General features: G+C 44.7%; 1 protein-coding gene across 1 annotated transcript; it reads right to left on the reverse strand.

Annotated features, from left to right (window-relative positions):
• Positions 1-1,081: 1,081 nt before the first annotated feature.
• On the reverse strand, positions 1,082-188,960 carry ZNRF3 (zinc and ring finger 3). Its single transcript, XM_073676403.1, has 9 exons — positions 188,207-188,960; positions 56,574-56,699; positions 22,869-22,943; positions 21,713-21,844; positions 21,318-21,428; positions 19,598-19,765; positions 18,851-18,953; positions 11,134-12,702; positions 1,082-10,693 (listed from the first exon to the last, which is right to left on the reverse strand). The coding sequence occupies exons 1-9, from the start codon at positions 188,423-188,425 to the stop codon at positions 10,668-10,670; spliced, it is 2,529 nt and encodes an 842-aa protein (XP_073532504.1). The 5' UTR covers positions 188,426-188,960; the 3' UTR covers positions 1,082-10,667.
• Positions 188,961-288,358: the final 99,398 nt, after the last annotated feature.

The raw sequence follows: 288,358 nt of genomic DNA on the forward strand, positions 1-288,358 counted from the left end.
ACTTCTGATGGGCACACTTTTACTCAGTGACCTGGGTGTCAGAGATGCTTCCAGGGGTCTTCCCCATGCTGTTCCCATGTCTTTTCAGCACTGTATGCATGTGTCACACAGCACATGGCCAGATAAGATTGTAAAATGTTAAAATGACATTTCCCGGTGAAAGCATTTGTCATAGTTGAAAGCAATACAAAAGTGCAAAAACGCATAAAAAATGCTACTTGTGAAAATAGCCCAAGGTGTTGAGGAGTATTTTGTTTTTGGTTATTTATTTTACCTTATACACAAGTCTTTACCCTGGAAAGGAAGTTCCTTAACATATTTCACAGGAAAACCGTTTCAGTTTTGTTTTTGAACGTTTTATTGTGAGCCCGTTAAAGTGGCTTAATACCTCTGACCACGTTGTTGACAGCAGTGACCTGGGGGTCAGAAATGCTTCCTGGGGCGATGCCAATGCTGTTCCCATGTCTTTTGAGCACTGTCACTATCGTTTTGGGCACTTTTTAGGCTTTAGGCTTTCTACAGACTGCCGGGGGTGCTGCCGCAAAAATGCTCGGGTCTCCCATAGACTAACATTGGGCTTGTTGATCGGGTCGAGCACCCGAGTATCACGGTGAGCTCGGCCCGAGCTTCGAGCACCCAAGCATTTTAGTGCTCGCTCAACACTAATGTTTAAGTAATGGTCTTAAACTATCGTGCTTTTATTTGCAATTCTAACGCAGGGGATATGACCTGGCTCCGATTCTGCTTCCAACTTTCAAAAAAGAAAAAATAGAAAAGAAAAAAAAATTCTGTAAGCTTTAGGTATGGCACTTTTCTTTGGAAATATTCTTTGAAAGGCTTCTTTATAGGGCTTAAAAACACACCATAAAAAGCAAGATACTAAATGAAGAAAACAAAAAAAAATGTTTCACGCAACCATTCATGTTCCAAAATCTAGTGTAAACGTCTTTCTTCAAAAAGGTATGGTATGCTGACCATGGAGTAAAATTACTGGTTTGGAAATTAAAAGTGTCAAGTTAAAATAATGTGTTGTACAGATCATAAAATAAAAAGATTCACAATTTACACATTTTCTTAGTAAAATTGTATTTTTGACATGTGTACACTTTGTTACAAAACTGTATAGTACTAAAATTATTTCATTTATTTTTCTTAATCATAATTTGGTCAGAAACTTTACATCCATGTGCATTTTCTGGACAGATACAAAAACAAGTTTTTTTGTGTGTTAGATATATTCATTGATTACCCCGTTAACACTCAACGTAAGACTTGTCTTAAGATAAATATATTAGTAAATAAATATTCTGAGAACATTTCCATAAATGAAAAAGGGCACACATATACATATAACATACACACTTTTGTTGTATTTTTCAGCTTTTTACAAACAGTTTAAAAAAAAATAAAATAAAATAAAAATCTTACTGGTAGAAGCTTTGATTGAAAAGATATATCCCAAAATATGTTTCCTCATAATATTCTTTTAAGTGCTACACAATATCTGTTAAAGCTGCAGTACCAAAAGGCAAGACAAAGAACAAATATAAAAGTCAGTATTTAAGTAAAAAAAAAAAAAATGAACCGTTGCTCCCTTTAAAAAAAAAAAGTTTTTGTTTTTTTACTTTTTATATAGTTTTTATTTTATTTTTTTTTACAAATTTACTCTGGTTAATATGGTTTTATTACATCAAATTCTATGATGGTCTTTTGTAAAAGGAAATATTTAATAACTAGTGATGAGCGAGTATGTTTTGTTAACCCTTTCGCCGAGTATTCTCGGCCGAGCACCAAGTATTTATAGCGTGCTTGGGCTTTACGTTTTCGTCGCTCCCGTGAACATGATTTGGAACTGTTTGACAGATTTAATACACGTGAGGAATGCCTGTTTTTCCTGCATTCCTCACATGTCAAAGGCTGAGTTCACACGATGCGTTTTTAATGCGTTTCCGCGGCGTTTTTGCAGTTGCGGAAACGCCGCGGAAACGCATTAAAAAAGCATGTTAGAAGGGCAGCAATGTTCCCTAATTGAAATCCGCATGTGCTGCGCTCAAAAATCCGCAGCATGTCAATTAATTTTGCGGAAACGCAGCGTTTTCGCCGCCATTGACTTGCATTAGAACGCGCCAATTCCGCAATACTGCATTTGTACTAGCGCTATTGGCGCGTTCTAATGTGCGGATGGTACCCGGGTGTGGAGGAGAGGAGAGTCTCATCCACACCCAGGTACCATTAAAAAAGCTGTAAAAAAAAATAAAATAAAAAATAAATGTATACTTACCTTCTATCGGCCCGCGCACCATTCCTGCTTGGTTCCCGGCACTTTGCAGTGAGTTGAAGGACCTGCGCTGACGTCAGAGTCATGTGACGGGTCACATGACGCTGACGTCGGCAGGTCTTTCAATTCAAAGTTGCCGGCGAGGGAGAACGGATTGAGCAGGACAGCGCGGACCATCGGAGGGTAAAGTATACATTTATTTTTTATTTTTACCACTCTCTCGGGTCACACTATATAAATCCATGCCGGTTGCATGGATTTATATAGTGTGACCTAGTTGTCAAGCACTTTCCAGGTGATGCCAAAATCGCTTGGAAAGCGCTTGCAATCCACATGCGAAAATGCATGTGAATCCGCATGTATTCCACACTAAAAACGCATGCACAATCTGCATGCGTTTTTTCTGCCAGGGAGATGCAGAAATGATGCAGAAATTTTCTGCTTCATTTCTGCATCGTGTGCACCTAGCCAAACAATTGCAAATCATGTTCACGGAGCGGACGAAAACTTAAAGCCCGAGCACGCTATAAATACTTGGTGCTCGGCCGAGCATACTCGGCGAAAGGGTTAACAAAACATACTCGCTCATCACTATGAATAACCAATGAAGGCGAGCCTCGTGTATATAACTAGTGTAGACAAAAGAAAAAAAAAACTACCGACTTCCCATAGCAGTCATAGCAGAATGTGTATAAAGTAAGTTAAGTAATGACAAAAGTACAATAATTTGATTGGCTGTTGTGATTAACTCTTCCACTCTTTATATACAATAGTTTTTACACGAGGCCTCATTTGTGGTTTATTACATAGAAAAAGGCTTCAGTTGAAACAGACTGTTTTACTCAGAATACCCCAATATTGTACACAAGGCACTTGCGGTGGGCAGAAAGGTATCAGTGTAATGAAGAGTTAACATGAATTGGCCAACACTCTATCTGTAAAATAATAAGATATACCATATATCATCACAACCTCTTACACAGTTGTACAGTCCCATCTTTTTGGGTGAAATTAAAATTATTAAGGATCTTGTGGCACTATTGTTAGGATGCTTCTTTTTTGAAGAAGAGGAAACCCCTCCCCATAATCTACGAGGATCATCCAAATAAAAATGACCATTAGATCCTCGCTTTATGACTTTTCAATCCACTGATCAATCATTGATGAAGCACCTTTGGCAGCTGTAGTGTAGCCAAAATTACATCTCTCATCCTGACATCCATAGGCATGATTGGAAATAGTTTTACAACAGCTTAAAAAGGAGTCTACCAAAACAAAATAACTGTGCAAACAAAGCACAGGCACACAGTGCACCCTTGGGGTGGCCAAACAGTTCAGTGTATCTTGCCATCTATTGGCTGTCCATCTATCTCTGCCCCCTTTTCTTTGATTGACAGCTTTGGCTTTAAATGAGCCAGAGGAGTGCAGAGATAGATGGAAAACAAGCGGAAAGGTGCACTGACCTATTTAGCCACACCGATGGTGCACCATGTGCCTGTGCTTTGTTTGCATAGTTATTTTGTGTTGATAGACTCCTTTTAAGAACCATAGGATGCAAATCATAAATGATGAACGAAGCTAGCCAATCGTAAGTTATAGCTGTGGCCACAGAATGTTACTTTCTATAGTGGGAGCTGTATTTTTCATGGCGATCTAAATGAATACATGGGCAATATCTACATACATATCCTTTTCACCAGGAGCTAGTGTATCAAACAATTGCCTATACACATAACTTGATCGAATCCAGCTCATAATTACATGACCCATTATTCAGAGGGAGATATGCAACATTAATTCCAATATGTCTCATGCTTTGTCCTACATGAAACAGCCAAAGCTCGCTAGCAGCATTCTCACTTCAGTGCAGGAGAGACCAGTAAGGCTATGCACTGATAAGAGAAAATTCACCAGAATATGTTATATTGTGTTAGATCATGTGTTACGATTAGTACAAGATCTCAATAACTATTTAGTACTGCGGTTCCACACACATGAGTACCCGATCCAATATTAGCTTGAAGTGTCCCCAAATTGTCACATCTCTTAAAAGACAGGTGTTACCCTGAGCTTATTGCAGAGCTGTTTGCTCCAGATCAGCCACCTGAAAGGTCTCTTTTCCCACAGTAGTATTAACAATGAATGAGTTAACATCTTCTGCCTCTTTAACCAAATCCTAGCACTAGACTAATACCAAATGCTACCTACAAGTCAAAAAATATTGCATCAGTGATTTCCATGCATCAGAGATTACATCCTAGCTTCAATATGGGGGATATCTGGCTATAAGTAAATACTGGAGCCCAACATGCCAGTACTCACTACAGCAAGTTCAATTCAAGCTAGATCAGAAAACAAGAAATCTGTTTAAAGGAGTTGTCCGACCTTAGCGTGACTGCAGACTTGTGAATCCTCACATCGAGCGCACTACACGCTGGGAGGATTCTCCGGTGCCGGCACCGGGTGCAGCAGGCGCATGAGTGCAAGTATGTGATTTGCATACATGTGTTCATGTGCCAACTAGATGGGCGCAGCCTCGCTCAATGCAAGTATATTGAGTGAGGCCAGACACAGTCTAGTCGGAATGTGACTGGAAGTTTGCTAATACTTGCAGTCAAATGACCACCCGCTCCCTCCGCTGGAAAATCCTCACAGTGCGCAGTGACAGAGTGAATGCAGACATGTAGCCTAAGGCTGGACAACCCCTTTAATGCTCCAGAATGTATGCACTGTGTATAGGCTATGGACCTGATATATCACAGTGTTTACGTAAGTTTTCTGGCATAACACACTTTAAACCGTCACAAATTTTTGGCACAATGTGAAGTTGATCAAAAACTTTGTGACTTGCCATTTTCACGCCAGTCCTAACCATGGACAAGCTGGGCAGGACTAGGAAGTGGTAACATCCAGCTATCAAATCCACTACCAGACATGACGTACCATAGGCCAGAAATTTTTCTCCAGTCCATGACTAGAGTAAAATTTTCTGGTAAGGCACATGTCAAGGTGAGCCTGATTCATCAGGACCTACAATTTTATACGTCAGCACAGACTATTCATTCATGAAGGGCATCACTGATAATGCAGCTTATCAATTCATTACCAAACTGCTGTCATCACTGAAGCCCATTTGTCAGCAGACTCAATGGTCACTCGTGTTCCTACTAAGCAGATACAGCAATAGGAGGGACCTAAAGAATTTAGTAAGAATTATTAACATTTCATAAACCTCCATCTACAAGGAAAGTGAAAACTTGAGAAGGAAAAAGGAACAAATGAAACTGGTACAAAGTTACTTTCAATGGGTTCTGTCACGAAAGTGGTGGACATAGGTGTAGTGGACCAATTCACGTTAAGACAAAAGTAGGGTTTATACTGTGCAGTTTACTTAAAGCAGAATAAAATTATTCTGACCTGAAACATTTATATAAATCTAAGTTTCATTATTTCACTATATTGCTATCTGGTAATATATACAGATTGCAAATACAATCCAAATCGACATGTCTGTCTTCTTACTGTCTGTTACTTCTTAGTGACATGGGCGATTTGTAGTGCATTTGCATTAGTAAATAATATACTATTAGTACATTAATATATATTAAAGTTATACATTAATATATAGAAATATATAATAGTAAATAATAAACTATTATAGTACATACTATTCAGATAAAAATGTTTAAAGATATAAAATTGGGCAGCACACAAACATTCACACGGATGTGAGAATACACCCCTACTGACAATTCATCTACCATTATAGAAAGTAGGTAAATCTTAAAACATGGTTAAAGGTGCTATATATTTGTGCTTAGTTTTGAAAGGAATACATATAGTAGGGATCTAAAAAAAAGCCTACACACCCCCGTTAAAACGTCAGGTTTCATGTATAATAGAAAGAAATCATACCATGTCACCCATAATCTGTACAATTCAATTGAAAAATAAACTGAAATCTTTTTAGGTGTAAAAAGAAAAATATAGAACTAAAATATACATGCACACCCTTAAACTAATACTTTGTTGAAGTAGCCTTTAAATTTGTGACAGCATTCTGTCTTTTTGGGAATGAGTCTATCAGCATGGCACATCTAGAATTGGCAATCTTTGCCCACTCTTCCTTGCAGTAGCGCTCCACATCTGTCAGATTGAGAGGGTATCTCCTTTGTACAACAGTGTTCAGGTCAACCCACACATTTTCAATAAGATTCATGTCTGGGCTCTGTCTGCGCCATTCCAAAACTTTGATCTTCCTTTAGCAAAGCCATTTTTTTGTTAATTTGAAGGTATGCTTAGGGTCATTATCGTGTTAAAAGGTGAAATTCCTCTTAATCTTCAACATTTTAGCAGAGGTATGAAGGTTTTGTTTAGAAATTGACTAATATTTGGAATTATTCATAATTCCCTCCACCTAGACTAAAGCCCCAGTTCCAACTGACGAAAAACAGCCTCAAAGCTGCTTCCACCCATGCTTCACTGTGAGTATGGTGTTCTTCTGGAGATGTGCAGTGTTGACTTTGTGTCAAACATATCTTTTGGAATTAGGGCCATAAAGCTCAACCTTGGTCTCATCTGACCAGAACACATTTTTCCACATGCTTTTGTCAGATACTGCTACCCTACCCCACAGACCAAACATATGAAGAATATAGGACATTGTTGTCACATGTAGTACACAACCATTACTTGCCAGAATTCCTGCAGCTCCTTTAATGTTGCTGTAGGCTTCTTGGCAGCCTCCCGGATGAATTTTCTTCTGGCCTTTTCATCAATATTTGAGGGACGTCCAGTTCTAACTAATGACAATGTTGTGCCAAATTTAAGCCACTTCTTGATGACCATGTTTTCAGTGTTCCATGGTACATCTAATACCATGGAAATGTTTGTGTACCTTTCTTGTGACTGATAACTAAGAAAATGTCAAGGAAATCCTACTAGAACAGCTAAGCTTTATATGGGGTTAATCAGAATCCATGTAAATGATGGTAGCTGTGTACTGACTACTATTTAACATGAGTTTAAATTTGATTGTCCAATTCTGGATACAACCACATCCCTAACTACAAGAGAGTATTCACACTTATGCAACCACATTATAGTTTTGTTATTTTTATTTTCCCAAACAAAATGATTTCACTTTGTTTCTCAAAAGATTTGTACAGATTAGAGGTGACATTAAAGGTAGACAAAAGTACTGAAATGATTCTTCTTGGTATGATTTTTTTTTTTACATGGCAAAAAAAACTTGCCATTTTTAAAATGGATTTGTAGACTCCTAACATAAGAACATCTTATGTGTATGGAAACATATTAAGCAATGATTTTGAGTGGTCATCTATAGTATTTTTTCTACTGTACAGCATTTCGTTTCATAGGGTACGTAAATTTCAAAGAAGCAGCGAGGGAGTGACATTGACTGCTAGAGATAGGTATTGAAATGGCGATATTCTTAAAGGGGTTGTCCGGAGAAAACAAGTTGTCACCTCTTCATAGTATAGGTGATAACTTGATGATCAGTGGTGGGTTTGACCACTGGGACCTGCACCGATTGGCAGAATCGAAACCCGTTAGAATGGAGCTGTAGTGCACATGTGCGAACGCTGCTATAGTCATTCCCTAAGGCTGGTGAGCTTTGCATTTGACTTTTTCCAACAGCCCCACAGAGAATGAATGGAGCGGCGGCTAGGCAACTGTCTTGCTGCATCATTTTGTAACGGGGATAAAAGTTCATCAGGTATAAAAGTGCTCTGATCTACAGATTGGTGGGGTTTCTGGCGGAGGGGCACCCACCAATCAGCAAGTTGTAACCTATCTGGCAGATAAGTGATTAAGTGATAATGTGATTTCACTGGACTACCCTTTTAAAAAAAAAACTGTCAGCCAAATACTCATTTGGCTGACAGCCATTGCTTCCAACTCCACCATAAACATGCACAGCGGGTTTTATTTTCAAATAGGAAAAGGTGAATCAGACTCTTAACAGATGCCTTTGGCGGTGTCTTACCTGCTAGAGGGGAAAAAGGACCAGGCAAGTTAAAATCTAACATATCTGATCCCTCTCTCCCCTTCAGTCACTGGAAAACGTTGGGAGACCTCCTCCCCCAAACACATCTGATCAATGATAAATCGATCAAAAAAGGATGACAAGTGAATTCACTAAGGGAAAATGCGGGCTGCTAAATTGAACTGGATATACAGAAATTGTGGAAATTAAAAGTGGCTCAGAAACGGCATGTTAAGTTTCAGCAATTTTTCTTTCAAAGTAATCGCACTAACCTCCTAACCCACCCCTAGACTAATCCACATTGTACTGGACCTTGAAATGTATCAGTAAGTGCATGTGTAGCAATAATACAAGGATATATAATAATGTAAAGGTCTAGTTCGTTCACCCCATATGCCCGATTATAGTGAAATTGTACTTGAGGGTTATTATTAATCCTTACATCATTGCATATGGATTAGAAGTGCTATCAAAAATTATAAATCAGGGCATCCATCATCATCGACCACGTATAGAGGCTGCAGCAAAATCCTAAATATTCTGGCCATTGTCAAAATTGGATTTAGTTGTATATGATCAAGACATAATTCATTGGTCCGCTAGAACACATAGGAACCTTGAATGAAGAAGTACTGAATGTGAAAGCGAATGGATAGGTTACAAAATTAACGCCTTCTTAAATGCTAATAGGTTTGTCCACTTTATTTTGACAAATGAGCTCTGGGACCTGATATTGTAGCAATGAATGGAATTATTATATTATAATATATTTATATATGTGTGTGTGTGTGTGTGTGTGTGTGTATGTATGTGTATATAATATATGTGACTCAAGATTACAGGTTCTCCTCCTGAAATTTATGCAGCGTTGTTAATGGAGGGGTGTATTTATCATCCATTAACAATTTAAAACACTATCCATGGGAAACCTATCACAAGTCTGGCCACATGCCCCTCCACTGGCAGCCATAAGAGCTGTGCAATCTTGTGCTGAAGGCTCTACTAACAAGTACAAGAGGGTGAATGGTTAATAGTTATATATTCGTAAGTGCCCAGTAGTCATGTCCATTTGTTATAAAAAGATGAAGTGGACAGCCCCTTTAAGACCATTATAATGAATAGGGTGTTAAATATCAATTGAATGAAAAAAAGTCTGAGTGAATAACATTAGAATACATACACATCCCTATTAGGTGGCACTCACAGGAACATATTTTTCAGTACCCAGTGTTAGCATTTATTCTGTATATCAAACAAATATTCTTAAAGGGGGTGTCCGGGCACAAAATATTGAGGACTCATCCATAGGTCATCAATATCAAGAGCAATAAAGGTTCGACACCCGGAACCTTCACCGTTCTGCTGTTGCTCTGTTGGGCGCCCTAGCAAATAACAGCAGGGTGCCGGACTCCCACCGATGTGACATTGAGCTCTTATCCTGTGGATAGGTCATCAGTCTGTTGTGCCTGGACTATCCTTATAAGAATATAGCATTAGCACATAAACCAGTGACATCACTAAGGCACAAAGTGAATGGGAAGCATCAGTTCAGCCAGGAGCAAATCAGTACATTTTAACCAGGACCAGTCCATTTTTCTATATATTGCTTATGAGCACAAACTAATCTACTCATATATAACACAGAGCATTCTAGAAATATGCCATGAAAAAAAAACATTGAAAATATATTTGCATTGCACAAATACATTCATGTAAAAAAATGATTACTGTAACATAAAAGTGGTTTTAGCTTATGATCATTACAAAGAATGCACCATAAATATAAACTGCAGCTATATTGAGTACAAATTAGGGCATTGTTTAGCAAAGGCTCAACTTAAATACAAAATATTTTGTCATTTAAAGAGGCAGATAAAAACAAAGTTAACCCCTGATCACTCTTTTTGTGTTTTTTTTTTTTCCTGGCTTCAAAGCCAAAAGATAAAAATAATATTAATATTTTCTTGTTCATTTTATTGAAAAAATATATATCTCTTTTTCATCAGGAAACGACAGTTCTTGCGCATGTACAAACTCACAAGGAGAAAAAAAAAAATCTAAAACAGCAACCAAAAAAATAATATATATTTATATATATATTTATATATATATTTATAAAATAAAAAGATGAAAAAAAAAATAAAAAACACCTAAACAAATAACACAGATTCTCCAATTGCTGAGTCCAGGGAATAAAGCAGGTAAAAGTGGTTGTACTGTGTGGCGGATTCCAGATCACAATGCATTGTTAAGTTAAACTTTCGTTAAAAATATTTAAAAAAAAAAAAGTGTGATTTTTTTTTAATTCTTCTTTTATTCAAAGTTCAGAAAATATTCCACAAGATTCGATCTAATCCTAGTAGTTTGTATCCTTAGTGCTCAGTCTTTGTCTGTGGTGTGGCAGCCTGTTGATATGGAATACAAAGCAGGAATATAAGCATCATTGAAAACTAATCAGTGCAAAGATATAAACAAAAAAAAAATAAAAAGTAACCCACTAAAAATGTTTGTTTTTTTTAGAAAGTGATAGCAGTACTGTAAGCTAGAAAACACTACAGATCAGTAACAAGTATCAATCTAAAGCATACAAAAGGTATATTGTATACAGGACAGAATAGCACAAGCAGGACCGGGAGAGGGTGCAGTCCACTTTGCCCAGTGCTTTGTGGGGTGCACTTATAAGGTGCTGGGCAGCACACTTAATCTAATAGCCTCAGCATGGCTAAGAAGGATGTTAGCCAGCAAGTGTTTTTTTTTCCAACTGCCTCTTATTTAAAACTTTAAAAAAAGATAACATTTTATTTAGCCTAAAATGTTGTCCTCTTACAGATCTAAAAGCCATTACCTGTGACATTTCCAGATCCCTCTGTTCCTGTGTTTCGACACAGGGCACGTGTCTCCTCCACTAGCGCACAGCAAGGTCCTTCCTGGCAGTACAGTACCTCCTCCTCATCATCATCTTCATCAGCCTCCTCCTCCCAGGAGACATGACCCACGCAATCTAAGCCACCCTCGTAGCCAGGATCCTCGGGAATGATGGGTATAGGTTGACTAGCCTCACACCCGGCCACTGCAGCTGCTGCTGCAGCCGCTGCTGCCTCTGCCAGGGCATACTGAATACTGACAGCATAGTCCTCAGAGTAGCAGCTCCCATGATTTTCCTCATAGAGGCAGCAGGGTCGAGCAGAGTGGCCAAGTATAGACCCCGGTTCTGTCCGGTGTAAAAGGCTGGAGGTAACACTGTACAAACCTCCATTGGAGGGGGCAGCTGTGGCTTGCTGGGGTTCAGCACCCATATACAAGTTTGTGCAGTCTGGACCAGGATCCCCAGCAGGCATTTGAAAACAACAATGACAGCCCTTTTCGGGCCCCCGCCAGTCTCTTCCACCCCCTTCTGGGATGGTGCAAGAGGCTTCTGGGACTGACCCAGATGCCACAGCAACCCCTCGGCGCTCTAGGGAAGAATTGCTGCTATAATTCATCTCCAGGCTGCAACTTGACAAGCGATCCCGAGAGGAAGAATTTGGGAAGGTCTGGTGAGGTCTGCAGTCTGACCTACCTCTTCCATGTCCAGCTCCAACATCCCCCCCACATGCTGTGACATCTACTAATCCAGTCCTAGCAGGACTTCGACTCCTGTACACATATGGGTCAAAGTCACTACTCAGAGAGCTTCGAAAGGTGGAGCAGCTGCCGTATACTCCCTGGTTGCTGGCCTCTGTGCAGTCCAACATGGAGTCGCTAGATGATGCATGTCCCTGTGCTGAGCTGGCGCTCGAACTGGAGCTACTGTCACTGCAGGGTACATCAGCTAAGTAGCCACTACAAACTGAGCGATGTTGGTGCTGACTATGAAGGTAACAGCTGCCACCAGCTGATGCAGGAGCCATGTGCATCATGGTAGGTGCAGTCTGGTATAGCAAATTAGTACCCGTTGGAAAGGCATGGTTCAAACTCTTTTCGATTCCTCTGGGCATCTGACTACCACTGGCTGTTTCCTGGAGATGCGGATAACTCAACCCCTGGAAGTAGTAGTGTTGGTACATGGTTTCGTATTGAGAGTAACAGGTGGCAGTGTTGAAGCCTCTTCCTCCATACTTGGACTGCCGGAAGCCATGACTAGCCTGAGGATATTGAGCGTGTTCCAGATCACAGTGATGGCCTGGCGTTGGCTGATCTATTGAGACAGGCCTGTATCCAGCTAGAAATGGAGGCTCCATTGGTCGCTCCACAGTGAGTACCGTGATGGGATTGCCATGTGGGCCCATGCTGGTGCGGGTTGGATATGCAGCAATAGGTCCAGTTCGTTGCACTCTTCCTGGGTAGTGGACTGGAAGAATGACTCTCTGTTGCTGTCGGCCATGGCTGCTTGAGCTATCAACACACACACTGCCATGACCTCCTTTCTTTTGCTCTGTAGTATAAAAAAATTATATTTAAGTTTCAACAATAAGCATTTTCTATGGAAAAAAAATCACAAAGACATTATGAGTCTGTAAAGCAATGTCTGAGGAAGAAGAAGGACATGTAAAAATGTATTTATCAACTACAAAAAAACCATAACTAAACTAGAGGCGTAACCTAAAGCTTCTTGACTGCAGTGCTAAATTTGTAACAGAGCACCCCATATAACATGTATCATTAATAATACTGATGTCTCAAAGGGGTTTTCCCCCGGACAAAATTCATTTTAATCAATAGATATTGGAATAATAATAATGTCCACAATTGGATGTATTTAAATAAAATGTCCCTGAGCTGAGATAATCTTTTAAATGTACCTCTGTGTACTGTGTAATGTCTGACCGTACAGGAACATGGTCTGGTCATACCACATCTCCTGGACAGGGGAGGAAGCAAAAGATTATACACACATTACAGCACGGGATCACAGCTGATTCTTTCTGTGAGATAAAACATTTGCCTGTTTTTAACCCCTTTACCCCCGAGGGTGGTTTGCACGTTAATGATCAGGCCAATTTTTACAATTCTGACCGCTGTCACTTTATGAGGTAATTACTCTGGAACGCTTCAACGGATCCCGCTAATTCTGAGAATGTTTTTTCGTGACATATTGCACTTCATGATAGTGGTAAAATTTCTTCAATATCACTTGCATTTATTTGTGAAAAAAAACGTAAATTTGGCAAAAATTTAGAAAATTTCGCAATTTTCAAAATTTAAATTTTTATGCCCTTAAATCAGAAAGATATGTCACACAAAAGAGTTAATAAATAACATTTCCCACATGTCTACTTTACATCATTACAATTTTGGAACCAAATTTTTTTTTGTTAGGGAGCTATAAGGGTTAAAAGTTGACCAGCGATTTCTCATTTTTACAACAAAATTTACAAAACCATTTTTTAGGGACCACATCACATTTGAAGTCACTTTGAGAGGCCTTTGTGACAGAAAATGCCCAAAAGTGACACCATTCTAAAAACTGCACCCCTCAAGGTACTCAAAACCACATTCAAGAAGTTTATTAACCCTTCACGTACTTCACACCAATTAATTGAACGTGAAGAGAAAAAATGAGCATTTAACTTTTTTTCACTAAAATTTTATTTTAGACCCCAATTTTTTATTTTCACGAGGGTACTAGGAGAAATTAGACCCCAACAGTTGTTGTGCAATTTCTCCCGAGTACGCTGATACCTCATATGTGGGGGAAAGCCATTGTTTGGGCACACGGCAGGGCTCGGAAGGGAAGGAGCGTAATTTGACCTTTTCAATGCAAAACTCGCTGGAATTCACAGCGGACCCCATGTCGCGTTTGGAGAGCCTAAACAGTGGAAACCCCCCACAAGTGACCCCATTTTGGAAACTAGACCCCTTAAGGAATTTATTTAGATGTCTGGTGAGCACTTTGAACCCCCAAGTGTTTTGCAAAGGTTTATGACGTAGAGCCGTGAAAAAAAAAATCCTTTTTTTTTCCACAAAAACTATCTTTTAGCCGCAATATTTTTATTTTCACGAGGGTAATAGGAGAAATTGGACCCCAAAAGTTGTTGTGCAATTTCTCCTGAGTACGATGATACCCCATGTGTTGGAGAAAACTACTGTTTGGGCGCATGTCAGGGCTCGGAAGGGAAGGAGTGACGTTTGGAATGCAGACTTTGATGGAATGGTCTGCGGGTGTCATGTCACGTTCTCAGAGCCCGTGATGTGCCTAAACAGTGGAAATGCCCAACAAGTGCCCCCTTTTTGGAACTGATACCTGATTTGTCAATTCTATAATGTAGTGTTATACGTCAGTTGTGTAGGACAACCTGACAAACACTACACAACTGACATATGACAACCTGACAAACACTACTTCAGCTGTGTAGTGTTCGTCAGGTTGTCATACGTCAGAAATTAATTAAATAGTCCATGGAAGTATGGTACCTTTTGAAGCAGTCTTTCATGCAGAGGCCAGGTTTGTCGGGGCAGGTGTCACATTGGTAAATGGTGTCCTTGCGTATTCCCCTTCGGTAACACACTCGGCACTTCTTTTGTGACTTACCTTTTTTTCCGCAGTGAGGGATCTGCCCTGGGAAATGCTGGCCCGGTACAATTCGAGGTCCTTCAGTTCCAGAAGTAGTGGGGCCCGCTCCGTCACCACTGCCAAATATCAGGGCCTTGATAAGTGTCTCCTGCAAGTGAAGATACGACGCAGAAGTCTGGCCTGCACCTTGTGACAGAAGGAAAGCGTTGTGCATTGCCATCTGTACAAGGTGCACCGCCAGCATTTTATACCATACCTTGGCCTTTCTCAAAGCACTGTACGGCTGGAGGACTTGATCAGAGAGATCAACTCCCCCCATGTACTTGTACCCCACTACACAGTCTGGTTTGGCGACTTGTGTAGTGGAACCTCGTACAGTGCTGAGGGTGCTGCCATCACCATGTATGGTGGTCAAGAGAAGGACATCCCTCTTGTCCTTGTACTTGACCACCAACAGGTGGTCGCTACATTGGGTTCTGCTTTTACCCGTTCTGAGCAGCTGCCCAATTAGTGTCTTTGCGAGGCCTCTCTGATTTTTGCGGATAGTACCGCAAGCTGCGGTAAGTCGCGCAGAGAGGGACTTGAAAAGCGGGATACTTGTATAAAAGTTATCCACGTACAGGTGATAACCTTTATCCAGCAGTGGGTGCACCAAGTCCCACACAATTTTCCCACTCACTCCCAGAACAGGGGGGCATTCAGGGGGTTCAATCCAGGAGTCCTTCCCTTTATAAACTCTAAACTTGTGAGTGTACCCTGAGGTACTCTCACAAAGTTTATACAGCTTGATCCTGTACCTGGACCTCTTACTGGGCAGGTACTGCCGGAATCCAAGCCGCCCCTTAAAAGAGATTAAGGACTCATCCACGCAGATGTCCCTTTGGGGCACATACACTTCAGCAAACTTGTTGTTAAAGTGCTCGATGACCGGCCGAACTTTGAAAAGACGATCAAAGTTCGGGTCATCGCGTGCAGGACACCTTGCATTATCTCGGTAATGCAAGAACTTGTGGATGGCCGCAAAACGTTTCCGGGTCATGACCACTCGGAACACTGGAGTGTTATACAAAACGTGAACACTCTAGTATTGCCGAACCTCTTGTTTCTTCAGGATCCCCATATGAAGGACCAGGCTCCAAAGCTTCATCATTTATTCTGCGTCTACAGGAGACCAGTTAGAAAATGATGAAGAGGGGTTTTGTTCCAAAAATTGATGAGCGTATAAATTAGTTTCGCTCACCATGAGGTTTATAAAATTCTCAGAGAAAAAGACTTTGAAAAAGTCTAGTTCTGTGAGGCCGGTGGTGTCAAAATTGATTCCTGATTTCGCCACGAAATCAGGAATCAGTGGCTCATAATTTTCGGGGGGCGAGGTCCATATGGGGTCAGTAGTGGGGGGCGCTGGATCATCTTCTCTCCTGCGACGACTGCGGGGCGGTCCAGCAGCACTTGAGGAGGAAGAAGAGGAGGACGATGAGGCGTCGGAAAAGTAAAGAAATGTGGGATCCTCGCCCTCGCTGTCAGTCTCAGTGTCGGAGGCAAGAATAGCGTATGCCTCCTCCACTGAATACCGAGTTTGGGATGAGCGGGACATTTTTTTTTCTTGTGTATGTGGTGCGTGTGTGTCAGTACTTTATTTAGAGTGTGTGTGTGTCAGTGTGCTTGGTGTGAACTTTTTTTTTCTGAAAAAAAAAAAGAGCAAAAAAGGAACTACTGTAGGTGGTGCAAACAGCGAGCACGAGTGCGGATCAGTGATCTGTGGTCACTAATCAGCGCTCAGCCGCTGCAGAAAGCAAGGAAAAATAAATGGATAAAAGTCAAGCGATCAAGTACTGATCAAGTAATGATCAGCACTTGGTGAGAGAAAGGGGGATGGGAAGGGGGGAAGGAGGAGAGAGGGGGATTGGGGTGGATGAGGACGGATCAAAAAATCCTACTTACAGTTGTCGTCTTTCAGATGTCTTCTGTACGATGTCTTCTGTACGATGTCTTCTGTACGATGTCTTCTGTACGATGTCTTCTGTACGATGTCTTCTGTACGATGTCTTCTGTACGATGTCTTCTGTATGATGTCTTCTGTACGATGTCTTCTGTACGATGTCTTCTGGAGCAGGAGGGCGATTGTGGTGTCACAGGCTTCTGTGGTACCGCACAATCAGACAACGCGACCGCCCTCCAGAAAAGAAAAAAGAATAGTTGAAAAAAAAAAGGGTAAAGTAGCAAGCACAATTGCTGATCGGTGATTTGTGTCACCGATCAACTCTCGGCGGCTGCTCGATGCAAGCACGGAGGTGGTGCAAAGTGTAGGGGGGGGGGGGGGAATTGACAGGGACAAAAAAAAGTCCTGAAAAGCAGAGAGCACGGACATTGATCAGTGAGGTAGTCACTGGTCAGCGCTCGGCCGCTGCAGGATGCACGAAAAAAAAAAAACTGGGGGGAGGAGGATTGGGGGTAAAAGGAGGGGGGGGGGAGAGGAGGAGGGGGGGTGTGTGTATGAGGGGAGAACAGAGATGGACTTACCAAAGTCTTCTCTGTTCTTCTTTCAGCAGCAGGATCAGCAGCAGGTTCTGGAAGAGGCTCTGGAGCAGGATCCACAGCAGCAGGATAAGGAGCTGGAGACCCAGGACCCTGGAGACAGCAGCAGGAGGCCGGAGCTGGAGACAGCAGCAGGACGCCGGAGCAGGAGATCCAGGACCCTGGAGACCGCAGCAGGACGCCAGAGCAGCAGCAGCGACTGGAGCAGGTAGGAGAAAGGTCTTGTAGTGTCACAGAAGATTATGTGGCACTACAAGGCCCAGCACAGAGAGATCAGCAGTGTGACCGCTCTGTAGAAATCCTCACCAAGTGTGAGGATCTGCAGGGCGGTCACAGGGGGGTAATAGGGTGGTGACAGGCAGGTCACAGGCCGGTCACCTCCCGGTCAGGTACTCTGATTGGTGCGATCGATGATGACATCGATCGCACCAATCAGAGATGGCTGGGGCCTGGGTCTGGGCACGCACCACAGGGAGGTGACAGGCAGATTATAAGCCGGTCACCGCCCTTTGACCGCCCTGTCACCTGTGTTCAGGTACTCTGATTGGAGCGATCGAAGTCATCATCGATCGCTCCAATCAGAGCTGGCTGGGGGCTGGTTGGGGGCTTCTATGACATCACTGGGGGTCATGGGGCAGTGACAGGCAGGTCACAAGCCAGTCACCGCCCCGTGACCGCCCTGTTACCGCAATGATCGGTGCGATCGATGTGATCGGCGATCGAACCGATCATAGCAGTTTGGGGAGAGGGCTAGGATCGGTGCTCTTAGGAGCACCGATCCTAGGCTGCACATCACTGTTTCCGGCAATCTGATTGCCAGAAACAGTGAGAAATGCTGTGATTGGCTGTTCAGAATTGAACAGCCAATCACAGCGATCGAGGGGGTGGCGACACCCCCCGAGATGCCGGCGCCATCTACCCTAAGGTAAGATGGCACCGGAACTTTAATGCTGTCACCGTGGTGCCGCATTAAAGATAGGGCGTATTAATACGTATCAGGCCCATAAGGCCCAGGGCACAGATACATACTAATACGCCCTGGGTCAGAAAGGGGTTAAACAATGTTTTACCTCAAAGAAAGAACCAGCTGTGATCCCATGCTGTAATGTCTGTATACTCTTTTGCTTCCTCCCCTGCCCAGGAGCTGTGGTATGATCAGACCATGTTCCTGCACGGTCAGACACATCCATTACACAGTACACAGCAGGGGCACATTTATAAGATTATCTCAGCACAGGGACATTTTATTTAAACACATCCAATTGTACAAATTATTATTATTCCAAGATCTATTGATTAAAATTAACTTATGTTCGTGGGAAAACTCCTTTAAGGAGTCTCTGGGGACCTTCAGGGACCAGGTCCTGGATGTCACAATCACTGCCACATACCTCATAGCAAAAACATCTTTTACCATGGAAGGTTTAATTCAGGAGGATATCTACGTATCAAAATAACGATTCTTTATTTAGGTAAGCAACGTATACCATCCGGTTACTACGTGTAAAAGTCATTTTTATTTTCTAACACTCACCTATAATATTGTGCCTGCAATGTGGACATGTATGATTCTGTAAAAGCCACGGATCCACACACCTCTTGTGAAATCGATGTGTACAAGGAATGACTCTCAGCTCCTAGGTAAGGCAAGAGAAAAATATCATCAGGTGCAATGAAGACAACTAAAGGTGGTCATACATATTCGACTGACGTGAAACTTGCCAATTCTGTGGGTCTTGCTGGACATATGGGGGAGTCTCAACTCCAATGGCAGATTTAGGGAATTACAAGGTCAGCATGTTGGATTTCAGCATGGCCGACTCTTTGTTCTCATGGGAGATGAGCCACCACCAGGTATCTTGCAGTGGTTTACATTTCTTCTACCAAGAGCACAAGAACGCTCACAAAGACGAGAATATTGGCCATGTTACCCCATACAACAGTAAGCTTGGATCTTTTAATTATTAGTAACACTGCAGTTCCGTCAGACATTATAGAGAGGTACTGAAGAATACACATAACATTACCTGGAGTGGGTCATTAAGAAACATTCAGATAAAAAAAAAACCATTTTTTATAATGCAACGAAAACTTTGTGACATATATAATACTAATACTCCCCATTAGCTTTCATCTGTAAGGATATTGCCTACAATGAGTATTTTTCAATAAATAAATATCCAATACATGAAGCAATTAAGTAAAAGTTTGTAATATATTTGTCAGTAGACTCGAATGAGATAAAGAACACATACAATAAGTTAACCATCATCAATCTTACCTCTCCATCAATATATTTTTCAAGGCATATGGCACAGTCAGAGGTGGAACTGCTACTGAGTGTATCAAGCCCACCACAACTACCTTCCCGGGGTACTTTGCCCTTGGCCTTGAATTTTCTGGTCTCCATTTTTTCCAGTGCCTGAACTGCCATCCTGTTCATGGAGTTCTGTAAGAAGATCATCACCATGATTACTCCGATCAGTTACCCCTGCTCTGTTTTCCTATACACAGAATGCTATCCTGGCCTGGGTAGATCTTCTACAATATCTTATGGCGGTAAGTCTCAGAACCATACAAAACAAATCTGTTAATTAGATTTTATGGTTGCGGAACTTTTTCTAACTGGGGGACTATAGGTTTTACCACTGTGATTTATGGCTGGATACTGGACTTATTTTTCTGCAGAAATTAACAAAATACCAAAAGCTACTAAACGTCACTTAGGCTGTGTGCCCACTATGGGTTTTTTAAGTGTTTCCGCAGTGGCAATTCTGCTGCAGAAATGCTTAAAAATCGCTTGGTAGAAGGTCTGCCATGTTCCCCAATGATAATCTGCATGTGCTGCGCACATGCTGCGGAAATTTCCGCTGCGGATTATCCTTGCGGAAAAATCCGCAGCACTACCAATTATTTTGCGAAATCGCTGCGTTTTTGCCGCCATTGACTTGCATTGGACCGCATGACATCCGCATCACTGCATCTGTACATGCGGAATCCATGCGTTTGATTGTGCAGATGGTACCCGGGTCTGGAGAAGAGGAGATTCTCCTCCGGACCCGGGTACCATAGTACCTGTAAAAAAAAAATAAAATAAAAAATATACATTATACTTACCTTCTGATGGCCCCCGGTGTCCTTAGCAATCCGTCCTGGCTTGCTGGCAGCTCGCGATGGTCTAAAAAGGACCGGCCATGGCGTCATTTAGTCATGTGACAGGTCACGCGACCACTGATGTGATGCTAAAATCGCTTGGAAAGTGCTTGACAACCCGCATGCGGAAATGCATGTGAAAAATGCTTCACTTCCGCTTGTCCCTGGCAGGAAAAACGCATGTACAATCCGCATGTACAATCCGCATGCGTTTTTTCTGCCAGGGAGATGCAGAAACGCTCAGGAGAAATCCTGAGCATTTCTGCATCGTGGGCACATAGCCTTAGGATGCAAAGTATAGAATCTGAAACCATATGGCATGACTGGTTAGTGCCTTATATGCCTTTAGCAAGGGAACTTAAAGGGGCTGTCCAGTGAAAACAAGTTATCACCTAGCCACAATATAAGTGATAACTCGCTGATAGATGGGAGTCCGACTACTGGGACCCACACAGATTGGCAGAACGGGGAGCTTTTATCTCGGATGGGACACTTTTATCCCGGTTACGAAATGGAGCCACAGTTCAGATGCCCGACCACTGCTCCATTCATCTTTTATAGGGCGGCTGGAAAAAGCAAAGAGCAGGGCACAGCAGCTTCATTGGGAATAAATGGTGAGCGGAGGTCGAGCCTGCACACTGAAAAAAGGGCCCTGTTTTGCGGAACAGTGCAGGTCTCAGGTGTCAGACCCCCCATCAATCAACACATTATTACCTATCCTTTGGATAGGTGCTAACTCATTTTCATCGGACAACCTCTTTAAGTTCAAATCAATATCTTGATAAAACAAAAAAGTAATGAAATGATAAATTAAGATAAAACAGAGTGTTAATATAACCAATGTATACCTGACTTCTTCTTTGCTTTAATTTGATCTTGATAAGAAGGATAAGGCAGACCAGGGACACCACCACAAAGAAGGCCAGGAAGATGCCCATATCAAAGTATTCAGTAGGTTGCTGAAAAGAAAAAAGAAAACAATTACTGCTACATACATTTTTATTATTATTATTTATTATTATAGCGCCATTTATTCCATGGCGCTTTACATGTGAAAAAGGGGGTATACATAGCAAAAACAATTACAATAATCTTGGACAAAGACGCAACGGCAGCTGGTACAGGAGGAGAAAGGACCCTGCCCGCGAGGGCTCACAATCATTAACCTCCAACCTTAGGGCAGCAGTGGCATTATGGTGCTTTACAATCCACTTCACTATTTCACTAGCATCATAGGGCTTACCCGAGGAGGCCGGTGCTGAATCCTTGCTCGGGCACCTTTCTGCTTATTGACGATGTTCATGAGTTTCATAGCATCAGTGCCTTTCATATATACAACTGGCCTCTTCAGTGGATCTTCCAAGCCTTGATTCAGCTGCAACGAATGAGCATTTTTTTCAAGACAAATGTCAAAATTAACCATTGTTTGCAATCAAAAGCTCAAATTAAAATACTCATATAGACCTAAAACTCATAGCTGTGGTGTAGATTTAATTGTATAGAAAAACGGTTTATTGCATATGCAAATGAGGGCTCCTCGGTGCACCCTTGACGTGGTTTAGTGCAATGTTCCACTCCTCTATCCACATCATTCAGCGACACACACGGACACTGCGCTCACTGGGCTCCTGCATTATTGATGTGGATGTGCGAGGCCGGAGATTCACTTCAGGCAGTGCCCACTCTGGGCAAGTGAGCGCTGTCACTCAAGCTAAGGGGAGATGGTCATTATTTAGGAGACAGAACGGTGCACTGAGTGTTAAACCATGCCAAGGGTGCACTGAGGAGCCCTCATTTGCATATGCAATAAGACCATTTTTCTTGACAATTAAAGGAGGAAAGTCTATACTGCAGGTGTGAGTTTTACTTAGGATAAGTTCTCTACAAGGGATGACAGATTCTTTAAACCACAACTCCACCTGTAAAGCCAGTTTTCAGAGAACTAACGAAAGACAAGTATTCTTCACTGAAATCTCCCTACATGATTTGAAGCCCCCTTCCTCAGTGGTGGAAGCAGACAGAAGAGGGCTCCTGTGCAAGAATAGTATACGAGCACATCCTAACGCCCCCCTTTATGTGTCTGTGATGGAATCGGCTTGCTGCTTTAGAGGTGGAAAGTAGGCTCCCTTGCTTCTTGTCCCAATGGCAAGTCTGCCTGTCTCTGCTATCAATGACCTCACAGACTACACATCTGTGGTGGCTTCTCGTTCTGTAAATCACAGGTCACTGCATAAACCTTTAGTGGTAGGCACTGAACCCAGGGAGAGGAAGGGGCTCTGGATAATCAAAAATAATCATTAAAAGGACGTAGAGACCGATAACACTGAACATCACTGCTCAGCTCTGTAAGAAAGCAGCGACAATCGGAGCTCCTTTACTCAGCCAAATTCAACACGTACCTGCTCCACAGCTTCAGGGTTGTCCGAGACATCAAAGATAACTGCTGTAGCCCCTCTCTGCACTGCCCGCTTAGCCTAGAAGACAAAAAGAGAATAGGTGTGACCCAAATGTGTCAGTGCTCAATATATACTGACATCTATGGGAAAACGGCTGTCATTAAGTATCTGACGAGTAGGAATGCAAGAAGGTCTCTGAGAGCGTTTAACACTAACAGGCAAGCGATAATGTAATAAAAGACATCTAGAAAAAAAAAAGGAATTTAATATAATGGGATATACAAATTCTACAGAGAAGTGTTCATTGGGAAAATCGTCACCTATGTAATAACTTACTACTCTGCCGGATCAATCGCATAAATCCCAACACTTTGCTGCATGTATGATGCATAGAAAAAATAATACAAATGTCTAAAATGAAGAATTACATCTATTTACCATTATCTGAAGTACATATAAAAAGGATTTTCAATTGTGGAATACTTCATTAACTACATAGCATTGCATTCAGAAAATACATGATTATTACTACTACAACAACGGTTTTATATTATAGTTCATATTAGGCACTTTACTAAATTAAAAGGACAATATCAGTGTTCAGACATAAGTAGTAAATTTTGTAGTGACAGCAGGGTAGTAAATAAGAACATTCAAGGTGCAGTTCTATTCTCTTTCCACTAGGAGTCACACAAGTACAGTTTGTGAACTCTCACTGCTTATTATGTAGTCAGCACATTAAAGTATTCACATCTTACATCGCTCCTATCAGTTTATGATTAGTAAGATGGGGTCTGACCTCTGGGACCCCCACCTATCCTGAGAATGAAGGGGAAGGGGCATCCTTATGTCTTTTTTCCTTACATAGTGGCTCTCCAGGCCACACAACTGTGCAGAGAATGGGATGTAGGAAAAGAAGGCCATGTTCAGCTTTGGTGTATTGGTGTATGGCCTACCACACCGGAAGCTGAAATAGTCAGACGTATACCAATTCATTTCCCTTTCAGATACCCTTACTGAACATACACACCGAATATGACCATGGCCTTGCTTGGTTTTCATTTTTTGCTGTAACAGAAGCCATGCTGGGTGTCATCAAGATATACCAGAAACGGTTACAAATAAGAAACCAATTAAAATATTTTTTTACAAGATGACAGTACGATGCACAGATATTTTTGTGTTATTTTTACCTGGTGCAACATTAAAGAAGGACTCTCAAGAAATGTTTTAATTGCTGAACCTGTCTAAATAAATGTGTAATGTAAATGCAATCAAATACTTGCCGGTCACCATCTTCCCCGTTTGTCAGCGCTGCTCCAGGGCTCTTCTCACTCACGTGACTGAAATCCTAACTCGCCAAGATACACTGGGGTCTATGTGCGAATCTGAAGTTGTTTTTAGGGTCGGTGCACACGTCAAAATGACGGATAGCACTTGTCCGATTTTTTATGGTCGTGTGCACCGGCCCATGTTATTCGTGCACATGTCCCATTTGAAGCATGCAGCTTGCATGTACAAGTTGCATCTGATAATCGGATTGCACTCGGCCATTCAGGTCAGGTCTATGGGTCCAATATTCATGGACTGACAGAATAAAGTTGAAGTTGGAGATTTTTTTTTTTTAGTTCTCCACATCCAAGAAAATCGGATCATAGTTTCATCACAGTGTGATAAGCACAATCGGCACCGATTCTCTCATATGATAGAAAGGCGTCATTGTGTGACCATAGCCTTACAATGTAAGTCTATGAAGTGGCAGAACGAAGTTCCATAGGCTTACACTGTAATGGTGACTCTTGACTCACACATAGACCCCAGTGTGATCCGGGGAGTCAGAAGTACAGTCACGTGAGTGAGAAGAGGACCAGGGCAGCGCTGGGACCCTGGGATGATGACAACTGGTAAGTGTTTTATTGGACCTACATTACACAACAAATGTATTTCAACAGGTTTAGCAAATCAAAAATGTATTGTGAGTGCTTCTTTAATCTGATGCGCATAGGCAATTATGGCCAAGTTCACATGATGGATGTAAATGAGTCTCTGAATGCGTGCCTAAAACAATGCATGTGTATATGGGGTTTTATACCTCATTCACACATTTTGGAAGAAATTCGAGTGTAATCAAATTTTACATTTCATAGCAACTGCAGACTTTATGCAGAAAGCCTGTGAATTCACCCTACAGGATTACGGTGAGGCTAGTCCACCCGCAGAATTGCTAGCCATCACAATCAGAGTTTCAGCTTCTAAAAAACTCACGGTAGATTTTTCAAAGGCAAATTGTTGCCATATCAGCAAAGCCTCAGAAAGTCTCCCTGACCCCCTAATCCCTCTGTCCGCCACCTCCTTGTGTCTGGGAGAAGGCAAAGTACAATAATGCAATAGGATGCAGCAGGTATGCCTCCAGAATATATACCGTACATGCTACACAACAGCAACTAAAGCAACTGCCTCCATAACGCAATGAGACATCTACCACATATCTGGATTTTGAAAAACAATAAAAATTATTATTATATAAAAAGGCAACATGGCTACAAAAAACTTGGGGAAGAAAAAGCACTTACAAGTGGAGGGAATTTAATGAAGTGCACCTTTAAGGCCTCTGTTTTTAGATCTAAAGGGTCATACACGTCTGAAATCCCTTTGAACGTTGCGTTCTCAGACGTTACTTTGTACAGTGCTCTTGGTGGAGCTGTGCGAATGCTGAGAGCACCTATCAAACACATTACACACACTTCATACATGCACTCCAGCATTCCACAAGCCTCACATATCCGGAACTTTAGGGCTGCTGGCTCCGACCTTGCAGGTTCTCTTGGCAGGAGATCAAAGCAGCGAACAGCACGGAATGCAATCTCTTGCTCTGTTCTCCTATTCACCAGCTCTTATTCTCACTCCCCTCTCTTAGCAACCACCCCCTTCTGTTTCTCTAGTGCTTTATGTTATTACTTGCCTTATGTCAGCTTCCCTCTCATCAGTGCCATCCTCTAGACGACCATTTATCCCTACAGAGCCGTCACCATCCGTGGAGCATTACATCGCTACTTAAGTAGAACAAGTACATAAATTATATTTAGAACAAATGGACAATGCGACATAAAATCCAGTTCACCCTGATGGAAACCGGTGCATGGGAAAAGCACAGGGGCTGCCGACTGCAACCAGGCTCCAGCTCTCATTTTTCAGCAGGCCTTCGGAAAACAAAAGCAGTAACCTAATTTGTAGCCATGGGAAACAGCTCCACTTTTCCCTTAAACTGGTTTTGAGAAATCTCCGTCAACAGCCCTGCTGGAAAATAGGGGGGACCTATACTAGAAATACTACATACGCCTATTTCTGGACTTCGTTCCATTACTTTAGTAGCCAGACAGCTAGAACTTCCATTATAGAAATATCCTATATGTTTTGGCATCTACATTACATTCCTGAGTTCATTGGTTATCATTGGAAAATAAAGTACATTGGAAAAAGAACTTTAATTTACAGAGGAAAAGTACAGGCGGTATGATAAAGAACCATTGATAAAGTGATGATGGTGTTTAAATAGTTAATATAATAAGGAGCTCTTTTTCTGGTAATCCGCCCATGTTGTCAGGCTTTAGGGGAGCCCCAGGGAAGAAAGGTGGAGCAAAGGAAAAAAAAAAAAAGTCTTTTGAACTAATTTTCCACACAAGACGCTTTGCCTCTTAATTATGAATGAATTTGTAACAAGCACTGACGAGTACAAAAAGAGTCTATGAGAGAAGGTACAGCCAGGGGTGTAGGAAACATGAACCTGGGCTATAGATCTGTGGACTTGATCATACTTTCTGTAGACTTATATGGGTAGTCGCAGAGGTATCCTGGTAGATGAAACATATCGGGGAGCGACGGCCATCATAAAGCTCTAATTCACTCGGGAATGTGATGGGATGTCAAGTTTATTCAGAAGTGGGGGACTCTCAGATGTTCTGATCTGTCACATCAAGAATTTATAAGACCAAGATCATCAAAAACAACTAACGCTCAGAGCTTAGTGATAAGTGTCCACTAGGAGCAATGGGTGTCAAAGTCAATGAAGGAAGGCTAGAATGCCTTTCTAGTAGCATAAATAATTTTGCCCAATATCTTAGCAATGCCATAAAAAAATCATAAACTCATAATAAGGATGTCAAAAATGACAGCTTAGTAAATATACTCAAGACGATGATCACAGGTTAAGTATTGCCGAGTCTCCTCGCTGCATTGTAGTCTTTTGTTCCAGTCAACCTGGCCACAATCCTTGGGCTCAGCTCAAATCAAACCTTCTGTCATAGGAATGTCATAGGGAGGTTTCTAAAGAATACAATTCACTTATGACAGTGTATTAGTATACTGTAGCAATATGTCACACATAGGCTTCCATGTTAAAAAATAAATACATAATTTAAGGTTTGGTTAGGCTGGTTGCTTTGGGATAGAAATGCACATTTCTATATGGTTAAAAATAGATATATCAATATATTCTGACCCAAAGGATGCCAAAATGACTCTTGACATCTGTTGAAGGGGGCCCTATGGATAGGTCCAGTATATACACAAGTTATCCTGGCGCCTAGACAAACAGATATATGCAGGGTGAGCATTAATCGGACTGTGCACCCAGAGAGAGAGACTCTAGTGGGGAATAAAGATCCCGACGAAAAGAACACAGAATATAAAATCCACACATGCAATTGCATATGTGACTGGTCTGTATATCGGACCACCGTAGAGCAGCCTCAAAATGTATTCAGACCTGTGGTCCATGAGAAAAATAGACCATGTGCATGTAGCACAGAGGTTAGCACTGGATTCATGTGTTTGTTTTGCACTTGAACAACACACAGACTAAAAATACACTGCTCAAAAAAATAAAGGGAATACTCAAATAACACATACTAGATCTGAATGAATGAAATATTCTCATTGAATACTTTGTTCTGTACAAATTTGAATGTGCTGACAACAAAATCACACAAAAATCATCAATGGAAATCAAATTTATTAACCAGTGGAGGCCTGGATTTGGAGTCACCCCCAAAATTAAAGTGGAAAAACACACTACAGGCTGATCCAACTTTGATGTAATGTCCTTAAAACAAGTGTGGCCTCCACAAGCCTGTATAACCCTCCCTACAATGCCTGGGCATGCTCCTGATGAGGTTGCGGATGGTCTCCTGTGGGATCTCCTCCCAGACCTGGACTAAAGCATCCGCCAACTCCTGGACAGTTTGTGGTGCAATGTGACGTTGGTGGATGGAGCGAGACATGATGTCCCAGATGTGCTCAATCGGATTGAGGTCTGGGGAACGGCGGGCCAGTCCATAGCTTCAATGCCTTCATCTTGCAGGAACTGCTGACACACTCCAGCCACATGAGGTCTCTCATTGTCCTGCATTAGGAGGAACCCAGGGCCAAGGGGTCTGAGGATCTCATCTCGGTACCTAATGGCAGTCAGGCTACCTCTGGCGAGCACATGGAAGGCTGTGCGGCCCTCCAAAGAAATGCCACCCCACACCATTACTGACCCCCTGCAAACCGGTCATGCTGAAGGATGCTGCAGGCAGCAGATTGCTCTCCACGGCATCTCCAGACTCTGTCACGTCTGTCACATGCTCAGTGTGAACCTGCTTTCATCTGTGAAGAGCACAGGGCGCCAGTGGCGACTTTGCCAATCCTGGTGTTCTGTGGCAAATGCAAAGTTTCCTGCACGGTGTTGGGCTGTGAGCACAACCCCTATCTGAGGACGCTGGGCCCTCATACCACCCTCATGGAGTCGGTTTCTAACCGTTTGTGCAGACACATTCACATTTGTGGCCTGCTTTAGGTTATTTTGCAGGGCTCTGGCAGTGTTCCTCCTTGCACAAAGGAGGAGGTAGCGGTCCTGCTGCTGGGTTGTTGCCCTCCTATGGCCCCCTCCACGTTTCCTGGTGTACTTGCCTGTCTCCTGGTAGCGCCTCTAGCCTCTGGACACTACGCTGACAGACACAGCAAACCTTCTTGCCACAGCTCGCATTGATGTGCCATCCTGGATGAGCTGCACTACCTGAGCAACTTCTGTGGGTTGTAGTGTCCGTCTCATGCTACCACGAGTGTGAAAGCACAACCTGTTAAGGGGAGCGGTTGCAGACAACTTTATTTAATGGAAAGCAACCGACCCCGGGGTCCGCGATGCAGCCTAGAGGACTGCTGTCGAACACTCTCCGGGTCGAAAGGCAAACGACAACTAAATGATAAACCCTTCCATGTTAACTTCACACCGGACAGGGTATAGCGATATGCTCTATCTCCGTTTACTGCACAGAGGAGAGAGCAAAAGGCGACGCACCTAACAATTATCTTAGCCCTTCGTGTTAACGCACAAGGAAGGGTAAGACGGTTCGCACAATCTCCAAGAACCGCAGGGAGACGTGCGACCGTGGGAACAGCAGTAGCCCTACGCTATGGGGATTGGCGCTAAAGTGGTTCACACAATCTCCAAGAGCCGCACGGAGACGTGTGACTGGACTATGAGCAGTAACCCCGTCTTCGGTACAGGCGCTACGCTATAGGAGACGGCGCTAGCGTGCGGGTGTGATTCCCGCCGGGTATTCGAGCACTCAGCCGGCGTGCTACCGGACTGAGCAAACCCGCTCTATTTAGCTAACAGGCGGCTCGAGGTGTAAGGCGAACCCCCTGGTTAGAGCCAGTCAGCGAGGCGAAGCTACCTGCCTACTTTTTCTACCTGCCTAGCTAAAGCTATGGCATTTCGAGGAGCCCAGAGTAAGTGTGCACACCACAAGCAGCTAGCTTAAATGATCTGAGTGCGCCGCCATGTTTGTGGACGGGCCTTTTAAAGATTAAGCCCTGCCCCACTGTCGCACGATTGGTGACGACACCCGTGACCAATCAGGCGGTGCCAGGTCACCGGGTCAGGTGGGTGCCAACCCACCAATCATGATCCGCCAGGTCACGGACATGCTCAGTGCGGCAAATCCTGGACTTAGATTCCGCAAGCCCTGTCGCCCTCTGCAACCCAGGCTTAACATTGCTAGGCACAACTACCTGGGAGACAAACAGTGCTCGCAGGCCAGCTAGGCGTTGGAGCTGATGGTGATGCTGAGCAGCATCAGCCCCAGCTAGACTGAAATGGGAGACCACAGAAGATCCTGGAACCATTTCAAATCCAGCACCAGACCGACGCCTAACACAGCCAACATTCAAAAGTGACCAAAGCATCAGCCAGAAAGCATTGGTACTGAGATGTAGTCTGTGGTCCCCACCTGCAGAACAACTCCTTCATTGAGGGTGTCTTGAAAATTGTCAATAATTTCCATCTATTGTCTATTCCATTTGCACAAACAGCTTGATTGATTGTCAATCAGTGTTACTTCCTAAGTGGAAAGTTTGGTTGCACAAAAGTTTGATTTACTTGGAGTTATATTCTGTTGTTTAAGTGTTCCCTTTATTTTTTTGAGCAGTGTACATTTGAATGCACCCTAAGGCTGTGTGCCCACGATGCGTTTTTTAAGCGTTTCCGCAGCGGCAAAAACGCTGCAGAAACGCTTAAAAAACGCATGGTAGAAGGCCTGCCATGTCCCCCAATGATAATCCGCATGGGCTGTGCACATGCTGCGGAAATTTCCGCTGCGGATTATCATTGCGGAAAAAAAACGCAGCACTAGCAATTATTTTGCGGAAGTGCTGCATTTTCGCCGCCATTGACTTGCATTAGAACGCGCCAATTCCGCAAGACTGCATCTGTACTTGCGTAATTGGCGCGTTCTAATGTGCGGATGGTACCCGGGTGTGGAGGACAGGAGACTCTCCTCCACACCCAGGTACCATTAAAAGCTGTAAAAAAAAGAATAAAATAAAAAATAAAGATCATATTCACCTTCTGACAGCCCCCGGACTCCTTCCCTGTGTTTGCCGATAGATCGCGCAGGACTGAAGGACCTGCGCTGACGTCACAGTCATGTGACGGCAGGTCCTTCAGTACAGTGTACCGTAATCTGCCGGCAGCCAGCACAGGAGCGCAGCAAGTCTGCAGGGGCCATCAGAAAGTAAGTATAGGTTTATTTTTTATTTTTTGACATTCTCTCGGGTCACACTATATAAATCCATGCCGATTGCATGGATTTATATAGTGTGACCGAGTTGTCAAGCACTTTTCAAGTGATGCTAAAATCGCTTGGAAAGCGCTTAACACCCGCATGCGGAAATGCAAGTGAAGAACGCTTCATTCCCGCATGTCCCTGGCAGGAAAACGCATGTACAATCCGCATGCGTTTTTTTCTGCCAGGGAGATGCAGAAATGCTCAGGAAAAAATCCTGATCATTTCTGCATCGTGGGCACATAGCCTTACAGTAAAGTCATCCGACTCCTCCAATGCATAGAAGCACTCAACTGGCCAAGTACTACGGTGTTCCCTGAGAGAAACGCCGCAAGACATCCTAAATAGGACATTCTGGATCCTTACCTCCCCTGACATCATCTGTTGGGGAAGAGTCAGACAGACTTTCAGCCTAACCCGTCAATACTGGCAGGCTCATAAGCTGTTAGTCTAATGTGTATGGGGGCCTTAAAGTGGTTGCCCCGCAAACAAAGTACATTTTAGCAATAGATCTTGGAATAAAAATAATTTCCACAATTGGATGGGTTAAAAAAATGTTCCTGTGCTGAGATAATCTTATAAATGTGCCCCTGCTGTGTACTATGTAATGGCTGTGTCTGACTGTGCAAGAACATGATCTGCTAATACCACATCTCCTGGGCCGGGGAGGAAGTGTGAAGGGTGTGTGGAGAATGTCTACTCCACTCCCCTGTAGAACTGTACTGTTTTAGTAATTCTATGTATGTTTTAGTCATCTGAAAATGTGTTATTTTCAGGTACGGCCATTAGATGGCAGCAGAGGTACTGTTTGATACTACATTACCCTTATGTCAGTGGGATGGATACAGGGTTAACTAGTTTGGGGGCCCCCCTCAGTGACAAGCTAGAGACTGAGAGATCTCTGGGAGTGAGATTCGGCCATCTTGGTTAGTTAAGAAGTAGCAGTGAGTAAGGACAGACGTGCTGAGAGCACAGGGAAGAAGAGAGATGGGTGTGTGTGGGAGAAACTAGGAGGATTAACAGCAACGGGCACACCACAGCCAAATCTATACTCTAAAGGTCAATTTGTGGATCCTGGCCTCTTCCAGCTGATAGGCAGTAATGGACGTGCCTGGACTAGGGAGCCTCAGAAGCGAGGTAGACCCTGCTAAAGTCAGGTTTTGGGAGCCGTGGAGTGAAGCAGGAGCTTCTCCACGAGAAAGTCCAGAGGTAGTTTCCCCTAGGTCCGAGTCACACCGTGATTAGCACCGTGTGGGGATTGAGACTGTGTTTTACCATCTGTGAATGCAGTGTTTTGCAACAAGTGTTGTACCTGTAATCCCCTGTTTCTAAGGCTGTGCTGAACAAGTAAACTGGACTCTTTTGCTTTGTTTTTAAAGAACTGTGTCGTCTTTCATTCAAAGCGCAGAAGATCTGCACCCAAATGAACCCCAGATGAAAGGGAGTAAAGACTTCCACAGCATATAGCCCAAACTACAGCACCCGACACACACCCAGGGACAAGCACGTCCCCCTTTTTCGTGTAGCGGGCCAGGGTGATGAAGAAAACACTGCGACACTCGCCCAAGACTATCACCATGCCCCCCCCTTACATAAGCAAAAGAGTATACAGACAGGACAGCACGGCATCACAGCTCATTCTTTCTGAGGTAAAATAGGTTTTTAAACAGGCAGGGAAAGGTTTTACCTCACAGAAAGAATCAGCTGTGATCCCATGCTGTAATATCTGTATACCTTTATGCTTCTTCCCCTGTCCAGGAGCTGTGGTATGATCAGACCATGTTCCTGCACGGTCAGACACAGCCATTACAGAGTACACAGCAGGGGCACATTTATAAGATTATCTCAGCACAGGAACATTTCATTTAAACACATCCAATTGCGCAACTTATTATTATTCCAAGATCTATTGATTAAAATGTACTTTGTTTGTGGGAAAACCCTTTTAACATTCAATTCTTGAGGCATTAAATGAAACAGCACTTACAAATACAACTCTAAAATCCAGCTGAAAAGGTCATCAAAAAGATAAAATAGGCACAAAATTAAAAGATTATTGGCCCGATTCAGCTAAGCTTTTACACCAGTACTCTGGAGTAAAAACGTTAAAAAGCCACATAATTTTGGTCCACCTCGCAAAATTTTTTGCTACTTTTGCTGTTCACGTAATTTTTGCTTAGCTACAACAAAGTGGGCAGAGCTGAGGTGGCACGGGGCATGGCAACCACTGCTTGTCAAATTTGTTACAAACAGTGGCATTCTCTACGGCACACATCTTACTTCAGTAGGGACTGGAGCAGGATTTGTGGCAAGGCGCACACAGAAGTGTATCCATCTCATGAGACGCTACTGATTCATGAAGAGCAGTATGCCTCTTCATGAATCAGGAGCATCGGACTTCAGCCCATCCCCTCATCAAGACCTGCATGAACAATGTCTGTATTAATGAATCGAGCCCTATATCTCAATTTTAGGCTAGTAGTTTTTGAATAATATAGAAATATTTCGCTTTGAGTGATATGTTCTTCTGATATCTTCCATTGTGATACTCCTGAATTTCTTCAATGTGTTATAATTAAAGTGGTAACTCAAACATATTCATCAAAGGTTTCACCTCTACTCACCTATTATATGTATTACGTATTATAGGAGGCTTAAAAGCGGACTGGGCTGTCACAATGGAAAAAAAAATTGACACATGGAGCACTCAAAACAGTTCTAAAACAAAAGAGACAAGATGTTCAACCTCTCCTAAATCCATTAATGTTCCAGAGCTGGTAAGCAAATAAGAATAAGCAGTCTTTACATAACTGCACAAAATAAAAGCATTACTGTGCGAGCCAACTATGCCTTGCACGAATAGGGAGCTAACTGAACTTCAAGGACACTCAAAGTCCATGCACCCGGCCCTGTGCGCTGTTGCATCATCTTCACTTCTTCTCAGCTTTGCATTTGCATTGATGTTCAGTGAAACCTGAGCAACACAACAGAAAAACATCCTTTAGGCTGAGGTGTGGGGCATTTTACTATTGCGTGAAAAGTACAGCACCATCTACCACAACAAAAAGAAAATGATAATAGGAATTTAATGCACATAGTGTGCTGTCGATCTATTTAAAGAGTGTAGATAAAGTACGACCACCACCATTAAGGCCTCTTTTACTTCATACTATAATTTGGTAAGAAAACTCCCCATATCTATCTGCAGATATAAAAAAAAGACCTTTTATTACGCTCACAGATGTCATGGTCCGGTCCAATGGGCGTCCCCGGTTTTGATCCGGCACCTCCTCTCTTTCTTCAATCGCCGTCCTCCCTCTTTCTTCATGTGGATGATGTGTCCTATGTCATCCACACAGTGTCCCACGATCTCCCTCCTGTGAAAGTGCACTTCTCCCTGCCCTGCCGAGGGCAGAGTAAAGTACTGTAGTGCGTATGCGCCATCATTACATCTGGGTCATCAGCGCTCTTTGGCCTTTCCCAGCGCATGTGTATTACAGAACTGTGCTCTGCTCTGGCAGGGCAGAGAGAAGTGCACTTGTGCAGGAGCGTGATTGGGGGACACTGTGTGGATGACATAGGACCCATCATCCACATGATGATGTAGGACACGTCATCCGCACAAGGCAGGGAAGTAGGATGGCAATTGAAAGAAGAGAGGAGGCTCTGGATCAAGACCAGAGACGCCCATCACACCTGAGCACACCATCTATGAGTATAATAAAAGGTCTTTTTTGGGACCTGCAGAGGGGATTGAGGACTTTTTTACAGCATTCAAGTATGCAGTAAAAGAGGCCTTAATGGTGGTGGCCGTACTTTACATGGGGAAAACCTTGAGACCGATTTCCTTTAAATTACACTTAAATAGTGTTGCCATGGATAAATAAAAATTCCCATAACCGCTACATTTGCACTTGAAAGTAGGTTCACATGTGGCATATACACTGTGCATTTTCCTTCTAGATTTGTGGGTGAAAATCCACAGGTTATTACAGAAGCAACAATGTGGATGACAATGTACCAAATCTCACCCACAATACTCTTTCAATAATCTTCATATCAATTTCAATGAGAAATTTATATTGTTGTTCATACAGCAAATGTTTTTGTGACTTTTTTGTTCCAATGGGGCTTTGAAAAGCTCGCCAAGGAAAAAAAGTGACATTTCACTTATTCGATTCCATTTGAGATTGAAACTGTTGGAAACTTAACACTGTACGGTCAAAAAATGAGTGGAGAAAAAAAAAATTCTTCAAAAACCCTTCAGGTCTCAGATCTGAAAACCTAGCCTAAAACCATATGGATCTGGATGTTGATTTTTCTTGAAAAGAAACTCAGATTTATCTCCCTAAAAACTCTGCATGAACATTACCTAACTGTCCCCCTCTGTAATGCATAGCGAGAAATCCTTGCATTGTGTTATGGTATCTTGATGCAGATTTCCCATTGATCTGGGGCTAAATCTGTACCAGAAAATCTGCAGCAGAAAAATTTAAGAATAAAGCTACCCTAAAATGGGTCTTCTGGTTTAAATAAACCTTGGTAGGTCATGCTAAGCTAATGGAGATCGACTCCATTGCCTTCTATTCACTAGAACAGTGTTGTAAGTGGCTTTTGCATCTTGGTAACTGTCAGAGTTCATCGAATTCAAGCATGGAATACATTGCCTTCATAGAAGACAGAATTGCATAGCAGTTGCCACTATCAGACGCTGATCAGAGTTTGATCAGAGTGTGTTCTGAGTGTCATCCAATTTTCTTGTATGTGGAGAAATTTAGAAGAAAAAAAAAAATCACAGCTACCTGTTTGCGAAAAATCAGATGTGTGAATGAGACCTTACTTTGCAGAGAATACAACATTTGTTATCTACGCTGAGATACTCTGGGAACACATTAAACCTTTTTTCTAAAATCTTAGAAATGATTGCCATTAGTGTCAATACCATATGGACAGAATTCCTCTACACATTTGTAGAAGCCTTATTTATATATTAGAAACCTTATACTTTGGAAAAAGAAAAGAAAATGGCAGTGCCCGCCAATAATCCCAGAGACCATATTGCCAGCAGTCACATATTTTTTAACAGTTAAACAGTGGACTTCTTAACATATCAGACCCGAAATATTTGAGGAGATGGTGTAAAGTGACCTTCCCAAGCAGAGAAGCGGAGTCACAGGACTAGTCAATACCATCCTTTGTGTTGGTGTCCCTTGGTCATTGGCATCACACAGTGAATACAGAGTGGAAGAATTCAAGTATGTAACACCTACTCTGCAAGTTTTAACAGTGCTGCTATCTTTTTGCAAAGATTTCACAATGATGCCGCTAGAAGAAATATCATAGAAAAGGGAAGAATCCAAGAAACATTCGTTTCATAATAAATTGCATCCAGATGCACCCAAGCCTGGTACAACTTACTATAAAATGAACACGTCAAACACAATTTATCATGATGTAACGCAGATGATCAGCTATCGACACAGGGCATATTTTATACATATTTTACCAGACCTGCAAAAGGACATCTACTAGCATTACATATTGTACGGTAACTACATTTCAGACAATTAATGTATTCCATTCTTAAAAGGCAAGTTTTGGCAGGGTAACAATGTCTATCTAGCTGGATCTCTCCAGAGTAAAGGGGCTAGACACACCAGATGTCACCAGAAAGATCTTGCAAATCCATCTAACGTTTGGCTCGACTGAGCATTCATATGTTTTCAATGGGGAGAGGGGAGTATAAACTGCGGCCAGACAACTCTAGCAATAGCTCATCTTCCAGGAGAACAATTTATTCAAAATGTTCGTACCTTCTCTCTCCCGGCATCATCTGGGGCAGAGTCGGTGGCCTCTACCTCCATGAGATGGATGCCCAATCCCGCCAAAAACATTGGAGTCAGCCGATTTTACTTATTTGTTGCAGACTATACTTTATACATCGAATATCTGAATCTAAGAACAATGCTAAAGAATGGGGTTTTATACAAAACTTCATATACACATGGCAGAAAAGGATCTGTAAGGATTTTAGGGCTTTAAGACATCAATGTTGGGCTCCCACCAACCTCCTCCTAAGTGAGTATCATATTCCTAGTCAGAACATCTCAATTCAACATCTACAGACCAATATTACTACAAGAACATTATTTATTACCCATCATACTGATTGTCATTACTCACAATCCCTGCTGGAACTCGCAATCTAATTTCCTTCAATCACACACTACAGTCTGTTTCTTAGGTCACTTGGCCTCAAATCAAAATTGTGTTTTGAGTGTGAGGAAACCAGAGGAACCAGGAAACCTACGTATACTCAGGGAGAACATACAGATGTGCATTCGGATACAGATCCACCAGGTTGAAGAAAAATACCCATACCGCTCAAGACAAATGGACCATTTTATAAATCACTGATTAGTAAGGAAAACCTTGCTAAACATCCAAAATTCCAAAGATGGAGAAGACATAAACCTCCAAAACATCTTTATCTCATGCCAAGATGTAATTTTGTACATAAAAGTTACCTACTGCAATTACTTTTCTGAATTTGTGCATGACGAAAACAGTCTTGAGAGCAGTGTAATTTTAAGTAGTGACATGTTTTCTGAACGCGACACTTATGGGAAGACAATGGACTGGAACGCTTCGTCACTGATTCTATAGGTGTCACTATCACCTAACTGACGTAGAGTTCACGGAGTTACTTTCCCAAGTTCCTCAGGCGACCCCAGCCTTGTGGGTGAGATGGGAGCGGTGAGAACACAGAGCAGAAGACAAGAGAACCCTGTTGGTTCTTGCAGCATTAACGGACGAGATTAATGATTAACAGATCAGAGGCAGTGGGTGGTTAATGTACAATTCACAGGTCATTCTGGCGGCACTGATGAAAGGAAAGGAAGCAGGCAGCACTCCCAACCTCTTCTGCTGCAAAACATAAAGGAGAAATAAAAAGGAAAAGGGAAGGGGGGCTGGGACATTGGGGTCAGACACTACTCGATTCAGACCTTATGCCGCTTGTATTTTATAAAGATCAGCTGGGTATTGTTCTATTACTATGTGGCAGGATAGACATCTATATCGACCAAGAATAAAATGGGACTTTTAATGGGGGGTGAACGCCTATAGTTATTTATCACCTATCCATAGGAGACATCTCTGATCCATCGGATAAATGTCTAATCACTGGAAAGCCCACAGCTAGGATCCCCATCCATCACAAGGTGTTTAGATTATCGCATTTAGAACTCATGCACACAAATGTCTTTTGTGGCACAATCCCTATAAATATGAGAACCTAGGGTACAGATGGATGTGACTACACATTGGTCATCCTTCTTTTTTTTACAAACACAGCTTGGCACCATCTGAGACTACTAGATTGCTATTGCTTTGGTTGGCAGAAACTGGGAGGGAAGGAAGAAAGCACATGCCCCGAGAAAAGTCTCTGAAGAAATACCAACTGCATTGCAAGCAGAGATTTCACATACTGCGCTCCAAAAGCAATAAATATGAATATCTCTGTAATGGAGCAACGCAGAGCAAAATGGTAAAGAGCGTCAGAATCAGGGGAGCTCAGGGAATTCTAAAATGTATTTAGTGCAATTGTTTTTGAGCAAGTGACCAGTCCTCTTTAATGTTGCTCTTAGATAGGGCAGCATGTACCTAGTGAAAAATTTATTTTTGATCAAAAGACTAATATATAGACACCTGTCTACCAATAAAAAACAATCAGGGTAGTTTGCTACAGAGTTACTTCGACCGGATGCAACTGAAGCAAACCCTCAGCTGTGAGAATTATTATGTATGTACCGGTGTTCAGCCTTTGGTTGTAAATAAGAAAGTTCCCATTCACTGCCAGCAAACACATCCTCAAAATTGTGAGGTGTGAAAACGTATTGAAAAGATGCATAAACCTTTTTTGTACAATGATCAAGATATATCAGACAAGAAAAGCAATTTAAGATTGAAAAGTGTCTCTGAGCATATTTCAGAGTATAACACATGTATAATGCCGATATCTCTGCCTAAGACACAGGCCGTGAGTGATTAAGGACTTCTTTGCAACAAATGGCCAAGGACAGCTTCCCAGGGACCATGGTTACAATCGCAGAAGATACTTCAGTAAGAAACCCAGCAGCTTAGACAACACATAGTGGATGGAATGTAAAGACGAGCCAAGAGGGAAATAGGCCTTGTGTGATCACCCGCTGTTCTCCCACTGAGACGGCTCTCAAATTCTTCTCTTTTAAATTACTTTACTTTTTCCCTTTCATCCTAATCAAAGACATTCTATGAAATCCTCAAGCCATCTCAAAACATAATGCTCTGAAGTGACACGAAAATCTGCTCCGTCTGCATTTTGAAAATAATAAAAATTCTAAGTAAGAAAACCACATTGCTGGGGCTTATCCCAAGTCTACTATCAGCGCTGGGCTCCTGCCAGTTTACTGAATTTTCAATCATTTTGAATCATTTATTCTTGCACTTTTTCCTTCTAGGATGTGTATAGCAAGTTAAGATTATTATTATTATTATTATTAAGATGGTGTCTGTTATATAATCATATATATTTACTGTATATAACAATTTGTAAGGCCTAATACATATCAGGGTCAAAGCCAGGTATTTAAAGAGAACCTGTTAGCATGTTTTTACATATGGAAGTAATAGTGTGTCTGTGTAGGTGACTGTGCCCCTATAAAATGTTTGCTTTTTGCTGTAGAGATCGGTTGAGCAAGTCATGAGTAATCTAGAGTAGAAGCAGTATTCAAATCAGGATGTGAATGCACTGGGGGCGTGTCAGTGCACTTGGAAGAATCAATCTAGGTGTACTGACACGCCCCAGTGCACATCTGGACTGATTTGCATATGGCTTCTTCACTAGATTTCTGGTACATCAGATCTCTACAAATAAGGAATCATTTTTATTGAGTGACAAGCGCCAATACAGCCAAACTATTACAGCCATATATAAAACGTATTCACAGGTTCCCTTTCACAGCTAGTTTTAATGCCATACATTATTGCTTTGTGGCATCCAGGTCATTATATTATAAAGCAAGTATGAATTACATTGCATTACTCTCAACTGTTCATTGGCAAAGCTTCCAACCAGCGATAAAAATGCAGATCAACCAATGCAACGATGTCAGCTGTCAAGCAGAGATCCAGAAGTAGGGTCCGCAATCACATTGATCATAAACAAATTTGAGATTTATTGTTACTTCCAGTGTTTCAAAAAGTAACGCACCTTTCTCCATCAACACTTCTGTAGTTCAAATGGGAGGTGTGGCAGACAAATGGAGGTCTACTAGTGATGAGCGCAAGTGGTCGAGTTTGGCGAGGATGCTCGGGTATGCACCGAGTATCGCGGGTGCTCGAGTGACATGCTCGAGTCCCTGCGGCCGCATGTTATGCTGCTGTTAGACATGCGGGGATTGCCTGACAAGGACTGGCAATCCCGGCTTGTGGCCGTCTAACAGCAGCAAAGCATGTTGCCGCAGGGACTTGAACATGTCACTCGATATTCTGTGGATATCCGAGCATCCTCGGCAAACTCGAGTAACTACTGTCTACCACCCGAAACTCTAATCCACCAACACCGGCAGTGGCTACAATAAATGACTAATTTCTATGCAAGACCCAAGGGTTACAAAGAACTGTCCCGACATACAGAAGCAGGGATGTAATCCAACACTAGCAGCATCATATCAAGTGTCAGCTTTCTGGGGCATTTGCCTTGAAAAGAAAAAGCTCAGGATACTTTATCTTTATGAAAAAAATGACTGTGTGTCATATGCAAGTTTAAGTTTAAAAATAATAATTCCAATAATAAAACAATATGGAAACAGAACAGTGACCTATAAGGGTATGTGCACATGGTGTGGATTTGCTACGGTTTTGACGCTGCGTTTTTATGCAGCATCAAAACCGCAGCGGCCAGATGTTACAGCATAGTGGATGGGATTTCTAGAAATCCCATGGCCACTATGCATTTTTGTGCACCCTGCGGAAACTGACATGAGGAGCTTTTTTCCAGACTGCCATATGTCAATTTCTCTTGCAGAAACGCATGCGATTTTTCCCCATAGCCTTGCATTAGATGAGGAAAATCCGCATGCGTAAAAACCGCATGTGTGTTTCAATAGCATTTCCGCAGCGGAAGTTCACACAAAAACGCTACATGATGCTCAATAAAGTTTGTTTAAAAAAAAACCTGCTCTGCAAATTTCAACATGAAGACATGAAAAATGCATGCATAAAAAAACGCATCAAAAAATGCATGCGGCAAAACCGCATGTAAAACCCGCACCAAAAACCGCAATTAACCTAATTTGCATATTAGGTGCGGAAATGGTGCAGAAATTCTGCAACGTCAAAACCACAGCAAATCCGCACTGTGTGCACATACCCTAAGAGGTAAGACCAGTCATAGCATACGTCATATGATGTGCGGCTCGTGATCTATCTGGAGGAATGCTGTAGTCCATGTATTCAGATTGCACACCAATGTATCCTTCATGGTGCGCCAGTAGTACAAAAGTGCTCCCAGACAATAAATGACATTTTGACTAATTCCTAATGAAAAAGGGGGGAGGGGGCACATAGATCTGCCAGGAGATATATAAATGGGAGTAAAATGAATGTATCCCTATTGCTGATTGTGAATGAGGAAGAATTTGTTTGAAGCCTTCTTGGGGGACACCTCCGTATTATTTGGATAAACACCCTGTAATCTCCCTTTCTTTTGCATATTCACAACTTGTGTGTGCAGGTGGTAATAACACTAGAGGCTTCTTAAGATACTGTAAAGACATGTAACTGAAGACTCTTTATTCTGCTAAAAAAAAACTAATTCTGTTTTCTTTTAGCTGTGTCTTCTGGACGGCATATTTACTTGTATGTGGCTCTCCCTGTTACACCTGGGCCTGTGTAGGGATAAGAGCAGCTCCCTTACTCTAAGCCGCAGAGGACACAGAGACTTGTTTGATTAAACTACAATGGAAAACAATAAAGTCAGTGGAACGTGTTTAGGTGATAGACGGCAAACCATGCATGGGGCAGCAGTAAAAGGAGGCTTTTGCGAGGGGATGAAATCACAGAACTTTTCAGAACTATTTAGCGCACAGAAGAGAATGTGGTTACATAACTACAAAAAAAACCTTAAAATATTGGGGTCATGTCTGAACTGACACCCTGGTACTTCAATAAACTCCATAACTAAATCTGTAAATGTACAAGTTGATAACCACCATGTTTGATTTTGGAAATACATTTTAGAGATATTGAGGAAATAAATAGTCCTACGCAGTAATGTTATATGGCCATGAATTTACCAGCCACACATGACTAGTGGTTTGTCATTAGCAATCTATACATTGGCCACCCTTCAACATCCTGGATGAAAAGCTCATTCATTGGTAAATTAGGTCATGGAAACAAAATAAGCTTTGCCAAATACACATAAATCAAGCTCTGTTTATTGACTGGACAGGTGAACATTAACTTACTTGATTCATTTTTTAACCAAACTGGCATCAGGGTAGGGTCTGATAGCTTTTAAAGTGGTGCACATCAAAGATCTACTGTGGCAGAAGGCTTTTATGCACATTGGATGGTTGACCAGTTCTTCCGAATATCACCAGGTTTGGCTGACTTTGCCCTAATGTGTTTGGGCTCCATTCCAGGCTCAGAAGTGGCCAATGCTTGTTCAGACAGCAGCTATTCCTCCAGTGTTCACATACGCTCATTTAAATCCATGAAAACTATCAGGTTTCTTAAAACATAAAATGTCTGATACTTTTTTGCCATGACCTCAGCCAAGAGAATATGGGCAGAACAGCTCATACACATTAGATAGTCGGCCGGTCCCAATGAAATCAGCAGGTTCAGCAGGGAGTAGTTTATTGTGTAGGCCATGTTAGTGGCTCTTTGAGAAATAAATTGATCAGGTTCATAGAGCTCAGTTCAGATTCCGTCAGAGACTATTCTCATCTCAATGTATAGAGTTTCTGCTTAACAATTACTGTGGTCATACCAAATTTCATCACGTTAGGTTTTATGTTGGTACATATCAGTAGCACTCTACTTTCTGCTGCTACATATTACTGAAAAGTGACTTCAGAGTCATTTACCAAAATATTTGACATTTGTCTTGAATTATCATGAAGCACTTGGGTTCCCTCATCCCACACAATGTCTGCCAAAAGAATCGGGGGCATTTTGTAATAGCAGTTAACTTTATTTGTACAGTAAGCACTACTGACTGAATTCCCACAGTATGTACAGTCATGGCCAAAAGTTTTGAGAATGACACCAAAATTATATTTTCACATGATCTGCTGGCCTCTGGTTTTTATTAGTGTTTGTCTGATGTTTATATCACATACAGAAATATAATTGCAATCATATTATGAGTACCAATAGGTTATATTGACAGTTAGAATGAGTTAATGCAGCAAGTCAATATTTGCAGTGTTGCCCCTTCTTCTTCAAGACCTCTGTAATTCTCTCTGGCATGCTCTCAATCAACTTTTGGACTAAATCCTGACTGATAGCAGTCCATTCTTGCATAAACAATGCTTGCATTTTGCCAGAATTTGTTGGTTTTTGTTTGTCCACCCGTCTCTTGATGATTGACCACAAGTTCTCAATGGGATTAAGATCTGGGGAGTTTCCAGGCCATGGACCCAAAATCTCTATGTTTTGTTCCATGAGCCATTTAGTTATCACCTTTGCTTTATGGCAAGGTGCTCCATCATGCTGGAAAAGGCATTGTTGGGCGCCAAACTGCTCTTGGACAGTTGGGAGAAGTTGCTCTTGGAGGACATTCTGGTACCATTCTTTATTCAAGGCTGTGTTTTTAGGCAAGACTGTGAGTGAGCCGATTCCCTTGGCTGAGAAGCAACCCCACACATGAATGGTTTCAGGATGCTTTACAGTTGGCATGAGACAAGACTGGTGGTAGCGCTCACCTCTTCTTCTCCGAATAAGCTGTTTTCCAGATGTCCCAAACAATCGAAAAGGGGATTCATCAGAGAAAATGACTTTGCCCCAGTCCTCAGCAGTCCACTCCCCGTACCTTTTGCAGAATATCAGTCGGTCCCTGATGTTTTTTCTGGAGAGAAGTGGCTTCTTTGCTGCCCTCCTTGAAACCAGCCCTTGCTCAAAGAGTCTCCGCCTCACATTGCGTGCAGAAGCACTCACACCAGCCTGCTGCCATTCCTGAGCAAGCTCGGCACTGCTGGTAGTCCGATCCCGCAGCTGAAACAGTTTTAAGATACGGTCCTGGCGCTTGCTGGTCTTTCTTGGGCGCCCTGGAGCCTTTTTGACAACAATGGAAGCTCTCTCCTTGAAGTTCTTGATGATGCGATAGATTGTTGACTGAGGTGCAATCTTTGTCGCTGCAATACTCTTCCCTGTTAGGCCATTTTTGTGCAGTGCAATGATGGCTGCACGTGTTTCTTTAGAGATAACCATGGTTAACTGAAGAGAAACAATGATACCAAGAACCAGCCTCCTTTTAAAGTGTCCAGTGATGTCATTCTTACTTAATCATGACTGATTGATCGCCAGCCCTGTCTTCATCAACACCCACACCTGTGTTAATGGATCAATCACTAAAACGATGCTAGCTGCTCCTTTTAAGGCAGGACTGCAATGATGTTGAAATGTGTTTTGGGGGTTAAAGTTCATTTTCTGGGCAAATATTGACTTTGCAAGTACAGTAATTGCTGTTAAGCTGATCACAGTTTGAAATTCAAGAGTATATGCAAATTGCCATTACAAAAAATGAAGCAGTAAACTTTGGAAAAATTACTATTTGTCTCATTCTCAATACTTTTGGCCATGACTGTATGTACTTAGCAAGGTCAACCCAACCATGTGTTGTAATATTGTACATATCCACCGTCAAATACAGATGATAATACCTACCAAAAATATGGAAGTAGATGGCATGGTTTAAAGATGGCACTGACCTTAGTGGTTGTTATTATCATGTCTATTTGATGGAAATCTAATTTCCCATATTAAAAAAAAAAAATTGTGTAAGCGGTACAGCAATATTTCTAAGATCACCGAAGAACTCTGCCACTTTGACGCTATTTGTTGGAACCTTTTAATATGCATCCAAACAAACAATAAAGAATATACAAAGTAATAGGCTGTACACCGTCCCCCACACATATATATGGACACTCATCACAAGGGTAGTTTTCATTGTAAGATTGATTCACAAGTTATATAGTCCTCCTCTTCACTCATACAAATAAAAATTTGCCAAACCCACCGATTTCGGTCAGTACATTGAACCTTCACCAATTCTAGGGTTAAAGAAGTTGTCCACTACTTATACATTAATGTCCTATCCATAGAATTGGGCATCAATGTCTGATCGGCCGATCAGCGGTTATCGGTGTCGGTGGCTATCGGCCGGAAGTACTTACTTGCGGTGTTTGGCCGTCTAGTTGTAGTGGCCGCTGCAGGGTACTGCACATCTGGCTCCTATTAAATTGAATACTTGAATATTTAAAAGGAACCTGTCATGTCCTATCTACTATCTACACTGCCCCCATAGCGTTGTTAGTGATGCAATGTGCAAGCTTTTTTCATTAAAATTGGTGGCAATATAATAAGTTTATAACATTTTATAGACTTCTATCCTACCTGCTCATTTTAGTCAAAGGGGTGTGATACTGGCATTCAGTCAGGGGCAGTGCCGCATTCAGTCAGGGCTGGCGCCGCCTACGTATTTGAATTTTGCTCCCGGCTAGCGCTGATATAAGTGGGGCACTTGCCCAGTTTTATATCGCCAGCCTTGGCTCTCCGTGTGTGCGCAGTGAAGTTCCCAGCTTCACTGTGTGCGTTCGGAGTTGCTCGTCACAGCGCAAGTGCAGTGAAGCTGGAAACTACACAGCCTCACTGCGCACGCGGAGGGAGCCGAGGCTGGCGATGTAAAACTACGCAAGCGCCCCACTTATATCAGTGCTAGCTGGGAGCAAAATTCAAATACGTGGGCGGCGCCAGCCCTGACTGAATGCTGCGCTGCCACCGACTGAATACCAAGATCACACGCCTATGACTAAAACGAGCAGGTAGGATATAAGTTTATAAAATGTTACAGACTCATTATACGTATTACCACCAATTTTAATGAAAAAAGCGTGTTAGTGATGGGCATTGCATCACTAACAACGCTATGGGGCAGTGTAGATAGTAGATAGGATATGACAGGTTCCCTTTAAGTAGTGGACAACCTCTTTAAGCCAACAAAATTTGAATTCCAATAAAGACCCGTTTAACAGTTATCACAGTATGTACATATATATAAAGCATCCTCACAAATGTATAATCTTTACCCATATAAAAAAAATTGCATTATTTTCGATTTATAGATTTAAAGTATTTTTGTATTTATTGTAGGATTTGAAGATGAAGAGTTATGATCGTGCCTAAACCTTTACTAAGATATGATGTGTACAGTCTGTCAATACTATAAATGACAGTGTATAAATCTATTCTGTGAATTTGAGGTCTACAACATTTTACTTTTCTCTCAGACTTTCAAATCATGTAAAATATACATATTTTTTATTCTGTTTAGATCCAGCAGGATGGCATATGTCCAAAGACTCATGTGTTTATTCCAAATGACCAGACTTCAATAGGCAGCAGTCATTTTTCAAATCAACTTCAAAAGGACCTTATCAAGACATAAAAAATCTCTTAATCTTCTCAGATACTGCTGAGGTCTAGTGAGGATTAGCAGCCTAACTTTTTAGATCTTGGGTTAATGCGTTTGGAAGAAAACATGTAAGGAAAGATCGAGAATAAATTGTAGCGATTAAAATAATATATACTAACTCTCTATATGGATTCTAAAGCGTACTCAATACTTGTATTAACCCGCTGAAAATAATACAAATGTAACTAACAGTATATTATTTTACAACCGGTTCTTATTGATTAGTTCAAAATGCTTCATAATCTTAATGTCAGGTGAAAGTCGAGAGACCCTCTACCTATAGATGGTGGGACATGCCTAGCAAAATCGCTCGACCTTAATGTGAACCTGACGGGTGATACATGCTGCCCGATCCACCGACCCGTGCTAGAGACTAGTCGGAAAAGGGGGTCCCCAGTAGGCTTCTCCCCGCCAGCTGCCTGGGAGTGACAGGTCTCTGCCTATACGCGCATGTAGGCAGTGACTGGTCAATGCAGGGCAGCAGGCAGGAGGACCCGCCAGTCTGACTAGTCTCCAGGGCGGTTAGGTCCCTGGTGGCTTTTAAAGTATGTTTTTCTCTGAAGCACCACAGCATTTCAGAGTCAAATATACCAGGCTGAGATCTATGTTTTTCTCTGAAGCACCACAGCATTTCAGAGTCAAATATACCAGGCTGAGATCATACAGCCAGTGCCTGATGTATGCTGCCCGCGAATTGGGCAACATGTATCAGCTGTCAGGTTGACTTTAGTTATTCTGAAGGTTTGCTTTTCTCAGTAGATGTCTGTTTGAGATCCAGGGAAGCTAGAGGTATCTACTAACCGGTTACGTTAGCCTTATGCTCTGACTGATGGAAGTCAGTTGTATGGGCCCAACAAAATGTGTAAAATCACTTAAGCCCCCATACAAGTAAGTTATCTCTCCTGACTACACCATACAAAGGAACTCTGGACTCGGCCAAGCGCTCCTGTGTTTTCTATGAGAGAGCTTCTGCCAGACTCCGTAAAGTGGCTCCTCTTAGGGTATGTTCACACTTGGCGTTTTTTCAGCGTTTTTCTTCTGCAGCAAAACCTGATCTCTTGGCAGGAAAGAAGCTGCGTCAAAAACGCAGATTTGGTGCGTTTTTCAGATTCCCAAAGTTCAGCTTTGCTTTCACCACAGAAGCATGAACACAGGTCACCAATGCAAGTCATATCGTGAAACCATATTAACCAAAATTTCAAATGTAACAGTGGGGGGAGGTGAATTGTTCAGGAATAGTTTACCTAAGACACTCACAGTACATTGAGTTTGTAGGACACTATTTATTTTCACACTATGGTCTGCCATTGAGCTGGTCAAGGATTATTCAATTTCACACCTACGTGGGCCACAGGCATAGTTCAATCTCACACCTAGCTCAGCTAATATTTACATTTTACACATTACTAATTTAATTAAACTGTCCTAATCCAAACTGCCATCTCAGGTGACCAAGACAAGATGGTAAAATCACAAAAATAAATGAGTTCCACATACTTCTCTAGTTGCTTTTTTTTCAGTAAAAACGCAGCAAAACATGATAGCTATGTTCACACTAGGCGTTTTTTCAGCGATTTTTCACCACCCATTACTTTCAATGGGTGAAAAATGCTGAAAAAATGCTGAAAAAACGCTGAAAGAAGTGACATGCTCTATTGTGCAAAAAACATGGAAAGCACAAAATACTGATGACACAAAAAACAATCTGTGTATGAGATTTCTCAAATCTCAGACTTTGCTGGTACTGTAAAACACAGCTGAAAATTTGCATAAAAAAATAGTGTGAACATAGCGTTACACAAGAAAAAAAAAAAGGATCGCCGGCTGAAATTCAACAGTCTCCTGACATGAATTGGTGGTGGAAGTGTCAAGAAGCTCCCATACACATTACCCTGTTGGCCATTCCTGCTACTGTCAGCAAGTTCAGCTGCACAAGTGACTCAACAATTGTGGTCTCCCAGAAAGCCCATACTATCATACTAGCTGGTAGTTGGTTTGTGGCTAATGTGGAAATGTGAAAACTAGCCTCCCAAAATATTAAGAGACATTCAAATTAAATAAAAATAGTGTGGGATTCTAAACGCACACAATTATTATTATTACTACTACACACCTATAAAATCCAGGTACAGGTACACTCGCTGGAACAGAAGCATTAATGTGTATAACTCTACATGAAGAATGTCAGCTTCTGTGTATTTCATAGAAAGAAGGCGTCTGAAATATTAAAAGACTCTCTTAGATGTGTAGCCGGCTAGGAGGTTATTTGAGGCCTAGGACGTATTAGATTACACAGAGCCCTTAGGCCTTAGGTTTCTCACACTGCCTGATAACTATTTATGTGCAGGAGAGATACAGGACAGACTGACTATCCCTTTCCTTCCTCAGCACGCTTTTTTATCTTGCCCTGTCCTTCATGGCCCGACCTTTTGTACTTTACAAAGCAAAGGAGCCCCAGTTATATGGACAGCAGAAGAACGGACAGCAACCTTGATAAAGGAGAAAGAAAAGAGCTTACAGTGAATCATTTACCATATATACCTATTTCTAAATATATGTAATTATTTATGGACTATTAAACAAAAATCTACATTACTCATTCAGGGTGGCCATAACTATTAAGCTGGCCATAAAGATAGCTGTCGAAAGAACGTTCATTTGGCAGACAGAAATCTCTTCTGACTTCCCCATACATATCTGTGTTGGGCTCGGCCAAGTGTTCAGGTGTTCTGGAGATGGAGGGAGAGTAGAAGGCCTTATCTTCTTGAAATCTGTGAACCGCCACCAATTCTAGGGTTAAAGAGGTTGTCCACTACTTATACATTGATACCCCATCGGTAGGAAATCATCAGTCATGGTAATTCCACCAGCCCAATACTTGTCTTACCAGACATCATCTGTTGGGAGATAATAAGTAGGCACTCATACACATCAGATGGTTGGAAAGTCCTGCCTAAATTAGTAGGTTCGGACAGCTTTCATCTAATTATGCATGGGTGGCCTTGGCCTTTAGATCAGCTTTCTTGTAAGAGTTACACATACACAAAAGTGTGCTGGGCTCTGTATTTAGAGTGGAGAAAGCCGATGTCAGACACCTTCAGTGGCAGCTTCTCTCAAGAGAGAGCAAAAGGATTAAAAATGGCCGATTCTTCTCTCCATTGACATCATGTGATGGGAATGAGCCCGAAGGTCCTCATACACATTGTATGGCCTGGTGGTCTTTAATGTGTGTGGCGGACCTTTACTACTACTATAGACTTCACCTTAAAATCTATCCTAATATCATTCACGTCATTCTCCCTCACTAGAGGATAGTACCATTACCCGGAGAAACAGTACTACAGCTTGTACGATATATACGCTCTATCAGCACTGACCAGATAGTGTGAATAGTAACATGCACTTCTTATTTCATAAATGCATTTTCATGAGGAATAACAGAGGAATGCCACAATAAAGTGTTCTAAGAGAAGATGTTTAAGCATTGCTATTTCATGGGGAATACAAGTATTTATAAGAACAGACATGCCAGAAGATCTAACAGGTCCCCTTTAACCACTGCAAGACAGCTTGTACAATTATCACGTCTAATACACAGACTGGATTAAAATGCTTACTTTATTAATCCATATTAAAGCTTGACGCCACTCAAAACAAACATTCAGGTGTAACTGCAGCTAATCCTAATATCACAATCACATAAATAAGCCGCGCTATATGGATTGGCGTGGTGGAGCTCCTTACACTGACAGAACCTTACAACACCTCTCCATATCTCAGTTCCCTGTACCCAATTTCAGAAAACACAAGGAAAATGACAAATTAAAGTTCACTACCCCTGAAATTCTTAGATTTTAAGTAGACTTTAACAGTCTCTAATTTCAACAGACATTCCAAAAATTACCAAAACTGGCAGAGAAACTTGGTAATATATCTTATGAGAGGAGTATGGTTCTCTCTCCATTTATATACCCCTTGTCCGTGAAGTTGAAAATTCACTCAGAAATCTGACAAGAAAGACTGCCAGCTCCCTGGGGGATAAGTAAAAGTTTATGGAGAAGGGAAGGATGAGTACAGTGAGAGAAAAAGGCAGTGAGACAAACAGACTGCTGTTATCTACAAGTAAAGTGCTTATTTTACTTCAGAGAGGAATTCCCAGCTACAATGGTCAGTACTGCTCTATAATGTCCTCCATGTTGCTTCTGAACATGTTCTACACAGAGACAGGGGAGCAAGAGTTCCTATTTTCTGTGTTCTGTATATAGAAAACTACATAAGGCTGTGTGCCCACGAAGCGTTTTTTAAGCGTTTCCGCAGCGGCAAAAACGCTGCAGAAACGCTTAAAAAACGCATGGTAGAAGGCCTGTCATGGTCCCCAATGATAATCCGCATGTGCTGTCTACATACTGTTGAGGAAAACAACGCAGCACTACCAATTATTTTGCGGAAGTGCTGCATTTTCGCCGCCATTGACTTGCATTGAAACGCATGGATTAAGCATCACTGCATATGTAGATGCGCATTCCACGCGTTTCAATGTGCGGATGGTACCTGGGTCTAGAGGACAGGAGACTCTCCTCCGGACCCGGGTACCATAGAACCTGTTAAAAAAAGAATAAAATAAATGTTATATTTACCTTCTGACGGCCCCCGCTGCGCTCTGTTCTCCCTTGTCGGCAGCGGAGCGTTTGCATGGATTTATATAGTGTGACCAAGTTATCAAGCACTTTCCAAGTGATGCTAAAATCGTTTGGAAAGCGCTTGTCAACCCGCATGCGGAAATGCATGTGAAGAACGCTTCACATCCGCATGTCCCTGGCAGGAAAAAAGCATGTACAATCCGCATGTACAATCCGCATGTACAATTCGCATGCGTTTTTTTCTGCCAGGGAGATGCAGAAACGCTCAGGAAAAATCCGGAGCATTTCTGCATTGTGGGCACATAGCCTAACAGCTAGTTTTCACCCACCAGCTCAGAAACAAATGAAAATTAAAGAGGAGCATGCAGATGAAAAAAATGGTGAAAAAATGAACTATTTGATGTATATAACAGAAGAATCAGAAGAAACTCCTCGTGTAATCACACGAGAGAATATTCTAAAATTCACCTTGTACAGTTTCACCAACCCTATGGGGCGGTCAGGCAAAATTACAGCTCCAGCTCTCATATATGAAGGGTTCCTTCTCCCAACAGCAATAATAAGATCTCTCCACAGGTATTGAATGGGATTTAGATTCGGAATCATTGCTACCACTTCAGAACTCTCCAGCGCTTTGTTTCCATCCATTTATGGGTGCTTCTTGAAGTATGTTTGGGGTTATTGTCCTGCTGGAAGACCCATGACCAAGGACGCAAACCCAGCTTTCTGACACTGGGCACTACATTGGTAATCTTCAGATTTCATGATGCCTTGCACACAGTCAAGGCACCCAGTGTCAGAGGCAGCAAAAAAAAAGAAAAAAAGAATCTTTGAACCTCTGCCATATTTGACAGCAGGTACTGTGTTCTTTTGTTTGTAGGCCTCATTCCGTTTTTGGTAAATTGTAGCATGATGTGCTTTACTGAAAACTCTATCTTGGTCTCATCTGTCCACAAGACGCTTTCCCAGAAGGATTTTGGCAAACTGCAATTTAGCTTTTTTAATGTCTGTGTCAGCAGTGGGGTCATCCTGGGTCTCTTGCCATAGCGTTTCATTTCATTCAAATGTCGATAGTTTGCGCTTACACGGATGCACCCTGAGCCTGTAGGACAGCTTGAATTTCTTTGGAACCTGATTAAAACTGCTTATGCATCATTCGGACTATCCTGTGTTGCAACCTTTCAGCAATTTTTCTCTGCTGTTCAAGTCCAGAGAGATTAGCTACAGTGCCATGGTGTGTAAAGTTCTTGATTATGTTGCGCACTGTGGACAAGATTTCTGGAGATGGTCTTGTAACCTTAAGATTGTTGATATTTTTCAACAATTTTGGTTCTTGAGCCCTCAGACAGTCCTCTTTTCCTTTTTCTGTTCTCCATGCTTAGTGTGGCACACACAGACACACAATGCACACAATGAGTCACCTTCTCCCCTTTTTATCTGGCTTCAGGTGTGATTTTCATATTGCCCACACCTGTTACTTGCCACACGTACGTTTGAACGAGCATCATGCTCGAAACAAAGTTGTTTACCCACAATTTTGGAAAGGTGCCAACAATTTTGTCTGACCCATTTTTGAGGTTGTGTGTGAAATGATATCCAATTTGCCTTTTTTTTCCTCAGTTTTTTGTGTTGTTCCAATACACACAAAAGGAAGTAAACGTGTTTAACAAAACATGTGTAATTTGCAATAATTTTCTGGGATAAAGACTCCATTTTCTAGAACAATTTCAAGGGTGCCAATACTTTCGGCCATGACTATAAAACATTCATCTGACAAAGTAGGATACATTAAATCATACATTAAATATAGTAAAAAGCATGTTTAACCTTATGCCCTGGTTACACCTCTAATGAAGACAATGGACAGTCAGTCACTTAAAGGGTTATTTTACAAATAATTTTGTTTAGTGAAATAAAGCACTCTGACAAGCGGAGAACACGCTGAAGATCATCATACGGCCTGCTCACCAGCAGGGATCCCTCCTTGCTTCCGATGAGAAGGATAATGAGCACAGAAATGGGGAGCTAAAACATGAGTTTGAGCTACAGAAAGTATATAAATGTAAAATCTCTGCCCAGAAAAACTTTTTAATGAGTGTTTACATTTTGGCACAGTGTTCTATATCAAGCCAAACGCCTTACCCTACCAAAGTCAGACCTCACTTCCAAAAAGACCTGCTCCTTTGCTCAGCAAGGCGCAGAAAGTGTCTAAAACACATAACAGTGGTGCAAGCCATGTAAGACAGGTTTTTGGCATAAATTATATTAGAGTTCTGTCCCTGTTTATCTTAGTAAATTTCCCCCCACTGTTTTCTGACATCTTAGTCTATGTCCCTTTGATGGGCTTTTGGTGAGTTTTTGATGTTGCAGATTTTCTGCACCTATTAACTAAATTAGGTTACTTGTGCTTTTTCATTGTGTTTTTGTGTGCATTTTTTTACACTCATTTTTATTGCGTTTTTTATGCTGCAGCTTTTGTCTCTTGTTGGTATGTCATGCTTTAAAGAAAGCTGCTTTGTTTTTGATGCTTTCTGGTATTTGGCTTTGACAAAACTTTATTGATACAGTCATGTGCAGATTAAATGCGACTTCTGCAGCGGAAACGCACTAAAATCACATGTGCGGTTTTTTTTTGCAGATTTTCCACAACTTATGCAAGTCTATGGGAAAAATCGGCACATAAGACTTGAGTTTCCGCACAGGAAATTGACGTGTTGCGAATTTGAAACACACACCGCAGGTCAGTTTATGACGAGTGAAAAAAAAAAAAAAAAAAGGCACAGTGGGCATGTGATTTCTATAAATCCCATCCACTTTGCTTGAACTGTAAGACGTTGCAATTTTGATGCAGTGAAAATGTGCAGCGTTGAAAACGGACCAAAAACTCATAGCCTTGAAAAAATTGATTTGAGCAAAAGAACATAATCAAATTTTTAAATTCAAATTCTGCAAATTATGAAAACTGCATGTTCAATGTCTATGCAAAACCGTTCATTAATTTATAAAACATACCGGGGCAGCAAGGTGACTCAGTGGTTAGCACTGCAGCCTGGCAGCGCTGGGGTACTGGGTTCAAATCCAACCAAGAACAACATCTGCAAGGAGTTTGTATGTTCTCCCCGTGTTTGCGTGGGTTTCCTCCGGGTTCTCAGATTTACTCCCATACTCCAAAGACATATTGATAGGGAATGTAGATTGTGAGCCCCAATAGGGACAGTGCCCATAATGTCTGTAAAGCACTGTGGAATTAATGGCGCTATATCAATTAGTAAAATAAATTAAAAAAATAAATATTGCTACAACTAGGCCCTCCAATCTGATAGCAGCTTTTTCCACCATTGTTCCATCAATCATATTGTATAATTTGCTAGACATTTCAGCTCAGTCCTATTAAAGCTTTTAACTAAGGCTGTTAACATTTACAGAGATTTCCTAAGCTTGGAACTAGATAAAAGCCGACACAGGTTACAATGTCCAGAGAGGATGAATATGCAATAAAGATAAGTGCTCCAGAGATGGCACCGTCACACACATTTCTCCAGCGGTGTTCCTGTGTATCTTTCAGATTCCCGCCGTCTCAGACACACCTGAGAGAATACTTGGGGGAGGTTGTGTGGTTACATATACAAACACTCAATTCCTCTTTGACAAGTCTGGACATTGCTTGTCTTTTAGAATAGGCAACAGGAACATGGAGGGCCTCTCGACTCCCCTCTCTCCCTGTTCCCACCCACCGCTGCTTATTGAACATCAAAGGCTGGATAACTCTGTGGAGGCAGGTGTCCTGGCTTCAGGGTGAAACGAGAGAAGAAAAGAAGACAGGAGCAGGATTCTCAACTGCAACTGTACATATTATATATACACACCCGCATGGAAGCTTCTAGGCGAAGCATCGAACCCCCAAACCGGTGCAAGACAAGATTTCACAGGGGATAACTCTTTACTATCTGATGACTCATGCAAATTAAATATTCATAGCTACATGGTATGTAATGGCCCTTTACACAACATGGTAATCGGGAATTTAACCCAAGTAGGCACGCTTGTCCCGGCAACCACCCGACAAACAAGCAAAGCACCAGTTTGTCAGGTGAGCTGATATATGTGCATGCATAAATATCAATATCGGCACCACATCGCCCCGAGCACTGTACATGGGGACAGAACCATTATTTTGTCCCCATCAATGCTCGTCAGCCCATGTAAACTGGCCATAAAACCAGCGCCGGAAAACTTCAATTGGTGCTCATTAGTTGCAGTGTAAATTGGTCATAAAATAGAAGCATCTCATCGGTTTCCATCAAAAAAGGACATCTGCAGTCAAAAAAACCTCAAAACATGGATTTCTGCAAGCCCTATTCAGATTAATGGTCCATTACTAACAATGGTATACCACTCCAGTATATGGTGGGGTGTCAATGCACAGAAAAGTTAATTTGTTGTTGCTACCATGGCAATCTAAGAGCAAGAGGTCATGTATTGCCTACAGTCAGTCATGACAAAAAAAAAAATGGGTTTTTAGAAAGGGACATTTTCAAATCTGCAATGAAACATGTAACACTTTCAGTCCATCACCCCTTCTGAAAGAATATTTAAATCATAGGGTAAAACATCCCCCTACGCCATATGCCTCTAAAATGCACAAAAATACAAAGTGTTAGAATGGTGACTAAATGGCAAGAAACTAGCTCAATATTTTTTAGTCTTGGCTAAACTCCCATAAAAACCCAGAGGGAAGTAAGAGGAAAAGGCATGAACATCAGATTTAATTGATTAAAGGAGTGAGGAAACCAAAAATAAATGTTATTCCCTGCCAAAAGTCTAACACCAGCGTAATTACGTATGAAAAATAGTGTGTGTGTTTTTTCTTCAGTGCAAAAATGATGTGAGTGTACATGTAGACATATAATGCTGAAAATACGCAGAGATCGGGATTAGAGTCACTCCAGAGCAGTGTTCCCCAACTCCAGTCCTCAAGAGCCACCAACATGTCGTATTTTCAGTATTTCCTTAGTATTGTACAGGGGATAGACTGGACTGGAGTTGAGGAACACTGCTCTACTGATTACATAAAAAAACTCAACTAGCAATTTCCTAATACAATGTAAGCAAACAGCAGTTACCACAGCATCTAGTCTGTCATTGCACAGCTAACAGAGTCACCAGCTGAGTGATAAATAAGGTACTGTTCACACTGGCATTACGGCTTCCTTACCTTTCCCAATACAGTCAGACATGGTTTTGGATCCATTTCAGGCTGTTCAAGTTTCACCACTCCAACCCAGCCATACTCGTACAAATCTTCCTCGTCGTTGTTATTGCAAAGTCCCAAAGGATGCATCTACGATAAAGAATGGGGGCAAAATTAGCAAGTGAAAAACCATAAATATTCTGTTCTTCAGAAAACAATGATAGAAAAAAACTACACACCTAAGGGCCCAATTACACTGGCTGATAATCTGGAAAAAGAATGCATCGTTCCCGATTGTTTGGTGATTTCCAGTCTGTTTAGACAGACCAATAAAAGAGCAAAAAGCTCAATCGTTGGTTTAAATTGTTTGTAAACTTGCTTAAAGGAGTTGTCTCAGCAATATTCCATAATCTGTCCTAATATATATATATATATATATATATATATATATATATATATATATATATATATATATATATATATATATAATGTCTAAGTGTCTTAAAATATTCATGATCACAGTCTTCTTCAGCTTCGAGCACTGCCCTAGTCCTCTTCTAGCCGATGTGACCACTCTGCGGCTTTGCTCGCTAGCACAGCATCTGCTGTGGGGAGCGCTAGCATCTGCTGTGGGGAGCGCTAGCATCTGCTGAGGGGAGCGCTAGCATCTGCTGTGGGGAGCGCTAGCATCTGCTGTGTGGAGCGCTAGCATCTGCTGTGGGGAGCGCTAGCATCTGCTGAGGGGAGCGCTAGCATCTGCTGAGGGGAGCGCTATCATCTGCTGTGTGGAGGGCTAGCATCTGCTATGGAGAGCGCTAGCATCTGCTGTGTGGAGCGGTAGCATTTACTGTGTGGAGCGATAGCATCTGCTGTGTGGAGCGATAGCATCTGCTGTGCGGAGCGGCAGCACCTAACAGTGTAAGCAGGGCTGTGGAGTCGGTAAGCCAAACCTCCTACTCCAACTCAGACTCCTCAATTTTATTGACTCTGACTCCAATTCCGACTCTGACTCCCTCATACTTGGCTCATGTTTAAGTGATAAATTTACTGTAGCACAGATTCATCTCAGCTAAAAGTCTAGACCCTTAGATCAGGAATAGGACAGACATTTATAGGACATTTCATAACTTTCCCAAATTCTTATGAAAACAATATCCCCCACAAACTGCATTGAACTACTGTACCCAATTTATTATATATTTTAGGAGTTGGAGTCGGTCCATTTTACACTGACTCCAATTCCGACTCCGACTCCACAGCCCTGAGTGCAAGTCTATTAGGCTCAGAACGAACCTCCATAGACTTATATACTGAGAAAGCGACTTCTGTGGACGTCCAAACAAACCCCTGCATGAGCTGAATTTTCTGATTTCAAGTCACGTGGGGCAGAAGAAGAAACTGGAGAAGACCATGGCAAGTATTTTAATACCCTTATACACCATTACATACAACTCCAATTCCAAAAAAGTTGGCACGCACTGGTAAATATAAAGAAAACAAGAATGCAATGATTTGGAAATCTCTTCAGTCATATTTTATTTACAACAGAACATAGAACACAGATCAGAAGGGGAAGGTTACACGTTTCTATTTCATTTGAAAAAAAAACAAACTCAGAAATTGATAGCAACAATCTCAAAAAAGTTGGGACAGGCCATGTCTATTATTGTGTAGCATCCAACAGTCAATATTGGATACTCATGTCATGATCTATTGTGTCTTTCAAGATGTATAAGTGCCCATGCTATAGGCACTAATGCAGCCCCATACCATCAGAGGTGCAGGGATTTGAACTATGCAATGATAACAAGCTGGATGGTCTCTCTCCTTATTAGACAGCAGCACACGGTGTCTATGATTTCCATAGAGAATTTCAAACCACAGACCAGTTTCATTTGACCACAGAACAGTTTTCCATTTTCAATCAGTACATTTGAAATGAGCTTTGGTCCAGAGAAGACGGCAGAAGTTATGGATTAGGTTAATATATAGCTTCTTTGCATGATTGAGCTTTAAATTGCATTTAACTGTGTTCACACACAATGATTTCTGGAAGTATTCTTGAGCCCATGCAGTGATTTGCAAGACCGAATCATGCGTATTTTTAATGCACTGCCTCTTGTGGGCCGATAGATTATGAGTATCCAATATTGACCGTTGGCCTTGTCCCTTGTGCACATTGATTTCACCAGAATCTCTTAATCTTTTGATGATATTATGTACTATATAAATTATGTGTTATTCAGGGCTGTGGAGTTGGAGTTGTGTAGTCGGAGTCAGTGTCCATTTTGGTGGAGTCGGTATAAAATGGACCGAATCCAACTCCTAAAATATATAATAAATTGGCTACAGTAGTTCAATGCAGTTTATGGGGAATATTTTTTCATAAGAATTTGGGAAAGTTATGAAATGTAATAAACAGCCAAAAAGGGAATTTAGTTTCAAAAGCAGCCTCCCGGCCAAATTCTGCCAATCAAAAGTTACAATGCAGCAAAAAAGCAGATTTAAAACATAAGTTTTACTAAATAGTTAAAATTTGTTTACCACAAATACACGAAACATACATACAAGACAGACACAGCCCTTATCTCTGTATGAGAAGAATGGTGACAATGGTCAACCCACTAATACAAGGGGAAAAATCCTCTATACCTTCTCATGCTATAATCAGAAGACTATCACCTGGCTTTGTACGGCCATTCAAACAATACAGTATAGAGGTAAAAAAAAATGGAACAGTCTTCTTGTAGGTTTTCTCTACATTCCTGAATCTATGTGTACCATCCCCTGATGAATCACCCGATGATGAGGAAACGAGTCGAGAGGCGCAGTTTTTAGGGCAATTCCAGGGCTGACTAGTCACGTAGGGTCAGCTGTGGACTGCCCTTGTAAGGGCAGGAGTCTTGGGGTCCTAGGGTCAGTTTTTGTTAACAGGGAATAATAGGGTTAGAGACTGAACATCACCCTGTTTGACCCGAGGGACCTCGGACGGGACGCCTCATCCCACTGGATTGGTGAGACGGTTCCATTTTTTTACCTCTATACTGTATTGCTTTAATGGCTGTACAAAGCCAGGTGATAGTCTTCTGATTATAGCATGAGAAGGTATAGAGGATTTTTGCCCTTGTATTAGTGGGTTGACTATTGTCACCATTCTTCTCATACAGAGATAAGGGCGGTGTCTGTCTTATATGTATGTTTTGTGTATTTGTGGTAAACAAATTTTAACTATTTAGTAAAACTTATGTTTTAAATCTGCTTTATTGCTGCATTGTAAAGTTATGAAATGTCCTATAAATGTCTGTCCTATTCCTAAGAGTCTAGACTTTCAGCTGAGATGAATCTGTGCTACCGTAAATTTATCACTTAAACATGAGCCATGTATGAGGGAGTCGGAGTCGTGGAGTCGGGAGTTGGAGTCGGTGTCATGGAAATTGAGGAGTCGGAGTTGGAGTCGCAGTCGGAGTCGGAGGTTTGGCTTACCGACTCCACAGCCTTGGTGATATTCAAAGTATTTGCAATTTTACATTGGAGAATATTTTTCTGAAATTGTTACACAATTTTTAGACGCAGTTGTTCACAGGTTGGTGAGTCTCTGACTATCTTTGCTTCTGAGAGACTTTGCCTCTCTAACATGCTCTTTTTACACAGTCATGTGACTTAGTTGAAAATTGACCCTCCAACTGATATTCATTACTGCCATTTACTTTTCCAGCTTTTTGTTAACCCTGTTCCTGTTTTTTCAGATGTGTTGCTGTCATCAATTTCTATGGTCTATCATTGCATTCTTATTATATTTTACAGTGTTTCAACTTTTTTGAATTGGGGATGTACAAAATTTTGCTGAGACTTCTTTAAAAATCATTGTGCTGCTGTAAGCAGGACATGTGTTGCTGAGCACAATGAAATTCTGAGGGCAGCCTCACTCATCTGTTTAAAGAAGCACTTCTCCCATCAAAGTTTTTATCCTCTTAATATATTGCAATCATCATATTATATAGCTCTGTGTACTTACAACTTGCCTTAATACCCAGTAAATTCTTCTCTATGTAGCTATAGGAAGTCTTTTTTCCCTGCAAAAATCATTCGGGTCTTTAACTCTTGGCCCAGCTGCTCTCTCCTCCCCCTGCCAGGGACTTTTGCAGTGACTCATGACTCATGCAGGGAAAATTGACCTCCCGTTCCAACACAAAGCTTAGAAGGATTCAGCTAGTCAGCTATTAATCATGTGATGTCATAGAAATAATGGAAAACAAAGAATTAGCTGGGTAGAAAGGCAAAATGAGCAATTGTTAAGTACACAGTGCCATATAATATGATGACTGCAATATATTAAGAGCATAAAAACTTTGATAGGAGGAGTGCTTCTTTAATCCTCCACTAACCACTGCAGCTAATCACTGCCCTCAGCAACCTCATGCTGTACATGCGGGTATCAGTGCTAAGGTCAGTGATTGGCTGCAGCCATCACATGGGTAAATGATCTGCAGTTGTGAACCACCAGAATAGCAGTGATTAAACTGATAAGTATAAGACTGTGTTCACAATTTGCAGCCGTGGTTCATATATATATATATATATTTTTTTGCTATGAAACAGTTTATTCTGCAGTTACTATGAAATGAAAAAGCAGCCTAAAATGAGACAAATTCATTTAATTAATTGGTGGAATACTAGAAAGAAGAGAAAGTAACATGTGAAGGGATTAATTTTAGTCATCGTACATTTCTAAGTAGCGATCATCTATACATACTGTGTGCAGCAAGGATTATTAATTATTTTGTTAATAATATTAGTCTTAATATAAAAAGTTATTTTCTCCTTCAGCAATATTTAGGGGGAGAGATGCGCAAGATCAGAAAAGAAGAAAAAAAAGGGGACAAGGGTGGGCAATCTTAAAGGGGCCTCAGAAGTTTCTTTGAAATGTTTGAGCCTTTAATCCGATTAGCTTGATAAAGACAAAACAAAAGGGGAAAAAAGAGAGTTTTGTGCATTGGGACGTTGGCAGGGAGAGTGCACAGGGTGAGGAGCAGAAACCGAGGCAAATTATTGTCCTCAAATCTTTCTCATGGGTCACAAATTCGTATGACAAGTTCCACTTTCATTTAAAATCTCCTTTATCCCCCAGTTATCAGCACAGACAGCTCTGCTATTGATCCAAACATTCTCACCATATCAGCACCCCAATAGAAATTATACATAAACTCATAGATCTTTCCAATAGCAATTATTACTATCAACTTATGAAAGAGAGCGATAAGCACTGACCCATGCATCATTAATGTAGAACAAGTATAAATCTGCAAGTTCCAACTATGGTATCATATGAGCATGTTCTTATGACAATATGACACTATGTATCTAAAGTCATTTTTAAAAAAAATATCTTTTAAAATATATCTTAAACTCTTGGGAGTTTTCTTTAATTTTACATCCATTAAATTAAATCTATAAATGACACACATTATATAAGACATAAGTGGCTAAAATATTGTAGACTCTAGAACTTAGTAAAACAACTCCAGGAACCAACCTAAGTAGGACAAAACTATCATATACATCAATATAGATTAACCATGACACATTTTAGAAATGGGTAATCTGCTTCGGCAGTAGGATCAATTGTTTGATCATCCACATTAGAATCTGCCGATTTTAGAAGGCTTGGCAGATGACCTAAAGTGTATGGGTCAGCCTCTTGACTGCCATCCAACATGGGAAAGAGGAAGCAGACACACAACAGGACTACATCCCTTAGTCTAATGCAGAGTTCCCCAACCCCAGTCCTCAAGGGCCACCAACAGTTCATGTTTTCAGGATTTCCTTAGTATTGCCCAGGTGATGGAATTATTGCCTGTGCAGGTAAGCAGATACAGTGGGTACGGAAAGTATTCAGAACCCTTTAAATTTTTCACTCTTTGCTTCATTGCAGCCATTTGGTAAATTCCAAAAGTTCATTTTTTTCTCTCATTAAAGTACACTCTGCACCCCATCTTGACTGAAAAAAAGAGAAATGAACACATTTTTGCACATTTATTAAAAAAGAAAAACTGAAATATCACATGTTCATCAGTATTCAGAACCTTTGCTCAGTATTGAGTAGAAGCACCCTTTTGAGCTAGTACAGCCATGAGTCTTCTTGGGAATGAAGCAACAAGTTTTTCACACCTGGATCTGGGGATCCTCTGCCATTCTTCCTTGCAGATCCTCTCCAGTTCCGTCAGGTTGGATGGTGAACGTTGGTGGACAGCCATTTTCAGGTCTCTCTCGAGATGCTCAATTGGGTTTAGGTCAGGGCTCTGGCTGGGATAGTCAAGAATGGTCACAGAGTTGTTCTGAAGCCACTCCTTTGTTATTTTAGCTGTGTGCTTAGGGTCATTGTCTTGTTGGAAGGTGAACCTTCGACCAAGTCTGAGGTCCAGAGCACTCTGGAAGAGGTTTTCATCCAGAATATCTCTGACCTTGGCCGCATTCATGTTTCCTTCAATTGCAACCAGTCGTCCTGTCCCTGAAGCTGAAAAACACCCCCATAGCATGATGCTGCCACCATCATGTTTCACTGTTTTATTGGGCAGATGATGAGCAGTGCCTGGTTTTCTCCACACATACCGCTTTGAATTATCACCAAAAAGTTCTATCTTTGTCTCATCAGACCAGAGAATCTTATTTCTCATAGTCTGGGAGTCCTTCATGTGTTTTTGATCAAACTCTATGCGGGCTTTCATATGTCTTGCAGTGAGGAGAGGCTTCCGTCGGGCCACTCTGCCATAAAGGCCCAACTGGTGGAGGGCTGCAGTGATAGTTGACTTTGTGGAACGTTCTCCCATCTCCCTATTGCATCTCTAGAGCTCAGCCACAGTGATCTCGGTGTTCTTCTTTACCTCTCTCACCAAGACTCTTCTCCCACAATTGCTCAGTGTGGCTGGACGGCCAGATCTATGAAGACTTCTGGTGGTCCCAAACTTCTTCCATTTAAGGATTATGGAGGCCACTGTGCTCTTAGGAACCTTGAGCAATGCGGAAATTCTTTTGTAACCTTGGCCAGATCTGTGCCTTGCCACAATTCTGTCTCTGAGCTCCTTGGGCAGTTCCTTTGAACTCATGATTCTCATTTGGTCTGACATGCACTGAGCTGAGAGGTCTTATATAGACAGGTGTGTGCCTTTCCAAATCAAGTCCTATCAGTTTAATTAAACACAGCTGGACTCCAATGAAGGAGTAGAATCATCTCAAGGAGGATCACAAGGAAATGGACAGCATGTGACTTAAATATGAGTGTCTGAGCAAAGGGTCTGAATACTTATGACCATGTGATATTTCAGTTTTTCTATTTTAATAAATTTGCAAAAAATTCTACATTTCTGTTTTTTTCCAGTCAAGATGGGGTGCACAGTGTACTTTAATGAGAAAAAAATGAACTTTTTAGAATTTACCAAAATGTCTCTCATTACCAAATGTGTGTGTGTGTGTCTGTGTGTGTGTGTATATACAGGGTGGTCCAAAAGTAGGTGGACAGAAAGTGTAATAAGGTTATGAAGGGGGAGATTTATCAAACATGGTGTAAAGCGAAACTGGTTCAGTTGCCGTTAGCAACCAACCAGTTTCCACTTTTTATTCCTCACAGACTCTTTGGAAAACCATTGTCAGTGATTTAAAAAATTACATAAGAGATGCATTTCAAGAAATTAATACCCAAAGAGACTTGCGCAAAAAAGTTTGTCGAAGTGTAAGAGGCAGACTTCAAAGCTGTGCAAATTGTAATGGAAAACAGTTTGAGCACCTGCGTTGATAAAATTTAAGGGCTTTTGTATTATTGTTCAGAATAAAATTTAATTGTCAATGTTATGCTTGGGTTAGTAAATATAATTTTATATATAAATCAAAATAAATGTTATTATTTTCTGGCCACCTACTTTTGGACCACCCTGTGTATATATATGTATACACACACACTCATATATATATATATATATATATATATACACACACACATACATACATACATATATATGTATATATATACACACAGTACTGTACAGACCAAAAGTTTGGACATCCTCATTTAAAGATTTTTCTGTATTTTCATGACTATGAAAATTGTACATTCACACTGAAGGCATCAAAACTATGAATTAACACATGTGGAATTATATACTTAACAAAAAAGTGTGAAACAACTGAAAATATGTCTTATATTCTAGGTCCTTCAAAGTAGCCACCTTTTGCTTTGATCACTGCTTTGCACACTCTTGGCATTCTCTTGATGAGCTTCAAGAGGTAGTCACGGGAAATGGTCTTCCAACAATCTTGAAGGAGTTCCCAGAGATGCTTAGCACTTGTTGGCCCTTTTGCCTTCACTCTGCGGTCCAGCTCACCCCAAACCATCTCGATTGGGTTCAGGTCTGGTGACTGTGGAGGCCAGGTCATCTGGCGTAGCACCCCATCACTCTTCTTCTTGGTCAAATAGCCCTTACACCAGGGGTCCTCAAACTATGGCCCGCGGGCCACATGCGGCCCGCGGAGGACTTTTATCCGGCCCGCCGGGCTATGGGCGGAGGAGAGGAGAGTGGTGCCATTGCCCGCCCTTCTCCCCCGCTTGCTCAGGGCCCCGGCAGGCGCATGCTTACCTCTCCCCATGCCTCTGCAGATCCGCTGTCTTCCGTGCTCTGCGCTTCCTGTGACGTCTCAGGTCAGAGGGCGCGGTGACGTCTTTACACCGCGCCCTCCCGAGTGCTGTCACAGGCAGCGCAGAGCGGGACGCCGCCGCCGCAACGCTGGAGTCCAGACCAGAGCAGCGGCAGCAAGTGAGAAGTGAGGTGAGTATTGGATTTTTTTATTTATTTTTTTAATGTATGGAGGCATATGTGATTATATGGAGGGTGACATCCTGCAAGGGGTATAATATGGGGGGGTGACATCCTGCATGGGGTATGATATGGGGGGGTGACATCCTGCATGGGGCATGATATGGGGGGAAAGGGACATCCTGCATGGGGCATAATATGGGGGGGTGACATGCTGCATGGGGCATAATATGGGGGGGGTGACATCCCGCGTGGGGTGTAAAATGGGGGGGTTGACATCCTGCATGGGGTATAATATGGGGGCTTGACATCCTGCATGGGGTATAATATGGGGGGGTGACATCCTGCATGGGGTATAATATGGGGGGGGTGACATCCTGCATGGGGTATAATATGGGGGGGGGTGATATCCTGCATGGGGCATGATATGGGGGGGATGACATCCTGCATGGGGTATAATATGGGGGGATGACATCCTGCATGGGGCAAAATATGGGGGGGTGACATCCTGCATGGGGTATAATATGGGGGGGTGACATCCTGCATGGGGCATAATATGGGGGGGTGACATGCTGCATGGGCCATAATATGGGGGGGGTGACATCCTGCATGGGGTATAATATGGGGGGGTGACATCCTGCATGTGGTATAATATGGGGGGGTGACATCCTGCAAGGGGTATAATATGGGGGGGTGACATCCTGCATGGGGTATAATATGGGGGGGTGACATCCTGCATGGGGCATGATATGGGAGGAAAGGGACATCCTGCATGGGGCATAATATGGGGGGGTGACATGCTGCATGGGGCATAACATGAGGGGGTGACATCCTGCATGTGGCATTATATGGGGGGGTGACATGCTGCATGAGGCATTATATGGGGGGGTGACATGCTGCATGGGGCATTATATGGGGGGGTGACATGCTGCATGGGGCATTATATGGGGGGGTGACATGCTGCATGGGGCATTATAAAGACATAAAGACAGGGGAGTGATATCCTGCATGGGGCATTATATGGGGGGGTGACATCCTGCATGGGGCATTATATGGGGGGTGACATCCTGCATGTGGCATTATATGGGGGGTGACATGCTGCATGGGGCATTATATGGGGGGGTGACATGCTGCATTATATGGGGGGGTGATATGCTGCATGGGGCATTATAAAGACAGGGGAGTGATATCCTGCATGGGGCATTATATGGGGGGGGTGACATCCTGCATGGGGCATTATATGGGGGGTGACATCCTGCATGGGGCATGATATGGGGGGTGACATCCTGCATGGGGCATGATATGGGGGGGAAAGGGACATCCTGCATGGGGCATTATAAAGACAGGGGAGTGATATCTCGCATGGGGCATTATATGGTGTGAGAAAGGGACATCCTGCATGGGGCATTATATGGGGGGTGGCATCCAGCATAGAGCATTATAAGGGGGGAACAGCCTGCATGGGGCATTATAAGGGGGGGGGGAACAGCCTGCATATCTACTATATAATTGTCTTATCCCGTCTGTCTGTCTGTCTGTCCTGGAAATCCCGGGTCGCTGATTGGTCCGGCCGCGGCCAATCAGCGATGCGGCATTTCTGAAAAACATGGCGGCCATTAGCGGCTCATGTGCGGTACGGAGGTCAGCGGCGATGCAGCCGGGAGATGCAGCCGGCTACTCGCAGCATAAGTCCCCCGACCGCTGGCGCCGCTGACCTACATGCGGCTATCGTCGGGAGATCAGCGGCTACGGCCGCTTATCTCCTGAGGACAAGTGTGACGCCCCTCCCCTCCCCTCCCCTCTCCTCCCGTCCCTCCCCCCACTCGATCAGGACCCCGGCATCATACTTACCCCTCCCCGTGCCTCCGCAGCAGCTCCTGTGTCTTCCGCTGATGCTCTGTGACATCTCAGGTCAGAGGGCGCGGTGACGTCTTTACACCGCGCTCTCTCCTGACCGGTCACAGCGCACAGCGTCAACATGCGGGCTACGCTGGAGTCCAGAGAAGCAGCTGAGAAGAGAGGTGAGTATTGGATTTTTTTTTTTTGTATGGGGCCATAGGGGACCTGCATGGGGCACTATGGGGGGGTGGATATACAGGGGATATGACTTCCTGCATGGGGCATTATATGGGGGGGAGAGGTGACATCCTACATGGGGCATTATATGGGGGAGAGGTGACATCCTGAATGGGGCATTATATGGGGGGAGAGGTGACATCCTACATGGGGCATTATATGGGGGGAGAGGTGACTTCCTGCATGGGGCATTATATGGGGGGAGAGGTGACATCCTACATGGGGCATTATATGGGGGGAGAGAGGTGACTTCCTGCATGGGGCATTATATGGAGGGGAGAGGTGACTTCCTGCATGGGGCATTATATAGGGGGAGAGGTGACATCCTACATGGGGCATTATATGGGGGGGAGAGGTGACATCCTACATGGGGCATTATATGGGGGGGGGGAGGTGACATCCTACATGGGGCATTATATGGGGGGAGAGGTGACTTCCTGCATGGGGCATTATCTAATCCTTATAAACAGGGAGGAAATGGTTGAGGAGGTAAAGGTGGCTGGGACCCTAGGAGGCAGCGATCATGCTATTATAGAATTTTGGATAACTAGAGGAGGAAGACATGTGAAGACTCAAACTTCAAGGTTAGATTTTAGAAAGGCAGATTTTAAGAGACTCAGAAAGAGAATAGGAGGGATCCAATGGCTGGATGTCCTTAAGGACAAAAATGTCCAGGAAGGATGGGAAATTTTTAAAAATGAGATTCTCAAAGCACAATCGTTAACAATCCCGAAAAGTAGGAAGAATGGGAAGCATTTAAGGAAACCAGGATGGGTGAACACAGAACTTAAACACATGCTAAAAAGAAAGAAAGAAATGTTTATTAAATGGAAAGAGGGAGGCATATCTAAAGAAGATTATAATGCAGTCTGCAGATCCTGCAGGGCACGTATCAGGTTAGCTAAAGCTGAAAATGAATTAAGGCTTGCAAGAGATGTCAAAAGCAATAAAAAAGGATTTTGGGGGTATGTCAAAAGTAAAAGAAAAGTCAAAGATGCTATAGGATTTTTACAGGATGAAAATGGAGAAATGGTAAGAGAGGATGTTGAGAAGGCCGAACTTTTTAATTCCTATTTTGCATCTGTTTTCTCTCAGAAAGAAAATGTAACATCAACTGATTTTCACTGTCCTTTTAAAGGAATAGAATAATCCAAGTTATCTGTAAACAGAAAGATTGTGAGGGAATATTTAGCTAACATAAATGAGTTCAAGTCTCCAGGTCCAGATGAATTACACCCCAGAGTACTGAAGGAGATCGTAGAAGAAATTTTAGAACCACTCTCCATAATCTTTGAAAATTCTTGGAGAACAGGAGAAGTCCCAGAAGACTGGAGAAGAGCAAATGTTGTTCCTATCTTCAAAAAGGGGAAGAAGGTGGACCCAGGGAACTATAGGCCGGTGAGTCTGACTTCTATACCAGGAAAGATCTTTGAACAAATTATTAAACAACATGTATGTAAGTACCTGGATAAGAATGAAGTGATTAACCAGAGTCAGCATGGGTTTGTAACTAACAAGTTATGTCAGACTAACTTAATTTCCTTCTATGACAGAATCACTGACTGGGTGGATCAGGGAAATGCTGTAGATATAGTATATCTTGACTTCAGCAAAGCATTTGACAAAGTATCTCACACCATCCTTATTGAAAAAATGACCAAGTATGCAAGGGACCAGGCAACTGTTAGGTGGATTCATAACTGGCTTAGTGATCGGACTCAAAGGGTGGTTGTAAATGGCTTCACATCCAGCTGGATGAATGTCTCAAGTGGGATACCACAGGGCTCTGTCCTGGGACCTGTATTGTTCAACATCTTCATCAATGATTTAGATGAAGGAATTGAGGGTAAACTGATTAAATTTGCTGATGACACAAAGCTAGGAGGGATAGCTAATACTAGAGAAGAGAGAGAGAGGATTCAAAAAGACCTAAATAAACTGGAGCAGTGGGCAGCAACCAACAGAATGGTTTTTAACAGGGAAAAATGCAAAGTACTACATCTGGGCAATAAAAATGAAAAAAGCATATACAGAATGGGAGGAATAGAGCTAAGCAACAGTACATGTGAAAAAGACTTAGGTATACTAATAGATCATAGACTGAACATGAGTCAACAGTGTGATGCAGCAGCAAAAAAGGCAAATACAATTCTGGGATGTATTAACAGAAGCATACAGTCTAGATCAGGTGAAGTCATTATTGGTCTTTACTCCTCTTTGGTCAGACCTCATCTGGAATACTGTGTACAGTTTTGGGCACCACATTTTAAAAAAGACATAGACAAACTGGAACAAGTTCAGAGAAGAGCGACCAGAATGGTGACTGGTCTGCAAACCATGTCCTATGAGGAACGGTTGCAGGATTTGGGAATGTTTAGCTTGCAAAAAAGAAGACTGAGAGGAGACTTAATAGCTGTCTACAAATATGTCAAGGGCTGTCACATTGTAGAAGGATCATCTTTATTCTCATTTGCACAGGGAAAGACTAGAAGCAACGGGATGAAACTAAATGGAAGGAGACACAGATTAGATATTAGAAAAAACTTTTTGACAGTTAGGGTGATTAATGAGTGGAACAGGCTGCCACGAGAGGTGGTGAGTTCCCCTTCAATGGACGTTTTCAAACAGAGGCTGGACAGACATCTGTCTGAGATGATTTAGTGAATCCTGCTTTGAGCAGGGGGTTGGACCAGATGACCCAGGAGGTCCCTTCCAACTCTACCATTCTATGATACTATGATTCTATGATATGGGGGGGGGGGGAGGTGACATCCTACATGGGCCATTATATGGGGGAGAGGTGACATCCTACATGGGGCATTATATGGGGTGAGAGGTCACATCCTACATGGGGTATTATATGGGGTGAGAGGTCACATCCTGCATGGGGCATTATATGGGGGAGAGGTGACATCCTACATGGGGCATTATATGGGGGAGAGGTGACATCCTGCATGGGGCATTATATGGGGGGAGAAGTCACATCCTGCATGGGGCATTACATGGGGGAGAGGTCACATCCTACATGGGGCATTATATGGGGGGAGAGGTCACATCCTACATGGGGCATTATATGGGGGGAGAGGTCACATCCTACATGGGGCATTATATGGGGGACAGGTGACATCCTACATGGGGCATTATATGGGGGGAGAGGTCACATCCTACATGGGGCATTATATGGGGGGAGAGGTCATATCCTGCATGGGGCATTATATGGGGGAGAGGTGACATCCTACATGGGGCATTATATAGGGGAGAGGTCACATCCTGCATGGGGTATTATATAGGGGGGAGAGGTCACATCCTGCATGAGGCATTATATGGGGGGAGAGGTGACATCCTGCATGGGGTATTATATAGGGGGGAGAGGTCACATCCCGCATGGGGCATTATATGGGGGGAGAAGTGACATCCTGCATGGGGCATTATATGGGGGGGGGAGGTCACATCCTGCATGAGGCATTATATGGGGGGAGAGGTGACTTCCTGCATGGGGCATTATATGGGGGGAGAGGTCACATCCTGCATGGAGCATTATATGGGGGAGAGGTGACATCCTACATGGGGCATTATATGGGGGAGAGGTGACATCCTGCATGGGGCATTATATGGGGGGAGAGGTCACATCCTGCATGGGGCATTATATGGGGGAGAGGTGACATCCTACATGGGGCATTATATGGGGGAGAGGTGACATCCTACATGGGGCATTATATGGGGGAGAGGTGACATCCTGCATGGGGCATTATATGGGGGAGAGGTGACATCCAGCATGGGACATTATATGGGGGGAGAGGACACATCCTACATGGGGCATTATATGGGGGAGAGGTGACATCCTGCATGGGGCATTATATGGGGGGAGAGGTCACATCCTGCATGGGGCATTATATGGGGGAGAGGTGACATCCTACATGGGGCATTATATGGGGGAGAGGTGACATCCTGCATGGGGCATTATATGGGGGGAGAGGTGACATCCTGCATGGGGCATTGTATGGGGGAGAGGTGACATCCAGCATGGGACATTATATGGGGGGAGAGGTCACATCCTACATGGGGCATTATATGGGGGAGAGGTGACATCCTGCATGGGGCATTAGATATGGGGGATGTGACTTCCTGCATGGGGCATTATATGCGGGGGATGTGACAGCCTGCATTGGGTATTATATGCGGGGGATGTGACATCCAGCATTGGGTATTATATGCGGGGGATGTGACATCCTGCATGGGGCATTATACAGGAGGGTCGGGAGACATATGCTAGAATACCCGATGCGTTAGAATCGGGCCACCATCTAGTGGCATTATAAGGGGGAAACAGCCTGCCTATTGGGAACATTTACCTGCCCATTGAGGACCTATGCTGCCTATTGGGGACCTTTGCTGCCTATTGGGGACATTTACCTGCCTATTGGGGACATTTACCTGCCTATTGGGGACCTATGCTGCCTATTGGGTACATTTACCTGCCTATTGGGGACCTATGCTGCCTATTGGGTACAGTTACCTACCTATTGAAATACCGGTTGATTTAACTTTACTTGCTCTTCATTTTAAATATTGTATTTGTTCCTGTATTGTTTTTTTTACTTCAAAATAAGATATGTGCAGTGTGCATAGGAATTTGTTCATAGTTTTTTTAAAAAACTATATTCCGGCCCTCCAATGGTCTGAGGGACCGTGAACTGGCCCCCTGTTTAAAAAGTTGGAGGACCCCTGCCTTACACAGTCTGGAGGGGTGTTTGGGGTCATTGTCCTGTTGAAAAATAAATGATGGTCCAACTAAACATAAATCGGATGGAATAGCATGCCGCTGCAAGATGCTGTGGTAGCGAATTCAGTATGCCTTCAATTTTGAATAAATCCCCAACAGTGTCACCAGAAAGAGCACCCCCACACCATTACACCTCCTCCTCCATGCTTCACGGTGGGAACCAGGCATGTAGAGTCCATCCGTTCACCTTTTCTGCGTCGCACAAAGACACGGTGGTTGGAACCAAAGATCTCAAATTTGGACTCATCAGACCAAAGCACATATTTCCACTGGTCTAGTGTCCATTCCTTGTGTTCTTTAGCCCAAACAAGTATCTTCTGCTTGTTGCTTGTCCTTAGCAGTGGTTTCCTAGCAGCTATTTTATCATGAAGGCCTACTGCACAAAGTCTCCTCTTAACAGTTGTCATAGAGATGCGTCTGCTGCTAGAAATCTGTGTGGCATTGACCTGGTCTCTAATCTGAGCTGCTGTTAACCTGCGATTTCTGAGGCTGGTGACTCGGATAAACTTATCCTCAGAAGCAGAGGTGACTCTTGGTCTTCCTTTCCTGGGGCGGTCCTCATGTGAGCCAGTTTCTTTGTAGCGCTTGATGGTTTTTGCAACTGCACTTGGGGACACTTTCAAAGTTTGCCCAATTTTTCAGACTGACTGACCTTCATTTCTTAAAGTAATGATGGCCACTCGTTTTTCTTTACTTAGCTGCTTTTTTCTTGCCATAATACAACTTCTAACTGTCTATTCAGTGGGACTATCAGCTGTGTATCCACCAGACTTCTGCACAACATAACTGATGGTCCCAACCCCATTTATAAGGCAAGAAATCCCACTTATTAAACCTGACAGGGCACACTTGTGAAGAGAAAACCATTTCCGGTGACTACCTCTTGAAGCTCATCAAGAGAATGCCAAGAGTGTGCAAAGCAGTCATCAAAGCAAAAGGTGGGTACTTTGAAGAACCTAGAATATAAGACATATTTTCAGTTGTTTCACACTTTTTTGTTAAGTATATAATTCCACAAGTGTTAATTCATAGTTTTGATGCCTTCAGTGTGAATGTACAATTTTCATAGTCATGAAAATACAGAAAAAATCTTTAAATGAGAAGGTGTGTCCAAACTTTTGGTCTGTACTATATATATATACACACACATAACACAGCTTATCTCCTGTTATTCCATAATATATATATATACAGTGCCTACAAGTAGTATTCAACCCCCTGCAGATTTAGCTGGTTTGATAAGATGCAAATAAGTTAGAGCCTTCAAACTGCAAACGAGAGTAGGTTTTATGAACAGAAGCATAAATCTTACAAACCAAAAAGTTATGTTGCTCAGTTGAATTTTATTAAATTTTAAACATAAAAGTGTGGGTCAATTATTATACAACCCCTATGTTTAATATTTTGTGGAATAACCCTTGTTTGCAATTACAGCTAATAATCGTCTTTTATAAGACCTGATCAGGCCGGCACAGGTCTGTGGAGTTATCTTGGCCCACTCCTCCATGCAGATCTTCTCCAAGTTATCTAGGTTCTTTGGGTGTCTCATGTGGACTTTATTCTTGAGCTCCTTCCACAAGTTTTCATTTGGGTTAAGGTCAGGAGACTGACTAGGCCACTCCAACACCTTGACTTTTTCCCTCTTGAACCAGGCCTTGGTTTTCTTGGCTGTGTGCTTTGGGTCGTTGTCTTGTTGGAAGATGAAATTACGACCCATCTTAAGATCCTTGATGGAGGAGCGGAGGTTCTTGGCCAAAATCTCCAGGTAGGCCGTGCTATCCATCTTCCCATGGATGCGGACCAGATGGCCAGGCCCCTTGGCAGAGAAACAGCCCCACAGCATGATGCTGCCACCACCATGCTTGACTGTAGGGATGGTATTCTTGGGGTCGTATGCAGTGCCATCCAGTCTCCAAACGTCACGTGTGTGGTTGGCACCAAAGATCTCGATCTTGGTCCCATCAGACCATAGAACCTTGAACCAGTCTGTCTCAGAGTCCTCCAAGTGATCATGAGCAAACTGTAGACGAGCCTTGACATGACGCTTTGAAAGTAAAGGTACCTTACGTCTGGAACGGAGACCATTGCGGTGGAGTACGTTACTTATGGAATTGACTGAAACCAATGTCCCCACTGCCATGAGATCTTCCCAGAGCTCCTTCCTTGTTGTCCTTGGGTTAGCCTTGACTCTTCGGACAAGCCTGGCCTCGGCACGGGAGGACACTTTCAAAGGCTGTCCAGGCCGTGGAAGGCTAACAGTAGTTCCATAAGCCTTCCACTTACGGATGATGCTACCAACAGTGGAGACAGGTAGGCCCAACTCCTTGGAAAGGGTTTTGTACCCCTTGCCAGCCTTGTGACCCTCCCCGATCTTGTCTCTGATGGCCTTGGAATGCTCCTTTGTCTTTCCCATGTTGACCATTTCTGAGTGCTGTTCACAAGTTTGGGGAGGGTCTTAAATAGTCAGAAAAGGCTGGCAAAAGAGATCTTTAATCCACACATGTGAAGCTCATTATTCTTGGTGCCTGAACTACTTCTTAATACTTTAGGGGGACCAAACAGAATTCTTGTGGTTTGAGGGGTTGAATAATAAATGACACTCTGAATTAACTTTTTAAAAAGTAAAAAAAAAAAAATTGCTGCAGTGCATTTCCCACTTCCAGGCTGATATACAGTACAAATGTCACAATGCCAAGTTAATTCCGCATGTGTCAGCCAGCTAAATCTGCAGGGGGTTGAATACTACTTGTAGGCACTGTATATATATATATATATATATATATATATATATATATATATATATATATATATATACATATATATATATATACATATATGCACTGTGTTCCGAAGCAATAAATTTGTCTCATCTAAATCCAGGACCACAGCAACGCAACGGAGCCAAACACTACTGTACTGCACTGCTCAAATACAAATGTTAATAGATCAGTAATAAAACTCATTCACGACATACAAATAGATGTTATTTTATGACAAGTAGAAGTTGGTGTTCACATTCAGTCAATGGTAAGTTTCTGTAAGACATTTCACACAAGTATTAAAAGTTCATATCACTAGGTTTACACTGCAAATATTTTGTCCAGTTTCTTTTCATCTCCATATAACACTCATACAGAACAGCTCCGATCATCTTTTCACACCCAACTAAGACACGGTCAACAAACAGAAAATGACACTTACAGGAAATGATTTTAAATCACATTTGCAGACATTCCTCAAATGCCTAGTAAGATACTCAATCAGAGGAGTTCCTAAAACTGGAAATATAAACTACATAGCAAATATGTAAAAAAAACAGTATAGTAGGTGGCTTCTGAAGGGAGAGTATGGTATGGTGTAGAAATTCTGCTACGAAAGAAAAAATGCACAAATTGCAAAAAGAAATGGTGCCCTCAACAAAAGCGGCATGACTAGGTAGCTGCAAAACTGTTCGATGTATCAAGTGACAACACAATAATGGGTTCAAATTCAATATGATTCCAGTTCTTCCTACAGATCAAATTTTGATGATTATATGCTACTGACATGACAAGATTACCCCACAAGCATTACTGACTGAACACCTATATGTTCCTTAGGGGTATCGCCTTATTTGTCAAGACTCAGGTGCTAGCTGTATCACATATACTGATGAACGTAAAGATCAAATCTAAGACATATCTACTTATTGGCAAAAAAAAATACAAAAAAGCCAATGCATGAATTTTGTAAAACATGAACCTGTCTTTATCTAAAGTGTTCATTGTTTTACTGCAAAGTATTGAGTGTCCTGTTAAACACAGCAAGGGTTAATGGCGAGTAACCTGACTGGTTGGACCACCTTATCAGTTTGTGCTGGCACTGCCAACACTGGGCCTTTATAAGGCATCCAAAGCACCTAGGGACAGGTACAATAATTACCATTGTTTTGTTGAGCTTGGAAGTGAACAGCATTAAAGACGCATATTTGTGTTCTACCCAATAATGTTTCCTTTTTATCATGTCCGCTGCCAGCACGGCTTTTTCATCGCAAGACAAAACATTTCCTCTTTGTCACAATGGGCAGAGTTTGCTGTATTGTCTGAGATTAAACCTGTTATGGTACAAGGATTATCAGGAATTTTAATTATAAACCTGAGCTTCTCCATAATTCAAATTACAGGTGCAAGTAGTCTAAAGATGGGATTGTAAACCACACAGAAAGCAAAACCCACCACACAACAGACCCACCACTGTCAAAGACATTTCAGGGAAGAAATAATTAAGGTTTGCGAAAATCTACCCTTTATTCTAAGAAGTCACCTGCTGCAGGCTGGCAAACATGTCCAATTGTCTATTTAGCTAAAAATCTATGCCATTTGTAACACTGGCAGATACAGAAAGAAAAGGGCCCTTGTGCAAAAACAGTATATAGGCCCTTTCCAGTCTGATAGTTCATCATAATGCACAGTTTCACCAGCTTTGGAGGTGGGAATGGGCCCCCTTACCTCTTGGACCCCTGTGCGGCAGAACAGGTTGCACCAATGATATGTCCACCCTTGATTTGTAATGTACTTGCCCTTTAAAAAAGCATAAAGATTGTAAGTGTGGGCGCTTAAAAAAAACAGTCCTGGGCAAAGACCGCTCCTGCTTTCGATTCAGGTGCTCCATGTCAACAGTGCAGCTCTTCCTCTTCCGATTGATAGCCGCATCCCCGCAGTTAGGCAGCAGGGAAACGCCTGCCAAGCAACGTGACGTCAGCTGTGACACCCTGTCAACAGAGCATAGCGCAAGAGAAGTTGCTCTGTCGACGTGACATCAGCAGAAGCTGCTGAATCGCCAGCAGGAGCGGTCCGTGACCACTCCATGCCAATAGAGATTGGTGCCAGGCACAACAGGTGGAAAGTTAGTAACTACCTGCCTGCTAGTTCTTAGACCCGTAGTAAGAAAATAAATAAATAGTCTTTGATAACCCCTTTAAGGTTTTATATCTGATGGTCCAAGCCATTGGCAGATTATGCAACGGAGGGAGATGCATAATCCTTTTTGCAAAGTTATGGAGTTACAGGTCCTTTTTACAAAGTTTTTAAAACACGCAAAATCAGAAATGACACCAAGCTTCGCAAGTTTTTCCTTTATACTTTTCCTCATAAAAATATTTGGTGCATCCACAATGTACATTTCTGATACATAATTGTTACACCAGAAAATCTGCATGGGGCAGAGGCACCAAGTGGTGCAGATTTGTGCTGTGGAAATTCTGCGGATTTACGGCAGATTTTACACTGCAGAAATCGGCATAAATTATTAGCGAGCTGCGGATTTTCTCTGAAGTGCGTGTAGGAAATTTCATAAAATCACACACGAAAATTCTGTAATAGGCAGCAAATTTTTCATTTGGAAAATCTGCCGAATATGAAACCTGTAAGAACAAGCTCTTATTCCTAGATTTTGTGTTTAAAAAAAAAAAAAAGTATGTCCTCAATATGAATCTGGCTTTAAATCATAGGATAATAAATACTGAACCCAGCCTTAAAAAAGGTAAAGAAATTTTTCCTGTGGTGTGTTTAGCTATACTTTGGTTGCTTGAAGACAAATCAATGTTTGATATGTATGGTCCCCATTATGCCAGAAGGACCGCAGCTTGGATTAAGGAGTGGTTGGACTTGCAGTTGTCAGCGTCCTTGTTTTACATGGCATAAAACCAAAACAAAAGAAATGAATGGAATGAGGTGCTGCCAGCTGCAGCTAACAAGTGTCACTCCGGGCAATGTGAGTGGAAGGCGGACGGTAAGGGATGATGTGACACGTAATGATGGTAATGACGGTACATGGTAATACTTTCTCCTGACAAACACAAACCTAGATACATTTTCCTATGTGACGTAATAAATCTCTAAGTTTCATTGTCTGTGATTTCCGGACCATCTGTGGGTCACCTGACGTAAACTCAACAGCTTCATGTATACCTAAGAGGTTGTTGAGTTTGGGTGAAGAAATCATGAAGTTTGGATGTGTGAAACCAGACTAGCATGTCTCAATTCCACCAGCAGGCCTATAAGAGTATTTGGCTCACATTACCACCACCAGGTCGGCTATGTCTGGCATCAGAGACATAAATGTAATGTGGTAATGGAACAATTCATGCTTCAGGATCCAGATGTAAAGGAGACTTCTGTTGGTCTCCCAACATCAGACTACGAACAATTTATTTTTCCTTTTAGAACAGGGATAGGGAACTTCAGACCCGCAGGACATTTACGGCCCACGATGACTTTTTCTCCGGCCCCCGACCAGATTCCCTGCGACCACAGTGCTTGGGCCGACAGCTGTGTTTTGATGGCAACCGGCCTTTCAATTTCTTCTAGCTCTGTGAGCACGTGCACGCAGCGTTCACTACTGATCGCTGAAGCGCGTGCAATTAATGATTACGTTCCGACACCAGTGCCAGCGTCAGGATGTACCTTGTGGGCAGAGTTGGTGCATTATTTGTACGGCCCCCGAAGGATTGTATAACTATCCAAACGGCCCTTGGTGGAAAAAGGTTTCCTACCCCTCTTTTAGAACATACGTGTTAATATAGTAATAGTTTATGACTGCCAGATACATGTTCTGTCAGAGAGAACAGTTTATTAACCAAATGAAATGTTCAGCTTCATACAATAATTTAGTTTTATGTTTGGGAGTTTAATGTTGGAGTCAGGTATGGGAACATAACGTATGTCATAGGCCTCATCCACATGGTAATGCTGAGTAGAGGAGTTTCGATGGAGTTACAACCTCCTGTATACAGTTCTGTCGCATTACAGTGTGGCCCAGTACAACGGAGCCTCAGGGACTTCAATGTGCTAGCCTTGTAGAAATGCTTATTACATATAGAATTGGAGCAAGCCATATTTTTTTCCGACAGATCTTTATCGAGTAAATTTTTGTTGACATCTTCATGAAATTGGATGCATATATAGGTACAGACACACATATACAGCATTGAAGATACTATTAAACCTGACCAAATTCCCAACTCAATTTGCTGAAATGCAACAACAGACGTTCAAACAACTCCACTAGAAAAGTAAGTCAACTCATTGAACTCAGCAAGTAAATAAAGACACTCTGGCCACATCTCTGTGGACGCCGATCCAAGTGCTGACTTGTAATACAACGTAAGGAAAAAGAAAGCATAATGGGGCATCTACTTGTAAGTATGATGTACAATAAAAAAAGATATATTATATTGCGGTATCGTGCTAGCCAGAAAAATCTATATAAATACTTTTATGCCCAAAAAAAGACAAAAGTAGTCTAGGAGTGATGCCTTTATTGGCTAATCAGAAAAATTATATTTGCAAGCTTTCAGAGCACAGAGGCTTCTTCATCAGGCAATGCCAAGAAAGGTATCACTCCTAGAAAATGTTTGCCTTTTTTGGGGCATAAAAGTATTTACACCCACTTGTAAGTAAAAACACAGACTTCTTTATTTCAAATCCATTAAAATGTTACTCATGGTGTCTGCATACAAACATATATTGACGCCTTTCTGGGGTTAAACACACCCTAAGACATAGAGATGAGTAACATTTTAATAGATTTGAAATTAAGTTTGTGTTTTTACTTACAAGTGGATGTGCCATTGGCCTCCACCATGCTTCATTTTTGCCAGCAGACATTCATCATTGTGCCGCTCTTCAACCCTTCACAAACTGCCTTCTGTTACAACCAAACATTTAACATTTTGACTTATTATTTCTGAACACCTGCTGCCAATTTTCTGAACTCCAGTTCCTATATTGTCTTACATAGTTCAGTCACTTGGCCTTATTTCCAACATGGAAGGTATAGTTTTGAGCCACAATTCTTCCTTGGAGACCAATGGCCATACTTCTCTGAACAGTAGATCGGTGTAGCTGTGTCCTCCTAGTTGTCAGTTCTGAGCTGATGGTACTGTGGGACATTTTCCGCTTTCGAATAGAAGTAAGCATGAAGTGTCTTTCATATGCTGAACTAACAACTATCTCCAGAATAATAAGGAGTTTTAGAAGTGATCTTATTGACTCCACAGAGACCTAATCTCAACATCAGAGTCTGTCTGGGATTAAAAATAGAAGAGACAGATCGATTTGTGCAAGTCTACAACAAGTGAAGATCGGTGGTTAGTTCCCCAACATGTTTGGAACAACAATACTGCAGAGTTGCTTTTAAATGTGTGAGCAAGTGTACCTAGAAGAATTGATGTTGTTTCAAATGCAAAGTGTACTCACATGAATTATTGATATTATTTAGATTTCTCTTTTTTATTCACTTTGTTTTAATTGATAAAAATAAACTATTAACACTTCTATTTTAAAGGTATTCTTACTTTGCAGCATTTTTTCCACACCAGCCTTAGTCTTTTGCACACTACTGAACATGATATAAACGATGGAGAGGTGAATACCGGGCTGTGAGCAATCTCTTCATGTGTTTTTAAAAAGTAAAAGCAGAGATGGCTTAACTCCTGAATAAGAAAAGGGTCGGGCATTAAATTTCAACAGTCCGAACAATAATCTCCCTATCATTTGTTGAGGGAAGAGTTGGGAGGGACCCCATACACATCAGACTAGAGCAAATATCTACAAATTCGACCGACTTTAGTCTAATCTGTATGGGGGCCCCATGCACTTTCCTTGGTGCCTTCTCCAGCACCATACAAAACATAACACAACAGTGTGCGTGGTGCTTAAGGGTATTTTCACACATTGTAGACACAATCTGTCCAAATCCATGGGGAAATCCACAGATTTTGTTGCCGACTGACCTGTGAACGAGCAGCATCTTTTCGGAATATATTAAAAAAGAAAAATCTCTGCTGGAGATTCCTACACTTCTTACAAGGCCTCCATGCCAGTCTAACTGCATCCTGGTTCCCTTGTGACCACTTCAGTTTCTGATTTGCTATGGTGGTCACATAGGTTAGGATATCACCACAAGGCACAGGAATACACAGCAAATGGCATGGAAGCCCTGCTGTGACCAGATGAAACACCAGAAAAGGCAAAAAAAATACACAGGTTGAAATCCCATACTGTGGACTGAATTTCCTGCCCAGGAGTAAAAGCAGTGTATGGATGGGGATTTTAAAAAATCTCAGCCACTCGGCTAGTACTGTATTCTGCTGAAAATTTTTCATATGAAGGCAAGAACTAAAAATCCATAGCATACACTCCTAACCAAGTGAGAATGCAAGTCAATGCCGTATGTGCTGCTTTCTTGAGGTAGTACAGTGTACACAGATGGTTTATTATAACATAGAACGTTGATTCACATCATGAGTCCTGTACCTGACTGTAAGAGATCTCAACAATTGGTGACTAATTAACATAAAATACAAAGTATGCATATACTAGAAAGTAGAGCTGAGAATAGATTCAATCCTGGTGGTCCAGTGGTAGTTGGTGGCTGCGGGACCAGACCCTTACACGCCTCCTATCTGTATCCCCAATGCCTCTCCTGATTAGAATAGCTATGCTACATCATATCACAAAAATGTTGATGCATAGAGCCTACTAATATGTAAAGGTTCCAAGGAGGGCAGCACGTTGGCTAGCAATGTAGCCTTGCAGCGCTGGGGTCCTGGGTTCAAATCCCACCAACTCTCAATTGAAAATTCATATTGTGAATTTTCATTATCTGCCAAACAAATCTGGAGAGCGTAGCAAACTTTTTCTACTGAATTTATTTGTGGGCTACCCTGGTTGAATTAGCAAGCTGTGAACATACACATTTCTCAAAGTCTTTCAATTAGTTTAATAAAAATACAAAAGAATGGGTTGACCACTGGATAATAATTAATGTGCCAGTGGAGAGCGCAGGAACCCCATGTGTGCTTCATGCTAGCTTCTTCCACATGGTGTGTGACTTATCTGCTAGAACCTATGTTATATATACACACACACACGTGGCCAAATCAGTATTTATGGATAACAACCAGGGCTGTGGAGTAGCTAAGCCCAACCTCCGACTCCAACTCCTCAATTTCCATGACACCGACTCCACGACTCCGACTCCCTCATACACGGCTCATGTTTAAGTGATAAATTTACTGTAGCACAGATTCATCTCAGCTAAAAGTCTAGACTCTTAGATCAGGAATAGGACATTTCATAAGTTTCCCAAATTCTTATGAAAAAATATTCCCCACACACTGCATTGAACTACTGTACCCAATTTATTATATATTTTAGGAGTCAGAGTTGGTCCATTTTATACCGACTCCGACGCCACCAAAATGGGCTCCGACTCAGACTCCACAGCCCTAATAACAACAATACCCACTAAGTCATTGGTGCTTCCCCAGATACTCCAATGCATGTCATTTCCCCCAAAAATGACATAAGGGATTTTTTCTATTTTTTTTTGCTCTCTTAGGTGGATATACACTAATTTTACATTTTCATTTAAATACTGATATTAGTGCGGTGATGCTTTTATAGGTTATGAAAAAATGAAATGAGAAAACCTTTGAAAAAGGGCACTTGGGACTCGGAGCTAAAAGGAAAGTAGAGATTGATACATCAAAATCTGCATACGTAAAAAGAAATCTAGATAACTAAAACACAAGCAGCACAGTCTCCCGGGAGGAAATCATTTTCATCTCCGCTAAACAAAAGATTGCTTATTCACTGAGTGACTTGTAATTAACTTGTTTTAAAAGGCTCAAGCCCAACGAGCAAGGAATAAAGAAATAACATGACAATGTGACCTGGCGCTAAAGCCAAACTTTGATCACTCGAAGACAAATGTCAGCAGATAAACAATGTTATGGCCTACTAATTTAACATCAATGGGGTTCCCCAGGACTGTATGAAGTTTGTTAAAGAGCTCAGTACATTCCCCCATTTAGTAATAAATAATATTACCTATTTGATGCAAAAGAGTTTTCTCTCTGGCACCAAATCGGCATGATAGCTACAAGTACTGACCAATAGGTTTACATTAAACATATCCATTGATGAAGAGCCCATATTGAATAGCAGAGCTACTACTTTCTGCAAAGATACAGCTATGTTGTTAGAGACACATCAATCTGAAGTCACCAGGGCTTATTTTAAATGAAAGGGGGCATTACCAGTGTAAGACATGTAATGACTGACAGTGTGCTCTCCTGATCTACAAGTTCTTGAGGAAGATTCTCAGGGAGATCACTGTCTGGCCCATAAATTTTAACAGCTCATTTAAAAAATTAAGAAAAGTGTGGATTTATTTGGAATAAGACATGGGATCACATATCAAGGTGTCACTTTATTCAGCTTCCTACATGCCCATATAGACGGCTTAGGAGGGGTAATTCTACTCACAGATTACCTTAAAACATTCTGATGATCTGTACACAACAGTTTTTCAACTGGGCACAATTTTTTATCAAAAGAAAAGTTATTTAGAAGATAACAGGATGAACTTCCAAATCTTGGCCTCTTAAGATATGGGTTAAATAAACAAAAACGATGCATTTTCTAGTATAAACTGCTTGAAAAAAGGTTCCTTCTTTGGGGAGTTTTTACAGGAATTTACTTCATTTCCTTAAGTGTTTTGTTAAAGGGGTATTACCATCTCCAAGCAGGGCTGCAGAGACTGAGTCGGAGCCAATTTTGGTGGAGTCGGAGTCAGTATAAAATGGACCAACTCCGACTCCTAAAATATATAATAAATTGGGTACAGTAGTTCAATGCAGTTTGTGGGGAATAGTTTTTCATAAGAATTTTGGAAAGTTATGAAATGTCCTATAAATGTCTGTTCTATGCCTGATCTAAGGGTCTAGACTTTTAGCTGAGATGAATCTGGGCTACAGTAAATTTATCACTTAAACATGAGCCAAGTATGAGGGAGTCGGAGTTGTGGAGTCGGAGTCATGGAAATTGAGAAGTTGGAGGTTGGCTTACCGACTCCACAGCCCTGTCTCCAAGATCCTATCCCAATATGTAGTAGGTGTAATAATAATAATATTAGCAAATACTTCCAATTAGAAATGTAATATAGTGTGTCTGATTTCTTATGTCGCTTACCCCATGTGCAGGGCATTGCAGTAGATTAGATATCCATGGTTACGACCACTAACAACTCACTAAATGTCAATCTAAGCTACTGCCTGCAATGCCCTGCACATGGGATAAGTGATATATTGAATCAGAAGAACTATAGTACATTTCTAATTGGAGGCATTTGCTAATATTATTATTACACCTACTACATATTAGGATAGGAGGATAGGATCTTGAAGATTGGAATACCCCTTCAAGCAGATTTAAAAAAAAAATTAACCTTTTTGGAACAGTTTTCTTTTCCTAAAGATGTTTTGTTTTTTTTTACAGCCTTTTGATTTGACAATCCCTAGTTTACAGGGGATTTGATTCCATCAGGAGATGCTTCAAAAGAAGTGACTATGCCCCTTCATTTTCCCCATCTTTTTTTTAACCCACTCCAAAGAACTCCTAAAAAAATTATGTTCACATATCCTGATTCTGAAATCTAAGCTCTGATAATATGAATAAAATAAAATTGAACCATATCGCTTTTATAGGACATGTTGAATGAATTATTAAAGGTAGACATCTCTTTTTATAAGAATTCAATATATAAACTAAAATTCTTAACCTCATTTAAAACACATTTAAGGAAGAATTGATCATTTTATGGAAGAAATAAAAGTTGGCGTCTCATCTTAATTACTCCTGCACCTACCATCACATAAAACAGCCAGGAAAACAAATCAAAACTCTTTAGTCCTTAGAGAAATCATATTCTAAGTGTATTGCATTTTAATGTCTAACCATAGATAACAAGAGGAAGCAGCAGAAATATGGAAAAACAAAGACGTGTTGTTTCCAGTGAACACACTAAATCCTGGCTAAGCTAGCAGTAAAGCATAAAGTTAGGATGAAAACACAAAGTGCTATGAAAGTTTTAAGAACGGACAATGCCCTTGCTTATTTGTAACTTCAAATTAAAACCATGATCACCAAATATGAATGTAACACTACAGCAGATACATTGGCCATTGCCAAAACTTTCAACACTTACAGCATTTCAGTTTGTGTCACGAGCTGCAGAATTATTAGATGGAATGGAGTTGATATAGGACACAACTTGGCAGTATTAGGAACTTTTCATACAGCAGGTTGGCCATGTTTGCACAGCTATTTTAGGGCCCCCTTTAAACCCAGTAGAGTTGAACTGAAAGAGTTAAGCCACCAGCTGCTTGTTGTACACCAAAGAGAGACCCATTAAATTGCTCTGAACTTTGCCAAGTCACAGTTGGGAAAACTAGAGTCTCATATTCCAGTCTGATCTTTGTCTTCTAAACTCCACATCCCTCTCATAACAATCTCTCAAGTGAATCTTTTCTAACGTTTCAGAGAATTGTCCAGGTTTGACCAATTGTGACACCATAATTACTAAATGTTAGTGATTAGAGAGTCAATAAATTAGAAATGTGTAGACACTTGAAGCAGAAGAGATATCATTTGGGTTTATCTGGGAATGGTAAGGAATACTAAATATCAGCCAGGATGGTGGCTGTGCTTCATAACCTTACTCAAGTCTGCCCAAATTACAAAGGTCAGGTAAGATGTCTTATGTACAAATGTCAAGACTTCTTTATCTGCTGAACTCAACATTGAGCAGGTCTCTAGCCACTTTTTATAAATTCATGGGAAAAAAAACAACTTAGCAAGCAATTCAAAATTTCGAGTTCAGTGACAGCTGGAAATGATTTCTTTAAAAAAGAAGTCAATCAAAATATACCAGTCTACGTGATCATTGGGTGTTGACCTCAGTGGCTGCCCATGAACATTTCAAATATCTGAACTGAAGCTTGACTCGAAGTTGTAAGAGCGGCATGATGATGTTATACATTTATTAGTAAGGTCCAAGCTCAGGTTGCGTACAGTGCACAAGCTGTGCCAAAATGTTATAATATATAGTAATCATTTACCGTTATTATTAGCATATGTTTACTAGGAAAGAATAAAGGGGTGGTCCGAAATACAAAATTTATTTTCATCCTAAATCCCTATCTATTTAATGGCATAATCTAATCTATTTTCAAATATATTTTATTAAAAATTCCCTATCCTTCCATAACTGCTTTTCTTTTTTTTCCCTACTTCCTTTTTGATGATGCTTTGTTTGAGAATGCCAGTGCATGCTGGGATACTCAAATGAAGCTTCATCAGCTGGCAGAGGCTGATGTCACTGTGGCCTCTGTCCCCCCTACTAAATAAACTATCACTCGTGACCTTAGTTTCAGAAGCTGGGCTAGTCCCTGTGCAATGTGCACAGACGCTGTGCGCTCTCTCGTTGGCTCAGATCATCAGTAATCAGCCAGCAACAGAGCACACAGTCAGTGCACGGTGTCAGAATACTCGGCGTGCAGGAACTAGCATCAACCGTGATTTGCAGTAGCGGCGCTGGACTCTGAACGATATGTATTCTGACAATGACCTCTATTGCTGGCTTGTTACTGCTGATCTGAGCTGGCGAGAGAGTGCACTATCATTGTGCACACTGCAGTATGACAGCTGATTTGAGCCGGTGAGAGAGTGCACTGTCTTTGTGCACATTGCAGTATGACAGAGCAGTAACTAGACCAGCCCCTAAAAAACAAATGTCAATGATGACGCTTTGTTTCAGGGAGGAGGCAGAGGCTGTGGCAGTGATTACGCTTCATATGAGTATCCCAGCATGCACTGGGATTCTCAAACAGAGTGTCATCAAAAAGGAAGTAGGAAAAAAAGGTAGTGTAGTTAGGGAAGGTATGGAATTTTTAATTCAAGTATGTTAGAAAATAATTAAAATTCTGGCATTAAATAGATAGGGATTTAGGATGAAAATGAATTTGTATTTTGGACCACCCCTTTAAAAAAAACAGATAAAAAGTTAAGAAACTTGTCACATTAAAAGCAGTTTAAGCAATATCCCAAAAGGTAATGCGATCAGCATTTTTATCACCAGATTATGATTGGGATCTTCTGGCAAAGCAGGATATGAAGGGCAGACGGAGGCCTAGTTATCACTGGTGAGGCCAAGTCTAAAATAACTTCAAAAGCAGAATAGAACGGTACTCAGGCCAGTTCTAGTGACAAACAACTCACTGGATCTCAATCCTACAGTGAGTAACAGGATCCACCTAGAGAGGAACATTCTCTAAAAGAGTGCGAGAAATCACTTCCTGCCTTTTGTCCTAATTAGAAAAGCAGCAAAAGCAGTGAGCCATGAATGTGAGCAGGCTGTCCCCAGGGAGATGGCCTGGAAGACAAATCATAGGAATCCTGGAGCTGCAGAGCCCTGCCAGGGCTCAATATGCAGAATTGCTTACTTTCACATAGGTACTATTACTTTCTAACGATGTCTAATCATTAATGTTACATTAAACCAAAATCATTTTGGCTCTTTCACCACTTCCTGAAGTGAAGCAAAGTACCAATCTAAGTTCACGGAAATTATAATTTGCTGCACATGGTTATAGTCAAACACCAACATGAGTATGGGTCTCATCCTGACTGCTGCCACTCACCTTCTCAGAAAATTGGGTTTTTGTAGCTGTTCTTAAATACTAGACCTGAATATTGTCCAAAAAAATTAATTTCTAGTAACCTATCCTTGCAAGAATCACCACTGCAATGTCTGCCATGCGGATACTGCACCTGCCTACGCTGACCAATCTCACTACGAATGACCTTGCTGGGCCACTAATGCTACCATAGGTAATGGATGGGTTCACTAGGCTGTGTCCTGTATGCCAAGAACCAGGATGATAATATTGAAAATATGTCTAAAAGTTGTTTCACACAGTGATGTATTTGGGGAAAAAAAGCCACTGCAGTTTTTTCAGCCATAGCATAAAGTGAATGTAAAAGGGGCACAGGGTATTAGAGCTTTTCCGGGACAAGGGATTACGGTATGTGTTGAAAGGCTTTTTCAAAAATAATAACTGAAGTGATTCTAAAGAGTCCTGAGGCTGCAAAATCGGTAGACTGTAAGCCCGCAATGGCAGGGCTCTCTCCCTTTCTGTTCTTATGTCAATGTTAATTTTTATTTTGTATGCAACCCCGTATCATATACAGCACCATGGAATCAATGGGGCGCTAAAAATAAAAAATACTGTGCCATTTCCATTTCACACTGTGCCCTGTACTACGGGCCCCTAAACTTCTATCCAGATCTGGGAATGGCACGTCACCAGTCACGTGCACAATCTCCTCCACAAGAGGAGGTCCAAAGAGGCTTAGTACTGGCTCAGAAGTTAAATGTCTCAGGGTGGGCTATCCAAACCACCACTGTGCTACAGACATCAGTCTTCACAGGGCAAATGACTTCAAAAGCAGTAAGCCTCCCTGTAGTAGTGAGCTCACATTAATGGGGGAAACTAGGGTGGAATAGACCATGAGCGTGCAGAAAGCCCTTTTACATGCCACGCTCTTGCACAGCTTATCAGCCTGCAGGTGCAGGAAGCCTATCACCCACTACAACACTTGGTGCCTGAAGAAGGCTATTGTGGGTGTAAGGTGTCCCTGACCAAGTGGTGTATGCATTATGCAAACCAGCACTCTGGGAGGAAGAGTAGTGGATGGGCACCACTCCACAGGAAAGGGGTAACAGTTCTGCCTGTTAGGTGAGTGCAACGAATCACAGGACATGCAGTTTTAAGCTGTGGACCGGAAGTAGTACATGTCAACAAACTGGGCACGTACCAGTGGCTGCAGGGGGCCAAGAGGGGACAGAAAAACTGCCTAGAAGTTAATTGGGGTTTCGCTGTCATATTACAAAAAAAGGCAATATGTTTAATTTATATTAAAAATTATCATCTCGGAAAACCTCTTTAAGAAAAGAGAAAGACTTTCCCTCCCTAGTGTATCCAGTTGTGTTTGGCTCCAAAAACTTCATCAAAAACTACAGTGACTTTATAAACTACTCTAAAAGTGGCTATATGTGAGGATCGTTGCCCAAGCATGTTAATTCAATAGATGAGAGGAAGTCAAGCTGCCATCGTGGCCCTCATCTCTCAGGAAAACAAAAGATCACAGTAAATATTAGTCAGATGCCCCAATACACACTGTCATTCATCTCAGATGTAGGGGAAGATTTATGCACAATACATTTACAGGTCTACTATTCACCAGCCACAAAAGCCGCTGCTACGCATGGGCACCAGGCCTTGGGCCTTTAGAGCATTTGGATGGGCCAATAATTGGAAAACAGCCCATCTAAACAGGCCAATTCATTAGACGTCCGAGAAAAATGCTCAGTTTGTTAGGTGCAATGATCTTTAAGCTGGCTTAAAATCATTGTACTCAACAGCACATCACCGGGTGATGAGCTGCCAATATCGGGGTATTCTATGGGCACAAAACAAACATATTAAGGCAAGGTGCAGATGACTGTGTATTCTGTCATCTGAGAGAATCAGGCAAATAACACTCAAACTGAGTGTGATCCGATTCTCTCGAATCAAAAGATGGAGAAAAAAAATTCTCCATCTTCTTTATTCTGTCAGTCCATGAAAATCAGAATGCACTTAGATGTCATAGGAGTGTAGTCTGATGTTTTCCACTGACTCATTGACTTGCATGACCAAGTGTGATCCTATAATCGGATCAAACTTAGGCATGCTGCGATTTCACATGTGCACGATCTGACGTTTTGTAGGATCACACTCGGATCAATAATACAGTTGTCTGCATGAGCCCTAACAATCAATCATTCTGTGCTCCTAGAATCTCCATAGGCCTGTCAAAATTAGCCAGTGAACAATCTCCAATTAGCTTGCACTATTTTATTGCATCTGTGCCTTTAGCAATGTAGTTAGCATGGCAACTACACTATGTTGACACAAGTATGGAAGCACACATCGTAATCATCAAAGTCCTACATCTGGGCAAGAAAAATGAAAAAACATACAGAATCAGAAGAATAGGGCTAAGCAACAGCACGTGTGAAAAGGAATTGGATATACTAATAGATCACAGATGAACATGAGTCAACAGTGTGATGCAGCAGCAAAAAAAGCAAACATAGTTCTGGGTTGCATTAACAGAAGCATACAGTCTAGATCACGTGAAGTAATTATCCCCCTCTACTCCTCTTTGGTCAGACCTCATCTGGAATACTGTGTCCAGTTCTGGGCACCACATTTTAAAAAAGACATTGAAAAACTGGAGCAAGTTCCGAGAAGATGGCGACCGATCTGCAAACAATATCCTATGAGGAACGGATAGAGGATTTGGTAATGTTTAGCTTGCAAGAGAGAAGACTGAGAGGAAACTTAATAGCGGTCTACAAATATCTCAAGGGTTGTCATTCAGTAGAGGGATTGTTCTTATTCTCATTTGCACATGGAAGTGTGACACCCCAGGGGTCTGGTTGCCACAGTGATAGAGATATTACGTCTGAGAGCAGGTGGGAGGTCTCTTGGTCAGGAATCCTATGCATGCTACACCTCCTGCCCAATCCTGGGAGGGGAAGAACTTCCCCTATATAAACCTAGGGCTGAGGCAGGGTTAGTGAGTAGAGAAGAAGTAGAGACAGAGAAAAGAAGCAAATATAGGAACAGAACATCAGGAGCTCTGTGGGAGCAGTGTTACAAGGAGTCAGGGGCTGGCAGCTGCAGAGCTCGCCCTGACTGAGAAGATTTCTTACCGGACCCAGAGTCCGAGGCTGTGGGGACTAACTCCTACCCAGCAGCAGAATCCGTCAGGCAGGGGATTCCAGGTCCTCTGGCCAAGAAACCCGACGGCCCCGAGTCACCGGCCATACGGGTGAGCACCACACGGTACACTGAGGGACGTGGGCTACTTATACCCGCCTCTAGCAAGGTAGCCAGAAGAGTACAGTTAGTTGGGGAGGCCTACAACTCCGCCTGGCCAGGGGAGATCCCATCTGCTCAAGGACTGACCAGGCCCCAATCGCTAGCCAGTACTCCGGGAGGGTCTATCTTTGTCACCAGTAAAGACCCTGAACTACACCGTACCGTCTCCGAGTGGTTCCTGCTACCCCCATCATCCACGTCGGCTGCCCTGAGGCCATACCCCTCCCGTTGGGGGTTATACTATCACGCTGCACAATCCTACCACCGGCCTCAGCGGTCTGCCCTGCTGTACTCAACGGGTGGCGTAGTCGTCCAACATCTACCGCTGATACATCGCCGCTCAGTTTGACTCCCTGGGCACGGACCGGGTCACCGCCACGAGACTACAACCCTCAACAGATCCGGCTCCGGGTAAGCTCCCGCGTGCGCAACGCAGCGCGACACAGGCCCAGGGGCGCGTCAACTTTTGGCGTAGTCGGCAGGATCTCGTGCCCGCAACCACCGGGTACTGCGTGCCTGAAAAAGACTGTTCAAACTTACCTGTGGTGAAGATTCCCGCCATCTGGCGCCATCTTCAGCCTTCTTCCCGCCATCGGTGAAGATTCCCGCCATCCGGCGCCATTTCCAGCCTTCTTCCCGCCTTCCGTGGAGTTTTCCCGCCGTTGGACGCCATCTTGAAGACGTCGCGCGGGAAGAAGAGGGGCGTGGACTCCGAAAGCGCGCGAGAACTGAAGCCCCGCCTCACGTCCGGACGTCGCGTAAGGTCCTGGAAGGAGCCCAGCAGACGCCGACGTCACAGGAGCGCGACGGAAGGTCCTCAACCCTGACGATCCACTGCGGAGCCGCGGCCTACGGAAGAGGATCATCGCAAGGTAGGCCACGGTCCACTAGGGGGGAGGAGGATGTCGGATACGGAGGAGAGCTTCACTGCCTCAACCCCCGCCAGCGCCACCGCTGCTGCAGTCATGCCTTTCACCATGCCCTATATCCCGGGGGCAGCCTGGCTACCCCAGTACTCAGGGGAGTCACATACCCTGCATGACTTTAGAGAAAAGCTGGATAGCCTCTTCCAGGTGTACCCCCTCACAGAAGAGCAAAAAGTGAGCATCCTGGTGGCCCAATTAACTGGGGCAGCCCGAAGGGAGGTAAAGTCCTGGCCACCTGGGGGAAGGACTGTCGCAGGGATACTAACCCGGCTGAGGGACACCTTTGATACCCGCACCTCAGCCGAGATCAAGCTTAGATTCTACGGGTGCAAACAGCGGGCACATGAGAGTATAAGGGACTATGCCCTGAACCTACAAGAGGCCCTGAGAGCCATTAAGCAGACCGACCCTGACGGCGTGGGAGACGAGGACAGGCTGTTGACTGAACAATTTATAGAGGGTTTATATTGCAATGCCCACCGAACCCAGTTGCGGGCAATGGCCTTACAGGACCCTCATCTGGGATTTGCACAGTTCAAGGACAGAGCCATCCGGGTGCTTCGAGAACCGGCACCAAGTGGCGTTGTGACCCCCAGACGCCCCACTACCACTTACCACCAGGAGGCGGCGCCCTTGTCGGCAGGGCCTGTGGGAGCTGATGCGCAGGCTTTGAACAATGACCCGGCTCCAGACCTGCACCATCAGGTCCAAGAGCTAGCTAAAAGCGTTGCTGCGCTAACCCGAACTGTGCAGTCTTTACAGGTTTCCACTCCAGGGAAGATCCAGGTGGCATCCGGACCGGAGGACATCCCGTGGCGTTGACCAAGGAGGACCCCACCGGCCAGAGGAAGACCCAGCGACCGATACAACGAGGACGGACAACCCATCTGCCGCCGCTGCAATCAACCCGGACATATGGCAAGGTACTGTCCTTTAAACTGGCACAACCTGGGGTAGAGGGCCAACCCCCAGGAAAAAGATCACCAGGCCCATCGAACTGGCGCGACAAATATGTGGGAGGACGTCCAGTCTTACCCGTGGTACTGGATGGCATTCCTATGAGTGCCCTACTGGACACCGGGTCACAGGTCACCACCATCCCGTACGTGCTTTTCAAGCAGTACTGGAATGACTCGGATATCACCCGTTACCCTGACGACGACTTGAGTATCATCGCCAGCAATGGTCAGCCCGTGCCACAGATTGGATTTAAAGAGGTGACCATTAAAATCGGTAGAGTTGAACTGGCAGCACAGGGACTGATCATTGTAGACATTGACAAGCACGAGAGTCACCCAAAGATAACTCTAGGAACTAATGTAATTGAAAATTGTCTTGCAGAGGTGATTTTCCTTTTACAGCAGGTTGCCAAGAACGCCAGCTCCGGCGAGCAGCGAGTGCTCCAAAAAGAGATCCGGGCACTGATGCGACGGCAACAGGTGGAACTCTCCGGCGGTGAGATTGGTAGCGTGAGAATGTGTGACCCTTTCCCTATTGCCATGCCCCCAAAAAGTGAAATGATGATTTGGTGCCGGGCAGCTATTGGTCTGAGAGGTAGAGATTACCAGGCAATGGTAGAACCAGTTTACTCAGACAGTAGGCCCACCATCTTGACAGCACGGGGGGTGGTTAATGTACACCATGGGAGGGTGCCCGTTCGCATAATCAATATCGGGAAGAGGGAAGTGTACCTGCCCCGGTATGCCACGCTAGCCAAATTATATACCATTAACCAAAATGCTATACAATCTGTGGAACCCTTGCCTCCATCTCACCCGGAGGAAGGTAACGGCTCTAAGAAAACAATGGAGGACTGGTGTCAGCAACTACATTTGGGTACTGACTCCACTCCCTCACACCAGAAACAGGGAGTCTATCGGGTGGTTCAAGAGTACGAGAGAGTGTTTAGTAAACACCCGTTAGACTTCGGGCGAGTCAAGGGGGTAGAACACCACATCCCCACGGGAGACCATCCTCCCATAAAAGAGAGGTATCGACCCGTACCCCCTGCACACTACCAACACGCCAAGGGGATGCTTAGAGACATGAAGGAGGCTGGGGTGATCAGGGATAGCTGTAGCCCCTGGGCAGCTCCACTAGTCTTAGTCAAAAAGAAAGACAACACCATGAGGATGTGTGTAGATTACCGGAAAATCAACCGTATCACACACAAGGATGCGTACCCCTTACCAAGGATAGAGGAGTCTTTGGCTGCTTTAAGATCTGCTAACTTCTTCTCTACCTTGGATCTCACTAGTGGGTACTGGCAGGTTCCTGTAGCAGAGGCGGACCGGGAGAAGACCGCATTCACCACCCCGATGGGACTTAGCGAGTTTACCTGTATGCCGTTCGGACTCTGCAACGCACCAGGAACCTTCCAACGATTAATGGAGTGCTGTCTGGGCCACAGAAACTTCGAGACGGTCCTGTTGTACCTGGACGATGTCATCGTATATTCTAAGACTTATGAGGACCACCTGAAACACCTGGCGGAAGTGTTCGAAGCTCTGGCAAGCTACGGCCTAAAGGTGAAACCCTCCAAGTGTCACCTCCTGAAACCAAAGGTGCAGTACCTGGGACACATGGTGAGCGCTGACGGAGTGGCTCCCGACCCTGATAAGATCACCGCAATTAAGGAATGGCCAAGTCCCTCCAGTGTAAAGGAAGTGCGGCAGTTCCTCGGGTTGGTAGGCTACTACCGCAGGTTCATCCCCGGTTTCAGCAAAAAGGCAGCTCCTATGCAGGACCTCCTGATAGGCCAGTCCCGGAAGGCCAAGAACCAGAAGCCGCCCTTCAGATGGGAGAAGTTGGAAGAAGAGTCCTTCCGCCAGCTGAAGATGGCCCTCACGGGGGATGAAATCCTGGCGTACCCGGATTACAGCCAGCCCTTTATCCTCTACACCGACGCAAGTAACATCGGGCTAGGAGCCGTGCTGTCCCAGATCCAGCAGGGGAAAGAGCGAGTAATCGCTTACGCCAGCCGAAAACTGCGACCCACCGAAAGAAACCCTGAGAATTACAGCTCATTTAAGCTAGAGTTCCTAGCAGTGGTGTGGGCAGACACCGAACGCTTTAAGCACTACCTCGCTTCTTCCCGGTTCGTCGTGTACACGGATAACAACCCGTTGACACACCTGGACACGGCAAGACTCGGTGCCCTAGAGCAGAGATGGATGGCCCGCCTGTCCAACTACGAGTTCACCATCAAATACCGGGCAGGACGCTCCAATACCAACGCGGACGCCCTGTCCAGGATGCCAAACCTACCGGACGTAGGAGAAGATCCAGAGGGACTGGAAGAAGTCGAACTCCCCGCGTTTCACCGTCATGGGACTATCCAGTATTCCCATCGGGTAAGGAGTAAGCAAGGCGCTACGCTTAACCCCTTACCTCACTACAACTGGGCGGAAACACAAGACAGTGACCCTGCCGTCCGGCTGGTGAAGGAGATGCTGACTCGGCCAGAGGCTCGCCTTGACCCAGACGCTCCGGAGGAAGCCAAGCAACTGTGGACAGAAAAGAGTAGACTGTTCCTTTACAAGGGGAAGTTGTGCCGCAGGATGGTTAACTCCCGGACGCATGAACTAATCTGGCAAGTAGTGGTGCCACGACGAGACGCAGCCATGGTGATGGAGGCATACCACGATGGAGCTGGGCATTTCGGATGGAAGAAGCTGGAGTTCCTGCTGCGCGGGCGGTTCCATTGGGTAGGCATGAGGGGAACCATCGAGAGGTGGTGCAGAGACTGTGGCCCGTGCAACCTGAGGAGGAAGGACCGTGCCAGCCAGAAGACTCCCCTGCAGTCCATCGTCACCCGGCAGCCGTTGGAACTGGTAGCCTTGGATCATGTAAAACTGACCCCAAGCAGAAGTGGCTACGTCTACGCGTTAACCATCGTGGATCATTACTCCCGGTTGTAACGGGTCCGGGAGGCGGAACCTCTGAGCTACTATACAAGGGGGCGGCCCTTGTAAGGGAGCGGGTGGCAGTCTCTGGGTGAACGGACAGGGAGTTACGGCAAGTGATCAGGGCAGTCTCTGGGTAAGGGGTAGGTACGACCTGTGATGGCAGAGCCTCCGGGTAGGCTAGCAGGCAGATGGTAGATGTGTGCTCCCAGGTGAGCAAGCGAGAGTCTCTGGAATAGCAGGTGGTCACGGCACGTGACGGCGGAACCTCCGGGCTGGCAGGCAGGTAGGTAACGGAGAAGCGCTCCCAGGTGAGCGGGCAAGAGTCTCTGGAATAGCTGGTGGTCACCGCACGTGACAACGGGACCTCCGGGCTGGCAAGCAGGCAGGTAACGGAGATGCGCTCCCAGGTGAGCGGGCAAGAGTCTCTGAGATAGCTGGTGGTCACAGCACGTGACAACGGAGCCTCCGGGCTGGCAAGCAGGCAGATAACGGAGAAGCGCTCCCAGGTGAGCGGGCAAGCTGGTCCATAGACAGACTGACCGGAGTAGTAAGGCAGACCGTCGGACCTCAGGCAAGCAGGCAGGTAGCTGATATGCGCTCCCAGGTGAGCGGGCAGGCTGGTCCTTTAGACAGACTGACAGGAGTAGTAAGGCAGACCGTCGGACCTCAGGCTGGCAGACAGGTAACAAGTATTCAGGCAGGAATCAGGCAGGTAACTAGCAGGAAACTGGCAGGAAACTGGCAGGTAACTGGCAACGGGACCTGAGGGCTGAAGCACAGGTGAGACACAGGTGCAAACAACATTGCTCGGGCACCTCCATTTTGGAGGAGGTGCCTTATATATGATGAAGTCCTCCGGCCATTGGCCGGGGACTCCTTAGGACGGCGCGCGCGGCCCCTTTAAGAGGAGGGGAGCGCGCGCGCGCGCGCCCTAAGCACAGGGGCCGGGAAGGAGCGCGCGCTGAGAGCAGAGCGGGAGGAGGACGCCGGGAAGGAGCGCGCGCTGACAGCAGAGCGGGGAGAGGACGCCGGGCACGGAGCAGAGCGGTGAGGGGAGCAGCGTCCCTGCCTAGCAGAGGGCAGGGACGCCAGCGCTACAGTACCCCCCCCTTTAGGCCCCCTCTTTTTTAGGCCAGACAGAAATTTAGCTAGGATGAGAGGGGCATGGATGTTCTCCCGGGGCTCCCACGTTCTCTCCTCAGGACCAAACCCCTTCCAATCTACCAGAAAAAAGGTCTTTCCTCTTACCCTTTTGGAGGCAAGAATGTTCTCTACCTCAAACTCGTCCTCAGCAGAAACCGGAGCAGGAGGCGTACCTGTAGACTTGGAAAAAGAGTTAAGCACCACAGGTTTGAGGAGAGACACATGGAAGGAGTTAGGGATCCGTAAGTTGGCCGGGAGTTTCAATTTATAGGCCACCGGGTTGATCTGACTGATGACCTCCAGTGGGCCGATGAACCGAGGCCCTAACTTATAGGAAGGGATCTTGAGCCGGACATATTTGGACGAGAGCCAGACTTTATCCCCAGGGCGGAATTGAGGAGGGTCCAGACGTTTTTTGTCAGCGTGTCTTTTCATACGCTCGGATGACAGAAGGAGTGCGGACCGGGTACTCTCCCATATGGAGGAAAATTTGTTAACAAGAGATTCCGCAGCCGGATTGTCCGCCGAGGTGGAGACGGGAAACGGGATCCGAGGATGCTGACCGTAGACTACAAAAAACGGGGATTTGGAGGAAGACTCGCTCTCGTGATTGTTGTACGAGAATTCGGCCCATGGCAGGAGATCCACCCAGTCAGAATGGTGGGCATTAACGAAGTGCCGAAGGTAACTGGTCAGGTTCTGATTGATCCGCTCCACTTGACCATTAGACTGTGGGTGGTAAGCGGAGGAGAAGTCCAGGGTGACGTCCAGCAATTTACAAGTGGCTCTCCAGAAACGGGAAGTGAACTGTACCCCACGATCCGACACGATGTGACGGGGCAGGCCATGAAGACGGAAGATGTGGCGGATAAAGTCTTTAGCCAGCTCGGGTGCAGACGGAAGACCTGGCAGTGGAATGAAGTGAGCCATCTTGGAGAAGCGGTCAGCGACCACCCAAATGACCGTACAACCGGCAGAGACGGGTAGATCAGTAATGAAGTCCATCGCTATATGCTGCCAGGGGGCAGCAGGTACTGGCAGAGGTAGGAGGCGGCCGGCCGGCAGGTGTCTCGGAACTTTGTTGCGGGCGCAGGACACACAGGCAGAAACAAAGTCTATTACATCCTTGTGCAGGTTAGGCCACCAGTAGTGCCGGGTAATAAGCTGGAGGGTCTTTTTCTGACCGGCGTGGCCAGCTAGTTTAGAAGAATGACCCCAGTGTAGGATCTTCTCCCGATCAGGTACTGGTACGAACGTCTTACCAGGAGGAAGACGATTTAGACTCACGGGAGCCACCTGCATTACTCTGGCGGGATCGATGATATGTTTCGGATCCTCCTCGAGATCAGACACCAGAAAGGACCGAGACAAGGCGTCCGCCTTGACGTTTTTGTCAGCCGGGCGAAAATGAAGGACAAAATCAAAACGAGCAAAAAACAAGGACCACCGGGCTTGGCGCGGGTTAAGTCTCTGGGCATGCTGGAGGTAAGCCAAGTTCTTGTGGTCAGTGTAAATTATTACCGGGTGAAGAGCCCCCTCGAGCAGGTAACGCCACTCCTCCAATGCCAGTTTGATGGCCAATAACTCTCGGTCTCCTATGGAATAGTTGCGCTCAGAGGAGGAGAAGAGTTTAGAGAAGAAGCCACAAGTTACCATCCTCCCGGAAGATGATTTTTGAGTAAGTACCGCTCCGGCTCCAGAGGAGGAGGCGTCAACTTCCAGGAAGAACTGTTTGTTGCCATCTGGGCGATGCAGCACCGGGGCGGAAGAGAAGGCCTGTTTAAGGGAAAGAAAGGCCTCCTCTGCTTCGGGTGGCCACTCTTTGGGATTAGTACCTTTACGGGTGAGCGCAGAAATTGGGGCCGTCCGGGAAGAGAAGTGTGGTATGAAGAGGCGGTAGTAGTTGGCGAAGCCCAGGAATCGCTGAATGGCCTTCAACCCCTCCGGTCGGGGCCATTTCTCGATGGCAGACAGTTTCTCAGGATCCATTTGTAGGCCGGTCTGAGAGATAATGTAGCCCAGAAACGGAAGCGAGGTCTGCTCAAAGAGGCACTTCTCAAATTTAGCGTAGAGATGGTTCTGCCTTAGCCTGAGCAGGACCTGACGAACGTCCCTCCGGTGAGTCTGGAGATCCGGAGAGAAGACCAAGATGTCGTCCAGGTACACCACTACGCAGGAGTAGAGAAGGTCCCGGAAGATGTCATTGACCAACTCTTGAAAGACGGCAGGAGCGTTACAGAGACCAAAGGGCATTACCAGGTATTCATAGTGGCCGTCCCGGGTGTTGAATGCCGTCTTCCATTCATCCCCCTGACGAATACGAACCAGGTTGTACGCCCCACGAAGGTCCAGTTTGGTGAAGATCCTAGCCCCCCTCAGGCGATCAAATAATTCTGGAATGAGCGGGAGGGGGTACTTATTCTTCACCGTGATCAGGTTTAGGCCTCTATAGTCTATACAGGGACGGAGAGAGCCGTCCTTCTTTTTGACGAAAAAGAAGCCTGCTCCCGCCGGGGAGGTAGATTTCCGGATGAATCCTCTGGCCAGATTCTCCTCAATATATTCGGACATTGACCGGGTCTCAGCAGCGGATAAAGGATAGATACGCCCACGGGGAGGAGTAGTACCGGGTAGCAGATCGATGGGACAGTCGTATGGTCTATGTGGTGGTAATGTCTCTGCCTCCTTTTTATTAAAGACATCTGCATAAGACCAATAAGGAATCGGAAGTCCAGGTAGATTAGCTGGGGTAGGAGAGGGACGGACGGGATGGACGGGAACCAGGCAGGTTTTATGACAGTCTTGTCCCCAGCGAAGGACCTCTCCGGTTTGCCAGTCTAGCACGGGTGCATGTCTCTGGAGCCAGGGCAGACCTAGCAAGAGGGCGTGAGAGAGTCCAGGCAGAACATGAAAGGAGATACTTTCAGAATGCAGCATTCCCACCTGCAGGGTAATGGATTCGGTGATGAGTTGAATGGGGCGAGGTAAGAGGCCCCCATCCACGGCAGCGACAGACAAGGGTACAGCCAGAGGTTTGGTGGGGATGCGGTATTTCTCAACCAGGGACTGTGAAATAAGGTTCCCGGCTGCTCCAGAGTCAAGTTGGGCTAGTTCGAAATAACGGTTCTCCCCGTAGATGATCGAAACTGACAACAGCAGGGATGGAGAGGATTTATTCTTGTCTAGGTGGACCTCTCTGAGCGAACCTAGACACAGGCGTTTCCCGACCTCTCCGGGCAGGCACGGATCCGGTGCTCCTTACTGCCACAGTAGAAGCAGCTCCCCTCGGCACGGCGTGAGTCCTGACGGGTTTTGACCATCTTGGTCTGGTCGACCTGCATAGGCTCAGGAGAGTGTACCTGGGGAGAGATGGAGGGAATGACGGGTTTCTGGAAAGTAGGAGCTAAACGTGGAATCCTTCTCTCACGGGTGACCTCTTTGGCACGCTCCTGGAACCGTAGGTCAATCCGGGTGGCAAGGGTTATTAGATCATCGAGAGAGGTAGGAATGTCCCGACCAGCAAGTTCATCTTTAATACGACCGGACAGACCCTCCCAGAAGACGGATACCAGAGCGTCGTTATCCCAGGCCAGCTCCGAGGCAAGGGTGCGGAACCGTATGGCATATTGGCCCACGGTGAGACCCTCCTGACGGAGGCGTAGCAGAGAGGATGCGGATGAGGTCTTCCGTCCGGGTTCGTCGAAGACTTTCCGGAAAGCCGAGAGAAAAGCAGGCAAGTTGGACACCAGGGGGTCTCCTCTCTCCCATAGAGGATTTAGCCAGGCCAGGGCCTCCCCGGTGAGATGGGACATGATAAAGGCAATTTTGGCCCGGTCGGAATTAAACTGATGGGACAAAAGTTCAAAGTGCAGGGTGCACTGATTTATGAAGCCCCGAGCCTGGACGGGGTCGCCTCCGAAGCGAGGAGGTGCAGAAAGCCGGGGTCCGGGGTAGGATACCATAGTATTAGTGGGCAGCGGAGCTGCCGGATTGCAAGATATGGCACTGGCGGAGGTTGTTGGTGGATCAGACAGAGTGTTCAGGCGAGTATTAACATTCCGCAGGTGACCCAGGATGGCCTCCTGTTGGGACCTCTGACGGGACAGTTCAAGACAGAGGTCCGAGAGCGAGGGAGCTTGGGTGCCACCGGGTTCCATGGCCCGAGCAAACTGTAACGGGTCCGGGAGGCGGAACCTCTGAGCTACTATACAAGGGGGCGGCCCTTGTAAGGGAGCGGGTGGCAGTCTCTGGGTGAACGGACAGGGAGTTACGGCAAGTGATCAGGGCAGTCTCTGGGTAAGGGGTAGGTACGACCTGTGATGGCAGAGCCTCCGGGTAGGCTAGCAGGCAGATGGTAGATGTGTGCTCCCAGGTGAGCAAGCGAGAGTCTCTGGAATAGCAGGTGGTCACGGCACGTGACGGCGGAACCTCCGGGCTGGCAGGCAGGTAGGTAACGGAGAAGCGCTCCCAGGTGAGCGGGCAAGAGTCTCTGGAATAGCTGGTGGTCACCGCACGTGACAACGGAGCCTCCAGGCTGGCAAGCAGGCAGATAACGGAGAAGCGCTCCCAGGTGAGCGGGCAAGCTGGTCCATAGACAGACTGACCGGAGTAGTAAGGCAGACCGTCGGACCTCAGGCAAGCAGGCAGGTAGCTGATATGCGCTCCCAGGTGAGCGGGCAGGCTGGTCCTTTAGACAGACTGACAGGAGTAGTAAGGCAGACCGTCGGACCTCAGGCTGGCAGACAGGTAACAAGTATTCAGGCAGGAATCAGGCAGGTAACTAGCAGGAAACTGGCAGGTAACTGGCAACGGGACCTGAGGGCTGAAGCACAGGTGAGACACAGGTGCAAACAACATTGCACGGGCACCTCCATTTTGGAGGAGGTGCCTTATATATGGCCGGGGACTCCTTAGGACGGCGCGCGCGGCCCCTTTAAGAGGAGGGGAGCGCGCGCGCGCGCGCCCTAAGCACAGGGGCCGGGAAGGAGCACGCGCTGAGAGCAGAGCGGGAGGAGGACGCCGGGAAGGAGCGCGCGCTGACAGCAGAGCGGGGAGAGGACGCCGGGCACGGAGCAGAGCGGTGAGGGGAGCAGCGTCCCTGCCTAGCAGAGGGCAGGGACGCCAGCGCTACACCGGTTCTTGGTTGTCGTCCCCGTCAAGGACTTAACGGCTCAAACAGCAGCTAGAGCCTTCCAGCAGCACTTCTGCCGTCCACACGGGTACCCGGACCAAGTGCTGACGGACCAGGGACCTGCCTTTGAAGCGGAGGTCTTCCAGGAATTCTGCAATCTGTATGGCTGCCGGAAGATAAGGACGACACCCTATCATCCGCAAACTAATGGACTTTGTGAGAAAATGAACCAGGTGGTAATGGATCTTCTGAAAACGTTGCCCCTGGAAGAACGCAGTCTGTGGCCTGAGAAGCTGCCCGATCTGGTGGACCTATACAACCACATCCCGGTAGGTTCCACCAACTGTACCCCGGCTTACCTAATGAGGGCGAGACCTGGTAAGTTACCTGTTGACCTGGAAATGGGAGTCCTGACACCCGAGGACACTTCACCAGAAGCAGACTGGGACACAGAGAGGCAGCAGCAGTACCGGAAAGTACAGGAGAGCGTGGAGCGAAGTCTCTGTCAGGCTAGGGAGAGACAAGAGAAAACTTACAACCAGTATGCTCCCGCTGTTCCCCTGGTGCCCGGAGAGCAGGTCTTGAAGAGGAAAAGACGGCTCCACAAGTTGGACGACCAGTGGGAGAAGGACCCGTACACCGTACTGCCCTCAAGCCACGAGAACCCGAAGGTCTGTACCATCAGTAAAGACGGAGGGGAGACCACAGCCATTGTATCCCGGGATCACCTGAAGAAGTGTCCTGAACAGCTACGGAACCCTGAAGAGGAACAAGAAGACCATCGACCCGTAGAGGAAAGGGAAGATATGGTTAGTACTGTGCTCGGAGACTTCCCTCGGTCTTGGACTCAAGTCAATGGTGCAGTTGTGGTACCCGTACTCACCTTCCTCCAACCAGCATCCCAAGCACCTACGGAGCAACAGGTAGAGCTGGAAGAACAGCCGGTCCAGGAGGCAGAAGACCCCACACCAGCAGATCAGGAGGATCAACCCTCTGCTTGCAGTGAGCCTGCCATATCCCTAGTGAGCCAAAGAGTCCGTAGACAGCTGCCCAATTTACCCTTGACAGCTCCTACACCCTGTAGTTCAGGGCCAGACAGTCAGCTCCGTAGGTCCACTAGAGCCACTAGAGGCCAGTTACCCGCACGTTGGAGGATTTGAAGTGTATAAATTGTTTTATTTGTGGTTACCTGTTTTTCTTGTTGCTTGTGTATAATTATGTGTTTCTAGTTGTTTATAGGAGTCTTTGGTGGATTTACCGGGAATCCTGTGTACATAGTTGGAGCGTAACCCAGGACGGACTAAAGACTGTTAAGGACTCGGGGCAGGACAGACCCCTACCTGGTTACGTCTCCCTGTTTTGGTGAAATGGACACCTTGCTGTTAGAACCTTGCTGTTAGGTTTTTTTTTCCTTTGCTGGTCACATGACCTTGTTGGCCTATTTAGTCCTGCTCCGCCCTTCTGGCTTTGCTGGACTTCATTGTATATCTACTTTCTAGCTAGCCTGTGCTCTGTATCTAACTCTTTTAGTTTGCTTGGTCTACGGACCTCTATGTTCTATCTATTTTGTTTGTTCGTCTGTCTGCTACTATTTCTGTTAGGAGGTGTCCCATATTCCTCCCAGTCCTTAGTACTTGTAGGGATTCCCTCCCCACATCTATAGGTCTTCGTACAGACTAGATTAGGACTTTAGCAGGTCTGATCGCAGGATCAGGTTCCCTGTTACATCGTAGGGATTCAGCTGAGTCTCATAGTAGGGACAGATCTCCTCTCTTTCCTTAGCTTTGGTAGCAGAACATAACACTTGCTTTCTTCAAAGACTGCACCCAGTTACGGACATGCCGTGACCACCTTTATGTGTTTCTTTATTGTATTGTTATTGTTATATCTTGTTATGTTTTTCTAAAATATGTTTAGTCCCGGAGTACTAAATTTCACTAGGGGGGAATGTGACACCCCAGGGGTCTGGTTGCCACAGTGATAGAGATATTACGTCTGAGAGCAGGTGGGAGGTCTCTTGGTCAGGAATCCTATGCATGCCACACCTCCTGCCCAATCCTGGGAGGGGAAGAACTTCCCCTATATAAACCTAGGGCTGAGGCAGGGTTAGTGAGTAGAGAAGAAGTAGAGACAGAGAAAAGAAGCAAATATAGGAACAGAACATCAGGAGCTCTGTGGGAGCAGTGTTACAAGGAGTCAGGGGCTGGCAGCTGCAGAGCTCGCCCTGACTGAGAAGATTTCTTACCGGACCCGGAGTCCGAGGCTGTGGGGACTAACTCCTACCCAGCAGCAGAATCCGTCAGGCAGGGGATTCCAGGTCCTCTGGCCAAGAAACCCGACGGCCCCGAGTCACCGGCCATACGGGTGAGCACCACACGGTACACTGAGGGACGTGGGCTACTTATACCCGCCTCTAGCAAGGTAGCCAGAAGAGTACAGTTAGTTGGGGAGGCCTACAACTCCGCCTGGCCAGGGGAGATCCCATCTGCTCAAGGACTGACCAGGCCCCAATCGCTAGCCAGTACTCCGGGAGGGTCTATCTTTGTCACCAGTAAAGACCCTGAACTACACCGTACCGTCTCCGAGTGGTTCCTGCTACCCCCATCATCCACGTCGGCTGCCCTGAGGCCATACCCCTCCCGTTGGGGGTTATACTATCACGCTGCACAATCCTACCACCGGCCTCAGCGGTCTGCCCTGCAGCAGCAGCTCCTTAGCTGTACTCAACGGGTGGCGTAGTCGTCCAACATCTACCGCTGATACATCGCCGCTCAGTTTGACTCCCTGGGCACGGACCGGGTCACCGCCACGAGACTACAACCCTCAACAGATCCGGCTCCGGGTAAGCTCCCGCGTGCGCAACGCAGCGCGACACAGGCCCAGGGGCGCGTCAGAAGCACGAGAAGCAATAGGATGAAACTGAAAAGGAGAAGATACAGATTAGATATTAGTAAAAAAAAATTGGACAGTGAGGGTGATCAATGAATGGAACAGGCTGCCACGAGAGGTGGTGAGTTCTACTTCAATGGAAGTCTTCAAACAGAGGCTGGACAGACATCTGTCTGAGATGGTTTAGTGAATCCTGCATTGAGCAGGGGGTTGGACATTATGACCCTGGAGGTCCCTTCCAACTCTAACATTCTATGATTCATTAAAATCAAGTTTTTCATTTATACCCATTGCCACAGGTATATAAAATCAAGCACATAGCCATACAGTATGCCTGAACAATAACTAATTTTATCATATATTATTGTAAAGCGTTCTCTAAATTCGAGCGTGGTTCTGTAATAAGATGCCTTGTTTCCAAAAAGTCAGTCCGTGAAATTACTTCCCTCCCAAATATTTCACGATCAATCCATGAGTGATATTATTGTGAAGTGGAAGCGTATAGGAAACACAGCAACTCAGCCATGAAGTGGAGACCATGTAAAGTTACAGAATGGGGTCGCCAAGTGCTGAGGCCCAGCATAAGTTTCCATGGCCGAGCAGCTGCATGCAAGCCTTACATCACCAAGCACATTGCCAAGCATCAGAGAGAGTGGTGTAGTACAGCCGCCATCACTGAACCCTAGAGCATTGGAAAAGTGTTCTGTGGAGTGAAGAATCATACTTCTCTATGTGGCAGTCTGGGATTAGAGAATGCCAGGAGAACGTCATCTACCTGACGGCATGGTGCTATTTGTAAAGTTTGGTGGAGGAGGGGTACAGCTATTTGGTTGTTTTTTACAGGTTGACCAAGACCCTCATTTCCAGTGCAGGGAAATCTTAATACTTCAGCTTACAAGGACATTTGGACAATTGTAGCTTCCAACTTTGGGCGAGTTTTGTTTGGAAGAACTTGACTGGCCAGCCTGCAACCTGACCTGACCATTGAACACCTTTCGTATGAACTAAAACAGAGATTGTGAGCCTGTCTATCACCTCTGATAGCAATGTCTAAACTCAAAAAGGCTCTCCTGAATGAATGGGAAAAAATTCCGAAAGACAATCAAAAGCCTTCCCAGAAAGGGTGGAGGACCACCTCCACATCCATTAATGCTGATGGATTTAGAATGTGATAAATTCTCCTGTAGGTGAAATATGTAGGATCCCAATACTATTGTCTTTAAAGTGTATAAGTGTATTTTGTGTAGCAGCAATGATGATAAAGGATGCACATTGAATATGTACTTCAAAGCTGGGAGAAGCTTTCAGGATGGTCCAGGATGGATGGAAAAGACGAGGAAATCAAGTGACTACAGAAGAGACTTCATTTTAATTTACTGCATTTGTTATTTTTTCCTCCTGACTGTACCGGACCAGTAATGTATTTTCCTGTTTCATGTATGGCGATATCATTTATTGATATGTACTTGGGATGGGGTGAAATCAGTCAAACACAAGCAAATAGTAAAATGTGATATTCTGAATGGGGTGTGTTAATCAAGAATTGATAAAACAGGTATATGAAATAGTACAAATATGTAACAAATATAAGCAAAGGAAATGAAAGCAAGTGGCCGATCAAGTCAAACAAAGGCAGAGATTGTCTGAGAGATACCAAAGCCTAACTTCATACAGCAGAAAATAAGTTAGAAAGGGAGGACTTTTTATAGCAAATATGAAACCAGTTTTCCATGAACCCCTTCCTGATAAAATGGGTTAAACTCCTTGGCGATAGGCAGCTGGACAAAGTCTTTGAAGTGTCCCTCCTCCCCATTCTGAGCTCCTCCAAAGGAAGGAGTTTTGTGGAATGTACTCAGAGGAATGACCTCCGCTCTGGAATGTGCTGAGCAAAGGAACAAGGAATGTAAGACCCCTTTTGGGGTGCACAAAATAGGGAGGATTAGGTGATCCCCATTTCCCTAGACTATTTCCTCAGCATAAGTGACTATTTGCCTTTATAACAATGTGCTCATTGGTGTCCTTCCGAAATGCTTACTTAGTTTTGCACCTGCATGACAGTCTTCTTCTTACATCCAAAACAGAAATGCCCCATAATGGAAATTAACACATTCTAGGAGTCAAGAGAGATATGCAGAGCCATTCCTCGTCCAGGTGCTTCCAGCTGGAAACATATCTACAGGGCTGCAGTCCTCCCAAACAGCTTGTATTGGGGAAAAAATCCACAAGTGCAGATCTACCCATTCAATTCAATGCGTTTCCCCAGGGATGGACAGCATGGAGGATGTCCGGTAGCCCTCGTCTTTGTCACTCTACATATTCAATATAAGTGTAAGAGCATACTGAACGTGTAATTGTAGAGAGGGGGTGGTGGTGAAGTTCTTAAAAATTCAGGCATATTTTTGTTGCGATGCCCATCATTTCAAATCTCAAAAGGCACTGACATCCAAGAGCTCAAAAGGGGTAACTTAGGGGTCTACTTAGTAATGAAATTATACACCACTTGCTCTGCTATGAAAGCATAAGCCGATTGTCTTATGAAGGTTCTAGGACACCTGGGTGGCAAATTGTCGACATTTTGGATGCAGATACCAGTAAATATAACATTTAATGATTGGTATCTATATTTTTTGTGGCAGATTTGTTGCAGAAATTTCTCTAAGGCCACGGCCCCAGTATCAGTATTTGGTCAGTATTTTTTCTCAGGAGTGGGAGCCAAAACCAGGTGAGGAACAATCAGAGAAAAGGTATAATAGAAACAAGTCACCAATTCTGCATTTATCACCCACTCCTGGTTTTGGCTCCCACTCCTGAGAAAAAATACTGACCAAATACTGATAGTGGGGCCATGGCCAAAATGTCTCAATTCTCTGAATGCAAATTACAGAATTGTTTGCACCTGCTGCAGAAACAACTCCATTTGGATACATGGCGAATCTGCCATGCATAAAGTCACCCTCATAGCGAATCAGATTTTAATCCAGATGAAAAGTCACAGATCGCACATGCCCTTTATGTCAGCCATGTTATTTGTCAGGATGATGCCGTATTTTTCTGAAGTCCAAGAGAATTCTGGAAATTTGTGATGAACTATAAAAGTAGCAATTTTAACAGCGCGCAGAAAGGAAACGGTGTGGGCAGACTTTAAAAGGAAGTCATTAGGCGTCCTAGTTCCCCTATTGTGGTTAAAATATCCACAACAACAAAAAAACAGTAATAAAATGTTATTGCTGAACTATACAAAAGACTTATTATACTCTGTCAAACATCAAAGCGAGAGTCATAAAATGATCAGAGGCAGATTATCTCTTCAGTTTATAGATAAATGGTAAAATGTAACTTATCTCCTGCACTTCAGGAACACTCTGCAAACACAAATGTACCTTTTTACCATCAATGAAGATAATGCTAAAAGCCAAATGAAAGATACACCGCCATTTACTCACCAGAATGATTTGCCTTCTATTATACTAATGAAATTGTCACAATAGTGAGACAAACTGTGGAAAATAAAAATCGATCCCACACCAAGTAGCATTTGCTTTTTCAAAAAAAATGTACTAATCTTTAAAAAAATTTCTTAGGATTTCATCCATTGAAAACACATGGGCTCCGATTCATAACCCGATTATGACAGAATTCTGGTGTAAATTGGTTTGAAAACTCACAATTTTTCCGGACACGGAGTTGCGAAAAAATGTTGCGTATTTCGCGTTTTCACACAGTTTTGTGAAGAGCGCTGCCAAAATGGGTGGTTCTGAGGTGTGGTGCCACAGCTTGTAATTGTAACATTCCTTATGCCTGAAATCTTACTCAAGTCACAGACTAGAGTAAGATTTGTGGTGAGGCGCACACGGAGGCGTGAGCCACCTTTCAGATACTCCTGATTCACAAAGAGGCGTGACTCCAACACACTCCTTCATCAAGAACGGCGTGAAAATCACCGGTTTTGATAAACTGGGGCCATAATCCTCAGAACAGCCAAGCAAGCAGGTGTATGGGGGGAGTCTGTAAAAGGACCAGGCAGTTAACTGCTGGTCAATTGATCATTCATCTCGTGTTTAATGTCACCTTTAGGCCATTACACAATACACAAATGTATTTTGCGGTCTATAAATGGACTGTAATACCCGGTCTGGCGGCTGGTCTCCCGCCCTGAATTTACAGCCACATATGTGTCTATGAGGCAGTAATCCGGGTCAGTCAACCTGGAGTCAGTCAATCTGAGCATTGCGGTCCGTATACCAACAATGAAAAAAGTTTGTGTGAACCAGACCTTAATCATTAGTTGTAAACTTTTATTAACCAAATTACAGAAATGTTTTTCATCTTTAATGGGCCATATCAAAATATTTTTACCAAAATGCCCCTTTAAATGCTTTTTTCATGAAAATTGTTTTTTCAAATGTTCATGCAAGTTCTAAACATACAAAAAGTTAGTTACAACTAGTATGGCTGTCATGGAGGCTTAGAGGGGTTGTCCACTACTAGGGCAACCCCTTCTCGATCTAAATGCTTGGCGCCAATAAAATAAAAAAAAGCTTATACTCACCTCCCGCGCTGGCGCAGTTGTTATGACCCATGAGCCCGGTGCCCAATCTGCGCTTGCGTCACTGTCCCCGCCTTTGGACAAATCGAACATCAAGAGGAAGCGAGAGAGCAGCCGCAGCCCTTACATCCTATTGAGGAGAGTATAAGCTTTTTTTTTTAATTTAATCGGGGCCAAATGTGGGGTATGAGAAGGGGGTTGCCCAAGTAGTGGACAACTTCTTTAAAGCGTAAATTTATTTACTGTTGATAAGCAGGAAAACATATCTATTCTAAAAGAAAAAAATAAGCAAATATCGTTGGAATTGATAAGTACCGCTTGGTCTTTTTCTGCCATACATTTTTTTATATGTTTAAGTTCAGAAATCCAAAAATAAACGGCTACGTTACCTGCCACTCATGAGACATTGGTCCTATTATGGGTAAAAGGAGTCGGCAGTATTTATTACACTTGGTGTACAGCATTGGGGGGATATATTGGCAATTGCAATTCAATAAAAACAACATAACTTATTATAATGTGTATAAACTAATGATATTGCCTTCTTAATTCATCATACTCCTTAAAATATATTCTCCAGTAAATCATTTTGTGTAGGATTCATTTCTAAGAAATATGGAACTCTACATGTAATATTTTGCTGGTCTCTTCCAGAAAGAAGATAACAGATGGCAGACTTGTAGGACCTCAGTGCACTATACCAGTATCTGGCTGCAGTACAAAGAATGGGCAGCAAGGCCAAGCTAAATTACGAGCCCCGGTGTGCCGAACAATAACACGGCCTTAGAAGTGCTGCTACCCTCTGAAGGCAAAAAGCGGTGCGCCGGGAGTGCGACCAAGAGCAACAGGAAGTCTGAGCTGGCTCATCTGCACTCAATACTACTTTGTAGATGAGGAAAACAGGGTGTCCTAATCTCCAGAATTAACCTTTACAATCGTTCTGAGCTATTGGGATACTGCTCTAACCACTGTACCTGATCTGAAATCAGGATAATTTTTCCTCCATAGAAACATTATATCAGTAAAAAGAAAAAAAGCAAACGCTATAAAGGATATGGACATCCCTAGGAGCATTCTTTCATTCATTTCTTCCTAAAAATCAGGTTAGCAACTAAAGGACAACCCCTACTCAATGTAGATGCCCCCCTCCCCACCCCTACGACCCCAGTCAAATAAAAACACTTATACTAACCTCTGGCGCCATTCTAGCAGTGTCGACACTCGCGTTCCTCGGGTTCACGTGAGGTTGTTATGCCATCTGAGCCCTGTGCCCAATTGGCGCCAGCTTCACTGTCCCTGCCTTTGGACGTGTAAGTAATCAAGAGGAGGTAAGAGAGCAGCCGCAGCTCTCACTTCCTCTTGATTATTCATTTGTCTGAAGGAGGGGACAATGAAGGCGGCGCCGAGTGGGCACAGGACTCACATGGCATAACAACCTCACGTGAGCCCGAGGAATGTGAGTGCTGATACTGCTAGAACGGTGCCGGCATGGGAGGGGAGTAGAAGTGTTTTTATTTTAACGGGGGGGGGGGGGGGACATTCAAATTGGGATGAGGTTGTCCTAGTAATGGCCAACCTTTAAGTTTTCATTAAAAAAAAAAAAAAAATTGACTGTTTGGTTAGTTCAGTCTCTATGCATCATAGTCCATAGTAGAATGAATTATCAAATCCATTAATGAGCTTGTTTTGACAGCAGGGTTTCTAAATCCTATCTGTTAGGCGTCGGTCTGGTGCTGGATTCAAAATGGGTCCAGGACCTTCTGTGGTCTCCCATTTCAGTCCAGCCAGGGCTGATGCTGCTCAGCATCGTCATCAGCCTCAACGCCTAGCTGGTCCACGAGCACTGTTTATATCCCATGTAGTTGTGCCTAACAATGTTAAGCCTGGGTTGCAGAGAGAGACAGGGCTTGCGGAGTCTAAGTCCAGAGTTTGCCGTACTGAGCATGTCGGTGACCTGGCGGATCATGATTGGTGGTTTGGCACCCACCTGACCCGGTGACCTGGCACCGCCTGATTGGTCCACGGGTAACGTCACCAATGGCGCGTCGGTGGGCAGGGCTTAGTCTTTAAAAGGCCCGCCCACAAACATGGCGACGCGCTCAGATCATTTGAGCTGGTTGGTTGTGGTGTGCATGTGGTGTGCACGCTTGAACTCTTGGGCTCCTCGAAGAGCCATAGCTTTATGCAGGCAGGTAGCTTGAGCCATATAGAGCGGGTCTGCTCAGTCCGGTAGCACACCGGCTGAGTGCACGAATACCCGGCGGGTATCACACCCACATACTAGCGCCGACTGCTATAGCGTAGCGCCTGTACCGAAGACAGGGCTACTGCTTCTTCTCCGGTCACACGTCTCCCTGCGGTTCTTGGAGATTGTGTGAACCGCTTTAGCGCCATTCCCCATAGCGTAGTGCCTGTATCAAAGACAGGGCTACTGCTTCTCCCACGGTCGCACGTCTCCCTGCGGTTCTTGGAGATTGTGCGAACCGTCTTACCCTTCAGTGTGCATTAACACGAAGGGCTAAGATAGTTGATAGGTGCGTCGCCGGTCGCTCTCCCTCTGTGCAGTTTACGGAGATAAGAGCGTATCACTTTACCCGGTCCGGTGTGCTGTTAACACGGACGGGTTATCAGTTTAGTTGTCGCTTTCCTTTCCACCCGGAAAGTGTTTCGGCAGCAGTCCATTAGGCTGCATTGCGGACCCCGGGGTCGGTTGCGTTCCATTAAAATAAAGTTGTCTGCAACCGCCCTCCTAACACTATCCCTTTACTAGGATCTTGTTAGCCCATTTTTTTCCCTCTGGAGTAAGGCAACTGAAAAAAAAAAAGCTAAAACTTTTTTCCCTACACTGGAAGGAAACTGATCTCACAGATTTCAATAGGATTGTTCCCATTCAGCCAGTGCATCACTTATTGGGCCAGATAAGAAAATAATGCACAAACTGCACAACTTTGCCATAAATTGATAGACCAGGCATAACTACTGTATGTATGGCAACTCAGCCTAAATTGATTTCTGACCACATCAAAGTTGAGCTAAAACTTTGTTGTGGTCATAAATCAACTAGGAGAGTTCTGGAGAAGCAAATTTAGTTACAAATTCGATCATCAAATAAGAACACTTCACTAACGGATTCACTGATAACTAATTCTGCAGTCTGATATGTACAGTAATACATAGAGGCTGTAAAAGCCAAACAGCTCAAAATGGCAACAATGATTTTGAGTCAAAAATACAAAAATACCAGCATAAAATTCAATTCAAATATGTGGCTATGCTTTAATATGTTCAAACCTATAGACCAAATTTCCATTAACAAAAGATTGCATCAGATCCAATGCTGTAAGATTAGAGAAGCCTTTCCAAAGTAAGCTATCCTTATATCACAGGATTTACTCCATTAAATATGTGATTTCAGCACAGAAGCTTAGGCTGGGTTTACACATGCCCCAAAAATACACCACAAAATCCTGAAACTTTAATTTTGCAGCAAAAATTGCAGTCAGAATTACTGTTGACAATTATTGATTCTGTAGTTTATTTGCTTTGTAGATTTCATTGTGAAATTTCACACATCATTTAACTTTAAGATGAAATAACGTATCCAAAATCTTCATCGCACATAGAAAACGCTACAGAATGGATTACCAAAGTGAAAGAATTCTGAAAATATTAACCATGTACATTCTGGAGGAAAAGCCAAGTATGGTATCAGGACATCGTAAAAAGAATCTGGTCCTTAGAAACTCTTAAATTTAGGTAAATGCAACCTCAGGTGAATATCACATGACAAATTGACAAATCACACTCGGCCATTATTTATTTTACACAAACAAGGTCAAAATGCAGAAGCAATGATGATTATTTTTTTTTTTTAACTACCCATTGCATAACTATAAATAGCGGATTTTTCACTAGCAAAATACACCAAACGTGAACCCACACTTGTGCACAATACATCTTTAGCAGGCAGATTCTGTCCAGTATCCGCCTGAAAAAGTGTCACTAAAGCGTACCATGTCAAAACGACATGGCTGTGTACATGTTCTGTCTTATGTCACTTCTTCTAACTGTTTCTGGGTTCGTAAGCCCTAAAGCAGTTAAAGTAGTGACGTAGTAGTAGAGTAAAAGACGTCGGCAGTGGAGCCGCTGTACAAACAATGGCAAAGCTGCCATAGATTACGCGTCTGAAAGATGCTGTGTGTACTTGGCCTTATAATTTTAGATTCTCCCTATAGTCCTTGGCCAGCTTTTCATACTATGTTTTGTCTGAAACTCTGCAACGTTTCAGTGTAAAACATACCAGGTTGAAATCACGCAGTCAGGCTCTGATTCTTGCTGCCCATGGATCAAGCAGCATGAATCCAATGACAGGTTCTCTTTAAAGGGAATCTGTCACCCCTGGGAGATATCAGACCTCTAATATGGGCATACAAGTGATAGAACAAGTGATAGAAATGTAAATCTATACATAACAGTATGGCCCATGGTAGAGGTCTGATTGCAGAGAAAAGTAAGTTTTATGAGCCGGATGCTGCAGAAAACTCTCTTGCTATGCGCCGGGAGTCACTGGAGTGGAAGTCACAGTGACTCCCTGGCGCCTGCGCAATAGAGCACTGCGGCACTGTACTCAGCCAAACGGGAAACAAAGCGCGGTCCATAAGAGCCGCGCTCTGCGCATGCGCCGGGAGGTGAAGAAGGAAAGCGCACATCACAGCGCCCTGTGACGTGCGGGGGAGAGAGGGAAAATGGTAATTAGGGTGATAGGCAGCGATTTAGGGGAATAATAATCAGATAGGCGGGCATTGCTTGGCGTCCCCCTGCTGCTGAAAGCCTGTTGAAAACCAAAAAGATGAAACTACTTTTCTCTGCAATCAGGTCTCTACCATGGGCCATACATGTATGTATAGATTTACATTTCGATATCCTGTATGCCCATAGTAGAGGTCTGATATCTCCGAGGGGGGGTGACACATTCCCTTTAATAGACCAATTCTGATCTGCTCAGGCTTTTCCTCGTTCTACAGAACTGTCCGTCTAGTTGATGTAAAGCATTTAACAAGCTTTATGACTGCACTGTGCATAGACACGTCATCCTGTTTATTAACTTCTGTAGAGTACCTAACGTCCCGAGTGAAAACTCCACCAGTGAATATTTGAGTATATTATAATATAATACAATATATATATATATATATATATATATATATATATATATATATATATATATATATATACCCACACACATACATATACATACACAGTACAGAACAAAAGTTTGGACACACCTTCTCATTTAAAAAATCTTCTGCATTTTCTTGACTATGGAAATTGTACATTCACACTGAAGGCATTAAACTAGCAATTAACACATGTGGAATTATATACAACAAAAAAGTGTGAAACAACTGAAAATATGTCTTATATTCTAGGTTCTTCAAAGTAGCCACCTTTTGCTTTGATGACTGCTTTGCACACTCTTGGCATTCTCTTGATGAGCTTCAAGAGGTAGTCACCGGAAATGGTCTTCCAACAATCTTGAAGGAGTTCCCAGAGATGCTTAGCACTTGTTGGCCCTTTTGCCTTCACTCTGCAGTCCAGCTCACCCCAAACCATCTCGTTTGGGTTCAGGTCTGGTGACTGTGTGTAACATTTCTGGCGGCGTGCTTGCATGGTGCACCACCTCCCACCATGCAAGACCGCAATCTTACCTGTCAGTCCATGCTGCACTCTTTGTTTCAGTTCCTGCTGTGTCCATGTCTCTTGTCTGATTGCTTAGGGCGTCGGCGCGGCTTTCTGCTTGTTTCTTATAGCTACCATGTGCACAGTCCTAATTGCTGTGAGTCACTGGATACTTAAACCCCCTCCACCCAGTAGGAGGTGCCTGAGCAACACTTTCACTCAGTTTGTCTTTTTCAACTGAGGTGCCAGGTCCTGTCCTGACTCTAGAAAAAAGAGAGGGGTCGCTCACTGGTCTATTCGGGTGCTCTGAAGAAAAGAGTAATCTCAATAGCAAAAAGAACTTCGGCACTCCATACATGAAAATATAAGAAATATTGTATCTAGACTAATGTCACTTTGAAAAATGAAGGTTTTTTGCGCATAATTTGGCCAATTTATGTGTGCCCATCAACCACGACAAGGTCACCTTCGTATGATGGGAAACTACGCTATGCTACCACTGGATATGCCACTCTTGGGCTGTAAGCCTGTATGGACAATATGTCTCTGCTTGGGCTTTTAACCTACAATGTATGGGCTGGTAGAGCTAGTTAAAACCACCTGTGACTGAATGGGAGGTACACATGGTCAGAAAAAAGGCTGTCAAACTTCTAATAGTGTGAACACGTACCTGCTGCAATGCTCCAGGAGCGGGATCCCAAAAAAAAAACCTTCATTTTTCAAAGTGACATTAGTCTAGATACAATATTTCTTATATTTTCATGTATGGAGTGCCGAAGTTCTTTTTGCTATTGAGATTACTCTTTTCTTCAGAGCACCCGAATAGACCAGTGAGCGACCCCTCTCTTTTTTCTATTAATCTTTTTTGGGATCCCGCTCCTGGAGCATTGCAGCAGGTACGTGTTCACACTATTAGAAGTTTGACAGCCTTTTTTCTGACCATGTGTCCCTCCCATTCAGTCACAGGTGGTTTTAACTAGCTCTACCAGCCCATACATTGTAGGTTAAAAGCCCAAGCAGAGACATATTGTCCATACAGGCTTACAGCCCAAGAGTGGCATATCCAGTGGTAGCATAGCGTAGTTTCCCATCATACGAAGGTGACCTTGTCGTAGTTGATGGGCACACATAAATTGGCCAAATTATGCGCAAAAAACCTTCATTTTTCAAAGTGACATTAGTCTAGATACAATATTTCTTATATTTTCATGTATGGAGTGCCGAAGTTCTTTTTGCTACTGTCCTGACTCTAGTCTGTCCGCCATCCTGGGGGCTGAGTACCCATGGCCTTTTCCTGTACCTGTGACTTCTAGTCTGTTTCCGCCACCCTGGGGGCCGAGTACCCAGGGCCGCTACCTGTATCTCTGACTTCTAGTCTGTTTCCGCCACCCTGGGGGCTGAGTTCCCAGGGTCGTTCCTGAATCTTATTCCCGATTCAGTTCCTGTCTGAACAGTGTCCTAGCCCGTTACTTGTTTCTCTCTATGTCTGTACCTTCCCTTTGCCTGCAGTGTCTGAACTTGCGCCTAACTCCAACTCGATGTCTCTGTACTTCTGTTTGTGAGTTTTGTGTCCACTCGCTACTTCATTGTAAGTACCTTGTGTGTATCTGGTTCTACTTGTCCCCTTTCCCTGCCTCCGTATCTACCTCCTGTGTTTTAACCATCTTCCTGTATTTTCCAGTCTGTTCCTTGTGAACAGAGCCCTGTCCTGTCTGTCTTCACCTTCTGCTCTACTTGTTCACCGCTCCGGCGGTTCCGCTCTGCTTCGCTTGTTTGCCGCACCTGCAGTTTTGCTCCGCTCTGCTTGTTCTACCGCATCTGCGGGTTTTGCTCTGCTCTGCTTGTCTACTGCATCTGCGGGTTTTGCTCTGCTCAGCTTGTCTACCGCATCTGCGGGTTTTGCTTTGCTCAGCTTGTCTACCGTATCTGCGGGTTTTGCTCCGCTCAGCTTGTCTTCCGCATCTGCGGGTTTTGCTCTGCTCTGCTTGTCTACCGCATCTGCGGGTTTTGCTCTGCTCAGCTTGTCTACCGCATCTGCGGGGTTTGCTCTGCTCAGCTTGTCTACCGCATCCGCGGGTTTTGCTCTACTCTGCTTGTCTACCGCATCTGCGGGTTTTGCTCTGCTCAGCTTCTCTACCGCATCCGCGGATTTTGCTCTGCTCTGCTTGTCTACCGCATCTGCGGGTTTTGCTCTGCTCAGCTTGTCTACCGCATCTGCGGGTTTTGCTCTGCTCAGCTTGTATACCGCATCTGCGGGTTTTGCTCTGCTCGTCTACCGCATCTGCGGGTTTTGCTCAGCTCAGCTTGTCTACCGCATCTGCGGGTTTTGCTCCGCTCAGCTTGTCTACCGCATCTGCGGGTTTTGCTCTGCTCTGCTCGTCTCCCGCACCTGCGGCTCCGTTCCTGTGTCCCAGTCTGTACAGGTCCCTATCCTGCCTGCGTTTCTACCTGCCAGTACCCGCCTCTCTGCATGTCAGCTGTGCCTGCCTGTGCCCACCTATCAGCACGCCAGCCGTGCCTGCCAGTGCCCACCTGTCTGCATACCAGCTGTGCCTGTCAATATCCACCTGTCTGCATACCAGCCGTGTTTGCCAGTACCCACCTGTCTACATGTCAGTCTAACCTGCCTGTTCCTGCATTCCCCGGTGTGGGTCAACAGCTGTGACCGGGGTCTGACCTGGAGTAGCACCTGGTCTCTCTGCTCGGTTCCTCCTTGGTTCACGGAGTCGACTGAGCCGCCGTACGACCTTGATCGAATCGGGTTGATACTTAGTTACGTCCCTCCAGGCACTCCTCGGTTCATGGTACAGTGGATCACTAATCACGCTCACGCCAGTCAGCCCGGGCGCGAGCGTAACACTGTGGAGGCCAGGTCATCTGGCGTAGCACCCCATCACTCTCCTTCTTGGTCAAATAGCCCTTACACAGCCTGGAGGTGTGTATGGGGTCATTGTCCTGTTGAAAAATCAATGATGGTCCAACTAAACGCAAACCGGATGGAATAGCATGCCGCTGCAAGATGCTGTAGTAGCCATGCTGGTTCAGTATGCCTTCAATTTTGAATAAATCCCCAACAGTGTCACAAGCAAATCACCGCCACACCATCACACCTCCTCCTCCATGCTTCATGGTGGGAACCAGGCATGTAGAGTCCATCCGTTCACCTTTTCTGCATCGCACAAAGACACGGTGGTTGGAACCAAAGATCTCAAATTTGGACTCATCAGACCAAAGCACAGATTTCCACTGGTCTAATGTCCATTTCTTGTGTTCTTTAGCCCAAACAAGTCTCTTCTGCTTGTTGCCTGTCCTTAGCAGTGGTTTCCTAGCAGCTATTTTACCATGAAGGCCTGCTGCACAAAGTCTCCTCTTAACAGTTGTTGAAGAGATGTGTCTGCTGCTAGAACTCTGTGTGGCATTGACCTGGTTTCTAATCTGAGCTGCTGTTAACCTGCGATTTCTGAGGCTGGTGACTCGGATAAACTTACTCAGAAGCAGAGGTGACTCTTGGTCTTCCTTTCCTGGGGCGGTCCTCATGTGATCCAGTTTCTTTGTAGCGCTTGATGGTTTTTGCAACTGTACTTGGGGACACTTTCAAAGTTTTCCCAGTTGTTTCACACTTTTTTGTTAAGTATATAATTCCACATGTGTTAATTCATAGTTTTGATGCCTTCAGTGTGAATGTACAATTTTCATAGTCATGAAAATACAGAAAAAAATCTTTAAATGAGAAGGTGTGTTCAAACTTTTGGTCTGTACTAATATATATATATATATATATATATATATATATATATATATATATAGTACAGACCAAAAGTTTGAACACACCTTCTCATTTAAAGATTTTTTTCTGTATTTTCATGACTATGAAAATTGTACATTCACACTGAAGGCATCAAAACTATGAATTAACACATGTGGAATTATATACTTAACAAAAAAGTGTGAAACAACTGAAAATATGTCTTAGATTCTAGGTTCTTCAAAGCAGTTAACTTTTGCTTTGATGACTGCTTTGCACACTCTTGGCATTCTCTTGATGAGCTTCAAGAGGTAGTCACCGGAAATGGTCTTCCAACAATCTTGAAGGAGTTCCCAGAGATGCTTAGCACTTGTTGGCCCTTTTGCCTTCAGTCTGCGGTCCAGCTCACCCCAAACCATCTCGATTGGGTTCAGGTCTGGTGACTGTGGAGGCCAGGTCATCTGGGGTAGCACCCCATCACTCTCCTTCTTGGTCAAATAGCCCTTACACAGCCTGGAGGTGTGTTTGGGGTCATTGTCCTGTTGAAAAATAAATGATGGTCCAACTAAACGCAAACCGGATGGAATAGCATGCCGCTGAAGGATTCTGTGGTAGCCATGCTGGTTCAGTATGTCTTCAATTTTGAATAAATCCCCAACAGTGTCACCAGCAAAGCACCCCCACACCATCACACCTCCTCCTCCTCCATGCTTCACGGTGGGAACCAGGCATGTAGAGTCCATCCGTTCACAGATAGATTTCCACTGGTCTAATGTCCATTCCTTGTGTTCTTTAGCCCAAACAAGTCTCTTCTGCTTGTTGCCTGTCCTTACCAGTGGTTTCATAGCAGCTATTTTACCATGAAGGCCTGCTGCACAAAGTCTCCTCTTAACAGTTGTTGAAGAGATGTGTCTGCTGCTAGAACTCTGTGTGGCATTGACCTGGTCTCTAATCTGAGCTGCTGTTGACCTGCGATTTCTGAGGCTGGTGACTCGGATAAACTTATCCTCAGAAGCAGAGGTGACTCTTGGTCTTCCTTTCCTGGGGCGGTCCTCATGTGAGCCAGTTTCTTTGTAGCGCTTGATGGTTTTAGCAACTGCACTTGGGGAAACTTTCAAAGTTTGCCCAATTTTTCGCACTGACTGACCTTCATTTCTTAAAGTAATGATGGCCACACGTTTTTCTTTACTTAGCTGCTTTTTTCTTGGCATAATACAAATTCTAACAGTCTATTCAGTAGGATTAACAGCTGTGCATCCACCAGACTTCTGCACAACACAACTGATGGTACCAACCCCATTTATAAGGCAAGAAATCCCACTTATTAAACCTGACAGGGCACACCTGTGAAGTGAAAACCATTCCCGGTGACTACCTCTTGAAGCTCATCAAGAGAATGCCAAGAGTGTGCAAAGCAGTCATCAAAGCAAAAGGTGGCTACTTTGAAGAACCTAGAATATAAGACAAATTTTCAGTTGTTTTACACTTTTTTGTTAAGTATATAATTCCACATGAGTTAATTCATAGTTTTGATGCCTTCAGTGTGAATGTACAATTTTCAAAGTCATGAAAATACAGAAAAATCTTTAAATGAGAAGGTGTGTCCAAACTTTTGGTTTGTACTGTATAGATATATATATATAATTTTATAATCTATATAATATATATATATACACACACACACACACAATATAATCTATATATATATACTATTTTATAGTCTCTCTCTCTCTCTGTCTCTCTATATATAGATTATAATCTAATCTATATATTATATTATATCATAATCTATCAATCTATCTAATGCCACTATCCCATGCTATGCAGGTAATTTCCATTATTGGCCTTCGTAACAACTTTACTGGCTTTAAAGCTGTCAACCCTTGTGCTCATCAAGGGTTAAAAAATAAATGGAACAGCTGCTCTTCCTGTCCCTTACTGATAATAATTGTCAAAAGCGCTTTTCCCATATGTCCAACAGCTGCACACATCAGTGTCTGCAATATGTGCTTTACTCTCATTTTGCACCAAATTGCATTTGCAAATGTGACATTTTCAACATTGCAACCTATTATGGGATTTCATGAAGAAAAAAAAAAAATAAAATCTCCTACAGTTAAAAAGCACCTGATCGTGTACATAACAGAACAGGCTGCAATCACCATTTATTACGGGCTATTGCAATGAACTAAGCAGGAAAAAGGTTATTAGGTATCAGGGGACTGCGCCGCTGCCCTTTTAAATAACATTCTCAATTGTACTGTGTAATTTTACTTTTTACGTTACATAAGTTTGTGCACTCGCCGCCAAGTTAAGACATTTTCTGTCCATTCTTGATGTGCTCTGGTAATCTAACTATCAGAAGGTTTCACAGAGATAAATACTTCATTGACAAATTCTAAAGAAAGTTGTAAAACTATGAATAATTTACTACAGTATACAGAGCATAGTACGCCATAAAGCAGGTTATGGTGGCTCAAAGGCTGTAGAAACATGCAGATATCTTCTAAGAAAAGGGGCAACTGCAACAAAGCAATAAGCAAATCAGAGGAAGGATCCTAGATAGAAGGAAATGACATCTATACTCCCTTATCTTACTTAATACACCAGAGTTCAACATGGATGCAAGTATGAAGAAAGCACTAAACTACATTTGCTCAAAATTACCAAAAAAGAACATTAAAACCATTATGTATAAATGTAATGACTTCAAGTGTGGAAATTCATTGCAAAATAGGCTCTTCTCAAAGACCCAAACTTTTTGGTTGGATGCTGATGTCTCAGCTTCCAACCACCATTTGTGTCCATGGTGAACATAAAGTGGCATCTCCCCTGAGCAAGAGATAACTTTAAGCTCAAATAATTGTATGACATTATAATTATAATAAACCAACAATTTCCAGCAGCTTTCCAATATTTTCAGCCTGACTTGAATGATGAAGGTGTATGGATGGTGCAAAGATCTGAGGTGTAAGTAATCCTAAGCTTGGAAGCTGTAGGTCACTCTCTTGGAGGGTAGACAGGACACACGGCCACTGTCTTGTTATGATACCCAACAGACCAGACTCAGACTAGATTTTGCACTTTGATCTCGTAAACCTTCGATCACCAACTTGGGTTGCAGCCAAAGGAAACAAATCACAGGAAGTCACATAAAAGGATAGATGAAAAGGAAGTGTCTCTTTACTTAGGATCAACAACCACAATGATTAAAGCGGTGATGTGTTGCGGAATTGAAATGAGACATAAGAACTTATTGATATTACATTTACTACATTGCAAACAAAAAAAAAAAAATATTTAATAGTTATGCAACTATGTATATGATGCCACATATTTTAGTGGTTCGTTGGGTTCCCAAAGTTATCATGAACATAACCCCAAGTTAGAAGACCTGGTGCCCTTCCTTTTAAATCTCCTTGCATGTATCCTCTGCTTAGCAGACCCTATTTGTATAAATGCTGTCAGGTTCTCAGCATATATGGAGTACATTGTAGTTTTTTTTGTCTAGCACACTATCCCTGAACTTGTTCCATCAAAAAACTGTGGGGGGGGGGGGGGTGTTTCAGACTATCAAAGTACAATGTCCATAGTATGGATGGGTGATTAAAGGCAATAAGTCAACATGCTCAACGTTCCCTATGAGCATGAAGGTCAGTGAAAGTCAAATGCATTGGTACCTCTAAATCCACAATCAATTGCCTGAAGTGAAGAAATCCACGAATTGCAATATGTAATGAAGGTATTAAGTGTTTTGCCACGCCCAGAGCACTTAACAGAACTCTGCCTCCTGAGGTTATTTCCATCTTTGGTTCTTCCCTCTGTATATTGAGTGATAACTCAATGTGTCTGATGTCAGGCACCGGACAGAAAATCTAGAACCGGAGTAGATCACAGCTTTCCTCGCTTGTTATCATTCATTGAGAAGGAGATGCCAAGGATGGAAATAAACTCAGGATGTAGAGCTTTGATAAGTGCTCTGGGTGTGACCAAGCACCTTAATGTCTCATTTGCAAATTGCCAAACTCATGAATTTCTTCGGATTCACACAACACAGACCTAAAAAGGTCTTCCTGTAAGATTCGTTGGGAATGAATGAATTTGATTAATTTGCCCTCTCTCTTCAGTATGGTTCTGAATTTGGCCAGAACTGTAAATATAAATTGAGCCCTTCCCCGCCTCTGGAGAAGGAGGGAATATCAGCAATGAGTGTAAGTGATAGCATGGCGTAGAAGAAGCCACGGAGCGAGACAAAGCGCTGCGTACAGCATGTTATATGGTAATGTAATATATGACTTATATTATGTTATATGATATACCTACAGAACACATTATGATGTGTACTCCAGACATCAGAGATTATTATGTACAGGATAATATGGGATCAGTATGTCATATACTAAGACCTGTATTCACTGTTGCATAGTTCCAGCGTACATTAGTGTGTCGCCTGCCTGATCATAGAGTATTTTTATTGTATCCTTCCATATTATCCTGATACTCCCTTAAAGTCAAGAGTCATCCCTAGTAGTATCAGGTGGTGTGGGGTCGAAATAGGGTGTTTGTAAGGGTAGGACATGGGAAAATGTATGCTCTGATTAGGAATGGACATATTATGGGAATCACAATCTACATTCCCTATCAGTATGTCTTTGGAGTGTGGGAGGAAACCGGAGAACCAGGAGGAAACCCACACAAACACGGGGAGAACATACAAACTTGCAAATGTTGTTCTTGGTGGGATTTGAACCCAACACCCAACGCTGCAAAGCGACAGTGATAACCACTGAGCCACTGTGAGCCTATGTTGTGACAATTTTAGGACTTTTGATATGAGTATTTAATGAAAATTAAAGGGAATCTGTCAAGGAGAGCACTACTGGCTTACAGCACAGGAATTATGTTTTCAAATCTCCTTGCATTACCTTAAAAAAAAGGCTCTCCCCCAAATAGTCAACTTGGCTGGCCCCTCTGGCCTGGATACATAACAGGGCAGCTCAGGAAGCATCCAGTATAAGTGCGGTGACGTAAATTGAGCTGGCTTCATCTTCATCTGCAAATGCGCTGGAAGCCTCCTGAGCTATCTTGTGATGTTGCATCCTGGCCGGCCAGCCAGGTTGGGGCTACTCAGGAGAGAGGAACCACTTCCAAGTCTCAGCGATGACCAGCAGGCTTCACACACTACATCTGAACGATTGTTTTTTTTTTTAAAGATATAAAAAAACAAATAGAAAGTTGATCCTATACAACATAATCCCCTGCGCTATAAAGCAGTATTGGCCATTCATTATCTCACATAAAATCTTGTGGTCTGCAGCTGTCACCCACTAATTAGTTAAAAATTGGCTCAGTAGCTACAAAAAGGACTTGGTATATATAGTTAGGCCCCCAATACAAATTTAATTAATGTTGCCACAATTAGCCAAAATCCTTTTGTAAACTATATATTAAAAAAAAGGAAAACAAGTGTTTGTAGCATGTTCAGCAGTAAAAAAAACAAGATTTGAAAATCTTTCTTTGGTTTGAAAGGAAAATCAAGATTTTAATTATATACCTAGCAAATCATGCAGCACTAATCCATAGTCTAACCTGAGACCCTCCCCTGCTCTCCAGAGGATCAGTAAGGAGGAGGGAACAGGGGAGTATCTCAGACTACTAAGGCACGTTATACATAGGGTAGTCTGAGACACTCCCCTGCTCTCCAGAGAATCAGCAAGGAGGAGGGAAGAGGGGAGTATCTCAGACTACCAAGGCATGTTATACATAGGGTAGTCGGAGACACTCCCCTGCTCTCCAGAGGATCAGTAAGGAGGAGGGAAGAGAGGAGTATCTCAGACTACCAAGGCACGTTATACATAGGGTAGCCTGAGACACTCCCCTGCTCTCCAGAGGATCAGTAAGGAGGAGGGAACAGGGGAGTATCTCAGACTACCAAAGCACGTTATACATAGGGTAGCCTGAGACACTCCCCTGCTCTCCAGAGGATCAGTAAGGAGGAGGGAACAGGGGAGTATCTCAGACTACCAAGGCATGTTATACATAGGGTAGTCTGAGACACTCCCCTGCTCTCCAGAGGATCAGTAAGGAGGAGGGAAGAGAGGAGTATCTCAGACTACCAAGGCATGTTATACATAGGGTAGTCTGAGACACTCCCCTGCTCTCCAGAGGATCAGTAAGGAGGAAGGAACAGGAGAGTATCTCAGACTACCAAGGCATGTTATACATAGGGTAGTCTAAGACACTCCCCTGCTCTCCAGAGGATCAGTAAGGAGGAGGGAAGAGAGGAGTATCTCAGACTACCAAGGCATGTTATATATGGGGTAGTCTGAGACACTCCCCTGCTCTCCAGAGGATCAGTAAGGAGGAGGGAACAGGGGAGTATCTCAGACTACTAAGGCACGTTATACATAGGGTAGTCTGAGACACTCCCCTGCTCTCCAGAGAATCAGCAAGGAGGAGGGAAGAGAGGAGTATCTCAGACTACCAAGGCATGTTATACATAGGGTAGTCGGAGACACTCCCCTGCTCTCCAGAGGATCAGTAAGGAGGAGGGAAGAGAGGAGTATCTCAGACTACCAAGGCACGTTATACATAGGGTAGCCTGAGACACTCCCCTGCTCTCCAGAGAATCAGCAAGGAGGAGGGAAGAGAGGAGTATCTCAGACTACCAAGGCATGTTATACATAGGGTAGTCGGAGACACTCCCCTGCTCTCCAGAGGATCAGTAAGGAGGAGGGAAGAGAGGAGTATCTCAGACTACCAAGGCATGTTATACATGGGGTAGTCTGAGACACTCCCCTGCTCTCCAGAGGATCAGTAAGGAGGAGGGAACAGGGGAGTATCTCAGACTACCAAAGCACGTTATACATAGGGTAGTCTGAGAAGCTAGCAGGCATCTTAAAGAAATTAAGTGGTGGCTGTAAGTTACATAAAAGGTGACAACAACTGAAAAGAAAGTACCAGGTATTTTAACTTGGCATTGCATTGTGAAATTTCTAATGCAAGTCAAGGAGTTGCTTTAAGATGAGCAAGTGTCACAAACCAATGAAGAAAAAAATCCGCAATACAGGCTGGTGCTGTTTAGATACACAGAAATTATCATCTTCCAACCGATGCAAGAAGTACAGAGCTGTGATAATAAAATAAAAGCTTGCATTGAGCTTTCATGTGATATTATCAGGACCTGTGGCCCTTAAGGGTTAGGTATGTTACACAATACAGATTTACAATTCATCAGACAAATGGGAATTGCTTCAATTTCTTCATTCCTTGACCTTTTTTAGCTCTTTGATAGTAAAAATTTCTTCATAGTTTAACTCATTCAAGGAAAGTATTACAATAAGCAAAATATAGAATAAGCATGGTCAGCAATTATGGGGTTAACCCCAAATGCAGGAAAACTGACAGACTCCAAACATTGTGTGCAGGGGCCCAGAGGAAACCAGATTATGTACACCCGTGGTTTCCTGGAATATCCAGTGTAGAGTGCAATCAAGGCCAGGCGGCTATCCCATCAGGGAGGGGACCCCCGACCGCTCCGGAAGCTGTTGGAAGTACTTCAGACTTACAAGTTGTGGAGGAGACCCTCCCCCAGGAACCCTCTGAGACTGCTAAGTGGCATGTTCCAGGTCTCAGCAGGCACCCAAAGCATTGGCAGCAAGTATGAGAAAAGACAATAGAAATGGTTACACAGATCCCATAATGGGCATACAGTATAACTGCAAAATACAAGATGCACTTTAATAAGTATCCCACATTGTAGTTATTGTAACCTTATGTAGCAATGTAGGTGGGTGTGTGTATAATATATATATTTTATACACCCACCCCTACATTGCTACATAACGTTACAATACTGTAGATCCCTACAGAAGCATACAACAGTAGTGTCGATATACGAGGTTTAATTATTTATAAAGGGCCATATATCTGTACAATATAGCCTTGATTGCAGCGTTTTCTGATCATTTTTCATATGTTTAGATTTCACTAATTAATTATCCAAAAACAAATAATTACTCCCATCTCTGCTGTTTACGGCAGAATTTGGAATAACCGTGTGGTGGTGCTTGGAGGCAGTTGTTCCCATCTCAGTCACGATCAGCTAAGAAGGGAGTAAGAAACATTTTTAAGTGGATCTGTTGTTTTACTTTTTGTTTTATAAATGAATAGTACACATGAAAATAAGAAACTTTATAAAATATCTTATGAGAGAAATGTCCTTCTTTCTCTTCCTAGACTGATCATTCATTCTCAAAATTCTTATTCTGTATTCTGTGAAAACATATTCTCTCATTACGGAGATAGGAGATGACCGCTGCCACTGATAAGTTTTTTTGATAAGACATATTACAAAGTTTTTTATTTTCATGTTTATGAAATAATGTAAATGACGGTAACTCTAAATTTTTATAGAAGGTCTTAAATGGCTTAGAGTAGCGCTTAATTTTTTTACATATGTAATGCTTACTCTCATTACTCTCAAGCAATATTGTAGTTGTGCTATTTGCTACAACCCAGCAGTTACAGCCATACATTTGGAAGCCTTTCATTATGGCCAGTTATGTAAGTGTTCTCCAGCCTGACTATCAGCCTGGTACATGTCCTGCTAAGTAGACAGGAAGTCATTCTGACTTTCTTCGAACTAAAAGATTACATCATACCTATTGGCAACTTTCAGACAAAACTTCACCTTTCTAGCTCTTGTATGTCCCTCATGTTGCTGAGCATAGAATTTATGCCTTATAAAAGACAGCATTAATGTCATAGGTTAGTGTATACAATAATGACTTGCAGACATAAAACTCCTTCTGACTCAAAGTGTCTTTCTATACAATCTGTAAGATCCATTTGCAGAATCTCCTTTGGCTCTTGAGATTGCTCTTCAGCTTGTCAGAGCTCACAGAGAGAAACCTATCACAAGCAGGAGGCAGATATGACAAGTTAAAGACTTTTAAAGTTAGGTGAACCCGAGCAGAAGACACTTCAGGAAACTCTGGCATCTTTTTTCCCCCGACCCTTTTGTGTCGCTATCTTTCGTCGTTTCCCGTTTTGTCCGCCAGTCTTTTTTGAGGGTTTTCCCATGATTTTTGAGATTTTTTTTACCTTTGCTTTCTGGTCTTTTTTCTCTCCATTAAAGAGTTGGGGTTTTTTTAAGCAAAAACTATGGTAAAACTCTCCAAAAGACGTCCAGCTCTGTTCCAAGCCTCTTTTCAGCTTTCTGATTTACTTGTATTATAAAGTACAGTGTGTCTTACAAGCGAAAATCAATATCATCCATCATAAGCCATTTATAAGGGCATGTAGGTCATACGAAGCAGATACCTTAATATCTGCAATCCGATGTCTTATTCCAGAGAAATACATATTTTTCTTATATGTAAACGAGCTGTACGGACTATAGGCCAGACAGAGATCTGCAAGAGAATCTGCGTCCATGAGTTATTTAAAAAAAGAGGTGTTACCAGTGTGAGACATGTATCTAACACATGACAGTATTTAGCTTCCTATGACCTACATGCCCATATATATGGCTTAGGAGGGTTGATCCAAGTTACGGATACCCTTTTAAAACTGGCCAAATGCTTGCGATATCGGAAGACGAGTATAGATTGTGTCTATACTTTCTGCATCAGAAAGCTTGTCGCAAGGAGAAGGTGCATATGAAGTTTTGAGTTTCTTTTGATAATTTGCAGTATTGCATTTGCCACATTTACAGGGATTCAAACATATGAAAATGATGGTAAAACTTCCTATTTACAATCTTTGATCTTAAAGCAGAAAACTATCACATCCTAAGAAGGGTCTGCTTTTTTACAGAAATAAAGGTATGCTGGACTAGGAGTTGTATCTGAATTGTGAATGATCTGCAGTGCTGGATACAAGACAAAGGCAAAAACATGTAAAAAAAAAAAAAAAAAAACTGTTTCTTTGGTGTTTTATATTCATATAATTCACATTAAGGTTGTATTCAATCACAATTCCAAAACTGCAAAAAAATGTCCCTTTTGTTTATACTAAACAGTTGGTTAAGAATAAATTACTACTGAAATTACTTTTTGCACATCGGTTACATACTTTAAGAACTAATCTACTCTTAGACTGTCCACAAAGTAGATATGCAAACTTTCCTCCATGAGCCCGAAGATAGATGCCTGCGTCACGGCCTGAATATTTGCAATCTTTCGCTTCCCAATTATGCTGAAGAGATAAAGTGGGTCACAGTGCATAACCAAGCTTCTGCGGTGGTCCAAATAAGTAGTGCCACCCACAAACCCAGCAAATTGAAAACGTAACTCCCTAAGTGCCAGATACACAACCGTCTGTGGAAACACGTTGCCTTTAGATGTGCCAGGTGTTAGAATTATTGGATCATTACAAGTATCCTCTTATAATCTATTACCATCAGTGACTAACAGATGTTTCAATAAATCGGGCTAGCTGGACACCACCAGTCTGATCTTCCATCATATCAGTTCAGGTTTACAATCATCAAGAATATATTTCTACTCTAATTGTTTGTATGAGTGAATAGAAGTCAAACGTCCAGCATCAATTCTCCTTCTAGAGAATTACAGCTTTGCAAGCGTTGAAGCAAGAACAGCGAGTTCTTCATAAATGAAATGATAATATGTAGCTTTCAAAACCTCATTGATCTTCTGTTCAAGAAGACGAATTCAGCCCAGGATGTGGTTGGATCATGGTGGAAGATGCTCAATCCTTAATTATCCAGGGCGTGATTGGTAAGTGATGTATCAGTTTATGATTTCATTTACCGACCCGTAAAAAGGTAAATAAAAAACAAGTCTTGGGAGTCTAACTCCTGTGGTCTCCAAGACGCTTCGATCCAGTATCTAGCAAAAAGAGGGTTAAAGGGAATAAAATACACACACACAGCATTTTACAGTTTTCTTTTGTTCAAACTCAAATTCCTTACTGCTACAGGGCATGAAGCAACAGAAACCAAGTTATGTTCCCAACCTCTCAGCTTGGCAAGAACCTCTGCACATCACTCCATGCATTCCTCTGCGCTTTAGAAATGAAATCAATGAGGATGTACTGAGGTTTCTGGTTGGGAAGGAGGGAGAATGTTGTGTGTGTGTTGGGAAGTAGTTTATGGAGTCTCTTCATCATAGTAATGGTCTGCTTTGGAGGTAAAAGCGTCCAATTCTTACCTCCATAAAGGGCTATCTCTTGGCCTAAAATGTGCAAGTGAATATAGTAAACAACATTATAATATAACAGATCGGCAGAAAATACAGTGAATGGTTCTAAAGAAAAACTGATTGTCGGAGACTCCAGTCCAGCAGCATAGGGCACAAGAGCATTGTGTAAATGAAGCCAAGGGAAATACACCTCATTTCACTGTAAAAGCGAGACCCTTAGTCCCTGTTCATGCTACATTTAGGCTATGCATCCACCGAAAAACTGTACTCAGATGGAGGCACAGGGTGCAATGACGCAGAAAGTTCAGGTGTATATCTGTGCTTTTCTTTCAGCGGTGTAAGAGAGGCCATATGGGGCCCCTGGCGTAAAGGAAGGCTGACAAGACGGGGTTAAGGCGGGAATAAAAGGGAGCTGGATAGTATAGGAGTTTTGGGGTTAAAAGAGGTTGCAGGAGGGGTTACTTTAGGTCTGGGGAGGAGGAGTCAGAGGTAGGAGGGACAATATATAAGGGTTGGCCATTTGCTAGTGGGCAAGCATTTTGGGTAGCTACTAGCAAGAACTGGAGTTGACCACCCACCCTCCCTATTGTAATTATCAGTGGGCATGATTGGGAAAGTAGGAACGGGAATTTTATGGGAAGCTTTTACATTAAAAAAAAGTGATATGTTATAGCAATTAGGCATGGGGGGGAAGTTCTCGAAGTTGGTGGAACTGGATAATGGTGGATTGGTGGGGGGGGGATCTCACAAGGTTCTGGACCACCCCTAGGTGGAATTGAGTGGTGACGGGTGTTTAAATAATCCCGGGGAAGGGATTTGAGGGCCCGTGGCTAATGGTTATTTTCATTGGCCAGGTTAATTAATAGGTGCCTCTGAGCTGGTGCATAGTGGCTAAAGGTAAGTTATGACCTGGGGCCAAGGTGGACTTATGTGACCTGTTTATAAGTTTGGGGCTTCAAGGACCACCCCACTAGATGGTTGTTATTTTGTTAATAATTGTTAATAAAAGGCTGCAAGGCTGCTGTGGCCAATTTAATCCAACATCATTGTACAATGTGTTTCTTCCTGGTAGGGTAAGGAAGATTATTGGGGGGGGGGAGAGACTTGAGAAGAGGGGGTTGGACAAGCTCACATGATTCGCATTTACCCCTTTGTCATGTCTTTTCAGATGGGCAGAAGAACGAAATCTATTAAGTATTTATGCCCATCAAAAAAAAAAAAAAAAAAAAGCCACTGTGTTTAGTTGTGTGGTTGTCACAACTCTGTTGAAGAAATTTTCTCTATTTTTGCTCAAAATTCATAACTATCAGGCAAAGGAGACTATAATTTCTAATATAATATTCTTCAAGATAAAGTAAAGGTGACATTCCCACAAAACATGTAATTTATTTTGATCAGAGAAATCTGCTTCTTTCTCTGTCAGAATTAATCAGTCATTATCAAAATTCTTAATTCTGATGTAAAATCTGTATTAAGTGTATTGTAGCTCAACGTGAAAGATTTGGTGACAGATCCTCTTAAAGAAGCAGCTTCGTCCTGCAGGTACTGATGTTTTTTTTTAACAGTCCACCAACTAAATGGACAAAAGGTGGCTCTCCCTTTAAAGCAACTCATTTTCACATACAAAAGACTTCAGAGTACATGTAAGAATCTCCATGCTTTGATCGGAAGATATTTGAAACTACATATGCCATTTCTGGCAGCAGGAATGGAACAAGCACTATGATGCCCACACGTCTATGCCAATCCCCTGCCACAGCTGGTTAATCTGGCCACTGTCATCAGCTGTTATTTACCAGGCAGTCATACCCCAGAAATATAAACTTCTGCCTGGCAAAAACTACTGTACTTTGCTTTCATAAATACACAGAGAGAAAGACTGTTTTTTACATTTAACAATTCTCCATCTATGTGGGAGTCCTGGTAATAGAACCTGCATAGACATTTATAGCATATAATGTACAATTGATATGCCATAAACCTCTCATAAGATACTACCCCCTTTAGGATTTATTGCGGCCCTTCGAAATAGTTCAATGTGACCATGTGACCCACAGACCAGAAAATGTTGTGCACCTCTGGGCTAAGAGTTACATCGATCTCGAAATGGAATCGCTCGTGTGTATGTAGCAAAGGTGAAACATAATATATAAAACCGAAGGTGAAGTCATGGTTTGCAAAACTAGAAGGGGCCAAGCGGCCAATCAAACACCACAACCACTTAAAAGGGGTTGCCAGACAAAAAAAAAAAAAGATTTAAACTTGTTAAAAGCTAATTTGCATAAATTACTGTTTATACTTATAATTTCCGACACTGATCTAGTGCATAATTCGTTTCCTTTTAGCAGAAAAAAAGGAGGCTTCCCTTCAGTTCCGTATATGGCAAGTGATAAGTAAAAAAAGGGGCTGGCTGATGTGCTCATTTCACCAACTAAGCCAGCCCCTTTCTGCTTCACAGCTGTACACACAAGCTGACATGAACATGGAGGCCTCCTTTCTGGGTGAAGAGTCCTTCTTTTTGTGTGGGAACAAACCAGGAAGGTCAGAAATTGGCAGCAGAATCAGGATCTCAGGAATGTAATAATAAGTCTGTTATAAAGTTATGTACTTAGCATTTTAAACACATTTAAAAATGTGCTGATTCGCTGCTATTCAAATGATCTGCAGTGCTCAGGAGCAGCCACTACACAGTGTATGGAACAGCGGTTTCAGCTCCAAAAACGCTTCACACCTAGCCTCTACAAGAGTTTTTAACAGCTGGATGTCGGACCCCCACTGATCTGATATTGATGAATCCTGTGGATAGGTCATAATTATCAAAGTAATGGACAACTCCTTAAAAGTCCATAAACACAGCTTATTAAGGCAGACAATTTAAACTAAAGAAATGTTTCAACCGTTTGACTCGAAAAGCAAAAAGGTAATTATGACCCAGCCATGAAAAGATTTCAAGAAGCTGGGATACCCTTCTGTGTCCATGACTAACACTTTACATAAAGTTTTCCCTAGCACCCGATCTGGCCCTCTTCAAAGTGGTCATGTCATTGTATTAGTCCATGGCCAGATTCCGATGAACTTTACAACATGTTTAAAACAAAAATGCATAATAAATGAATAAATCTTAGACCACATGAGGCTGTTGTGGTTACTTTAAAAATCTGTCAGCATGGCTGTAAAATCACTTTTGAAAGTTTTCTAGTATTATATTAAAATTCTTATTTTAGCCCGCAATTGACTGGGAATACCATCTGAAAAACCCTCATTAGTACTTCCTTTTCCTTATGCACTAGTTGGGATGACCTTAGAAGGTGGATGAAGTCTGCACATCCTCTTCTCCCCTTATCCTCCCCCCTTCTTATATCCTATATAGTCTACAGAAGTCCCCTCAAAAAAACATTTTTTTTCTAAGAGGAAACGTGTCACATAAAAGCAAAAGGAAAACTACAGTAACCTACTTACCACAGGATTATTCCTTGACATAAAGGACTATCATAACAGAAAAATCCTCGGACGACCAATGTCCTACATGGACTCGTGACCACCTCTATAGCTCGATAAACGAAAACACCATATACAATTCCGGTTAGCACTGGCTGTTTCAGATCAAACCATGATTGTGTACCAGATCTGAGCTCCTCCTATATTCCTTCTCCTTCTACCATACCCATTCATTTTCCTTTTACAATTTTCTAGGTTTAAAAATATGTTCAATAAGAGACGGTCTTAAAACTTATTTAATGCTTATTTAATGTTTTTTTTAATTATTTTTTGGTGGGGGAGGTTTGTTCAAAATGCATTACTTAGATATGTATTTTTAGAGTAAGTGCACTATCCTCATCAGATCCAAGATCTTTTTAATAGTGTATACATTTTGAATAGTAACATATGGTTGCCAAACAAAATTAAAGGGCTTGTCCACTGCATGCAAAACCCTTTCTTAAATGCTTTGGTCCTCTGAGTAAAATAAGAAAAGCCAATACACACTTCCCGCAGTGATGTCAGCGCCGGGTCTCCCAGTGCTCACATTACGTTGTTACGTCACGAGCGCTGCAGCCAGTAAGCGCCCACAAATTGTCTGCAGCACGCCTCCACCTGGATGTCCAAGTCTTGTCTGAGAGAAGTGCGAGCGCAGCAATCAGTGTCCGCTAATAGGCTGCTTCACTCACACTTCTCTTGGACGACACTCAGATGTCCGGTGAAGGCGTGAGCACTGCAGCCAATCAGTGGTCGCTGATTAACAGCATCATGCAACATAATATAACAAAGTCACACGAGTGACAGAAGAGCTGGTGCAGACATTCCTGAAATGGGACTACAGAATTTAAGAAGGAGTTGTCCAAGTAGTTTACTTAAAGGGGTTGTCAAAGTAGTGGACAACCCCTTTAAGTACACATATGTGAAAAACACAATTTTGCAATGCAGATGTCAGTTTCTGCTTTATCCATTTAATATTCAGGAATGGTTTTTAGTACTATTTTTATGATCAGACACTTGGCTTCTTACCAAGGATAAAGCAGGCTCCATGTCTTAGCCACAAATGTGCTGCTCGTGCAAACAGTTCCACGCGACAACATGTGTTCCCTCTTTAAATTCTGCGTTGTACTATCATATAACTTGGGTTCTTTTATGAAACCCAAAACAGCATATGATTCATTTATAAGATATATTAATCAATTAAACTACTTTTTATGGGAATCAGACCATACAGTCCGATTTGTAGATATAGGCATTTGTACAGCTATGCACTTGTAAGATGGTATAAATATTTGCAGCCATTGTGTATGAAAGGATCATCGAGAACCCGAAAATTGTGGCTCACACCTTTATTTTGTATTATTACTTTTAATTATTATTATTTTTTTTTTAAATCAGGATTGGCAAGAAACAATCTGAAGAAGGCTGGGAAAACTTAGTGGAGAATCTAAGCTTCCCTTCCCCCAAACGCCAATCAATAATTCTACACAAGGGAGACAACAAGCAAACCACAAGGGGGTCATCTTCAAAGAGCTGGTTGCCAGGGAAGCAGTTGCATGGGTAGAAAGCATGCTCGCCCTCCTAGTACTGCAGCTGCCATGGCCAGCTCTGGGGTGCGGCTGAGCCAGGGTATATGGGCGGGGGGACGGGGGGGGGACAGAATTAGAAAACAAGCAGTCTATCTTTTAAAGGGAGATGGGTGATCAGAAATCCAGACAGACAGTATTTCAATTCCTTTCAACTTTGTGATTACAAATCACTAATTCATAACCAGTAATGTGCCAAATGCATGAAATCCGTTCTAGTAAAGTAGATCACAGACATTAATGGGGTTCAGCCAATATACCTTCATTCACCTTCTTATAGCCTCAATTTGATCACCAATATCTGAATTTATGAGTTTCTGTTTCGCATAAACTGTATATATACAAGCCAGATATGCTGTGTGCTTGTAAGAGTGAAGCAAAATGCAATATCTGTCAAAAAAGTCCAAAAAAGTATCCCTATTTATTGGACAGATTAGTATCCTCATATTTTCATCTTAAAACTATTGTATTAGACAAGCCACTCAGAGTTTGCGCAGGTCCAAGGAACAAAAGAATGACAATCGTGATAATCTCTATCACTGGCCATCCATTAAAGAGGTAGTCTGAAACACAAATCGCCCCTCCCTGAAACGGAGCGTCATCAGAGACATTCGTTTCGGGGCAGGGCTAGTCCCTGCTCTACCGAGCAAGTTTGGGTTATGAATTATTTCCAACGTATGTTTAGTAGATTCTTGTAATTGTGCAATATGCACAATGACAGTGCACTCTCTCGCTTGCTCTGATGAGAAGTAACAAGCCGGCAACAGAGTGCACTGCACTGACAGTGCGCGTTGTAAAAGGATTACCTGTCGTGCAGAGACCAGCGCCGCCCCTGCAAGTGACCTCAGCCTCTGCCCCCTGATGACGTTTTGTTTGAGTATCCCAGCATACACCGGGTTTCTCAAACGAAGAGTAATTAAAAATGAAGTAGTAAAAAAAAAATTAAAATAAATCATTTAGTGTAGTTAGGAAATGATAGGGACTTTTTAATAAAAATAAATATATTATAAAATAGATAGATTTACAATGAAGATTAATTTGTGTTTCGGACCACCACTTTGAAGGGAATCTATCACCACTTTGGAGCGCGCTTTGCTTCATCCCGTCTCTCCGTGCTCTGCGCTGCAGGTTTCTATTGCGAAGGCGCCGGGAAGTGAGTGACCCCCTGGTGCCTGCGCAATAGAAACCTGCGGCGCAGAGCACGGAGAGACGGGCCGGGATGAAGCAAAGCACGCTCTATGTAAGTGGCACTTTGCGCATGCCCGAGGAGTCAGGGAGCACAGTGCATGTCACAGGGTCCTGTAACATGCAGGGGAGGGGGGGAATATGATAATTAAGCATATATTGCTTGGTGTTCCCCGGACACCAAGCCTGTACAAAATAGAATTGATTAAAGCGCTTTTCTCTGCAATCAAACCTTACTATGGCCATACAGGTATGTATACATTTACTTTTCTATACAATTTATGGCCATAGTGGAGGTCTGATAACTCCAAAGTCGTGACAGATTCCCTTTAACATCAATTGATGTTAACTGATTCCAGTGGGTCCAGCAGTTCCTTACTCACTAGACATGATAAAGCCAAAATAACACTAATCTCACTAAAATTAGGTGCATGGTCCATACCCAAATATTTCTTATTTGGCCTACTTCTTTGCTGTGAATTCCACAGAGACTTGGGGAAAAATTTTTTTTTTTTTTTTTTTTCAAAAGGCACCAAAAGTGTAAAGAACCACTACAAAATGCAATGTTTGTAGTTCTTTTCCTACAGTCTTAGGCCTTATGCACACATCAGCGACATACTGTTCAAAAACACTGATGACACTTAGGCCACGGCCCCACTATCAGTATTCGGTTAGTATTTTTTCTCAGGAGTGGGAGACAAAACCAGGTGACGAACAATCAATAAAAAGGAATAATAGAAACAAGTCACCAATTCTGCATTTATCACCCACTCCTGGTTTTGGCTCCCACTCCTGAGAAAAAGTACTGACCGAATACTGACCAAATACTGATAGTGGGGCCGTGGCCTTATGGTAAAAATGGAGTCTTTTGTTTCCTGAAAAGTTTTTCAAATGTTTTTTGCGAAGATTTTTTTTTTTTTTTTTTACTGAAGCGTTTTTTTATAGCCTTTTGATTGGACAGTGTATACTTTGTAGTGTTTTCCATCAATAGCGGCTTCAAGCAGTGACATCCACCAGGTATTTTTGAAACCTTAAAGCAGTTACAAAAGCCTGAAAATATGAAGAGCAAGTCGTTTTTCAAGTGGCCCTGCTCCTAAAAATGGCTGAAAAGTGCTGACATAAAAAAAAAAAGTAGTGTGAACATACCCCTTAAAGTATAGGTTATAATTAAGCCTGTAAATTGCAGTCAGTGTGCATTTATTTTGATGGTTCTCTTCCCATCCCTCTTTAGAATGTTGACAACTAATGAAAAAAAAATTTAAAAAAAAAAAAGATTCCCATGGAAGGAAATCTGATTGTTCTCTCCAGACAGGTACATTAATAACCTAAGAGGTCAGTCATTTTATAATACGAGTTCTCTGCAGCCTGCATGTCACTGTATTCAGAGATCTGTTGGGGAGGAATGCCAAGCCGGTAGCTGTGAAGTGCGTGCATGTGTATATGTTTGTGTGTTGGAATGGCATGTATGGGATGAATTGCCAGTTGCTCTTAATGAATACACGACCTTGGGGAAGTTCTGACAAGGTCTCCATCAGTGGAAGTCTTGCTAGGCACTCTGTGTAGCAATCATTTAGCCCCAAGAAAAATTGCAAAATCAACCACAGCAACTGGAATTTAGAACCCAATTACTAGTCTATAAAACAGTCTTCATGCCATTAGAGATAGGTGTTTACACTGGTTGTGTGGTTTCCGAATGGAATAAATGGAATTTATAACTTGTAATTAAGTGCTGGAGTAAAATATCAACGTGAAAACCATGACATTTGAGTTGTACAGGTATACTATTCATTTCAACTCTGCAACTACTGGAAAGGAAAGACCAGAATAATTATAATAAAAAATAACAGGTTTTTACAATGCACCAAAAGATTCTCATTCCTAGAACAGCTTAGTAACAATCAATATTGCTATGCTATTAAAGCTGGTGTCACCCGCAGGTTTCAGGTTCCTGAATAGCAAATCTGCATACTGAAATCTTGGAAATTTAGCAACTTTAGGGAGTCGCAGTGGTAGCCCTAGTGGTTATCATAAATACTGCAAAAAATATATATATATCTGGACAATTATCAAGCAAACAAAAAAAAAACAACAAATAACAGTATAACAATAAAAGTAAAAGGCATGCCATACTAAATCTATATAAAAATGTTAGATGCTAATCCACACTTTACTCTTTTGTTGCAAAATCGAATAAGTATAATGTTATAGAAAACTCATCAAAAATATATTTTTGATGCTTAAATTCTACCTAAAGCAGAACCTGGGACACACAGCATCTTCTAACAATAATAGATCAGGATGTGCAGAGTTCATACATGTCACTTATGTCTAAGTTTACAAGTACAAGTAATCTTATTACGTACAGAGTTGTTGGATTAGATCTGCAATTACTCAGCTTCTTAAGGTCCCCCCATATACAATAAAGTTTGGGAAAATGAACGATTCTAACCAAAACGATTGTTCGGCAAGTAAAAACTTAAAGAGTTTATCCCATCTTCATAAGTGGGTATTGTTAATTCAAGAAAATTTGCAATTTCTCAGCCTTTCTTGAGATATTAATTTTCTTTTGTGTACAGCAGGTTTCTATTGAGTTTCTAAGAACTGTTACAAAGCTTTCCAGGATTGCTGGAATGTGCCGTTACCACCTCCTATTCCCGGCCAGCTTCAGCGCAGTGCTTACAAGCTAGACAGCAGCGGTGGTCAATCTCCTAGACACTGAGCTGTAAACAAAAGTACTATCCCACAAGATCATTATACGGAGATGGGAATAGCCCTTTAAGAGCAAACAATCATTTTAGCTGAACGATCACAGACTGTCAATGTTTGAGATTAAGAAAATAAAGTATGAGCCTGATGAAGGGGCTGGACCGGCTCCGTAACGCATAGTTCAATACATTTTTAACGTTTTTTTGAACATTAATTTTCTCTTCCTTGCAGTTGGCAGCGTTTTTGGAAGCCCAATTTTTGTTTCTTTTTTTCCTGAAATCTCAATCTGGATCTGCTATGGAGTTTCAGAGGGTGTAGCTGCGGCCGTGGAGGATCATTTTAGCAATTACCAGGTTTGTGCCTACTACACAACCGAATCAGGTGAGAAGTCACTCACCTCCCTGAGAAATATCAGTTGATCTGCTCAAGGAGCACTTTCCATCAGTTTTTTTAATGTTTGATATAGTTTTTTTAGTGTTTGAATTTTTTTCAGGACAAAAATTAGATGGAAAATATCTGGTTCAAAAAAAGAACGTTGGCAAAATGGACTAAATATGTGATGGCTAAGTTGGCATCACTGTAATTCTTAAAATATTGGTACTTTAATCCAATGTGCATTGGGGCATTAACTCCCTTAGTAGAAGAAAACAAGTCTCTACCCCTAAATAGAACACACATTTATCTTGATTGATAAAAGAGGTGAAGTATTGCACCAGGAATATTGAACCTACAAAATGACTGTAGCGTCGGCGTCCCTGCCTCCTGCTAGGCAGGGACGTTGTTCCCCTCACCTCTCCGCTCCGTGCCCGGCGTCTTCCTCCCGCTCTGCTGGCAGCGCGCGCTGCTTCCCGGCCACTGTGCTTAGGGCGCGCGCGCTCCCCCTCTCTTAAAGGGGCCGCGCGCGCCGTCCTAAGGAGTCCCCGGCCAATGGCCGGAGGACCTCACCATATATAAGGCACCTTCTCCAAAATGGAAGTGCCAGAGCAATGTTGTTACATAGCCTATCACTCTGCTTCAGCCCTCAGGTCCCGTAACCAGATTCCTGCCAGTTACCTGCCAGATTCCTGCCTGATACTTGTCTATCTGCTTACTTTCCTGCGGTCCGACAGTCTGCCTACCAGCCCTGCCAGTCTCTCTATGGATCTGTTTGCCCGCTCACCTGGGAGCGCTCATCTGCTACCTGCCTGCTAGCCTACCTGGAGGCTCTGCCGTCACGTGCTGTGACCACCTGCCTGTCCAGAGACTCTTACCCACTCACCTGGGAGCGTAAGCCTGCTACCTGCCTGCTAGCCTACCTGGAGGCTCTGCCGTCACGTGCTGTGACCACCTGCCTGTCCAGAGACTCTTACCCACTCACCTGGGAGCGTAAGCCTGCTACCTGCCTGCTAGCCTACCTGGAGGCTCTGCCGTCACGTGCTGTGACCACCTGCCTGTCCAGAGACTCTTACCCGCTCACCTGGGAGCGTCCGCCTGCTACCTGCCTGCTAGCCTACCTGGAGGCTCTGCCGTCATGTGCTGTGACCACCTGCCTGTCCAGAGACTCTTGCTCGCTCACCTGGGAGCGTCCGCCTGCTACCTGCCTGCTAGCCTACCTGGAGGCTCTGCCGTCACGTGCTGTGACCACCTGCCTGTCCAGAGACTCTTGCTCGCTCACCTGGAAGCGTCCGCCTGCTACCTGCCTGCTAGCCTACCTGGAGGCTCTGCCGTCACGTGCTGTGACCACCTGCCTGTCCAGAGACGCTTACCCGCTCACCTGGGAGCGTCCACCTGCTACCCGCCTGCTAGCCTATCTGGAGGCTTAGCCGTCACTTGCCGTGACCACCCGCCTGTCAAGAGACTGTCCCCGTCACTTGCCGTGACCTCCTGCCCTTCTACCCAGAGACTGTCCCCGTCACTAGCCGTGACTACCAGCCCGCCTACCCTGGGAGCCACCCGCTTCCTTACAAGGACTGCCCCTTTGTATAGTTGCTCAGAGGTTCCACCTCCCAGACCCGTTACAGTTTGCTCGGGCCATGGAACCCGGTGGCACCCAAGCTCCCTCGCTCTCGGACTTATGTCATGAACTTTCCCGTCAGAGGTCCCAACAGGAGTCCATCCTGAGTCACCTGCGTAGTGTTAACTCCCGCCTGGACACATTGTCTACCTGTTCGGGAGCTGCCTCCACACGCACACTTACTACCCCGGCACCGCTGCAGCCCATCAACACCATGGCATCTCTTCCCGGTCCCCGCCTCTCCGCTCCTCCTCGTTTTGGCGGAGATCCCAGCCAGGCACGGGGCTTCATTAACCAGAGCACTCTGCACTTCGAACTGTTGGCACACCAGTTTTCCACCAACCGAGTCAAAGTAGCCTTCATCATGTCCCATCTCAAGGGAGAGGCACTGGCTTGGCTAAATCCTCGATGGGAGAGAGGAGACCCCCTGGTGTCCAACCTGCCAGCCTTTCTCACGGCTTTCCGGAAAGTCTTCGATGAACCAGGACGGAGGACCTCATCCGCATCATCTCTGCTACGCCTTCGTCAAGGAAATCTCACCGTGGGCCAATATGCCATACGGTTCCGTACCCTTGCTTCGGAGCTGGCCTGGGATAACGACGCCCTGGTGTCTGTCTTTTGGGAGGGTCTGTTCGGCGGTATTAAAGATGAACTCGCCGGTCGGGACATTCCTACCACTCTCGACGACTTAATAACTCTTGCCACCCGAATTGACATCCGGTTCCAGGAGCGCGCCAAAGAGGTCACCCGTGAGAGGTTTCCACGTCTAGCCCCTACCTTCCAGAAACCCATCACTTCTCCCGTTACTCCCCAGGCGCACTCACCCGAGCCTATGCAGGTTGACCAGACCAAGATGGTCAAGACCGGTCAAGAGTTATGCCGAGCCGAGGGGAGCTGCTTCTACTGTGGCAGTAAGGAGCACCGGATCCGTTCCTGCTCGGAGAGGTCGGGAAACGCCTGTGTCTAGGATCGCTCAGAGAGGTCGTCCTAGATAAGAGTAAACCCTCTCCATCTCTGTTGCTGTCGGTCTCTATCATCTGCGGGGAGAACCGTTATTTTGAACGAGCCCAACTTGACTCTGGAGCTGCCGGAAATCTCATTTCTCAGTCCCTGGTAGAGAAATACCGCATTCCCACCAAACCTCTAGCTGTACCCTTATCTGTCGCTGCCGTAGATGGGGGCCTCTTACCACATCCCATCCAACTCATCACCGAATCCATAACCCTGCAGGTGGGAATACTGCACTCTGAGAGCATCTTCTTTCATGTTCTGCCTGGACTCTCTCACGCCCTCTTGCTAGGCCTACCTTGGCTTCAGAAACATGCACCCGTGCTTGATTGGCAGACCGGAGAAGTCCTTCGCTGGGGACAGGACTGCCATAAGACTTGTTTAGTTCCCGTCCATCCTGTCCGTCCTTCTCCTACCCCGGTCTTATGCGGACGTCTTTAATAAAAAGGAGGCAGAGACATTACCCCCTCATAGACCATACGACTGCCCAATCGACCTGATACCCGGCGCTACTCCTCCCCGTGGGCGTATTTACCCTTTGTCCGCTGCTGAGACCCGGTCCATGTCTGAATATATTGAGGAGAATCTGGCCCGGGGATTTATCCGGAAATCGACCTCCCCGGCGGGAGCAGGCTTCTTCTTCGTCAAAAAGAAGGACGGCTCACTCCGTCCCTGTATAAACTATAGAGGCCTTAACCAGATCACTGTGAAGAATAAATACCCCCTTCTGCTCATTCCGGAATTATTTGACCGTCTGAGGGGGGCTAGAATCTTCACCAAGCTGGACCTCCGTGGGGCGTATAACCTGGTCCGTATCCGTCAGGGGGATGAATGGAAGACGGCATTCAACACCCGGGACGGCCACTATGAATACCTAGTAATGCCCTTCGGTCTCTGTAACGTTCCCGCCGTCTTTCAAGAGTTGGTCAATGACATCTTCCGGGACCTTCTCTACTCCAGCATAGTGGTATACCTAGACGACATCTTGGTCTTCTCTCCGGATCTTCTCACTCACCGGAGGGATGTTCGTCAGGTCCTGCTCAGGCTCAGGCAGAACCACCTCTACGCTAAATATTAGAAGTGCCTCTTTGAGCAGACCTCGCTTCCGTTTTTGGGCTACATAATCTCTCAGACCGGCCTACGAATGGATCCTGAGAAACTGTCTGCCATCCAGAAGTGGCCCCGACCAGAGGGGTTGAAGGCTATTCAGCGGTTCCTGGGCTTCGCCAACTACTACCGCCTCTTCATACCGCACTTCGCTTCCCAGACTGCCCCAATCTCTGCGCTCACCCGTAAGGGCACTAATCCCACAGAATGGCCGCCCGAAGCAGAGGAAGCCTTTCTTTCCTTAAAACAGGCTTTCTCTTCCGCCCCGGTGCTGCATCGTCCGGACGGCAACAAACAATTCTTTCTGAAAGTGGACGCCTCCTCCTCTGAAGCCGGAGCGGTACTTACCCAAAAGTCGTCTTCCGGAAGAATGGTAACTTGCGGCTTCTTCTCCAAACTCTTCTCCACTTCTGAGCGCAATTATTCTATAAGAGACCGAGAGTTATTGGCCATTAAGCTGGCACTGGAGGAGTGGCGTTACCTGCTCGAGGGGGCTCTTCACCCGGTAATTATTTACACGGACCACAAGAACTTGGCTTACCTCCAGAGTGCCCAGAGACTTAACCCGCGCCAAGCCCGGTGGTCCTTGTTTTTTTGCCCGCTTTGATTTCGTTCTTCATTTTCACCCGGCAGACAAAAACATCAAAGCTGACGCCTTGTCCCGATCCTTCCTGGTGTCTGATCTAGAGGAGGAGCCTAAGCACATCATTGATCCCACCAGAGTAATGCAGGTGGCCCCCGTGAATCTAAATCGTCTCCCTCCCGGTAAGACGTTCGTAACAGTACCTGATCGGAAGAAGGTCCTACACTGGGGTCACTCGTCTAAGCTAGCTGGCCACGCCGGTCAGAAAAAGACCCTCCAGCTTATTACCCGGCATTACTGGTGGCCTACCCTGCACAAGGACGTAATAGACTTTGTTTCAGCCTGTGTGTCCTGCGCCCGCAACAAGGTTCCGAGACAGCTGCCAGCCGGTCGCCTCCTTCCTCTTCCTGTACCTGCTGCCCCATGGCAGCATATAGCTATGGACTTTATAACGGATCTCCCTGTCTCTGCCGGTTGTACGGTCATTTGGGTGGTCGCTGACCGCTTTTTCCAAGATGGCTCACTTCATTCCCCTGCCGGGCCTCCTGTCTGCACCCGAGCTGGCTAAAGACTTTATCCGCCACATCTTCCGTCTCCATGGCCTGCCCCTCCACATCGTGTCGGATCGTGGGGTTCAGTTCACCTCACGCTTCTGGAGAGCCACATGTAAGCTGCTTGACGTCACCCTGGACTTCTCCTCCGCTTACCACCCACAGTCCAATGGTCAAGTGGAGCGGATCAATCAGATCCTGACCAGTTACCTCCGGCACTTCGTTAATGCCCACCATTCGGACTGGGTGGATCTCCTACCATGGGCCGAGTTCTCTTACAATAATCACCTTGAGCGAATCTTCCTCCAAATCCCCGTTTTTTGTAGTCTTCGGTCAGCATCCTCGGATCCCATTTCCCGTCTCCACCTCGGTGGGCAATCCGGCTGCGGAATCTCTCGTTAGCGAATTCTCCTCCATTTGGGAGAGTACCCGATCCGCACTCCTTCAGTCGTCCGAGCGGATGAAAAAACACGCTGACAAAAAACGCCTGGATCCTCCACAATTCCGTCCTGGAGATAAAGTCTGACTCTCGTCCAAGTATGTCCGGCTCAAGATTCCTTCCTACAAGTTAGGGCCTCGGTTCATCGGCCCACTGGAAGTTATCAAACAAATCAACCCGGTGGCCTATAAATTGAAACTCCCGGCCAACTTGCGGATCCCTAACTCCTTCCATGTATCTCTCCTCAAACCCGTGGTACTTAACTCTTTCGCCAAGTCTACAGGTACGCCTCCTGCTCCAGTTTCCGCTGAAAACGAGTTTGAGGTAGAGAACATTCTGGCCACCAAAAGGGTAAGAGGAAAGACCTTTTTTCTAGTAAATTGGAAGGGGTTTGGTCCTGAGGAGAGAACGTGGGAGCCCCGGGAGAACATCCATGCCCTTCTCATCCTTGATAAATTTCTGTCTGGCCTAAAAAAGGGGGTGCCTAAAGGGGGGGGGTACTGTAGCGTCGGCGTCCCTGCCTCCTGCTAGGCAGGGACGTTGTTCCCCTCACCTCTCCGCTCCGTGCCCGGCGTCTTCCTCCCGCTCTGCTGGCAGCGTGCGCTGCTTCCCGGCCACTGTGCTTAGGGCGCGCGCGCTCCCCCTCTCTTATAGGGGCCGCGCGCGCCGTCCTAAGGAGTCCCCGGCCAATGGCCGGAGGACCTCACCATATATAAGGCACCTCCTCCAAAATGGAGGTGCCCGAGCAATGTTGTTACATAGCCTATCACTCTGCTTCAGCCCTCAGGTCCCGTAACCAGATTCCTGCCAGTTACCTGCCAGATTCCTGCCAGATTCCTGCTTGATACCTGCCTGATACTTGTCTATCTGCTTACTTTCCTGCGGTCCGACAGTCTGCCTACCAGCCCTGCCAGTCTGTCTATGGATCTGTTTGCCCGCTCACCTGGGAGCGCTCATCTGCTACCTGCCTGCTAGCCTACCTGGAGGCTCTGCCGTCACGTGCTGTGACCACCTGCCTGTCCAGAGACTCTTACCCGCCCACCTGGGAGCGTCCGCCTGCTACCTGCCTGCTAGCCTACCTGGAGGCTCTGCCGTCACGTGCTGTGACCACCTGCCTGTCCAGAGACTCTTACCCGCTCACCTGGGAGCGTCTGCCTGCTACCTGCCTGCTAGCCTACCTGGAGGCTCTGCCGTCACGTGCTGTGACCACCTGCCTGTCCAGAGACTCTTACCCGCTCACCTGGGAGCGTCCCCCTGCTATCTGCCTGCTAGCCTACCTGGAGGCTCAGCCGTCACTTGCTGTGACCACCTGCCTGTCCAGAGACTCTTGCGCGCTCACCTGGGAGCGTCCACCTGCTACCTGCTAGCCTACCTGGAGGCTTAGCCGTCACTTGCTGTGACCACCTGCCTGTCCAGAGACTCTTGCCCGTTCACCTGGGAGCGTCCACCTGCTACCTGCTAGCTTATCTGGAGGCTTAGCCGTCACTTGCTGTGACCACCTGCCTGTCCAGAGACTCTTGCCCGTTCACCTGGGAGCGTCCACCTGCTAGCCTATCTGGAGGCTCTGCCGTCACTTGCCGTGACCACCCACCTGTCAAGAGACTGTCCCCGTCACTTGCCGTGACCTCCTGCCCTTCTACCCAGAGACTGTCCCCGTCACTTGCCGTGACCTCCTGCCCTTCTACCAGAGACTGTCCCCGTTACTAGCCGTGACTACCTGCCCGCCTACCCTGGGAGCCACCCGCTTCCTTACAAGGACTGCCCCGTTGTATAGTTGCTCAGAGGTTCCACCTCCCAGACCCGTTACAATGACTCTGGTTTGATTTGATGGTGAAGACATTTCCTATTAAAAATAAAAGGATGCGTGCATAATATTAGTTGATAAAGTTGGTGCAAATCGATTTGTATGCCCCATATCATTGACCAAGGCAGTCATCTGTGGCCCTGCAAAGGAGAAGTAGTACTGCCACTTACCAGCTGACATCTACGGCTTATCTTACAGTTAGCCATCCTGGCGCAATGCCATCGTTTCGGCATGATGCACATGTGACATCATGGCAGGTCGGCTAATCAAAAGCAGAGCTGCAGACATCAGCAGCTAATAGGTGGTACTCCCGAAGCGGCCACAGTACACTGTCATGGCTGATGTAGTGGGACATGTGAATAAATTCACAACTCTTAGCTGGTATGTCAGGCAGTTTTCTGCGCACCTTTCCAGTCTGGTATGCACCTGCGTCTCAATAAATTCAATCTCAGATTGGGTGGCACAGAGACGCAAAAGAAACCCCAATAAAGTAAGAGCCCTCACATACATCCTTGGCAGCGAAAGGATTAAGGCCTTGTAAATTTCCCATAGCTGTATAGATATTGAAAAGAGGCCTCTGGATTGGTCTGACTGATTCTCAGAGATTTGTCCACCCCTACTTTAAAACATGACCCAACATCATTTTTAATGAATACGTGTAAAAGGCTGATGACCCATATTTACTAATGATACAGGATCAATTTTTTAATGGCTACATCCATATTTATAATCAAAAAGGGTCAGGTTAGCATTAAAGGAGATTCCGGCTGCCAAAACCAGGGGCCACACGAATCAAACATGGACGGTGCTTCTACAGCTGTGTATGTTGCACTCTGCAGTGTTTCAGAGGAAACAAACTTTGAAAGGCTGACGGGTGTCCATGCGTCTTGGAGAGAGTCTCTCACTTCGCTTCCCTTGATTGACTGGTCTCTCCTTGTACACACACACACACACACACACACACACACACACACACATATATAGGTAGAGAATTGTCAGTCATGGGAATCGGGGCAGGGAGAATACACCAGGGACCGGCCTCTTGGACTAGTCATCAGTGACTCATTTTGCCGGACTGACTTCCAAGTCTGGGTTTCGGAGTAAAACATACAGAGTTGCAAAAACAGAGACGGTTGCTGATTAATCCTGCTCAAACCACAGGCAGAATAAAGGCAACCCAACAACAGATTCAAAGAAATTGTCCACTACTTATAAACTGATGAAGTATCCTTCAATGTCTGATTGGCAGTGGTGCTGGACCCCGGCCGATCAGCTGTTATCAGTGCCAGCGGAGGTGGCTTTCGGCTGGAAGTACTTAGTTGCCGAGCTTGGCCGTTTAGTTGTAGTGGCTGCCGCGGGGTACTACACATCCGCCTCCCATTTAATTTAATAGGAGGCGGAAGTGTAGTACCCCACGACGGCCAAGCTCAGCAAATAAGTACTTTCAGCCAGCGGCCGCCTAAGCTGACAACAGCTGATCGGCGGGGGTCCTAAGTCGGACCCCGGCCAATCAGACACTATGGATAGGGCATCAATGTATATGTAGTGTACAACCTATTTAAGTAGGAGACAAATCATGGTAATAGGATTACACAGAATTAATTCATTGTTTGTTACCATAGATACATATAGGCCTGTACAGAAGCTGCAGACACAAAACATAAAGAACATTGTAATCAAGACTACTTGCAAAGTAGCATAGGTCGAAACGTTGGACTAGATCTGCTTATCATATTGCTGGATCAAATAAAGATTGACAAGCTGAATGACACTGAAGGTCTTCGCTCCTTTCTGTGCTGGAGTTTCATGGTGAAGAATATTTGCAAAGCTGTGTCATTCTTTTATTTTAGAGGATTATGAACAATGAAAAAATAAATCTTTGCTGCAAAGGTAGACATAACTTTCCCAAGAAGGGACTCATAACTTCAAGGAGAATGACATTTCGAGGTCTTTAGAAACATCCAAAAAGCATGAAATAAAAAGAAAGAAAAATATTTCCTTAGTGTTATTTTAATAAATACTACTTTGGTGTGAAAGAGATTTTTTCTATATATAATTTTTCTCTTTTATGAATGTCTTTTAAGTTCTACTATGTTCTGAGCCCGACAAGCCATTAGAAGAGAGTCTTCTTTATACTTGAGCCAGAACACCCTCTCAAAGCTTTATACAGCAGTGTGCCTTTCCAACACAAATCACGGCAAAAGCCTTCTCAAAGTTTCCAATCTGACTGTGAAAAGTTCTGGGGTTTCCTAAACTAGGAGCTTTATTTAAATAGCTCTAGATATTAGCAAGCAACAAAAGTAAATTCATTACCAGAAATACAGGAACGCTGGATTTAGAGACAGGCTGATACCCGCTGTGGGGCCTAGTGAAAGGGGAGATGGCAACACGGCCCAGGACTTGAGCCTCGGCTTTGAAGAAGGTATAATAGATGAGGTATAGTATGCAGAGCATGTTAGCAGGAAGTGAGACACAATCTTTCCATTGCACATCATTCCTCACTCACTAAGCATTTGGCTGTACTTTAAAGATCTCAGCTTTCAAAGGACAGCGGGCTGCAGCCAGCAGGTCTCCTCACTCGGGCCTGGAGACACCAAACTCAGACTCGTTAGCAAACGTTGCACTCAGCAGACAGAAAGACCATTTCCAGGGATATGCGAGTCCATCCACCTGTGAGGTGAATTCTGGGGTAAAATGCCTGCTGACAGTTCCTTTAATTATGCGTCACACCCGCTACACGATTGGAATAGTCACACATTCGTTTATACCAACTCAGCTTTTCTAATATGTCACCCATTTGGCATTTCTGAATTATTTTAAGGTTTAAACACGTAAAATCTAACACATAGATAAGGACCGGTCAGGACTCCTGACTCCAAGTCTTAGTAGATACTTCTTCTTCTCGTGAAATAATTTTTGAGCATCTTTGGCACGACCTAGAGCTGTGAGAATTCCTCAATTACTGAGCCCAGAAATTTCTGAATACATTTCCAACTGAGTATTATCATTCCCCTTGTCAAAGAGGGGTGACCCTATAAGTCAGATATGGTCATCACTGGTTGGACAAAGCCAAAATGTGAAGGGACAGACCTCAAACTGGTAACACACGGGTCCCCGCTGACCTCTACATCTTGGCCCTCGCCACACAATTGGAATTAAAGATCAGTTAACTACAGACTCTACGGCCTCAATCAGAAGTCCATGAATCACGTATGTGTTTTATCAATGTTTTTGACCTATAGAATACAAACTTATTATAGTCTCCATGGTCGAGTGGTCCACAAAAAATCATGAATAAACAGTGACTGTGAAGGGAGAAGTGCACAATAGGGTAAAACCCTAATATAGGAGAGAGGAAAAACAATAGGTTTGCTCACCTTGGGTGGTTGTGTGAAGACAAAACCACTATAAAAGGTTTAGATAAAAAAAAAAATTAAAAAAAATGTTTAGATAAAAAGGTTTAGACAAAAAATTATGTCTGTTTTTGATCCAAGCCACAAATCAAATTACCCATACAAGAATATGGGCTCCTGAAAATTACAGATGACTTCACTGTAGAATTCACGTGTTGCCTGTGGCTAACATTGAAATGTATAAGAGAAGCTTTGAAATTTATTTTTTCTCCATCAGTGAAAATCATTGACCAAACAGTGAAGAAACTCAGATCCAAAACACTGATGAGCAGCGGTCCATTTTTTAAGGTACGATAAAAATCAGGCAAAGAAAAGAAAACAGCAGCACTCTGTAAGCGCTAAGATGTCTGCAGACAATGAATAGATGAAATTTAGACTGCATTATTGCTATATAGGATATACACTTATAAAATGAAGGTACTTAGCGGCGACCTGTCTCTAATAGGACCATAAACCTAATAACAATCAGATGTGCCACTCCCAGGCAGGTAGGGTCCAGCACCAATCGAAAACAGCCTTAGTCTAACGGGAGAAATGCTCAGCCAAATAGTAACCACCTCCAAATATATACCACAAAATACAAAAACTGACCAGCTCCTCTTAAACACAACAAAGCAATGTGAACAGGTGCAAACTACAATACAGCAGCACTCTGTAAATGCTGAGATGTATGCAAACATTGACTATATGACATTTAAATTAAAATATAAAATATATTATAAAAAAAATATGAAATACAGTACAGACCAAAAGTTTGGACACGCCTTCTCATTTAAAGATTTTTCTGTATTTCCATGACTTTGAAAATTGTACATTCACACTGAAGGCATCAAAACTATGAATTAACACATGTGGAATTATATACTTAACAAAAAATTGTGCAACAACTGAAAATATGTCTTATATTCTAGGTTTTTCAAAGTAGCCACCTTTTGTTTTGATGACTGCTTTGCACACTCTTGGCATTCTCTTGATGAGCTTCAAGAGGCAATCACCGGAAATGGTTTTCACTTCACAGGTGTGCCCTGTCAGGTTTAATAAGTGGGATTTCTTGTCTTATAAATGGGGTTGGGACCATCAGTTGTGTTGTGCAGAAGTCAGGTGGATACAAGGCTGATAGTCCTACTCAATAGACTGTTAGAATTTGTATTATGGCAAGAAAAAAGCAGCTAAGTAAAGAAAAACGAGTGGCCATCATTACTTTAAGAAATTAAGGTCAGTCAGTCCGAAAAATTGGGAAAACTTTGAAAGTGTCCCCAAGTGCAGTTGCAAAAACCATCAAGCGCTACAAAGAAAATGGCTCACATGAGGACCGCCCCCGGAAAGGAACACCAAGAGTCACCTCTTCTTCTGAGGAGAAGTTTATCCGAGTCACCAGCCTCAGAAATCGCAGGTTAACAGCAGCTTCGATTAGAGACCAGGTCACATCTCTTCAACAACTGTTAAGAGGAGACTTTGTGCAGCAGGCCTTCATGGTAAAATAGCTGCTAGGAAACTACTGCTGAGGACAGGCAACAAGCAGAAGAGACTTGTTTGGGCTTAAGAACACAAGGAATGGATATTAGACCAGTGGAAATCTGTGCTTTAGTCTGATGAGTCCAAATTTGAGATCTTTGGTTCCAACCACCGTGTCTTTGTGCGACGCAGAAAAGGTGAACGGATGGACTCTACATGCCTGGTTCCTGCCGTGAAGCATGGAGGAGGAGGTGTGATGGTGTGGGGGTGCTTTTCTGGTGACACTGTTGGGGATTTATTCAAAATTGAAGGCATACTGAACCAGCATGGCTACCACAGCATCTTGCAGCGGCATGCTATTCCATCCGGTTTGCGTTTAGTTGGACCATCATTTATTTTTCAACAGGACAATGACCCCAAACACACCTCCAGGCTGTGTAAGGGCTATTTGACCAAGAAGGAGAGTGATGGGGTGCTACCCCAGATGACCTGGCCTCCACAGTCACCAGACCTGAACCCAATCGAGATGGTTTGGGGTGAGCTGGACCGCAGAGTGAAGGCAAAAGGGCCAACAAGTGCTAAGCATCTCTGGGAACTCCGTCAAGATTGTTGGAAGACCATTTCCGGTGACTATCTCTTGAAGCTCATCAAGAGAATGCCAAGAGTGTGCAAAGCAGTCATCAAAGCAAAAGGTGGCTACTTTGAAGAACCTAGAATATAAGACATATTTTCAGTTGTTTCACACTTTTTTGTTGTTAACTATATAATTCCACATGTGTTAATTCATAGTTTTGATGCCTTCAGTGTGAATGTACACTTTTCATAGTCATGAAAATACAGAAAAATCTTTAAATGAGAAGGTGTGTCCAAACTTTTGGTCTGTACTGTATATCATAAAAATCATAAACATCTAAATGAGGTCTTGAGTGGAGCAATGCTATGACCAGTGATTGGCTAAGCTGTCACTTCTTTTTGTGTGACCAAAGGTAAATGGAAGTAAAGACCAGTGGAGTGTTAAAAAGCGATGGTGTATCTGTAAAGAGTATAGCGTTTGTTCTTTTTCATGCTACTTTGACTCTTTGGCCAAGGCCCCACTGTCAGTATTTGGTCAGTATTCGGTCAGTATTTTTTCTCAGGACTGGGAGACAAAACCAGGTGAGGAACAATCAGAGAAAAGGTATAATAGAAACAAGTCACCAATTCTGCATTTATCACCCACTCCTGGTTTTGTCTCCCACTCCTGAGAAAAAATACTGACCAAATACTGATAGTGGGGCCGTGGCCTTTATCAAATGCTTCTTGTATTATTATTTTTTTAATCGGCTAGATAACGCCTTTGACTTATCCACTGGTTAGGTGATTACTGATCGGCGTGGGTCGCAGCAGTGAGACACATGCTATCAGACGGAAAGTTGTTTGGGGATAAAAATTCCCCAATGGAGAACCTTTATCTTGTGACAAGATAATGCTCCAGGGTGAACGCCCAACCATTGCTCCATTAATTATCTATAGGGCTGCCGGAAAAAGCCAGAACACAGCACTCGGCAGCCCCCTAAAGAATAAATGGTGTGCTGGTTGAGCATGTGCACTGCCACTCCATTCTAATGGGGATAAGAGTTCCCCATTCTGCTAATCAGTACGAGTCCCAGCAATTGGACCTCATTGATCAAAAAGTTCTAATCTATCTTGATGATAGGTAATAAAAAGGTCTAGTCAAATCAAGTTAAGAAAAATGAATCGTTTGTCATAGGCACCTCAGCAAACTTTGGAACCGCGAGGAAATAAAACCCTGAAACTTTGGAGGCATCAAGTTAAGGGAATACTAGACATCAATTATAGACCTCATTTTGGGTTGTAGGGCAAGTGAGCTTCAATGCGCCACTTTACTATGTTCCTATATTTTAGATTGGATCTGTGGTGGGCGTTAATGGCTGGGACCCTTCACTTTTGACCCTTTGTCCAGCTTGTTTCCTTCGGATATATGTACAATGAAAACCACATCACTGGTTCAGCATGACTCATCTCTCTTTAAGGCCATCCATGATTATTCAGGTGACATATAATGTCAGGAGACAATGCTGGGGTTTTCTTCACTTCTGAGAATTCCACCAATTCCAGTGAAATAAATGGTCTAACAAATCCCACCTGTAGTTTAAGCCATCATCAGAAAATCCCCGAGAACTTTCCATCAGATAACACAGTACCGCAATCATTTCATCACTTCTTGACTAACAACGCAAGCATGTTCTTACATCATAGCCCCTAAGAAAGTGGAACATGCAAGAGGTGATGTATCAAACCTCAGTACAATTAGAGGGGAGAAAAAAATGGAAAAAAAATTTAACTCTCTCCTTACCAAACCACATTTTATATATATGTGCGCGTCTCTTCCCAGGGTCACTGTGCAGAGAACCAGATGGGAACGTGAAGCTTTTGTTTTACTGTTAGCCAGACACACAATACCAGAGCTTTGAAAAGGCAAAATACAATAATCCATCAAAGAGGCATTGAGACGACTCAGGAAGTGAGGAAGGAACATCAAAAGAGCCCAGTAATACTCTTGTAATTCAAGGTGAAGCTGCGTCCTACACTTGCAGGACCAATCTAAACCCACTCACTGTAAGAAATTAAGGACATGGGACAGGTCAACCGGCAGAAATCCGCTCATTCTACACAATATGATTATAAAAATAAATAAATCTATTAAATATATATTGAAAAATAATAATTCCGAAAAGGAGGCAGGGCAGGTTACTAAGAATACCAAACTTACATGATTTTATGAATTACATCACACTTTGATACAATAAGTAGAACTGACAGCTGCCCATAATGGAAAGTATATCACTGGCCAATAGTATTGCTCCATATTCATAGAGATGATGAATAAGGTTTCAAATACATTGGTTGATGTTTTATGGGATGACTCTAATACAAAAAATCCTATATTAGGCTAGGGTCCCCCCCAGCGTATCTCTCATTCGGGCTGATTATACTAATCACGCTCTGATCGGAGATTGATCACAGAGTGATTCAATTTTCTCAGATGAGGAGAAGATGGGAAAGCAAAATTCTCCATCTTCTATCTCTATTCAGTCAGTGAGTGGAAAACAGACGGCACTCAATGTCATCAGAGTGCAGTCTGATGATTTCCATGTACTCATTGATTTGCAATGTGATCCAATAATTGGATCCAACTCGGTCCAAGGAAAAAAAATCAGACATGTGCATGGCCCCACAGAATAACATTGGTCCAAGTGTGATCTGATGTTTTGTTGGACCGTACTCGGACCGAAAATACGGTCATATGCATGAGCCCTTAGAGAAAGTCCTCAATAAAAGGGCGGCTCTTACTCCGGAAGGTCCAACATAAATATGTATTGCACAAAAAGCCCAATAATTTATTCCACTGGGCACCATTTAATTTTAGTAATCGAAAAATATGGCTACTTTCTTCCAAAAACTTATTCTATACCTTTCCATGGATTGTGTCTGGTATTGCAGCTTGGTTTCGTTGAAGGGGGTTGGCGACTTTATCTTTTTTTTTAATAAATGTGTTTAAGATGTGATTTTGTGCACATTTACAATTATAAAAGGTATCAAAAGTCTTCCCATACTTTTTAGAGCCTTCTTACTCACAGACTGCACAGCTTTCCTGCTCACAAAATGCCTTTTGGTGAAGGAGCATGTGACCAGACCTGTCCATTAGCTCCTCCAATAGAAAAGCAGCTTTCCCATGTGAAGAATATTTCAATTGGACGAGGCTGATGGACAGGACTGGTCACTTGCTGCCATATTGCAACACATTATTGGGGAAGGAGAGTAGTATACTTTGCGATGCTGCGTATTGATCATTTATTTACTTCTCATTGCATGTATAGGCAATCTGCTGTGTAAGGACTGTGCTATTAAACATACAGTTGAAACCAGAAGTTTACATACACTATATAAAAAGACACATATGCATGTTTTTCTCAATATCTGACTTGAAATCAGAATAAACCTTTCCTGTTTTAGCTCAATTAGGATTGCCATAATTTTTAATATTTGCCAAATGCCATAATAATGAGAGAGAGAATGTTTTAAGGTATTTTTATTACTTACTGCAAAGTCAAAAGTCAACATACACTAAGATTAAGATGCCTTTAAACAATTCTGGACTGCCCATATAATGATGTCATGTGTTTGGAAGCTTTTGAGTTAATTAGAGACACAGCTGTCCATGTATTTTAATGCACACCTGAAACACACTGCTTCTTTGTGTACCATCATGGGAAAGTCTAACGAAATCAGCCAAGATATCAGGAAGAGAATTGTGGACTTGCACAAGTCTGGCTCATCCTTGGGTACAATTTCAAGATACCAGAAGGTGCCTTGTTCATCTGTACAAACAAGATGGGAATGTCCAGCCATCATACCGCTCAGGAAGGAGACAGGTTCTGTGTCCCAGAGATGAACGTGCTTTGGTCCGACTTGTGCATATCAACCCAAGGTCAAAAGCAAAAGACCTTGTGAAGATGATGGTGGAAGCTGGTAAGATTGTGTCAATAACCACAGCGAAATGAGTACTGTATCAACATGGGCTGAAAGGCCACTCTAACAGGAAGAAGCCATTACTCCAAAAGAAACATAAAAAAGCCAGATTAATGTTTGCAATGTACACAGGAAAAAAAAGACCTTAATTTTTGGAGACATGTCCTGTGGTCTGATGAAACTAAAATTGAACTTTTTGGGCATAATGACCATAGTTACACTTGGAGGAAAAAGGGAGAAGCTTGGAAGCCTAAGAACACCATCCCAACTGTGAAACATGGGGGTGGCAGCATCATGTTGTGGGGTTGTTTTGCTGCAGAAGGGAATGGGCACTTCACAAAATAGATGGCATCATGAGAAAAGAAGATTATGTGGCAATACTGAAGCAACATCTCAAGACATCAGCCAGGAAGTTAAAGCTTGGGTAAAATGGGTCTTCCAAATGGACAATGACCCGAAGCATACTGCGAAAATGGTAACAAAGTGGCTTAAGGATAACAAAGTCAATGTTTTGGAATGGCCATCACAAAGCACTGATCTCAATCCCATTGAAAATTTATGGGCAAAGCTGAAAAGGCAGGTGCGAGCAAGGCGACACACAAACCTGGATCAGTTACACCAGTTTTGTCAGGAGGAATGGGCCCAAATTCCGACCAACAATTGTGAGAAGCTTGTGGAAGGATATCCCAAACGTTTGACCCAAGTCATTCAGTTTAAGGGCAATGGTACCAAATACTAATGAAATGTATGTAAACTTTTGACTTTGCAATAATGTAATAAAAATGTCTTAAAACATTCTCTCGCTCTCATTATGCTGGCATTTGGCAAATATTAAAAATTATGGTAATCCTAATTGACCTAAAACGGGAAAGGTTTAGTCTGATTTCATGTCAGATATTGAGAAAAACATGCGTATGTGTCCGTTTATATAGTGTATGTAAACTTCTGGTTTCAACTGTATATTCAGCCCAATGAAGGTTACCATGTACTAACAGTAAGTAGAGATATAAATTAAAAAGAAAAAGAAAAAACACAGGACAGTACATTAAAAAAATTACAGGTCTTTTATTTTGCAATTTTTTTTGTTACAATGGTCCCCCCAAAAGCTTTCCAACTAACAGGTCCAACCGCAACCAACTATAATTTGCTGATGAACCTGGCTGGTAGCAAATGTCTAATTTCCCTTCAGCATCACCAACGTGAAAAATTTTAAAAATGTGCCTATTGAAACGCATTGTCAGTTTGTGCAATGCACTGTAAATTACTTTTGTGGCATCCTAAGGGTTCGTGCTCATGATCAGTATTTGCAGCGTTTTGGACGCAGCACACCTGCGCTGCGTCCAAATTGCTGCGTTCTACAGTAGAAGGACAGAGGATGGGATTTATATCCCATGCCCACTGTGCTTCCATTTGACTCAACGGCGGCGCGGCTTTACGAGCTGCAGCATGTCAATTTCTGTTGCGGAGACGCTACTCTCTGCAACTGAAATTTCCCCAATAGAATGTATAGGGTGCGGTAACTCCGCATGTGTTCAATGAACACATAAGGATTTACCTGTGTGATCGGACGCAGCGCTTTGGACACAGCAAAAATACGATGTGTCCAAAAGCGCAGCTATAGCCTGATCGTGGGCACGTACCCTAATAATACTGATGGCTTATCCTTAGCATAGCTAATCCATATAATACATCAGATCAGTGGAGGACTGACTGATCTGATGTGACCATCACCTCTGCAGATCAGCATCTTCAAGTGGACCACAGCGTGCACTTGTTTAATGCTGGATTACAGGAATTTTACCTTGTGATCAGTTAAAGTGAGTGTCACCCCCAAAACTCTAATTACTATCATTTAGGGGAATCAGTCACTATAAAAGTAATACCTGTAGTGCAGATTTCACTATTTTACTTTAACATAAAAACAGTTTTATTACATATGGTCATTATGGGGTCCTTGGTGCAGCCTTGGTGTGGCCAAGAGCTCAGTGCACCATTCCGCCCCTTTAGTTAGATTAACAGCAATCATTTGAGCACTGCCTGTATTGAATTCCCAGCCCTGCACACACCGACACTGCAGTACCCTATAGTGCAGCGTCAGTGCAGACACGCTCTCATCCCTATCTCTTGTGTGCAGCGGCCGCTTGCTACTCTTTGAACCTTTATGCAGTGAGCGGTTACTGCAGACAGTAGGGGGGGGGTGAGAACCTACACTGACGTGATGTTCTTGCGCTTGCTGGGCTCCAGCAGTGTCAGTGTGTAGGGCTGAGAATTTAATTCATGTCAATCAAGTTCATGTCAATCAATCTAAGGGGACATGGGGAGGACACTAACTGAGGGGGCGTAAGGGTTCACTGAGCTCTTACCCACGCCAAAGATGCACTGAGGACCCCGATTAGCATATGTAATAAAATGTTTTTTTTTGTAAAAGTAGTAAAGTCTACAGTACAGTGATGAATTTTGTAGGGGCTAAGTCACCTGTAAGACTGTATAAGTGGTTTAATTGAGGTTTAGGTATGACCGACTCCCTTTAAGTAGATGAATTCTCTGATATTTCCAGTAAATGTCCATCACTCCATATTTTTTTTTAACCTTTTCAGCATTACACGCACGTTTTTACCTGCAGCTAAAAGTTTACGTTTTAATAAGTCCAAAAGGCAAGAATCAGCAGGATGTGAGGGGACAAGATGAAAAATCAACCTGGGTGGCAGCTGATCTCCGATAACTGGCAGCGTTCCCCGAAATCAGGCTGCAGTTTGGAATACCTGGGTATCTCTCCTGCCTGCCTCCCCAGCTCTCAGCACACTTTGCTTCTCTAAATAAACAAGGGCGGCCTGTGTTTAAACAGAGAGGGGGAGAGAGAAAGAGAGGGAGGCGGAGGGGGGTGAAATAAAAAGCTATATTACATCACCAGCAGCTTTTCCGTTTTCAGTATCAATCGTGCATTGCTTTGAAGGATGTGTGTGCGAGTCTGAGTGTGGATGCTTTGATCTTAGCATTTCAATCAGCCTGGAGGAAAGGTGTTGGTTTTTGAAAGGATCATTATGGCTTTGGCTGCGCCGGTTTATGCACCGCCACCCGCTTCCATTAACCATTCATGCAAGTTAACCCTTGCACTGCCACAAAAGAAAAAATATACATATATTATGTGTCGGTACTCAAAAAAAAAAAAAAGGGGGAAGAGACGCAGGCATTAAGCTTCTCTAAGCAAAAACAAGCACCCGCCTAGCAAGACCCCCCTGGCCATGTCAATGCATTTCACAGCGAGGATGTTGCTAGCACTTTAGATCACCGAGGTCACCGGCTTTTAATACCTGGCTACAAGGGTTGAGAAGAAAGAAAAAAAAAAAAGGACCCTGATGCAGCGGAAGGGTCGTTAGTCTATAGCCCTGGGAACCTCCTCTTACTTGCTGACATCTCCACGGCCTCTTCTAATTACTGGCTAGGGCAGGACATGATCAATGGGGCGTGACATATGCATAACATTGCGCCGGGCCTACAGAATGCCGGCAAGTAGGAGGTTCGCAGGGCTTTGTCGCCTGCACTGCAGAGGCTGATTGACAAGGAGAGACCTGTCAATCACCTTGAGCAGGGAGAAGCCAACTGGGGGCGGCTCTGGACTAGTCTAGCCTCTGGCAACAGTCCCGAGCTGGATTTTTAATACCGGAGCATTTGAGAAAAACATACCTGGCTGCAATCATATAGCAGAGTTCACACTCATGCTGCCCACAGTTTAGGCAGCATAAATCAAGTGACAGGCTCCCTTTAATCTATCCGTAAACTACTTGAGAGAGTGGCACACTGTTAATTTATCAATCATAGCATTAATATTCATTTTCCACTCTGTTTTCCTTGGAGACTGATAGCAGAATATTTTATGAGCTGTGTGGTAAAATGGTAATTACAGTTATTAAAGCCAATTAGAGAAAATTAAAAAGTAAAGCACACTCTTTGAAAGTTTTCAATTCTTTATAGAGACTTCTACTCCTGTTTTTAGGGTAATGACAAGGAGGGGCATGTTTATAGGACAAACTGTAAGTAACTGTACTTACTTTAAAGAGGACCTTTCACAAGTTAGAGCATGTTAATCTGGCCACATCATGGAATAGTGGCGGCAGAGCTGAATTATTTTTTTTATTTCTCAGCTTGTGAAGTTTAGATTATAATTTATGAGAAGTCTAATGACATTGTGGAATAACAAGCAGGATGCATTATTCAGGGGAAAAAACTAACATACCTCCAGAAGGTCAGAAGAACATGCTTTAGCCTGTGAGATATAATGGTAAGACAGCCTTGATCTCAGCCATGCGTTCAACAGCCGAGTGTGATTACAAACATCTCCAGCTTTCATCACCCAGCAGTTAGTATGGTAGAGAGGGGGCAGCTAAGCTGAGTGTCTTTATGAACACCTCCAGCTCTCATCTAACAGCATTCAGTGTAGAGGGTGGAAGGGAATGCAGCAAAGCCTTCATGTCACCTAAATCAGTGTTGGGGGAAAGGTAGAGTAGTAAGCACTTTGAGAGGGGAGGTGGAGCTTAAGAGATAATTGTAATTGCACTCTGCTCTATACTACACACGACTGAGAACAGGGCTGTCTATCATTACATCTTACTAGAGGTCATGTTCTTCAGTCTTTCTGTGGGCATGTTCTTTTTTTCCCCTGCATGACGCCTCTTTCTTATGATTGGTCAATATCATGCAGTGGAAAATATCAATGCCTCCAGACAAGAATCTCTAGTAATGGCAGTTGGGTTTATCTTCTAAAGTTTACAAATTAGTATCTGTGCAACAGAGAGGAGAAATTAAAAAAATAAAGACATTTTATTCATCTCTGCAAAGCCACTATTCCATGATATGACCAGTTTAACATGATAAAACTGGCAAATGGTCCTCTTTAAGAGCACAGTACACCACACACTAAATCTGAAAGAATATAAATACATAATCTCTAGATGCATTATGTAGACAAAATGGTCCTCCTTTTTTCCTCAGGTTGTCAGGATCAGCTCTTGAGGAGTAAATTTTAACAAAGTTTCAGAAACTTCGTGTTGTTTATAGGTGTTATGAGATGCTAAAAAGAAAAAGGTTTCGAGGTATGGATGTTTTTAAAATAAAAAACAGACACCTCCAAAAACCGTCATCACCAAATGTGAATTACAGGCTTCCACACCTAGTTGACATCTGGATGATACAGACATTTCTCCCGAAGCTGATACAGACCTTTGAACGGACTGTGCTGCATCTATGGGGTGATGGAAGGATAGTATGGCTTCCTATATTATTTTATAAACATCCATGCCTAGAATTTTTTTTTTTTGTCAGACAACATGGGGGCATCAATTACATTAGCCAAGTTACACTGGTATTATAACAACATGCCATGTGGCATAACCATGATTGACTGTTATGGTCAATCAATTATGACATGATGTTTCAATGAGTGCATAGGGGTAAGGTTTCTCCTTGTGGAGCGCACCAAGCCGGTGTAGGAACACTTATATGCTATGCAATGCTTCCTTGGGACTTTACATATGCAAGCAGCCTCTGTAGAGAAGAGGACAGGAACTCTAGTGCCTACTATTGTAAGAAGCAATCCTAAGTCAAAATTGACCCTTTAAAAATGCCTTCTCACATAGTTTGGCTTCTTCTTCAAAGTCATGTGGCAAAAGCCGATATTAACTGTTAGGATTGCTACATCCGATAGATGGCTCCAGAGCTCCTGTTCTCTTCCTCTCTGAAGAGGCTATATTATTATTATTATTATTATTAATTTATTTATTTATATAGCGCCATTGAATAAATGGTGCTGTACATAAGAAGGGGTTACATACAAAATACAGATATCACTTACAGTAAATTAACTAACAATGATAGACTGGTACAGAGGGAAGAAGACCCTGCCCTTGCGGGCTTACATTACTGGATGGTCGGGAAGGAGACAGTATGTTGGGGGGTTGCAGCAGCTCTGGTGATGGTGACGCGGCAGCGTGGTCATTGCAGGTTATAAGCTTTCTTGAAGAGATGGGTTTTCAGGTTCCGTCTGAAGGATCCGAATGTGGCGCATAAACGGACGTGTTGAGGCACAGAATTCCAGAGGATGGGGGATATTCAGGAGAAGTCTTGGAGGCAATTGGGTGAGGAACGAATAAGTGTGGAGGAGAGGAGGTGGTCTTGGGAGGACCGGAGATTACGTGAGGGAATATATAGGGACATTAGTTCAGAGATGTACGGAGGAGAGAGGTTATGGATGGCTTTGTAGGTCAGTGTTAGTAGTTTGAACTAGATACGCTGGGCAATTGGGAGCTAGTGAAGGGATTTGCAAAGGGGGTAGCAGAGGAGTAGCGAGGAGAGAGATGGACTAGTCAGGCAGCAGAGTTAAGGACAGACTGGAGAGGTGCGAGAGAGTTAGCAGGTAGGCCACAGAGGAGGATGTTGCAGTTGTCAAGGTGGGAGATGAGGGAATGCACAAGCAGTTTAGTAGATTGAGGGTCAAGTGGTGAGGTGTGATTTGGAGAGGAGGCGGGTAAGCTCTTCTTCAGTGATGTTGGAGAGGGAGGTTATGGGGGAAGGGCAGTGGTCTGGAAAACAAAAAGTTTGTGGTGGTCGAACAATGAAGGCTTGCCTTGTTTGGTCGATCTTGTTTTTGAAGTGTGTGGCAAAGTTCTCAGCAGTGATGAGGGAGGTCGGAGGGGGCAGTGGAGGGCAGAGGAGGGAGTTAAAAGTGTTGAATAGTTGTTTTGGTTTGTAGGATAAGGAGGATATGAGGGTTGTGAAGTAGGACTGTTTAACGGAGGTGAGGGCTGATTTGAATGCGGGTGTTGCTTGTTTTAATGCAGTGAAGTCATCTTGCGAATGTGTTTTCTTCAAACGCCGCTCTGCAACCCTGGACACTTGATGAAGCTTTTTAGTGAGGTTATTGTGCCAGGGTCGTCAATTGATTCGTCGCACTCTGCCATGCACAAGAGGGGCGACTGAGTCAATAGCTGATGTGAGAGTGGCATTGTAGAAAGCAGTGGCGCTGTCTGTGTTATGGAGTGAAGATATAGATGTCAGTGGTAGAATAGAGTCAGAGAGTGTGTGAGTGTCTAGATGTCCAAAGTCCCTACATGGCGGTAGACTTGGTCTAGACAACCCCTTGCAGTTTGCGTCACACCAAATAGCAAGACATCTGATTTAGTGAAACACTATTGCAGAAAAAAACACTTACCCTCATGTCCAGCCCTGCTAAACCAATAGCTATTTTATACTAATTGATTGGTATTACCTGTGAGAAGATATGGGCCACCAACCAGACCTTCCGCTCTATTAAATAACAACAGTGGATGATAGACTTCAGAGATTCAGCAATGTCAACAAGGTCAGAAAGCCTATATATTTAATAGGTACGGGGCTAACAATCTAATATGTACAGACTATGCTCTAAAATAAAAAAAGGTTATATACCTATGCATATAACACACTGGTTCAACCCATTTCAACCGATAAATGCTCCTGTAATTGGGTAGCAACATTGCTTTATCACAAGCGTGGGTGAATAAAATCTATTGAATTTAATATCAGGGAGTGCTACAAGTTATCGAAGGCTACAGCTTTTATCCATGATCAGAATTATGATCAAAGACACCCCAAAGAGAAGAAACTTACACTATGCAGCTTTCTTTCCTATATTCTAGTTGCCTGAAGGTCAAAAAACACTGGAAGGTAAAACTAAAGATTTGAATCATATAATGAAGTCGGTGTTTGTAGATTTGTCTCATTTGTATGCTTGCACAAATAAAACTAAAAGTGTACACTGATAAAGATTTGCATTTTACTTTTCATGGCTGTGATACAGTGTCATGTATGCAAAAACTCCTGATCCTTCTGATGTTGTAGCCAATGTAGGCAACACTCCACCTGGAACCAAACACACTTTAAAGGAGTGGGAAGCTAAGGTTTCTATTAAGTCATTTCTACTGTTGATCCACAGATCTTGGGATACCGGCCAGCTCCGTATTTTTTTTTTCAATTTTTTTATTTAACCACATGGTGTCTGCTTGTAACTGGAGTCAATTTACTCAGCTTTGCTTTCAAGGGGAGGTAACCTAACTCCACTAGAAAGGATGCTTTGGCTTCCCAGGCTAGTGCAATCCAATCTGGAGCGGGGGCTTTGCTAAGGGTGTTGCCTTTCTCACAGTATGCAGTGTGCAGGCATGAGCCCCAGGCACTCATTTACGAGAGAACAAGTGCTTTGATAGCCATGCAAAGCAGGACACAGGAGTCAGACATGTTGGGTATGGTATTGTGGAAGGTATTCACAAGACTGTCAAAGGTAACTGAGCAACCCATCCACCACGTCTTTCCCTTTACAGCCTACAAAGATAATTATACTTGAGTATTATGTTATCCGTGCACAGATCTCATTGTAAAATGACGCAAAAGTAAAAAAAAAAAAAAGATACCACATACAGACGACTTTATTAAACATAGTTTCCACTGGCAAGTAGAAGTGGTGTACAGGATCAGTCCTTCACCCATCCACTCCGCACCCAACTCCTTGCAGTAAAGGGTGCGAATTGCCCTGCAGCCTACAGCTGGCACACATCTTAGGTACATATCAGACTGAGTATTGTATTACACAATATATTGGCCCTGTAAAGGGCTCCTGACAATTACAGCAGGATCAGCGAACGATCTAATTCGTATAGGAGCAAGTCAACAATCTTCCAATATTCGCTGTGAATTTCAACATGGATGTTCTTCTATGGAAGAAAAAAAAAAAACACAGCTAGGGGTGTTTTCCACTAGTCTATCCCCACGCCCTATTGAACAAAACATGCCCACTTAGCAGACCTATATTTTTTTGGGTAGGGGGGAGAAAAGACAATAGACAGCCAATTATCTCATGTGTTTGGTCAGCTAAAGAAGAATGGTGGCCTCAACTGGTCTCAAAAGCCAGCAACAAACATACACACAGATGGTATTGGCCTGGAATCACATCCATGTAACCGGCAAGGTTGGGAAAACAGACTACTAAGAAAAAGACTCAAACACCATTTACGACAGAGACAGAAAAATATATAAAAGGACAAATATCCACTGAGATTGGTTAAACTAATTTTATTCAACAATGTATAAAAAATATTTTATATGCATAAATCTAAAAACAGGTAGAGAGCCACATAATACATATAGTAAGGGTCATAACAGACAAGGGGCAAACAACACACTGAAAGAGTATGTCAGGAATTACATATACACGGTGAAGCTGTGAAAATGTACAAATAATAGAATGTAATCAAGGTGCTCGTAAATACATGTATGATGATACATGATTAGGGATACCAGTGATTACCAAAAGAAACTATAAGTCAAACCAAAATTCACCCTTAAGATAAGATATGGCAGCATGGTGGCTCAGTGGTTAGCATTGTTGCTTTGCAGCGCTGGGGTCCCGGGCTCAAATCCCACCAAGGACGACATCTGCAAGGAGTTTGTATGTTCTCCCCGTGTTTGCATGGGTTACCTCCGGTTTCCTCCAACATTCCAAAGACATACTGATAGGGAATCTAGATTGTGAGCCCCCAATGGGGACAGTGATGATAATGTCTGTAAAGCGCTGCGGAATTAATGGCGCTATATAAGTAAAATAAATAATAGAGAGAGCCCCCACTCAGATGTCCATTTCGCCCAGAGCTTTCTCACTCCTTGAGTGGTGGCTCTCCCTATTAGGACTGCCTTATAATGATGGTGAATTTTCGTTTCACTCATAGTTTCTTTTGGTAATCATTGGCATCCCTATTCTTGTAGTATTATCATACACATATTTACAAGTAGATTGATTACATTGTATTATTTGGACATTTTCACAACTTCCCCGTGTATATACAACTAGCTATTGAACCCGTTCTACGCCCGGGTGGCGAGCATTTTTATTGGTATATGGTCTCCCATGCTGGTATGTGCTGCCCCCTCCTGGTATTTGCGCTGCCCCCATCCTGTCTCCACCATCCTATCCTGGTATGCATGGCACCCCTCATCCCCAAACCCTGAATGCGTGGCACCCCTCACCCCAAATCCCGGAATGTGTGGCACCCCTCACCCCCAATCCCAGTATGCGTGGCACCCCTCACCCCCAATCCCGGTATGCGTGGCACCCCTCACCCCCAATCCTGGTATGCGTGGCACCCCTCACACCCAATCACTGTATGCGTGGCACCCCCCACCCCCGATCCCGGTATGATTGGCACCCCTCACCCCCAATCCCAGAATGCGTGGCACCCCTCACCCCCAATCCTGGTATGCGTGGCACCCCCCACCCCCAATCCCGGTATGCATGGCACCCCTCACCCCCAATCCCGGTATGCATGGCACCCCTTATCCTTATCCTGGTATGATTGGTACCCCTCATCCTGGTACGCATGGTGCCCCGCATTCCTATCCTGGTATGTATGGTACCCCTCACCCCTAATCCTGGTATGCATGGTCCCCTCACCCCCCAATCCTGGTATGCATGGTCCCCTCATCCCCCAATCCTGGTATGCATGGTCCCCTCACCCCCCAATCCTGGTATGCATGGTCCCCTCACCCCCCAATCCTGGTATGTGTGGCTCCCTCATCCCTTTCACGCTGTACACACATACAAAAAAAATAAACACTTATACTCACCTTTCTTCCCTGTGCTCCAGCGCTGCTGTGTCCTGTTCTGCCGGAGGCCGGGGGAGGAGACCGGCGCCGGAGCACCGCGCTGTCCGGCGCCATATTGCTGAAAACACACTGCAAATATGTCTTCAGTAAAATGGCGCCGGACAGCGCTATGCGCCAATCCGACGCCTCACTCCTGCCCCGGTCTCCGGCGAAGAGAGGCTCCGCGGCAACGCTCCTCCTGGTCAGGTAAGTATGGCGCCGGAGATCGTGGTATGCGTTCAGTGCCTAAGCATACTGCGATCTCCGGCGCCATACACTCCTCTTACCTGTAAGGGCTCCATGCGTTCTTCTGTCTGGAGCCAGACTGCGCGTCGCGCATGCGCAGTCTATAGGGGCTTCAGACAGAGGGACGCATCCCCGGTTATATAGATTCCTGACGTACTCTTTCAGTGCGTTGTTTGCCCCTTGCTTGTTATGACCCTTATAATATGTACTGTGGCTCCCTACCTGTTTTTAGATTATACATAAAAAAATATTTTCTATATATTGTTTAATCAATCGCAGTGGACATATGTCTGTTTATAGATTTGCTTTCTGGTTCCACTGATAAAACATCTTTTATTATAAGTGTTGTATGTGTAGAGCTGGAAAAATGCCAAGAGGATGGTCGCCAAGCTGGCTATTGGAGTGTAGTAACTGTCCTCCAAAGACTACACCCCTGATTTACATTTCTAAAATGAAAATGGTAATTAACATTAATGACCTTGTTTAGTTACGTACCGCATATTATGATGGCTCCTCTTCATGGAGCTTTTGTTAGCCAGTCTTCAAGACCATACCAAGCTTACATTAAACACTGGAATAGGAAATAGTTTCCACTGTCAAGATGCAAAGACCTATAATTATACATCTCTGTATTTTATTATTCTTCCTTTCTTGCTTTAACTGCATGAGCTCATATATATGCTTGTAATGCATTAGAGTAAACCTTGACTTCTAGATCTCTCTGGTCCATTAGCGAAATATGTCAGAAATTGAAACTATATAGCAAATTCACGGCTAAGCAGAGAAATCTGCAGCTTTATCCACAAGGTCTTGGCAAGAAAACAATGTCAAAACATCCCACAACCCATCGCTGGGCCTCCAACATGCAGCGAACGAGCCAATTGACACTATGAAGTGAGTAAGGCCAAGCCATGAAATCCTGTTTTATTAGAACATTACTAATCACCACCATCAAAGAGAGATACTACGTTCCCAGGCATTTCCATAGCAGTGTATATAAAGGATGAATCATGACTATACTCAGACCTGAGATACCACTCAGCTACCGTACAAGTTTGGTTCCCTTCTCATACAAAGTGACTTTGTGAGGCTGAGGGCTGAGATGCTAAGAACTTGATTGTCTATACCAGACTAAATACGGGACAATAAAACTTCTTCTGATTGCTGCAGATCAAGCCATACCTGCAACCAACTGTTGCGGTGTCACCTTGCTACAATCCTGGTAGCTCCGGCTTTATTCCATTTCCCGTGTCATGACCCATGTATGTACAAAATACAAGAAGCTGCAGGTCAGCCTCAGGTTCCAACTTATTCATAGCCTTTTCATTGACAATACGACATAATTACATTCACACACTTGGAAACCTGAAAATGTCAAAGCACTGGCAGCTGAAGGACATTGATTCATGTAGAACAGATGGGTCTGAAAAATGAGAGGCACTAGAATTTCGAAGAGTATGAAAACCTAAGGTTGTGTTTACACAATGCATTTTTTTACCACTTTATTCCAAAATCGTGAAAAAAAACACTATATATTTGCCGAAATCTTTTAAAGTCAATGCAGAAATGATGTGTTTATATCTCAATTTTGAAAAATCAGAAGAAAAAAAAAAAGCAGAGCGATGGTATCATGTTAACATATCAGCCTTTAACTGGTAGGAAATTCTCAATTAAATATAACCTGTGTGGTTGAAATGCTTTCTAGAAATTAAGGGAATTGCTACAATCGAAATTATAATCCAGATTTAGTTAGGCATCAGAAGTCCGGCACATGGGTTGAAAAAAATATATGTAACAATGTAACCCTGAGACTTAATTACCTCTATACATGGATCAGTCAGAAGATTGAAACAACTTAGCAGAGAATTAAGTAACAATCATATTGTGTGAATGATAGATGTCAAGGGATACATTAGGCAGAAAGTGAACAGTCAGTTACTGAGATTAATGTGGTGGAAGAAGAAAACATAGGAAAGTGTAAAGCCCTCCATAACTTTCATATACCGGTCACCCAACTCTACCATAAAAATGGGAGTACTCGCTCAGTCAAGCACTCCTGTGTTCCTCGCAGGTGTCGTCCTTGGTGGGATTTGAACCCAGGATCCCAGCTGCAAAGCAACAGTGCTAACCATTGAGCCACCATGCTTTTTAAATGCAAGGAGACCATGCAAACATCTCAATATAGTTCCATGTCGGATTCAGCTCGATAACCAGTGCAAACGAATGAGCAACCATGATGTCCTAAACATCAGTTATGTGTAGTTGACCTATCTAAAGAAGAAAATACCAATACACCAAGGTACACAAACTACTACAAAGTATCCAACGAACAGACCAAAGGTATACAATGCTCGTGCTTTTATTAATACAAAATTAGGCTTAAATACAACACACACTAACACAGGATTAATAAAAATAGAAAATATAATAAAGTGGCAGGGGAGACAAGAAGATGTCAGCAGACAGTAGGTCACCGTTTGCAAAACAAGGCAACAAGGCCAGTGGCATGAACCAGAAATGTACAATAATATGAGAAATTACAACAGAAGTTTTAAAGATATGTTAATGATATTCTTGATAACAGTTAATAAAAAAAAGTAATATACAATCAATAAGAAAATATAATCTACAAATAATGAATAATTCATGAAGATATACATAATGAATATGTTAAAAATAATGTGCAATTACTAAGCAAATATATCTGTAAATTATGTACCATTGGTAAACACACCCGAGAATAGTGAGGAATATGAAAGACTACAAAAGGTGCTACAAATACACTTGGATATTAAATTAATAAGTCGTAGTAGCCTTGTTAATAGCAAATTGCAATCAAATAAACTAAAGTACATTAATGATTGCAAATCCAGCAAAAATACTGGCCACTGAAACAATCTAAGTAAACAGAAGGGAAGTATAGCAAGTAAGCCAAATGAGGCCAACATAGACATGGGGCTTTCTAGTTCCCCTGCCATGCATTCCAATGTGTTTCGCGTACAGCTTCCTGTGCGTGCAACATCATTCATGCGTCATGCCTACTAATCAGAAGAGGTGCCAGGGTTCTACTTTATATCACTAAGGTCTCCAGCTTTTATTGTCTGGTTGAGAAAATAGATTTGCAGGTTCCTGATCCAGCAGCCACATCATTAATCCGAGGGCGCCAGACCAGAGCCCAGTGAACGTCCTTCTACCTCTTAGTATCCTTGGCGCCTCTTCTCATTAGTAGCCCCAGGGCGAAGTCATCGTAGCGGTTTGACGCACACAAGACTTCAAGCCAGGCTTGCTCATCAGAAGAAGCACCAGGAATACCATCAGGTAGTAGGTGGTTTGCTGGGCTCTACAGACTACTGACGTAGCCGATGGACCAAGGTCCTCAGAGTTTTTTTTGCTCAATTTTATATACCACAAATAAAAAATTTTGCGAAATCAGTCTCATAATGTTTCTCATGCCTCTCTAATAATGTTCCTTGAATTTTTATTCCATGGAGTAAGCGAAATAGATTGAGTATTCCATTTTTTTATTAATTCTCTTTCAACTATACCCAAGATGATCTAAGTTCTTCAGACTAGATGTGAAAAACCTAAGTATTTAATATAGACTGCTCTATAAAGCCAAGCGTATAGGAAGTGATCAATAGAAAAAGAGCAGGAATTGTAGCAAGCAATTTTCCATACTTAAGAGTAGTCTATAAAACCTGGCTCTTTTCCTAGAAATGACAATTATGTACTTTAATCTTACTGACATATCAGTGACATGATTTAGCTCAAAGATGAATATTATATGACAAATAGGAGCCAGACGGCAACATGAACAGTAAGTTCATAGCTAGGCGCCAGCAGTAAAAGCAGAGGAGCCATGTCTTCCTGGGACTAGAAATTAACTAGAATACAATTCACCTTATAGTAGGGGTACAGCGGTGCATAGTGTACAGTGGGATGCGAATTAAGCTTTTTATTTCCCTCTTTTGAATCCATTTTAATCCCAATACTAAGTTCCCAAACAGTTACAACCCATTAAAACACAATGGTTTCCAAAGCCTAGGCTTGCTGTATGATTGGTAGATGCCATATTTGCACATTTACGACGGTATAGTGTCTCTCAGACAAGTTTACACTTAACAAGATGATGTATGGATGGTACTATAACCTTCAAAAGAGAGTTTATGTAAAGTCATGAGCAACTCGGCCACACACAAAAGTAACACCGCAACGAAATATGTGCTGTAGATGGCTCCACAGACAACCATAAACACAGCCTCGCGAGAATTGGTGGAGAAAAATCAATATCCGCTATCAAAATGATCATCTTGGGAAAAAATTTAGCCAACGTGAAAAGGTCTCCTCTCAAAAGGTCAATTTGAGATCTACTGTTTAACACTTGAACCCTATGAAGACTTTAAGAAATTATGTAATTATCTCACAAAACACGACAGTATTCTATCCTTGACACAAAATATTCACCTCATGCATGGAGGATTCAAACATATCAGCAAAATTTAAAGGGATTGTCCAGTACTAGGACAACCACTTCTCAATCTGAATGTTTACCCCCATTAAAATGAAAACACCTATACTCATCTCCCGTACCGGCGTCTCTACTCCCCTCCCGTGCAGACGCCGTTCCAGCACTTGCGTTTCCTGGGCTTACGTGAGGTTATGTCAAGCGGGCCTTGCACCCAATTATACGCCAGAAGGAGGGGACAGTGAAGCTGGCGCTAAGTAATCAACAGGAAGTGCGTGAGCAGCCGCAGCTCTGACTTCCTATTGATTACCGTACTTATACGTCTAAAGGCGGTGGCAGTGACGGCAACATTGATTTGGCGCAGTGGTCTCATGATGTAACAACCTCATGTTAAACCCAGGAACTAGGCGCCGGCATGGGAGATGAATATAGGTGTTTTTATTATAAACGGGGGAAAACATTCAGATTGAGAAGGGGGTTGTGCTAGTAGTGGACAACCCCTTTAATTGTATTTAAGAATCTACTACGTCATAACGTAAACCATAATTAACCAAAAGTATAATTGCTTGAAAAACAATCTAGTAGCAAAAAATGAAATGAAAAGTCTTCAAAATAAAACAATCAATGGCGTCACAGTTGCAGTTGAGTGTGTAATAAGATGTGTAACGATGAAATATTTATCTATTAAGAGGTTGTCTCTACTTCTTTCCTGTGTAAATTTGCAAAGTGTTAGTAAAAACAAGCAACTTTGCAATTTATCGCGTACAAATTTTTAATTTTATAGTGTACTGCTCTTTGTCTCCTAGACAAGGAGCGCGCGCGATGCAAGCAATGGTTGGATCGGTGAATGTGGCCAACCTCAGAGCCCCTGAACTCCTCCGATGCGGAGGAGGCATGACTGCCTGTACTGGCAGCATCTGAGAGCGCACAGTCCGGACCAGAAGCATGACCATGGAGCTAGTCAAGGAGTGCTCCTTAAAAAAAAGGAAGATTAAGGTAAACTTTAAAAAAAAAAAAAAAAAAAAAAGTCCTTAGCAAGCCTAGATAGAACTGCATTTCTATAACGGTCGAATACCACATAGGTACATTAGCTAAATTTGCATTTAATTGTGTAGTAAAGAAATGACATTTGATAGATATCAAAGCTTTATTAGTTTTATGATCAGTAATATAGTTGCGGTGTACTCTTAAATTAAATTTGAAGTGGACATGTGACATGCAACTACTTAGAAAATGTATAAATTAATAATATCCCTGCCAGAGTTATCTTAACCTGCCTATAAATATTTGAAGAACATCAAAGGCGGTGCTGTTAAATTAAAAATGCTGTCACACTGTTAGAAACTGGCCCCTGGCGCTGCCAGATTCAACATGCAGGAACCTCTGATCCCTGAACCGACAGACAGGGAAGAACTGCAACCTGAGACACCGGTGTAGGCCAGGGGCTTGTTCAATTGAAAAAAATAGACAAAATCTAGGGGGAAAAAAAAAGTTAATGCATACAATACTTCCTACCTAACCTGCTTCTATTATATCAAAAGTGAAATATTGCACTACTCCCTGCTTCTTTCTATCTAGTATACAATACCTTGCACGAAGACTCAAATTTTCTTTAAAAAAAATTAAATAAAAAAGGCTTCTGTTCTGAAAATTTATAGTGATATAAGTCAGTTCACAGACGCCAAGTGGAACCATAGTCCACTAAAGCTGTATAACCACCAGCACATACAGTACAGACCAAAAGTTTGGACACACCTTCTCATTTAAAGATTTTTATGCATTTTCTTGACTATGAAAATTGTACATTCACACTGAAGGCATCAAAACTATGAATTAACACATGTGGAATTATATACTTAACAAAAGAGTGTGAAACAACTGAAAATATGTCTTATATTCTAGGTTCTTCAAAGTAGCCACCTTTTGCTTTGATGACTGCTTTGCACACTCTTGGCATTCTCTTGATGAGCTTCAAGAGGTAGTCACCGGAAATGGTTTTCACTTCACTGGTGTGCCCTGTCAGGTTTAATAAGTGGGATTTCTTTCCTTATAAATGGGGTTGGGACCATCAGTTGTGTTGTGCAGAAGTCTGGTGGATACACAGCTGATAGTCCTACTGAATAGACTGTTAGAATTTGTATTATGGCAAGAAAAAAGCAGCTAAGTAAAGAAAAACGAGTGGCTATCCTTATTTAAAAAAATGAAGGTCAGTCAGTGCGAAAAATTAAGAAAACTTTGAAAGTGTCCCCAATTGCAGTTGCAAAAACCATCAAGCGCTACAAAGAAACTGGCTCACATGAGGACCGCACCAGGAAAGGAAGACCAAGAGTCACCTCTGCTTCTGAGGATAAGTTTATCCGAGTCACGAGCCTCAGAAATCGCAGGTTAACAGCAGCTCAGATTAGAGACCAGGTCAATGCCACACAGAGTTCTAGCAGCAGACACATCTCTTCAACAACTGTTAAGAGGAGACTTTGTGCAGCAGGCCTTCATGATAAAATAGCTGCTAGGAAACCACTGCTAAGGACAGGCAACAAGCAAAAGAGACTTGTTTGGGCTAAAGAACACAAGGAATGGACATTAGACCAGTGGAAATCTGTGCTTTGGTCTGATGAGTCCAAATTTGAGATCTTTGGTTCCAACCACCGTGTCTTTGTGCGACGCAGAAAAGGTGAACGGATGGACTCTACATGCCTGGTTCTCACCGTGAAGCATGGAGGAGGAGGAGGTGTGATGGTGTGGGGGTGCTTTGCTGGAGACACTGTTGGGGATTTATTCAAAATTGAAGGCATACTGAACCAGCATGGCTACCACAGCATCTAGCAGCGGCATGCTATTCCATCCGGTTTGCGTTTAGTTGGACCATCATTTATTTTTCAACAGGACAATGACCCCAAACACACCTCCAGGCTGTGTAAGGGCTATTTGACCAAGAAGGAGAGTGATGGGGTGCTACGCCAGATGACCTGGCCTCCACAGTCACCAGACCTGAACCCAATCGAGATGGTTTGGGGTGAGCTGGACCGCAGAGTGAAGGCAAAAGGGCCAACAAGTGCTAAGCATCTCTGAGAACTCCTTCAAGATTGTTGGAAGACCATGCCAAGAGTGTGCAAAGCAGTCATCAAAGCAAAAGGTGGCTACTTTGAAGAACCTAGAATATAAGGCACATTTTCAGTTGTTTCACACTTTTTTGTTAAGTATATAATTCCACATGTGTTAATTCATAGTTTTGATGCCTTCAGTGTGAATGTACAATTTTCATAACTATGAAAATACAGAAAAATCTTTAAATGAGAAGGTGTGTCCAAACTTTTGGTCTGTACTGTATGCCATTCACTACTCCATAGAGATCCATACTGTATAGTAAAAATTAGTAAACTGGGGCCACTAAAAAAGGTTTGATGATGCAGAATGCTAAAGGTCCATCTACACTGTCTGATTATCATGAGCAAGCGCTCATTACGGATAATAGAGCCATCTAAAAAGGCTGCCGATCACCCAACAAACGAGTCCTCTGCTGTACAAAAGGTCATTGCTCTCGGCAGCGGCTCATGCTCTGTAAACAGGACATGTGCTGCAGAGATAAACGATAGCCTATGAGCTCTGAATGTTTTATTACAGATTATTCAGAGAACATCTGATGCAGAGTGTAAACAGGCTTTTAAACGACCGCCAACCGGAAAACACGTTGCGTTGTCACCACGCAGTGTAGATGAACCCTTATGTTGCCATTTGGTGAATTGTGAATTAAGTAGGTAGAAGACGTCATCAACATAATGCTCTCACTAAATAGAAGGTATTGCAAACACTGAGAAATTCTCATTTAATATACATTAATCCGTTGTAAATATTCAAGTTAATTACCGGTTGAATATGACTTTACCCTTATAAAAATAAATAAATTCATGATGTATTCAGTTAAAAAAAGTGGTTGGACTTCAATTTGTCACGTTTGCAAAAAAACAGCCACCGCAAAGAAAAATTATAATGTAAAAAATCTCTAAAACGGAATTTAAAAAAAGCTGGATGCTGTTCATGACTTATTAATATATGGCCAAATTTATGTTTGGGTGGCAATGCTCTTAAAAGTCTGGCAATTCGCATACAACCAAGGAAACCAGACGCCTAAGAGGTGGAAAACACTGTCTGGCTATAAAGAAGAACTTTTCTCCTCCTACCAATCCAAAAATCTACAAGCTGTATTTAAGTCCCATTTTAACTCCTGCAAATAGAAAACACTGTTTATTTAAACACATGCTTTGACAAAATGTGGTCTCCGTCTAGGGAAAATTGCTATGTACAATAATCAAAAAATAAAATGTTACAATACTATATATATGTGTTCACTTCATTAGGGTGGACCACACTCCATATCCTAAAGCATTTAGATCTTTTGGCCAAGTAAATGGAACTTTTTAGAAGACCTTTCATGTATGATCCCTATGGCTTTAGAACCATTACAATATTTAACAGATACCAAAAGAGGTGTTCCCAGAATCACAAATCTATCCACAAGATATGTGGCAAGTGTCAGATCGCTTTTAGGACCCCCAGTTATCACAAGTAGGAGGATCTGGGGGCCCATTTCAATGTAGCAGCAGTCTAACATGTCTACACGGACTTGGTGTGTGGCCCGGGCTCCACAAAACGTATCAGGTAATCCACCTCTCTAAATCACTGCTCCAGCGTTATCTTAAGAAAACATATATGGGAACAAGCTAATAGTGTTTTGGGATAGCCTTCTAAACTGACCTGTTCTCCTGTGTACTGTCCGTAAAAGAGAGAGGAAGATCGGTCCGTCAGTCGTGGTGAAGGAATCCAGAGATGGTAGAGGATGGACATATGGTCAAACACCATCGTGAGATAGAGCAGATTTTTAAAAGGATAAGGAAAAATGCTACCACAGGGGGGAAAAAAAGGATTCGGCATGTTGATCATGCCCCACTCTCTGTTCCCCTAAAATATTTCATTTGGGGAAGACTTGGGACACCACTGTACACATTCTATAGTTGGGCAATCCCAAATAACTTGTATTTCACTGGTTTTCATCGAAGACAATATTCATTCTAGTCCCGACTGGGAGCAGTGAATTTGGTGCCAAAAAATAACATAGAAGCAAAAGATACCCTCTCCAAAAGTTTTTCTGGGAAATTTTTTTCTTAACTCTCATGTCAGTATCTCATCTAATTTTTTGGCACTCAATACAGGCCTCACACATGAAGACATTATATCACCATGTACAGAAAGATCAACCATTAAACAATTACCTATAATGTGCCATGACTGCCTTCCAATTCACTTTCGGTTATAAATCGCTTGCGTTTCAAATTCTTGTATGCACACATAATCACAGCACTTATGTAAAATTAAGGTCAATTACATTTCATGGAGAAATTAAGAAAATTATATCAATTATATCATATGATATTAGTAATTCAGCAAATGGCCTACAAAAAGCTGAAAATTAAGGTTGTGGAAATTATATCTATTTTCTTCTCAGACCATGGGAATTTCTATGTATTTATGACATATGGTATATATTTGTAATAACAATTTGTCCTATATTCTGATATGTCATGAACATGGTATGAAAGTAAAGTAAATAAAAATAAAAATGGGATCTACTTTCTGGAGCGGCTTCATGCTACCACACCTCTACATTGTATGGTCTTCTAACCTCCATCCTTGCTACCATGTCTTGAAACAAAAGGAGAAAAAAAATGAAAACCTACATCATGACTCCACTTGATTTGTCCATTTAAACTGCAGTACTTGTGGGTGGCAAGGAAACACTCAGACAAACTAAAAAGGATGGACATGAGCCCAACTTGAACTAAATTCTTATAAAATTGTAGCCCTAGGAGATAGGATAACCTAATATGTCTGACGGTCTCTTGAAACTCCATCATATTCCACAGCGCTTTACAGATATTGTCACCCCTGTCTTCTTTGGGCTCTCAATCTAAATTCCCTATAAATATGTCTTTGGAGTGTAGGAGGAAACTGGAGAACCCGGAGAAAAGATGGGGAGAACATACAAAGTCCTTGTAGATGTTGTCCCTGGATGGGATTTGAACCCAGGACGCCAGTGCTGCAAAGCAATAGGGCTAACCACTGAGCCACCGTTCTGCCTAGGACTGGGGGGAGAGGTTGAGTTTCAACACCTGCACTTTTTCTTCTGCCTGAAGATAAGTTATCGCCAGAGATATCTCTCTTGAGTTCCCATGATGGACATTTGTTGGCTGAACGATCAATTGGCTGAAAGCCATCAGATATCTACGGCCAGGTTAAGAAGCAATGATGTACAGATAACAATTCTCCAAGATCCCCTTTAGAAATGCAAAGATAGCTACCACTTAACATGATGCTAACCAGATTGCAATACCATGAAACTTCTCTTTTAGGCATCTTTATGTTTGTGATCTGTGTTTGTGTGGAAAAAGCAGAAACCCAGTGGAATATAATACTGTAATTAGTTCCTGTGAGAAAAGCTTACCTGCAATTAATTTTATAATGAAATCTAAAAATGAAAAAGGTTTGCGCTAACCTTTGAGAAGGATTGGGAAAGCTGGTATTAGGTAGGGGCCATCCTGGCTGAAGCTGGTCACTCTTACAGCTGACCTTACCTAATATGTTAATAGGAGCGGATATGTTTATGTGAAACAACAGTGAAATCATAACCCCATGCAATACCATGCAATAGTGCGGGTACTTTTCACCCTACAGTGCATGTCAACCATGGGTAATCATGGCTCGAAACGCGAGTTCAACCAAGAGATTTCATAAATAAAACAGTATATACAAAAAGCTAATGCTACACGAAAAAGCTAGGGGATTTAAGTGCGCACCACTTCTACTTTAATAATAAATGTCTTAGCTTGGATGCATTCCGGCTTTTATTCGATGTACTTCGAAAGCAAATAAATAGAATTTCAAAGATAGACCAATGTTAATATGCATATAAATAGCTTTGTATCAAACAATTCATTTTCTTATGACATGTTATTAGCAGATGGACAACGATAAAGCAATCCATATGTGGAAAGAAAAAAGTGCAAAATTCCGCGCTGCTGGTAGATGGTAACAATTCAGGTCCACACTAGGATATTATGCGTTTTTTTTTTTTTGTCTACGTGTTTCGAAGTACCATATTTTTTTTTGTCCTGAGGAAGAAGTATACTACTTTGAAACACATAAGACAAAATAAAAAAGCACATATTATCTAGTGGGGACCTGAATTGTTACCATCTACCAGCAGCGCGGAATTTTCCACATTTTTCTACTCGGTCTTTGGACCCGTGGAGCAGCTGCAGTTGGGATTACACGCTCATTTATATGTTGTGTGAACACAACATTATCAGGTTAGCATAACCTTTAATTATTTTATCTATTTTAACCGGATAAGACCCTTTTGCGCTTTTCTCTCTTTCTTAATAAAGCAATCCATGGTATATAAAGTTCATGTTGTAAGTGATGTATACGTCAACTTACTATGATAAAGTAAGACAGAAGGAGCATTACAGAGGTTTTTCACGACTTTAATAAGGATAGGTCATGAATGTTAAAGGTCATCAATGTATGATTGGTGAGGGTGCGACACCCTGTCCATCAGATGATCTCAGTGCTGGCGGTGGCCGGAACTGCTCAGTTACTGAGCTGCTCCATCTACCGACATCCACCCTCTACTCAAATCAATAGGGGGTGGATGTGCAGTACCCGGCCGCAGCCACTATCAGAAGACAGAGCAGCTCTGTAACTACTGACATAGGTCATCAATGTTAAAGCAGTGGACAACCTCTGTAACTACACAGGTAACCTTAGTGCACTATATGCCTAGAAAGGAGAATGGAAGACCCCATCTCGGTTAGCGTTCTCCATTCCATGCTAGACACCTTTACAAAACCAACTCTTAAAGGATAAAGCTGTAACAATAACAACAATAAATGATGGGGACTAGTACAATTCCGTGGAAACTCAATATCCAAAAAGGTATGGTGGTCAGTCACATGGACGTAAAGTCAAATGATTCCAATAGAATAGGAAACATGGTGTCACTGACAACCAATTATCAGTTACCAATTTAAATAACGGTTATCGATTACGCTTTTGCTTATATAGTGCATCATTCAGCGGCATTTTACAGACACTATCATCACTGTTCCCATTGGGGCTCACAATCTAATTTCCCTATCAGTATGTCTTAGGAGTGTGGGAGGAAACTGGAGAACTTGGAGGAAACACGGGGAGTGGATACGGCTACACTTTAATGATGGCAATATGGAGCAGCATGATTCCTCAGTGGTTAGCACTGTACTGTTGCAAACCAGGGATCCAGAGTTCAAATCCCAACAAGGAGAACATTTGCAAGGAGTTTGTTTGTTCTCCCCGTATTTGCATGGGTTTCCTCCCACACTGCAAAGACATACTGATAGGGAAATTAGATAGTGAGCCCCAATGGGGACAGTGATGATGAGGTCTGTAAAGGGCTGTGGAATTAATGTCGAATATTGAAGCCTCAAAAATCATGCAGGTATCCAGTGATGACCATGAGAAAACATGGAAAAATTCACTAGAATAGTTTCCTTTGAGAATCATTATCCAAAAGATCATAAAGTGCTCACAACTTTCTCCCAACCAACTATATTTTTCAACACAAACTACTTCTGTAAAAGCAAATATATTACATTCTAATCTCAGTCAATTTTCTTTACATTCAGTTGTCAACTCAAGAAAAAAAAATTAAATAGCTGAAGGACTTGAAAGAGAGTTTAGATAAGTGTTACGAAAGCCCCATAGAGAATAAAATACTGCTACATTTTGCCAACTCTTGACATTATCTCTCGGCTCGGCAGGATAAAACAGTTTTAAATGGCTTGTTTAAGTTGCTAATTTTGTATTAATAAGAGCTCAGTTGAGATTAGAGTTAAGAGAGCAAACAGTTGGCACAAAGCATAGGAAACACACATGGTAAAAGGTGTCTGTGGCGGTGGTGAGTGTAAAGAATGTGGAGCGGTCACTCTGTGTGCCAGATCACCCAAAACACGCCAAATGGATGCTTACCCTAAGACTAGATGTACACGACACTTCTCGGAAACAACTTAAAAAAGCCATCGGCTTCATACCGCTATAACCTAGGACTTCAAAACAAGCACTGGATTTGCGCAGGTCTTTCATCCACATACTCATAACCAAGACCAAAATGAGATACGAGGAAGAATCTACGCCACAAAGAGTCAACTCACCCAAACCTAGACCTAGCTACCATCCGATATGACTTAAGTACTGCCTGCAAATCAACAGAAAAGAACCCAAAACTATCGACAACAACCAACATCGAAAAAGCAACACAATAAACATGACAGGATGATCCAGACATAAACAGTTCAGTAAAAGACTTTAGAAACACTTAAAAAAAAAAACAATACAAATTGCTTCTGCTTCTTAGAAAATTGTCAACCTCGGGGAAAAAGAGCATTTCTCAGATTATTTTATTATTAATAGCTTTAGGAGGTTTTCTTCCTTGATAGCATGGCAATCAGCATGAACAAAAAACATATGTCCTTCCAGGTGGTATATGGAAAAAAAAAAAAAGGTTTCCCTCCTTAGAATATGATCTGATAAGAGAAATGATAGCAACTTCAAGTGAATAATAAAGTAACTTATTTGTTCAGTTACTTTATAATTTACTGCAATAAACACGGATTACACAACCTCACAAAACGAGTTTCCTTTTCACATAAATTAGTATTATTTTATACGCAAAAGAGAAGGAGGCATCTGGTTTACTGAAAAGGTATTTAGACAATATGTTTACTGGAAGAAGCATGTGGCTTAATGGTTAGCATTGTTGTGTTGCTTTGCAGCACTGGGGTCATGGGTTCAAATCCCACCAAGGACCACATCTGCAAGGAGTTTGTGTGTTCTCCCCGTGTTTGCGTGAGTTTCCTCCGGGTTCCTCCAAAGACATTCTGATAGGGAATCTAGATTGTGGACAGTGATGATAATGTGTGTAAAGCGCTGTGGAATATGATGGTGCTATATCAGCAAAGCATAATAAAGAAATAAGAATTAATGGAGACAAAATTATGAAAATAAGAAATAAATCAGATGGTGGTGAGGAGTTTCATTTCTTCTAGAGGATCAGCCTCTCCCCATCCCTGTGATCCAATAGATTGACACAATCAGTAAGTCAGCAGATTCTATAGTGAAGAGCCATTTCCTACTGAGGGTCTTAGACCAGGAGTCTACCAGTAGCTATGGGCCATGAGTAGAAGAAGCTTTATAGCTACTACAAGAAGCATTCAAGAAGAAATGATCTCCCCCATTCACCTACGCCAGGATATGCTCTTACTTTTCTAACAATTAAAGTTGGTCTTTATAGAAAATAAGAGCAATGTGTGAAAAAAAAGTTTGAAAGTATGGTAAGAATCACACAAACATTGCCATTCTCTCAACAGTCATGGCCACAGCTCTCAGCGTCGAAAATCATTCACGTGCACTACTAGCACATTGACCAACATTGGCGATTGTTGTTTTGGTCTGTGTGCACAACGGACTGCACAATCAGGATACGAAGGGAGTGAGGCATTTTTCGCTGTTAGACTTGATAACTCCGGAAGCTGTAGCCTTCATCTCTCGTGCTCGTCTTAGCTTATAAGCCTTGGCAATTCTCTCTATGGGTATCATTCAAGGTAACTGCCCTCCCATTGTCATCCCTTCAAATTTGCTTTGCTGTTGTCTTTATTGGCTAGGTTCAACAGAAAAAGACCTCACTATGCCTTTAAGAAGTTACATGGCACTACTGGCAGAATAATAAAGTGTACTAAGGCTAGGTGCAGACGGCCGTAGATTCTCTAATCCGAGCGAATTGGGCCGATTATGTAAACGACACTCTGATCAGAGTGTGATCAGATGAGGAAAAGATGGAGAAAAAAAATGTCTCCAGTGTGTCAATATATGTAAATCAGACTGCACTCAGATGTCATCCAAGTGCCGTCTGTTTTCCATGGACTCAATGACTTGTCTGTTCGAGTACGATCTGAATATGAGCTCAAACTAGGACATGCAGCATTTTTTGTGCACTGCCCAATAGACTAACATTGGTCCGAGTGCAATAAGATGTTTTATCGCATCGCACTCGGACCGATAATACAGTCATGTGCATGAGCCCTAATACAACACGCGGAGTGTATTAAATGCATGTGTCTTAGAATTTGGGCACTCTCTGCCGGCGTCATGAGCTGAAAGTGTCAATAATCCTCGAACAAGACTATGAAAAATGTCCAAAAATTACTTATTCTGTCGTTATGGATCAGAAGACGCAATGCTTTTGGTCAGTAATCAGCGATAATGATGCAATAGTGGTTCTCATCTATGGAGTTATGAAACATGTACTTATTGTAATAATTAGCTTTACATATAGAAATTCCTTTACTGTGTTCAGAGGAATACCTGATCACTGTGAGAACTACTACAGGGTACAATAGTTAACCTTAAATAACTGACACCTCTCCCATAGTATTACTCATACCTGTCATGTCACTCTCACCTAAGAATATTGTTTCTTACGGTCCCACACCCCCCTCTTAAAAAGAAAAAAAAAAAGTACTTGTTCCATTTTTACAATATGTGGTTGATGGTGCACACCAGTAACATATGCTGACATACTGGGCGCCATTACTATGCTCATAGACGCTGTATTTCAGCGCTATACAAATCCCAGTTTCTGTGTAAGATTTTTTTCGGGCAAATGGGGCAAATATCTGTAAAGGATTATATATTTACACCTGTAAATATCTAGGGCACAGAAAATAAACCTGATGAAATCGGTCCACCGAGAGCTACACGTTATCAAGCGCACATACTGCGAGTGTCTTATTTCACAGGCTAATGATCAGGACAAGGAAGGATGTAGGTATCAGTTACAGGAAGAATCTCTAACACAAAGCAGATCCTCCACTGTGTGCTGCAACAATACGTTCTCGCACTTGCAGCAAACCTGGGAAGTAATCAGATCATGCTCTCAACCTATTGACATCTCATCCTCCACAGATGCTGCATTACTATTGGCGTTCCCAGCCGGTTATCCTCCAGCTGCAGGACTACTGTACGCCGATTGTATGCATCTGAAAGACATTCACGTGCCTTTACCAGAAAGGAAGGACATACGAGAATGGACACACAGTGTAGAAGAGCATGGAAACGATATACGCCTTTATTCATTTGTATCAAGGTACTATAAATACCTACAAGACAACATGTCCTGGTAACAAGATTTATTTCATCATACAGAATAGGAATGTAATTAAATCAATTGATCATTAATTCTCAGTAAAGAATCAGAATAAAATATTAACTGATCTAAGAGAACATGAAGACACCTTAGATCAGTGGTCCCCAACGCTGGTCCTCAAGAGCCACAAACAGATCGTGTTTTCAGGATTTCCTTAGTATTGCCCAGATGATAACTGCATCACCTGCACAGGCAATGATTGCATCACTTGTGCAAAACTAAAGAAATCATGAAAACATGACCTGTTGGTGGCTCTTGAGGACCAGAGTTGGGGGAACAGGTGCGCGTGTGCCCCTAGTAACCCGATGTTTATCATGGTTACCAGCCTGATCGCTGCTCCCACTGGTCACACACAGCGATGTGTGCTGACCAGGGGGAGAGCAACGACCAAAAAATGGTCCAGGACACTTTGCAGCGATCAGCGACCTCACAGCAGGGGCCTGATCACTGCAAAGTGTCACACATAGCGACATCGCTGGTGAGGTCGCTGTTGCGTCACAAAAACCGTGACACAGCTGCGATCTCGCTAGCAATCTCGCTATGTGAGACGGGGGCTTTAGTCAACCAAACACTCCTTTGCCCAACAATTACTCCTCGACTCCATATACAAATCTGCTCTGTTCAGGTGAACGTGCACATGTTCTCAGAGGTGAGAAGAGTAAGAACCACTGCTAGATGACTCTTTTTATCAGGAGTGAGAACAAGAAATTCAACATGTCCAACTACTCTTTCCATTGACATCTGCTGTTTGGGAAACATCAGACACCCTCAAGCACAAGGCCACGACCCATATGACAGATCCAATAACTTACTTAGACCAACAATGGGATCTGTCAGGTTCCATCTGGATTGCGGTGCTTTGATGCCAAGAATTTGGAGCAGACCTTACTTTTCTAGTCCACAAAGGAAATGCAAGGACAAATTCACACATGTGAAACATGAACCAGACTGAAATCATCTGACCGGTGGGTCTGCTGACCTGAGCCAACTACCTAATAGGCACGCAAACTGTCTTTTATATGCCTATTAGGCAGTTAGCTCAGGTCAGGAGACCCACCGGTTGGGCCACGAACTGTGACTGGGCACGGTCTGTGTTTCACAGGTGTGTGAATTTGGTCTAATCCGTAAAGAATGGAAAACCATAATGGTAGGTCTACAAGATGTATTTTTCAGGCGAGTATGCTCCATAGCCCACCTGAAAAAATGCACTAAATAAACGCTATAAAGAATGGACATATGCATTGCAATGTAGAAACGATTGCTTCTTTTAACTATTTCAGGTTCCCAAAGATGCAAAGTAGTGAGAAGAAGTGATCATTGGTCAGATCGCTTCCTCTTGGAGGTCACTCTGTAGTTTATTCAATACAAGTTTAAAAAAAAAAAGAAACCAAAAACACGCTGGGGTCTCCTGAAGCGTCCTTGTCCTGTAAAACTCGCCAGCTTTACGCACATCTTACAAACATCGTTAGCACATTTCCTTGGCCTAATATAGCCCAGAAGTGTTGATAATAGGATGCTTAAACTTTTTTTTTTTTAAGTAAAGGATTAAGAATACTGTAAATTGGATTATTATAATAGATTAATATTTGGGAATGTGGAATGGTTGTAACCATTATTTGCTGCGGTGTCATAATGCAGTTATTGGTCGCAAAAATTTTTGCAAATGACGAAAAACATGCAAGACAAATGTGTTTCACCGCACTGCAAAAATCACATGTATGAATACACTCTTATGGTATGTGCACACAGACAAAAAAAAAACGACAAGTTTTTCAGTGAAAACTGCTTCAGAAACGCTCCTTGATTGGGGAGTTTGTAGAGGGGTTCAAATCCCACCAAGGACAACATCTGCAGGGAGTTTGTATGTTCTCCCCGTGTTTGCATGGGTTTCCTCCGGGTTCTCCGGTTTCCTCCCACACTCCAAAGACATACTGATAGGGAATCTAGATTGTGAGCCCCGATGGGGACAGCGACGATAATGTATGTAAAGCGCTGCGGAATATGTTAGCGCTATATAAAAATAAAGATTATTATTATTATTATAGAGGAGTTTTTCCTTTCCTGAAGCAATTCTGAAGAGTTTTTGAAGGCCTTTATATTTTTTTTTTCTAAAGCGTTTTATTTTTGTACCTTCTGATAGGACAGTGGTAATTTGGAGCGGATTCCATTAGGAGCTGTTTGAAATCTGTGACGTGCACTTCTTCACAGGGCTGTGGAGTCAGAGTCCATTATGGTGGAGTCGGTGTAAAATGGACAGACTCCTAAAATACCGTATATAATAAATTGGGTACAGTAGTACAATGCAGTTTGTGGGGAATATTTTTTCATAAGAATTTGGGAAGGTTATGAAATGTCCTATAAATGTCTGTCCTATTCCTGATTTAAGGGTCTAGACTTTTAGCTGAGATGAATCTGTGCTACAGTAAATTTATCACTTAAACATGAGCCAAGTATGAGGGAGTCGGTGTCATGGAAATTGAGGAGTCGGAGGTTTGGCTTACCGACTCCACAGCCCAGCTTTTTCAACACCTGATGTGGAAAAAAAACGCTCAAAACACATAACATGTGAACATCAAACTGGTTTTACAAAAGAAATGAATAAGAAGAGTCTTTCAAGCATTTTTTGGAATGGGCCTGCTTAAAAAAACAAAAAAAAAACACCTCTTCAAAAAAAAAACCCTTGCAGCCTCACCGAAGGTTCCACCAAACTATTATATGCTGAATGCTGAAATAAGTACATGTGTTATTAAAACATCAGGGGGGCAAACCTTTACTGAGGTGGTAGCCACACTGTCACCCAGCTTTCCCAGGGACAGATATAATTTAAAGTAGAGTAATAATTCATATAAGAGAAAACACAAAGTCCTAAATTGTTTGCTCATTTTAACACATCACTGATAATATTAACAGAGCCAGATTAATGTGAGGCTTCATGTCGCAATGCTAACATGATGGGTAACTTCACGTGCTTCGCATAAAGCCCCATTCACACCTTCAGTATTTGTAAGCCAAAACCAGGAGTGGGTGATAAATACAGAAGTGGTGACGTGTTTCTATTATACTTTTCCTCTGATTGTTCCTCACCTGGTTTCAGCTTAGAAATACTGATGTAAAATACTGACCAAATACTGAACGTGTGAATGTGGCCTAAGAAAGTTAAAAACTATCAGGTAGGTTGTTTCAAGTGTCGAAGAGACCTAGGTACCCATAGAACCAATTAGATTCCAGTGAAGGCACAACAACAAAATATCTTCTGATTGTTTTTTTTTCATGGATAACTGTAGAAGGCATACAGATTTAGATAAATAAAATATATATATGTTTCTATGGCATATTATGGTTAAACTGTGTATTTAATCCAATGTGAACGCATCTCTGAACTGCAGAGCTTGCAGTCTAATTATATGGGAACAGCTTCAAACATCAAAGCATTCGCATGCAGCGCTGGGAAAAGGCTGCACAGCACGTGGCATAAAAATGCAAAGCACATAGAGAAAAATCCAGGCCTTTTATTCTGTACCAGCCAATCACCCAAAGTCAGCACCTCAAAAAAAAATACAGAGCAGAAAACATTAGTGTCCTGTGGTTCAGTCTGGATACTATTGACCTTCCAAACATACTGTACACAGATGTCACCTCCGGACCCCAAAGGGTTAAGCCCTGTCTTCAGTTTTTAAGCGCACTGCTAACAATCTAACTTTTATCCCTGCAGCAAATGGTTTGGTGAAATATTATCCCAGTCCAGAATCTTCTCCAAACTCATTCTCTTTCCCTACAGGGCAGATCGTGGGGCGCAGGAGAATGCAATCAGCCATGTCCTCTTCACCCCAAAAAGTCAGACAGCCATGCCTTTCATGGTTGGGATTCCTATAGAGGCGGTCTAGACCAGGCCTATTAAATTGGCATTTCTTTTAGCCAGGATACCGTGAGAAAAGTAAACATTTGCCATCTAGGCCAATGCGATGGACGGCTCATCTGACAAATGATATTCCTCAATTACAATACAAAAAAAAAGACAACAAAAATAATCTGCTGCCTGCCTGCAGGTGTGAACACACACAACACACAGGATGGAAGGGATGGGACAATGCAACAAAAAGGGAGAATATTGACACATCTGAAGGCTTTATTTACTAACAGACAATGTATCCAGCATGTGACTGTGGAAGGATCAGGAGATCGATCCATGCATGTATCAGCAGGACGTACACCTGGCCAGCTGCTGCAGGACTACAACTCCCAGCATGCCCTGCCAGGCACGGGCTGAGATGGCATGCTGGGGCTTGTAGTTTCCGCGCAGAGGCTGTGCACTGTGTGAACCTGGCAGCTCTCCTCATCACTGTTACTCAATAGCAGTGTCCCCATTGTGAATGAAGTCCACACATAGTAGAGGCCATCTTGTGACCAGACTACTCCACAAGCTGCCCCCTTCCCAATCACTCCCCTCCTGCAAGTAAGAAAACTTTTCTGGGGGGGGACACACTATCACCCCCTCCGCACACACTATGACATGACACCGGGTATTGGGGTCCCCACCTCTTACCTGCACGATCTCCCCCTCGGCGCTGATCGTGGCTCCTGCCCGGGTGAACCTCCCCTGTAACTCAGTAGTGTGGGTTTTGTAATCTCCATTGGGACTGGACTCGAACAGAACCACTTCCACAAATGCAGTCTCCTTAGCCAGGGACCCCCCGGGAGCCGCAGCCAGCAGGACCCCCAGCCAGAGCAGGGGCAGGCTCCCCCGGATCCTCGGCTCTTTCATCTCGCAGGATGGGGGATCAGCACGGACGGGAACATAATTTCCGACTTCTCCTGGGGCCGGGGCTTCAGCACGATCCGCCGGGTGGATGGAGGACGGCACGGGAGGACGGCCGGCGGGGCGCACAGATCCCGGGGTCGCTCGGATCAGCAGTCGGGAGGAGGGGATCACATGGGGAGCTGCCCGATCATCTCTCCATTACATGGCTGAGGATCCTCGGTGTCTCCGCTCCCTCTCCCTGCTCTGCCAGGCGGCATCCCTTTCATCTCGTCCACGTGATTGTCTTTCTTTTTTTTTCTTTTTTTTCCCAAAAGGGGGTTGTCCCCGCCTCCCAGATCTCACTGACCCCTCTGTGTCCCCTCCCAGTGCCGAGGAGGAGGGGGCTGCACTGAGAACAACACTGGGAGAGCAGGAACTTCTTACGGGAGTCTTGTTTTCTTCTTCCAGTGTCCTGATGGCAGGAGAGCGGCGGCGGTGCGGGAAGTCACTGCGGGAGGAGGAGCGGGCGGGGAGTGGGCGGGAAGGAGGACAAAGATCAAAGGCTGCAGTGCAGGCTCGTCCGGGGGTTGCAGTCCGGCGCCCTAGGAGGCTTGTTGGGGGGGCTGCAGTCCAGCGCCTGAGGAGGCTTGTCGGGGGGCTGCAGTCCAGCGCCTGAGGAGGCTTGTCAGTGGGGCGGGAAGGAGGACAAAGATCAAAGGCTGCGGGCTTGTTCGGGGGCTGCAGTCCGGCGCCTGAGGAGGCTTATCGGGGCTGCAGTCCGGCGCCTGAGGAGGCTTGTCGGGGGGCGGGAAGGAGGACAAAGATCAAAGGCTGCGGGCTTGTTCGGGGGCTGCTGTCCGGCACCTGAAGAGGCTAGTCAGGGGGCTGCAGTGAGGCGTCCAAGGAGGCTTGTCAGGGGGCTGCAGTCCGGCTCCTGAGGAGGCTTGTCCGGGGACTGCAGACTGGTGCCTGATGAGGCTTGTCGGGGCTGCAGACTGGCGCCTGAGGAGGCTTGTCAGGTGGCTGCAGTCCCGCTCCTGAGGAGGCTTGTCCGGGGACTGCAGACTGGCGCCTGAGGAGGCTTGTCAGGGGGGCTGCAGTTTGGCTCCTGAGGAGGCTTGTCAGGGTGCTGTAGTCTAGCACCTGAGGAGGCTTGTCCGGGGGCTGCAGTCTGGCATCTGAGGAGGCTTGTCTGTGGGCTGCAGTCCGGCACCTGAGGACGCTTGTCAGGTACCAGAGGGGGCTGCAGTCCGGCACTTGAGGAGGCTTGTCCGTGGGCTGCAGTCCTGCACCTGAGGAGGCTTGTCAGGCACCTGAGGGGGCTGCAGTCCGGCACCTGAGGAGGCTTGACAGGGGGCTGCAGTCCGGCGCCCTAGGAGGCTTGTCAGGGGGCTGCAGTACGGCGCCCAAGGAGGCTTGTCAGGGGGCTGCAGTTCTTCTCCCGAGGAGGTTTGGCAGGGGGTTGCAGGCTGGCTCCCATGGAGGCTTGTCAGGGGGCTGCAGTTCGGCTCCAATGGAGGCTTGTCAGGGGGCTGCAGTCCGGTGCCTGAGGAGGCTTGTCAGGGGGCTGCAGTCCGGCTCCTGAGGAGGCTTGTCCGGGGACTGCAGACTGGCTCCCAAGGAGGCTTGTCAGGGGGCTGCCGTTCGGCTCCTGAGGAGGCTTGTCTGGGCTGCAGTCCGACACCTGAGGAGGCTTGTCAGGTACCAGAGGGGGTTGCAGTCCGGCACCTGAGGAGGCTTGTCCAAAGGATGCAGTCCGGTACCTGAGGAGACTTGTCAGGCATTTGAGGGGGCTGCAGTCCAGCACCTGAGGAGGCTTGTCAGGCACCTGAGGGGGCTGCAGTCCGGCACCTGAGGAGGCTTGTCAGGGGGCTGCAGTCCGGCGCCCTAGGAGGCTTGTCAGGGGGCTGCAGTGGGGTGCCCAAGGAGTCTTGTCAGGGGGCTACAGTTCTGCCCCAAGGAGGCTTGACAGGGGGCTGCAGGCCAGCTCCCAAGGAGGCTTGTCAGGGGGCTGCAGTCCGGCTCCTGAGGAGGCTTGTCCGGGTACTGCAGACTGGTGCCTGAGGAGGCTTGTCAGGGGGCTGCAGACAGGCGCCTGAGGAGGCTTGTCCGGGGACTGCAGACTGGCGCCTGAGGAGGCTTGTCAGGTGGCTGCAGTCCCGCTCCTGAGGAGGCTTGTCCGGGGACTGCAGACTGGCGCCTGAGGAGGCTTGTCAGGGGGGCTGCAGTTTGGCTCCTGAGGAGGCTTGTCAGGGTGCTGTAGTCTAGCTCCTGAGGAGGCTTGTCAGGGTGCTGTAGTCTAGCACCTGAGGAGGCTTGTCTGGGGGCTGCAGTCCGGCATCTGAGGAGGCTTGTCCGTGGGCTGCAGTCCGGCACCTGAGGAGGCTTGTCAGGTACCAGAGGGGGCTGCAGTTCGGCACCTGAGGAGGCTTGTCCGAAGGATGCAGTCCGGCACCTGAGGAGACTTGTCATGCAGGTGAGGGGACTGCAGTCCAGCACCTGAGGAGGCTTGTCCGGGGGCTGCAGTCCGTTACCTGAGGAGGCTTGTCCGGCAACTGAGGAGGCTTGTCCGGCACCTGAGGAGGCTTGTCCGGGGGGCTGCAGTCCAGCTCCTGAGGAGGCTTGTCCGAGGGCTGCAGTCTGTCACCTGAGGAGGCTTGTCCGGCAACTGAGGAGGCTTGTCCGGCACCTGAGGGGGCTTGTCCGGGGGCTGCAGTCCCGCACCTGAGTAGGTTTGTCAGGTACCTGAGGGGGCTGCAGTCCAGTACCTAAAGAGGCTTGTCCGGCAACTGAGGAGGCTTGTCCGACACCTGAAGGAGCTGCAGTCTGGATCCAGAGGAAGCTTTTCAGGCGCCTGAGGAGGAGGTCGCGTTTTACCATGCGTGGGGCGCAGCGTGTTAGTTCTCATAATGGTTCCTAAACACCTTTGTGTGTGTACTTAGGAGATTTCCTTTCCTAGGGGTCGTGTATTGGCCTGGTGTGAGCGTTCCTAGGTAGAGGAAGAAGCACTTAAGTGTAGACATACTCTGCACTCACCTGAGAATCCACAGCCTATACCTTCCTATAGAATCTGGGTCATTGTGGTGACACTTGTTCAGATGTACCGTACAGACCAAAAGTTTGGACTCACCTTCTCATTTAAAGATTTTTCTGTATTTTCATGACTATGAAAATTGTACATTCACACTGAAGACATCAAAACTATGAATTAACACATGTGGAATTGTATACTTAACAAAAAAGTGTGAAACAACTGAAAATATGTCTTATATTCTAGGTTCTTCAAAGTAGACACCTTTTGCTTTGATGACTGCTTTGCACACTCTTGGCATTCTCTTGATGAGCTTCAAGAGGTAGTCACCGGAAATAGTCTTCCAACAATCTTGAAGGAGTTCCCAGAGATGCTTAGCACTTGTTGGCCCTTTTGCCTTCACTCTGCGGTCCAGCTCACCCCAAACCATCTCGATTGGGTTCAGGTCTGGTGACTGTGGAGGCCAGGTCATCTGGCGTAGCACCCCATCACTCTCCTTCTTGGTAAATAGCCCTTACGCAGCTTGGAGGTGTTTTTGAGGTCATTGTCCTGATGAAAAATAAATGATGGTCCAACTAAACGCAAACCGGATGGAATAGCATGCCGCTGCAAGATGCTGTGGTAGCCATGCTGGTTCAGTATGCCTTCAATTTTGAATAAATCCCCAACAGTGCCACCAGCAAAGCACCCCGACACCATCACACCTCCTCCTCCATGTTTCACTGTGGGAACCAGGCATGTAGAGTCCATCCGTTCACCTTTTCTGCGTCGCACAAAGACACAGTGGTTGGAACCAAAGATCTCAAATTTGGACTCATCAGACCAAAGCACAGATTTCCACTGGTCTAATGTCCATTCCTTGTGTTCTTTAGCCCAAACAAGTCTCTTCTGCTTTTTGCCTGTCCTTAGCAGTGGTTTCCTAGCAACTATTTTACCATAAAGGCCTGCTGCACATAGTCTCCTCTTAACAGTTGTTGAAGAGATGTGTCGCTGCTAGAACTCTGTGTGGCATTGACCTGGTCTCTAATCTGAGCTGCTGTTAACCTGCGATTTCTGAGGCTGGTGACTCGGATAAACTTATCCTCAGAAGCAGAGGTGACTCTTGGTCTTCCTTTCCTGGGGCTGTCCTCATGTGAGTCAGTTTCTTTGTAGTGCTTGATGGTTTTTGCAACTGCACTTGGGGACACTTTCAAAGTTTTCCCAATTTTTCGGACTGACTGACCTTCATTTCTTAAAGTAATGATGGCCACTCGTTTTTCATTACTTAGCTGCTTTTTTCTTGCCATAATACAAATTCTAACAGTCTATTCAGTAGGACTATCAGCTGTGTATCCACCAGACTTCTGCACAACACAACTGATGGTCCCAACCCCATTTATAAGGCAAGAAATCCCACTTATTAAACCTGACAGGGCACACCTGTGAAGTGAAAAACATTTCCGGTGACTACCTCTTGAAGCTCATCAAGAGTGTGCAAAGCAGTCATCAGAGCAAAAGGTGGCTACTTTGAAGAACCTAGAATATAAGACATATTTTCAGTTATTTCCCATTTTTTGTTAAGTATATAATTCCACATGTGTTAATTCATAGTTTTGATGCCTTCAGTGTGAATGTACAATTTTCATAGTCATGAAAATACAGAAAAATCTTTAAATGAGAAGGTGTGTCCAAACTTTTGGTCTGTACTGTATGTAGAATGGGACCAATATTCTGCGTGGAAGAAATCGCAGCGTCCATATCCCGAAACAGATTCGCCCATTATAGGTCAATGTGGGTGCACAAAAAACAGATCACATACAGGTTACCATCCATATGGCATATTTTTTATTACGCATCATTGCAGTAATTAACATAGGAAACTGTATTTGGTCTTTTAATATATATTAAATTGTTAACTTATAAAGCGGAAGCCATACGGGTGTCATAAAAAGTAAAAAACAGACATATGAATGGAGTACAGATGAAATTGTCCGTTCTATATGGATGAAAATCAGACGATTTTGCACATGCTTAATTAAACTCGGCGTAACCCAAGTGGCACTGAGGAAAGGTTAGCCTCAGGTGTCGTGATAAGGAGACCCTGGCAGTGATTGGTTCATCTCAGTGGTTAGCACCGCAGCGTTGCAGCACTGGGGTCCTGGATTCAAATCACACCAAGGACAACATCTACAAGGAGTTTGTATGTTCTCCCCGTGTTTGTGCGGGTTTCCTCCGGGTTCTCCGGTTTCCTCTCACACTCCAAAGACAAACTGATAGGGAATCTAGATTGTGAGCCCCAATGGGGACAGTGATGATGATGTCTGTAAAGTGCTGTAGAATCAATGGTGTAAGTGAAGTAAATGGAGTTAGTAAAATAAATCACAAAATAGCGCTGCATCACTGGATTGCATCCTAAATGGGACTATTTTAAAAGCCATTTCCATATCTACTGTATAGATGACAACAATATCAGACAGTTGGGGCCTCCCCCACGATCAGCTGTTACCTGGTCTTGCAGCTGCCCCAACGATAATATTAGGCCCCTGCAGACAAGCTTATGAGAAATCATCCGAGTTTCATACAGACAACTCAAAACAATTTTTTTTCTAATTTTCATCCATGTACCATCCTTGTGTCCATTCTTTACGTCTGTGTGACGTCCGTTTTCCTCCATCTACACTAAAAAATGTACATGACCAAATAGTTTCCTAGGTTTATAGTAGAAATGTATCCTTAAAGAAGTTGTCCGGTACTTTTTTTAAATTGCCCAATGTATTCAGCATGTGGGCATAAGTATATTTGTAAATACTTTGTGTTGCTGATAGCGCCGCTCACAGGCAGTATCAGTGGGCGCTCTCAGGCATCACGTGACCCTGCGCTGACATCACGACAAGTGAGGCGTGAGTCAGTGCTGGGGTCCCTGCGGTGGCTGCTGGGTTGTGGGCGGGGTTATTCCCCGCGTTACTCCCAGCATCCACCGTTCGCTTTCCCAATGAATAGGGAGAGGGAGAAGGTGCGGTGGATGCCGGGTGTGACGAGGGGGGTCACCCCACCTACATCCCAGCAGCCACCGGTGGAACGCGGATGAGGGACCCTCGGCTGCAGCCTAGACTTGTCGTGATGTCAGCGGATGTCAGAGCCGGCTGCAGCCAGGGGTCACGTGATGCCTGTGTTAGCGGCCAGTGATAGCGCCGCTCACAGGCATTATCTGCAACACAAGGTATTTACAGAGATACTTATGCCCACATGCTGAATACATTGGGCAACTTAAAGTACCGGACAACCCCTTTAAAAATCAGATGTTTTGTGTGGGATCGTATTTTTTTCTTAACACACCCACAGACATGAATGGTTGAGGCTCATTCAAGACTCAGAAGAAAGTAGTGCATGCCGCAATTTTTTTTTTCTCATGGCTAGCCGGACTGAGAAAGAAATTGTTTATGTGAACAGCTCTATTAAATAACATGGGTCAGTGTCCTGTCCGTGTGATATCTGATTAAAATTTGGACATCACACGGATGATTTATACAGTCGTTTACATGAGCCCTTATACACTCGTCTGTGTGAGCTGTAAAGTGTACATAGCTAGGACACCACAGCTCCATACACTGAGTACTGGCCTCTCTCAGGTACTGCAGGTCATCTCCCTTTCACTGGGCGCTAATCTGCAGTACCCAAGAACAGTCGCTACATACACTGTGTACTAAAAGTAGCCACGAGACCAGGTAAAAACTTATCTATTTCATATAACTAACACAGGGGCAGACATATGTCATGTGTAGCCAGTTCAGCCACACGAGGCAAGGCAATCCCAGACACCGCTGTGATCCTTCCATTTTCTCCACATGTAGATTCTCCTCCGAATCAGAACATTGTGGGAAGCCTTCCTCCCTTGTGTCTCTGCTTTCATTTATCATTAATTCAAGGGGTTGTCCACTTTCAGACTTATCTCCATTATTAAGCCTTCATCCACATCTTCAAACTTGTAATGCACTTACCGTACATTTGTATAAGTGTCTCCTTGGTCTTCATGAGGGCTGTCATGTAAACTGAACTCCCATGTTGTGATCTGGCTGGGATAACATCACATCAACCAGTCATATGGATATGTGACTTTCTCAAACTTATAACCCCCATCAATGAGCTAGTTCTGGGGTAGAGAGGGCATACAGCCCGATGTCTAAATCGCATACCCAGACGAAAGCAACAGCTGCTTCTTCTGTGCAGGTAACCGGATGCAACACTCAGACAGGGACAAGGTGGATGTAAGCAATGAAACTGTTTATTTCTCGAATGTGGCGGGAAATTGCCGTAATTATAGCAACGGTAAATGGTGCAAAGAAGGTTATTACAGCATGAAATATACAATATCATATACAATGAATCCTTAGGTTCACTCTATTATCAGTCTCTTGTTATATATTTACAGTCTCTTGTTATATATTCTTATAACTTTCTAGCAGGGATGATGATCCCGGCAGGGCTGCGAAGTCGTGGAGTCGGAGTCGGTGCTCATTTCTGTGGAGTCGGAGTCGGTATAAAATGGACCGACTCCGACTCCTAAAATATATAATACATTGGGTACAGTAGTTCAATGCAGAATGTGCTGAACATTTTTTCATAGGAATTTGGGAAAGTTATGAAATGTCCTATAAATGGCTGTTCTATTCCTGATCTAAGGCTACATTCACACACAGCGTTTTTGCTGTGTTTTTTGAGGATACGTTTTTCAGCTGCAAAAGCAGATCAGCTTTTTAAAAAACCGCATCACCTGAAAGGTTTTTGAGCTCATAGATAATGTTTTCAATAGCAAAAGCAGATTAGAAAAACGCCGCACAAACTGACATGCTCATTCTTTGTGAGGATCCATTTTTGAGCCCAAAAACGGATCCTCACAAAATGATGTGTCTGAATGTCATATCTTGAAACCCATTGACTTTGCTGGGATACCCTGAGTCACTGCAATTTACTGCAAAAAATGGATCTGCAAAAATGCTGTGTGTGAATCATGGCCGTAGGCAGGGGGGGGGCAGCTGCCCCCACCTAGAAGCAAGGGCACGCATCGGCTCCAGACTGCAGGGGGCAATCTCCCCTCCTCTGTCTTGTCTTCTGCTGTCTTCACCAGAGAGAGGAGGGGGAGGGGTGCCTGCCCTGCACAGGATCCGATTCCTGGGCCCCGAGCTGGAGAAAGTGAAAGTACTACTACTCATCTCTGTCACAGGAAGGTAACTAATGCTAATATTGTAGGTGATTATTATGTGCTCTCTGTACAATGTGTGAACTATATGTGCAATGTACTATTTGCTCTCTGTAGCTGTCATCTGTCTATGACTATCTATCCCTCCATGTATTCATCTATCCATCCCTCTATCTATCCCTCTATCTATCCATCTATCTATCCCTCCATCTATCCGTTCATCTATCCTTTCATTTATCCCTCTATCCATCCATCCCTCTATCTATCCATCCTTTCATCTATCCCTCCAGCTATCCATCCATATGGCTATCTATCATCTATCCATATATTTATCCATCCATCCCTGTATCTATCTCTCCATCTATCCATCCCTCTATTTACCTATCCATCCCTCTATTAATCTATCTATTCCTCCATCTATCCCACTATCTATCTATCCATCCCTCCATCTATCTATCATCCCTCCATCTATCTATCTATCCCGCTATGACTTTATCTATCTATCTATCTATCCATTTATCCATATCTGTCTATCCATATATTATCTGTACCAAAAAGAATGAGAGCCGGGTAGCACACAGACTAACACTCCTTTTTTTTAGCTGACTGTGCTTGAGGCATTTCCTTTATACCCGGAAATTGTTGCTTTGCCTCCATCCCAAGTTAGTGTAGAGAGGTTGTTCTCTAGCCTTAAAATTATTAGGTCAGATTTTAGGTCATCTATGAAGGAGGATTTGATGGAGGCAATTCTATTTCTATGACAAATTCATAGACTGCACAAATGTTATTTAGTATGTTTTTGTTGAAAACTGTTTTTTGCCACTTACATAGTTTATTATATAGTGTTATATATATATATATATATGTAATCGATATTACATAGTGTATTACATATTTACAATTTATTACAGTTTTTTGTGTTCTAAAGTTGTATTCCAATAAATATATATTATGTTCTATCTAAATATCTTGATTATTGTATCATAAAAATTACAAAATGTCTGATGTTCACATTGTACTACAATAAATTTTTCACTTAAATATAAGCAATACATGTCGGAGTCGGTGTAAGGGAATTGAGGAGTCGGAGTCGCAGGTTTGGCTTACCTACTCCACAGCCCTGGATCCCGCTACCATGAGAGTTACTGTACTGTTTCTTCTAACACAGGCTCTAGCGGGGGTCTCCTGTTGTTCCGGCTAGGTCGCAAATCCTCCTAACAAAGTCTAACAAGGTTTGCTGGGCCTTCTTCGCTTTAATCGGCCCCCGCCATGTCTGTTGTACTAGCCTAGGCCAACCGCTGTTCTGTACGTCAGTGCTGGAAGCAATAGCCCGGGTCACTTGCACCTCCCATTCACCACCACAGGCGTCCAACCCCGAGTGTAGATTCCACATGGATCTTCGGTGCTTGACTGACGGCGGATGTCTCTCGTACCCGGTGGAATGAGAGCTGGGCCTCGGCCCTTGACTGGCGTCATCTGGGCTCCAGATCTTGACCGACGCAGGTATGGTCTTTGAGACTTCGCTGATGTCATCTGGGCCTCAGATCTTGACCGGCGCAGGTCTGGTCTTTGTGCCTTAACCGGCGTCTGGATTCCGGGGCTCGTCTGGAGTCGCCTGGGTTTTGCTTCCAGGTGCGCAACAAGCCGCTGGTTCACGCTCCCTGTCACGGCCTTGGCACCCTGGCCTCAGCATCTCCCTTGACACACGTCCTGTCCGTCCTTTCTCTTGGCCCCAAATCTCCCATTTTGGCGCGCTGACCTTTTATACCAGGGAACTGCGTCATCAAGGTCACCTGACTCAGTGCTCCACCCAAACTCCTTCCTGCTGAAATGCTCCCTCTTCCGATTGGTTCTGCAGGGTCCCGTTTGGACAGTAGATGGCAGCCTTCCTACACAAATGCCGCACAGCGTTGGGGATTTTCATTCTTTATGTCACGCCCTATTACATATGTGGACTGCTAGGCAAGTCAGAAGATGGGAGGATTGCTCAATACTTCAATTAGTACCTCCTCACTTCAACCTTTATCTAACAGTGAATCCAGTATTAGATAACCCTGACATACTAGTGACACACCCCATCCCTGCTGCATTAGGATGTAAATTTGCAGGTTGAAAGGGACTACATGGAAATGGAAAAAAAAACAGTTTATGACATATAGGCACTAAACAACTTGGGTAATTTTAGACATTTTTTACTAAAATAGAAAATCCCTTCAAATATTTGCTTTGAAATGTGGTCTGTCCCAGCATTCAAACTCACAACCTGTAGTATGGTGGAGCTTTAGCTGTGAGCCACAGGCAGCACTGCTAAGGAAGGGAGATTTTTTTTCTATCTATAGAGCAAAACTGCATTCTTCTTTACAGGAATATTGTACTGATACATAGAGATTAGTGATGAGCGAGAGTGCTCGCTACTGTTCGGTACTCGCCCAAGCATCTCACTGCTCGAGATGCTCGGCGAGTATTTCCGGGTTGCTCGGGCGGGAGCTCGGGTCCCCGCCCTGCATGTTTGGTGCTCTTTAGAGAGCCAATGAGCATGCAAGGATTGTCTGCCACTCACTGTAATGCCGTAGCCTTGGTTGTGGCATTACGGTGGTTGGCTGGTCGCATAGCGTCATCTTGTCTATATAAGACCTGGTGACGCTATGCTCGTCGCAGTCTATCCTTCAGACAGGCAGAGTAGGGAGAGGTGCTGCTGTGAGAGACAGAATTGGCGGTGTAATAGTTTGGCATCGGTATTCCACACCAGGATACATATCCATCTGAACTAACAGTCCTTCTAAGGACTAATCCAGCTGCATATATTCAGTGGTGAAAGCAGGAGTTAGGCAGGCAGAGAAATTTGTGAACACTATACAGCACAATAGTGTCCATTGCACGTTCTGTCTGCTCCTGTTGTTACAGATATCAGTAGACATAGCCCCAGATATCAGGGGCCAGGTCTAAATTTTTTTTTTATCTTAATCCTAATTATTTTCTAAATAGAGTCCAACATTTTACTGCTCCATTTGCTTTTTAGCACAGCAGAGTAAAGCCAGATCTTTTCCATCATCAGACGTGATCCTATATTACAGCGATAAAAGTCCAGAAATTTGTAGTGAATGTGGAAAATATTGTCCTCCATTTACAGTTTGGCAGCATCGTGTCAGTAAAGCTATTCACACGTGGTCGCTGGCAATAATAGGAAACTACAAGCCTGCTATTTAAAACCGCGGCCGTTCGTCAGACATATCACATATAACTGCGGTACAAATCCAGCAATTTGAAGCAACCGTGCAAAATAGGGGACGGGGAAATGGACGTGATGGTGCATGCAGAGGCCGTGGGCAAGCTGAAATTGTGCCACAACAAACATACACATCTTGTCACTCAACCTTCCTGTTCCGAGCCCAGAGCAGTGTCAAAAGGTTGTTGGTTGGATAGAAGATAATGATTCCAGTCACTTTGCCAACACCACCAAGTCTCAGTAGCTGTGAGTCTGGACCGCACATTCCTCACCCTGATCATCTTCCTTCCACCATGCCGAGTGCCAGGAGACAACTGATCCCACACTTGGACACTCCGAAGAGTTCACTTTTCCATTTATAGATTCGGGCCTCTCGCCCAGACAGCTTCAAGCGGGGCAAGAGGAGAACACGTGTAGCGATGCCCAAATATTTGAACAACCACGGTCACACGAAGGCGACGGTGGGAGAGTGCAATTACTGTCGCAAGAGGTGGATGATGATGAGACACAATTGCCAGAAAGTCAGGAGGAGGACCAGGGTCCGGAAGTGGAAGACGAGTTGGTGGACGATGAAGTCACTGACCCAGCCTGGCAAGGTGACATGCAGAGCGAGGACAGCAGCACACAGGGGGATGGAGGTGTAGCACCACAACAGGCAGGAACAAGCAGTGTGGTGGCCACAGACACAAGGCGGGCAACTGTTCCACGGAACACCAACATGACGGAAGTTGCCAGTACAACTGTTAGGTCTTCCCGAGTCTGGTTCTTTATTAAAGACTCTGCAGATAACCCCAAAAAGGCTATTTGCACCATCTGCCAGGCCAGCATCAGCAGGGGCAGTGTAGCGTCGGCGTCCCTGCCTCCTGCTAGGCAGGGACGCTGTTCCCCTCACCTCTCCGCTCTGTGCCCGGCGTCTTCCTCCCGCTCTGCTGGCAGCGCGCGCTGCTTCCCGGCCACTGTGCTTAGGGCGCGCGCGCGCGCTCCCCCTCTCTTAAAGGGGCCGCGCGCGCCGTCCTAAGGAGTCCCCGGCCAATGGCCGGAGGACCTCACCATATATAAGGCACCTCCTCCAAAATGGAGGTGCCCGAGCAATGTTGTTGCATAGCCTATCACTCTGCTTCAGGTCCCGTTACCAGATACCTGCCAGTTACCTGCCAGATTCCTGCTTGATACCTGCCTGATACTTGTCTATCTACTTGCATTCCTGCGGTCCGACAGTCTGCCTACCAGCCCTGCCAGTCTGTCTATGGATCTGATTGCCCGCTCACCTGGGAGCGCTCATCTGCTGCCTGCCTGCTAGCCTACCTGGAGGCTCTGCCGTCACGTGCTGTGACCACCTGCCTGTCCAGAGACTCTTACCCGCTCACCTGGGAGCGCTCATCTGCTACCTGCCTGCTAGCCTACCTGGAGGCTCTGCCGTCACGTGCTGTGACCACCTGCCTGTCCAGAGACTCTTACCCGCTCACCTGGAAGCGTCCGCCTGCTACCTGCCTGCTAGCCTACCTGGAGGCTCTGCCGTCACGTGCTGTGACCACCTGCCTGTCCAGAGACTCTTACCCGCTCACCTGGGAGCGTCCGCCTGCTACCTGCCTGCTAGCCTACCTGGAGGCTCTGCCATCACCTGCTGTGACCACCTGCCTGTCCAGAGACTCTTGCCCGCTCACCTGGGAGCGTCCGCCTGCTACCTGCCTGCTAGCCTACCTGGAGGCTTAGCCATCACTTGCTGTGACCACCTGCCTGTCCAGAGACTCTTGCCCGCTCACCTGGGAGCGTCCACCTGCTACCCGCCTGCTAGCCTATCTGGAGGCTTAGCCGTCACTTGCCGTAACCACCCGCCTGTCAAGAGACTGTTCCCGTCACTTGCCGTGACCTCCTGCCCTTCTACCCAGAGACTGTCCCCGTCACTTGCCGTGACCTCCTGCCCTTCTACCCAGAGACTGTCCCCGTCACTTGCCGTGACCTCCTGCCCTTCTACCCAGAGACTGTCCCCGTCACTTGCCATGACTACCTGCCCGCCTACCCTGGGAGCCACCCGCTTCCTTACAAGGACTGCCCCTTTGTATCGTTGCTCAGAGGTTCCACCTCCCAGACCCGTTACAGGCAGCAAACTAGCAGCCTGACCACCACCAGCATGCTCAGATACACTCGCAACTACCACCGTCAGCATCCATGTCCTTGTCCCAGCGCAGCGTTCAGTTGTCCTTACCCCATTCCTTGGAAAGCAAGTGCAAATACGCAGCCTTTAATTTAGTGCATGCACAGAAGCTAATTAACCAAATTTGCTAATCTGGTTGAAAAACTTCACTCAGAGACTGAACCACGCAAAATGGCATACTTTATTACGTAAGCATGGTGTTATATAGTATTCTACTCCTAGGTGGGATTAGTAAAATTCATTGCTCTTTCTGATAACCTGGCACACTGCAATTTGCTCATCCGTGTATCTCTTGGCCTCAGTAACGCCTTAGGAATTGGGAGGGGTGAAGTCGTCTCTCAGCGCCATCTTTGCCAACTCGACATGAATTTCTCTGTTATCAGCCATGCACATGCATACGTCATTCCCAGGAAATCATTTAGTTGTTCATGCCTACAATAAGAACAGAAACATTATAATCCATGTGCATATACACATTTGCATACATACATACACATAGATTATTCCATCATCTCTATATTAATTCACACTGATTAGGTAATCTATTAAAAGAAACTAATCGATTTTCTATAATATATATATTTTACCTTGACAGCGGCAGCTGTTCTTCGGTACTTGGTCCCCAGCCGCCATTATTTCTCCCGGTGTGATGTCCACGCATTACATGAGCACGTGTCCCAGAACATTAGCCTTGCCCTCAACCATGCAGTTACTGGGAAGATCCACCTAACCGCGGACACGTGGACAAGTGCTTGAGGCCAGGACGGTACATCTCGCTGACAGCACACTGGGTTAATATAGTGGAAGCCGGGACCCAGTCGGACCTTGGGACGGAACACGTCCTCCCAACGCTGAGGATTGCGGGCCCTGGGTCAATCAGGGTTGCCCCCACATTCTACAGCTCCTGCACCTCCTCCTCCTCTTCAGCCTCCATCTCCAAAATGACTACATCAGTCAGAAACTGGAAGCACTGCAGCACTACCTCGGCCAAGTGGCAACAGTCTGTGTTGAAGCTAATATGCTGAAGAGTTGTGGACAGCTCTGAAAGAGCAGGCAGATCTGTGGCTGACACCGCTGAACCTACAACCAGGCATGGTCATGTGTGACAATGGCCGTAACCTGGTGGTGGCTCTGAAACGAGGAGAGCTCACACATGAACCATGCCTGGACCATGTGCTCAACCTTGTGGTTCAGTGGTTCATCAAAACCTACCCGGACCTGCTTGTCAAAGTACGCCGCGTGTGGGCCATTTTAAAAAGTCAGCTACAGCTTCCACCGCCCTTGCCATGCTTCGGCAGCGTTTGCAGCTTGCAGCTCACTGACTGGTGTGCCATGTCTCCCCGCGTTGGAACTCAATGTTGCATATGTTGGGAAGGATTTGTGAGCAACACAGGGCAGTTCTTGAGTACCAGCTTATGGCAATGATGCCATAATTAGCATCACCTTCCCGCTTCTCTGTGTTCTGAAACGATCGCTGCTCGCAATTAAAGAGGAAGCATTGCTGGCGGAGCACAATGAGATGGAGCAAGGGACCATGCAGGGTGATTCCACACAGCCCAGCCTCATCTCATCCCAACGTGGATTGGGTGACAATAAGGAGGAGGAAGAACAGGAGCTATTTTCCTGCGCTATAGACGGTACTTCCCACACAGCTGTCATACCGTCTGTTCTGCGTGGATGGCCTGATGAGGAGAGCATGGTCAGTTGTCCTTTTGGTGAGGATACAGAAGTCTTCCTGTTAGCAGTCTGGCTGGCACACATGGCTGAGTTAATGTTGCTCTGCCTTTCCCGTGACCCTCACTTCCAAATTTTGGGTGACAGTCATTACTGGTTGGTGACACTTCTAGACCCACGCTACAAGGAGATCTGTCTATCTCTCATTCCTGTGGCGGACAGGTCTACTAAAATGGTGCAGTACCAGAAGGCCCTTGTTGTGGAAAAAAATTCCCATCTGAAAACGCTGGCGGCAGAGGTCACAGTTCATTGGACAACCAAGGAGTGCAGGCGAGGGAGACACAAATATACAAATATAAACCAGCAGAGGCAGGGAAATGCTGTCAAAGGTCTGGGAGAGTTTTCTCAGGCCCTCCCATCGCACAGGCCCTGATGTGCGGGGTACTCTAACAAGGAGGAATAATTTTACAAAGATGCTAAAAGAGTACCCTGCCAACTGTACCAACTTCCCCCGTGATTCCTCTGTGCCTTGGACACATGGCATGAAATGGCTCTCTACGCCTTGGAGGTTCTGGCCTGCCCTGCCATTAGCGTTTTGTCAGAGTGGGTTTTTAGTGCCGCCAGGGAAATTATAACTGATAGGCGTATCCGCCTGTCAACTGAAAATGCTGACAGGTTGACTCTTATAAAAATGAACAAGGGCTGAATTGGGCCAGACATCTCAACACCACCGAATGATAGCAACGTAACATAAACTCAAATCCAGTGTCTGTTTTTTGGAGGTCTATTACCATGCATCTCTTCACACCCAGTCATGGGTATACGCTTCCTGACTTTGTCTATTTTCTGTTGTCCTCCTCCTTCTCCTCATCCTCCACCACCGTATCACCAGGGTGACCGTGATGCAGCACTCACATAATTTTTTTAAGGGTGTTTATGATGCCCTTAGGAATTGTTTGTTATACAGTATGTTCATGTATACCCCCCAGGGGTAAATGTTTGTCAGCCCATACACTTAGTGCATGGGCATTACAAGTATAGGAGACCCGCTCCTTTATAATGGGAACATTTTTTTAATGAGGCCCTCCTCTACGTCTTTTCCAAGGGGCATTGGAGTGCGTTCAAATTTTTGGCAGCCCTTGCAGTCACTGCATACTCAAGAACAGTATAGGAGACCCGCTCCTTTATAATGGGAACATTTTTTTAACGAGGCTGCCCTCTATGTCTCTTCCAAGGGGCATTTCCAAGGGGCTTTGGAGTGCGTCCAAATTTTTGGCAGCCCTTGCAGTCACTGCATACGCAAGAACAGTATAGGAGACCCGCTCCTTTATAGTGGGAATTTTTTTTTAATGAGGCCCTCCTCTACGTCTCTTCCAAGGGGCATTGGAGTGCTTCCAAATTTTTGGCAGCCCTTGCAGTCACTGCATATGCAAGAACAGTTTAGGAGACCCGGTCATCTATAATGGGAACATGTTGTTATGGAGGCCCTCCTCTATGTGTCTTTGTGATGAATGGCAGCAGAGAGATCCCGCAGAATCCCACCGCTGCCACCACTTGTAATGAATGGCAGCAGAGAGATCCCGCAGAATCCCACCGCTGCCTCCACATGTGAAGGATCCACACCTCGCCACCCACCTAATGTCACAATTACATCAGACGGAACACGTGATACGGATCTGCCCTTTGCACCAACGTGATGTTCCGCACCCCCTAAGGTCAGATTGGTACAGTTCTACACAGGCACTCCCTGTCCAAACGGGTACAGGAAGACACCGGGAGTGAGAAGAGGTGGCCCACTCAGTCACTGACGTGGCACCACACTCGCTCACACCCCTGACAGGCTGAGAGGCCCCTTCACTATCTCCAGTGAAGCAGAACATTGTCGACCTAGTAGAGCGGCCACCAGTATCTATTAGATATAAGTCCCAAGTCTGTTAATGGGAATTATATCGGGCCAGAAACCCGCCCCGGTAGCATGAGGATTAAGCCAAACAATGGATGTGAGGGTTCGTGGATTGAGATAAAAGAGCAGCCCAAGGTTAAATTATATATTTAATCGCCTTAAGGGAACACTAGACAATATACTATATACATAAGGGTTATACATACATAATGGTCAGTGATGCAAACACAATAGTAGTGGTACAAAAGATATAAGCAGTTGTTAAGAGTCAGTTACCAGTCAGATGGAAGGTCTGGCTTGTGGGGGAGGGGCTGCCACATGGGAGGCTTGGCTGGAATTTCCAGGGGGTCTTCCTGTAGCAGCTCACAGCTAGTTGGTGGGGGATTTGTCACTCACTGTCCCTCAGCCCCCTCCCTTCTTCTTTAGCTGCAGAAGTGTCGGATTACAGCTGTACATTGTAGACCTCTATAATCCCCCACCAAACAGGGCACAATCATCAACATGGGATTATATTTTCAATATTCTTCACAGTCTTTATTGGTATTGTGGTATTTATTTCCTAAATTTAGGCAGCCATTGCAGTCACTGCATATGCAATAACTGTATAGCAGAACCGCTCCTTTATAATGGGAACATTTTGTTACGGAGGCCCTCCTGTATGTCTCTTCAAAGGGGTATTGGGATGCATCGAAAATTTAGGCAGTCGTTCTAGTCACTGCATATGCTATAACACTATAGGAAACCTGCTCCTTAATAATGAGAACAACAAAGCATAGCCATCTTATGGCCCTCTAACAATAGTCAGGACCGACTGCTGGCCCTTTAAGAATAGTAATGGCCGCTTGATGGCCCTATAAAAATAGGCTTTGTGACTATCAGAGTCCCTCCTTCATAAATGAAACAGGATGTGTCTGATTAGGTTTTACACATCAGATGGCCAGATAAGGTAGTAAAATGTTAAAATGACATTTACTGGTAATTGTTTTTTTCACCATTGAAAGCAATGCAAAAGTGCAAAAAAACACATCAAAAACGCTATGTGTGAACATAGCCCAAGGTGTGGAGGAGTATTTTTGTTTTTGTATATTTAATTTGCCTTATATACAAGTCATTACCCTGGAAAGGATGTTCCTTAACATTTTTCCCAGGAAGATACATTTTGGTTTAGTTTTTGTATGTTTTATTGTGAGTCCGTAAAAGTGGCGTAATACTCTGACATCATTGTTCACAGCAGTGACCTGGGAGTCAGAGATGCTTACAGGAGTCTTCCCCATGCTGTTCCCATGTCATTTGAGCACTGTTCCCATCGATTTGGGCAATTTTTATGCCCCTGCAGACCTTCGGGGGGGCCGCCGGAAAAATGCTCGAGTTTCCTATAGACTTACATTGGGCTTGTTGCTTGGGTCGAGCACTCGAACATTCCAATTTGCTCAACCCAAGAAACGAGCTCCCGAGCATTTTAGTGCTCGCTCATCACTAATAGAGATACATCTCTATATACCCATATATTTCCGGTAAGATAAAATTTTCCCTACAAAATTATTTACAAATAATGAAAAACAATTACAATAATTACACTTTTTAATACACTTTTTAAAATAAACATCACAAAATGGTAAATAACAAGGACAGAATTTATATCCCCGTAATCGTAACAACTTGTATAATAAGTGAACAGATTATTTATGGTGATCGCTAAATGGCATAAAAAATAGTTTTTTATTCCATTAAATCTATAAAAAAAAGTGAAACACTAATGCAATTCTTACATATGTGTTTGGCAAAATGGCACTTAAAAAAAACAAACCTTCAGCTCGTCTGGTGTCTGAACAGGATAAAAATATCATTGTTTATATTCTTAATAAATATCAGTGTATATCTTCATAATCACCTGATCAGATATACCAAATGACTACCCATATGTATAAAATCACAACACTTTATTGAAATTCATTAAAAACACACAATAAATATATAAAGATACCTCAGTGCAGGGACACAAGACAAAAAATCAAAATAATATACTGCAAGGACAGAGCCACTATGTAATTACTGAGGCTATACTATCCTTTATCTATATTACTTATATGCTTATTACAAAGTACATACAGCAGTGGAGAGATATCAATAGTATTAAACCATCTGATTACTTACATGTAAAAGTACTGGGCTATTCATACATATTCCTACATACATATTCATTCACAGCGCTGTCTTGCGTCCCACTACCCCGACGCGCGTTTCATGCCACTTCTTCAGAATGTGCTGCACATTGGAGCCATTATACTTTTTCATATAGCGTCCTACATACAGGTAAATAGCAGATTACATTGCAGCCAGACATTTGCCAATCTGGGACACCTTTCACATGTTATCTCTTATTCTCCTGCAGTAGTTATCACATATATGAGTGTCTATATTGCATGTTATTACTTTATATGATAAGCACAGGCTCAAGTCACAACCTCATGCACAGAAGCACCTTTAAAATTGATTATGCTCTGCCCCTATAGGAGCAATATCTTATAGCTTTATAATTTTATTACTTGGATTCATATGATGAACTTATGTTTGGTTTATAATCTACATGCACAGAAGCACTTTTTCTAATTTATTGGGTTTAACTCTTAAAGTAGCAGTACGTCACTAACCGGGCATTTTCTTGGTATAATTTTGGATAATCTTGATATATATTAATCCTACCAGTATTAATTTGTATTATATCCCTATTCATATTTTTTGAATTGATAGTGACTATTAAGTATTATGGCATTTATACCTTATGTGAATTTGGGATAACATACAGGTGCTTCGCACAAAATTATAATATCATTAAAAAGTTAATTTATTTCAGTTCTTCAATACAAAAAGTGAAACTCATATATAGAGTCATTACAGAGTGATCTATTTCAAGTGTTTATTTCTGTTAATGTTGAATATTATGGATTACAGCCAATGAAAACACAAAAGTCATTATCTCAGTAAATTAGAATACTTTTTAACAACAGCTTGAAAAATGTTTTTAAAATCCGAAATGTTGGCCTCCTGAAATGTATGTTCAGTAAATGCACTCAATACTTGGTCGGGGCTCTTTTTGCATCAATTACTGCATCAATGCGGCGTGGCATGGAGGCGATCAGCCTGTGGCACTGCTGAGGTGTTATGGAAGCCCAGGTTGCTTTGATAGCAGCCTCCAGTTTGTCTGCATTGTTGGGTCTGGTGTCTCTCATCTTCCTCTTGACAATACCCCATAGATTCTCTATGGGGTTAAGGTCAGACGAGTTTGCTGGCCACTCAAGCACAGTGATACTGTTGTTTTTAAACCAGGTATTGGTACTTTTGGCAGTGTAGACAGGTGCCAAGTCCTGCTGGAGAATGAAATTTCCATCTCCAAAAAGTTTGTAAGCAGAGGGAAGCATGAAGTGCTCTAAAATTTCCTGGTAGATGGCTGCACTGACTTTGGTCTTGATAAAACATAGTGGACCTACACCAGCAGATGACATGGCTCCCAAACCATCACTGATTGTGGAAACTTCACACTAGACCTCAAGCAGCTTGGATTGTGTGCCTCTCCACTCTTCCTCCAGACTTTGGGACCTTGATTTCCAAATGAAAATTGGAATTCTGGGACCTTGTGGAGAGTGTCAATGACTGCCTTCTGGACATTTGTCAAGTCAGCAGTCTTCCCCATGATTGTGAAGCCTACTGAAACAGACTAAGGAACCTTTTAAATTGCATAGGAAGCCTTTGCAGGTGTTTTTTGTTAATTATTTTAATTTACTGAAATAATGAGTTTTGTGTTTTCATTGGCTGTAAGCCATAATCATCAACATTAACAGAAATAAACACTTGAAATACATCACCGTGTTGGTAATGACTATATATAATATATGAGTTTCACTTTTTGTATTGAAGAACTGAAATAAATTAACTTTTTTTTTATATTCTAATTTAGGGAGACGCACCTGTATTTCAGCAGGGGATCACAGCTGATTTGAAGTTAAATACTTTTTTAAAAAAGACAATGAAATTTTTACCTCACAAAAAGAATCACATGCATGTGATCCCGTGCTGTAATGTCTGTATAGTCTTATGCTTCCTCCCCTGCCCAGGAGCTGTAGTATGATCAGACTATGTTCCGTACACAGTCAGACACAGGCATTACTCAGGGGAATATTTATGAGATTATCTCAGCACAGGAACATTTTATTTAGGCTGTGTGCCCACGATGCATTTTTTAAGCGTTTCCGCAGCGGCAAAAACGCTGCAGAAACGCTTAAAAAACGCATGGTAGAAGGCCTGCCATGTTCCCCAATGATAATCCGCATGTGCTGTGCACATGCTGCGGAAATTTCCGTGCGGATTATCATTGCGAAAAAAAACGCAGCATTACCAATTATTTTGCGGAAGTGCTGCTTTTTCGCCGCCATTGACTTGTATTAGACCGCATGGATTACGCATCACTGTATATGTAGATGCGCATTCCATGCGTTCTAATGTGCAGATGGTACCCAGGTCTAGAGAAGAGGAGACTCTCCTCCGGACCCGGGTACCATAGAAAACTGTAAAAAAAAGAATAAAATAAAAAATAAATATATACTTACATTCTGGCGGCCCGCGGTGCGCTCCTCCTTGCTTGCCGGCAGTTCGCGATGTACTGAAGGACCTGCGCTGACGTCAGAGTCATGTGACGGGTCACGCGACGCTGACGTCGGCAGGTCCTTCAGTCTACCGCTGCCGGCAGCCAGGACGGTGAAGCAAGACAGCGCGGGCCATCAGAGGGTAAGTATACATTTATTTTTTTATTTTTTGACATTCTCTCGGGTCACACTATATAAATCCTTGCCGGTTGCATGGATTTATATAGTGTGACCAAGTTGTCAAGCACTTTCCAAGTGATGCTAAAATAGCTTGGAAAGCGTTTGTCAACCCGCATGCTGAAATGCATGTGAAGAACGCTTCACATCCGCTTGTCCCTGGCAGGAAAACGCATGTACAATCCGCATGTACAATCTGCATGCGTTTTTTTCTGCCAGGGAGATGCAGAAACGCTCAGGAAAAAATCCTGAGCATTTCTGCTTCGTGGGCACATAGCCTTAAACACATCCAATTGTGGAACTTATTATTATTCCAAGATCTATTGATTGAAATCAACTTTCGTTCCTGGGAAAACCCCTTTAACCCTTTCTATGCATAAAATCACAAAACTAAAGTGTTATGCCAGCATTTTAGTAATTGCCTACTTGGAGCAGTTTTTGAAGTGTCTCTTACACAACAGGTCTTTTCTCCTAACTAACTAGACCTCTATAAAGTTATTTATATATGCGCATATATATTCAGTTGTAACATGGCACCAGTACATCACGAAAAATCAGAAACGCAATCTTGAATCTCTTAGAGAACGCCAATCTCTTCAACACAGGGCTTCTCCTAAGTCCTTAAAAATAAGGCATCATATGGCCTAGCCCAAGATACTGTGTCCTTGGTTGTCCTCACCAAGTTGGCTCATGTCAAGCCGAACAACATGTCCTAGAGTCACCAAAAACAGATCCCGAGTTGCACCGCTCTATCCAGACCTTTTTCCAATGATGCGTTGCTTCACTTTCACCTTCACCCTAGCAACTGTCACCAACTGCTAAACCTTTGCGCTGCAAATCTGGCCTCTCCACTGCCCTCTACTGGCCATATCATATGTTACATCACAAATCTCCAACAATGCAGCAAACTGTGATTAACCCTTACAACAGGGGTTCCCCCTCCACCTCCAGGCCCCAGTGCATCTGCACCGGATTACTTTCCGGATTCTCTTTTTAATGTTCACACTATTATAAGGGGAATGTTAGGGTGAAAACTAAATTACACATTAGACTCCATGACTGGTTTAGCCCTAAGCTAAGTTCAAAAGTGACACAGTGGGTTCACACCTTGTGCAAAGGTCTAGCCGTGACAGATTTCGTCATCTGCAGCATCAGTACTTTAGCTCCTAAAATAAAAAACTTTAACTGTAAGCCAGTATTTTATACAATTGCAAATTCTTGTAGGCCTCTAAAATAAAGGCCATTCTAGAATCCTTATAGTAATATGAAAAGGTCTGTAGAATAATATTTGGATTATCAAATTGTCAGGTCATTGTTACCACACAATGAATGTCGTAAGATGAAACCTAAAAACAATGGCAGAATTGTTTTATTTTTCATCTTACCTCTTTTGGAATTTTTTTGCTAATTTTTCAATATATTATATCAGTGATTCTCAACTCCTGTCCTTAAAGAAGCACTCCCATCAAAGTTTTTATCCTCTTAAAGGGGTTGTACGGTCCAAATCGATATGTCTGCAGTCACTCTGTGTGACTGTAGACTTATGAATCCCCCCAGCGCATGTACTGTGCGCTGTGGGCATTTGCTGGTTTCTGAGCTGGGACCTGAGGGTATGTATGAGTTACACATACTCCAGGCCAGTGGGTGCGGCCTCGCTTCCATACATTTCCATATATTAGTAGTCGGCCATGCCCAATGGATGGCTGATGTAGTAGATGGGGCGCAGCCTTACTCAATACAAGTGTATGGAGCGAGGTCTTGCTCACTAGACGGGCTCTGGCTGGGAGTATGTCTTACACATACATACCCTCTGGTTCCGGCTCAGAAACCGGCAAATTTCCGCAGCACATAGTGCATGCACTGGGGGGATACATAAGTCTGCAATCACATAGAGTGACTGCAGACTTATCGATTTGGACCGGGCAAACCCTTTAATATATTGCAATTGTAATAGAAGGAGAAGTCTTTCAGAGAATCAGTGCGAGATGTATGTAATAAGGAGAAAGAGCGCCATCTGGTGAGCATTTCAAGTTTGGACGCTGAACCCGGTCAGGTGACCTCCAGCAGAGAATTTCAAAATTTAATGGTCGAGCGCACAGTGCCTGAGGTGATTTCGGCGCCAGACACAGGGAGCGACAGGACGCAGGCCGGACGCGCTGAAGGAACCAGCGAGAGAGACCGGGGTGAGAGACCTGTAAGGCAAGACGAGTGGCTGCCGGTGAACGAGCGCAGGATTCAGTGCAGCGACCCCTCAGGTGTCACGGCTACGGAAGAGGACCGGGACTTGGATACGACATTAAGGAAATGTACAAGACCCTCCTACCCACGACGTGGTAAACTACCCAGATTGATAGGACAAAGAGAGGATAGAAACTAGTCGTGCCGGAGAGATCACGTCAGTGTCATCACTGAACAGGGCTGTGACTTCAACCACTCCCTCACAGTACCGGGAACAATCGGGTTTAGGGAATCAGGTTGGGAGGGGGACGGGTGAGGTGGAACAAGCCAAACGGGATCTAATTGATTTTGTCAGAAAAAGACTAAAAGGCCTAGTGGGAATAACCGGAGACCCCCGCTAGGGCCATTTGCAGAACCGATGGACTTCAATGATTAATCCCATATTTTAGCTAGATACAGTATTTTAGAGAAGGATTTTATTGCTATTTCATAAGTATTTTTGTTATTGTTCTCATTACTAACCCCTGTTGCAATCCCTGTCAGCTTTGTTTAATATATATACATCTATAAATTGTTATTTATAGCTATTTGACTGCCCTCATTTTGTGACTTTGTGCGTTGCACTCTGACACCTGCATTACACAATCATCATATTATATAGCACTGTGTACTTACAACTGCTCATTTTACCCTTCTACCCAGAAAATTCTTCTCTTTTCTCTACTCTATGTAGAAACAAGAAGTCTCATTCCCCTGCATTTATCATTCCCCTCTTCAACTCCTGACCAAGCTGTGCCCTCCTTCCTCTGCCACAGGCTTTGCAGTGACTCATGAGTCATGCAGGAAAAATTGACTTCTTGTTTCAACACAAAGCTTAGAAGGATTCAGGTAGTCAGTTTTTAATCACATGCTGTCATAGACCTAATGGAAAAGAGAATTAACTTGGTAGAAAGACAAAATGAGCAATTGTAAGTACTATATATAAGAAGGTACCAGAATGCAACAGCGGAGACACAGGTGGAAAAACAGTATATTTCTTTTATTTTACAACTAATATTAATTCTAAAACACTTATTATATGGTAGCAATTTCTTTACAACGTTTGACAGTAAAATAAGCAGTAAATCATATAACAGAATATATTATCAGAATACACTAGAATTCAGGGGCTGGTAGTTTAAAATGATCTACTGGAGGGAAGGGGAACTAGATTGTCATTAACTATACTGGGCGAGAGGCAGTCTTTTAAAGCCTTGGCAATACACTGTTCCTATCACAACTCGCTGCCCGTTTCCCCTGTCACTCTCTGTCCACTTTCACAATGCCGCTCTGGCATCTGCTAGTCCCCGTCTAACTACTCTCTGTCCCTCTATCCGTGCCCGGTACCATATGTCCCTGACAGAGGTAATGGCCCGTCTCACGCGTCCTTCCTGGTCGCCGGCCCGACCGTGAATCTCCGATCCGACACCTCCGGAGCTTCTGCGACGTCCTGTCACTGGTGCACACGTCTGAGAACCGTGCCTCTGCAGCCTGATCCCATCCTGTCAACCGATGTCACCCGGGTGAGGAACCTTGACTGGCGTCGTTTGAGTCTTCGGGGCTTGACCATCAACGTCTTGGCTAGGTGGATGCACAGCACTTTTCTTCCTGACAGGAGCTCCGGATGCTGCTCTTGCTCCTCCTGTCACTCTCTCGATGCCAGAATCACCTCAGAACTTGCATACGTGCTGTTTTTCTCCTGAGCTGTTTTCCCTGACAACACTGTACCCGGAGTCCTGATCAAACTCCTCCCCTCTGCCACGTCTCCATGCTGTTCTGGTTCTATAGTGTCTTGTCTCCTTACATTTACACAGTGCTATATAATATGATGATTACAATACACTAAGAGGATACAAACTTTCATGAGAGTGATTCTTTAAGGACTCCTCTAACAGGTCATGTTTTCCTTAATGTTGCACAGGGGATGAAATTATTAAAGTCATCAGAAAATGCCACAGATTATATAGCAGACCTGGGTAAAGTGTGGCCTGCAGACCATATCCGGTCCTCTGGCTCTTCCAGTCCAGCCGAGACAGTCGAAGGGCTGAAAAGATTAGCCACGGGTCGCACCATATGGCCGCCATTCTCCTCAAGGTGTCCCGATTTCACCACTATCTGCATCGTCAGTGGTAAAAATAACATTGGAGGAGAGGCCCGCCAGCTCATTCTTTTACCATTCAGTGTGGCAACTAAAACGGCAGACGCAATGATGTCACTACATCACGTCTGCTGTGCGGAGCATCAGTGCACACAGCCAGGACCGGAGCAGAGCGCCGACGGAACGGAAGCAAGGTGATTATGTGAGTTTTTGTGTGACTGTGTGTGGGATATTTATCTTTATATAGGGCTATGTGGAAGCTCATAATGTGTATATAGGGGGTGTGTGGGGGCTCATACAGTATTTAGACGTCTCATATTGTATATAGAGAGGGGGCACATACTGTATATAGGGGGACTATGTGGGGTCCCATAATGTATATAGTGAGGCTATGTGTTAGCTCATACTGCATATTGGGGGTTTATACTGTATATAGGGAAGGGGCTCATACTGTATATACGTGTGGCTACGTGGGAGGCTCATACTGTATATAGGTGGGGCTATGTGGGGGCTCATACTGTATATGAGGGACTTGTGTTTGGGATCATACTGTATATGGGGGCTCATACTGTATATAAGGGGGCTGTGTGTGGGATCATATTGTATATAGTGGGCTGTGTGTGGGATCATACTGTATATAGTGGGCTGTGTGTGTGGCTCATATTGTATATAGTGGGGCTGTGTGTTGGATCATTTGTATATAGGGGCTGTGAGGGGACTCATGCTGTATATAGGGGGCTGTGAGGGGCTCATGCTGTTTATAGAGAGGCTATGTGGGGGCTCATACAGTATGTAAGGAGGCTATGTGGGGGCTCATATGTGGCGCCCCTGAGGGTTCGACCGCCACAGGGATGCTGCACCTCTTTAATGGGGTGTAGTGTTCCTCCTTTGAGGTAAGAACCGTGCGATGGTCAGGACCCTACCTCCACATCCAACACCACACTTCTCCCACCAGAGGGGGCTAGTAGGCACCAGGTGCTGCCCCTGCTGGAGGTTGGGAGACTGGGGAACCAAGAGATAGGGAATCCAATTAGTGGGTGAGGGTGGAGGATTCACATTTTAGTGACGCTTTAAATTTCATATTTAATATACAGCCATCTTGGTTCATGGTTCTTTTGATGGGTCTTTTGATGGTTCTTTGATCGTGACCTTCCTCCCTGAGAGTGGATCCTGTGTGGACCTGCAGAGGATGGAGGCACGGCCCTCGTACTCTGGCCTTGGGTCGAGGGGCAGGTTGCAGATAATGTATGTCTCAGCCCGGTCAAGGATCATGACCAAGAAGGCCCGGAGCTCAGGAGTGTAGCTCCACCGCAAATGGATCCTGGGGAGGATGCAGACGGAGCGGTATACGCCACCTGTCCTCGCCTATCTGATCTATTCAGAGGGATTCCGGCTGCAAGAGGGGTACCGGCCCCCGACACCTGACCTTGCTACTCTTCGTCCTGGTCAGGGAAGCCCGGTAGGCCCTGAGAATCCCACCGGGTAACGGAAGGAGCGGAGCTGCCACCCGTACCCTTTTTCTGAAAGGCTGCAATCTCCACCGTGAGTAAAAAACCCTGGAAGTTAACCCCTATGGCCTCCGGACTCTTTATTCTGCATTACACCGCACTACGCAGCACTAGATATCCTATACTACAACCCCCTTCATCCTGTCTCTCTGCCCTGAGGCCCTGCTCCGCCTGTGGGGAGTAGTAACAACGATGGCTGCAATAACACCCTGCCTCAGCGGACTGCAGCAGCGCTGGTGGCCTTCACCAGGTGCCACAGGTGGCGTAGTCGAGATCAGCCGCTCAACCCGGATAAGCCCATACCATCCTTTTTAGTACGACGGCCCTGGGCATGGAGCGGGTCCGGGCCACGGCTACACCCCATCGACAACACAGGACCCGGCTCCCAGTCCCCATCTCCCAGGGTAGGGCTTTCGAGCGTCACACACATACTGTATATAGGGGGCTGTGTGTGGGCTCATATTGTATATAGTGGGGAACTCATACTGTATATAGGTGGGCTGTGTTTGGGGTTATACTGTATTTAGCGTGTGTGTGGGCTCATACTCTATATAGGTGGGCTGTTTGGGGTCAAACTGTGTATGGGGTCATACGGTTGATAGGGTAGAATCTGCATACTTAATTGTGCTCAATATTATGTGATGCAATTAATATTAATATAAAATAATAATTATATTTAATATATTAATATTGAGCAGAATTAATTTTAGCCTATTGGTTCAGTCCTCCACGACAGTCATGGTCACTTATGTGGCCCCTTAGGAAAATTAATTGCCCACTCCTGATTTATAGGATATCCACAAATCATGACCTATTGGGGGTCCTTGAGGACTGGAATTGAAAAACACTGCATTATAAGAAAAAGTGTAATCAAAAATGCCAACTAGTCTCTTAAAAGACAAGCCTATATATTGATATGTCGCCAGAAAAATAAAAAAAGTTTGGCTCTTGGAAGGAGAAAAAGAAATTAATTTGCAAATTTAAATTTGTCTGCATCCTTAAAGAATTAAATCTTGTGGCAAAAGAGGCTGATTTTGAGATGAAGCTTTTTTTTTCAGTTTTTCCGTAATATGCAGCGACTCAGGCTAAGACCACGATCACATTTTCAGTATTTGGTCAGTATTTTACACCAGTATTTGTAAGCCAAAACCAGGAGTGGAACAATCAGAGGAAAAGTATAATAGAAACACGTCACCACTTCTGCATTTTTAATTACTCCAGGTTTTGGCTTACAGATACTGATGTAAAACAATTACCAAATACTGAACATGTGAACATGATCTAATGTATACAACCTGGGGGCCGGGCAGCACAACTCAAGACCGAGATTCAGTGAGTGAGGGATTAAGGGAGGCGCTAACTATCACTCTTCCAAAGTTTGATAGATAATAAAATATTGAACAGCACTTCAAAAGGTTGGGTTATGTAACATTTTCCCCACTTATGATCCAGGTCCAATAACACCTCTAATGATTTTATTTACATTATAGATGTTGTTTTGAGAAACTTTTCAGGGTTTTGTATAACTCCTGACCATGTCAAGTTTGTATAGTTTTTTTATTACTTTGGTGGCTTAATGTCATGTGTCATGACTTGGGAATCATACAGTATTGTATTGTATTGTTGCGTTGCTATTAGTGATGAGTAGTGTTGAGCCACCCCCGTAGTGTTCGAGTTCGGTTCGGTTCGTCGAACACCCTTGTGTTCGCCGAACTGTTCGTCGAACACCTTCGAACACCGTTAAAACCAATGGCAGGCAAACAAAAACACATAGAAACACATAGAAAACACCTTCAAAGGTGTCCAAAAGCTGACAAACTGCTCAGAAGACATAACTAACACATGGAAAAGTGACAAGTACATATAGTCATGCGAAAAGAAAAGAGGTGGAGGAGTAAAAGGAGGGGGAGACACAGATATAGGCATGTCATGCCCTTCTAAAATCCAAAAAGTGAGAAGCCGACACGGTCAGTCCGTTCCTGCCCGTGCCACCTCCGTTTGTGCCAGAGCCGCGGTGGACCCTGACGGCCAGTCCCCCTCTCCCAATACTGGTGCCTGTCCGCTGGTGGGTCGAGCGAGCCCCCCTGTGGTGGAGGCAGCTCTAAGCTTTTTAATTTAAATTGTCTGTCTAATTTGAATGAATACACTTTAAATCCTTTTACAAGGATCTATTGAAGGTCAAGTCTCATGCCAGCAGCCGCATAATTCCAGCTCCAGTAGCGTCCACTAATGCTGCTGCAGTTGAAAAGCTTTTATAAGGATCGAGCTCGGCTGTCCACCGCAAGGCGTCCTACCGCCAGTCCCAGCCCCTATGCCTTGGGGTGCCTCCTGATGCTCTTCACTGAATATCCCGTGGTCCCGAAGCATTTCCTTTGAAAAAATTAAGTGTCCAAACTACAGGTGGTGTAGCTTGCTTAACAGCCGGGATAATCCGCTGACTAGCAGACACTGCTACTAGGCACAAAGTATTTCCTGGGCTAGATGCAGTTAAAAATTTGTAATTAGATACTCTCGTTGGATGCTGAGAAAGCATTCCATAGAGTCTCCTGGCACACCATATATTATTCTCTTAAAAAGCTTGGGGTAGGGGTCTAGGGGACCCTTTTATAGCCAAAATCACGGCCCTGTATCGCAATGCGTCACCTAGGCTGAAGATAAATGGAACTGTAGCACCCCGAGGGCTCGGTTGCTGCAGAGGTATTGCACCTCACCCAGAGGTGTGATATCTCACTCTCAGGTAAGGATGGAGTGTGGATCAGGACCCCGACACCAGCATGCATTACACCACATTGCCGTGGGGCAGGGCAACCAATATGCCCCTGAGATGGGCACGACAGTCCCTGTCCCTGGCTGGAGTAGGGGGAGGGAACACTGAGGAAGGGGAACCCTGTAGTGCAGGAGCAGGGAGGAAGCAGTTCCTGGGTGCATTGAGAAGGGAGTATAAAAGGTGGGCACCATCTTAGTTCAGTGCAGAGAAGTCTGAGCAGAAGTGACAGGGAGCAGGGGCTCTGCATGAGCCCTGCTCTAGAGGCGGGCCTAGTAACAGAGGCCCAGGCCTGGAAGAGGGAGAAGGAAGGAAGAGGAGCGGAGAAGGCTCCAGGAACGAGGAACGAAGGGATCCCAGGGGTGTGGACGGGCGAGTCGCCACCGCACGCCCGAATCCACCTGCGTGGAGGGGTCAGGCCAAAGGGGGAGACCGGTCCCCGAAACTATTGGAGGCGGGAAACGACCCTCAGCTAGAAACTGGAGGCTGTGACATTTTATGTGGCGCAGCCCCTCGCTACACCCGCTTGGAGGGCAGCACATAGGGTCAGGGAAACTGGCGCCAAGTTTACCAAGAGGAGGCCCGAGGCAGCCAGACAGAAGGGTTGGTAAGAAAGGCCAGACAAAGGACACACAAAGGGGGTCCTGTGAAGCGCTCCAAAGTTATCTGGGAGTTGTCTGAGCCCCTCACCTGGTGAGCACAGTACGACGTGGGCAGCCGTTACCTGCAGAAGTGGTCTGGATAATAAGAACTGTGAGTAAAGGCCCTGGACTGCATCACTGACTCCGTGTCGTTACTGCTGCTGCCCTGCACCATCACCCCCATCCTCCCCATACACTGCCCTGAGGCTATACTCCTCCCGTGGGGAGTTATGCTACGCTCTGCTGAACCCACAACACCAGCCTCAGCGGTCTGCCCTGCAGCGGCGGTTCACTCTGACCGCAATCCACGGGTGGCGTAGTCGGACATTTAAACATCAAAACCACATAAATAGTTCCGACACTGGTTTGACCGCCCTGAGCCACGGAACCGGGTCGCCGCCATGGAGACTACAACCACCAGCATCCACCAAAAAGGGTCCGGCTCTGGATGTCCCAAGGCCCAGGGGGCGCGTCAGAACATTTTCATCACCTTTCACAATCACCAATGGGACAAGGCAGGGATGTCCTCTGTCCCCTCTCTTATACATCCTAGTGACGGAGCACCTGCTCTCATCAATTCGCCATAACCCCAATATTAGGTGGATTGAGGTGGGAGGCACCGAGTACAAGTGCTCTGCATTTGCTGATGATGTCAATCACATATATCCATCAGCAGGCTGTTATGGCTGAAATAGATCACTTTGTTACATGGTCAAATTTTAAAATCAATACAGCGAAGTCTGAGGCCATCGATGTCTCCCTCCCCAAATCCATACAGGATTCCATCCAGTCCAACTTTCCCTTTGCCTGGCCCTCACAGGGTATCAAATTCTTAGGAATTCCTATTCATAGAGACCTCTCCCGTCTATGTTATCTTAATTTTGGGCCCTTTATTGAACAACTCCATACAGACCACGGTTGGCAAGTTAAAACTGTAAGATTCACTACGTGAACCACTGGTGTTTTGTGGAAAAGCACATGTACACTGTGTTCCAAATTATTATGCAAAAAGTGTTTAGGAGTGATAAGGGAAGAATTTGTTTGTTTGTCAGTTAAACTCATTGATGGTAATGTGTGTCAGGGCTCTTTATATCACTGTAAGCAATTGCAGACACCTGTGCTAATTAGTTTGGCAGGTGTGTCCAATGAACGGCAAGACTACTTAAGAAGGCTGTCCCACATTATTAAGCAGCCTACATTGCCAAAATGGGAAAGAAAAAGGATGTGTCGGCTGCTGAGATGCAACAAATTGTGGAGTGTTTAGGTCAAGGCATGACTACAATCAACATTGTGCGATGATCAGGATGAAGTGTCTTGGCAATCAAGAAGTATGTAGCTGATTAACAGTACACACGTGTGCGTGCTGATAAGGGCAAATTGAGGACTCTTTCCTACAGGCAATTACGTCAGGTTAAAAGAGCAGCGGCAAAAAAGCCTTGTCATAGCAGCAGACAAGTTTTTTAAGCTGCTGGTGCCTCCAACGTCCCCCGAACAACAAGATGCAGGGTCCTTCAGAGGTTTGCAGCTGTGCGTACGCCATCCTGTCGACCTCCTCTATCCACTGCACACAAGCAGAAACGGCTCCAGTGGGCTAAACATTACATGAAGACTGATTTCAAAACTGTTTTGTTCACGGATGAGTGCTGTGCAACACTCAATGGTCCAGATGGATGGAGTGGAGGATGGCTGGTTGATGGACACCCCACGCAAACACGGCTACAGCGCCAACAAGGAGGAGGTGGAGTAATGTTTTGGGCTGGAATCATGGGGAGAGAGATTGTCAGCCCCTTTAGGATCCCTGAAGGGGTAAAGATGAACTCCATAATGTATGTGGAGTTTCTCAAACAGCACTTCCTGCCATGGTTCAAGAAGAAGAACCGTGTATTCCACAGCAAGATCATTTTCATGCATGATAATGCACCGTCTCATGCTGCACATAACACATCTGCATCTCTGGCTGATATTGGCATAAAAGGGGACAAACTTATGGTGTGACCCCCATGCTCCCCTGACCTCTACCCCATTCAGAACCTCAGGAGCATCATCAAAAGGAGTGTCTATGATGGCGGGAGGCAGTTCACATCTAAGCAACTGCTCTGGGAGGGTATTCTTTCCTCATGCAAAACAATTGAAGCAGAAACCATCCAAAACCTGACAAATTCAATGGATGAGAGAGTTCAGAAGCTCCTTTCGAACAAGGGGTCCTATGTGCAAATGTAACATCACCTAGAGTAAAGTTTTGAGTTGAAAACTGTTTGATTTCAGTTTCTAATAACCTGCTAATGCTTATAATTTCAAAAATGACCATTTTTTTGGTCTTTATTAAAATGAAAAGGTTGATTGAAGAGTGTGGGGGATCTAAGAGTGTGGCAACCCAGTAGTCAGGATTACTTCGAATTCTGACAATCTGAGGGTCATGTTGCAGGTAGTGCAGCAAGAAGGCACTTATGTGTCTTGCGCATCTCGGAGCCCCAAAATTATTTTCCGTGCTAGATGCAGCTAAAAATTATTATTAATTTTAAATCTGGTGGAGCTTAGTATAGATGGCCTAATAGAATCAGTACTGCACACTGCTACAAAGCCCAAATTATTTTCCAGCCAAGATACAGATAAACATGATTAGTAATTTTAAATCTGGTGGAGCTTAGTATAGATGGCCTAATAGAATCATTACTGCACACTGCTACAAAGCCCAAATAATTTTCCAGCCAAGATACAGATAAACATGATTAGTAATTTTAAATCTGGTGGAGCTTAGTATAGATGGCCTAATAGAATCATTACTGCACACTGCTACAAAGCCCAAATAATTTTCCAGCCAAGATACAGATAAACATGATTAGTAATTTGAAAGCTTAAAACGGTTGGTGAGGTGATTTTAACCAATCATCAAGCTTTTACTCTCCCCAGGATGACACAGGGGTAGAAAAGTCGTTTCGGATCCATGATTTGTTCATCTTTATGAACATGAGTCTGTCTACATTATCAGTGGAGAGCCGCGTGCGCTTATCTGTCAGCACACCACCAGCAGCGCTGAACACACGTTCAGACAGAACGCTGGCTGCGGGGCATGACAAGATCTCCAAGGCGTAAGTGGCGAGCTCCGGCCATTTATCCAGATTGGAAGCCCAAAAAGAGCAAGGGTCCAGGGACACAGTCATGGCTTCAATGTTTACTTGGAGATACTCCTGTGCCATCGTCTCTAGGCGTTGACTATGTGTCAGACTTCTTGTCTCCTGTGGCCTTGCAAAGGATGAGCTAAAAAAGTGGTGAAATGATTCCGCAAAATTGATGTTACCAGCAGATACTGTGTTTCTGTTATGGTTTGAGTGCTGAACACTCGACAGTCCCACGGTTGGCAAGTTGGAACTGTGAGATTCACTACGTGCACCACTGGTGTTTTGTGGAAAAGCACATGTAAGATTCTGCAACAGTCTCTGCTGATACTCCTGCATGCGTGCATCCCTTTCTATGGCAGGAATTATTTCTGCAAATTTACTTTTGTACCGGGGATCTAACAGTGTGGCAACCCAGTAGTCAGGATTATTTCTAATTCTCCCAATTCGAGGGTCATGTTGCAGGTAGTGCAGCAAGAAGGCACTCATGTGTCTTGCGCATCCAGGAGCACCAAGTCCCTGTTGTGTTGGTGGCGAGGTAACAATCATGCTTCCTTCCTCTGTCCTCTCCCCCCAACCTCGCACAACAGAAATGTGATCAAGGTCTCCCTCATCTGATGAGTCTTCCATCAGTTCGTCCTCCACTTCTTCCTGGGCTCCTGCACCTTCCTCACTAGTTTGGCTGCTACCATGCACCCTGGTAAAACCATCTCCCCCACCCTCACATGCCTGCCGCCTTGGTGCTGCCGACCGTCTGGACCTTGCAGATGTTAGCCCTTCCGCATACAACTCCTCCTCCTCTACTTCCTCCACCTCCTCTTGTGCAACCACCTGACTCCGAATTCTGTTTAACATGTGCTCCAGCATGTAAATCACCGGAATAGTCATGCTGATAATGGCATCGTCAGCACTAAACATCTTCGTCGCCATTTCAAAACTGTGCAGAAGGGTGCATAGGTCCCTGATCTGAGACCACTCCTCCAGCGTGATTTGCCCCACCTCTGGATCCCTTTGGCCCAGGCTATACGTCAGAACGTATTGCACCAGGGCTTGTCAGTGCTGCCACAGTTGCTGCAACATGTGCAGAGTTGAATTCCACCGGGTAGGCACATCGCATTTTAGCCGGTGAAGTGGCAGGCCCAACGACTTCTGTAGAGATGTAAGTCGCTGAGCTGCGGGATGCGAACGGCGGAAGTGAGCACACAGCGACCGTGCCCTCTGCAGAAGGCCATCTAGTCCGGGATAGTGGGCTAAAAATTGCTTGGCAACCAGGTTCAACACGTGAGCCATACAAGGCACGTGTGTGACATTGCCCCGGCGAAGGGCCGCACCCAGGTTTGCAGCATTGTCGCACACGGCCTTCCCTGGTTTCAGGTCCAGTGGAGACAACCATTCATTAAATTGGTTCTCCAGAGCTGACCACAACTCCTCAGCTGTGTGACTCACATTTCCCAGACATTTCAAAGTAAAAACCGCCTGATGACGTTGAGCCCTACTGCCAGCATAGTAAGGAGGTGTGCAGGATCCCTTTTGCGCAGTTAGAAAGCTTGTGGCATGACCAGACAGGCTTTGGGTGCAGGTGGAGGACCGAGAGGAGGTTGAGGAGGCAGAAGCAGTGGAGGAACTTTGACATAAAGAGGATTGACGCACAACTCGTGGGGACGGCAAGACTTGGACAGCAGCCCCTTGTCCTGCTGTCACCATAGTTACCTAGTGCCCAGTCAGCGACATGTAATGCCCCTGTCCATGCCTACTCATCCAAGTGTCTGTGGTGAAATGAACCCTGTCACACACAGAGTTTCTCAAAGAAGCGGTGATGTTGTGTGCGACATGCTGGTGGAGCGCAGGCACACCTTTCTTTGAGAAGTAGTGCCGACTGGGCATCTGGTACTGGGGCACTGCGACGGACATAAGGTCTCGAAAATCCTCTGTGTCCACCAGGCGGAAAGGCAGCATTTCTGTAGCCAAGAGCTTGCAGATGGTAAAATTCAACCTCTTAGCTTTCTCATGGCTAGGAGGAAATGGTCTTTTACTTGTCCACATCTGAGGGACTGAGGGCTGGCTGTTGTGCTTAGACGGGGTTGATAAGGGTGTCCCCGGCAAACTGCCGGTCTGTGAGGAAGATGCAGGCGGACATGTTAGGTTGCCTTGATCCAAAGGTGGTGCTATCGATGTCGGACAGCGCTCAACACCAGCTGGTGTTACCACCTCCAAAGAAAATCATGACCTGCCAATCACGCTGGCTGTTGCGGGTAAAGAGGTGGCAGGTCTGCGTCCCAAAACAGGTGTGACTGCTGTCCCCCCAGTCACAGAGGATGAAGAGGCCGCAGATGCACAAGATGGGGAAGACGGTGGTTGGCCCGGCCGGCTAGGCCGCATTGTAGCACAGTGAGCTTCCCACTGCAACTTATGCTTCATGTCCATGTGCCGGTTCATGCATGAAGTACTCAAACTATGTATTTTTTGGCCTCTACTTAGCTTTTGTTGACAAATGTTACAGATAACACGAGTTGGGTCATCTTTATCGATCTGAAAAAATGCCCAGGCTATGCAAGGCTTAGCACCCATGCGACCTGAAGAGCCACCACGACTTGTGGTCAGAGGCAGAGTTGTGTTTGAGGATGCAGTTGTTGATGTGCTTCCAGTACTACGTCTCTGTCCAGGAAGGTGCAACCTGACCTCTTCGTCACTAGCATCCTCCTCTACCTCCTCTGCTGACCTCATCTCTTGGCTGACTGTGGGTTGACAGTAAGTGGGATCTCCAACCTCATCATCATCACCCTGTGTGTTATCACACCCATCGTCCTCAGAGCCAACCTGTTCCTGCCCTGACAAAAAACTAAAGTTGTCGCTCCAATCAGGTATTTGAGTCTCATCATCGTCTTCCTCATTGTCTCCACCAACAGGAGTTACAGTTTGGGAATGAGGGTCTACATTATGGTCAGAACCTTCTGCATCTGGTCCTGGATCCGACTCATAAAGATTCTAGTCATCAGTGCAGATCATTTCCTCGTCTGGATTCACAGAAGCGCTGGAGCCGACCTCTGATTCCCAGGCTATAGTATGAGTAAACAGCTCTGCAGACTCAACCATCTGTTCTACCTCATACTCAGACGGGCAGCTGGAGATTTGGGAGCTGTGAGGAAGCAAGTGCGATTGGGGTGACACCTCTGAGGACTGGAGTATTTGTGATGTTGAAGTTGATGTGGAGGAGAGCCCACTTAAAGGAGCACTTGATATCCGTTGAAGCACCTGCTGTTTTTGTGCCTCATCTGGAATTTGTAGCGATTGGTGTGGCAGTAAGAAAGGGATCTTATCACATTGTCCGCTAAAAGAAGTAGACATTTTAGTTTTGCTGGAAGATGGTCTTTCTTCTGCAGATGTTACTGTTGCTTTAACACCTACTCCACGGACACAACCTTTTTTCCCCTTCCCAACACGCCTATTCCCCTTTCCACCAGCAGCAGGCCTTTTTCCACTCATTTTGGTGGTTAACTAATTCACAACTCTGGAGTTGTTTGCACAAAAAAACAATGGATGGGAACCGAGCAGAGCTGAGTGGCCAAACTGTGGTATTAGGCCAAAACTATTGTCTGGGTTAGATGCAGAAAAAAATTATATTCAGTTTGCAACCTGATGGAGGTCAGTGTAGATGGACTAATAGAACAAGTCCCACACGCAGCTAGAAGGCCAAATATTTTTTCAGAGCTAGATGCAGAAAAAAATTATATTCAATTTGCAACGTGATGGAGGTCAGTATAGATGGACTAATAGAACAAGTCCCACACTCTGCTAGAAGGCCAAATATTTTTTCAGAGCTAGATGCAGAAAAAAATTATATTCAATTTGCAACCTGATGGAGGTCAGTATAGATGGACTAATTGAACAAGTCCCACACACTGCTAGAAGCCCAAATATTTTTTCAGAGCTAGATGCAGAAAAATATTATATTCAATTTGCAACCTGATGGAGGTCAGTATAGATGGACTAATAGAACAAGTCCCACACACAGCTAGAAGCCCAAATATTTTTTCAGAGGTAGATGCAGAAAAAATTATATTCAGTTTGCAACCTGATAGAGGTCAGTATAGATGGACTAATAGAACAAGTCCCACACACTGCTAGAAGGCCAAATATTTTTTCAGAGCTAGATGCAGAAAAAAATTATATTCAATTTGCAACGTGATGGAGGTCAGTATAGATGGACTAATAGAACAAGTCCCACACACAGCTAGAAGCCCAAATATTTTCTCAGAGGTAGATGCAGAAAAAAATTATATTCAATTTGCAACCTTATGGAGGTCAGTATAGATGGACTAATAGAATGATGCTATGCCCAAAAGGTTTTACTTCACTAGGTGCAGTAAAAAAATTGGTATTCTATACACAGGTGGTGTAGCTTGCAACACAGATAGGCTACTCCACTGACTAACACACTCTGCAATAGGCCAAAAAGGATTAGCTTTGCTAGATTTAGCCAAATGCTGTGAAAAAAACTTGCACAGCACTGGCACAGACCTGCCTGGCAAAAACTGATAGGAACTGATGTAACTTAGTCCTGAAAAGGACTGCAATTGCAATTAGTCTTTACTCCCACAACCTATCTATTTAAGAGCACAGACCTGCCTGATAAAAGTCGTAGGAAATGATGTAACCTAGTCCTTAAAAGGACTGCAATCACAACTATTCCCTACTCCCAAGCTATCTGTAGATTTGTGCGAAAATTGGCTTGAAATTAACAAGGTATAGCGCACACAGCAACAGCGGTGCCCTCTAACACGCAGCTGCAGCAGTGAGAAAATGGTGGCGATGGGGAAAATGGCTGGGTCTTATAGGGCAAGGACATGTGACATACACTGCCAATGACACATGCCCTTGCTTGTGTGAAAAAAAGCACTTCGCTCCGTGTGTGCGCTGCTGATAGGCTGACAGATTGCAACTCCCCACTGTAAATGCGGGAAAGATAAAAAAAATGGAGATCTTCATTATTCCTGCAGAGATCCATCCCCTGCCCCTCCCCCCACCCCGCTGTACACTCAAACTGCGTATTAACATTAATTTTCATCATTACTGAGAAAAAATCCAGTTATGATTTTGGTGCACGAACAGTTATCGAACATAACCTCGAACAGCCGAATTTTTTTCAAATCGTTCATGTTCGCCGAACGGCTCGAACACCGCCCAAAACAGCTCGAATTTGAGATTGGCGCACAGTTCGAGTCGAACAACGCTCATCTCTAGTGATGAGCGAACGTGCTCGCCACTACTCGGTACTCGCCCGAGCATCATAGTGCTCGACAAGCTCAGCGCTCGGCGAGTATTTCCAGGTTGCTCGGGCGGGAACTCGGGTCCCCTCCCTGCATGTTTGGCGCTCTTTAGAGAGCCAATGAACATGCAGGGATTGCCTGCCATGCACTATAATGCCGTAGCCATGTTGGTTGTGGGTATTACAGTGATTGGCTGGCCGCACAGCGTCATCAGGTCTGTATCAGACCTGGTGCCGCCATGCTAGTCACAGTCACTCCGGATCAGACAGTGTAGGGAGATCTGCTGCTGTGTCAGGGAGAGATTTGCTTGCGTATTAGGTAGTGTAGGGAGAAAAATCGTACATTACACATATTCGTCTTAACAAACAGTCCTTTTGAGGAGTAACTAATCCATCTGCAGAGATATAGGCAGTGTATATAGGCAGGCAGTGTATATAGCAGACTGCAGTGCACATAGCACTCCAGTCCAGTTCTGTCGGCTGCTGCTATTAGATATTTCTGGAAATAGGCCCAGGTCTCAGGGGCCAGGAATAATTTTTTTTGCATCTTAACCCTCATTATTTGCTTAAAAAACAATCCAGAGTACACAGTTTTGCTGCGGCATTAGGTTGTTGGCACTGCAGAATACAGCCAGGTCCTTTCCATATTACAGCGCTAAAAATCCATCTATGTAAAACTGTGTTTTCTCCGTCACAGGGATCACATATACGTTTTCAGAAAATTCTGCCATTTCTGGCCTCCATTAAATTTTGTTTTCAGTGTGTCAGCAAAGTTTTTGACACTGGTTTGCTGTTCAAAACAGTTACCTACAGGCCAGGTATTTAAAACTGTGTTTTCTCCGTCACACGGATTACATATACGTTTTCAGAAAATACTGCCATTTCTGGCCTCCATTAAAAAAAAATTCAGTGTGTCAGTGAAGCAATTGACACCAGATTGCTGTTCAAAATAGTTACCTACAGGCCAGGTATTTAAAACTGTGTTTTCTCCGTCACATGGATCACATATACGTTGTCAGAAAATACTGCCATTTCTGGCCTCCATTAAAAAAAAATTTCAGTGTGTCAGTGAAGCAATTGACACCAGATTGCTGTTCAAAATAGTTACCTACAGGCCAGGTATGTAAAACTATGTTTTCTCCGTCACACAGATCACATATACGTTGTCAGAAAATACTGCCATTTTTGGCCTTCATTAAAAATTTATTTCAGTGTGTCAGTGAAGAAATTCACAGCAGTTTGCTGGGTCAAACTACTTACCTACAGGCCAGGTATTTAAGACTATGTTTTCTCCGTCACACGGCTCACATATAAATTCACTCCAAGCTCAGTTATTTGTAGTGAGCATGGAAGATACTGTCCTCCATTTAAAATGGGCAAGGCACGTGGCAAGGGACGGGGAAATGGACGTGATGGTAATGGTGCATGCAGAGGCCGAGGACAAGGCCGTGGGCAAGCCGAAATTGTGCCACAACAAACACCCACATCTTCTCGCCTGACCTTCCTGTCCCAATTTCTAGGGGACCGCAGCACACCACTATTGAACCCAGAGCAGTGTCAAAAAGTTGTTGGTTGGATAGCGGATAATGCTTCCAGTCACTTAGCTACCACCACCACCACCCTGTCTTCCACACGGTCAAGTCTCAGTAGCCGTGAGTCTGGACCGCATATTCCTCACCCTGATCCTCCTTCCTCCCTCCATGCCGAGTACCCAGAGACAACTGAACCCACACTTGGAAACTCTGAAGAGCTGTTCACTTTTCCATTTATAGATTCAGGCCTCTCGCCCGGTCCACTTGAAGCGGGGCAAGAGGAGATCGCGTGTAGCGATGCCCAAATATTTGAGCAGCCACGATCACACGAAGGCAATGGTGGGAAACTGTCACAAGAGGTGGACGATGATGAGACACAATTGCCAGAAAGTCAGGAGGAGGACCAGGGTGCGGAAGTGGAAGACAAGGTGGTGGATGATATAGTAACTGACCCAACCTGGCTGGAGGACATCATGCAGAGCGAGGACAGCAGCAGACAGGGGGAGGGAGGCAGAGCACCCCAACAGGCAGGAAGAAGCAGTGTGGTGGCCGCAGACAGAAGGCAGGCAACCGTTCCCCGTAACACCAACGCGAAGGAAGTTTCCAGTACAACTGTTAGGTTTTCCCGAGTCTGGTTGTTTTTTAAAAACTCTGCCGATAAACCCAAAAAGGCCATTTGCAACACCTGCCAGGCCAGCATCAGCAGAGGTGGCAAAATGACCAGCCTGACCACCACCAGCATGATCAGGCACATGGCAGCAAAGCACCCGACTTTGTGGGCCGAACCCCAGGGTCCAGGAACAGTGTCTGTGCGTGGCACCATTGCTTCTTCCGCTGTTGTGCATGCAAGCCAATCCCCTGTCCATGGTGCATGCGAAGATGCCTCCTGCCCTGCACCTGTCGTTGCACACTCTCAAGTAGCAGCATCAGGAAGCACGCCCATGTCCTTGTCCCAGCGCAGCGTTTAGTTGTCCATACCCCAGTCCTTGGAGTGCAAGCACAAATATGCAGCCAGCGCCCCACAGGCCACACTACTAAATTCTCACATTTCACGACTGCTTGCGCTCGAAATGTTGCCTTTTAGGCTCGTGGAGATGGAAGCATTCCGCAACCTGATGGCGGTGGCCGTCCCTCGGTACTCAGTCCCCAGCCGCCACTATTTCTCCCGGTATGCCGTCCCCGCATTACACAAGCACGTGTCCCAAAACATTAGGCGTGCTCTCAACAACGCAGTTACCGGTAAAGTCCACCTAAGCACGGACACGTGGACAAGTGCTTGTGGGCAGGGACGGTAACACTGGGTTAACATAGTGTAAGCTGGGACCCAGTCGGATCTTGGGACGGAACACGTCCTCCTGACGCCAAGGATTGCGGGCCCTAGGTCAATCTGGGTTGCCCCCACGGTCTACAGCTCCTGCACCTCATCCTCCTCAGCCTCCGTCTCCGAAATGACCACATCAGTCACAAGCTGGAAGCACTGCAGCACTGCCTCGGCCAAGCAACAAAGGCTGTGCTGAAGCTAATATGCTTAAGTGAAAAAACACACAATGCTGAAGAGTTGTGGACAGCTCTGAAAGAGCAGGCAGATCTGTGGCTCACACCGCTGAACCTACAGCCAGGCATGGTCGTGTGTGACAATGGCCGGAACTTGGTGGCGGCTCTGAGGCGAGCTCACACACGTACCATGCCTGACCCATGTGCTTAACCTCGTGGTTCAGCGGTTTCTCAAATCCTACCCGGATCTGCTTGTTAAAGTACGCCGCCTGTGTGCCCATTTTAGAAAGTCAGCTACAGCTTTCGCCACCCTTGCAGTGTTTCAGCAGCGTTTGCAGCTTCTGGCTCACAGACTGGTGTGTCATGTCCCCACCCGTTGGAACTCCACACTGCAGATGTTGGGAAGGTTTTGTGAGCAGAAGAGGTCAGTTGTTGAGTACCAGCATCAACAAGGCCGTCGGTATTCAGTTCAGACTCCATACATAAGACCTCAGGAGTGGACATGGATGTCAGACATATGTACCATCCTTCAAAACTTTTAGGACTTCACCAAGATGGTGAGCGGCGTTGATGCCATAATTAGCGTCACCATCCCGCTTCTCTGTCTTCTGAAACGCTCTCTGCTCACAATCAAAGAGGATACATTGCAGGCGGAGCACAATGAGATGGAGCAAGGAACCATACAGGGTGATTACACACAGTCAAGCCTCATCTCATCCCAACATGGATTGGGTGACAATGAGGAAGAGGAGGAGGAGGAAGGACAGGAGCTAGTTTCATGCACTATAGATGGTACTATCTGCACAGCTGTCATACCGTCTGTTCAGCGTGGATGGCCAAAGGACAGAGAGGAGGAGGAGGAGGAGAGCATGGTCAGTCATCCTCTTGGTGAGGGCACGGAAGTCTTGCCTGTTAGTAGCCTGGCACGCATGGCCGAGTTTATGTTACGCTGCCTTTCCCATGACCCTCGCGTTCTCAAAATTTTGGGTGACAGTTATTACTGGTTGGTGACACTTCTAGACCCACGCTACAAGGAGAACTTTATATCTCTTATTCCTGAGGCGGACAGGTCTACAAAAATGGGGCTTTACCAGAAGGCCCTTGTTGCGGAACTATTAAAAAAATTCTCATATGAAAACGCTGGCAGCAGATGGCATACTTCTTTGGACAACCAAGGAGTACAGGTGAGAGAGACACAACTTCAATCCAGCAGAGGCAGGGGAACACTGTCAAAGTTATGGGAGAGTTTTCTCAGACCCTCCCATCGGACAGGCCCTGAGGCGCGGGGTACTCTCACAAGGAGTGCAAAGTTTGGGAAGATGCTGAGGGAGTACCTTGCCAACCGTACCAACGTCCTCCGTGATTCCGCTGTGCCTTATAATTATTGTGTATCCAAGCTGGATACGTGGAATGAACTGGCTCTCTAGGCCTTGGAGGTCCTGGCCTGCCCTGCCGCCAGCGTTTTATCAGAGCGGGTTTTTAGTGCCGCTGGTGGAATTATAACTGATAAGTGCATCCGCCTGTCAACTGAAAATGCTGACAGGCTGACTCTTATAAAAATGAACAAGGGCTGGATTGGGCCAAACTTCTCAACACCACCGAATGATAGCAGCGTAACATAAACTCCAATCCAGTGTCTTTCCTTGGGAAGTGTATTCCCATGCACCTTTTCACACCCACACATGGGTATACGCTTCCTGATTTTGGCTATTTGCTCTTATCCTCCTCCTTCTCCTCATCCTCCACCACCATATCACCAAGGTGACCGTGGTCTGTGATGCAACACCCACCTAATTTTTGTAAAGGGTGTTTATGATGCCCGTAAAAAAAATTTTTATACAGTATGTTCATGTATACCCCCCAGGGGTAAAGGTTTGTCAGCCCATACACTTAGTGCATGGGCATTACAAGTATAGGAGGCCCGCTCCTTTCTAATGGGAACATTTTTTTATGAGGCCCTTCTCCATGTCTCTTCCAAGGGGCATTGAAGTGCCTCCAAATTTTTGGCAGCCCGTGCATTCACTGCATAGGCCAACACTATGGGAGACTCTCTCCTTTCTAATGGGAATTTGTCATTACTGTGGCCCTGCTCTGTGTGTCTTTAAATTCTTAGTGGGGTTTTTCCTAAAATAGTCAGCCGTTGGACTCACTGCATACCCTATAACTGTATAGCAGACTCTCTCCTTTCCAATTGGAACATGTCGTACCTTGTTACTGTGGCCCTGCTCTGTGTGTCTTTAAATTCTTAGTGTTTTTTTTTCTAAAATTGTCAGCCGTTGGACTCACTGCATACCCTATAACTGTATAGCAGACTCTCTCCTTTCTAATGGGAACATGTCGTACTTGTTACTGTGGCCCTGCTCCATGTGTCTTTAAATTCTTAGTGGTGTTTTTACTAAAATTGGTCAGCCATTGGACTCACTGCATACCCTATAACTGTATAGCAGACCCTCTCCTTTCTAATGGGAACATGTCGTACCTTGTTACTGTGGCCCTGCTCCATGTGTCTTTAAATTCTTAGTGGTGTTTTTCCTAAAATTGGTCAGCTGTTAGACTCACTGCATACCCTATAACTGTATAGCTGACCCTCTCCTTTCTAATGGGAACATGTCGTACCTTGTTACTGTGGCCCTGCTCTGTGTGTCCTTAAATTCTTAGTGCGGTTTTACCTAAAATTGTCAGCCATTGGACTCACTGCATACCCTATAACTGTATAGCAGACCCTCTCCTTTCTAATGGGAACATGTCGTAACTAGTGTTGAGCGATACCTTCCGAAATCGGGAAATATCGGATCGGATTGGATCGGACCGATACCGAAAAAGTATCGGATATCGCCGATTCCGATACCGGAAACCAATGCAAGTCAATGGGACAGAAATATCGGAATGAAAATAAACCCTTTCTTTCCTTGTAGGTTAATTCTACATGAAGGAAAACAACTAAGAATAATGTAGAATGTATTGGGGGAGGTGGGGGAGACAATAAAGGCATAGAGGTTTAGCCCAATCAAATGGAATAGCAGGAATTAATATTTTTTTTAAGATGTTCTGAGTTACGGAAATATTGACTATGTTAAGTATTTTTATATTTTGTCAGATATTTATGTTTCACTACTTCCATGCTCTTCACCTTCTTTTTTACTTCTCCCACACTTTCTCCTTCATCATCCTCAGCATCTTTTTCATCCTCTTCTTCTTCACCTTCTTCATCTTCTTCTTCTTCACCTTCTTCGTATTATTCTTTTTTTTTACATTCTTCATATTCTACTTCTTCATCTTCTTCATATTCTTCTTCTTCATCATATTCTTATTTGTGACAGGCATTCCTGTAGTTGTTATCTATAAAAGGTTGGACATTACACCTTTCGTTCTGCCCGTCACAAAAGATTTACAACAGGATTTGTCCACGTTCAGTTTGGCCTGCAGCAGCAGGTCTTTTCCAGGGGCACCACGAGGAGGAACGGACTCACCCCCATACACTGCTTAGTCATCTTCTGCTTATAATTTAGATATTATCTTTTGCTCTGATTTTTAGCCTTATGCTTAATGTTCTTCCGCTTTTTGTTCTGCAGCTTCTTGTATTTCTGCTTCTTGGTTTTCTGTCTCTTGTTCTTCTGTATCTTGGTGCTTGTCTTCTCTTCTTTGTCCTCTTGGTCAACTTCTTCAGGGTCATCTTCTTGGTCTTCTTCGGGGTGGTCTTCAGGGTCGTCGTCTTCGGAGGTCCTCGTCTTCGGGGTCCTCGTCTTCTTCGGGTTGGTCTTCTGGGTCCTCGTCTTCGGGGTCCTCGTCTTCTTCGGGGTGGTCTTCAGGGTCCTCGTCTTCTTCGGGGTGGTCTTCAGGGTCCTCGTCTTCTTCGGGGTGGTCTTCAGGGTCCTCGTCTTCAGGGTCGTTGTCTTCGGGGTCCTCGTCTTCTTAGGGTTGGTCTTCAGGGTCCTCGTCTTCAGGGTCCTCGTCAGGGAGATCCAGAGTGATTACCAAGAACCATTTCAAAAAGCTTGAACTTGGAAATGTAGCAGAAGGTACAAGAAAGCTGAGGAACTACCGAGAACCAGCTGACGGTACTGGAACCCGGATGGGTAGCAGAAGGTACAAGAGCCAATGGAACTGCCGAAGACCAGCTGACGGTACTGGAACTCGGTTACTAAGCAGGAGGTACCTGTGCCAGAAAGAACTACCAAGGACCAGCAGACGTTGGTGGAACTTGGATACCGAGAAGGAGGCACCTAATCCAAAGGCACTGCCGAGAACCAGCTGACGGTACTGGAACCCGGATGGGTAGCAGAAGGTACCCATGTAAAAAAAAGTTCAAGGCCGCGAGCCGGCCGCAGTTACCAAAACCCACAGTCCTACAGAGGGTGCTTGTCCTATTGGCACTATGGAACCAGCCTTCATTGCCAGATCCCGCAGCCCACATAGGAGTCACCTAAACTGCAGGCACCATAGAGTCGGCTAACGCGACCGCAACACGACAGGACAACGCATTGGAGGCAAAGTGACGTTGACACTACCCGGAAACAGCTGGCGTGCTGGAACCAGGCTGGGCAGGAGGGAGTACCCGTGCCAAAGACACTGCCGAGAACCAGCTGACGGTACTAGAACCCGGATGGGTAGTAGAAGGTACAAGAGCCAATGGAACTGCCGAAGACCAGCTGACGGTACTGGAACTCGGTTACTAAGCAGGAGGTACCTGTGCCAGAAAGCACTACCAAGGACCAGCAGACGTTGGTGGAACTTGGATACCGAGAAGGAGGCACCTAATCCAAAGGCACTGCCGAGAACCAGCTGACGGTACTGGAACCCGGATGGGTAGCAGAAGGTACCCATGTAAAAAAAAGTTCAAGGCCGCGAGCCGGCCACAGTTACCAAAACCCACAGTCCTACAGGGGGTGCTTGTCCTATTGGCACTATGGAACCAGCCTTCATTGCCTGATCCCGCAGCCCACATAGGAGTCACCTAAACTGCAGGCACCATAGAGTCGGCTAACCCGACCGCAACACGACAGGACAACGCATTGGAGGCAAAGTGACGTTGACACTACCCGGAAACAGCTGGCGTGCTGGAACCAGGCTGGGCAGGAGGGAGTACCCGTGCTAAAGTCACTGCCGAGGACCAGCTGACGGTACTGGAACCCGGATGGGTAGCAGAAGGTACAAGAGCCAATGGAACTGCAGAAGACCAGCTGACGGTACTGGAACTCGGTTACTAAGCAGGAGGTACCTGTGCCAGAAAGCACTACCAAGAACCAGCAGACGTTGGTGGAACTTGGATACCGAGAAGGAGGCACCTAATCCAAAGGCACTGCCGAGAACCAGCTGATGGTACTGGAACCCGGATGGGTAGTAGCAGGTACAAGAGCAAATGGAACTACCGAGAACCAGCTGGCGGTGCTGGAACCCAGGGTAAATACTAAAAACAGAGTGGAGCCAGAGGTGTAATTGGAGCAAGTTTTAAATCAGTAGTACAGTGGATGTGGACAAAGCAGGAGAATTTGCCGGACACACAGCAGGGGAACAGCTGACGTTACTGAACCCCAATAACACTGGAGCAAGCGTTGACTGTGCAGACGGCACTTCTGAGCAGCAACTAGCGGTATTGGAGCCCAGGGTAAATACTAAAAACAGAGGAGCCAGAGGTGTATTTGGAGGAGGTTTTAAATCAGTAGTACAGTGGATGTGGACAGAGCAGGAGAAATTGCCGTCCGCACAGCAGGGGAACAGCTGACGTTACTGAACCCCAATAACACGGCAGCAAGTGTTGACTGTGCAGACGGCACTTCCGAGCGCCAACTGGCGGTGTTGGAGCTCAGGGATAATACTGAAAACAGAGGAGCCAGAGGTGTAATTGGAGCAACTTTAAAATCTGTAGTAGTGAGAATGTGGACAGAGCAGGAGAAATTGCCGTCCGCACAGCAGAGGAACAGCTGACGTTACTGAACCCCAATGACACGGCAGTAAGTGTTGACTGTGCAGACGGCACTTCCGAGCGCCAACTGGCGGTGTTGGAGCTCAGGGATAATACTGAAAACAGAGGAGCCAGAGGTGTAATTGGAGCAACGTTAAAATCTGTAGTAGTGAGAATGTGGACAGAGCAGGAGAAATTGCCGTCCGCACAGCAGGGGAACAGCTGACGTTACTGAACCCCAATGACACGGCAGCAAGTGTTGACTGTGCAGACGGCACTTCCGAGCGCCAACTGGCGGTGTTGGAGCTCAGGGATAATACTGAAAACAGAGGAGCCAGAGGTGTAATTGGAGCAACTTTAAAATCTGTAGTAGTGAGAATGTGGACAGAGCAGGAGAAATTGCCGTCCGCACAGCAGGGGAACAGCTGACGTTACTGAACCCCAATGACACGGCAGCAAGTGTTGACTGTGCAGACGGCACTTCCGAGCGCCAACTGGCGGTGTTGGAGCTCAGGGATAATACTGAAAACAGAGGAGCCAGAGGTGTAATTGGAGCAACTTTAAAATCTGTAGTAGTGAGAATGTGGACAGAGCAGGAGAAATTGCCGTCCGCACAGCAGGCGAACAGCTGACGTTACTGAACCCCAATAACATGGCAGCAAGTGTTGACTGTGCAGACGGCACTTCCGAGCGCCAACTGGCGATGTTGGAGCTCAGGGATAATACTGAAAACAGAGGAGCCAGAGGTGTATTTGGAGGAGGTTTTAAATCAGTAGTACAGTGGATGTGGACAGAGCAGGAGAAATTGCCGTCCGCACAGCAGGGGAACAGCTGACGTTACTGAACCCCAATAACATGGCAGCAAGTGTTGACTGTGCAGACGGCACTTCCGAGCGCCAACTGGCGGTGTTGGAGCTCAGGGATAATACTGAAAACAGAGGAGCCAGAGGTGTATTTGGAGGAGGTTTTAAATCAGTAGTACAGTGGATGTGGACAGAGCAGGAGAAAGTGCCGTCCGCACAGCAGGGGATCAGCTGATGTTACTGAACCCCAATAACACAGCAGCAAGTGTTGACTGTGCAGACGGCACTTCCGAGCACCAGCTGGCGGTGTTGGAGATCAGGGATAATACTGAAAACAGAGGAGCCAGAGGTGTAATTGGAGCAACTTTAAAATCTGTAGTAGTGAGAATGTGGACAGAGCAGGAGAAATTGCCGTCCGCACAGCAGGGGAACAGTTGACGTTACTGAACCCCAATGACACGGCAGCAAGTGTTGACTGTGCAGACGGCACTTCCGAGCGCCAACTGGCGGTGTTGGGAGCTCAGGGATTACAGTTCAGGTGGTAGAAACATGAACAGAACAGGAGACCTGGATACTTTTGCCAACAATTATTTATTCTGGAAGAGGACTGGCAAATTCATGAGAGATCCAGGCCTTGTTCATTTTGAGAAAAGTAAGCCGGTCAACGTTATCGGAGGATAGTCGCATGCGACGGTCTGTTAGTACACCACCTGCGGCACTAAAGACGCGTTCCGATAATACACTAGCAGCAGGGCAAGCTAGCACCTCCAATGCATACTGACTTAGCTCTGGCCATGTATCTAGCTTACAGACCCAAAACTTGAAGGTAGAAGAGCCGTCTGGGAGTACACTAAGAGGGCAAGACATGTAGTCTGTCACCATCTGACGGAAACGTTGCCTCCTGCTGACTGGAGCCGTCTGTGATGGTGTAGACATTTGTGGCGGCGGGGACACAAAACTTTGCCACATTTCGGCCATTCTGGTCTTGCCTTGTGCTGAGGCGCTGCTTCTGCTCCCTCTTTGTGCAGAGCTTCCTCCACTGCCTCGACGCACTGAGCTGCTTTGTAAAGCACTAGCAGCACTGCTCTCGGTTGGAATGGAGAACATGATGGAATGCACCAGTGCGTCTTGGTACTCCCACATTTTACGCTCCCGGTTCAACGGTGTTATGAGGCTTTGTAAGTTGTCCCGGTAGCGAGGATCTAGGAGGGTGGACACCCAATAATCAGCCGTGTTGAGAATGTGGGCGATGCGGCGGTCGTTTCTCAGGCACTGCAGCATGAAATCAACCATGTGCTGCAGACTGCCAACTGGCCAAGAAACGCTGTCCCCTGCTTGAGGCGTGATCTCTGCCTGCTCTGCATCACCCCACCCTCGCTCTAGATACTGACTACTAGAGCATTGTGTACCTCCCTCCTCTGGACAGATGTCTTCCTCATCCATTGACTCCCCCTCATCCTCCTCACAAAGTGTCCCCTGCCTAGGCCTTTGTGAGGAACCACGTTGCGCAGACTGTAGAGAAGCAGATGGCATTTGTGACTCCTCATCCTCCACCTCTTCCAAAACCTCGTCCCTTAGTGCTTGCAGTGTTTTTTCAAGCAGGCAGATAAGGGGGATAGTCATGCTGACTAGTGCATCATCTGCACTCGCCATCCGCGTGGAATAATCTAAGGGACACAAAACGTGGCAAATGTCCTTCATAGAGGCCCACTCAGTGATGGTGAAGTGTGAACGGCGCGCACTGCGACTTGTTTGCGCCTGCTGCAGCTGGTACTCCATTACTGCTGCCTGCTGCTCACACAACCTCTCCAACATATGTAACGTTGAATTCCACCTGGTGGGTAGGTCACATATGATGCGATGTTCCAGAAGACGTAATCGGCGCTGCAGAGCTGCAATGCGTGATCTTGCATTGCTGGAACGCCGCAAGTGAGCGCAATCTATGCGGACCTTGTGAAGCAGTGCATCAAGATCCGGATAGTCCCTCAAAAAACTCTGCACGACCAAGTTGAGCACATGTGCCAGACATGGGATGTGAGTGAGGTTGCCTAGGCCCAGAGCTGCCACCAGATTTCGGCCATTGTCACACGCTACCATGCCTGGCTGGAGATTCGCTGGCACAAACCACACGTCGCTCTGCTGCTTGATGGCATTCCAGAGCTCCTGCGCTGTGTGGCTTCGATTCCCCAAAGAAATTAATTTTAATACGGCCTGTTGACGTTTGGCCACGGCTGTGCTCATATTGGTCACCATAACAGGTAACCGTTCACGGGTCGATGTGGAGGTAGGCCGTGACGGCTCCTGCAGCGCTGATTCAGAGGAACTGGAGTATGAGGAGGAGTCAATGTGTACAGACTGGATTCCTGCAATCCTTGGAGTTGGCAGAACACGTACAGCGCCACTCTCAAGATCTGTACCCGGCTCCACAACATTTACCCAATGGGCAGTGAGGGAAAGGTATCGTCCCTGTCCATGCTAACTGGTCCACGCATCGGTGGTCAGGTGGACCTTGCTACTGACGGCGTTTTGTAGCGCATGTTTAATTTTTCCCTCCACATGATGTTGCAGGGAAGGGACGGCTTGCCTGCTGAAATAAAATCGGCTGGGCACGTTGTATTGTGGGACTGCCAATGCCATAAAGTTACGGAATGTGTCAGTCTCCACCAGCCTGAATGATAGCATTTCAAGGGCCAGTAGTTTAGCAATGCCAGCATTCAGAGCCTGTGCTCGGGGGTGGTTTGCCGAGTATGGGCGCCTTTTCTCCCATGCCTGTGCTAACGATGGCTGTAGACTGGCCTGGGAGTGTGAGGATGACTGGGAAAGTGGTGCTGTGGGTGGAATTACACTGTGTCTCTGTACAGCAGTGCCAGAGATTCTTCCATGGCGATCCTGTGAGGAAGCCGAACCAGCTGTGTGTGAGCTGGAGGAAGAGGCTACAACACGAGCTGAAGAGGTGGTAGGTGGCGCTGTAGGTTGGCCTAGGTCTTTAGTGTGTTTTTGTAACTCCACCACGTGCTTGGTCCGCACATGTTTCCACATATTTGTGGTATTGAGGTTGCTGACACTTTTCCCTCTTTTCACCTTCTGATTACACAGCTTGCATTTGACAAAGCAAATGTCATCTGCAACTGTGTCAAAAAAGGACCAGGCACTGCAAGTCTTGGGAGCGCCCACTTTGGATTTTGGAAGAGCCATGCTCCTAATGGGTGCCGAAGTGGAGGCTACAGGCAACCAAGTCTGCCCCCTCCCTCTCCCTCCTTTTTGGGCTGTTCGGGAAATCTCTTCCTCAGAGCTGCTCCCACCACCTTCCTGTCCCTCATGCCATGATGGGTCAAGGACCTCATCATCTACACCACCCTCTTCAAACAACTGCTTCTCCTGGGTAGTCTCGACAGCACAGTACGCACCAGAAAGTGGCACCTGAGTCTCATCATCAGATGCGTACTGAGGTGTGCTGCTGACCATAGGCACTGGCCCACCCGCCTCTTCAGATTCAGAGAGACAAAACGGTTGCGCATCACTGCATACTACCTCTTCTTCAAATTCTCGAATTCTGCTTGGCTGGCCCCCTCTTTCCAAGCCAAGAGATTCAGAGAACAGAAGTAGAGATGGCTCCTGTCCAGGGCTCTCTGACTGCCTGGGCAATTTGGCAGGTGGTAAAGAGACAGATGGGTGCTCTTCAGTGCTCAGGACCTGAGAGGATCTGGAACTAATTGAAGTCGATGCGTTAGCTGCCATCCATCCGACAACGGCTTCAATTTGGTCCTCCCGCAGCAGTGGGGTTCGGCTAGCTCCTACAAAGCTGCGCATAAAGGACTGTTCCCTGGTAAAACTGGGGGATGCTGAGTCACTGGTGCCCGCAGCAGGCACAGGATCCCCACGTCCTCTCCCTGCAGGCACAGAATCCTCACGTCCTCTCCCTGCAGAAACTCCACGCCCACGCCCACGACCACATGCCTTACTCCCTGCCTTCTTCATCTTGGTAGACTGATAAAGATAGGCAGAAAAGTACTAAGGGCTTAGTGTGCTTATTCCTGAACAGCTGCTAACAGGTATAAGAAACACTAATTTTATAAAGTGTGGACTAGACTTTAATATGAGCTAATGTGGCCTACACAACTGTAAAGTGGAGTGTTTGGTGAACTTTATTTAGGTTTTTTTTGTCACAAAAAGACACTGGATGTGCCTAAAGATGTAATAACGATAGTATCACAAACTTTTTGTAGCTATTACAATGTAGGAAGGTAACCTACAATGCAATAGATGAGGCTGCAAAAAATAGGCTAATACTAATCTGGCTGGGGCTGCAGGGCCCAATGCTGCAGAAAGGCTCCTCTAACTACTCCTATATAGTGTGTTTGGAACCAATTTAGCTGAATACGGATGGAACCACCACACTAATAGGAGAAATCAGGAAAAATTATGAATTGGCAAAAAAGGACAATGTATGAGGCAGTGACACACACTGAGTGCACTACAACCAGACGTGGTTGAAGCACACACTACAGGGTGAGCTGCACTCACACACCAGACCTTGCAGACAGCGGTGAACAGTACAGATGCAGAGCACTGTGCACTAGCGCTGCAAGACCAAAAAAATTTCTCTATCTACTCCTATATAGTGTGTTTGGAACAAATTTAGCTGAATACGGATGGAACCACCACACTAATAGGAGATATCAGGAAAAATTATGAATTGGCAAAAGAGGACAATGTATGAGGCAGTGACACACACTGAGTGCACTACAACCAGACGTGGTTGAAGCACACACTACAGGGTGAGCTGCACTCACACACCAGACCTTGCAGACAGCGGTGAACAGTACAGATGCAGAGCACTGTGCACTAGCGCTGCAAGACCAAAAAAATTTCTCTATCTACTCCTATATAGTGTGTTTGGAACAAATTTAGCTGAATACGGATGGAACCACCACACTAATAGGAGATATCAGGAAAAATTATGAATTGGCAAAAGTGGACAATGTATGAGGCAGTGACACACACTGAGTGCACTACAACCAGACGTGGTTGAAGCACACACTACAGGGTGAGCTGCACTCACACACCAGACTTTGCAGACAGCGGTGAACAGTACAGATGCAGAGCACTGTGCACTAGCGCTGCAAGACCAAAAAAATTTCTCTATCTACTCCTATATAGTGTGTTTGGAACAAATTTAGCTGAATACGGATGGAACCACCACACTAATAGGAGATATCAGGAAAAATTATGAATTGGCAAAAAAGGACAATGTATGAGGCAGTGACACACACTGAGTGCACTACAACCAGACGTGGTTGAAGCACACACTACAGGGTGAGCTGCACTCACACACAGAGACCTTGCAGAAAGCGGTGAACAGCACAGAGAACTGTGCACTAGCACTGCAAGGCACAGCGATTTATAAAGTAGCTTGGGTAAAGCAGAATAGACCAAATAGGTAGCTAAAACTGTCCCTCAGAACAACAGCATCCTATCCCTAACTGAATTCACAGCAGAGTGAGCTCAAAATGGCGGCGGCGGCTTTTATAGTGCATCATGACATCATTTCAGCAGCCAATCACAGCCATGCCATTAGTTAAGATGCCTACATGCCTAACAGGAAGTGCCCACACTTCTTAGGATCCTCATTGGCTGAATAAAATGAAAATGGCTCATTGCATTATGGGAACTTCCGATTCCGGTATACGATATTGCAAAAGTATCGGAATTAAGTATCGGAATTCCGATACCGCGAATATCGGCCGATACCCGATATTTCAGTATCGGAATGCTCAACACTAGTCGTAACTTGTTACTGTGGCCCTGCTCTATGTGTCTTTAAATTCTTAGTGGGGTTTTTCCCAAATTTTGGCAGCCCTTGCAGTCACAGCATGGACATTACCACTATAGGAGACACTCTCCTTTATAATGGGAACATATTTTTTACTGAGACCCTCCTCTATGTCTCTTCAAAGGGGTATTGGGATGCGTCCAAATTTTTGGCAGCCCTTGCAGTCACTGGATACGCAATAACAGTATAGGTGACCCACTTGTTAATAATGGGAACAACAAAGCATAGCCGGCTGATGGCTCTCTAACAATAGCTAGGGCCGACTGCTGGCCTTTTAAGAATAGTAAGGGCCGTCTGATGTCCCTATAAAAATAGGCTTTATGACTTTCAGAGTACCTCCATCATAAATAAAACAGGATGTGTCTGATGATGTGTCACACACCACATTGCCAGATAAGGTTGTAAAATGTTAAAATGACATTTCCCGGTGAATGCATTTGTCTTAAAAAAAAATGTAAAAAAACCCCAAAACAATAGGATCTTTCTTTAGTATAAAAAACCGCGTCACCAATTTAACAACAATGTAATCACATTGTTCAGCTCATGCACCTCCTCCTCCATCTCCGAAATGACCACATCAGTCACAAGCTGACAGCACTGCAGCACTGCCTTGGCCAAGCGGCAACAGGCTGTGCTGAAGATAACATGCTTAATGCTTAATTGACAAACCGCCCAGCGCTGCAGCATTGTTGAAAGCTGTAACACAGCAGCTTGATCTGTGGCTCTCACCTCTGAACATACCGCCAGGCATGGTCGTATGTGACAATGGGCAGAGCCTGGTGACAGAGAAATGACAGCTGGGGTAGATACGGTTTCCCTCTATGCCAGTCCTTTCACCGAGCTAAAGAATATGGCTGTGGTGAAATACAACTCCCACTGAGAAGCAGTTTAAGATTGAAAAACATTGTGCCCACCAGAGGATTTGATTCTGAGGGCTAACCTTTCTCCCCCGCTCAAGAGCCCCATAGCAGCTGCAAAGTTAGCGCTATCATGAACTCTCCTGAGGTAGAAGCCAAGGCACACCAGAGGATTCTCTGGTGGGACCGTCCAACCCTGCCAAGAAGCAGTCCTGGCTAAGAAAAGTGTGTGGAAAGGTTCCCGGACACTCTATGGCTGCTTTTTTACTGAGGAGGAAACACACGCAAACACGGGGAGAACATACAAAGTCCTTGCAGATGTTGTCCTTGTTGGGATTTGATCCCAGGATCCCAGCGCTGCAAGTCTTCAGTGCTAACCACTGATCCAATTTGCTGCCATTCACCCGCTAATATCTAACAGGCTGGAGAAACTTGCATCTACTGCCACTCTATCTTCAGTTCCTTTGTGAGAAAATGTATTTGGGCAGCCACTCAGTCTACCAAATAAAATTCCTGAGAAGGAAATTGGGGATGGCTTCGCTACTGGTACTGGGGGCAGTGCTAATACCATGGCGTTGTACCATAGTTTGCTGGAAATATTCCAGGCTGGTAGGAGGCAAGCAAATTCCTACAGAAAAGTACCAGCAGTAATGTTCAGGGACCCGCGCTTGTCGAAGACGGAGACAACACCGGGAGAAATAGTGACGGCTGGGGACCGAGTATGGACACGAGGCATGAGGCATGTGGTTGTGAAAAGCATCCGCCTCCACGAGCCTAAAAGGCCACATTTCAAGTGAAAGCAGCTTTACAGGACTTCCTGTGAGAAATGACATTCAGGGTAGATAGGGTTTCCCTCTATGCCAGTCCTTTCACCATGCTAAATACAACTGTCAGCAAAAAAAGTTGTGGACTGGCTCCGTACCATCCCTGGCCACATTCACCTGTCCACATGTTTGTGGTTAGGTGGTCCTTCCCAGTAAGTGCACTGGGGAAGGCACGGGTAATGTTGTGGGACCCGTGCTTGTGGAAGGCAGAGGCGATACCGGGAAATATAGTGGCGGCTGGGGACCGAGTATGGACACCCGGCTGCCACCGGCATGAGGTTATGAAAAGCTTCCGCCTCCACGAGCCTAAAAGGCTGAATTTCAAGTGCAAGCAACTGGCAAAAATTTGGCAGTATAGTATTGCAGCCTGTGGGTGGGTGGGAGGCTGGCTGCCTGCATACTTGCGCTTGCATTCCAAGGAATGGGGTAAGGACAACTGAACGCTGCAGTGGGACAAGGACGTGGACGGTGATTGTTGCAAGTCTGCAATGACAGGTTCATGGCGGGAGACATCTTCGCATGCGCCAAGGATCACTTATGATGGGCACACTTTTAGGCAGTGACCTGGGAGTCAGAGATGCTTCCAGAGGTCTTCCCCATGCTGTTCCCATGACTTTTCAGCACTGTATGCATGTGTCTGATGATGTGTCACATACCACATGGCCAGATAAGGTTGTAAAATGTTAAAATGAAATTTCCTGGTGAATGCATTTGTCTTGGTTGAAAGCAATGCAAAAGTGCAAAAATGCATCAAAAACGCTACGTGTGAACATAGCCCAAGGTGTGGAGGAGTATTTTTGTTTTTGGTTATTTATTTTGCTTTATGTACAGTACAGACCAAAAGTTTGGACACACCTTCTCATTTAAAGATTTTTCTGTATTTTCATGAAATTTGTACATTCACACTGAAGGCATCAAAACTATGAATTAACACATGTGGAATTATATACTTAACAAAAAAGTGTGAAACAACTGAAAATATGTCTTATATTTTAGGTTCTTCAAAGTAGCCACCTTTAGCTTTGATGACTGCTTTGCACACTCTTGGCATTCTCTTGATAAGCTTCAAGAGGTAGTCACCGGAAATGGTTTTCACTTCACAGGTGTGCCCTGTCAGGTTTAATAAGTGGGATTTCTTGCCTTATAAATGGGGTTGGGACCATCAGTTGTGTTGTGCAGAAATCTGGTGGATACACAGCTGACAGTCCTGCTGAATAGACTGTATTTGTATTATGGCAAGAAATGGCAAGAAAAAAGCAGCTAAGTAAAGAAAAACGAGTGGCCATCATTACTTTAACAAATGAAGGTCAGTCAGTGTGAATAATTGGGAAAACTTTGAAAGTGCCCCCAAGTGCATTTGCAAAAACCATCAAGCGCTACAAAGAAACTGGCTTACATGAGGAGCGCCCCAGGAAAGGAAGACCAAGAGTCACCTCGGCTTCTGAGGATAAGTTTATCCGAGTCACCAGCCTCAGAAATCGCAGGTTAACAGCAGCTCAGATTATAGACCAGGTCAATGCCACACGGAGTTCTAGCAGCAGACACATCTCTACAACAACTGTTAAGAGGAGTAGCGTAATACCTCTGACAACATTGTTGACAGAAGTGACCTGGGAGTCAGAAATGCTTCCTGGAGTCTTCCTCATGCTCTCCCCATGTCATTTGAGCACTGTTCCCATCGATTTGGGCAATTTTTAGACCCTCTGCAGACTGCCTGGGGGAGCCGTCTGAAAAATGCTCGAGTGTCCCATAGACTTACATTGGGCTCGTTGCTCGGGTCGAGCACCCAAGTATTCCAATTTGCTCGACCCGAGCAACGAGTACCCGAGCATTTTAGTGCTCGCTCATCACTAGTTGCTATGCAATAAGGTTTGCCTTTTAGAAGTTTGTCCTTCCTCTCTCCCTGTCTGCCTTCCTAGCTCTGATGTTAGTAACACCTCCTGTAATTGTGCATAACAGCAAGAATTCAGCTTGAAAATAAACCTTCTTCTGGACTCTGTACATAGAGGCAGCCATAGAAACAGTGTCTCAAGCGCCCTACACTCGCAGCCTAGTTATGGAGTCAGAATGGTAAAAAAGACTTTTGCCAGATTCATCTGCAAAGCTAGATTACAGCTTCTATAAAGGCATAGCTTTTTGCCTTTTGACCATTCTTTTGTATTGCCCCTTTGTCTTTGACGTACTATGACCTTTGCTGCCTGACCTCGGACTTTGCCTTCTTGACCATTCTTTTGCCTTATCCTTTTATCTTTGACTTGCTCTCCTGGTATCTGAATGCACACTCCTTTGCAAATCTCACAGCTTGTTCATGAGAAGTGTCAGGAAAAAGGTATTTTTTCCCGAATTTTAAAAATGAGAGATGTTTTAAAAAAGAAAACCCCCCACCCCCTATCCGTTTGTAAGAAGACATAGAACTGCAGTGCTGGCCCCCACCCTAAGAATTTTTATTAGCGTCGTAAACCCTCAGTGTAGCGCAGCTTCTAGCTCAAACTAGATTATTCCCTCCAAAATTCCCAGTGTTTAAAAGCTTGTACAGTTAATGTAGAATTTAAAAACGCACATGACGGTCACTAACCCAGGGACCAGATTTTTGGAATGTTCACATTTTCCTGGTTACAATGATATATTTTTCATAACTGGGATACCCCCAGAAATCGAGGAATTGGTTTCTTAGCTTCTGAGCATCATAGAGAGGTCCTGTTTAATATCCATCTGCATGAAAATTAGTGACGGCCAACATGATGTCTCCATCTTGGATGTGGGACCCCCCCACACCAAGATATGAAATCTGAAGGTTTCTATGTTCTATGCAGCTGGGTGGTTTCACAAAACCGAGCCCCCGTGTGAGGTAGACAAAATGGGCGGTTCCTAATAATTTGGCCCTGTTACTAAAAAGCAAATCGGCCATTTTCAGGTCATTCTTCTCAGGGACGTCGGACGCACGCACACCACGCCGCGCAGAAGAATCACCTCTAATTTACGGGGAGCCGTCCCCCCCACAGAATCTGAGACCATCACCTTGTGAAGCAGGTTTTGCTATTACTTATCCCTTTTATTTTAATAACTGTTTATGCATACATGTAAATTGTCTCCTTTATAATATCTTGTATATATTTTGTAAACACTGCCCCCCTTTTGGGAGTAAATCATTAATTATTTACCAGTTTCGTCCTTCTTGTCCTATGTCGAGCAAACACGTTCCTCACCCGCTAATTCACGTTACCTACCAGGTACCCGATCCACCTGTTAAGCGATCGGTGGTGGCAGTATACCAGTATTTATGTGATATTGTGGTTTGAGGGTGGCTGGTCGGAGGTATATATACGTTCCTGGAAGGAACTGGAGGTATATATACGTCCTGTCACATCACGTGCCGCAATAGTCGACATAAATTAGAGCAGCTGCACTCGTGCTTATCCTCGGTCAATACCGTGTTTGACCAGCAGGATAAGGGGGCGCCAGAGAGCTGCAAGGTCTGACCCAAAAGTGGGTGTCGTTTTCCTGACAAATTGGTGGCAAGCGGTGGGATCATAGGACATTAGTGATCTGGTTTGAGCAATCATTCCTCTCACTAAAAGCTTGCACGGTTCTTACCTGGACCCTGCACAAAAGTTTTGAAGATCGAACTCAGTGTTTATGAGATCTGAGACAATACTGTATGTGTAGCAGTTACCCCTACCCTTCTTCGTTTTTTCTTTTCTATTTTTATTTTGGTGATCATGGTCGTAGTTGGGGACTCCTGGTACAGCCAGCAGAAAAAGGACACTCTTAGTGGAATATGTATAACCAAAGGCATTGACCCCCACGGCAAAAGCAGAGAACAAATGATTGCTGAACTGTTACAAGATGCTGCAGAGCCCGTCCGACAGCAGAGCCCTGATGAGGGGGTGGCCAGCCAAGGCCCGGATGGCGCTGCTGCAGGGGTCCAACCTGTGATTGCCAGCCATACCCGCAACCAGGGTAGTGTGGACCCCCACCTGCAGATGGCCTTGGAGGAGCTCGCTGCAGACGATCGTGAAGGACGACTGCAGCTGATCCTGAAATTCCAGGAGCGAGCAGAGCAACAGGCCCAAGCTGACCAAGAGGCTGCTGAACGACAAGCTGACCGACAACACCAGCTGGAGCTAGCCCGGATTCAGAAGGAGTCGCCCTCTATGCAAACCCGTGAGTCCAACAGTGCCAGCTGCTTTAAACCTCGTCCTGAGCACTTCCCTGTGATGGAAAAGGATGGGGACTTGGACACATTTCTGCGAGGCTTTGAAAAGGCCTGCAGGCAGTATCAGCTGCCCACCGACCAATGGGCAAGATATATAACTCCAGGGCTCCGAGGAAAAGCCTTGGAGGTGTTCGCTTCCCTCCCTCGAGAACAAGATGGAGACTATGAGGCCGTCAAGCAGGCCCTGATAAAAAAGTACCAGCTGACTCCGGGGGTTTACCGGAAAAAGTTCAGAGCCCTCCAGCGTGGACCATATGACACCTACAGCGATGTGGTAGACGGGCTCAGAACCAACTTTGAGCAGTGGATCCAAGGACTGTCAGCGACCACCTTTGAGCAGCTAAAGGATCTAATGGTGAAAGACCAGTTCCTGCATCTGTGTCCGACTGAGGTACGGCAGTTCGTGATGGATCGGGAGCCACCAGATGCCAATAAAGCAGCGCAGATCGCAGACACCTACGAGGCCAACCGGAGACCAGAGGTGCGGAAGCCGGTCGTCGCCAGCTGGAAAGGAGGTAAGCCATCAACCACCATCCCTGCCCCTGCCAGCCGACCTTCCGGAGGCCTTTCTCCCATTACCAATGCCCGGCCTTCATCTGATGCCCGCAGGTGTTATTTCTGCAACCAGACTGGTCATCTCAGCGCCACTTGCCCAGAGAAGCAGAGGAAGAACTTCCCATCCAAGGCCCCAGGGCCTAATGCCTCAGTTGTTTTGGTGGGTGGGCCGGATGGGAGGGCCTGTGAAAACTTTCAGTCTGTCAGGGTGGGGGACACTCTCACTGTAGGCCTCAAGGACACTGGGGCCGAACGAACCCTCATCCGACCCGAACTGGTGTCCACTGAAGAGCTTATTCCGGGAAAGACCCTGACTGTCACCGGGATTGGGGGCGTCCGATGCCCCTTGCCCATGGCCCGGGTTTTTATTGATTGGGGTGCGGGGAGTGGGGTGAAGGAAGTGGGAATATCTGCAAACCTACCTGCAAATGTTTTGTTGGGAACTGATTTGGGGAGGATGTTTGCTTATTATGTCCCTGACACCCCTCCCCGATCTGATACGGTTGGTAAGGTTAATACTGATACTGTGAATGTCAATGCTTTACCTGATGATGATGATGATGATGATTATGATGATGATGTTGTTGTATTGGAAGGTGCAGGAGAACTCAGCCATGTCACTCTGCGGGGTGATGTTGCTGAGGATCCCCTAGCAGGAGCTAAGGTCAGTGCCAAGGGTAATGGGGAGAGGCACGAGGACCATGAAGTTGGTGGTGCTGTGCCAGTGACCAGTGTCACAACAGAAGGTGACCTGGCTGATAGTCGCTGTCCGATACGTAGCACTGTGCCTGAGGTAATGGAGGATGATGGAGAAGTAGTTCTCATGGCCTCGCAGGCTAATGAGACGGTGTTATTCCCCGGGGAGACGGCCTATATAGCCGCTGTTACCCGCAGTCAGAGTGTCCAGAACGCAAGTAACGCTCTGCCTTCTGGACCCTCCTCGGACAGAGGAATAACCGGATCATGTATGGACCCAGAGCCGGTCCCAGAGGGTCCCCGTGAGGACGTGGCCTTAACCTCACTTCTGGCTTCCTCCAGCCAGGAGTTTCAGGCAGCTCTGCACTCAGATGCTAGCCTGGAGACGTTAAGGAACCTCGCGGAGAAACCCACCTCCGAGTCGGATAAGGAGAGGGTATTCTGGGACCAAGGAAGGTTGTACCGGGAGACAGTTCCCTGTACACCCCAACAGGAGTGGCTGAGGGAAAGACAGCTGGTCGTCCCCTACCAATTCAGGGATGAGTTGTTGCGGATCGCCCATGAGATTCCACTCGCTGGACACTTGGGGGTCAGCAAAACCAAGGCCCGGCTGTCTCATCACTTTTATTGGCCCAAAATGAGGACAGATGTGGTGAACTACTGTCGCTCCTGTACCACGTGTCAAAGAGTGGGAAAGTCAGGGCCGGCCCCCAAAGCCCCCCTGATCTCTTTGCCAGTGATAAAGGAGCCTTTCCAGAGGATTGCTGTGGACATTGTGGGACCACTGGCCATGCCCAGCAGATCTGGAAAACGTTTCATCCTTACCGTGGTAGACTATGCTACCCAGTATCCGGAGGCGGTAGTCCTGTCCTCAATTAGAGTGGATAAGGTGGCGGACGCCCTCTTGGCCATCTTTTCGCGAGTAGGATTTCCCAGGGAGATGCTTACCGACCAGGGGGCCCAGTTCATGTCACGCTTAATGGAGACCCTATGTAAGAAAATGCAGGTGCAGCATTTGGTATCGAGCGCGTATCACCCACAGACCAATGGTTTGTGTGAGCGATTCAACGGTACCCTCAAACAGATGTTAAAAATGCTGGTTGAAACCCAGGGTCGCGACTGGGAACGTTACCTCCCACACCTGCTATTTGCTTACAGAGAGGTTCCACAGGCCTCAACGGGGTTCTCCCCCTTTGAGCTCCTGTATGGCAGGAGTATCCGAGGACCCCTTGGGTTGATAAGGGAATTCTGGGAAGAAGAGCCGAGCTCCCCAGGAGTGTCCATCGTGGAGTATGTCGTGCGTTTCCGTGACAAGATGCAGACCTTGACGCAGTTGGTGCATGACAACATGGCGCAAGCCCAGGCTGACCAGAAGCATTGGTACGACCAGAACGCCCGAGAACGGACCTACCAGGTAGGTCAGAAGGTGTGGGTGCTGGTCCCCGTACCAAAGGACAAGCTTCAGGCGGCCTGGGAAGGCCTGTACGTCATTCACCAACAGCTCAACCTGGTCACCTACGTGATCACACTTGACCACGAGCGGGGTAGGCGGAACGCGTTTCACGTTAATATGATGAAGGCTCATCAAGAACGTGGAACCTGCGTCCTACCGGTCTGCAGCCTGCTCGAGGATGGGGAGGATGACCCCCTCTTGGACATGCTCGCCCAAGCGAAGGCCAGCGGGTCCCTAGAGGATGTAGAGCTAAGTGACTTGCTATCCGCAGACCAGAGGTCTCAGATGCAAGCAGTGCTGAAACCCTTCCAAGCAGTGTTCACCAACCTGCCTGGCAAGACTGAAGTGGCGGTCCATGAAGTGGACACCGGGAATCATGCCCCACTCCGGCGGACAGCCTATCGAATCTCCGACGAGGTGCAGCATGTCATGCGCCAGGAGGTCGAGGAGATGCTGCAGTTGGGGGTGATTAAGCGGTCCAAGAGCGCGTGGGCCTCACCTGTAGTCCTGGTGCCAAAGAAGGACCGGACCACAGGGGGCTCAACGCTATCACAGCCTCTGATGCTCAACCAATGCCACGCATTGAGGAGCTGTTGGAGCGGTTAGCCAGTGCGAGCTATCTCTCCATTATGGATTTGAGTCGGGGATATTGGCAGATTCCCTTGAGCCCCGGGGCCCAGGAGAAGTCCACCTTTATCACCCCCTTCGGATTGTATGAATCCACGGTCATGCCTTTCGGCATGAAAAATGCCCCTGCCACGTTCCAGCGAATGGTCAACCACCTGCTCCAGGGACTGGAGAGGTACGCAGTGGCGTACCTGGATGACATTGCCATCTTCAGTCCCACCTGGGAGGATCACCTCGAGCATCTGCAGCAGGTGCTCGGGCGCATTCACCAGGTTCACTTGACCATCAAGCCGGGAAAGTGCCAGATGGGCATGAATGAGGTCCACTACCTGGGGCACCGGGTAGGTGGGGGTACTCTGAAGCCAGAGCCTGGAAATGTGGATGCTATCGTGTCCTGGCCCACCCCCAGGACCAAGAAGCAGGTGCAGTCCTTCTTGGGCACCGCAGGGTACTATAGACGCTTTGTACAGGACTATAGTAGCCTTGCGAAGCCCTTGACAGACCTCACCAGGAAGAGCCTACCCCATTCCGTCAAATGGACAGATGAATGCGAGGTGGCCTTTAGGGCGTTGAAGACTGCCTTGAGCAGATCCCCTGTGCTAAAGACGGTCGACGGCACACGGCCACTCTTAGTACAGACCGACGCCAGTGAGTTTGGCCTCGGTGCTGTACTCAGCCAGGTCGACTCGGGGAACCAAGAACACCCCGTGTTGTACCTAAGCCGGAAACTGCTGCTGAGGGAAGTGGCTTATTCCACCATAGAGAAGGAGTGCCTGGCCATTGTATGGGCCCTCAACCGCTTACAGCCTTACTTGTACGGGTGCCCCTTCACTGTCGTAACTGACCACAACCCCCTGAGTTGGCTGCACACCATGTCAGGTGCCAACGGAAGGTTGTTACGCTGGAGCCTCACCCTCCAGCAGTACGACTTTACCGTTCAACACGGCAAGGGCAGCGAGCATGGCAATGCCGATGGGTTGTCCCGGCGAGGGGAGCCTCCAGACATACGCTTGGAGGAGTACCAGAAGGTCCTACCTCCATAGCGCAGTCTAAAAGGGGGAGGTGTCAGGCAAAAGGTATTTTTTCCCGAATTTTAAAAATGAGAGATGTTTTAAAAAAGAAAACCCCCCCACCCCCTATCCGTTTGTAAGAAGGCATAGAACTGCAGTGCTGGCCCCCACCCTAAGAATTTTCATTAGCGTCGTAAACCCTCAGTGTAGCGCAGCTTCTAGCTCAAACTAGATTATTCCCTCCTAAATTCCCATTGTTTAAAAGCTTGTACAGTTAATGTAGAATTTAAAAACGCACATGACGGTCACTAACCCAGGGACCAGATTTTTGGAATGTTCACATTTTCCTGGTTACAATGATATATTTTTCATAACTGGGATACCCCCAGAAATCGAGGAATTGGTTTCTTAGCTTCTGAGCATCATAGAGAGGTCCTGTTTAATATCCATCTGCATGAAAATTAGTGACGGCCAACATGATGTCTCCATCTTGGATGTGGGACCCCCCCACACCAAGATATGAAATCTGAAGGTTTCTATGTTCTATGCAGCTGGGTGGTTTCACAAAACCGAGCCCCCGTGTGAGGTAGACAAAATGGGCGGTTCCTAATAATTTGGCCCTGTTACTAAAAAGCAAATCGGCCATTTTCAGGTCATTCTTCTCAGGGACGTCGGACGCACGCACACCACGCTGCCCAGAAGAATCACCTCTAATTTCCGGGGAGCCCCCCCCCCCCCACAGAATCAGAGACCATCACCTTGTGAAGCAGGTTTTGCTATTACTTATCCCTTTTAATTTAATAACTGTTTATGCATACATGTAAATTGTCTCCTTTATAATATCTTGTATATATTTTGTAAACACTGCCCCCCTTTTGGGAGTAAATCATTAATTATTTACCAGTTTCGTCCTTCTTGTCCTATGTCGAGCAAACACGTTCCTCACCCGCTAATTCACGTTACCTACCAGGTACCCGATCCACCTGTTAAGCGATCGGTGGTGGCAGTATACCAGTATTTATGTGATATTGTGGTTTGAGGGTGGCTGGTCAGAGGTATATATACGTTCCTGGAAGGAACTGGAGGTATATATACGTCCTGTCACATCACGTGCCGCAATAGTCGACATAAATTAGAGCAGCTGCACCCGTGCTTATCCTCGGTCAATACCGTGTTTGACCAGCAGGATAAGGGGGCGCCAGAGAGCTGCAAGGTCTGGCCCAAAAGTGGGTGTTGTTTTCCTGACAAGAAGTGACCCAGCGTCACACACAGACTTATATAAGAAATTATCAGCGTGTGTGTAGAATCCAGCAACCCACATCACTATCTAAATCCTTTCTGCCTGTGAAGCTGGCTGAAGGAAAGACTACATGGGCTTTGCAATATCCACAGTTAGATGAAGAATGTATAGAGCTTCATCCACAGTCCAGTGGGAAAGCTATACACTCTACTAAGCTAATATGGAAGGTTAAAGAACACCTTGAAACAATTAAACATGAACTTTCTTGTCATATATCAGACCTATGTCAAAAAGTGCTGAGTTACATCACCAGCATCTACCCGCCTGCTTCTCATGAACTACCACTAGAGGGAGTTTATTATTATTATTTATTATTATAGCGCCATTAATTCCATGGCGCTTTACATGTTTAAAAGGGGTATACATCGCAAACAACAAAAACAACAACAACAATAAGTACAATGATTTGAAAAAAAAACGAGTCAGCGACTGGTACAGGAGGAGAGAGGACCATGCCCGCGAGGGCTCACAATCTACAAGGGATGGGTGAGGATACAGTAGGTGAGGGTAGAGCTGGTCGTGCAGCAGTATGGTGGAGCGAGGGTTACTGCAGGTTGTAGGCTTGTCAGAAGAGGTGGGTCTTCAGGTTCCCTTTAAAGGTTTCCATTGTAGGAGAGAGTCTGATGCGTTGGGGTAGAGAGTTCCAGAGTAGGGGGGATGCGCGGGAGAAATATTGTATGCAGTTGTGGGAAGAAGAGATTAGAGGGGAGTAGAGAAGGAGATCTTGTGAGGATCGGAGGTTGCGTGCAGGTAAGTACCGGGAGACTAGGTTACAGATGTATGGAGGAGACAGGTTGTGGATGGCTTTATATGCCATGGTTAGGGTTTTGAACTGGAGTCTCTGGGCAATGGGGAACCAGTGAAGGGATTGACAGAGAGGAGAGGCTGGTGGATTAGTCGGGCAGAAGAGTTTAGGATAGATTGGAGGGGTGCGAGAGTGGTAGAAGGGAGGCCACAGAGCAGGAGGTTGCAGTAGTCGAGGCTGGAGATGATTATGGCATTCACTAGTGTTTTTGCAGATTCGCGGCTGAGGAATGTGCGGATCCGGAAAATATTTTTGAGTTGGAGTTGGCAGGAAGTGGAAAGGGCTTGGATATGAGGTTTGAAGGAGAGATCAGAGTCAAAGGTTACCCCGAGGCAGCGAGCTTGCGGGACTGAGGAGAGTGGACAGCCATTGACTTTGATAGATAGGTCAGATGGGGAAGTTGAGCAAGATGGTGGAAAGATGATGAATTCAGTTTTATCCATATTAAGTTTTTAGGAATTTAGCAGAGAAGAAAGATGAAATAGCTGACAGGCATTGTGGGATTCTGGTTAGTAAGGAGGTGATACCAGATCCGGAGAGGTAGATCTGTGTGTCATCGGCATAGAGGTGATACTGAAAGCCGTCAGACTCTATGAGCTGTCCCAAGCCGAAGGTGTAGAAGAGCAGGGGTCCTAGAACTGAGCCTTGGGGAACACCGACAGATAGGGGCGAGGTGAGGAGGTGGTGTGTGAGTGGGAGACGCTAAATGTTCAGTCTGTTAAGTATGAGGAGATCCAATATAGGGCCAAGTCTGTGATGCTGAGAGATGAGAGAGTCTGTAGTAGGAGGGAATGGTCTACTGTGTCAAAGGCAGATGACAGGTCCAGAAGGAGAAGGACAGAGTAGTGTCGCTTGGATTTGGCGGTCAGTAGGTCATTGGTGACTTTAGTCAGGGCAGTTTCAGTAGAATGGTGCAGTCGGAAGCCAGATTGGAGGTGGTCAAAGAGGGAGCAGAAGGAGAGGTGGGAGGACAGCTCAAGATGGACGTGTTGTTCCACTCGTTTTGAGGCATAGGGGAGAAGTGATATGGGGCGATAGATAGACAGAGAGGATGGGTCAAGGGATGGCTTTTTGAGGATGGGTGTGATTGAGGCATTTTTGAAGCATGAGGGGAAGACACCAGTTGCTAGTGACAGGTTTAAGAGGTGGGTTAGGGTTGGGATGAAGACTGCGTTAAGGTTTGGGATGAGGTCGAACCAGATTGGGTCAAGTTCACAGGTGGTGATATGTGACTTGGAGAGTAAAGAGAAAGTTGATCTTCCGTGATGGCGGAGAAGCTGGTTTTGGAGGAGGAGAGTTGAGTAGATATGAGGAGGGACTGTGTGGACTTATGGAAAAAGCTTTATCTGATGTTGTCAATCTTCTGCTTGAAGGATGAGGCAAAGTCTTCAGCTGAGATGAGTGGAAAGGGGGAAGGTGCTGGGGGACGGAGGAGAGAATTGAAAGTACTGAATAGCTGTTTAGGGTTGTGAGACAGGGAGGATATGAGAGATGAGAAGTATGTTTGTTTTGCTGCAGTGAGTGTGGACCTGAAAGTATTGAGGGCTTGTTTGAATGCGATGAAGTGCCCGTTGGAGTGGGACCTTTTCCATCCCCGCTTGGCAACCCTGGGGCAACCTGTCTCAGTTCTTTAGTCAGGCTGGTGTGCCAGGGTTGCCTGTTGATTTTTAGGACAACTGTGTGGAGATTAAGACCTTTATACAAGGAAGAGTAGGGAATATGTTATAATTCTGAAAAAATAAAGACACACGATTTCCCCCTCAAAATGCAATCAAGAGCAAAAAACTACATCTCAGCCTACAATAAAACAAGCTTTGTGACTTGGAAAATAATAACGAAGCTCAGATTTTCCTTTTTACAAACTTTAGAAGTTTTTTTAAGTATTTTGACTCCATAACTAAGCTGTGATTGTAGGGTGCTTGAGATATCGTTTCTATAGCTGTTTCTACGTACCATTACTCACATGAAGATATTTCATCAGATAGCTTGACTCGACTGCAGGAGTAACGTATAAGGGTTCCAGAAGAAGGTTTATTTTCAAGCTGAACTCTTGTAGTTATACACAATTGCAGTAGCAGTAGCTGTAACAGCTGCAGTAGGTAAAAGAGACTATTCTGAACCATAGCTGAAGACATGAGGTTCTAAGATGGCAGACATTCATAGTATGAGAGAGAAGAAAGGAGGGGTTACTGACATCAAAGCTAGGGAGGCAGACAAAGACAGAGGGAGGACAAACTTCTAAAAGGTAAACCTTATCGCATAGCAACGCAACAATACAATACAATAATGTATGATTCCCTAGTCGTGGGACATGACACTCCTTCCCTAAAATCTTTAGATTTCACAATAATCCAACCTTGATGCAATGTTCTTCAACGATGTCCATAGCCATTTGGAACCTGAAAGGCAAAAAAGAAACACACAAACATGCGAAAAAAACTATAAACAACTGTAAAGTCCCAATATATAGTTGGTGGTCTGCAGTCCACAACAATAGGATAATCCAAGTTCAAATTGGAAACCCATTTTTAGATTGGGGAAGCCGCAACATGCAAACTCTTCCACCAACCCAATAATCCAAATGGAGAATGTTTGAAGTTTTAGCACAGTGGGTGGTATGTGAAGGTATGCTCCCCTCCGTAAGCTGTGTTCAATAGTAATGTCCTTATTCATGTAACGCTTTCTCTCATGCAGCACTTGGCGATGTGAGTTAGACAGGTGTCAGCCGGTATGACAGATAACCAGTTTGAGAAGCATCCAAAGCTATGAGGTCTCAGTTTCAACCTTGGTACCATAGATGGGTGGCATGTAGAGATGGCTGTTTTAATCACCCTGTCAGCGTCCGGTTCCTCAGGTTCAAATCCACTGCTGACATCAACAGAACAAGAATCCCCATGTGGGAAGCTTGGAGGCAACAGCCATGTGTTGTCGCAAAGGCTGCATGCAGTCAAGAGTCCTGTTCCACAATCAGTTGGGACAAAGCCAGTGGAGATGTGATGCCACTGTTCAGGAGTCACTTTGGCAATTTCCACTGCCAGTACAGCACCACAAAAGTTCAAGCTGTTGCTGGCATCTCATTTCTTCAAGTAGGCTAATGCAGCTATGCCATCTGTTGATTCATCAGAGAAAATGTGAACTTCTTTTCTGACGGCAGTTGAAAGCGACTTTAAGGAATAACAACTTGGGATTTTGAGATTTTCTAAGACATTCAGAGACTTTTTATATGTCTCCCACCTTTGTTGTTTCTGGGATGGTAGGGGGGGGGTCTAAAACCATGTTCTCAGCAGTAAACTGTCACAGAAGTATCTTGACTTGAATCGTGAGGGGTGCTAAAAACCCAAGAGAATCATAGATGCTGTTCACGACAGATAAGACTTCTCGTTTGGTGAAGGATTTGTTGTAGGCTGACACTTGGAATGTGAATGTGTCCTGATTAATGTCCCACAGGCACAGGAGACCAAGTGTGAGTTGCATGGAAGGAACATCAGAACCCAGATCAAGGTCCTTTAGGCTTGTTGAATGATCCTCAGATGGAAATGCTTTCATTACCTCATGGCTGTTGGAGATGATCTTATGAAGTCTGAGGTTTGCTACAGACAGCATTTCCTGTGTTCTAGAGAGCAAATCAATTGCCTTTTCGCCGTCAAAGACTTAACTCCATCATATACGTAAAAGTTCTTTTCCACAAATAGATGAGCATCAGATCCGTACTCTCTCTCACCTACCTGGGCTGTCCATCTCAGTCCATAGATTGCCACAGCAGGTGACCTCATTGTAGATGTCATTGATCTTACGCCATAGGAATCTGAGGTGTTTTCAACTGTCTTCCCTCACGATAAAACAATGAAACATTTGCTGGATGTCAGCTATTACTGCAACAGGTTCTTGTCTGAAGCAAATCAGTATTCCTATAAGGCTCTTGTCTAGGTTAGGCCCAGTGAGGAGCAGTAACTTGAGAGAGAAGCCTTCATAGTGAGCACTGGAGTAAAACACCACTCTGATTTGGTTAGGTTTGCGAGGGTGATAGACCCCAAAGGATGGAAGGTACCAACAATCTTCTCGTTTACTGATGGGGCAGGCTCTGCGTGATTTCTTTCAAAGATATTCTGCATGAAGTTGATGAAATGTTCCATCTCTGGTTTCCTCTGTAAGGTGCATTTTAAATATGAAAACCTTGCCATTGCTTGCTGCCGATTGTTTGGAAACCTTGTTCTTGGAGAAAGAAATGGTAAGGGTGCTTCCTAGCAATTGGAATTATCCTGGGCAAATTCCTTTTCCAACACCTTTATGAATTCTTTGTCCTTTTTTGCAGGTGTCAACTTGTCTTCACTTGTAGAATTGAACACTGTTGACCCAAGGCTGTCATCACAGATCAGGAATGTGTTCATGTTTCAGGGGGTTCTTGCTGCCACTTAGTGTCATTCAGCTTCTCCTTCACTCAGTAATGCTGTCGGCATGGCTGAAAGTAAGTGTTATGATGACCGTTTGGCAAGATATGAGTCTTACATGAGGAAATCTTGTTAGGCCTCTTCATCTTGTTTATGCAATCATTGCCTGTGATTACCCAGCCTAGATCAAAGCATTGGGTAAATAGAGCATCGTGTGGTCCGTTGATTTGCTGACATATCTTGTGCAACCAGAGAATGTCTCTGCCAAACAGAATCAGGAAATCTGCACTGTTGGCAAGGGCTGGTATCTTGTTGGCTATAATATTTAGATGAGGGTGATGAAGAGCAGCTTCTGGCGTAGAGATCTCCTCTCTTTTAGATGGTATCTGGTTGCACTCGACGAGAGTGGGTAGGGGTATCTCCACATTGTTCTCAAGAGAAGCTACTATAAGACCACTGGATCTTCTCTCAGAGACCTCTGTAACACCACAGCAGGTGCCTAAGCCATAAGAATAAGCATTTCCCTTTAAATTGAACAAATCAAAGAATTCTAACCTTGCAAGTGATTGGTTACTCTGATCATCCAGGATGGCGTACACCCTTGACCATTGAGATATACACTGACGAGCAAAAGAGTAACTATGATTTTAAATTTTGATTTTCAGGCTCCATATCTCACCATCCACTACTCCTTAGAACGTGAAACTACCATCATTTTATAGACAATCATCTTGGCTTGACAATCATCATCCCATGCATAAATTTGACTTGAAACTATTTAGCATATGATTAGTTATGCAGATTCATGTCATGTCACTTAAGTCATGTCAGCTCTCAGCCAGGTGAACCAGCAAGGTGAAGAGCACCCAATTCTCTACCTAAGCAGGAAACTTCTGCCCAGATTGCCTATGCCACAATTGAAAAGAAGTGTTTAGCAATTGTGTGGGCTCTGCAAAAACTACAGCCATACCTATATAAGCGCAACTTCACAATAATCACTTTTGGAAGAAGCCCAAGGCGAAACTGCGTCGTCGGGGTAAAGACCAGCACCACCACCCACTCTCTGATATTATACACTTGTAAGTACACCTTTATATTCGTACCCATATAGATTGTATATGTAGGAAATACTAAGGAAAGACAACAGTGTGACTATAGGATCATTGATTAATCCTTTATGGTTGAAAAGGAGTTCAGCATTAGCACTTTTATCCACATATGGAACCATTAATTAATGGTCATTTGTATATAGGGGTATAAAAGAGGTATTTAAAAACTGCATTTGCACTTTGTAGCATATTTGCACTGGAAAATTTTGCATTTTGCACTTTGAAGCCTACTTTTGGGGATAGGTGTAATATAATATTAGAATAGCAACTGATGGAATATAAATAAATATATATATTAAAATTATAATTGATCAGCCTGGGGCTGGTGGGGTATGTGTGTCACCCTGGCCTGGATGCCACAAAATGTAATAAAGCTGTGTCTGAGAGCAAGGGGGAGGTTCTCTAGTCAGGGGAACATTAGCATGCAGTACCTCCTGTCTCAGGCCAGTAGGGGGAGCAGGCTGCCCCTATAAAAGCTGGTGCTGGGGGCAGGGTTAGGGAGAACTTGAAGGCCTGTCTCAGGACTGAGACTTGTCCCAGAGCAGAGCAGGGACAGAAAGTTGTATTGCACCTAAGAGGAAGTGTGGCAGGAGGAGAGCCACAAGCCAGAGACAAGAGGCGAAGTGAGCCTGTCTTGGCAGATAAAAGACTTACTTTACCAGACTTTGGTGTCTGAGGCTGGGAGGATTCTACATCCTCCAGCAGATAACCAGTCCGCAGGGGACTGTATATTCCTTGGCCTAAGAAGCCTGGAGGCCCTGCCACAACCGAAGGGACCAGTAAAGCCGTACAAGGCTGGGAGCAGAAAGGAACCTACGTCGCAGGCCATACAGGCGAGAATACACGGAAAGCTCGGAAACGTGGGCTGTTACCCTATAATGAGGAGATAGCCAGAAGGAGCGCAGAAAGCACGGTAGACCTACACCCTCACCCTGACCAGGGCCAATTTCCCCGTTGCTCTCAGACATCCAGGTCCCCTCCTAGCTGGGACTGTTTGTGGGTCAATTTACCTGTTCTAGTAAAGACCCTGGACTGCAACCTGTTGTCTGCGTGCTCCTTGCTCCTCCAGCACTATCAGCACTGGGACTCTCACTACCATCACTCCCAACATCCATTATACTGCCCTGGGGCCGCACTCTTACCGTGGGGAGTCACACTACCCTAGCTGCACACCTCATCAGCCCCAGCGGTCTGCATGCAGCGGCGGTTCCTAATAACCGCAATCCACGGGTGGCGTAGTCGGACATAATCAATAGCACATAACGGACTACCACTAGCCTGACCACCCTGAGCCACGGAACCGGGTTGCCACTACTACTCCCATCGTTCCCTATTGCCCGGATCCGAGTGCCCCACGGCCCAGGGGGCGAGTCAGCTTTGGCGTAGTCGGCAGGATTTCATGCCCGCAACCACCGGGTACTGCGTGCCTTCAAAAGACTGTCATACCTGCCGTGGTGAAGGTTCCCGCCATCCGGAGCCGGTTCCCGCCATCTTCAGTCGGTTTCCGCCATCTTCAGCAGTTTTCCCGCCATCCGAAGTCGTTTTCCCGCCGTCGGACGCCATCTTCAGGACGCCGCGCGGGAAAAAGAGGGGCGTGGACGCCGAAAGCGCGCGAGACCTGAAGCTACGCCCCACGCACCGACGCTGCGCAAGGTCCTGGAAGGGAGAGAGAGCGACGCTGACGTCACCAGGACGCGACGCAAGGTCCTCGTCCAGAGCAGCACCAGCGGAGCCGCGGCCTACAGAAGAGGATCGTCGGAAGGTAGGCCACGCTTAACTAGGGGGGAGGAAAATGTCGGATACAGAGGCGCCCACTACCACCAATGCAGCTGCAGCAGCGGTGATGCCCTTTTCCCTGCCCTACATCCCTGGAGCGGCCTGGCTGCCCAAGTACTCAGGGGAGCCCCATGCCCTAACTGACTTCAAGAAAAGGCTGTACAGTTTGTTCCAAGTTTACCCCCTGACAGAGGAACAGAAGGTCAGCATACTAACAGGGCAGTTAACTGGCGCAGCCCAAAGGGAGGTAAAATCATGGCCCACTGAGGAGAAAAGGACTGTGAAGGGTATTCTGGCCCGGCTGCGGGGTACCTTTGACACACATACCTCCGCTGAGATTAAAATGAGGTTCTATGGATGTAAGCAGCGGGCACAGGACAGCATCAGAGACTATGCCCTAAATCTGCAGGAAGCCTTGAGGGGTATTCAACAAACTGACCCTGGCAGTGTGCAGGAAACGGATAAGCTGCTAACAGAACAATTCATAGAAGGTCTGCTGTCTAGCGCCCACAGGGCCCAACTGCGCCTCATGTTCTTTCAGAACCCCGACCTGACCTTTGCCCAATTTAAGGACAGGGCCATAAGGGTGCTCCGTGAATCTGCAACCAGTGGCGCTATAAACCCCCGGCGCCCTGCTCTCACCTACCACCAGGAGGCGGCGCCCTCCTCTATGAACCCCGTGGGGGCTGATGCACAGGCCCTGAACCAAGCCCCGTCGAAAGCCCTGCACCACCAAGTCCAGGAGCTGACCAGGAGCGTTGCGGCGTTGACCAGGACCGTCCAGGCGTTGCAAGTGGACCCGTCAAGACCCATCGAGCTGGCTTCAAGTCCGGAGGATGTCCCGTGGCGTCGACAGAGGAGGATCCCGTCGTTCCGAGGGAGGCCCACAGACCGCTACGCAGAGGATGGACAGCCCATTTGCCGCCGATGCAACCAGCCCGGACACATTTCCAGGTACTGTAATTTAAACGGGTCCAACCTGGGGCAGAGGGCCAACCCCCAGGCATAAGATCACCAGGCCCTTATAATTGGCGTGATAAGTACGTTGGGGGGCGCCCGGTTTTACCCGTGGTGCTAGACGGTATCCCCATGAGCGCCTTGCTGGATACTGGGTCGCAAGTAACCACTATCCCTTATGTACTTTTTAAGCAGTATTGGACTGATGCTGATATCACACGGCATCCAGACAGTAACATGAGCATCATCGCCAGTAATGGCTTACCCGTGCCGCAGATGGGGTTCAAGGAGATGACCATTAAAATTGGTAAAGTTGAACTACCGGCACAGGGAGTGATTATTGTGGACATTGACCGTCGTGAAAGTCACCCTAAAATAACTGTGGTTACTAACGTAATTGAAAATTGTCTTTCAGAGGTAATTGTAATTCTACAACAGGTGGCGGTGAATGCTAGTTCCAGCCAACAGAGAGTCCTCAACAAAGAGATAAAAGCCCTGATGAGACGGCAGCAGGTAGAACTGTCTGGTGGTGAGATCGGTAGCGTAAGACTGAGTGACCCATTCCCCATTTCCATGCCTCCCAAAAGTGAAATGATGATCTGGTGTCGGACTGCAATCGGGTTGAGAGGTAGAGACTACCAAGCCATGGTAGAACCCGTGTACTCAGACAGCAGGCCCACCATTTTGACAGCCCGGGGGGTGGTTGATGTCCGTCATGGGAGGGTGCCCGTTCGCATTCTCAACATTGGGGAGAGAGAGGTACACTTGCCCAGGTACGCTACACTTGCCAAACTGTTTGTTGTCGAACACAAAGCTATCAGGGCCGTGGAACCCTTGCCCCCATCTCCACAGGCGGAGGGTAATAGCTCCCAGAAACAAAAGGAGGACTGGTGCCAGAAACTCCATGTGGGTGCTGACTCCACCCCCCTGCACCAAAAACAAGGAGTCTACCGGGTGGTACAGGAGTACGAGAGAGTCTTTAGTAAGCACCCGCTAGACTTCGGCAGAGTAAAAGGGATAGAACACCATATCCCCACAGGGAGCCACCCACCAATAAAAGAGAGACACAGGCCTGTACCCCCTGCACATTATCAGAACGCCAAGGGTATGCTGCGGGAAATGAAAGAAGCTGAGGTCATTAGAGATACCTGTAGCCCCTGGGCAGCCCCCCTGGTTCTGGTAAAAAAGAAAGACGGCACCATGAGAATGTGCGTGGACTATAGACAAATCAGCCGTATCACCCACAAAGACGCATATCCGCTGCCTAGAATAGAGGAGTCTTTAGCCGCACTAAAATCAGCTAACTTCTTTTCTACTTTGGACCTTACTAGCGGGTACTGGCAGGTTCCTGTGGCAGAGGCTGATAAGGAGAAGACCGCCTTCACCACCCCGATGGGACTGAGTGAGTTCAACTGTATGCCCTTCGGGCTCTGCAACGCACCAGGGACCTTCCAGAGGCTGATGGAATGCTGTCTAGGGCACCGAAACTTCGAGACGGTCCTCCCTTACCTGGATGACGTGATCGTCTATTCAAAGACCTACGAGGACCATCTAAAGCACCTGGCCAAGGTGTTCGAAGCCCTGGCAGGCTACGGCCTGAAGGTGAAACCATCGAAGTGTCACCTGCTGAAACCGAAGGTCCAGTACCTAGGGCACGTGGTAAGTGCGGAAGGAGTAGCCCCCGACCCTGACAAGGTCACGGCAATCAAGAGCTGGCCAAGCCCCTCGAACATCAATGAGGTGAGACAGTTCCTCGGGTTGGTAGGCTACTACCGAAGGTTCATCCCCGGGTTCACTAAGATGGCAGCTCCTATGCAGGACCTCCTGATTGGACAGTCTAAGTCCCGAAGTCAAAAGCCACCCTTCAAGTGAGATAAACCGGAAGAGGAGTCCTTCCGCCAGTTGAAGATGGCCCTCACGGGGGAAGAGATCCTGGCCTACCATGACTATGGCCAGCCTTTTATTCTCCACACGGACGCCAGTAATGTGGGACTGGGAGCCGTACTGTCCCAAAACCAACAGGGCATAGAACGGGTGATCGCATACGCCAGCCGGAAGCTGAGGCCCACCGAGAGGAACCTGGAGAATTACAGCTCCTTCAAGCTAGAATTCTTGGCGGTGGTGTGGGCCGTGACGGAATGCTTCAAGCATTACCTGGCCTCTGCAAAGTTCACCGTGTACACGGACAACAACCCGTTGACACACCTGGACAATGCAAGGCTGGGTGCCCTGGAACAGCGGTGGATGGCGCGACTCTCGAATTATGACTTTGTGATCAAGTACCGGGCAGGCAAAACCAATGCCAACGCGGACGCCCTATCAAGAATGCCTCACCTGAAGGTGACGAAGACCCAGAAGAGCTGGAAGAGGTAGAACTCCCCGCGTTTCACCGGTATGGAGCCGCTCAATACTCCCACCGCGTGAAGGAGGAGGATTTAACAACCGTGATGATCAATCCCCTACCTCACCACAGCTGGGCCGAGACCCAAGATAGTGACCCTGCCATCCGCCTGGTGAAAGATCTGCTAACCCAGAAAGACGCCCGCATGGATCCGGACGCCCCAGAGGAAGCCAAGCAGCTATGGAAAGAGAAGAGCAAGCTGTTCCTCTACGAAGGCAAGTTGTGCAGAAGGATTGTCAACCACCGGACGCACGAGCTGACCTGGCAAGTCGTGGTCCCAAGGCGGGATGCAGCTATGGTCCTGGGGGCTTACCATGACAGAGCGGGGCACTTCGGTTGGAAGAAACTGGAGTTCCTGCTAAGAGGAAGGTTCTTTTGGGTCGGCATGAGAGGAGCTGTAGAAAAATGGTGCAGAGACTGTGGCCCTTGTCACCTAAGGAGGAAGGACCGTGCCAGCCAGAAGACACCCTTGAGGCCCATCGTCACCACGCAGCCTCTTGAGCTGGTAGCTCTGGACCATGTCAAATTGGCTCCCAGCCGGTCATGATACATCTATGCCCTGACAATCGTGGACCACTATTCCCGTTTTCTAGTGGTGGTCCCGGTAAAGGACTTGACAGCCCAAACAGCGGCCAGAGCCTTCCAGCAATACTTTTGCCGTCCACACGGGTATCAAGAACAGGTCCTGACAGACCAGGGTCCAGCGTTCGAAGCTGAAATCTTCCAGGAGTTCTGCAACCTCTATGGCTGTAAGAAGATTCGTACAACGCCTTACCACCCACAAACCAACGGGATGTGTGAGAAAATGAACAACATAGTCATTGATCTCCTAAAGACGTTGCCCCTGGAGGAACGCAGCCTGTGGCCAGAAAAACTGCCGGATCTGATAGACTTATACAATCATATCCCGGTGAATGCTACAAACTGCACCCCGGCTTACCTGATGCGAGCCAGACCAGGTAAGCTGCCCGTAGACCTGGAGATGGGAGTCCTAACACCTGAGGACACCTCCCCGGATGCGGACTGGGATACGGAAAGGCAACTGCAGTACAAGAAGGTACAGGAAAGTGTGGAGAAGAGCCTGGCCCAGGTGAGAGAGAGGCAAGAAAAGCTCTTCAACCAACACGCCCCTGCTGGTCCCCTAGAACCTGGTGAGCAGGTCCTGAAGTGAAGTTGGACGACCAGTGGGAAAGGGAACCCTACACCGTACTGCAGTCTGATCACGACAACCCGAAGGTGTGCGTGATCACCAAGGACGGAGGAGAAATCACTAGTACCGTCTCCAGAGACCACCTAAAAAGGTGCCCCGAGCAACTCCGTAGTGCAGAAGAGGATCAAAGTGACCTTGAACCCGCAGAGGACAAGGAAGAAATGATCAGCACCGTTCTCGGAGAGTTCCCTCAGTCCTGGACTCGAATAAATGATGCCATAGTGGTACCCGTCCTGCATTTCCTGCAACCGACTGCGCAGCAACCTGCACCAGAGCCGGAAGGTGAAGAGGAGCAAGCAGTTCCAGAGGCAGAAGAGCCTGAACCAGCAGCCCAGGAGAATCAACCCTCTGCTGACAGTGAGCCTGCCATGCCTGCGGTAAGCCAAAGGACCCGCAGACAGCTGCCTGCCCTGCCTGTAAGTCCAGCTGGTAGCTGTACCCCTAACGCTAGTGGGGAAAGCCAGGTCGGTCCACCACCAGACAGTGGGTTAAGGAGATCAACCAGGAGCACAAAAGGGCAGATACCCGCTCGCTGGAAAATATAGAGTGCACTAAAATTGTAAATAACCCTGTTGCCAAATGTTAAAATGTTTGCCAAGTTACATGCATGTTTGGTAATTCTGTGTTTCAGTTTCTTGCAGCTACCGTAAGGACTCAAAGGTTATGGACTTTTTATAACCGGGACCTTGTATGGACTGCGTTCGGAGCCTAACCCAGGAATGAACTAAGACTGTAAAGGACTTGGGGTAGGACAGACCCCCACCTGGTTAAGGCTCCCCGTTGTGCTGGTGATATGGACACCCGGTCACAGGCCACACTGTGACCTTAAGAACTCAATCTGTGCGTCGTCTGTCTGTTATTGTTTTATGGTTATGCATATTGTCTTTGTTTACTGTTTAGTCCCGGAGTACTAAATTTCACTAGGGGGGAATGTGTCACCCTGGCCTGGATGCCACAAAATGTAATAAAGCTGTGTCTGAGAGCAAGGGGGAGGTTCTCTAGTCAGGGAACATTAGCATGCAGTACCTCCTGTCTCAGGCCAGTAGGGGGAGCAGGCTGCCCCTATAAAAGCTGGTGCTGGGGGCAGGGTTATGGAGAACTTGAAGGCCTGTCTCAGGACTGAGACTTGTCCCAGAGCAGAGCAGGGACAGAAAGTTGTATTGCACCTAAGAGGAAGTGTGGCAGGAGGAGAACCACAAGCCAGAGACAAGAGGCGAAGTGAGCCTGTCTTGGCAGATAAAAGACTTACTTTACCAGACTTTGGTGTCTGAGGCTGGGAGGATTCTACATCCTCCAGCAGATAACCAGTCCACAGGAGACTGTATATTCCTTGGCCTAAGAAGCCTGGAGGCCCTGCCACAACTGAAGAGACCAGTAAAGCCGTACAAGGCTGGGAGCAGAAAGGAACCCACGTCGCAGTCCATACAGGCGAGAATACACGGAAAGCTCGGAAACGTGGGCTGTTACCCTATAACGAGGAGATAGCCAGAAGGAGCGCAGAAAGCACGGAAGGCCTACACCCTCACCCTGACCAGGGCCAATTTCCCCGTTTTTCTCAGACATCCAGGTCCCCTCCTAGCTGGGACTGTTTGTGGGTCAATTTACCTGTTCTAGTAAAGACCCTGGACTGCAACCTGTTGTCTGCGTGCTCCTTGCTCCTCCAGCACTATCAGCACTGGGACTCTCACTACCATCACTCCCAACATCCATTATACTGCCCTGGGGCCGCACTCTTCCCGTGGGGAGTCACACTACCCTAGCTGCACACCTCATCAGCCCCAGCGGTCTGCATGCAGCGGCGGTTCCTAATAACCGCAATCCACGGGTGGCGTAGTCGGACATAATCAATAGCACATAACGGACTACCACTGGCCTGACCACCCTGAGCCACGGAACCGGGTTGCCACTACTACTCCCATCGTTCCCTATTGCCCGGATCCGAGTGCCCCACGGCCCAGGGGGCGAGTCATATGCAATTTGAAAGTACCTGAATTTTATTTTTAATGTATTTTAAATTATTTCCAAATAAAAAATATTCATTTTAAAATTATGTTAATTATTGTGTATCTTCCTACTCTTGAAACTGGTGCGACAGCACGCGGGTTTCTCATTGTAGTTATATGATGATTGGGAAGCAATAATTTTGGATCGTATTGGAATGCATGGATATAACCCACGTAGTTGGCTCAACAGAGTAGTTGAAGATAATGGAAAATTGCTCAGATGGAGCCTGATTTTACTGCAATACAATTTTACAATTCAACATAAAAAGGGAATTGATCATGGGAATGCTGATAGTTTATCTCGCCTAGGGGGGCCGGAGCTAGATATTTGCATGAGAGATGGCAAGTAAACCAATCTCCCTTGCACTATCAAAAAGGGGGAAGTGTAAAGAAAGCTATAACATTAGTAAAATAACTAGTCAAGCATGCATCCACTTGACTGTCTCTACACAAAGAACATAACCTCTGCCTGCTCTTATTGCAGGAACTCAAAACAATAGCGGGTCTCCTGGAAGAATACTCAGAGGTGTCAATCGTGACAACTCGGTCTAGTGAACCAAGCTTCAAAGTGTGGGAAGATGGTGATTATAACCAAGCTGAATATTTCCTATGTATGTTAGCTAGAGAAACAGGATAAATTAGCCCACCGTCCAATCACAAACAGTAATTTTTAAATAGTCCAATCCAGGCCATCCTGGAAATCCAAACCCAGGGTCAAACATATAAAAGCTGGGTTGCTCAAAAGAAAGTTGTTCACATGCGGGGATCAGCGTCTGCTGATTGTGATCTATAATTCATTTCTCCTTCCCTCAAGGAAACAGAAGATAACTGTAGATGGAAACATTATGATATTTCTGTTATTTCTCCATTTTTATTTTATAACTTTTTGAAGATTTTTATGTTGTTTTAGTTTTACCTTTTTTTTCTTGTAAGCGCTGCAATTTTATATTTAAGCTTAAAATCTTTAATAAGTTTCATCCTTGTATGCGATAAACAATCCAGTGTCTTTCAGAGAGTGTGTTGACTTTTTTTTGATTGTGTGACAGTAGCATATTTTGGAGACTCATGACCCCGTGTGTTTGATGAGTGGTGGCACCATTTTGCGTATCCGTATCTGTTTTATGTAGTCTGTGTTGGTAATGTGATTTTTGCTCACTTATAGCCTGTAACAGAGAATGAGTGCTGGATGGAGTGAGGAGATAAATTAACCATTGCAGACACACCCATGTCACGTGCTAGCAGCCTATTCTTAGCAACCTGTATAAGGTAGCTTATTAAAGATCTTTTGTATCTGATGAAACTAGTTGGGATCATAAAGAGCAAAAGAGATTCAGGAGTGTCAGGTACAGAGAGACTAGTCATTTTTTAATAGTTTGAATTACCTGAGTCCAGAAACATCTTATTATGGGACAACTCCACCAAATATGTGTCATCGTGCCTTCTTTCACTTCACATCTTCAGCATCTATCTGAGACTGCGGGAAACCACTTATGGAGTAATACAGGAAGCTACTTGCATTTTTTATTGCGTTTTTTTAATATGTTTCTGACGCTGCAGTTTTTGTCTCTTTTTATGTGCATCATGCTTTAAATAAAGCTGCTTTGTTTTTGATACTTCCTGGTATTTGGCTATCACAAAACTTTATTGATACAATTAGGTGTGGACTACATGCGCTTTTGATGCATTTCCGCTACGCTATGTGCATTTTTTACAGTCACAGAAAACTCAGGGTACCTGCAAGAGAAATTGACATGCTGCGGATTTGATACACGCACCCCAGGTCAGTTTACCCTGTGTAATAAAACACAATGGGTATGACATTTCTATAAATCTCATCCACTTTGCTAGAACTGTAAGACGCTGCATTTTTGACGCAGGAAAAATACGCAGCATTAAAAACGCACCAAAAGCTCATCGTGGGAGCGTAGCATTACACAAAGTCTTACAGTACACAGTTTATAAGCTGCTATACCCTTCATCTACCTGGGACTGTCTAAGACTGTCCAAGAATGTTTTAATGAGTCATTCACTTGTTATTTAAATTCTAACCTCATCTTCCCCTCAGGCTTGTTTTGTTTCTAATGTCTTCTGTTTCCCTCTTCACCTTTAGGCCTCATTCAGAAGTCTTATTTGTTACTTGTATATTTTAAAAAAGCAGACCAATTGTCATCAATGTGGTGGATCAGATTTTCATAAGTATTTGGTCGGTGTGTCAATTTTTATTATCAGTGTTTTTCTTGTTAAAAAAAAATTCAAAGCTTGCCATCCCTGTGCAATATGTGATTTTTCAAGGACACATAAACTTATTTGTAAATACACGATCCACAAAAAAACAAGGACATGTGAACAGAATCATAGACTATAAGGTACGTTTTCTATCTGTGAAAAATACAAGTAAAAAAATTCATCAGTGTTTGGTCAGAGTGTCAGTTTTTGCCATCAATGATTCATCGGTTTATTTTGTACACTCCAAAAATTGATGAGGTTTCTCAAGTTTCTCCTATCAAATAAAAAAAGGAAAGCCAGAACACACTAAGATTCAACTACAATGACATCCAATTGCTGTAAACGTTTTTTACGACCCATATGTTTGAATAGGTAAATGTATAAAACGAACATCTCATCTAGAAAAAACAAGGACATGTGAACAGCCATATAGATAATAATAGGCACTTGTTCTATAACCCCAATTCCAAAAAAGTTGGGAAGCTGTGTAAAATGTAAAGAAAACGTTAATGCAATTTGGAAATCATTTTTTTCCAGCCTGCTTCCAATTGATCCTATATTTTGGTCGGCTGTACAATAGATTTGCCTTTGTCATCTAAGTGTATAGTCATCTGGGTAATTTTGGACAGGACTTCTAAGATGATATCTTACATGCCACTGAGAAGCGTTTCTTTTCATTTAATGAACACTATGGATCTATTAAGAGGTGTAGAGGTTCACCCAGACTAATTAAACAAGTACATGAAGCACACCAGTCAGATCCCTGGGTCATCAAGTTTGCAGGAATAGAAAGGGTTAGTCCACCTTCAGGTGGTGATTACCATGAGCTTTTGTTACAATAGGTTTCAATGACAAAAATGATCTGATCTTTTTTTGAAGCATCAATCACTGTATGATGTTTTGAAATTGTTTCTTTGTGTTTTGTTTGATTTGCTGGTTGTCATGACATATGTAATTCTGAACTGCTTAAAAGGAAGTGTGTCAATGTCATACCATCTGTATATGCAAAAAGTCCAGGCGCATCTTAATAGCTTCCTGGCAGCCTGCTTTTTAATGGTGAACTAATAAAAGTGTTTTTAACAGATTCTGTCTATTTGGACTGATATATCGTAACTGCATTTAATGGATGTAGATCACCGTGAGCTCCGTTTTAGTCATATGATAAATCCCACTTTGTATTTTTAGAATTTTTGATTGTGCTGAGCATTTTTTTTTGTCCTTTATCAAACTCTGTCCTTGCTATTTGCTGATTTGTGATATTTGTTTTAAATAAATTGCATTCAAAATGTCATGCATGTAATTGTTTTTAAGTATTTTATTACCAGTTTTAGAGGAAGAAATAATTGTCTTTTATTTTACCTTCAGAATATGTGTGCATAGACAAGCACTAGCATACTGAGATATGACTTTAAGTACAAGCACAATGTGACTGTAGTGTAAAATACAGGAGCACTGAAGAAGAGAAAATTCTCCTATAATTGGCTTTGCAGCCTGTGGTTCATTGTTCCAGCTGCTGACTGCCATGCAAGAGGCTGGGTGTTCAAATCCTGGGGAAGACCACGCTTCAAGAAAAATTAAGAATGAGTTAAGTAAATGAATACAAGAATGTACTGAATACAGACAGTTGCCAACCCCTCACCTGGACTCGGAAGAAGAGGAGAACGAACTACTGAGTAATGAACTCCTCAGTAACGCATATAGTGAGCCTGCACAGTAGAGATGAGCGGTGTTCGACTCGAACTGTTCGCCAATCTCAAATTCGAGCTGTTTTGGGCGGTGTTCGAGCCGTTCGGTGAACACGAACAATTTGAAAAAAATTCGGCTGTTCGAGGTTATGTTCGATAACTGTTCGTGCACCAAAATCATAACTGGATTTTTTCTCAGTAATGCTGAAAATGAATGTTAATATGCAGTTTGAGTGTACAGCGGGGTGGGGGGAGGGGCAGGGGATGGATCTCTGCAGAAATAATGAACATCTCCATTTTTTTTTCTCTTTCCAGCATTTACAGTGGGGAGGTGAAATCTGTCAGCCTATCAGCAGTGCACACACAGAGCGAACTGCTTTTTTTCACACAAGCAAGGGAATGTGTCATTGGCAGTGTATGTCACATGTCCTTGCCCTATAAGACCCAGCCATTTTCCCCGTCGCCACCATTTTCTCACTGCTGCAGCTGCGTGTTAGACGGCACCGCTGTTGCTGTGTGCGCTATACTTTGTTAATTTCAAGACAATTTTCGCACAAATCTACAGATAGCTTGGGAGTAGGGAATAGTTGTGATTGCAGTCCTTTTAAGGACTAGGTTACATCATTTCCTACGACTTTATCAGGCAGGTCTGTGCTCTTAAATTGATAGGTTGGGAGTAAAGAATAATTGTAATTGCAGTCCTTTTCAGGGCTAGGTTACATCAGTTCCTATCACTTTTTGCCAGGCAGGTCTGTGCCAGTGCTGTGCAAGTTTTTTTTTCACAGCATTTGGCTAAATCTAGCAAAGCAAATCATTTTTGGCCTCTTGCAGTGTGTGTTAGTCAGTGGAGTAGCCTATCTGTGTTGCAAGCTACGCAACCTGTGTATAGAATACAATTTTTTTTACTGCACCTAGTGAAGTAAAACCTTTTGGGCATAGCATCATTCTATTAGTCCATCTATACTAACCTCCACCAGGTTGCAAATTCAAAATAATTTTTATCTGCATCTAGCTCTGAAAAAATATTTAGGCTTGTAGCAGTGTGTGGGACTTGTTCTATTAGTCCATCTATACTAACCTCCACCAGGTTACAAATTCAAAATAATTTTTATCTGCATCTAGCTCTGAAAAAATATTTTGGCTTGTAGCAGTGTGTGGGACTTGTTCTATTAGTCCATCTATACTAACCTCCACCAGGTTGCAAATTCAATATAATTTTTTTCTGCATCTAGCTCTGAAAAAATATTTCGGCTTGTAGCAGTGTGTGGGACTTGTTCTATTAGTCCATCTATACTAACCTCCACCAGGTTGCAAATTCAATATAATTTTTTTCTGCATCTAGCTCTGAAAAAATATTTTGGCTTGTAGCAGTGTGTGGGACTTGTTCTATTAGTCCATCTATACTAACCTCCACCAGGTTGCAAATTCAATATAATTTTTATCTGCATCTAGATCTGAAAAAATATTTCGGCTTGTAGCAGTGTGTGGGACTTGTTCTATTAGTCCATCTATACTAACCTCCACCAGGTTGCAAATTCAAAATAATTTTTATCTGCATCTAGCTCTGAAAATATATTTCGGCTTGTAGCAGTGTGTGGGACTTGTTCTATTAGTCCATCTATACTAACCTCCACCAGGTTGCAAATTCAATATCATTTTTATCTGCATCTAGCTCTGAAAAAATATTTCGGCTTGTAGCAGTGTGTGGGACTTGTTCTATTAGTCCATCTAAACTAACCTCCACCAGGTTGCAAATTCAATATAATTTTTTTCTGCATCTAGCTCTGAAAAAATATTTTGACTTGTAGCCGTGTGTTGGACTTGTTCTATTAGTCCATCTATACTAACCTCCACCAGGTTGCAAATTCAATATAATTTTTTTCTGCATCTAGCTCTGAAAAAATATTTCGGCTTGCAGCAGTGTGTGGGACTTGTTCTATTAGTCCATCTATACTAACCTCCACCAGGTTGCAAATTCAATATAATTTTTTTCTGCATCTAGCTCTGAAAAAATATTTCGGCTTGCAGCAGTGTGTGGGACTTGTTCTATTAGTCCATCTATACTAACCTCCACCAGGTTGCAAATTCAAAATAATTTTTATCTGCATCTGGCTCTGAAAAAATATTTTGGCTTGTAGCAGTGTGTGGGACTTGTTCTATTAGTCCATCTATACTAACCTCCACCAGGTTGCAAATTCAAAATAATTTTTATCTGCATCTGGCTCTGAAAAAATATTTCGGCTTGTAGCAGTGTGTGGGACTTGTTCTATTAGTTCATCTATACTAACCTCCACCAGGTTGCAAATTCAAAATAATTTTTATCTGCATCTAACCCAGCCAATACTTTTGGGCTAATATCACAGTTTGGCCACTCAGCTCTGCTCGGTTCCCATCCATTGTTTTTGGTGCAAACAACTCCAGAGTTGTGAATTAGTTAACCACCAAAATGAGTGGAAAAAGGCCTGCTGCTGGTGGAAAGAGGAATAGGCGTGTTGGGAAGGGAAAAAAAGGTTGTGTCCGTGGGGTAGGTGTTAAAGCAACAGTAACATCTGCAGAAGAAAGACCATCTTCCAGCCAAACTAAGATGTCTACTTCTTTTAGCGGACAATGTGATAAGATCCCTTTCTTACGGCCACGCCAATCGCTACAAATTCCAGATGAGGCACAAAAACAGCAGGTGCTTCAACGGATATCAAGTGCTCCTTTAAGTGGGCTCTCCTCCACCTCAACTTCAACATCACAAATACTCCAGTCCTCAGAGGTGTCACCCCAATCGCACTTGCTTCCTCACAGCTCAAAAGTATCCAGCTGCCCATCTGAGTATGGGGTAAAACAGATGGTTGAGTCTGCAGAGCTGTTTACTCATACTATAGCCTGGGAATCAGAGGTCGGCTCCAGAGCTTCTGTGAATCCAGACGAGGAAATCATCTGCACTGATGCCCAGAATCTTTATGAGTCGGATCCAGGACCAGACGCAGAAGGTTCTGACCATAATGTAGACCCAAGTTCCCAAACTGTAACTCCTGTTGGTGGAGACAATGAGGAAGACGATGATGAGACTCAAGTACCTGATTGGAGCGACAACTTTAGTTTTTTGTCAGGGCAGGAACAGGTTGGCTCTGAGGACGACGGGTGTGATAACACACAGGGTGATGATAACGAGGTTGGAGATCCCACTTACTGTCAACCCACAGTCAGCCAGTCGACGAGGTCAGCAGAGGAGGTGGAAGAGGATGCTAGTGACGACGAGGTCAGGTTGCGCCTTCCTGGACAGAGACGTAGTACTAGAACCACGTCAACAACTGCATCCTCAAACACAACTCTGCCTCTGACCACAAGTCGTGGTGGCTCTTCAGGTCGCATGGGTGCTAAGCCTTGCATAGCCTGGGCATTTTTTCAGATCGATAAAGATGACCCAACTCGTGTTATCTGTAACATTTGTCAGCAAAAGCTAAGTAGAGGCCAAAAAATACATAGTTTGAGTACTTCATGCATGAACCGGCACATGGATATGAAGCATAAGTTGCAGTGGGAAGCTCACTGTGCTGCAATACGGCCTAGCCGGCCGGGCCAACCACCGTCTGCCACATCTTGTGCGTCCGCGGCATCTTCATTCTCTGTGACTGGGGGGACAGCAGTCACACCTGTTTTGGGACGCAGACCTGCCACCTCTTTACCCGCAACAGCCAGTGTGATTGGCAGGTCATCATTTTCTTTGGAGGTGGAAACACCAGCTGGTGTTCAGCGCTGTCCGACATCGATAGCACCACCTTTGGATCAAGGCAACCTAACATGTCCGCCTGCATCTTCCTCACAGACCGGCAGTTTGCCGGGGACACCCTTCTCAACCCCGTCTAAGCACAACAGCCAGCCCTCGGTCCCTCAGATGTGGACAAGTAAAAGACCATTTCCTCCTAGCCATGAGAAAGCTAAGAGGTTGAATTTCACCATCTGCAAGCTCTTGGCTACAGAAATGCTGCCTTTCCACCTGGTGGACACAGATGATTTTCGAGACCTTATGTCCGTCGCAGTGCCCCAGTACCAGATGCCCAGTCGGCACTACTTCTCAAAGAAAGGTGTGCCTGCGCTCCACCAGCATGTCGCACACAACATCACCGCTTCTTTGAGAAACTCTGTGTGTGACAGGGTGCATTTCACCACAGACACCTGGACAAGTAGGCATGGACAGGGGCGTTGCATGTCGCTGACTGGGCACTGGGTAACTATGGTGACAGCAGGACAAGGGGCTGCTGTCCAAGTCTTGCCGTCCCCGCGAATTGTGCGTCAATCCTCTTTATCTCGAAGTTCCTCCACTGCTTCTGCCTCCTCAACCTCCTCTCGGTCCTCCATCTGCACCAAAAGCCTGTCTGGTCATGCCACAAGCTTTCTAACTGCGCAGAAGGGATCCTGCACACCTCCTTACTATGCTGGCAGCAGGGCTCAACGTCATCAGGCAGTTTTTACTTTGAAATGTCTGGGAAATGTGAGTCACACCGCTGAGGAGTTCTGGTCAGCTCTGGAGAACCAGTTTCATGAATGGTTGTCTCCACTGGACCTGAAACCAGGGAAGACCGTGTGCGACAATGCTGCAAACCTGGGTGCGGCCCTTCGCCGGGGCAATGTCACACACGTGCCTTGTATGGCTCACGTGTTGAACCTGGTTGTCCAGCAATTTTTAGCCCACTATCCCGGACTAGATGGCCTTCTGCAGAGGGCACGGTTGCTGTGTGCTCACTTCCGCCGTTCGCATCCCGCAGCTCAGCGACTTACATCTCTACAGAAGTCGTTGGGCCTGCCACTTCACCGGCTAAAATGCGATGTGCCTACCCGGTGGAATTCAACTCTGCACATGTTGCAGCGACTGTGGCAGCACCGACAAGCCCTGGTGCAATACGTTCTGACGTATAGCCTGGGCCAACGAGATCCAGAGGTGGGGCAAATCACGCTGGAAGAGTAGTCTCAGATCAGGGACCTATGTACCCTTCTGCACAGTTTTGAAATGGCGACGAAGATGTTTAGTGCTGACGATGCCATTATCAGCATGACTATTCCGGTGATTTACATGCTGGAGCACATGTTAAACAGAATTCGAAGTCAGGTGGTGGCACAAGAGGAGGTGGAGGAAGTAGAGGAGGAGGAGTTGTATGCGGAAGGGCTAACATCTGCAAGGTCCAGACGGTCGGCAGCACCAAGGCGGCAGGCATGTGAGGGTGGGGGTGATGGTTTTACCAGGGCGCATGATAGCAGCCAAACTAGTGAGGAAGGTGCAGGAGCCCAGGAAGAAGTGGAGGACGAACTGATGGAAGACTCATTAGATGAGGGAGACCTTGATCACATTTCTGTTGTGCGAGGTTGGGGGGAGAGGGCAGAGGAAGGAAGCATGATTGTTACCTCGCCACCAACACAACAGGGACTTGGTGCTCCTGGATGCGCAAGACACATGAGTGCCTTCTTGCTGCACTACCTGCAACATGACCCTTGAATTGTGAGAATTAGAAATAATCCTGACTACTGGGTTGCCACACTGTTAGATCCCCGGTACAAAAGTAAATTTGCAGAAATTATTCCTGCCATAGAAAGAGATGCACGCATGCAGGAGTATCAGCAGAGACTGTTGCAGAATCTTTCATGTGCTTTTCCCCAAAACACTAGTGGTGCACGTAGTGAATCTCACAGTTCCAACTTGCCAACTGTTAGAACTCTCCTGTTAGGTTTTTTCTATCTTGCTGGTCACATGACCTTGTTTGCCTATTTAATCCTGCTCCGCCCTCCTGGCCTTGCTGGACTTCATTGTAATTTCTACTCTTAAGTTAGCCTGGTGCTTAGTTACCTTTCTCAGTCTGTTTAGCTTGGTCTTCGGACCTTTATGTTCTATGTTGTGTGTTTGTCTTTTACTGCTACAATTTCTGCTAGGAGGTGCCTAACTTTATCCCAGTCCCTAGTTCTTGTAGGGATCCCTCCCTTGCATCTATAGGTCTTCGTACAGACTAGCCGAGGACTTTAGCGGGTCTGATCGCAGGATCAGGTTCCCCGTTACATTGTAGGGATCTAGCTTAGTTCTATTGTAGGGACAGATCTCCTTTCTTTCCTTAGTGCTTGTAGCAGATCATAACAGTAAGTCAAGCCCAAAAATATCTCTAAGGAAAGACTTCCAGTTTCCATCATGGTGTCGGTTCAGGATTTGGCTCAACGCCTGCAGGGACTCTCTCTGGAGGTGGCCGAGCTCCAACACGTGAGTAGCTGTTCTGGAGCACATTTTGTGGAGCCAAAGGTACGTTTGCCTGATTTATTCTTTGGTGATCAACAGGAATTTTTTTCCTTTAAAAATGCTTGTTTATTGTATTTTCGTTTGAGACCCAGATCCTCTGGTGATGAATCACAGCGCATAGGGTTCATAAAGTCACTTTTGCGCAAAGAACCTCAGGGATGGGCCTTTTCTCTCCAACCTAGTGATCCGTGCTTTAGATCAGTGGAAAGTTTTTTTTCTGCTTTGGGTTTGTTGTATGATGATCCTGATCGTGTCTCATCAGCTGAGACTGAATTAAGACATTTGAGGCAGGGATCAGGTAATGTGGAAAAATATTGTTCTCACTTCCGTCGGTGGTCTGCCCAGGTGGGGTGGAACGATTCAGCTTTGAAAAGTTTGTTTCTTGCGGGGCTAGGTGAAAGGGTTAAGGATTTGTTGATTGCTTATCCCACACCTTGAAACTTGCAGGAGGCTATGCAATTAGCTATACGGGTGGACAGGAGACTGCGTGCAAGGGTTAATGAAAGTAAATCCTCTGCCATGTCAGCTCCGAGTCTTGAGAGGGTCTGTACTGACATTGGAGAGCCAATGGAGATCGGGGCGATGGCACCCCGCTCTCAGGAAAAAGACCGCAGATCTTCTGAAGGTTTGTGCTTTTATTGCGGAAAATCTGATCATTTTATTAAGAACTGTGTACTTCGTATGAACAAAGAAAAAAAAAAGGTCAGTTACGCCCGTATTGCTTGTTTAAATTCTAAGGGGGTATTTCTTTCTGCTACTACCACTGCTCAGGAAGAATTAATCGAATTTCGGATATTTGTGGATTGTGGTTCTACTCTGAATGTGATTGATGGGGGATTCTTGGAAAAACTTAAATTAAAACCCAAACCTTTGTCATCCCCTATTGCTGTGGTTTCTGTCGATGGCTGCCCCTTGAAGAGTGTTACTCACAAGGTCTGTGAATTTCCCCTCACTATTAATGGTGTTCATCAAGAAAATTTGGATTTGGTGGTATTAAATAATTTGCCTTCTCCAGTAATTTTGGGGTTACCCTGGTTAAAATTGCACAATCCTGTACTGGATTGGTCTACCAATGAAATTAAGTCCTGGAGTCCTAAGTGTTATGACAAGTGTTGTAACGGACGTATTGCTGCGGTGGAAAAAGTGGAATTACCTGTACCTATTCAGGATTTTTAGAGAGTTTTTTCTGAGGAGGAGTCACAAATATTGCCTCCCCATAGAGACTATGATTGTACCATTGAATTTGTCCCTGGAGCGACTCTTCCTAAAAGTCGTTTATTTAATCTTACTATTCCTGAGAGAAAGGCTTTGGAGGAATACATACAGACAAGCTTGGCCGCCGGTCACATTAGGCCTTCCAAGTCTCCTGTGGCTGTTGGATTTTTTTTTGTTAAAAAAAAGGACGGCGGTTTACGTCCTTGTCTGGACTTTCGTGAGATTAATAAAATTACTGTACGCAATCCTTACCCACTGCCATTGATTCCTGATTTGTTTAACCAGTTAGTGGGGGCCAAGTGGTTCTCTAAAATTGATCTCCGGGGGGGCATACAATTTGTTGCGCATGAAGGAGGGTGATGAATGGAAGACTGCTTTTAACACTCCTGTGGGTCATTTTGAGAACCTGGTTATGCCTTTTGGTCTTACCAATGCTCCAGCATTTTTTCAGAATCTTATTAATGACATCCTTAGACCTTTGATCGGCAAAAAAGTTGTTGTGTATTTGGATGACATTTTGATTTATTCGCCTGATCTGGAGTCTCATTGGCGGAGCGTACGTGAGGTATTACAGTTATTAATTGACAATTCGCTTTTTGCTAAGCTGGAGAAATGTGAGTTTGCTGTACAGAGAATTAGTTTTTTGTGCTACATTATCTCCAGCGAAGGCTTTGAGATGGACCCTGTGAAGGTTCAGGCGGTTCAGGAATGGCCTAGGCCTATTGGTTTGAAATCGATACAGAGGTTTTTGGGTTTCGCCAATTATTACAGAAAATTCATTAAAAAAATTTCTATTATTGTCAAACCACTGACCGATCTCACCAGGAAAGGTGCTAATGCGGTTCAGTGGACTACTGAGGCCATTGAAGCTTTTGTGCTTCTAAAGGAGAGGTTCAGCTCTGCTCCTATCCTTATGCAGTCTGATGTGACTAAGCTGTTTTTGGTTGAGGTTGATGCTTCTTTGGTGGGGGTCGGTGCGGTGTTGTCTCAGGAAATCAAGGATGGAGTACATCCCTGTGCTTTTTTTTCAAAAAAAATTTCTGAGACTGAACTTAATTACGATATTGGTAATCGGGAATTGTTGGCTATTAAACTCGCATTTGAACACTGGCGTCATCTCTTGGAAGGTGCTGAATTTCCCATTCAGGTTTTCACTGATCATAAAAATCTGATCTATCTTGATGCTGCCAAGCGCTTGAATGCCCGTCAGCCTAGGTGGGCACTTTTTTTCTCGCGGTTTAATTTTTCCGTTACTTACATCCCGGGTACCAATAACGTTAAAGCTGATGCTTTGTCCCGCAGCTTTTCTCCCATGGTCGGTGCTAAGGAGGAGGGGAGCATTTTACAAGAAGGTGTTGTGATTTCTGCATTGGACTCCGTTTTGGAAGATGAGATTCTTAAAGCACAGGAGAATGCCCCATCTAACACTCCCCATGGGAGGTTGTTTGTGCCTAGGACCTTTAGGAGAGATTTGTTTGTTGAGTGTCATGAGTCTCGGTTGGCAGGTCATCCAGGAATTTCTGAGACCAAGAGACTTGTGGGTCGCAGTTTTTGGTGGCCTGGATGGCAGAAGGAAGTCATTAAGTGGGTGCGTCAATGTACGGTGTGTGCTAGATCTAAGTCTTCACATACTCCTGCAGTGGGGTTGCTTTGCCCTCTGGAGGTTCCTAGTGCACCTTGGACACAACTGGCTATGGACTTTATTACTGACCTTCTCCCCTCTGAGGGTTTCACAGTCATCTGGGTGGTCGTGGACCGTTTTAGCAAGATGTGTCACTTGGTTCCTTTCATCAAACTGCCCTGCGCTAAGACACTCGCTAAGGCCTTTGTCAAGGAAATTGTCAGACTACATGGCGTTCCTACTGACATTGTTTCGGATAGGGGACCTGAGTTCGTGGCTCGTTTTTGGCATGCTTTTTGTGACAGGTTGGGACTTCATTTGTCGTTTTCATCCGGATATCATCCTGAGTCTAATGGCCAGACAGAAAGGAAGAATCAGGATGTTGAGCAGTTCTTGCGTTGTTTTGTGGCAGACAATCAGGAGGGGTGGTCTGAGTTTCTGCCACTTGCTGAGTTTGCTCTTAACAACCATACATCCTCTTCTGCTGGTTGTTCGCCTTTTTTTTGTTGTTCTGGGAGACATCCGTCTTTTGGGTCATTCTCCAAATTGGTATCGGCTGTGCCTGAGGAGGAGTTTTTCCGGTGACTTGGAGAGAGTTTGGACGGATGTGCGTGGTAATCTTCAGGAGGCTAACAAAAAATCTAAGAGGTACTTTGATAGGAAACGGCAAGAGGTTTTGTTTGCTATTGGTGACATGGTTTGGTTGTCCTCTAAGAATCTGCGGTTGAGGATTCCTTCTAAAAAATTGGGTCCCAAGTTTGTAGGGCCCTTTAAGGTGCTTCAGGTAGTTAACCAATCTGCTGTTAGGTTGGAGGTTCCTACCTCCTGGAAGATTAATCCGGTGTTTCATGTTTCTCTGTTGAAAAGAGCTTGTGTGTCGGATGGAGACGTCTCTGCCACTGTTCCTCCGGTGGTGGAGGACGGGGAATACGAAATTTCCCGCATCCTAAATTCTAGATGGTATAGAGGGAGTTTGCAGTATCTTGTCGCTTGGAAAGGTTTCGGACCCGAGGATAACTCATGGGTGAGGGCGGGTGATGTTTCTGCTTCCAGACTTGTCAGAGCGTTTCACAAGAGGTTTCCTGATAAGCCTGGGCCTAGGGGATCCGGAGGATCCTCATAGAAGAGGGGGTATTGTTAGAACTCTCCTGTTAGGTTTTTTCTATCTTGCTGGTCACATGACCTTGTTTGCCTATTTAATCCTGCTCCACCCTCCTGGCCTTGCTGGACTTCATTGTAATTTCTACTCTTAAGTTAGCCTGGTGCTTAGTTACCTTTCTCAGTCTGTTTAGCTTGGTCTTCGGACCTTTATGTTCTATGTTGTGTGTTTGTCTTTTACTGCTACAATTTCTGCTAGGAGGTGCCTAACTTTATCCCAGTCCCTAGTTCTTGTAGGGATCCCTCCCTTGCATCTATAGGTCTTCGTACAGACTAGCCGAGGACTTTAGCGGGTCTGATCGCAGGATCAGGTTCCCCGTTACATCGTAGGGATCTAGCTTAGTTCTATTGTAGGGACAGATCTCCTTTCTTTCCTTAGTGCTTGTAGCAGATCATAACACCAACCGTGAGACCGTCGAGTGTTCAGCACTCAAAACGTAACAGAAACACAGTATCTGCTGGTAACATCAATTTTGCGGAATCATTTCACCACTTTTTTAGCCCATCCTTTGCAAGGCCACAGGAGACAAGAAGTCTGACACATAGTCAACGCCTAGAGACGATGGTACAGGAGTATCTCCAAGTAAACATTGAAGACATGACTGTGTCACTGGACCCTTGCTCTTTTTGGGCTTCCAATCTGGATAAATGGCCGGAGCTCGCCACTTACGCCTTGGAGATCTTTTCATGCTCCGCAGCCAGCGTTCTGTCTGAACGTGTGTTCAGCACTGCTGGTGGTGTGCTGACAGATAAGCGCACGCGGCTCTCCACTGATAATGTAGACAGACTCACGTTCATAAAGATGAACAAATCATGGATCTGAAACGACTTTTCTACCCCTGTGTCATCCTGGGGAGAGTAACAGCTTGATGATTTGTTAAAATCACCTCACCAACCGTTTTAAGCTTTCAAATTACTAATCATGTTTATCTGTATCTTGGCTGGAAAATAATTTGGGCCTTGTAGCAGTGTGCAGTACTGATTCTATTAGGCCATCTATACTAAACTCCACCAGATTTAAAATTACTAATCATGTTTATCTGTATCTTGGCTGGAAAATAATTTGGGCCTTGTAGCAGTTTGCAGTACTGATTCTATTAGGCCATCTATACTAAGCTCCACCAATAATTTTTAGCTGCATCTAGCCCGGAAAATAATTTTGGGCTCCTAGATGCGCAAGACACATGAGTGCCTTCTTGCTGCACTACCTGCAACATGACCCTCAGATTGTCAGAATTCGAAATAATCCTGACTACTGGGTTGCCACACTCTTAGATCATACACACTCTTCGATCAACCTTTTAATTTTAATGAAGAACAAAAAAATGGTCATTTTTGAAATAATAAGAATTAGCAGGTTATTAGAAACTGAAATCAAACAGTTTTCAACTCAAAACTTTATTCTAGGTGATGTTACATTTGCACATAGGACCCCTTGTTCGAAAGGAGCTTCTGAACTCTCTCGTCCATTGAATTTGTCAGGTTTTGGATGGTTTCTGCTTCAATTGTTTTGCATGAGGACATAATACCCTCCCAGAGCTGTTGCTTAGATATGAACTGCCTCCCGCCATCATAGACACTCCTTTTGATGATGCTCCAGAGGTTCTCAATGGGGTTGAGGTCAGGGGAGCATGGGGGCCACACCATAAGTTTGTCCCCTTTTATGCCCATATCAGCCAGAGATGCAGATGTGTTATGTGCAGCATGAGACTGTGCATTATCATGCATGAAAATGATCTTTCTGCAGAATACACGGTTCTTCTTCTTGAACCATGGCAGGAAGTGCTGTTTGAGAAACTCCACATACATTATGGAGTTCATCTTTACCCCTTCAGGGATCCTAAAGGGGCCGACAATCTCTCTCCCCATGATTCCAGTCCAGAACATTACTCCACCTCCTCCTTGTTGGCGCCGTAGCCGTGTTTGCATGGGGTGTCCAACAACCAGCCATCCTCCACTCCACCCATCTGGACCATTGAGCATTGCACGGCACTCATCCGTGAACAAAACAGTTTTGAAGTCAGTCTTCATGTATTGTTTGGCCCACTGGAGCTGTTTCTGCTTGTGTACAGTGGATAGAGGAGGTCGACAGGATGGCTTACGCACAGCTGCAAACCTCTGAAGGACCCTGCATCTTGATGTTCGGGGGACGTTGGAGGCACCAGCAGCTTCAAAAACTTGTCTGCTGCTATGACAAGGCTTTTTTGCCGCTGCTCTTTTAACCTGACGTAATTGCCTGTAGGAAAGAGTCCTCAATTTTCCCTTATCAGCACGCACACGTGTGTACTGTGAATCAACTACATACTTCTTGATTGTGCGATGATCAGGATGAAGTGTCTTGGCAATGTTGATTGTAGTCATGCCTTGACCTAAATGTGACACCCCAGGGGTCTGGTTGCCACAGTAATAGAGATATTATGTCTGAGAGCAAGTGGGAGGTTTCTCTGGTCAGGAGCCCTAAACATGCAACACGGCCCACCCAGACCTGGGAGGGGAGGAATCTGCCCTTATAAACTGGGTCTGGGGCGGGATTAGTGAGTGAAGTCCCAGACAGAGACAGAGCCTGCAGAACAAGCAGAGCAGTCAGAGCCTGGAGAGGGAAAGTGAGATCAGGAGCTCTGTAGGAGCAGAGGCAGAAGGCCAGGGGCTGTGAGCAGAGATATAGCTCGCCCTGGCTGAAGTTACTAAAACCGGACACAGGAGTCCGAGGCTGTGGGGACTGATATATACCCAGCAGCAGAAACCAACCGGCAGGGGATTCCAGGTCCTCTGGCCATAGAAGCCCGGAGGCTCAGTCACAAAGAAGGGACCAGCACCGCCATCCAGGAGCGGAGGCTAACAGAAGGCCCCAAGTCACCAGCCATACGGGTGAGCACCACACGGTATACTCAGGGACGTGGGCTACTTGTAAACGCTGACAGCAAGGTAGCCAGGAAGAGTGCAGATAAACGGGGAGTCCTACAACTCCACCTGGCCAGGGGAACTCCTGCTTGCTCGCAGACTGACCAGGCCCCTTATACTAGCCAGTACTCCCGGGAGGGTCTGCCTTGTACCATCAGTAAAGACCCTGAACTGCACCTCACGTCTCTGTGATTCCTTGCCGCACCAGCAACATTAGCACTGGGACCCTCACACCATCACTCCCATCATCTCTCACATTAGCTGCCCTGAGGCAATACTTCTCCCGTGGGGAGTTATCCCATACTCGGCTGCGCAAACAACATCAGCCTCAGCGGTCGGCAGCGCAGCGGCGGTCCCCACTGACCGCAATCCACGGGTGGCGTAGTCGGACATTTGCTATACATTAAGACTGCCACTGGTTTGACCACCCTGGGCACGGACCGGGTCACCGCCACACGGAGACTACAACCCCCAGCATTCTACAACAGGCCCGGTTCCGGGTTCCCCTGCACAACACAGGGCCAGGGGGTGCGTCATAAACACTCCACAATTTGTTGCTTCTCAGCAGCCGACACATCCTTTTTCTTTCCCATTTTGGCAGAAAATGTAGGCTGCTTAATAAGGTGGGACAGCCTTCTTAAGTAGTCTTGCCTTTCATTGGACACACCTGCCAAACTAATTAGCACAAGTGTCTGCAATTGCTTACAGTGATATAAAGAGCCCTGACACACATCACCATCAATGAGTTTAACTGACAAATAGTGTTGAGCGATACCTTCCGATATCGGGAAATATCGGATCGGATTGGATCGGACCGATACCGAAAAAGTATCGGATATCGCCGATTCTGATACCGGAAACCAATGCAAGTTAATGGGACAGAAATATCGGAATGAAAATAAACCCTTTCTTTCCTTGTAGGTTAATTCTACATGAAGGAAAACAACTAAGAATAATATAGAATGTATTGGGGGAGGTAGGGGAGACAATAAAGGCATAGAGGTTTAGCCCAATCAAATGGAATAGCAGGAATTAATATTTTTTTTAAGACGTTCTGAGTTACGGAAATATTGACTATGTTAAGTATTTTTATATTTTGTCAGATATTTATGTTTCACTACTTCCATGCTCTTCACCTTCTTTTTTACTTCTCCCACACTTTCTCCTTCATCATCCTCAGCATCTTTTTCATCCACTTCTTCTTCACCTTCTTCATCTTCTTCTTCTTCACCTTCTTCGTATTATTCTTTTTTTTTACATTCTTCATATTCTACTTCTTCATCTTCTTCATATTCTTCTTCTTCATCATATTCTTATTTGTGACAGGCATTCCTGTAGTTGTTATCTATAAAAGGTTGGACATTACACCTTTCGTTCTGCCCGTCACAAAAGATTTACAACAGGATTTGTCCGCGTTCAGTTTGGCCTGCAGCAGCAGGTCTTTTCCAGGGGCACCACGAGGAGGAACGGACTCACCCCCATACACTGCTTAGTCATCTTCTGCTTATAATTTAGATATTATCTTTTGCTCTGATTTTTA

Source organism: Phyllobates terribilis, unplaced genomic scaffold, assembly GCF_046119375.1.
Source record: "Phyllobates terribilis strain yellow unplaced genomic scaffold, ASM4611937v1 Scaffold_1__5_contigs__length_1240528914, whole genome shotgun sequence".
NCBI lineage: Eukaryota > Metazoa > Chordata > Amphibia > Anura > Dendrobatidae > Phyllobates > Phyllobates terribilis.

Coding starts and splice junctions, on each gene's coding strand:
- ZNRF3 (XM_073676403.1), bottom strand. CDS start 188,425: ATGAAAGAGCCGAGGATCCGGGGGAGCCTGCCCCTGCTCTGGCTGGGG. Junction 22,944..56,573: donor GTCTGACTGTATTGGGAAAG/GTAAGGAAGCCG, acceptor TTTGTCTTCTAG/GCTAAGCGGGCAGTGCAGAG. Junction 12,703..18,850: donor TTGCAGGCACAATATTATAG/GTGAGTGTTAGA, acceptor TTTATACTACAG/AGCAAAAGAAAGGAGGTCAT.